The sequence below is a fragment of the Camellia sinensis genome, chromosome 6 (genome assembly GCF_055761805.1).
Source record: "Camellia sinensis isolate YWXY chromosome 6, ASM5576180v1, whole genome shotgun sequence".
Lineage (NCBI taxonomy): Eukaryota > Viridiplantae > Streptophyta > Magnoliopsida > Ericales > Theaceae > Camellia > Camellia sinensis.
The window spans coordinates 9,462,881-9,751,238 of NC_138966.1; positions in this window are offsets into that span (position 1 = coordinate 9,462,881).

Below are 288,358 nucleotides of genomic sequence, written 5' to 3' on the forward strand. Positions count from 1 at the left end.
ATGCACGAGAAATGGTAAGTAAACGCCGTATTTACATATCTGCCACTTTGCAGGAGAATCCGTATCGGTGTTCGAGTGTTGGAACCCTAATGCACGAGAAATGGTAAATAAATGCCGTATTTACATATCTGCCACTGTGGAGGAGAATCCGTATAGGTGTTCGAGTGTTCGAACCCTAATGCGTGAGAAATGGTGAGTAAATGCTGTATTTACATATCTGCGACTGTGCAGGAGAATCCGTCTAGCTATTCGAGTGTTCGAACCCTAATGCGTGAGAAATGGTATGTAAATGCCTTAATTACGTATCTCCCCTATGCAGGAGAATCCGTCTAGGTGTTCGAGTGTTCGATCGCTAATGCACGAGAAATGGTAAGTAAACGCCGTATTTACATATCTGCCACTGTGTAGGAGAATCCGTATAGGTGTTCGAGTGTTCGAACCCTAATGCGTGAGATATGGTAAGTAAACGCCGTATTTACATATCTGCCACTGTGTAGGAAAATCCGTATAGGTGTTCGAGTGTTCGAACCCTAATGCGTGAGAAATGGTAAGTAAACGCTGTATTTACATATCTGCCACTGTGCAGGAGAACCCGTCTAGGTGTTCGAGTGTTCGAACCCTAATGCGTGAGAAATGGTATGTAAACGCCGTATTTACATATCTACCACTGTGCAGGAGAATCCATATAGGTGTTCGAGTGTTCGAACCCTAATGCTCGAGAAATGGCAAGTAAACGCCGTATTTACATATCTGCCCCTTTGCAGGATAATCCGTATAGGTGTTCGAGTGTTCGAATCCGTATAGGGGTTCGAGTGTTGGAACCCTAATGCACGAGAGATGGTAAGCAAATGCCGTATTTACATATCTGCCACTGTGCTGGAGAATCCGCATAGGTGTTCGAGTGTTCGAACCCTAATGCACGAGAAATGGTAAGTAAACGCCGTATTTACATATCTGCCACTGTGCAGGAGAATCCATATAGATGTTCGAGTGTTCGAACCCTAACGCTCGAGAAATGGTAAGTAAACGCCGTATTTACATATCTGCCACTTTGCAGGATAATCCGTATCGGTGTTCGAGTGTTCGAACCCTAATGCGCGAGAAATGGTAAATAAACGCCGTATTTACATATCTGCCACTATGCAGGAGAATCCATATAGGTGTTCGAGTGTTCGAAGCCTAATGCACGAGAAATGGTAAGTAAACGCCGTATTTACATATCTGCCACTTTGCAGGAGAATCCGTATCGGTGTTCGAGTGTTCGAACCCTAATGCACGAGAAATGGTAAATAAACGCCGTATTTAAATATCTGCCACTGTGGAGGAGAATCCGTATAGGTGTTCGAGTGTTCGAACCCTAATGCGTGAGAAATGGTAAGTAAACGCCGTATTTACATATCTGCCACTGTGCAGGAGAATCCGTATAGGTGTTCGAGTGTTCGAACCCTAATGCACGAGAAATGGTAAGTAAACGCCGTTTTTACATATCTGCCACTTTGCAGGAGAATCCGTATCGGTGTTCGAGTGTTGGAACCCTAATGCACGAGAAATGGTAGATAAACGCCGTATTTACATATCTGCCACTGTGGAGGAGAATCCGTATAGGTGTTCGAGTGTTCGAACCCTAATGCGTGAGAAATGGTAAGCAAACGCGGTATCTACATATCTGCCTCTGTGCAGGATAATCCGTATAGGTGTTCGAGTGTTCGAACCCTAATGCGTGAGAAATGGTGAGTAAATGCTGTATTTACATATCTGCGACTGTGCAGGAGAATCCGTCTAGCTATTCGAGTGTTCGAACCCTAATGCGTGAGAAATGGTATGTAAACGCCTTAATTACGTATCTCCCCTGTGCAGGAGAATCCGTCTAGGTGTTCGAGTGTTCGATCGCTAATGCACGAGAAATGGTTAGTAAACGCCGTATTTACATATCTGCCACTGTGTAGGAGAATCCGTATAGGTGTTCGAGTGTTCGAACCCTAATGCGTGAGATATGGTAAGTAAACGCCGTATTTACATATCTGCCACTGTGCAGGAAAATCCGTATAGATGTTCGAGTGTTCGAACCATAATGCGTGAGAAATGGTAAGTAAACGCTGTATTTACATATCTGCCACTGTGCAGGAGAACCCGTCTAGGTGTTCGAGTGTTCGAACCCTAATGCGTGAGAAATGGTATGTAAACGCCGTATTTACATATCTACCACTGTGCAGGAGAATCCATATAAGTGTTCGAGTGTTCGAACCCTAATGCTCGAGAAATGGCAAGTAAACGCCGTATTTACATATCTGCCCCTTTGCAGGATAATCCGTATAGGTGTTCGAGTGTTCGAATCCGTATAGGGGTTCGAGTGTTGGAACCCTAATGCACGAGAGATGGTAAGCAAATGCCGTATTTACATATCTGCCACTGTGCTGGAGAATCCGCATAGGTGTTCGAGTGTTCGAACCCTAATGCACGAGAAATGGTAAGTAAACGCCGTATTTACATATCTACCACTGTGCAGGAGAATCCGTATAGATGTTCGAGTGTTCGAACCCTAATGCTCAAGAAATGGTAAGTAAACGCCGTATTTACATATCTGCCACTTTGCAGGATAATCCGTATAGGTGTTCGAGTGCTCGAACCCTAATGAATGAGAAATGGTAAGTAAATGCCGCATTTACATATCTGCCACTGTGGAGGAGAATCCGTATAGGTGTTCGATTGTTCGAACACTAATGCGTGAGAAATGGTAAGTAAACGCCGTATTTACATATCTGCCACCGTGCAGGAGAATCCGCATAGGTGTTCGAGTGTTTGAATCCGTATAGGTGTTCGAGTGTTGGAACCCTAATGCACGAGAGATGGTAAGTGAATGCCGCATTTACATATCTGCCCCTGTCCAGGAGAATCCGCATAGGTGTTCGAGTGTTCGAACCCTAATGCACGAGAAATGGTAAGTAAACGTCGTATTTACATATCTGCCACTGTGCAAGAGAATCCGTATAGGTGTTCGAGTGTTCGAACCCTAAGGCACGAAAAATGGTAAGTAAACACCGTATTTACATATTTGCCACTTTGCAGGATAATCCGTATCAGTGTTCGAGTGTTCGAACCCTAATGCACGAGAAATGGTAAATAAACGCCGTATTTACATATCTGCCACTGTGGAGGGGAATCCGTATAGGTGTTTGAGTGTTCGAACCCTAATGCGTGAGAAATGGTAAGTAAATGCCGTATTTACATATCTGCCACTGTGCAGGAGAACCCATATAGGTGTTCGAGTGTTCGAACCCTAATGCGTGAGAAATAGTAAGTAAACGCTGTATTTACATATCTGCCACTGTGCAGGAGAATCCGTCTAGCTATTCGAGTGTTCTAACCCTAATGCGTGAAAAATGGTATGTAAACGACGTATTTACATATCTCCCAATGTGCAGGAGAATCCGTCTAGCTATTCGAGTGTTCGAACCCTAACGCACGAGAAATGGTACGTAAACGCCGTATTTACATATCTGCCACTGTGGAGGAGAATCCGTATAGGTGTTCGAGTGTTCGAACCCTAATGCACGAGAAATGGTAAGTAAACGCCGTATTTACATATCTGCCACTTTGCAGGATAATCCGTATAGGTGTTCGAGTGTTCGAACCCTAATGCGTGAGATATGGTAAGTAAACGCCGTATTTACATATCTGCCACTGTGCAGGAGAATCCGTACAGGTGTTCGAGTGTTCGAACCCTAATGCGTGAGAAATGGTAAGTAAACGCTGTATTTACATATCTGCCACTGTGCAGGAGAATCCGTGTATGTGTTCGAGTGTTCGAACCCTAATGCGTGAGAAATTGTATGTAAACGCCGTATTTACATATCTGCCACTGTGCAGGAGAATCCGTATAGGTGTTCGAGTGTTCGAACCCTAATGCTCGAGAAATGGTAAGTAAACGCCGTATTTAAATATCTGCCACTTTGCAGGATAATCCGCATAGGTGTTCGAGTGTTCGAACCCTAATGCACGAGAAATGGTAAGTAAACGCCGTATTTACATATCTGCCACTGTGCAGGAGAATCCGTGTAGGTGTTCTAGTGTTCGAACCCAAATGCGTGAGAAATGGTATGTAAACGCCGTATTTACATATCAGCCACTTTGCAGGAGAATCCGCATAGGTGTTCGAGTGTTCAAACCCTAATGCACGAGAAATAGTAAGTAAACGCCGTATTTACATATCTCCCACTGTGCAGGAGAATCCGTCTAGGTGTTCGAGTGTTTGAACCCTAATGCGTGAGAAATGGTATGTCAACGCCGTATTTACAAATCTGCCACTGTGCAGGAGAATCCGCATAGGTGTTCGAGTGTTGGAACCCTAATACACGAGAAATGGTAAGTAAACACCGTATTTACATATCTGCCACTGTGCAGGAGAATCCGTATGGGTGTTCGAGTGTTCGAACCCTAATGCGCGAGAAATGGTAAGTAAACGCCATATTTACATATCTGCCACTGTGCAGGAGAATCCGTATAGGTGTTCGAGTGTTCGAACCCTAATGCGTGAGATATGGTAAGTAAACGCCGTATTTACATATCTGCCACTGTGTAGGAGAATCCGTATAGGTGTTCGAGTGTTCGAACCCTAATGCGTGAGAAATGGTAAGTAAACGCTGTATTTACATATCTGCCACGGTGCCGGAGAATCCGTCTAGGTGTTCGAGTGTTCGAACCCTAATCCGTGAGAAATGGTATGTAAACGCCGTATTTACATCTCGGCCACTGTGCAGGAGAATCCGTGTAGGTCTTCGAGTGTTCGAACCCTAATGCTCGAGAAATGATAAGTAAACGCCGTATTTACATATCTTCCACTTTGCAGGATAATTCGTATAGGTGTTCGAGTATTCGAACCGTAATGCACGAGAAATGGTAAGTAAATGCCGCATTTACTTATTCGGACACTGGGACACTTATTCGGACCCTCTTGCATGATGATCGATATGTAACTATGGTGTTTACTTGCTATTTCTCATGCATTAGGGTTTAAACACTCGGACACTTATTCGGACCCTCTTGGATGATGGCCGATATGTAATTATGGTGTTTACTTGCCATTTCTCATGCATTAGGGGTTTAAACACTCATAAACTTGTTTGGACCATCGTGCATGATGGCAGATATGTAATTATGGTGTTTACTTGCCATTTCTCGTGCATTACGGTTCGAACACTCGAACACTTATTCGGACCATCTTACGAGACGACAGATATATAATTATGGTGTGTGCTTGTCATTTCTCATGCATTAGGGTTTAGACACTCGGACATTTATTCGGACGCTCTTGCATGATGGCAGATATGTAATTATGGTGTTTACTTGCCATTTCTTGTGCATTTGGGTTCAAACACTGGAACGCTTATTTCGACCCTCATGCATGATGGCAGATATGTAATTATGGTGTTTACTTACCATTTCCCGTGCGTTAGGGTTCGAACACTCGGACACTCATTCAGACCATCTTGCATGATGGCATTTATGCAATTATGGTGTTTACTTGTCATTTCTCATGTAGTAGGGTTTAAACACTCGGACACTTATTCGGACTCTCTTGCATGACGGAAGATATGTAATTATGGTCTTTACATACTGTATCTCATGCGTTAGGTTTCGAAATTAGGACACTTATTCGGACCCTCTTGCATGATTGTAGATATGTAATTACGGGGTTTAGTTACCATTTCTTGTGAATTAGGATTTGAACACTCGGACACTTATTCGGACCCTCTTGCATGATGGCAGATATATAATTATGGTGTTTACCTGCCATTTCTCGTGCATTATGGTTTGAACACAGGGACACTTATTTTGACCCTCTTGCATGATGGTCGATATGTAATTATGGTGTTTACTTGCTATTTCTCATGCATTATGGTTTAAACACTCGGACACTTATTCGGCCCATCGTGCATGATGGCAAATATGTAATTATCATTTCTCGTGCATTACGGTACGAACATTCGAACACTTATTCGGACCATCTTGCGAGATGGTAGATATGTAATTATGGTGTGTGCTTGGCATTTGTTATGTATTCGGGTATAGACACTCGGACACTTATTCGGACCCTCTTGCATGATGGCAGATATGTAATTGTGGTGTTTACATGCCATTTCTCGTGCCTTAGGGTTCGAACACTCGAACATATATTCGGACCCTCTTGCATGATGGCAGGTATGTAATTATAGTGTTTACTTGCCATTTCTCATGCATTATGGTTTAAACACTCGGACACTTATTCGGACCCCCTTGCATGATGGCATATTTGTAATTGTGGTGTTTACTTACCATTTCTCGTGCGTTATGGTTCGAACACACGAACACGTATTCAGACCATTTTGCATGATGTCATACATGTAATTATGGTGTTTACTTGTCATTTCTTATGCATTAGGGTTTAAACACTCGGACACTTGTTCGGACCCTCCTGAATGATGGCAGATATGTAATTATGGTGTTTACATGCCATTTTTTGTGCATTAGGGTTCGAACACTCGGACACTTATTCAGACCCTCTTGCTTGATGGCAGATATGTTATTATGGTGCTTGCTTGCCATTTGTCATGAATCAGGGTTTAAACAATAGGACACATATTCGGACCCTCTTGGATGATGGCAAATTTGTAATTATGGTGTTTGCTTGCCATTTCTCGTGCATTGTGGTTCGAACACTCGAACACGTATTCGGATCATATTACATGATGATAGATATGTAATTAAGCTGTTTACTTGCCATTTCTTATGCGTTACGGTTTAAACACTCGGACACTTGTTCGGACTCTCTTGCGTAATGAAAGATAAGTAATTACGGTGTTTACTTGCCATTTCTCATCCATTAGGGTTTAAACACTCAGACACTTAATCTGAAACTCTTGCACGATGGCAGATTTGTAATTATTGTGTTTACTTGCCATTTGTCCTGCGTTAGGGTTCTAACACTCGGACACTTATTCAGACCATCTTGCATGATGACCGATATGCAAATATGGTGTTTACTTGTCATTTCTCATGCATTGGGGTTTAAACACTAAGACACTTATTCGGACTCTCTTGCATGATGGCAGATATGTAATTATGGTCTTTACCTACTGTATCTCATGCATTAGGGTTCGAAATTCGAACACATGTTCGGACCCTCTTGCATGATGGTAGATATGTAATTATGGTGTTTAGTTGCCATTTCTCGTGAATTAGGATTTGAACACTCGGACACTTATTCGGACCCTGTTGCATGATGGCAGATATGTAATTACGGTGTTTACTTGCCATTTCTCGAGCATTGTGGTTCGAACACAGGGACACTTATTCGGACCCTCTTCCATGATGGTCGATATGCAACTATGGTGTTTACTTGCTATTTCTTATGCATTAGGGTTTAAACACTCGGACACCTATTTGGACCCTCTTGGATGATTGCAGATATGTAATTATGGTGTTTACTTGCCATTTCTCATGCATTAGAGTTTAAACACTCGGACACTTACTCGGACCATCGTGCATGATGGCGGATATGTAATTATGGTGTTCACCTGCCATTTCCCGTGCATTATAGTTCGAACACTCGATCACTTATTCGGACCATCTTACGACATGGCAGATATGTAATTATGGTGTGTGCTTGCCATTTCTCATGCATTAGGGTTTAGACACTCGGACACTTATTCGGACCATCTTGCATGGTGGCAGATATGTAATTATGGTGTTTACTTGTCATTTCTCGTGCATTAGGGTTCGAACACTCGAACATATATTCAGACCCTCTTGCAAGATGGCAGGTATGTAATTATAGTGTTTACTTGCCATTTCTCATGCATTACGGTTTAAACACTCGGACACTTATTCGGACGCTCTTGCATGATGGCAGATTCGTAATTATGGTGTTTACTTGCCATTTCTCGTGCGTTATGGTTCGAACACTCGAACACGTATTCAGACCATTTTGCATGATGTCATACAGGCGTTTACTTGCCATTACTTATGCATTAGGGTTTAAACACTCGAACACTTGTTCGGACCCTCTTAAATGCTGGTAGATATGTAATTATGGTGTTTACTTGCCATTTCTCGTTCATTAAGGTTCGAACGCTCGGACACTTATTCGGACCCTCTTGCATGATGGCAGATATGTTATTATGGTGTTTACTTGCCATTTCTCATGAATTAGGGTTTAAACAATAGACACATATTCGGACCATTTTGCATGGTGGCAGATATGTAATTAAGGTGTTTACATGCCATTTCTTCTGCATTACGGTTTAAACACTCGAACACTTATTCGGACACTCTTGCATGATAGAAGATATGTAATTACGGTGTTTACTTGCCATTTCTCATGCATTAGAGTTTAAACACTCAGACACTTATTCGGAAACTCTTGCATGATGGCAGATATGTAATTATTGTGTTTACTTGCCATTTCTCGTGCGTTGGGGTTCGAACACTCGGACACTTATTCAGACCGTCTTGCATGATGGCAGATATGCAATTATGGTGTTTACTAGTCATTTCTGATGCATTAGGGTTTAAATACTCGGACACTTATTCGGACTTTCTTGCATGATAACAGATATGTAATTATGGTCCTTACCTACTGTATCATATGCATTAGGGTTCGAAATTCGGACACTTATTCGGACCCTCTTGCATGATGGTAGAAATGAAATTATGGTGTTTAGTTGCCATTTCTCGCGCATTAGGATTTGGACACTTGAACACTTATTCGGACCCTCTTGCATGATGGCAGATATGTAATTATGGTGTTTACTTGCCATTTCTCGTGCAATGAGATTCGAACACAAGGACACTTATTCGGACCCTCTTGCATGATGATCGATATGTAACTATGGTGTTTACTTGCTATTTCTCATGCATTAGGGTTTAAACACTCGGACACATATTCAGACCCTCTTGGATGAAGGCCGATATGTAATTATGGTGTTTACTTGCCATTTCTCATGCATTAGGGTTTAAACACTCGGAAACTTGTTTGGACCATCGTGCATGATGGCAGATATGTAATTATGGTGTTTACTTGCCATTTCTCGTGCATTACGGTTCGAACACTCGAACACTTATTCGGACCATCTTACGAGACGACAGATATGTAATTATGGTGTGTGATTGCCATTTCTCATGCATTAGGGTTTAGACACTCGGACACTTATTCGGACGCTCTTGCATGATGGCAGATATGTAATTATGGTGTTTACTTGCCATTTCTTGTGCATTTGGGTTCAAACACTCGAACACTTATTTCAACCATCTTGCATGATGGCTGATATGTAATTACGGTGTTTACTTGTCATTTCTCATGCATTAGGATTTAAACACTCAGACACTTATTCGAACTCTCTTCCATTATGGCAGATATGTAATTATGGTATTTACTTACCATATCTCACGCATTAGGGTTCGAAATTCGAACACTTATTCGGACCCTCTCGCATGATGGTAGATATGTAATTTTGGTGTTTACTTCCCATTTCTCATGCATTAGGGTTTAAACATTCGGACACTTATTCCGACCCTCTTGCATTATGGCAGCTATGTAATTCTGGTGGTTACATGTCATTTGTCGTGCATTAGGGTTCGAACACTCGAACATATATTCGGACCCTCTTGCATGATGGCAAGGATGCAATTATAGTGTTTAATTGTCATTTCTCATGCATTACGGTTTAAGCACTCGGACACTTATCCGGACCCTCTTCCATGATGGCAGATTTGTAATTATGGTGTTTACTTGCTATTTCTTGTGCGTTATGGTTCGAACACTCGAACACGTATTCAGACCATTTTGCATGATGTCATACATGTAATTAAGGAGTTTACTTGCCATTTCTTATGCATTAGGGTTTAAACACTCGGACACTTGTTCGGACCCTCTTGAATGATGGCTGATATGTAATTATGGTGTTTACATGCCATTTCTCGTGCATTAGGGTTCGAACACTCGGACACTTATTCGGACCCTCTTGCATGATGGCAGATATGTTATTATGGTGTTCATTTGCCATTTCTAGCGGATTAGGATTTGAACACTCGGACACTTATTCGGACCCTCCTGCATGATGGCAGATATGTAATAATGGTGTTTACTTGCCGTTTCTCGTGCATTATGGTTCGAACAAAGGGACACATATTCGGACCGTCTTGCATGATGGCCGATATGTAATTATGGTTTTTACTTTCTATTTGTCATGCAGTAGTGTTTATTTGCCATTTCTAGCGGATTAGGATTTGAACACTCGGACACTTATTCGGACCCTCCTGCATGATGGCAGATATGTAATAATGGTGTTTACTTGCCGTTTCTCGTGCATTATGGTTCGAACACAGGGACACATATTCGGACCATCTTGCATGATGGCCGATATGTAATTATGGTGTTTACTTGCTATTTCTCATGCAATTGTGTTTAAACACTTGGACACTTATTCGGACCATCGTGCATGATGGCAGATATGTAATTATGGTGTTTACTTGCCATTTCTCGTGCATTACGGTTCGAACACTTGAACACTTATTCGGACCATCTTGCGAGATGGCAGATATTTAATTATGGTGTGTGCTTGCCATTTCTTATGGATTCGGGTCTAGACACTCGGACAGTTATTTGCACCCTCTTGCGTGATGGCCGATATGTAATTATGGTGTTTACATGCCATTTCTCGTGCATTAGGGTTCAAACAATCGAACATATATTCGGACCCTCTTGCATGATGGCAGGTATGTAATTATGGTCTTTACATACTGTATCTCATGCATTAGGGTTCAAAATTTGGACACTTTTTCGGACCCTCTTGCATGATGGTACATATGTACTTATGGTGTTTAGTTGCCATTTCTCGCGCATTAGGATTTGAACACTCGAACACTTATTCGGACCCTCTTGCATGGTGGCAGATATATAATTATGGTGTTTACATACCATTTCTCGTGCATTATGGTTCGAACACAGGGACACTTATTCGGACCCTCTTGCATGATGGTTGATATGTAATTATGGTGTTTACTTGTTATTTCTCATGCATTAGGGTTTAAACACTCGGGAACTTATTCGGACCATCGTGCATGATGGCAGATATGTAATTATGGTGCTTACTTGCCATTTCTAGTGCATTACCGTTCGAACACTCGAACACTTATTCGGACCATCTTGCGAGATGCCAGATATGTAACTATGGTGTGTGCTTGCCATTTCTTATGCATTCGGGTTTAGATACTCGGAAACTTATTCGAACCCTCTTGCATGATGGCAGATATGTAATTATGGTGCTTACATGCCATTTCTCGTACATTAGGGTTCGAACACTGGAACATATATTCGGATCCTCTTGCATTATGGCCGGTATGTAATTATAGTGTTTACTTGCCATTTCTCATGCATTACGGTTTAAACACTCGGACATTTATTCGGACCCTCTTGCACGATGGCAGACTTGTAATTATGGTGTTTACTTGCCATTTCTCGTGCGTTATGGTTCGAACACTCGAACACGTATTCAAACCATTTTTCATGATGTCATACATCTAATTAAGTTGTTTACTTGCCATTTCTTATGCATTAGGGATTAAACACTCGGACACTTGTTCGGACCCTCTTGAATGATGGCAGATATGTAATTATGGTGTTTACATGCCATTTCTCGTGCATTAGGGTTCGAAAACTCGGACACTTATTCGGACCCTCTTGCATGATGGTAGATATGTTATTATGGTGTTTACTTGCCATTTCCCATGAATTAGGGTTTAAACAATAGGACACATATTCGGACCCTCTTGCATGATGGCAGATTTGTAATTATGGTGTTTGCTTGCCATTTCTCTTGCATTGTGGATCGAACACTCGAACACGTATTCGGACCATTTTTAATGATGGCAGATATGTAATTAAGGTGTTTAGTCGCCATTTCTTATGCGTTAGGGTTAAAACACTCAGACACTTGTCTGGACCGTCTTTCATGATGGCAGATATGTAATTATGGTGTTTACATGCCATTTCTCGTGCATTAGGGTTCGATCGCTCGGACACTTATTCAGACCCTCTTGCATGATGGCAGATATGTAATTACGGTGTTTACTTGCCATTTCTCATCCATTAGCGTTAGGGTTTAAACACTCGGACACTTATTCGGAAACTCTTGCATGATGGCAGATATGTAATTATTGTGTTTACTTGCCATTTCTTATGCGTTACGGTTTAAACACTCGGACACTTGTTCGGACCCTCTTGCATGATAGAAGATATGTAATTACGATGTTTACTTGCCATTTCTCATCCATTAGGGTTTAAACACTCAGACACTTATTCGGAAACTCTTGCACGATGGCAGATTTGTAATTATTGTGTTTACTTGCCATTTCTCTTGCGTTAGGGTTCTAACACTCGGACACTTATTCGGAACATCTTGCATGATGACAGATATCCAAATATGGTGTTTACTTGTCATTTCTCATGCATTAGGGTTTAAACACTCAGACACTTATTCGGACTCTCTTGCATGATGGCAGATATGTAATTATGGTCTTTACCTACTGTATCTCATGCATTAGGGTTCAAAATTCGGACACTTATTCGGACCCTCTTGCATGATGGTAGATATGTAATTATGGTGTTTAGTTGCCATTTCTTGCGAATTAGGATTTGAACACTCGGACACTTATTCGGACCCTCTTGCATGATGACAGATATGTAATTACGGTGATTACTTGCCATTTCTCGAGCATTGTGGTTCGAACACAGGGACACTTATTCGCACCCTCTTGCATGATGGTCGATATGTAACTATGGTGTTTACTTGCTATTTCTTATGCATTCGGGTTTCAACACTCGGTCACCTATTCGGACCCTCTTGGATGATTGCAGATATGTAATTATGGTGTTTACTTGCCATTTCTCATGCATTAGAGCTTAAACACTCGGACACTTACTCGGACCATCATGCATGATGGCGGATATGTAATTATGGTGTTCCCTTGCCATTTCTCGTGCATTACAGTTCGAACACTAGAACACTTATTTAGACCATCTTACGAGATGGCAAATATGTAATTATGGTGTGTGCTTGCCATTTCTCGTGCATTAGGGTTTAGCCACTTGGACACTTATTCGGACCATCTTGCATGATGGCAGATATGTAATTATGGTGTTTACTTGCCATTTCTCGTGCATTAGGGTTCGAACACTCGAACATATATTCAGACTATCTTGCAAGATGGCAGGTATGTAATTATAGTGTTTACTTGCCATTTCTAATGCATTACGGTTTAATCACTTGGACACTTATTCAGAACCTCTTGCATGATGGCGGGTTTGTAATTATGGTGTTTACTGGCCATTTCTCCTACGTTATGGTTCGAACGCTTGAACACGTATTCAGACCATTTTGCATGATGTCATACATGTAATTGAGGTGTTTACTTGCCATTTCTTATGTATTAGGGTTTAAACACTCGGAAACTTGTTCGGACCGTCTTGCATGATGGCTGATATGTAATTATGGTGTTTACATGCCATTTCTCGTGCATCTGGGTTCGAACACTCAGACACTTATTTGGACCCTCTTGCATGATGGCAGATTTGTTATTATGTTGTTCACTTGCCATTTCTCATGAATTAAGGTTTAAACAATCGGACACATATTCGGAACCTCTTGCATAATGGCAGATTTGTAATTATGGTGTTTGCTTGCCATTTCTCTTGCATTGTGGTTCGAACACTCGAACACGTATTCGGACCGTTTTGCATGATGGCAGATATGTAATTAAGGTGTTTATTTTCCATTTCTTATGCGTTAGGGTTTAAACACTCGGGAACTTATTCGGACCCTCTTGCATGATGGCAGATATGTAATTACGGTGTTTACTTGCCATTTCTCATGCATTAGGGTTTAAACACTCGGACACTTATTCGGAAACTCTTGCATGATGGCAGCTATGTAATTGTGGTGTTTACTTTCCATTTCTCGTGCGTTAGGGTTCGAACACTAGGACACTTATTCGGTCCATCTTGCATGATGGCAGATATGCAATTATGGTGTTTACTTGTCATTTCTAATGCATTAGGGTTGAAACACTCGGACACTTATTCGGACCATCGTGCATGATGGCAGATATGTAACTATGGTGTTTACATGCCGTTTCTCGTGCATTACGGTTCGAACACTCGATCACTTATTCGGACCATCTTACGAGATGGCAGATATGTAATTATGGTGTGTGCTTGCCATTTCTCATGCATTAGGGTTTAGACACTCGGACACTTATTCGGACCCTCTTGCATGATGGTAGATATGTAATTATGGTGTTCACATGCCATTTCTTGTGCATTTGGGTTCAAACACTCGAACACTTATTTGGACCATCTTGCATGACGGCAGATATGTAATTACGGTGTTTACTTGTCATTTCTCATGCATTAGGATTTAAACACTCGGACACTTATTCAGACACTCTTCCACGAAGTTAGATATGTAATTATGGTGTTTATTTACCGTATCTCGCGCATTAGGGTTCGAAATTCGTACACTTATTCGGACCCTCTCGCATGATGGCCGATGTGTAATTTTGGTGTTTATTTCCCATTTCTCATGCATTAGTGTTTTAACATTCGGACACTTATTCCGACCCTCTTGCATGATGGCAGCTATGTAATTATGGTGTTTACGTGCCATTTCTTGTGCATTAGGGTTCCACAACTCTAACATATACTCAGACCCTCTTGCATGATGGCAGGTATGTAATTATAGTGTTTACTTGCCATTTCTCATGCATTACGGTTTAAACACTCGGACACTTATTCGGACCCTCTTGCATGAGGGCCGATTTGTAATTATGGTGTTTACTTGCCATTTCTCGTGCATTAGGGTTCGAACACTCGAACATATATTCGGACCCTCTTGCATGAAGGTAGGTGTGTAATTATAGTGTTTACTTGCCATTTCTCATGCATTACGGTTTAAACACTCGGACACTTATTCGGACCCTCTTGCATGATGGCAAATTTGTAATTATGGTGTTTTCTTGCCATTTCTCGTGCGTGATGGTTCGAACACTTGAACACGTATTTGGACCATTTTGCATGATGTCATACATGTAATTAAGGTGTTTACTTGCCATTTCTTATGTATTAGGGTTTAAACACTCGGAAAGTTGTTTGGACCGTCTTGCATGATGGCTGATATGTAATTCTGGTGTTTACATGCCATTTCTCATGCATCAGGGTTCGAACACTCGGACACTTATTTGGACCCTTTTGCATGGTGGCAGATATGTTATTATGTTGTTTACTTGCCATTTCTCATGAATTAGGGTTTAAACAATCGGACACATATTCAGACCCTCTTGTATGATAACAGATTTGTTATTATGGTGTTTGCTTGCCATTTCTCGTGCATTGTGGTTCGAACACTCGAACACGTATTCGGACCGTTTTGCATGATGGCAGAGATGTAATTAAGGTGTTTATTTGCCATTTCTTATGCGTTAAGGTTTAAGCACTCGGGAACTTATTCGGAACCTCTTGCGTGACGGCAGATATGTAATTACGGTGTTTACTTGCCATTTCTCATGCATTAGAGTTTAAACACTCGGACACTTATTCGAAAACTCTTGCATGATGGCAGATATGCAATTATGGTGTTTACTTGCCATTTCTCGTGCGTTAGGGTACGAACAGTAGGACACTTATTCAGATTATTTTCCATGATGGCAGAGATGCAATTATGGTGTTTACTTGCCATTTCTCATGCATTAGGGTTTAAACACTCGGACACTTATTCGGAAACTCTTGCATGATGGCTGATATGTAATTATGGTGTTTACTTGCCATTTCTCGTGCGTTAGGGTTCGAACACTAGGACACTTATTCGGTCTATCTTGCATGATGGCAGATATGCAATTATGGTGTTTACTTGTCATTTCTATTGCATTAGGGTTGAAAAACTCGGACACTTATTCGGACCATCGTGCATGATGGCAGATATGTAACTATGGTGTTTACATGCCGTTTCTCGTGCATTACGGTTCGAACACTCGAACACTTATTCGGACCATCTTACGAGATGGAAGATGTGTAATTATGGTGTGTGCTTGCCATTTCTCATACATTAGGGTTTAGACACTCGGACACTTATTCGGACCCTCTTGCATGATGGCAGATTTCTAATTATGGTGTTTTCTTGCCATTTCTCGTGCGTTATGGTTCGAACACTTGTACACGTATTCAGACCATTTTGCATGATGTCATACATGTAATTAAGGTGTTTACTTGCCATTTCTTATGTATTAGGGTTTAAACACTCGGAAAGTTGTTCGGACCGTCTTTCATGATGGCTGATATGTAATTCTGGTGTTTACATGCCATTTCTCATGCATCAGGGTTCGAACACTCGGACACTTATTCGGACCCTTTTGCATGGTGGCAGACATGTTATTATGTTGTTTATTTGCCATTTCTCATGAATTAGGGTTTAAACAATCGGACACATATTCGGACCCTCTTGTATGATGACAGATTTGTAATTATGGTGTTTGCTTGCCGTTTCTCGTGCATTGTGGTTCGAACACTCGAACACGTATTCAGACCGTTTTGCATGATGGCAGAGATGTAATTAAGGTTTTTATTTGCCATTTCTTATGTGTTGGGGTTTAAACACTCGGGAACTTATTCGGAACCTCTTGCGTGATGGCAGATATGTAATTACGGTGTTTACTTTCCATTTCTCATGCATTAGGGTTTAAACACTCGGACATTTATTCAAAAACTCTTGCATGATGGCAGATATGCAATTATGGTGTTTACTTGCCATTTCTCATGCGTTAGGGTACGAACAGTAGGACACTTATTCAGACTATTTTGCATGATGGCAGTGATGCAATTATGGTGTTTACTTGTCATTTCACATGCATTACGGTTTTAACACTCGTACACTTATTCGGACTCTCTTGCATGATGGCAAATATGTAATTGTGGTCTTTACTTACTGTATCTCATGCATTAGGGTTCGAAATTTGAACACTTATTCGGACCCTCTTGAATGATGGTAGATATGTAATAATGGTGTTTAGTTTCCATTTCTCACGCATTAGGATTTGAACACTCGGACACTTATTCGGACCCTCTTGCATGATGGCAGATATGTAATTATGGTGTTTACTTGCTATTTCTGATGCATTAGGGTTTAAACACTCGGACACTTATTTGGACCATCTCGGATGATGGCAGATATGTAATTATGGTGTTTACTTGCCATTTTTCATGCATTACGACTTAAACACTCAGACACTTATTCGGACCATCGTGCATGATGGCAGATATGTAATTATGGCGTTTACATGCCATTTTTCGTGCATTACGGTTCGAACACTCGAACGCTTATTCGGACCATCTTGCGAGATGGCAAATATCTAATTATGGTGTGTGCTTGCCATTTCTCATGCATTGCGGTTTAGACACTCGGACACTGTAGACGTCCCCGAACGCTCTCGGGAGGAACGAGCTCCCGTTCCGTTCATTTGGGGTCACTACAGCTCAGGACTCTCAAATTGTCACGGTTCTTAGTCTGAACCAAAGAGTCCAAATCTGGCAAATCGTTTTGAGAAAAAAACAGATTTTTGAAAGAAGTGCCAAACATGGACTACTTTGCCAGATACAGAGTCGCCACCTAAATGTTTTTTAATGGGAAATTTAGGAAACCCTGACTCGGTGCCAAAGGCCACGTGTCCATCATCACCAAAGTTGTCTCGGCTCGGGAACTTGGGTACGATTGGGGAAGGTCACTTCGTGAGCACCCCCGCTCGCCCGATCAAAGATTGGCCTCTACTAACCATGATATCTATTTTTGAAAACTTTGTGTGTTCTTATTCTGATTATTAGCCTAGGTTACTATGTGATACACACAGCATATAAGTATAGACTGGGTCGCCCGAATTGGAACAAAACATTTCATGTTTGTTTTTTGAAAGGTGGTTTGCTACTCGCAAGTAGGCTTAAAATGCAGATTTTGCCACCCTCAGGTGGGCTTAGGAAAAGATGGTTTTGCCACTATCTAGTGGGCTTAAAACATACAGTTGATGATTTATTCCAATCCAAGTAACCCAACCTTCACCCACAGGCATTCAGGCAGTTATATCACATAAGCATTTAGCCTCATGGTAAGCATGCTATTCATGGCATTCACTCACACGCATGCAAGGATGCTAAAGCATAAAACTTACCGAGTACTCCAAGCCAAAACAGACATTCATTAGAAATCCATGCATGAATCCTAAGTATACAGAAATGCCTAATGCAACACATGCAAAATGCAACTATAGCAGGCTCGGCTATTCTAAACATGGCATATGAGATGCAACAGCTAACATGTATTCAATTTGGAATTGAAAGTACAATGCAGTTAGTATGATGCGTCGAGCCCGGTGCATGCAATACAAATGAATGAATGCAAACATGCTATCATACTGTATGCTAATTGAAACATGCCCTAATCTAACCATCATAAGCAGGTAAATAAAAGGGAAGAAAGGCGTGGGGTTGGAAGACATACATCACACTCACCCACACTTATTACAACATTGCCCTCGCGCAGAGGGTCCGAATAAATATACAGTCCCGAAGAAAAGAATATTACAGTCCAAATGATACAGTCTAAATAATGTACAAATTCCTAATTAATTAACAAATTAACTAAGAAAATAAATAAAATGGCATGCAAGCCAGGGACTGCCTTGATTCCATTCCGGATGATGAATGATGCATGCCCGGGTTGCCTTTGCGCTGAAATCCATGACAATGCCCCAATTAGCCTCTGTTTTGCAATTATTCTTGAAATGCGCGCCAAGCCTCGGAAGACTGCTGATTCTTGATTTTTGCTGCATCAGAGAGGAGGAAAGGGGCATGGCAATGTATTTCACAAATATATGCATGCCTCGATCCTCGTGCCACCAATCACGCATATCGATGCATGATGGCCGAGGAGTCGAAATGTGCAACTCAATATGGGATGAATGCACGTATAAACACAACAAGACCTAACTCCATCATGGACAATCCGGAGTGTCGGTGACTTGGAATTGAGACACGTTCCGTCACTCGGAGTACGAAACGTACCTCGTTTCCCGTGCCCGGGCTAACTCCTATCCCGAACACGATGCAATATGCATGACATGCATGAAATGCAACTAAGATACAATCCTAACATACACAATGTTATGGAATGGCATACACGATGCACGAGATAATATACAACCGAGCATACACAATGCTATGGATGAAATGGCATACGCAATGCAATAATGGGCTTACACCAACATGAGAGAGCCTCAGCCACACTCACATAGGAGGCCATCAGATGAAAATGAAGCGCCTTGAAATGCGTGCACACGGGCACGCAAACCGAGGCAATGACATATGCAATGCAATATGGCTAAAATGGCATATAGAATGCAACATGAACTTATACTAACATGAGAGAGCCTCGGCCACACTCACATAAGAGGCCGATGGATGAAAATGAAGCGCCTCGAAATGCGTGCACACGGGCACGCAAACTGAGGCAATGACATATGCAATGCAATATGGCTAAAATGGCATATAGAATGCAACATGGACTTATACTAACATGAGAGAGCCTCGGCCACACTCACATAAGAGGCCGATGGATGAAAATGAAGCGCCTCGAAATGCGTGCACACGGGCACGCAAACCGAGGCAATGGCATGGAAAATGATATGCAAACATGCTAATGGAATTTCAGCACTGAAATGTGGGGGAAAACAGCCCCGAAATGAGGCGAAAGTACACCCGATGCACGGAATAGTCCCGAAACATGAATTTTGGCACCCGAAATGGCCTATAGCTATACCAAACATGCACAATATGGACATGCAACGAATAGACAGTAGCAAGGCAGCCCAAAAATAAGCATTTTTCCAGTTCAAAGCATGGACAAACAGCAAACATAAATAGGGCAAAACTAGTATGCAAAAATGGCCCTAAATATGAGGTTATGAAGCAACTCACAGCTGCTGACCCCAAACAGGTTAGGGCCCTTCAACAACATTGAAGAGGGGCCCAAAATAAGCCACTTTACAGAACTGTAAAAACCCCCAAAACAAACATAGATATGGCTAAGCTCTTATGCAAGAAAATGGGCCAAAAGGTGGCCAAAGAGGCAAGTGGTATATGCAAAGCCCAAAATGAAAAATTCCCTTCTACAACATTGAAGAGAGACAAACAATATGCACATTTACAGTTTACGGCAGCCCCAAAATCAGTATACAAACATGCTAGAAATGCAATGCAAAATGAGGCTCAAAAAGTGGCTATAACATGAGGTATACAAAGCATTCACCAAACGAGCAAAGACCCTTAATAAAACATGTTAAGAAGGTCAAAATAATGCCACTTTCAGTTCTGATAATGGTCCAAAAATATAAAAATGATAGGCTAGTGAAGCATGCAAGAATATTGACATACAAGGAGATATTGAAGCAAGTGCAATATGGGGGCCTCAAACAGTGTTGAGCCCTTAAGAAAAAGTGAAAAAGAGCTCAAAAGAAGGCCACTTTCAGTTAGGGCCGGAGCTCAAAAAAGTAACCAAAATGGCTAGAGGAATGGTGCAAAAATGAGCTAGAAAAGAGGGAAAGTGGACTTACCCTTGAAGACCAATGCTTTTGTTGCTTCTTGGACCAACTTTGATGCTCTAAGCTGCTGGAATTCCTCCCCTTGCTGCTGGAATGGAGGGGTGGTGGTAGAGCTTGATGATGATGAAGAAATAGAGCCAAAACTTGAAGGAAATGGAGAGATATGTATCTATATCCTCAAAGCAATTCTTCTAACCCTTTTTCTTGAGTTGGGAGGCCAGCAATATAGGCAAGAGAGGGAGAGAAGGGTCTAGGCAAAAGTGGAGGGAAATGAGGCCTCTTTTCCCTCCAAAAGGGTCCCCCGGATGTAGATATTTTTGGGGGAAACCAAGGCACAGCTGGAATGTACTCAACCTGAAGAAGCAGGCCGGCCTGACCTTTTTGCTGCAGGTGGCCAGCCGGCCACCTCCCCTAGCCGGCCGGCCAAGGGTCAAAAGGGCCAAGTTGTGTTAGTGGCCGGCCACCACATATTGGTGTCCTCCCATGCCTCCTCAACACAACCCTGTGGTTCAAATTTGGAAACTATAAAACAGGAGAGAGAACAAGCCATTTTTAAGAGGGGTTCAAAAGGGTCAAATGGAATTTCTAGCCGGCCATATGATATTAGGATCCTCCCATGTGTGTACAACACAAATATGTGGTTTGGGGTTGAAGAAAGTGGCCCCAAGGTGTTCAACATTGGCTCGGAAGTGAGAAAAACGGGTGCCGGAGGGAGAAAATGGAATATAACTGGTTGCCAAGATAATTGCTGGCCTCCCACCCTCCAGTGACCTTCCTGGTGATAAAACAGAGGTACCTGCCAAAAATGAACGAAAACCGATGCAAAACGAATGCTCGGGGGCCAAAACACGCAATTCGGGGTCCCAAAAATGGGTTGCTAAGCACCAAAAGTGGCGTTCGGCTACGAAGTGGGTTTCTCAGACCCCAGTGTCCCTCAAAAGGGAGAAAATAAGATGTATGCCAAAATTTAGAGCAAACAGAGATGGTCAAGCGGTCCCGAACCGAGGCACACGGCCGACGGTTCCGAAAAACCGAAAACCGGGCTCCGAAATGGGCAAAATGGCCTATGGCCACAAAATGTAGCCCACAACCACTAAGAGATGGTCTACAGGACCTCTCCCTCCCCTCAGGAAAAGAAACAGAGAAAACCGAGTCTGGTTTGCAAACCGAGGCAAGGCACAGAAGAGGGTTCGGAAGTCCGGAGGCGGGGCTCACGGCCGCGACTCTAAAACTTCTGAACGAGCACATTATGCAATATCACCAAGCGCTCAACTGGTGACGTCTGAGTCTTAAGGTCGGTCAAAAATGGGGTGTCTACAGACACGTATTCGGACCCTCTTGCATGATGGCAGATATGTAATTATGGTGTTTACTTGCCATTTCTCGTGCATTTGGGTTCGAACACTCGAACAGTTATTTAGACCATTTTATATGACGGCAGATATGTAATTACGGTGTTTACTTGGCATTTCTCATGCATTAGGATTTAAACACTCGGACACTTTTTCGGACTCTCTTCCATGAAGGCAGATATGTAATTATGGTGTTTACTTACCGTATCTCATGCATTAGGGTTCGAAATTTGAACACTTATTCAGTTCCTCTCGCATGATGGCAGAGATGTAATTTTGGTGTTTACTTCCCATTTCTCATGCATTAGGGTTTAAACATTCTGACACTTATTCCGATCCCCTTGCATGATGGCAGCTACGTAATTATGGTGTTTACATGCCATTTCTCGTGCATTAGGGTTCGAACACTCGAACCTATATTTGGACCCTCTTTGATGATTGCAGGGATGTAATTATTGTGTTGACTTGCCATTTCTTATGCACTGGGGTTTAAACACTCGGACACTTATTCGGACCCTCTTGCATGATGGCAGATATGTAACTATGGTGTTTACTTGGCATTTCTCCTGCATAAGGGTTTAAACACTCGGACACTTATTCTGAAACTCTTGCATGATGGCAGATATGTAATTTTGGTGTTTACTTGCCATTTCTCGTATATTAGGGTTCGAACACTCTGACATTTATTCGGACCATCTTGCATGATGGCAGATTTGTAATTATGATGTTTATTTCCCATTTCTCGTGCAATAGGGTTTGAACACTCGGACACTTATTCGGACCATCTTGTATGATGGCAGATATGCAATTATGTTGTTTACTTGTCATTTCTCATGCATTAGAGTTTAAACACTCGGACACTTATTCAGACTCTCTTGCATGATGGCAGATATGTAATTGTGGTCATTACTTACCGTAACTCATGCATTAGGGTTCAAAATTCGGAGACTTATATCGACCCCCTTGCATGATGGTAGATATGTAATTAAGATGTTTCATTGCCATTTCTCACGCATTAGGATTCGAACACTCGGAGACGAATTTGGACACTCTTGCATGAGGGCAGATATGTAATTATGGTGTTTACTTGGCATTTCTCGTGCATTATGGTTCGAGCACAGGGACACTTATTCAGACCCACTTGAATGATGGCTGATATGCAATTATGGTGTTTATTTTCTATTTCTCATGCATTGGGGTTTAAATACTCGGACACTTATTCGGACCCTCCTGCATGATGGCAGATATGTAATTTTTGTGTTTAGTTGCCATTTCTCATGCATTGGGATTTAAATAATTGGACACTTATTCGGACCGTCTTGCATAATGGCAGATATGTAATTATGGTGTTTACTTGCCATTTCTCGTGCATTAAGGTTTGAATATTCGAACACTTATTCGGACCATCTTGCGTGATGGCAAATATGTAATTGTGGTATGTACTTGCCATTTCTCATGCATTAGGGTTTAGACACTCAGACACTTGTTCGGACCCTCTTGCATGATGGCAGATATGTAATTATGGTGTTTATTTGCCATTTCTCGTGCATTTGGCTTCGAACACTCGAACACTTATTTGGACCATCTTGCATGATGGTAGATATGTAATTACGAAGTTTAGTTGTCATTTCTTAGGCATTTGGATTTAAACACACGGACACTTATTCAGACTCTCTTCCATGATAGTAGAAATGTACTTATGGTGTTTATATACTGTATCTCATGCACTAGGGTTTGAAATTCGGACACTTATTCGGACCCTCTTGCATGATGGCAGATATGTAATTATGGCATTTACTTGCCGTTTCTCGTGCATTGGGGTTCGAACACTCGAACATATATTCGGACCCTCTTGCATGATGGCTGATATGTAATTATGGGGTTTACTTGCCATTTCTCATATATTAGGGTTTAAACACTCAGACACTTATTCGGGCCCTCTTGTATGATGGTAGATTTGTAATTATGGTGTTTACTTGCCATTTCTCGTGCATTATGGTTCGAACACTCGAACACGTATTCGGACCATTTTGCATGATGGCATATTTGTAATTAAGGTGTTTACTTGCCATTTCTTATGCAATTGGGTTTAAACACTCGAACACGTATTCGGATCCTTTGGCATGATGGCAGATATGTTATTATGGTGTTTACTTGCCATTTCTCATGGATTAGGGTTTAAACACTCGGACACTTATTCGGACTCTCTTCCACGAAGGCATATATGTAATTATGGTGTTTACTTACCGTATCTCATGCATTAGGGTTCGAAATTTGAACACTTATTCGGTTCCTCTCGCATGATGGCAGTGATGTAATTTTGGTGTTTACTTCCCATTTCTCATGCATTAGGGCCTAAACATTCGGAAACTTATTCCGACCCCTTGCAAGATGGCCGCTATGTAATTATGGTGTTTACATGCCATTTCTCGTGCATTAAGGTTCGAACGCTCGAACCTATATTTCGACCCTCTTGGATGATGGCAGGGATGTAATTATTGTGTTTACTTGCCATTTCTTATGCATTAGGGTTCAAACACTCGGACACTTATTCGGACCCTCTTGCATGATGGCAGATATGTAACTATGGTGTTTACTTGGCATTTCTCCTGCATTAGGGATTAAACACTCAGACACTTATTCTGAAACTTTTACATGATGGCAGATATGTAATTATGGTGTTTACTTGCCATTTCTGGTGGATTAGGGTTTGAACACTCGGACATTTATTCGGAACGTCTTGCATGATGGCAGATTTGTAATTATGATGTTTATTTCCCATTTCTCGTGCAATAGGGTTCGAACACTCGGACATTTATTCAGACCATCTTGCATGATGGCAGATATGTAATTATTGTCTTTACTTACCGTAACTCATGCATTAGGGTTTGAAATTCAGAGACTTATTTGGACCCTTTTGCATGATGGTAGATATGTAATTAAGGTGTTTACTTGCCATTTCTCGCGTATTAGGATTCGAACACTCGGAGACTAATTCGGACACTCTTGCATGAGGGCAGATATGTAATTATGGTGTTTACTTGCCATTTCTCGTGCATTATGGTTCGAACACAGGGACACTTATTCAGACCCACTTGAATGATGGCCGATATGTAATTATGTTGTTTGTTTTCTATTTGTCATGCATTAGGGTTTAAATACTCGGACACTTATTCAGACCCTCCTTCATGATGGTAGATATGTAATTTTGGTGTTTACTTGCCATTTCTTATCCATTGGAGTTTAAACACTCAGACACTTATTCGCACCGTCTTGCATGATGGCAGATATGTAATTATGGTGTTTACTTTCCATTTCTCGTGCATTAGGGTTTGAACACTCGAACACTTATTCGGACAATCTTGCGTGATGGCAGATATGTAATTATGGTGTGTACTTGCCATTTCTCATGCACTACGGTTTAGACACTCAAGCACTTGTTCGGACCCTCTTGCATGATGGCAGATATATAATTATGGTGTTTATTTGCCATTTCTCGTGCATTTGGCTTCGAACATTCGAACACTTATTTGGACCATCTTGCATGACGGCAGATATGTAATAACGGAGTTTAGTTGTCATTTCTCTGGCATTTGGATTTAAACACTCGGACACTTATTCAGACTCTCTTCCATGGTGCCAGGAATGTACTTATGGTGTTTATTTACGATATCTCATGCATTAGGGTTCGAAATTCGGAGACTTATTCGGACCCTCTTGCATGATGGCAGATATGTAATTATGGTGTTTACTTGCCGTTTCTCGTGCATCAGGGCTCGAACACTCGAACATATATTCGGACCCTCTTGCACGATGGCTGATATGTAATTATGGGGTTTACTTGCCATTTCTCATGAATTAGGGTTTAAACACTCGGACACTTATTCGGACCCGCATGTATGACCGCAGATTTGTAATTATGGTGTTTACTTGCCATTTCTCGTGCATTATGGTTCGAAGACTCGAACACGTATTCGGACCGTTTTGCATGATGGCATATATGTAATTAAGGTGTTTACTTGCTGTTTCTTATGCATTAGGGTTTAAACACTCGAACTCATATTCGGATCCTTTGGCATGATGGTAGATATGTTATTATGGTGTTTACTTTCCATTTCTCATGGATTAAGTTTTTAACACTCGGACACATATTCGGACTCTCTTGCATGATGGCAGATTTGTAATTGTGGTGTTTATTTGCCATTTCTCATGCATTAGGGTTTAGACACGCAGACACTTATTCGGACCCTCTTGCATGATGGCAGATATGTAATTATGATGTTTACTTGCCATTTCTCGTGCATTAGGGTTCGAACACTCGGACACTTATTCGGACCATCTTGCATGATGGCAGATATTCAATTATGGTGTTTACTTGTCATTTCTCATGCATTAGAGTTTAAACACTCGGACACTTATTCGGAAACTCTTGCATGACGGGAGATATGTAATTATGTTGTTTACTTGCCATTTCTCGTGCATTAGGGTTCGAACACTTGGACACTTATTCAAACCATCTTGCATGATGGCAGATATTCAATTGTGGTGTTTACTTGTCATTTCTCATGCATTAGAGTTTAAACACTCGGACACTTATTCACTCTTTTGCATGATGGCAGAAATGTAATTATGGTCTTTACTTACCGTAACTCGTGCATTAGGGTTCGAAATTCGGACACTTATTCGGACCCCCTTGCATGATTGTAGATATGTAATTAAGGTTTTTACTCGCCACTTCTCGCGCATTAGGATTCGAACACTCAGAGACTTATTCGGACCCTCTTGCATGATGGAAGATATGTAATTATGGTATCTACTTGCCATTTCTCGTGCATTTTGGTTCGAACAGAGGGACACTTATTCGGACGCCCTTGCATGATGGCCGATATGTAATTATGTTGTTTACTGGCTGTTTCTCGTGCATTAGGGTTTAAACACTCGGACACTTATTCGGACTGTCTTGCATGATGGCAGATATGTAATTATGGTGTTTACTTGCCATTTCTCATGCATTAGGGTTTAAACACTCGAACACTTATTCGGACCATCTTGCATGATGGCAGATATGTAATTATGGTGTTTACTTGCCATTTCTCGTGCATTAGAGTTCGAACACTGGAAGACATATTCGGACCATCTTGCGTGATGACATACATGGAATTATGGTGTGTACTTGCCATTTCTCAAGCATTACGGTTTAAACACTCGGACACTTATTCGGAAACTTTTGCAAGATGGTAGATAGGTAATTATGGTGTTTACTTGCCATTTCTCGTGCATTGGGGTTCGAACACTCGAATATTTATTCGGTCCCTCTTGCATGATGGCAGATATGTTATTATAATGTTTACTTGCCATTTCTCATGCATTCGGGTTTAAACACTCGGACACTTTTTTGAACCCTGTTGCATGATGGCAGATATATAATTATGGTGCTTACTTGCCATTTCTCGTGCAATCTGGTTCGAACACTCGAACACTTATTCGGACGAATTTGAACGATGGCATATATGTAATTAAGGTGTTTTCTTGCCATTTCTTATGCATTAGGGTTTAAACACTCAGACACTTATTCGGACCATTTTGCATGATGGCAGACATGTTATTATGGTGTTTACTTGCAATTTCTCATGCATTAGGGTTTAAACATTCAGACACTTATTCGGACCCTCTTGCATGAAGGCAGATTTGTAATTATGGTGTTTACTTGCCATTTGTCGTACATTGTGGTTCGAACACTGGAACACGTATTCGGACTATCTTGCATGATGGAAGATATGTAATTAAGGTGTTTACTTGCCATTTCTTATGCATTAGGGTTTAAACACTCGGACACTTATTCGAAAACTCTTGCATGATGGCAGATATATAATTATGGTGTTTACTTGCCACTTCTTGCGCATTAGGGTTGAAACACTTGAACATTTATTCGGACCCTCTTGCATGACGGCAGATATGTAATTATGATGTTTACTTGTCGTTTCATGTGCAATAGGGTTTGAACACTCGGACAATTATTCGGAGCATGTTGCATGATGGAAGATATGCAATTATGCTGTTTACTTGTCATTTCTCATGCATTAGAGTTTAAACACTCAGACACTTATTCAGACTCTCTTGCATGATGGCAGATATGTAATTATGGTCTTTACTTACCGTAACTCATGCATTAGGGTTCGAAATTTGGACACTTATTCGGATCCTCTTGCATGATGGTTGATATGTAATTAAGGTGTTTACTTGCCACTTCTCACGCATTATGGTTCGAACACAAGAACACTTACTCGGACCCACTTGCATGATGGCCGATATGTAATTATGTTCATTTACTTGCGATTTCTCATGCGTTAGGGTTTAAACACTCGGACACTTAGTCGGACCATTTTGCATGATGGCAGATATGTAATTATAGTGTTTACTTGTCATTTCTCATGCATTAGGGTTTGAACACTCGGACACTTATTCGGACCATCTTGCATGATGGCAGATATGAAATCATGGTGTTTACTTGCCATTTGTCGTGTATTAGGGTTCGAACACTCGAACAGTTATTCGGATTATCTTGCGTGATAACATATATGAAACTATGGTATGTACTTGCCATTTCTCATGCATTCGGGTTTAGACACTTGGACACTTATTCAGACCCTCTTGCATGATGGCAGATATGTAATTATGGTGTTTACTTGCCATTTCTCCAGCACTTGGGTTCGAACACTCGAACACATATTTGGACCATCTTGCACGATGGCAGATATGGGATTACGGTGTTTACTTGTCATTTCTCATGCGTTAGGGTTTAAACACTCAGACACTTATTCAGACTCTCTTCCATGATGGAAGATATGTAATTGTGGTATTTATTTATCGTATCTCATGCATTAGATTTCAAAATTCGAACACTTATTCGGACACTCTTGCATGATGGCAGATATGTAATTATGGTGTTTACTTGCCATTTCTCTTGCATTAGGGTTTGAACATTCGAACATATATTCGGACCCACTTGCATGCTGCCAGATATGTAATTATGGTGTTTACTTGCCATTTCACATGTATTCGGGTTTAAACACTCGGACACTTATTCGGACCCTCTTGCATGATGGCAGATTTGTAATTATGGTGTTTACTTGCTATTTCTCGAGCCTTATGCTTCGAAGACTCGAACACGTATTCGGACTATCTTGCATGATGGCCGATATGTAATTAACGTGTTTGCTTGCCTTTTCCTATGCATTAGGGTTTAAACACTCCGACACTTATTCGGACCCTCTCGCATGATGGCAGATGTGTAACTACGGTGTTTACTTGGCATTTCTCCTGCATTAGGGTTTAAACACTCGGACACTTATTCTGAAACAATTGCATGACGGCAGATATGTAATTATGGTGTTTACTTGCCATTTCTCGTGCATTAGGGTTCGAACACTCGAGCATTTATTCGGACCGTCTTGCATGATGGCAAATTTGTAATTATGATGTTTATTTCCCATTTCTCGTGCAATAGGGTTCAAACACTCGGACACTTATTCGGACCATCTTGCATGATGGCAGATATGCAATTATGGTGTTTACTTGTCATTTCTCATGCATTAGAGTTTAAACGCTCGGACACTTATTCAGACTCTCTTGCATGATGACAGATTTGTAATTATGGTCTTTACTTACCGTAACTCATGCATTAGGGTTCGAAATTCGGACACTTATTAGAACCCTCTTGCATGATGGTAGATATGTAATTAAGGTGTTTACTTTCCATTTCTCGTGCATTAGGATTCGAACACTCGGAGACTAATTCGGACCCTCTTGCATGATGGCAGATATGTAATTATGGTGTTTACTTGCCATTTCTCGTGCATTATGGTTCGAACACAGGGACACTTATTCGGACCCACTTGAATGATGGCCGATATGTAATTGTGGTGTTTATTTTCTATTTCTCATGCATTAGGGTTTAAACACTCGGACACTTATTCGGACCCTCCTCCATGATGGCAGATATGTAATTTTGGTGTTTACTTGTCATTTCTTGTGCATTGGGGTTTAAACACTCGGACACTTATTCGGACCGTCCTGCATGATGGCGGATATGTAATTATGGTGTTTACTTGCCATTTCTCGTGCATTAGGGTTCGAACACTCGAACACTTTTTCGGACCATCTTGCGTGATGACATACATGGAATTATGGTGTGCACTTGCCGTTTCTCATGTATTGGGCTTTGAACACTCGGACACTTATTCGAACCGTCTTGCATGATGGCAGATATGTAATTATGGTGTTTACTTGCCATTTCTCGTGCATTAGGGCTCAAACACTCGAACACTTATTCGGACCATCTTTCGTGATGACATACATGGAATTATGGTGTGTGCTTGCCATTTCTCATGCATTAGGGTTTAAACACTTGGACACTTTTCCGGAAACTTTTGCATTATGGTAGATACGTAATTATGGTGTTTACTTGCCATTTGTCGTGCATTGAGGTTCGAACACTCAAACATTTATTCGGACCCTCTTGCATGATGGGAGATATGTAATTATAGTGTTAACTTGCCATTTCTCATGCATTCGATTTTAAACACTCGGACACTTATTCGAACCCTGTTGCATGATGGCAGATATATAATTATGGTGTTTACTGCCATTTCTCGTGCATTCTGGTTCGAACACTCGAACACTTATTCGGATCATTTTGCACGATGGCATATATGTACTGAAGGTGTCTTCTTGCCATTTCTTATGCATAAGGGTTTAAACACTCGGACACTTATTCGAACCGTTTTGTATGATGGCAGATATGTTATTATGGTGTTTACTTGCCATTTCTCATGCATTAGGGTTTAAACATTCGGACACTTATTCGGACCCTCTTGGATGGTGGCAGATTTGTAATTATGGTGCTTACTTGCCATTTCTCGTGCATTATGGTTCGAACACTCGAACATGTATTCGGACCATTTTGCATGATGGCATATATGTAATTAAGGTGTTTACTTGCCATTTCTTATGCATTAGGGTTTAAACACTCGGACACTTATTCGGACCCTTTTGCATGATGGCAGATATGTTATTATGGTGTTTACTTGCCATTTCTCATGGATTAGGGTTTAAACACTCGGACACTTATTCACACTCTCTTGCATGATGGCAGATTTGTAATTATGGTGTTTACTTGCCATTTCTCATGCATTAGGGTTTGGACACGCAGACACTTATTCGGACCCTCTTGCATGATGGCAGATATGTAATTATGGTATTTACTTTCCATTTCCCATGCATTTGGGTTCGAAAACTCGAACACTTATTCGGACCCTCTTGCATGATGGCAGATATGTAATTATGGTGTTTGGTTGCCATTTCTCATGTATTAGGGTTTAAACACTCGGACACTTATTCGAAAACTCTTGCGTGATGGCAGATATGTAATTTTCGTGTTTACTTGCCATTTCTCATGCATTTGGGTTCAAACACTCGAACATTTACTCGAACCCTCTTGCATGATAGCAGATATGTAACTATGATGTTTACTTGCCATTTCTCGTGCATTAGGGTTCAAACACTCGGACACTTATTCGGACCATCTTGCATGATGGAAAATATGCAATTACGGTGTTTACTTGTCATTTCTCGTGCATCAGAGTTTAAACAGTCGGGCACTTGTTCAGACTCTCTTGCATGATGACAGATATGTAATTATGGTCTTTACTTACCGTAACTCATGCATTAGGGTTCAAAATTCGGACACTTATTCGGACTCTATTGCATGATGGTAGATATGTAACTAAGGTGTTTACTTGCCATTTCTCGCGCATTAGGATTCGAATACTCGGAGACTTATTCGAACCCTTTTGCATGATGGCCGATATTTAATTATGGTACTTACTTGCCATTTCTCACGCATTATGGTTCGAACACAGGGACACTTACTCAAACCCCCTTGCTTGATGGCCGATATGTAATTATTGTGTTTACTTGCTATTTCTCATGCATTACGGTTTAAACACTCGGACACTTATTCGGACCCTCCTGCATGATGGTAATTATGGTTTTTACTTGCCATTTCTTGTGCATTAGGGTTCGAACACTCGAACACTTATTCGGACCATTTTGCGTGATGGCTGATATGGAATTATGGTGTGTACTTGCCATTTCTCATGCATTAGGGTTTAGACACTCAGACACTTATTCGGACGCTCTCCCATGATGGCAGATATATAATTATGGTGTTTACTTGCCATTTCTCGTGCATTTGGGTTCGAACACACGAACACTTATCTGGACCATCTTGCATGACGACAGATATGTAATTACGGTGTTTACTTGTCATTTCACATGCGTTAGGGTTTAAACACTCAGACACTTATTCGGCCTCTCTTTCATGATGGCCGATATGTGATTATGGTGTTTACTTTCCGTATCTCATGCATCACGGTTCGAAATTCGAACACTTATTCGGACACTCTTGCATGATGGCAGATATGTAATTATGGTGTTTACAAGCCATTTCTGGTACATTAGGGTTTGAACACTCGAACATATATTCAGACTCTCTTGCATGATGGCAGATATGTAATTATGGTGGTTAATTGCCATTTCTAATGCATTAGAGTTTAAACACTAGGACACTTATTCGGACCCTCTTGCATGATGGCAGATATGTAATTATGGTGTTTACTTGCCATTTCTCGTGCATTATGGTTCGAACACTCGAACACGTATTTGGACCATTTTGCATGATGGCATATATGCAATTAAGGAGTTTATTTTCCATTTCTTATGCATTAGGGTTTAAACACTCGGACACTTATTCGGACCCTCTTGCATGATGGCAGATTTGTAATTATGGTGTTTACTTGTCATTTCTCGGGCATTAGGGTTCGAACACTTGGACACTTATTGGGACCCTCTTGCATGATGCATATATGTCATTATGGTGTTTACTTGCCATTTTTTAGGAATTAGGGTTTAAACAATCGGGCACTTATTCGGACTCTCTTGCGTGATGGCAGATTTCTAATTATGGTGTTTACTTGCCATTTCACGTGCATTATTGTTCGAACACTCGAACACGTATTCGGACCATTTTGCATAATGGCAGATATGTAATTAAGGTGTTTACTTGCCATTTCTTATGCATTAGGGTTTAAACACTAGGACACTTTTTAGGACCTTCCTTCATGATGGCAGATATGTAATTAGGATTTTTACTTGCCATTTCTTATGCATTAGGGTTTAAATATTCGGACACCTATTCGGACCCTCTTGCATGATGTCAGATTTGTAATTACGGTGTTTACTTTCAATTTCTCGTGCATTATGGTTGGAGCACACTAACACGTATTCGGACCCTCTTGCATGATGGCAGGTATGCAATTATGGTGTTTACTTGTCATTTCACCTGCATTAGAGTTTAAGCACTCGGACACTTATTCAGACTCTCCTGCATGATGGCAGATATGTAATTATGGTCTTTACTTACCGTAACTCATGCATTAGGGTTCGAAATTCGGACACTTATTCAGACCCTGTTGCATGATTGTAGATATGTAACTAAGGTCTTTACTTGCAATTTGTCGCGCATTTGGATTCGAACACTCGGAGACTTATTCGGACCCTCTTGCATTATGGCAGATTTGTAATCATGGTGTTTACTTGCCATTTCTCGTGCATTAGGGTTCGAACACTCGAACATTTATTCGGACCGTCTTGCATGATGGAAGATATGTAATTATGATGTTTACTTGCCATTTCTCGTGCATTAGGGTTCGAACACTTGGACACTTATTCGGACCATCTTGCATGGTGGCAAACATTCAATTATGGTGTTTACATGTCATTTCTCATGCATTAGAGTTTAAACACTTGGACAGTTATTCAGACTCTCTTGCATGATGGCAGATATGTTATCACGGTCTTTACTTAACGTAACTCATGTGTTGAGGTTCGACATTCGGACACCTATTCGGAACCCCTGTGCATGATAGTAGATATGTAATTATGGTGTTTACTTGCCATTTTTCGCGCATTAGGATTTGAACACTTGGAGACTTATTCGGACCCTCTTGCATGATGGCAGAAATGTAATTATGGTGTTTACTTGCCATTTCTCGTGCATTATGGTTCGAACACAGGGACACTTATTCGGACCGACTTGCTTGATGGCCGATATTTAATTATGGTGTTTACTTGCTATTTCTCATGCATTAGGATTTAAACACTCGGACATTTATTCAGACCCTCTTGCATGATGGCAGGTATGTAATTATGGGGTTTACATGCCATTTCTCATGCATTAGGCTTTAAACACTCGGACACTTAGTCAGACCATCTTACATGATGGCAGATATGTAATTATTGTGTTTATTTTCCATTTCTCATGCATTAGGGTTCAAACACCCGAACACTTATTCGGACCATCTTGCATGATGGCAGATATGGAATTATGGTGTGTACTTGCCATTTCTCATGCATTGGGGTTTAGACACTCAGACACTGATTCAGGCCCTCTTGCGTGATGGCAGATATGTAATTATGGTGTTTAGTTGCCATTTCTCGTGCATATGGGTTCGAACACTTGAACACTTATTTGGACCATCTTGCATGATAGGAGATATGTAATTACGTTATTTACTTGTCATTTCTAATGCATTATTGTTTAAACACTCTGACACATACTCGGACTCTCTTCCATGATGACAGATATGTAATTATGGTATTTACTTACCGTATCTCACGCATTAGGGTTCGAAATTCGCACACATATTCGGACCCTCTTGCATGATGGCAGATTTGTAATTGTGGTGTTTATTTGCCGCTTCCCGTGCATGAGGGTTCGAACACATGAACATATATTCGGGACCCCTTGCATGATGGCAGATATGTAATTATGGTGTTTACTTGCCATTTCTCATGCATTAGCGTTTAAACACTTGGACACTTATTCGGACCCTCTTGCATGATGGCAGATTTGTAATTATGGTGTTTACTTGCCATTTCTCGTGCATTATGGTTTGAACACTCGAACACGTATTCAGACCATTTTGCGTGATGGCATATATGTAATTAAGGTGTTTACTTGCCATATCTTATGCATTAGGGTTTAAAAAATCGGACATTTTTCGGACCATCTTGCATGATGGCAGATATGTAATTACGACGTTTACTTGCCATGTCTCGTACATTAGGGTTCGAACACTCGGACACTTATTCGGACCCTCATGAATGATGGCATATATGTTATTGTGGTGTTTACTTGCCATTTCTCATGAATTAGGGTTTAAACAGTCGGACATTTATTCAGACCCTCTTGCATTATGGCAAAAATATAATTAAGGTGGTTACTGTGCATTTCTTATGCATTAGGGTTTAAACACTAGGATACTTATTAGGACCTTCCTACATGGTGGCAGATATGTAATTAGGATGTTTACTTACCATTTGTCATGCATTACGGTTTAAACAATCGGACACTTATTCGAACCCTCTTGCATGATGGTATATATGTAATTATGGTGTTTACTTGCCATTTCTCGTGCATTATGGTTCGAGCACTCGAACACGTATTCGGGCCCTCTTGCATGATGACAGATATGTAATTATAGTGTATACTTGCCATTTCTCGTGCATTAGGGTTCGAACAATTGGACACTTATTCGGGCCATCTTGCAAGACGGCTGATATGCAATTATGGTGTTTACTTGTCATTTCTCATGGATTAGAGTTTCAACACTCGGACACTTATTCAGACTCTCTTCCATGATGGCAGATATGTAATTATGGCCTATACTTACCATAACTCATGCATTAGGGTTCGAAATCCGGGCACTTATTCGGACCCTCTTGCATGATGGTAGATATGTAACTAAGGTGTTTACTTGCCATTTCTCGCGCATTAGGATTCGAACACTAGGAGACTTATTCGGACCCTCTTGCATGATGGCAGATACATAATTATGGTGTTTATTTGCCATTTCCCGTGCATTAGGGTTCGAACACAACGACACTTATTCGTACCCTCTTGCATGATGGCCGATATGTAATTATGGTGTTTACTTGCTATTTCTCATGCATTAGGGTTTAAACAATCGAACACTTATTCGGACCCTCAAGCATGATGGCAGATATGTAATAATGGTGTTTACTTGTCATTTCTCATGCATTATGGTTTAAACACTCATACACTTATTCGGATCATCTTGCATGATGGCAGATATGTAATTATGGCGATTACTTGCCATTTCTCGTGCATTAGGGTTCAAACACTCGAACACTTATTCGGACCATCTTGCGTGATGGCAGATATGTAATTATGGTGTGTACTTGCCATTTCACATGCATTAGGGTTCGAACACTCGAACATTTATTCGGACCCTCTTGAATGATGGCAGATATGTAATTGTGGTGTTTACTTGCCATTTCTCATGCAATAGGGTTGAAACACTCGGACACTTATTCGGAGCCTCTTGCTTGATGGCAGATATGTAATTATGGTGTTTACTGGGCATTTCACGTGCATTAGGGTTTGAACACTCAGGCACTTTTTCGGATCATCCTGCATGATGGTAGATATGCAATTATGGTGTTTACTTGTCGTTTCTCATGCATTAGGGATTAAACACTTGGACACATATTCGGACTCTCTTGCATGATGGCAGATATGTAATTATGGCCTTTATTTTCCGTATCTCATGCATTAGGCTCGAAATTAGGACACTTGTTTGGACCCTATTGCAAGATGGTAGATGTGTAATTACGGTGTTTACTTTCCATTTCTCACGCATTAGGATTCGAACACTCGGACACTGATTCAGACCCTTTTACATTATGACAGATATGAAATTATGGTGTTTACTTGCCATTTCTCAGGCATTAGGGTTTAAACACTCGGACATTTATTCAGACCCTCTTGCATGATGGCAGATATATAATTACGATGTTTACTTTCCATTTCTCGTGCATTATGGTTCGAACACTCGAACACTTATTCGGACCATTTTGTATGATGGCAGATATGTAATTAAGGTGTTTTCTTGCCATTTCTTTTGTATTAGGGTTTAAACACTCGGACACTTATCTGGACCCTCTTGCATGATGGCAGATATGTAATTATGGTGTTTACTTGCCATTTCTCATGCAATAGGGTTCGAACACTCGGACACTTATTCAGACCATCTTGCATGATGGCAGATATGCAATTGTGGTGTTTACTTTTCATTTCTCATGCATTATGGTTAAAACAATCGGACACTTATTCTGACTATCGTGTGTGATCGCTGATATGTAATTATAGTCATCACTTACCGTATCTGATGCATGAGGGTTCGAAATTCGAACACTTATTCCACCCTATTGCATGATGGTAGATATGTAATTACGGTGTTTACTTGCAATTTCTCACGCATTTGGAATCGAATACTCGGACACTTATTCAAACCCTCTTGCATGATGGCAGATATGTAATTGTGGTGTTTACTTGCCATTTCTCGTGCATTAGGGTTCGAACAGTGGGACACTTATTCGGACCCTCTTGCATGATGACCGATATAGAATTATGGCATTTACGTGCTATTTCTCATGCATTAGGGTTTAAAAAGTCGGACACTTATTCCGACCCTCTTGCACGATGACAGATATGTAATTATGGTGTTTACTAGCCATTTCTCTTGCATTAGGGTTTAAACACGTGGACACTTATTCGGACCATCTTGGATGATAACAGATAGGTAATTATGGTGTTTACTTGCCATTTCTCGTGCATTAGGTTCGAACACTCGAACACTGATTCGGACCGTCTTCCATGATGCCAAATATGTAATTGTGGTGTTTATTTGTCATTTCTCATGCATTACGGTTTAAACACTCGGACACTTATTCGGACTCTCTTGCATGATCGCAGATATGTAATTATGTTGTTAACTTAACGTATCTCATGCATTAGGGTTCGAAATTCGGACACTTATTTCGACCCTCTTGCATGATGGCAGACATGTAATTTTGGTGTTTACTTCCCATTTCTAATGCATTAGGGTTTAAACACTCGAACACTTATTCGAACCGTCTTGCATGACGGCAGATATGTAATTATGGTTTTCACTTTCCATTTAATCTGCATTATGTTCGAACACTCGGACACTTATTCGGACCCTATTGCATTATGGCTGATATGTAATTATGGAGTTTACTTGCCATTTCTCACGCATTAGGGCTTAAACACTCGGATACTTATTCCGACCCTCTTGCATGATGGCAGATATGTTATTATGGTGTTTACTTGCCATTTCTCGTGCATTAGGGTTCGAACACTCGAACATTTATTCGGACACTTTTGCATGATGGCAGATACGTAATTGTGGTGTTTTCTCGCCATTTCTCATGCATTAGGGTTTAAACACTCAGACACTTATTCAGACCCCCTTGCATGATGCCAGATATGTAATTATGGTGTTTACTTGCCATTTCTCATGCCTTAGGGTTTAAACATTCGGACACTTATTCCGACCCTCTTACGTGATGGCAGATATGTAATTATGGTGTTTACTTGCCATTTCTCACGCTTACGGTTCGAACACTTGGACACTTATTCAGACCCTCTTGCATGATGGCAGATATCCAATTATGTTGTTTACTTTCCATTTATCATGCATTAGGGTTTAAACACTCGGACACTTATTCGGACCCTGTTGCATGATGGAAGATATGTAATTTTGGTGCTTACATGCCATTTCTCATGCATTAGGGTTCGAACACTCGGACACTTATTCGGACAATCATGCATGATGGCAGATATGTAATTATGGTTTTACTTGCATTTCTCATGCATTAGGTTTTAGACACTCAGACAGTTATTCGGACCCTCTTGCATGATGGCAGATATGTAATTATTCTATTTACTTACCATTTCTCATGCATTAGCGTTTAAACACTCGGACACTTATTCTGCCATCTTGCATGATGGCAGACATGTAATTATGGTGTTTGCTTGGCATTTCTCGTGCATCAGGGTTCGAGCACTCGGACACTTATTCGGACCATGTTGCGTGATGATAGATATGCAATTATGGTGTTTACTTGTCATTTCTCGTGCAATACGGTTTAAATACTCGGACACTTATTCAGACTCTCTTCCATGATGGCAGATATGTAATTATGGTTTTTACTTTCTGTATCTCATGCTTTAGGGCTCGAAATTTGGACACTTATTTGGACCCTCTTGCAGGATGGTAGATGTGTAATTATGGTGTTTACTTGCCATTTCTCATGCATTAGGATTAGAACACTCGGACACTTATTCGGACACTCTTACACGATGGCAGATATGTAATTATGGTGTTTACTTGCCATTTCTCGTCCATTTTGGTTCGAACACAGGGACACTTATTCGGACCCACTTGCATGATGGCCGATATGTAATTATCGTGTTTACTAGCCATTGCTCATGCATTAGGTTTGAACACTCGGACATTTACTCGGACCCTCTTGCATGATGGCAGATGTGTAATTATGGTGTTTACTTACCATTTCTCATGCATTGGGGTTTAAACACTCGGACACTTATTCGGACCCTCCTGCATGATGGCAGATTTGTAATTATGGTGTTTACTTGCCATTTCTCGTGCATTAGGGTTCGAACACTTGTACATTTATTCGGACCATCTTGCATGATGGCAGATATGCAATTATGGTGTTTACTTGTCATTTCTCATGTATTTGGGTTTAAACACTCGGACACTTGTTCGGACTCTCTTACTTGATCGCAGATATGTAATTATGGTCTTTACTTTCCGTATCTCATGCATTAGGGCTCGAAATTCGGTCACTTGTGTGGACCCCCTTGCATGATGGTAGATGTGTAATTATGGTGTTTACTTGCCATTCCTCACGCATTAGGATTCAAACACTCGGACACTTATTCGGACCATCATGCATGATGGCGGATATATAATTTTGGTGTTTACTTGCCATTTCTCAAGCATTAAAGTTTAAACACTCGGACACTTATTCGGACCCCCTTGCATGTTGGCAGATATGTAATTATGATGTTTACTTGCCATTTCTCATGCGTTATGGTTCGAACACTCGAACGTTTATTAGGACCCTCATGCTTGATGTCATACATGTAATCAAGGTGTTTACTTGCCATTTCTTATGCATTAGGGTTTAAACACTAGGACACTTGTTCGGACCCTCTTGCATGATGACAGATATGTAATTATGGTGTTTACTTGCCATTTCTCATGCCTTAGGGTTTAAACATTCGGACACTTATTCCGACCCTCTTACGTGATGGCAGATATGTAATTATGGTGTTTACTTTCCATTTCTCACGCTTAGGGTTCGAACACTTGGACACTTATTCAGACCCTCTTGCATGATGGTAGATATCCAATTATGTTGTTTACTTGCCATTTATCATGCATTAGGGTTTAAACACTCGGACACTTATTCGGACCCTGTTGCATGAGGGAAGATATGTAATTTTGGTGCTTACATGCCATTTCTCATGCATTATGGTTCGAACACTCGGACACTTATTCGGACAATCTTGCGTGATGGCAGATATGTAATTATGGTTTTACTTGCATTTCTCATGCATTAGGTTTTATACACTCGGACACTTATTCGGACCCTCTTGCATGATGGCAGATATGTAATTATTCTATTTACTTACCATTTCTCATGCATTAGCGTTTAAACACTCGGACACTTATTCGGACCATCTTGCATGATGGTAGATATGTAATTATGGTGTTTGCTTGCCATTTCTCGTGCATCAGGGTTCGAGCACTCGGACACTTATTCGGACCATGTTGCGTGATGACAGATATGCAATTATGGTGTTTACTTGTCATTTCTCGTGCAATACGGTTTAAATACTCGGACACTTATTCGGACTCTCTTCCATGATGGCAGATATGTAATTATGGTTTTTACTTTCTGTATCTCATGCTTTAGGGCTCGAAATTTGGACACTTATTTGGACCCTCTTGCAGGATGGTAGATGTGTAATTATGGTGTTTACTTGCCATTTCTCATGCATTAGGATTAGAACACTCGGACACTTATTCGGACACTCTTACACGATGGCAGATATGTAATTATGGTGTTTACTTGCCATTTCTCGTCCATTTTGGTTCGAACACAGGGACACTTATTCGGACCCACTTGCATGATGGCCGATATGTAATTATCGTGTTTACTTGCCATTGCTCACGCATTAGGTTCGAACACTCGGACATTTACTCGGACCCTCTTGCATGATGGCAGATATGTAATTATGGTGTTTACTTACCATTTCTCATGCATTGGGTTTTAAACACTCGGACACTTATTCGGACCCTCCTGCATGATGGCAGATATGTAATTATGGTGTTTACTTGCCATTTCTCGTGCATTAGGGTTCGAACACTTGTACATTTATTCGGACCATCTTGCATGATGGCAGATATGCAATTATGGTGTTTACTTGTCATTTCTCATGTATTTGGGTTTAAACACTCGGACACTTGTTCGGACTCTCTTACTTGATTGCAGATATGTAATTATGGTCTTTACTTTCCGTATCTCATGCATTAGGGCTCGAAATTCGGTCACTTGTGTGGACCCCCTTGCATGATGGTAGATGTGTAATTATGGTGTTTACTTGCCATTCCTCACGCATTAGGATTCAAACACTCGGAGACTTATTCGGACCATCATGCATGATGGCGGATATATAATTTTGGTGTTTACTTGCCATTTCTCAAGCATTAAAGTTTAAACACTCGGACACTTATTCGGACCCCCTTGCATGCTGGCAGATATGTAATTATGATGTTTACTTGCCATTTCTCATGCGTTATGGTTCAAACACTCGAACGTTTATTAGGACCCTCATGCTTGATGTCATACATGTAATCAAGGTGTTTACTTGCCATTTCTTATGCATTAGGGTTTAAACACTAGGACACTTGTTCGGACTATCTTGCATGATGACAGATATGTAATTATGGTGTTTACTTGCCATTTCTCATGCCTTAGGGTTTAAACATTCGGACACTTATTCCGACCCTCTTACGTGATGGCAGATATGTAATTATGATGTTTACTTGCCATTTCTCACGCTTCGGGTTCGAACACTTGGACACTTATTCAGACCCTCTTGCATGATGGTAGATATCCAATTTTGTTGTTTACTTGCCATTTATCATGCATTAGGGTTTAAACACTCGGACATTTATTCGGACCCTGTTGCATGACGGAAGATATGTAATTTTGGTGCTTACATGCCATTTCTCATGCATTATGGTTCGAACACTCGGACACTTATTCGGACAATCTTGCGTGATGGCAGATATGTAATTATGGTTTTACTTGCATTTCTCATGCATTAGGTTTTATACACTCGGACACTTATTCGGACCCTCATGCATGATGGCAGATATGTAATTATTCTATTCTATTTTCTTACCATTTCTCATGCATTAGCGTTTAAACACTCGGACACTTATTCGGACCATCTTGCATGATGGTAGATATGTAATTATGGTGTTTGCTTGCCATTTCTCGTGCATCAGGGTTCGAGCACTCGGACACTTATTCGGACCATGTTGCGTGATGACAGATATGCAATTATGGTGTTTACTTGTCATTTCTCGTGCAATACGGTTGAAATACTCGGACACTTATTCGGACTCTCTTCCATGATGGCAGATATGTAATTATGGTTTTTACTTTCTGTATCTCATGCTTTAGGGCTCGAAACTTGGACACTTATTTGGACCCTCTTGCAGGATGGTAGATGTGTAATTATGGTGTTTACTTGCCATTTCTCATGCATTAGGATTAGAACACTCGGACACTTATTCGGACACTCTTACACGATGGCAGATATGTAATTATGGTGTTTACTTGCCATTTCTCGTCCATTTTGGTTCGAACACAGGGACACTTATTCGGACCCACTTGCATGATGGCCGATATGTAATTATCGTGTTTACTTGCCATTGCTCACGCATTAGGTTCGAACACTCGGACATTTACCCGGACCCTCTTGCATGATGGCAGATATGTAATTATGGTGTTTACTTACCATTTCTCATGCATTTGGTTTTAAACACTCGGACACTTATTCGGACCCTCCTGCATGATGGCAGATATGTAATTATGGTGTTTACTTGCCATTTCTCGTGCATTAGGGTTCGAACACTTGTACATTTATTCGGACCATCTTGCATGATGGCAGATATGCAATTATGGTGTTTACTTGTCATTTCTCATGTATTTGGGTTTAAACACTCGGACACCTGTTCGGACTCTCTTACTTGATTGCAGATATGTAGTTATGGCCTTTACTTTCCGTATCTCATGCATTAGGGCTCGAAATTCGGTCACTTGTGTGGACCCCCATGCATGATGGTAGATGTGTAATTATGGTGTTTACTTGCCATTCCTCACGCATTAGGATTCAAACACTCGGACACTTATTCGGACCATCATGCATGATGGCGGATATATAATTTTGGTGTTTACTTGCCATTTCTCAAGCATTAAAGTTTAAACACTCGGACACTTATTCGGACCCCCTTGCATGCTGGCAGACATGTAATTATGATGTTTACTTGCCATTTCTCATGCGTTATGGTTCGAACACTCGAACGTTTATTAGGACCCTCATGCTTGATGTCATACATGTAATCAAGGTGTTTACTTGCCATTTCTTATGCATTAGGGTTTAAACACTAGGACACTTGTTCGGACCATCTTGCATGATGACAGATATGTAATTATGGTGTTTACTTGCCATTTCTCATGCCTTAGGGTTTAAACATTCGGACACCTATTCCGACCCTCTTACGTGATGGCAGATATGTAATTATGGTGTTTACTTGCCATTTCTCACGCTTAGGGTTTGAACACTTGGACACTTATTCAGACCCTCTTGCATGATGGCAAATATCCAATTATGTTGTTTACTTGCCATTTATCATGCATTAGGGTTTAAACACTCGGACACTTATTCGGACCCTGTTGCATGATGGAAGATATGTAATTTTGGTGCTTACATGCCATTTCTCATGCATTATGGTTCGAACACTCGGACACTTATTCGGACAATCTTGCGTGATGGCAGATATGTAATTATGGTTTTACTGGCCATTTCTCATGAATTAGGTTTTAGACACTCGGACACTTATTCGGACCTTCTTGCATGATGGCAGATATGTAATTATGCTATTTACTTGCCATTTCTCATGCATTAGCGTTTAAACACTCGGACACTTATTCGGACCCTCTTGCATGATGGCAGATATGTAATTACGGTGTTTATTTGCCATTTCTCGTGCATCAGGGTTCGAGCACTCGGACACTTATTCAGACCATCTTGCGTGATGACAGATATGCAATTATGGTGTTTACTTGTCATTTCTCGTGCATTACGGTTTAAATACTCGGACACTTATTTGGACTCTCTTCCATGATGGCTGATGTGTAATTATGGCTTTTACTTTCCGTATCTCACGCTTTAGGGCTCGAAATTCGGACACTTATTTGGACACTCTTGCATGATGGTAGATGTGTAATTATATTGTTTACATGCCATTTCTCACGCATTAGGATTCGAACACTCGGACACTTATTCAGACACTCTTACACGATGGCAGATATGTAATTATGGTGTTTACTTGCCATTTCTCATGCATTATGGTTCGAACAGAGGGACACTTATTCAAACCCACTTGCATGATGGCCGATATGTAAATATGGTGTTTACTTGCCATTGCTCATGCATTAGGGTTCGAACAATCGGACATTTACTCGGACCCTTTTGCATGATGGCAGATATGTAATTATGGTGTTTACTTGCCATTTCTCATGCATTGGGTTTTAAACACTCGGACACTTATTCGGATCCTCTTGCATGATGGCAGATATGTAATTATGGTGTTTACTTGCCATTTCTCGTGCATTAGGGTTCGAACACTCGTACATTTATTCGGACCATCTTGCATGATGGCAGATATGCAATTATGGTGTTTACTTGTCATTTCTCATGTATTTGGGTTTAAACACTCGGACACTTGTTCGGACTCTCTTACTTGATTGCAGATATGTAATTATGGTCTTTACTTTCCGTATCTCATGCATTAGGGCTCGAAATTCGTTCACTTATGTGGACCCCCTTGCATGATGGTAGATGTGTAATTTTGGTGTTTACTTGCCATTCCTCGAACAATCGGACATTTACTCGGACCCTTTTGCATGATGGCAGATATGTAATTATGGTGTTTACTTGCCATTTCTCATGCATTGGGTTTTAAACACTCGGACACTTATTCAGACCCTCATGCATGATGGCAGATATATAATTATGGTGTTTACTTGTCATTTCTCAAGCGTTAAAATTTAAACACTCGGACACTTATTCGGACCCCCTTGCATGCTGGCAGATATGTAATTAAGGTGTTTACTTGCCATTTCTTATGCATTACAGTTTAAACACTCAGGCACTTATTCGGACCCGCTTACATGATGGCAAATATGTAATTATGGCGTTTATTTGCCACTTCTCGTGCATTAAGGTTTGAACACTCGGACATTTATTCGGACCATCTTGGATGATGGCAGATATGCAATTATGGTGTTTACTTGTCATTTCTCATGCATTAGGGGTTAACCCTTGGACACTTAATCGGACTCTCTTGCACGATGGCAGATATGTAATTATGGTCTTTAGTTACCGTATCTCATGCATTTGGGTTCGAAATTCAGACACCTGTTCGGACCCTCTTGCATGATGGCAGATATGTAATTATGGTGTTTACTTGCCATTTCTCAAGCATTAGGGTTTAAACACTCGGACACTTATTCGGGCCCTCTCATGATGGACGATATGTGATTACGGTGTTTACTTGCCATTTCTCGTGCATTTTGGTTCGAACACTCGAACACTTATTTCGACCATTTTGTATTATGGCAGATATGTAATTAAGGTGTTTATTTGCCATTTCTTATGCATTACGGTTTGAACACTCGAACACTTATTCGTACCCTCTTGCATGATGGCAGACATGTAATTATGGTGTTTACTTGCCATTTCTCATGCATTAGGGTTCGAACAATCAGACACTTATTCAGACCCTCTTGCATGATGGCAGATATGTAATTATGTTATTTACTTGCCATTTCTCATGCATTTGGGTTTAAACAGTCGGGCACTTATTCGGACCCTCTTGTATGATGACAGATATGTAATTATGGTGTTTACTTGCCATTTCTCGTGCATTAGGATTGGAACACTCAGACAGTTATTCGGACCATCTTGCACGATGACAGATATGCAATTATGGTGCTTACATGTCATTTCTCATGCATTAGGGCTCAAACACTCGGACACTTAATCAGACTTTATTGCATGATGGCAGTTATGTAATTATGGTCTTTATTCACCGTATCTCACGTATTTGGGTTCGAAATTCGGACACATATTCGGACCCTTTTGCATGATGGCAGATATGTAATTATGGTGTTTATTTGCCATTTCTCACACATTAGGATTCGAACACTCAGACCTTATTTCCGACCCTCTTGCATGATGGCAGATATGTAAATATGGTGTTTACTTTCCATTTCTCATTCATTAGGGTTTAAACACTCGGACACTTATTCGGACCCACTTGCATGATGGCAGATATGTAATTATGGCGTTTACTTGCCATTTCTCGTGCATCAGGGTTCGAACACTCGGACACTTATTCAGACCATCTTGCATGATGACAGATATGCAATTACGGTGTTTACTTGTCATTTCTCGTGCATTACAGTTTGAATACTCGGACACTTATTCGAACTCTCTTCCATGATGGCAGATATGTAATTATGGTTTTTACTTTCCGTATCTCATGCTTTAGGGCTCGAAATTCGGACACTTATTTGGACCCTCTTGCATTATGGTAGATGTGTAATTATGGTGTTTACTTGCCATTTCTCACGCATTAGGATTCGAACACTCGGACACTTATTCAGACACTGTTACACGATGGCAGATATGTAATTATGGTGTTTACTTGCCATTTCTCGTGCATCATGGTTCGAACACAGGGACACTTATTCGGACGCACTTGCATGTTGGCCGATATGTAATTATAGGGTTTACTTGCCATTTCTCATGCATTCGGGTTCGAACACTCGGACATTTAATCGAACCCTCTTGCATGATGGCAAATATGTAATTATGGTGTTTATTTGCCATTTATCATGCATTAGGTTTTAAACACTCGGACACTTATTTGGACCCTCTTGCATGATGGCAGATATGTAATTATGGTGTTTATTTGCCATTTCTCGTGCATTAGGGTTTGAACACTCGTACATTTATTCGGACCATCTTGCATGATGACAGATATGCGATTATGGTGTTTACTTGTCATTTCTCTTGTATTTGGATTTAAACACTCGGACACCTGTTCGGACTCTCTTGCTTGATGGCAGATATGTAATTATGGTATTTACTTTCCGTATCTCATGCATTAGGGCTCGAAATTCGGTCACTTATGTGGACCCCCTTGCATGATGGTAGATGTGTAATTATGGTGTTTACTTGCTATTTCTCACGCATTCGGATTAGAACGCTCAAACACTTATTCGGACCCTCTTGCATGATGGCAGATATATAATTATGGTGTTTACTTGCCATTTCTCAAGCATTAAGGTTTAATCACTCGGACACTTATTCAGACCCCTTTGCATGATGGCAGATATGCAATTATGGTGTTTACTTGCCATTTCTCGTGCATTATGGTTCGAACACTCGAACATTTATTAGGACCCTCTTACATGATGTTGTAGACACCCCATTTTTGACCGTCCTCAAGACTTGGACGTCACCGGTGGAACACTCGGTGATCATCCATGTTCGTGTTCGTTTTGAGTTCCCGGAGGCCTTGGTTGCGTGCCTTGCCTCAGGATCTCTCAACTTGTTCGTCTTGTGTTTGGTTTTGCACCAAATACTTGTGCTTTTGCCTTGAAAGGCAGGGAATGACTTGTTGGCCATTCCCACACCCCATCGGCCTATATGGCCGGCCGACACTCTATATGGCCGGCCGGCACTTTATTTGGCCGGTGACCTATTTTGCTAGCAGGTGTGACCCTTCTGCACCCTTCAGACTTGGTGCATGCCAGCTGTGCCAGCTGGAATGCACCAACACTCCTCCCCGTGCATGAAGTGGCTGTTTTGAGCCTTTGCACCCCTTTTCCGTCTAGAAGGTTGAACCCTTTGGCCAAGCTTCTTGAGGAAGCTTGGCCAGCTGTCCTAGCTTCCTCAAGAAGCCTTGACTCCTTTGCCCCCTTTGCCCCTTTCACTTAGCTTCTTTGAGAAGCTTAAACCATTTCCCTTTGCCTATATAAGGACCCCTCTTCTCCCATTGTCAAGGGTTGGTGGTTTTGAAAGAAAAACCAGAGCTTATACATATATATATCTGATATATACACCCTCTCTCTCTATATTTTACTCTCTCTCCTCCCTTGTGTGTGTTTTGTGGCCTAAAAGTGCATTTTTACCTTAGTTTTGCACTAAGACACACACTACCACACCTTGCTTCGAGTTTGAGAGACATTGAGGGTTGATTCTTAAGGTTTTGGACTGATTTTGGTCAGAAAAGAGTGGCTGGACCAACTGTTCTTGAAGTGTTCTTCAAGGGTGAGTTTCTTGCTTTATTTTCCCCAATCTTGCATTGGCTTTTGACCTATCTTTCATATTGATTTGAGATTTGTGTATAACTAAAAAAAGTCTTATATTTTCATTCTTAAGAACTTTCATTAAGGGTGTTTTGGCATTGGGGGTCGAAATCCCCCTCTTAGGTCTCTTTTAGCCCATTTTGGTGTCTTTTTCTTTAAGCCTTATTTGCTTTGTTGTAGTAGCCTTCTCACCACTGAAATCCAGTGGATTTTCAGTGGTGAGGAAGATGGTTTGAAGTCTTGTATAGGGGAGGGACACCCCTCTCCCTTTGTGTCTCATTTGTGCATGTTTTGGGCTCATAAGGGTAGCATATATGCTTGGTTGTTTTTGGCTCCATATCAGATGTTTTTGGTGCTATTTAGGTCACATGTTATCTCTGTTTTTGGTCAGATTGGTGGCCCTTTGCATGCTTAACATACTTGCTTTGTATTCCCTTGTTTGTGCCTAGAAATGCATCATGACTCTTGACTACCATGCTCTCATATTTTGGCTTCACTTTGTGAAGTTCTTGACCATATTTTGTCATGCATGAGGTCTGTTGGCCACTGATTTGGTCTTGTTTAGCATGCTTGATATAGTTGCTTTGCATTTTGGATCATGAGCCTTGAGTGTATGGATCATTAACATGCCTAGCTTGGCCTATTATCATCATTTGGCATTAATTGAAATCATATTCCAGTCCATATAATGTGGTCTTACATTGTCCTTTGTGTCTCTTTCAATGCCTTGAAGTGTTGTGTTTTCATGCCTTGACATGTGCATTGTGTATGCCTATGTGTTTGGGTCATTTTAGGGCTGCCATACCAGCGGGTTTTGGAGCTATTTTGCATGCTAAAATTCTGTTTTTGGGTTGTATAGTTCACGCCATGCTTGTTTGGGTTAGTGGTAGTGGAGTGCCCTGTTGTTATGCCTTAGCCTTGGGCCCCTCTTGACTTGCATGCTTGTAGTGCATTTTGTCCATCACTTGAGACACTTTTGGCCACTGTTTTGGGGGGTGTTTGAGGCCTTCCATTTCAGTCTAAGTCCCTTCTCGGACATGGTTGTATGCGTGACTTGTTGCCTCTAATCGCATCCTTGCATTGTACCATATTAGCATTGCATGATGAATTGCATTGTAGCATTGCATGTTAGGAACATTGCATGCTTGCCATGATATGTTGCATTACATTTGGCATGCTTTGCATTTTAGTGATATGTTGCATTTTCGAGCCATGTTTGCATAACATGCATTACATTGCTTGGTTCGGGGTGTCAAACCAAGTGTGAGGGGGGAGAAGTGTTCATACTACAAGTGATGTAACGCGTCTCAACTCTCGGTCACCGAGGCCCTTGACTTTGGCATGATAGGGTTTTGGTATTCATTTATATGTTGCATGCATTTTCATTGAATTGCAACCTTGGCTCCTTAGGCCATCACGCATCAAAATGCATGATTGATGGCCCGAGGGTCGAGGGTCATGCTCCCTTGAGTCCCTTGCATGATAGGGAGTGTGCCCGCGCATACATTTGCTTGAAATTCTATGCCATACACTGTCTATCCTTGTTGCTGTCAAAAATCAGTTTCTGCAAGGAGTTTTTGCCGACCGGCACTGTAGAGTGTCGACCGGCCATGGATTGATGGCCGATAATATTAAACCCCAGCCGATGGATAAGTCCCATGGCCGGTGGGTATTCCCTTCAGCCGATGGTATCCTACAGGGTTCAGGGAACCTGTCTTAGGATTTTGGCAGTTTTCAGAGAAGCATGGCAGTGTAAACAGAGGCAGCAGTGGTATGGTACGGGCTTTCGGGGCAAGATAAATCCGAGCATGCATCATTCACGCATCCCGAGGCGGGGGCTGCGGCCATCTTCTCTTTGCATTTAATTTGTTAATTAGATTAGAAATTTTGTAATAATTAATTTAGTATTATTTATTCGGACTGTAATATTTATTTGGACCCTCCGAGTGAGGGCAATTGTGTAATAAGTGTGGGTGAGTGTGTGTATGCCTTCCAACCCCACGTCTTTCTTCCCTTTTATTTACCCGCTTATGATGGTAGACTAGGGCATATTAAATTAGCATACCTTATGCTATGCATGCGTGCATTCATACATTTGTCTTCCATGCACCGGGCTCGGCGCATCATTCTAACTGCATTTGTATTCCAATTCCAAATTGAATACGTGTTAGTTGTAGCATTTCACATGTCATTGTAGATTAGCCGAGCCTATCTTAGTTGCATTTTGCATATGTTGCATTAGCCATCTTAACATGAACTAGGATCATGCATATGATTACTAACTAGTTTCTGTTTTGGCTTGGAGTACTCTGTAAGTTCTTTTTCTTTAGCATCCTTGCATGCGTGTGAGTGTTGCCATGATAGCATGATTACCATGAGGCTAGCTGCTTATGTGATATAATTGCTTGAATGCCTGTGGGTGGAGGTTGGATTGTCTGAGTTCGAATAGTTCATTGAAATCCGTGTTTTAGCCTACTTGCGAGTAGCAAATTCCAAAAAATTTCTCAAAACAAACGGATACGCAATGCTTATTTCCAAATTAGGCGATCTAGTTTATACTTTTGTGCTGTGCGCATAACATAGTAATTCTAGGCTAATAATCGGGATAAGAACACATAACGTTTTCAAAAACGGATATCACGGTTAGTAGAGGCCGATCTTTGGATCGGGCGAGAGGGGGTGCTCATAGTTGACCTTCCTCAATCGTACCCTAGCTCCCGAGCCGAGGCAACTTTGGTGATGACGGACATGTGGCCTTTGGCAACGAGTTAGGGTTTCCTAAATTCCCCCATAAAAAATATTTAGGTGGCGACTCTGTATCTGGCAAAGCAGTCCATGTTTGGCACTTCTTTTTTAAAAATCTGTTTTCTCAAAACGATTTGCCGAATTTGGACTCTTTGGTTCAGATTAAGAACCGTGACACAAATCGAGTCCGAACTGTAGCACGAAGGCCCCTCACGCGGGTGCGTCTACAGTTTCTGGCGACTCTGCTGGGGATTTTAGAGAGCTTGACTCGAACTCGTGGTATCCTGTTTTGATTTCATTTATGTGTTTCTTTGCATTGCATGTGCATTGGTGCGCCTAGGACATCGTGTTTGCCATCTGCCATTCCTGAACGGTTTGCCGGAGGCTTGTCTTGTCAAGATATGACCATAAGGCTGACCGGTTATGGGCTCTGACAGTATGGTAACACAAGCCCCGATTTTTACCGGGGCACCCTTTTCGACCATTCGACCTAGTGCATATTCGGATCCATAGTGACCATTCCAAGCTAGGACAGGTCGCTTACCCGATTATAGGTTGTTTGAAACCGCTGCGTGCGTAGTGAAACCCTAGCTCCTGACAAAAATAGGACAAGGAAACCCTACCCCAACATAGGGGTGTTTTGGCTCTCACTTATCTGCTATGTGCTTTAGAATGTATCTCTATAGGAACGTACATATCAGTTTGCAAGTTCGAGTATCAGGCCCGAGGGCACCAGTATCAGTGTTGTTGAGAAATCAGTTATCTGTGGGCATCGAGTTCATTTTTGGGAACGGTGATTTGAGAACAATGATCAATATCGAGGAATAGTGTGTTCGGCTTACCAACTGTGTGTTATAAATACCCAACTGTGCGTTGTGTGTGTCTATTTTACGCCGTTATGCTTTCCGATTGTCTGGTTATTTATTGCTTTATTTATCTTTTTGCTAGATAGTTTAGCACAATTGCTTCCAACCCGGTAAATATTCCCCGAGCACTCTGGACTAGAGGTCGTCGACTCCATCGATCCGAGGATCTGGTACGCGGACAACCAGTGTACCATTCTTTACCCCCGGTTACTAAACGGAGGTCAGTTAGGCCAAGGGCATCAGTTCAGCTGTCAGTTCAGAGGGCCTTATCTACCCCACCAGAGTACAGTAGGGATCAGGGTTATGTTTCACCTACAGAGAGGGAACATATACCGATAATTCAGTCAGAACAGAACAGTATGGCTAGTTTAGAGGAGATGGTGCGCCAACTCCAAGAAAGCATGAAAGTGATGCAGCAGGATGCTGTCCGACAAGCAGAGTTCGCCAAACAGCAGGCCACGGTTATGAATGAACAAGCAGAGTTAATCATGAGGTTACAACAGCAAACCGGAGCATCTGCTTCGCAACAAGTTCCTCCCCTGCCAGGAATTCCCACCCCCGGGGAGACAGCTAATGTTCAGAATGACACGGACATTCCCACGGGACCACCTCCACCCCCGATCCTACCCCAAATCCAACCCCAGTTATCCAAAACACCCACCAATCTACCGGACTCTCCCTTTGAGTTCGAGATAGATCCCACTGCATTGAAGTTGAGCAAGCTCGAAAAGCTGTTCAAAAGATCCCAAGGAGTCAAGACCATCCCTAACATCGAAGATGGGTATACCGACGCAGCTGTGACGCTGCCTGACAGATTCAAAATGCCGCACATTGATCGATTTGATGGGTCTGGGGACCCCATGGTGCACCTGAGATTGTTTTCAGACATCTTAAGGCCAATGGGCCTCAACAGACTTCAGAAGCTGTCTCTGTTCGACCGAACCCTGTCAGGTGTGGCGGCCATTTGGTATGCCAAATTAGAAGATGACGCCAAGAGAAACTGGGACGAAATAGCTGAGGCCTTCATCTTGCAGTACTCATACAATACACAAATCGAGATTACGACCCAGGATCTCGAGACAACGAGGCAAGAACCCAAAGAGAGCTTCTCAGAATTCGTGACCAGATGGCGGGCTAAGGCTTCGATGATGACCTTAAGGCCCAAGGACAAAGATCAGATTCGAATGATTGTGCGCAATCTTCAGCCCAAGTTAATGCAGAAGATGATCGTACTCCCCTTTCTTGCCTTTTCCGATTTACATGAAATGGGGGTACAGATTGAGGATGCACTGAAGCAAGGCTTAATTGATAATGATCGGGAGCAACCCCGCAGAACTTTCAATCATAACAATAATGCAGGCCCGAGTGGCGCTACAACTACCAGGACCTCCGAAGTGAGTATGGTCACCACCAACCCTCCCCCAAGAACTATGGCGGCCACACCATTCTCCGGTGCATCCGGAAGCAACCCACAAATAGCCAAATACCCACCCAAAAACACCAGAACCTTCGCTCCGCTTTATATGCCCCTGTCCAAAGCTTTGGGGGTTTGAATCAGAAAAGGGCATCTGAAGCCCCTAGAGCCGCGGCCCTTACCAGAAAGACTCCCCGCTACCCACAACCCAGCCAAATATTGTGCATTTCACCAACAACACGGTCATGACACCGATCTGTGCTTCCGATTACGTCATGAGATTCAAGATCTCATCGATGACGGGGTGATTTTGCCTCCCGAGAAATCCAACGTTACTACAAACCCTCTCCCCACACATAACCAAGCTCCACCACCCAAAACAGTCAACTTCATCCAAACTGGGGTCGTGCCTTACGATCCTAGCATCTATATCACTCCTTCTCACCTGCCTAAGCCGGAAGTGTTCCTTCCCGATTGCACCGATTTGTGCATGATGGACATCTCCATAACCCAACCTAAGCCAGCGGTGATGACTGTCGAGGACAGGAGAGAGAAGATTACAAAGGAGAAGGGGGTTGTTGAGCCAGAGTCTGCAGAATCTGGGAGTGGTGTTGAGAAAGCTTATAGTCCAGGTGACTACATTTTGTCAATAGGCCAGGATAGGCCAGATATGGAACTACCAACAGAGGGGGAGCTGTGTGTGATCCAAGGGGACGGCCTGGGACAGGGAACGGATGATTTAACGGCTGTGGAAGAGGACCTTGCCAAGCTCCAGTTTTACAGTAACCAAGATCCAGGAGACTCAACCGTCAACTGGTTCGATTTTGAGGAATCAACAGAGGCTACGGGATGGTTGGATGATCAACCAGATGTGGTAGAAGAGTTTCAGCCACAACAAGGCCCAGCAGGGGCAAGAATGTCAGTGACAGCCGGAAGGGTTGAAGAACAGAGTGCATCGCCGGAGATTGCCGGTGTCAAGAATTTCGCTCGGGATTGGAGCATTTCGAGTACGGGGATTATTGAACAGTCAGCTGCATTGACACAGTCGGAACAGGAATGATTCGAAGATTCCGAGAGAATCAGGAAGGCAAAAGCCCATGCGGGGACTGAGACTGCTGTGAGCACAGAAATGGAGAATGCCGCGAGCATAGGGATAAAAGGTACTGCGAGTATGAGAACAGTCATGCCAGAGCCGGACAGGTGCCTGTCGGCTGCAGATGGAATGTGGTGGGAGGATGATGATCTATGTCTTGCCCACACAGATGAAGATTGGGGGAGTAACCAACCAGATGATACCTGGTATATTGGCGAAGTCAATCACATGACTAGGAGTGGACGGTATTTCAAGCCTCCACACCTAGATCAACCAGAGGCGTCTGGAAAAGATAGGGAGACAGAGAAGCAAAAAGAAAAGCAACTCGAGGATGAGGTCGTATTGAGACAATTGAAAAAGATACAAGCAGACATCTCCATCTGGGGGCTGCTTATGGCTTCTCGAGTACATAGACAGGTTGTCCTTTCGGCCATGGACAAGGCCAAACTCTCAATAGAGACTACGCCAGAGCAGTTGGTTGGATTGGTTTTTCTGGGAGGAGCTACCCCGATGCTGACATTTTCTGACAAGGAATTACCACCCGAGGGGGCAAACCATAACAAGCCACTCTACATCTCTGTGGAGTGTAGGAATAAATGGATACTGGTGGTCCTTGTTGACACAGGGTCTGCCATCAACGTCTGTCCGACAAGGACAGCCTATGCGATAGGTTTGAAAATCGCGGACTTTGTGCCAACAGCCCAGGTGATTCGGGCGTATGACAACACAAGCCGGGAAGTAACGGGAACAGTTAAGATTCAAACAAAGGTTGGGCCGGGACAGCATGAGATAGATTTCCATGTCTTGGAGGTTCCTGCAACTTTCAACCTGCTTTTGGGGCAGCCGTGGCTGCATCAGGTAAAGGCAGTCTCCTCCACCCTACATCAAGTGGTGAAATACCCCTATGGGAAGGGAGTAGCCATTGTTTTCGGAAATTCATCGATTCATCCACCGCCGAAGGTATCTACGCCTGTTCTAGAAATTGAGCACGGTATGGAGGATGTGTTCATATCAGGTTTTACCTTGGCTGAGGCTCAGGTTGTACAGAACATCATGGCAGCTAATGAAGGGATATATGTCAGTGCTCAAGCAGTCTATCTCATGAACAAGCTCCAACACATCCCCGGGATGGGATTGGGTAGGAGCGGCCGGAAAGGCGTTGCAGCATTGGCCGAAGTGCCACACAACCCTCATACCTTTGGATTGGGTTATCTACCCACCAAAGAGGACTAGATAAGGAAGGGAAAGGAAATGGCTGGAAGAGCCAGAGCAAAGCAGGCTGGGAAGCCCTTTGAGTTGATGCATAGGCCCATTCAGGGTACCCTAAACGGACGCTTCGTCCGAGAGGGGGAGGATTTTCCGTTTTGCGGCTTCCCAGAGCCGTGGCTGAGCGCGGAAAAGAAACGGGTGCCAGGTTTCGAGATCTTCTTCGACCTGCAAATATCCGGGGATGACGTTGCCGAAGGGCAGACAGACCTATCAGCTGAGGTTGAGCAGTGTAAGGAAGTGGATTCCGAAGGCCCTGAAATTGAAATGGGGGTAGCACTGGCTTGTCTACTTTCAGATCCTCCGAACGTACAGAAGTGCTTGGGGGATAACTTCTCGGTATGCATGATCGGGAACGAAATGGCTACGGGCCTACCATCAACTATTTTGGACGCATCCATCACGTCCTCCCTCGTTTGGCAGTACGAAGAGGGATTTTTATCAAGCAGCACCGGGTCAGGTAGTGAGCCGGAATCTGATTCCACCGAGTCTTGTGAGTCAGAATCAGGTTCCAGCTCGATTGAGTCTGAGTCCGGTATTCCTGGGGGTGATAACCCGGATGCCACAGTCCTGTCTAGGTCGTCATTTTCTTTCTCTTTTGAGTCTGTTGTAACAGAAGAATCGGACGGCTTGAAAGTATTTAATGAGAATGATGTGGATGTGGTTTCTGAGTATTTTTCTGTGCCTTTGATTTATTGCTTAAATCAGGATTTTCAAAATTTTGATGAAAACGACGAGGAAGAAATTCTTCCGGTTTTGCAACGATTAATTGATGAAGAGCAGGAAAGATTTGTTAAACCCTTAATGGATGAAATCACTACTGTGAATGTTGGTACTGAGAAGGACCCGCAGCTGGTCCAGATCGGGTCCACGTTGTCTTCGGAGGAATGCGAGCGCTTAGTTGCTTTATTAAAAGATTTCAAAGACGTTTTCGCGTGGTCCTACGAAGACATGCCTGGAATCGATCCTGAGATTGTACAGCACCATATCCCTCTTGACCCCGAGGCCCGACCGATCAAACAGAAACTCAGGAGGATCCGCCCGGACTGGGTTCCCAAGATTAAGGAAGAGGTCACCAAGCAAATCGATGCAAGCTTCCTGCTGGTATCCGAATACCCGACTTGGTTGGCCAACATTGTTCCGGTACCGAAGAAAGATGGCAGGATCTGAGTATGTGTGGATTTCAGGGATTTGAACAGAGCTAGTCCAAAGGACGACTTCCCCTTGCCGCGTATTGATGAGTTAGTGGATTTCACAGTGGGGCATGCTTTGCTTTCGTTTATGGATGGCTTCTCAGGTTACAATCAGATAGTAATGGCACCCGAAGACCGAGAGAAGACTGCTTTCACCACCCCGTGGGGGACATACTATTACAGAGTGATGCCGTTTGGGTTGAAGAATGCTGGAGCTACATATCAATGGGCTGCGACCACGATATTGCATGACATGATCCACAAAGAGGTGGAGGTGTACGTGGACGATATGATTGTCAAGTCCAAAGAAAGGGAGGGCCACTATACCGCCTTGCAAAAGTTCTTTCAAAGGATTAGAGAATTCCGGTTGCAGCTGAATCCTCAGAAGTGTACGTTCGGTGTTACGGCAGGAAAAATGCTAGGTGTGGACGCGCCTGCGTCGGGCCCTCGCTACAGTTCGGACTCGATTTGTGTCACGGTTCTTAATCTGAAGCAAAGAGTCCAAATCCGGCAAATCGTTTTGAGAAACAGATTTTTGAAAAGAAGTGCCAAACATGGACTGCTTTGCCAGATATAGAGTCGCCACCTAAATATTTTAAAATGGGGGAATTTAGGAAACCCTGACTCAGTGCCAAAGGCCATGTGTCCGTCATCACCAAAGTTGCCTCGGCTCGGGAACTTGGGTACGATCGGGAAAGGTCAGCTATGAGCACCCCCTCTCGTCCGGTCCGAAGACCGGCCTCTACTAACCATGATATCCAGTTTTGCAAACGTTATGTGTTCTTATTCCAGTTATTAGCCTAGAATTACTATATTGTGCGCACAGCACAAAAGTATAGACTAGATTGCCTAATTTGGGAATAAGCATTGCATATCCGTTTGTTTCGGAAAATGTTTTGGAATTTGCTACTCGCAAGTAGGCTAAAACATGGATTTCAATGAGCTATTCCAACTCAGGCAATCCAACCTTCACCCACGGGCAATCAATCAGTAATATCACGTAAGCATCTAGCCACATGGTAAGCATACTGTCATGGTAGCATTCACACGCATGCGATATGCTAAAGCATTAAAATACTTACATAGTACTCCGCGCCAAAACAAAGAACTCGTTAGCAAACATGCATGATCCAAGTCCATGTTAAGTGCCTAATGCGTCGCATACAAAATGCAATTAGAATAGGCTCGGCTAACCTAAACATGGCATGTGAAATGCAATCAATTGATGCACGTATTCAATTTGGAATTGAAGTACAAATGCAGTTAGCATGATGTACCGAGCCTGGTGCATGCAAGATAAATGTATGAATGCACGCATGCATAGCATAAGGTATGCTGATTTAAACATGACCTATTACTAACCATCAAAACAGGTAAGTAAAAGGGAGAAAGAAGTGGGGGTTGGAAGACATGCACACACACTCACCCACACTTATTACAAATTCGCCCTCGCTCGGAGGGACCAAATAAATATTACAGATAATTAACCTACAAGCTAATTAAATATTACAAATTTCCTAATTAGTTAACAAACTAACTAAGCTAGGAAAAACAGTAAACCGCCTCGGGAAGAGAGCTCAATGCAATGCGTGCTCGGGTCTTGCTCAGAAATGCACCGCCATGCATAGGCTGCCTCTGTTTTCCTTGCTATACTCCTCTGGAGACTTCCACAATCTCAGGATTGCTTCCCTGGACATTGGGAGACATCACCGGCTGAGTACGATTGCCACCGGCAGTAGTATGTGGTCACCGGCTATTGGTGAAGCTATCGGCAGAGGGAGGATTACCGGTCGGCACTTAGCACTGCCGGTCGGCAGAGAGCTCCTGCAGGATCTGCAATTGACAGCAACAGAGGGCAAGGCAGAGCATGGCAATACAATTCAAGCAATGTATGCACCAATCATGTCCCTTATCATGTGTGTGAGTCAAAAGGGACATGCTCCTTGGTTCTCGGACCATCAATCGCGCATTTCCATGCGTGATGGCCCAAGGAACCAAGTGTGCACGTTTTGATGTCAAATGCAATGCAAACCAACAAATCAAAGGGACTCGACCTCCATCATGACTTGGTCAGGAAGTAGAGCATGCATGCCAATGCAATGCAATCCTAATCATGTGAGCTAGCATGCAACATGAGCATACAAGCAAGTGACGTACACTAGGTACACAAACTATGCAAACAAGCAAACAAGCATGCAAGGCATGAGATAATGCAACCAACAAGTATGCAAGGCACAATGTGGGTGTTTAAGCATGTAAACAAACATGTGACTTCATTCAATTATGCAAGTTCAATTGTGCAACAACTCACCAACATGCTACAACAAACAAGGAGTACATGCTACAAACAAAGAGATGGACTTAAACATGATTTGGGCAGCTCTAATTAGGCCCAAAACAGTGGCCAAAGTGCTATGAAATGAGGACTAAATGACATGCAAACATGCACGCACACAAGGACCAACACTTAAGCACTAAAGAGCGATTCTCGAGCACACTCAAGAGGGTACAAACATGGACAAATAACATGCATTAAGCTCTGAAAATCATGTGAGAACATGGTGCCAAACCAAGCAAGCAAGATAGGCTAAACATGCGACAAATGGCCCAAGCGTTCAAAGCAAACTAATGAAGTATTGAACTACACTTAGCAAGACCAAACATGGCATGAATTAAATGACTAAAAACAGAATTTTAGCATATTAAAACAAGGCCTAAAGATCGCTTAGATGGCATCCAAATGACCTAAATTCAAAGGTGTGCACAAATGCCAAAACATGGAGCATATAACACAAGCTCATAAGACATCAAAGGGGCATCCAAGGCAAACATACAAGCATGCAAAGGGGACTGAAATGATGTTATAAATGGTGCCAAACCATTAAAACAAAGCAAGTAACTCATGCTACACACTCACACACTTAAGGCCAACAAGCCAAAATGCAAAGGGGGCATATAATACATGGCAAATTCGACCCAAACAACTATGGAAAGACCTCTAGCATGGCAAGATAAGCACAAAAGCTTCACAAGACTAAGCCTAAAACATGCTAAAATAATGGTTTACAACCTAAGGCATGTTAAGGCCTAAACATGGCATTACAAGGTAGGTATGCTAAGTATGCATGGTGTACCAAAACCAATTAAAAAAAGAGGCATATTATGACATAATAAGCACAAGAAATAGCCAAGGCATGGTCAACATGAAGCTTAGCTAGGTGCTCCCTCAAGAGGCCAAAAATGGTCCTTTTCAAGGACAACAAGGAGAGGGGGTGGCCCTCTCCTCCCTAGGACCTCAAGGCACCATCCTCAGCTCTGAAATCCCTCAAGATTTCAGTGGTGAGGAGGCCCAAACACCAAGGTCCCGGAGCTCACTCAAAAGAGCACAAAATGGGGCCTCTCAAGGCCTAAGAGGGGTCAAACACCTCCAAACCACAAAACACTCTTAACAAACTATTTAGAGGGCCCAAAAAAAGAACTTTTTTATGTTATACACTAAGCACGAAAATAGTTCTAAGATAGGCAAAAATACAATGCAAAAATGGGGAATAAAAGGACTAGTTTCTTACCCTTGGAGACTTTCTTCAAAAATGGTGGACCAGCTGGTTCTTCAAGCTCAAAACCACCCAAGAACTTCAAGAACAACCTCTTAGAACCTCAGTAGCCAAGGGAAGGTGTAACACTATGTGTTTGTGTGCAATAGTAAGCTACAAATGCACCTAGACACACATAAAGGTAAAAAGAGGGAGAGAAATAGAGATAGAATGTGTATCAATCCTAACCCTAGAACTCAAAACCCTAATATGGCTGTCTAAAATCTCCAACCCTAAACAAGGGAGAGGAGAGCTCCTCTTATAGAGCTTCTTGTCTTGTAAAGCTTACAAGACAAGCTTCTAAAGAGAGAGATCCCTAGGGGAGCCAAATGCAAGACAGCTGTACTAAAATATCTGCAAAAGCAGATGAACAGTAGTCGGCTGCTCAAAAATGCCATTTTGACAAAATGGACTGCCGACCGGCAACAAATAGTGCTGACCGGCAGTACACATTGCCGACGGCAACAAAACACCAGCCGGTGGCCTCTGGCCATGGCCGGTGATGTGTGGGGATGCCTCACAAGGCATTCCCTGCCCCTTCAAGGCAAAACACAAGTGTTTGGTGCAAAACCAGACACTAAACAGTCGAGTTCGGAGTTCCTGAGGCAAAGCGCGTAGCCGAGACCTCCGGGAACTCCAAGCGAACACAAACATGGATGATCACCGAGTGTTCAAACGGTGATGTCCAAGTCTTGAGGACGGTCAAAAATGGGCTGTCTACAGTTGCCCCTCTTTGACAGAACTCGAAAGTCATAACAATGACGGGAGTGAATGTCAAAGCCCAGAGACGACCCATTTTTGACAAGGCCGAAGACTTAGACAAACATGCAAGATAAACAAGATATGCGCCCGAAGGCAGGGGCAAAATGCAAGACAATGCACAGAGCCGAACATAACTTATGATCATGCAAAGAAAGCTGTAATGAAGCATACATGCGACAATTTTAAGCTAACATACACTGAACTACACTAAAATGCAGAAAGGATGTAAGAGAATTATGTAATTCTCGATACGTCTCACTCGGAGGATACAATACCTGTGCGGTTCGTCTGGTTGCACCAGCTGCAAATGAACCGTACATACAATATCGTGCCTGCAAAGAAAACAACTCAACAGGTACGATGTTATTAGCAATATGCATGACAATGCAAAAATGGATGCAAAATGATATGCAATATATACAAAACAATGTATAAACAAATGCAAATGAAGATGCAATGTAATTGAAACAATGCAAACTATATGCAAAGCACTCGGATCATGATCCAATCAAGAGCGGTTCAAAACCACGCAAATGTCAAATAGATTGATGGAGGTAACAAGTCCTGTCTACCATAGAACGGTCAACTGAACTATGAGTAATGTAGACGGACACAAGAACAAGTATTGGGGGGGGGATTGACACAAGTGGGGAAACGACCCGCTGGGGAAAGGACTACGATCCTAATGCTGGATGCGAAAATTACACTACAATGTAATATAGATATGATGGGGATGGCAATGGATATGGCACGCGGGCCGAACCAAATCTTGCCTGGGCAAGGCATGTATGCATACAAGCCGTGTCTAACATAGAACGGTCCACTGAACTATGCTTTGACATGAAATGTATGGGCACATACCAGACCAAGCTCAATCATGGAAAGGCGCAGGCCATAGGCGGGGGTGATGCAATGAATGCATGCAAACTAAAATGCAATGGATATGGCACGCGGGACAAACCAAATCTTGCCTAGGAAAGGCATGTACGCATACGAGCCATGTCTAACACAGAAAAGGTGCCGCAACCCTCAAACCAACATACCAGCGTGGAATAGGCGCGTACACATGCAGAACTGTGCTTTAACGTGAAAAGTAAGGGCACATACCAGACCAAGCTCAACATGGAAAGGCGCAAGCCATAGACGGAAGGTGATGCAATGAATGCATGCAAATAACAATGCAATATGCACTATGTTCTAATGATGCATGACAATGCAACTATTTACGATGATGCATGACAATGCATGTTTTTTTTTGTTTTTGTTTTTGTTTTTGTTTTTGAGATGCAAATGCATGATGATGCATAATGCATGGAATGCGCGACAACACGCGGCTTAAGATACATGACAATGTAAATGGGCTGTGCACATTAATGCGCCAAAGGTTTTGCACCTTCCAAGGACTTAAGGTCTCCTAGACCGTACAATACCTGTGCAGTTCGTCTGGTTGCACCAGCCTCAAATGAACCGTACATACAATATCGTGCCTGAAAATAAAACAAACTTAACAGGTACAATGCATATTGATGTATTTGAAAATGCGTGACAACGCAAAGCAAGTGGGAAGCGTAACAATGCTGTGAAAGCACAAACATGTAAGTGGAGCATGCGGTCTACGTAGGCACCGAAATTGATCATGAGCATGCGGTCTACGCAAGTAATGACATTGAACGTAAGAATGCGGTCTACGTAAGTAGAACATGCGGTCTACGCAAGTAGTGAAATTGATTACAAATATGCGGTCTAAGCAAGCAAAACATGCGGTCTACGCAAGTGTTGAAGTTGACTACGAACATGCGGTCTACGCAAGCAGAACATACGGTCTACGCAAGTAATGAATTTGAACAAACATGCGGTCTACGCAAGCAAAACATTCGGTCTACGCAGGTAATGAAATTGAACAAACATGTGGTCTGCGCAAGCAAAACATGCGGTCTACGCAAGTAATGAAATTGAACAAACATGCGGTCTACGCAGGTAATGAAATTGAACAAACATGCGGTCTACGCAAGCAAAACATGCGGTCTACGCAGGTAATGAAATTGAACAAACATGCTGTCTACGCAAGCAAAACATGCGGTCTATGCAGGTAATGAATTGAACAATCATGCGGTCTACACAAGCAAAACATGCAGTCTACGCAAGTAATGAAATTGAACAAACATGCGGTCTACGCAAGCAAAACATGCGGTCTACGCAAGTAATGAAATTGAACAAACATGCGGTCTACGCAAGCAAAACATGCGGTTTACGCAGGTAATGAAATTGAACAAACATGCGGTCTACGCAAGCAAAACATGTGGTCTACGCAGGTATGAAATTGATTGAATGCTTGTAAAATGTAATGAGATGCACAAAACCGCGCGATGCGTTTTAGACAACGCGAGCGCATAAGACAGTGCGATTGATATGCGATACGCATGGGGCAACTTTTGAGTTTTGTAAAAGCCAAAAGGATACGAAAAGGATACACCTTGCATGAATTCGAGTGCCTCGCATAGAAGACACGACCCGAGGTCAAAACGGAGACCGGTTGAGCGTCGGAAATGCACTGTTTTGCACTGTTTTGAGTACTAAAGGCCCTGGACCCCACACATAACCCAAACTAGGGTGCATGAGGCTCCAAAATCACTGTAGGAGACCACCGGATGTCCACCGGCCATCAGAATGCATCACCGGCCGTCCACCGGCCATCATACAATTCCATCGGCACAATATTTTGCCTACCGGCAAAGAGTGTGGCCGACCGGCAAAGAATTCCTGTATCGGGGCAGTTCTGTCATTTCGGCACGGGTCTTTTAAAATAGGGTTTCTAACCCTATTTTTTTCACTTTTCTTTAGTCGAAAATTGCCTCTCTCTCTCTCTAGAGTGTTTTCCTCCCTTGATTCTCTCCTTTTCTTGCGTTCTAGCTCTCGTTTCGTTGTTCGATTCGCGATCTCCTTCGCGTTTCGGACATTTTCAACCGAACGAAACTTCGTTTCGGTGTTTCTTTCTTGATTTCTGCCACTCGGGGCTTGTTTCCCTCGAGTTTTTCTCGATACCCGTACCTTTTCCGTATTCCGACTTTTCCGGCCTTTTCCGACCCTCTCAGGGTTGACTTTCTGTTGACTTTTCACCTTCTTGCCCGGTTTTCCGTCTTCCGGCCATTTTCACATCCACTTCGAGATGGCGGACGACCTTCCACAGGGCGGAGCCCCTCCCGAGCTCGAGATGGACCCTGAGGTCGAGCCCTTGCCACTCCGCGTCCGGCCGTTCGATCCGGAGACCTACAGGCCCGCGGTTCACGAGATGCTTCCTGACGGACTACGCCAATTCAGGGGCTTTGATAGGCACGTGCCTCCCGAGCTACTACTGCGTGAGCCTACCTCCCACCTGTCTTTCGGCGCTTCCGAGGTAACTTTCCTTCTCTACTTTACTTTCTGCAACGTAGGATGCAAAACTACCGTAGCTGGTTATGCTCTTTAACTACTTAACTCTGATATACTGTATACTGTAGTTGATCGTAAACATACGTGCAACTGATATCTGTTTGAGACGGACACATGCACACACACTGCACTGACCCCGAATCACCCGAACACACGGCGCACACTGTATTTCACTGCATACACACTGGTACCCGTTTTTGGCTTGAGTCTGAAAACATGCACGCATGCCGTATTCGTCCTGGACCACTCGAATACACTGACGCATCACACGTCGTAGTTCACTGTAAGCACACCGGCACCCGGTATTTGTTCGAATCTGTTAAAACTTGCACGCATGCTGTATACCTATATGCTTCTTAGAACTGCATTTTGAATATTGCCTTGCAATTTTTGTTTTTGATTACAGGGGGATTCCCATACCATCCGCGGGTATGGGAACACCGGCGCTCGGGACTGGTACCTCGAGCTGCCAGATGCGGTTCGTGACATCGTCGACGAGGCCGGCTTTGGCATCTTCTGCAGGGGGCTCTCTCGACTGACTACTTGCAGGCCCTTGCTCGCTGCTCTAGTGGAGAGGTGGTGGGACACCACCAACTCCTTCCACTTCTCCGTCGCAGGGGATATGATGATGACCCCTTACGACTTTTCGATGCTTACTAGCATTGAGGTAGGGGGTGATCTGATCCCCTTCGACACGGATATGGACGAGTGGGACGATGCCCAGCTCTACCTACTCGGCACTCAGCCTCCCCTCGCTCGAGCGGGGTTCGTCAGGTATTCCTGGTTTGAGAGCCACTTTCGGGTCCAGCCGGCCTTGGCAGAGGAGGCGCAGATGTCCCCAGAGGAGGTGGGCCAGTATGCGAGGGGCTTTATCATGTTCCTCTTCGGGACGACTCTTTTCGCCGATCGGGCGAACACCGTGCCCTTATGCCTGTTGAGCGCGCTGGTGGACGTCAGGCAGATCCGCCATTATGACTGGGGTGGCGCTGCTCTGGCCACTTTATACGGTTACATGAGCTCTTCTTCCCGCCTCAGCGGACAGCTTCTCGGTGGCTACTGGCGAGCCTAGGAGGTACGTCCTCTTCCCTTTTTACATTTCTGCTTCCTGCTTTCTGTATTCTGCACACTGCACATATACTGTACACTGCCCCACACTGACTGTACACTGCACACCCGGCACACATATACTCTGCTTTACACTGACTGCATACTGTACACACTGTACACTCTGCACAACACACTGCACAACACACGGTTCTGCTATTTTGCTTTATTCTGTATTCTGCCTTATCTGATAGTCATACTGATATCTGTTCTGCAGTTGTGGGTGTATGCCTACTTTCCTAGGCTTGCCCCAGTACCCGACGAGAAGATCCCACTCGACGTCCCCTTCTCTCATCGCTTCGATATGCGATGCGTGCGGAGACCACGGGAGTCTCTTATTTTCTTCCGCCGATACTTCGACACCATCACCGCCGCGGAGGTATGTCCAACTTTTAGAGTTCATTTTTTGGCTTTGCTTCGCACCGTATGTTTTCAATAACAGATAGATAATAAACTGCATTTCATTTTCAGATCACCTGGCAGCCCTCGGCTCCGTTGTCGGCCGTGGTGAGGGATCACTATGAGGGCTCAGGGGAGACTGCCCGTTGTCGGGTTCTGTTGGAGGGCCCGGTCTGTCGGGTTTGGTACCTGGGCGAGCGCTTCTTGCGTCAGACCCTAGGTTTACCGGAGCAGGTAGTGCCGGGTCCGCCTCCTGGCCACATGAGAGACACAGAGAGGTTCACCACCCGGGAGATGAGGGAGTACACCACCGGCTGGGGTGAGGAGCATCACAGAGGCGAGGGCGACTACGCAAAGTACGTCCGGACCTACATTATGCGACCCTTGAGCGGTGGACGCCGAGCTGAGGGGGAGAGGCCAGCGGCGCCAGTAGCTGGAGCGGGGGCTGGGGCTGGAGCAGGCACATCGATGAGGGCTCGAGGGCATGGCAGGAGCGGAGCTCGGGGGGGACGGGGGACTGGCTGGCCCGCCCTGCCCACTGTACTGTCCTATAGAGGGCAGGATGGGGCGACCTACCAGATCCCCTTTGCTCCTCCCCCGGCTGGTCATGAGTTAGCCGGCATCCCCGACTTGCCTCCGGTATGTATTACTTCATTTTGCATCTTGCATTTGCATTTCATTTCAGTTTATTTGATATTTCGCAGAACACTAATGTATTTTATACTCTTGCAGGCGTCCTCCGAGTACACCCGGCAGTCTGTGGAGTTGAATGCCTCCATGATGGGGATGCTGCAGCGGACCTTTGACCTCCTAGCCCTTTACAGTATTCCGGTATGTTCTTCTGACAATGGCCTCAAACCATTCATACACTGCTTCACGTAATCTGATGCATGGCACAACACCTGGCACACTGATCTCATAGCATCTGATGCACTGCATGCACTGCATTTATACACTATACTCTGCAATGATGAACTACCCACGGCATTCACACACGGTATACTGCATTCTGCACTGATAAACTGCTCACGGCATTCTCACATTATACCCATACACTGCATTCTGTACTGATACACTGCACACGGCATTCTCACACTGTACCCATACACTGCATTCTGCACTGATACACTGCTTACATTATTCTGATGTATTTGCCCTTTGTGATTTCCAGCCTCCCTTCCAGATCCCTCCGGTGGGCGGTGCTCCAGCTGGGCCTTCTATTCCTGCTCGGGGAGGGCGTGGAGACACTGCACGCCCCCGTACCAGGGGAGGGCGTACTCATGTCGGGAGTAGTTCTCGGGCGCCGACCCCTGATGATGATGATGATGATGATGATGATGAGTCCGAGGCAGAGGCAGAGGCCGGGTCATCTGAGGAGGTTGGAGATGACTCAGACTCAGGCTCAGACGGCGATGCTGATGATGCTCCTGGACCTTCGTCCAGGAAGAGGGCGAGGGCAGACCCCCGGGCTCGAGACTACTGAGGATGACCAAGATTGCTGCTTTTCTTCTTCTTTTTTGTACTTTTTCCTTTGTTTTCTCTTTCTTTTTTTTTCTTCGCTGGTAGTTAGATTACCTTGTACTGCCGCAAGCAGATTTTTGTTTTCCTTAAAACTTTGTACTTAAAAAAGATTATGAAATGAAACGAACTTTTTATCTCAAAAAGTGTTACATTTACATATCTCATGTATTGCATCGCATCACATCATGTTACACCTCAATGTAAATGGAATTAATCTGTGGTCTGAATGTTGAACACTTGCATTGTAATAACAAGATAACCAAACCAAGTAACAGCAAAGCAACCCATACAAACCACTGCTTAACCTGAACACACGGTCCACACTCTGCTGAGGATTAATCTGCATACAGCTCATAACCCAACACTTGGTTTATTCTGCACACGACAAACTTTAAACAAAACAACCCAATCTGACAAGACGGCCTTCAAAGGTGAAACCGGCTAGGGTTGAAACATGCTCGGATGCCCCAAATTTTCCCTTCCTTCTTTTGGTTCGCCTAAATGTAGAGAATGGCACAGCACTCTGAGTACAAACGATTAACTTTCGGAGAAGGGGTTTCCTTAACCGGGGTATCGAGCCTACAACTGAACACAGCGGGAAAGACTCAAACAAAAGGGGGTACACGACCTAAACACAATGAGACACGCTCGGAAAAGACCCAAAACAAAAGGTTGGGGTAAACAAAACAAAAGACACGACATACAGACGCGTTAACGACGACGAGGGACCTCAGGTCACGAGGAGCCAGTTTCTCTGGGTATTGTTTCCCACCCTTTTCTCATTTCTGATTCTCACATCACTCTGGCACTCAAGCTCGGTTTTTCTCTCAAAACCCCTTTGACTCGCTTTTTCTCTCAACTTACACCTCTTTGTTCTTTATTCTCTCATTTTTCGTCCCTCCCTAAGGTGATTAATGAATGAATAGGAAGTTGCGGGTTCACGCCCGATGCCATTAGCTCACAGCTATTTCTTCTGGTGGATAGAGTGCCCTCCTGGCAGGTACGTTGACGACTGGGGAAAGACAGAATGCCTGACTCAACTGTGCCCCTAGTTCATCATTTTGACCATTTTTGTTTTGGTTTTCCACTAAAACAGTTTTGATCAAGATGAGAGTCGGCTTAACGTACTTGTTCGATTTTTGATTTGAAAACCATGCAAGTCAGGCTGTAAGCACTGAAAAGTTTCCTTTTTGGGTCCAAGAAAATGGTCCAGTTTTGGAAAATGGAATAGTTTTCGAGAAAATAGTCAACCTCAGTAAAAATTTTCAAAAACTATTTTTGCAAACGGCTGATGCTCAACGAGCATGGAGCTTACTCTTTGAGATGCGCAACCTCGGATCGGAGGCAATGGAAAATTGCCCTTGGCTTGAATGGCGGCTCGCGACGGCTCGTAGCAACGGAAAGTTGCCCCTTGTTTGGATGGTGCCGCAGCAGTCCGCAAACAGTCTTCATTGGTGGTGGTCGAACTCTTGGACACAGAGATGACGAAGACGGTTATAACAGATATATGGACAAAATCACCTTGGAAGGTGTTGGCGACTAGACTTTGGGATGAAGTCGAAACCATTGCATGGACCGAGACGCTATGAAAGCGTTGGGGGTTGGACTTCAAGATGAAGTTGCCTACGTATCCCAAACATGGGAATCAAGCCTTATGTAGTTCTGGTTAAGGTACACTCGGGTATTTTAACCTTCACTTTTCAGGCTCTAACTTTTGCCAAGGTGCCCGATGCGGGTTTTCAACCTTGCGAGCTTCTTTTCATTCATTTTTTTTGTTCATTTCTTTTTCTTTTCTTTTTCGCATTTTTCTTTTCTTTTCTTTTCTTTTCTTTTCTTTTCTTTTTTTGTATTTTTTGCTTTGCTTTTTTTGTATTTTTCTCTTGCTCTAACTTTTGCCTGGGTCGCCCTTCCGGGTTTTAGGCCCAGCGAGCCTCTCAAAGGGTAAAAGTGTAACAAGTCCATGTCAAATGGTTTCTGAAGTTGAAGCCTCTCTGTGTCTAGGAGAACGGCTGTTGCAGTGATTTGTAGGAGAATCCATCATGGCTGCTCCACGAGCTTCTTCTGGTGAGATCTACTCTTTTTTATTCGGCTTTGGTGCCTCTTGCTGGAGGGCTGCTTCAAAACTGGCTACGCGGGCCTCCTCCGACAGTTGACCGTTGAATGTTCCGAATGAATTCGTGGTTCAAAACAAACAGGTCGAATCTTGAGGCTGAGAGCGATCCTAGGCTACACAATCTCAAGAGCGGTTCCACACAGGTCTTCACAGGGCCGTGTAAAACATTTGTTTTTGAAAGTTTTTAAGAAAGCGACGAATTGCTCGCGCCGAAGATAGTGTGGAACCAATCTGGATCAAGCCAGGGTCCTTCCCAGTACTCACGCTGACAAGCATGATTTCAGTCATTAAGGGCTTAGCATGCCTCTCTTTCTCTCAAATTGATCAAATTTTGCAAAACCCGAGGAATTCCTTCCTCTTTGTTTTTATCACCGCAGTGTTCAAAAGGTTTTTGAAAAACTTAGGCTAATGCAATGAGTTCGGCGCGCAGGAGAGTGGGCGAGATGTACTGTCAGTTCATTCAAATCCTCTGGCACAACTAACTCACACTGGAAGCAAGCATGAAAATGAGATAGCCACAGCTGTTTCATTCAGATTTGTTGGTATAACTGGCCCCTCGGCAGAAACAGACTCAAAAACCAAAATAGGTAATTACAAGACAAAACGGTGTTTGAGGCAACAACCCTGGAATCACCTGGTATTCTATACAAAAGGGGACTGACTCGATACAACAAGACAGACCCTTAAGCAAAAAGACTGACTCAAGACCAAGAGACAGACTCAAAACAAAAGACTGACTCGATACCCAAGCCAGAATTTACAAAAACTCGGTTTCACCGATGCTCAAAAATACGTGCCAGACGCCACCTCCAAAATATACCGAATGCCGCCCGCAGGTGGTTCACTTTCTGATTACATACTTGCAGTATCTGTGTCCTCAAAATCCAATAACTGGGTGGTAACGGACTTGGCTGAGGTGGGCGGGAGGATAACCTCGTTGTCAATCAAATCTTGCACCTCATGACGGAGGCGGAAACAATTGTCGGTAGCATGGCCTGTCTGCTGGTGGTACGCGCAGTACTGAGCAGCATCATGCGTAGCAGGAAGATTCTTCGGGAGAGGCCGAGGCTCCAAGGGTTTAAGGTGTCCCCTCTCGGCAAGGATCTGAAGTGCCTTAGACAGAGGCATGTAGAGAGCATGAAAGACCCTGCGCCCTCGAGGCTGGTATTTTGAAGTCTGAGCGTTCTTACTGGATGCACAAGCGAAAGGGTCGGCAGGCACTGCCTTGGCTTTCTGATCTTTCCCGGGTGTAGGGCTGGGAATAGGAGGAACTGTTCTGGCATGACGGGGCCTATCCCAATTTTCTGACTGACTTGAACTGCCCTCAGGTGGAGTGGGGAAAGCATCCTCCACAGTTTTTGTCACAACTACGGATATTTGTTGCTTATTCATCCCCCCGGCTTTCAAAGCCTCGACTGCCCACATCAGTTGTTCAATGGGATCGGCATCTGCCTTCGCTTTGTTCTTATCTCTGGCCTCAGCCTGATCGACGGTTTGGGTTGATGTTGATATGTCATTACCATAGCTGGAGGCCATCTCCAGTTGGCTAAGTTCAATCACAATTCGCCCCAACAATGGGGGCTCCTGGGGTACAAAACTCCGGCATATGGTGCGGCTGGAGGTGAAGCTGACATTCCGTAGGCGAGATCCGCCACAGACCTCTGGAGATCACCTATCATTCCCATTAGTTCACATGTAGTAGGCTCGCGAGCCTGGTATAGCTGGGGGGCCCAGACCGGGTGCGCAACAGGCGACCTAGGTGGATGTGACATATCAATGTTGGTCTCACTTTGCAGAGTGATCCCTTGATCCAATGCAGCTGTCATAACCACGATCTCTTCTGAATTCTACGTCGTCATAAGTCCTGCCTCAGCAAGGGGGAGCACTAGCTATTCTGTACCAGTTGTCCGAACTGAAAGAGACAACAAGCAGCATTTCAGCCCAAATGGATCAAACACGGGTGTAGCGGAACAACTGTACTCTACTGCTGATCACTGTTCCCCAGAATCACTGTTCCCAAAACTGAACCTGATACCCGTAGATAACTGATTCTCTTAAACTGATACTGATGCCCTCAGGTCTAATACCCAATCTTGCAAACTGATATGTCCATTCCTGTAGAGATACACTCTAAAAGCACATAGCAAGTAAAGAGAGCCAAAACACCCCTATGTTGGGGTAGGGTTTCCCTGTCCTATTTTGTCAGGAGCTAGGGTTCCACTATGCACGTAGTAGTTTCAAACAACCTAACATCGGGTAAGCAACCTGTCCTAGCTTGGAATGGTCACTATGGATCCGAATATGCACTAGGTCGAATGGTCGAAAAGGGTGTCCCGGTAAAACCGGGGTTTGTGTTCCCATACTGTCAGAGCCCATAACCGGTCAGCCTTATGGTCATGCCTTGACAAGACAAGCCTCTGGCAAACCGTTCAGGAATGGCAGATGGCAAACACGGTGTCCTAGGCGCACCAATGCACATGCAATGCAAAGAGACACATAAATGAAATCAAAACAGGATATCACGAGTTCGAGTCAAGCTCTCTAAATCCCCAGCAGAGTCGCCAGAAACTGTGGACGCGCCCGCGTGGGGCCCTCGCTACAGTTCGGACTCGATTTGTGTCACGGTTCTTTATCTGAACCAAAGAGTCCAAATCCGGCAAATCGTTTTGAGAAACAGATTTTTGAAAAGAAGTGCCAAACATGGACTGCTTTGCCAGATACAGAGTCGCCACCTAAATATTTTAAAATGGGGGAATTTAGGAAACCCTGACTCGGTGCCAAAGGCCACGTGTCCGTCATCACCAAAGTTGCCTCGGCTAGGGAACTTGGGTACGATCGGGGAAGGTCAGCTATGAGCACCCCCTCTCGCCCGGTCCGAAGACCGGCCTCCACTAACCATGATATCCAGTTTTGAAAACGTTATGTGTTCTTATTCCAGTTATTAGCCTAGAATTACTATGTTGTGCGCACAGCACAAAAGTATAGACTAGATTGCCTAATTTGGGAATAAGCATTGCATATCCGTTTGTTTCGGAAAATGTTTTGGAATTTGCTACTCGCAAGTAGGCTAAAACATGGATTTCAATGAGCTATTCCAACTCAGGCAATCCAACCTTCACCCATGGGCAATCAATCAGTAATATCACGTAAGCATCTAGCCACATGGTAAGCATACTGTCATGGTAGCATTCACACACATGCGATATGCTAAAGCATTAAAATACTTACATAGTACTCCGCGCCAAAACAAAGAACTCGTTAGCAAACATGCATGATCCAAGTCCATGTTAAGTGCCTAATGCGTCGCATACAAAATGCAATTAGAATAGGCTCGGCTAACCTAAACATGGCATGTGAAATGCAATCAATTGATGCACGTATTCAATTTGGAATTGAAGTACAAATGCAGTTAGCATGATGTACCGAGCCCGGTGCATGCAAGACAAATGTATGAATGCACGCATGCATAGCATAAGGTATGCTGATTTAAACATGACCTATTACTAACCATCAAAACAGGTAAGTAAAAGGGAGAAAGAAGTGGGGGTTGGAAGACATGCACACACACTCACCCACACTTATTACAAATTCGCCCTCGCTCGGAGGGACCAAATAAATATTACAGATAATTAACCTACAAGCTAATTAAATATTACAAATTTCCTAATTAGTTAACAAACTAACTAAGCTAGGAAAAACAGTAAACCGCCTCGGGAAGAGAGCTCAATGCAATGCGTGCTCGGGTCTTGCTCGGAAATGCACCGCCATGCATAGGCTGCCTCTGTTTTCCTTGCTATACTCATCTGGAGACTTCCACAATCTCAGGATTGCTTCCCTGGACATTGGGAGACATCACCGGCTGAGTACGATTGCCACCGGCAGTAGTATGTGGTCACCGGCTATTGGTGAAGCTATCGGCAGAGGGAGGATTACCGGTCGGCACTTAGCACTGCCGGTCGGCAGAGAGCTCCTGCAGGATCTGCAATTGATAGCAACAGAGGGCAAGGCAGAGCATGGCAATACAATTCAAGCAATGTATGCACCAATCATGTCCCTTATCATGTGTGTGAGTCAAAGGGACATGCTCCTTGGTTCTCGGACCATCAATCGCGCATTTCCATGCGTGATGGCCCAAGGAACCAAGTGTGCACGTTTTGATGTCAAATGCAATGCAAACCAACAAACCAAAGGGACTCGACCTCCATCATGACTTGGTCAAGAAGTAGAGCATGCATGCCAATGCATTGCAATCCTAATCATGTGAGCTAGCATGCAACATGAGCATACAAGCAAGTGACGTACACTAGGTACACAAACTACGCAAACAAGCAAACAAGCATGCAAGGCATGAGATAATGCAACCAACAAGTATGCAAGGCACAATGTGGGTGTTTAAGCATGTAAACAAACATGTGACTTCATTCAATCATGCAAGTTCAATTATGCAACAACTCACCAACATGCTACAACATACAAGGAGTACATGCAACAAACAAAGAGATGGACTTAAACATGATTTGGGCAGCTCTAATTAGGCCCAAAATAGTGGCCAAAGTGCTATGAAATGAGGACTAAATGACATGCAAACATGCACGAACACAAGGACCAACACTTAAGCACTAAAGAGCGATTCTCGAGCACACTCAAGAGGGTACAAACATGGACAAATAACATGCATTAAGCTCTGAAAATCATGTGAGAACATGATGCCAAACCAAGCAAGCAAGATTGGCTAAACATGCGACAAATGGCCCAAGCGTTCAAAGCAAACTAATGAAGTATTGAACTACACTTAGCAAGACCAAACATGGCATGAATTAAATGACTAAAAACAGAATTTTAGCATATTAAAACAAGGCCTAAAGATCGCTTAGATGGCATCCAAATGACCTAAATTCAAAGGTGTGCACAAATGCCAAAACATGGAGCATATAACACAAGCTCATAAGACATCAAAGGGGCATCCAAGGCAAACATACAAGCATGCAAAGGGGACTGAAATGATGCTATAAATGGTGCCAAACCATTAAAACAAAGCAAGTAACGCATGCTACACACTCACACACTTAAGGCCAACAAGCCAAAATGCAAAGGGGGCATATAATACATGGCAAAGTTGACCCAAACAACTATGGACAGACCTCTAGCATGGCAAGGTAAGCACAAAAGCTTCACAAGACTAAGCCTAAAACATGCTAGAATAATGGCTTACAACCTAAGGCATGTTAAGGCCTAAACATGGCATTACAAGGTAGGTATGCTAAACATGCATGGTTACCAAAACCAATTAAAAACAGAGGCATATTATGACATAATAAGCACAAGAAACAGCCAAGGCATGGTCAACATGAAGCTTAGCTCGGTGCTCCCTCAAGAGGCCAAAAATGGTCCTTTTCAAGGACAACAAGGAGAGGGGGTGGCCCTCTCCTCCCTAGGACCTCAAGGCACCATCCTCACCTCTAAAATCCCTCAAGATTTCAGTGGTGAGGAGGCCCAAACACCAAGGTCCGGGAGCTCACTCAAAATAGCACAAAATGGGGCCTCTCAAGGCCTAAGAGGGGTCAAACACCTCCAAACCACAAAACACTCTAAACAAACTATTTAGAGGGCCCAAAAAAAGAACTTTTTTATGTTATACACTAAGCACGAAAACAGTTCTAGGATAGGCAAAAATACAATGCAAAAATGGGGAATAAAAGGACTAGTTTCTTACCCTTGGAGACTTTCTTCAAAAATGGTGGACCAGCTGGTTCTTCAAGCTCAAAACCACCCAAGAACTTCAAGAACAACCTCTTAGAACCTCAGTAGCCAAGGGAAGGTGTAACACTATGTGTTTGTGTGCAATAGTAAGATACAAATGCACCTAGACACACATAAAGGTAAAAGGAGGGAGAGAAATATAGATAGAATGTGTATCAATCCTAACCCCAGAACTCAAAACCCTAATATGGCTGTCTAAAATCTCCAACCCTAAACAAGGGAGAGGAGAGCTCCTCTTATAGAGCTTCTTGTCTTGTAAAGCTTACAAGACAAGCTTCTAAAGAGAGAGATCCCTCCATACACGTGTATGGAGGGGAACCAAATGCAAGACAGCTGTTCTAAAATATCTGCAAAAGCAGATGAACAGTAGTCGGCTGCTCAAAAATGCCATTTTGACAAAATGGACTGCCGACCGGCAACAAATAGTGCTGACCGGCAGTACACATTGCCGATGGCAACAAAACACCAGCCGGTGGCCTGTGGCCATGGCCGGTGATGTGTGGGGATGCCTCACAAGGCATTCCCTGCCCCTCCAAGGCAAAACACAAGTGTTTGGTGCAAAACCAGACACTAAACAATCGAGTTCGGAGATCCTGAGGCAAAGCGCGTAGCCGAGACCTCCGGGAACTCCAAACGAACACAAACATGGATGATCACCGGGTATTCAAACGGTGATGTCCAAGTCTTGTGGACGGTCAAAAATGGGGTGTCTACACTGGGGTTTCTGATTACACAAAGGGGCATCGAAGCCGACCCTTCCAAAATCAAGGCCATCCTAGAAATGCCACCACGAAGGACTGAAAAGGAGGTGCGAGGCTTTCTGGGTAAAGTGCAATTCATAAGACGGTTTATCGCAAAATTAACCTTGACTTGTGAACCACTTTTTGGTCTCCTGAAGAAAGGAAGGAAATTCCAATGGGACGGCCGATGCCAAGCTGCTTTCGAACAGATCATGGAATACTTACAGAACCCGCCTGTGTTGTCACCACCAGAGTCGGGGAGACCGTTGATATTGTATCTTTCGGTAACCGAGACCACAATAGGCTGCATGCTCGCGCAAGAATCAGAGGACAAAGTGGAGAGAGCCATCTACTATCTTAGCAAGAAGATGCTAGAGTATGAGACTCGCTACACACCATTAGAGAAGGCTTGCTTAGCTTTGGTATGGGCTACTAGGAAGCTGCGGCACTACCTGTTAGCTCACTCCGTAATGTTGGTTTCACGACTCGATCCCATCAAATATCTTTTTGAGAAACCAGCACTTACGGGTAGGCTAGCTCGTTGGCTGCTGTTGCTCTCCGAATTCGATCTGAAATATGTAACACGCAAGTCAGTTAAGGGAAGAGCAGTGGCAGAGTTCTTAGCCGATCATCCAGTCGAAGGAGGTGAAGCAGTTGAGTACTTATTCCCAGATGAAGCCATTTTGCACATCGACGACGAATATTGGACGATGTACTTTGACGGAGCATCAAATCAATACGGGTACGGAATAGGAGTGTTGCTAATAGCACCCGATAATTCCCGTATCCCTCTAGCCTTCAAACTCCGGTTCAAAGTCTCAAACAACGAAGCAGAATATGAGGCATGCATTGCCGGTCTAGAGGCAGCCCTGGAATTAGGGGCAAGACAGTTGGACGTCATCGGTGACTCGAACCTTGTTGTGTCTCAAGCAAAAGGAGACTGGAAAGTCAAAGAAGAAAAGATGATGATGTATCACCAGACCTTGGACTTGTTAATTCCTAGGTTTGAGAAGCTAAACTTTGCTCATCTTCCAAGAGAAAACAACAGGTTCGCAGATTCTTTAGCAACTCTATCTTCCATGATAGACATCCCGTTTGGAGTCTGGATGCGTCCAGTCATCATTGACCATAAATTTGCGCCAGCCTATGAGTCGATTGCTGCTATAGATGAGGTTCAGGACAAAAACCCCTGGTATTACGACATTTGGAACTTCTTGGAGAAGGAAGCATATCCGCCAGGGGCAAATGCCAAGGATAAGAGGGTGATCAGAAGAATGGCCGTTCAGTTCATCATCTGTGGGGGTAAGCTGTATAAGAGAGGTCATCTGGGAATGCACAAGCTGTGTGTCGAAGCCGAAGAATCGAAGCGCCTGATGGAGGCCATCCATGGAGGAGAGTGCGGTGCACACATGAACGGAGTAATGCTAGCACGGAAGATCCTCAGACAGGGTTACTACTGGTCCACCATGTAGGACGATTGTATCAGTTTTGTTCGGTGATGCCACAAATGTCAGATCCATTCAAACCGCATGAACATCCCGCCATCGAAGCTGTACAACATGACTTCACCATGGCCATTTTCAGTTTGGGGAATTGATGTGATCGGGGCTGTCACTCCGAAGGGATCGAATGGACATTAGTTCATCCTGGTCGCGATAGATTATTTCACAAAGTGGGTCGAGGCCCAATCATACGCGGTGTTGAAGGCGTCGCACGTCGCAAAGTTCATCAGAAACAACATCATCTGTCGCTATGGGGTCCCAAACGAGATTATTTCAGATAATGGTTCCCATTTCAAGAAGGAAGTGATTGGCTTGTTGGAAAAATACAACATGGCTTTTCATAATTCATCTACATACCGGCCGCAAACCAACGGAGCGGTCGACGCTGCCAACAAGAATATCAAACACATACTGCAGAAGATGGTGGAAACCTACCGGGACTGGCCAGATAAGCTGCCGTTTGCTCTGTGGGGCTACCGGACCTCAATTAGAACTTCTACCGGAGCGACTCCGTATTCTTTAGTTTATGGGATGGAGGCCGTTCTACCTATCGAGAATGAGGTTCCGTCATTGCGGGTATTGGCTGAGGGCCAAACAGCCAAAGTAGATTGGCAGCAGAGCAGATTTGAGGATCTCATTCTCTTTGATGAGAGAAGACTGAAAGCATTGTATCATGTTCAAGGTTATCAGGGCAGAATTACTCGGGCTTTCAATAAGAAGGTTAAGTCCAGGAATCTGAAGGAAGGAGATTTGGTGCTCAAGGACAACCGAGCTCCCATCCACGACCCTAGGGGCAAGTTCAGACCCAATTGGACCGGTCCCTACATCGTCAAGTCTATCTGGGCAGGTGGAGCTATGGTTCTAATGGATCTAGATGGCCTAGAGTTCTCCTAACCGATCAACATGGACAAGTTGAAGAAATATTACCCCTAAGAGGCTCGCTAGGCCGAAAACCCGAAAGGGAGACCTAGGAAAAAATTAGAGCATGAAAAATTAGAAAATATAAAAACTGAGCTCGCAAGGTTGAAAACCCGCAAAGGGCGGCCTTGGGAAAAGTTAGAGCGCAAAAGGAGAGTGAAAATACCCGAGTGAACCCCAAGCTTGAACTACGTAAGGCTTGATTCCCATCTTTGGGATACGTAGGCAACTTCATCCTGGAGTTCAGCTGTAACCTTCTCCCCGATCAACTCTGTCCTTTTGATCATCTCGGTCATCTTTGTCTATCAGCATTCAAGAACTTTGATTAAGGTCCACAGTACAGTGCTTTGCAGACTAGAGGCAACTTTCCGTTGCTATGCAGTGCTGCGGCACTATTCAGACTAGGGGCAACTTTCCAGTTACAGAGATCCGGGGTTGTACATCTCAGAGATAGATCTCAGGTGTGTCCAGTTCTGATCCATATCGAAAATGATTCTGAAAAGTTTTAATAAAAGTTGACTTTGTTCAAATTAATCTTTTTACAACTAAGACCATTTTTGGACCAAAGTGGAAAATTTTCAGTGCCACAACCTTCGATTTCATTGATTTCAAAACATAGTTCTCCTCCTCTTACATACAATCGAAGTTGCTTTTTATTACATTCATAAAGAAAACTTGAAAGTACTAATAAAGCAATAAATCCGGGGCATAGTCAAGTCAGGTGCTCCTGCGCCCCCTCCCAGAGCCGGTCGAAACCCCTGACGCCAAGATGGGCCCGACCTGTGCCTCCTCATTAAGCCAATCCAAGCACTCATCAGATAAAGTGCAATTGAAAGTGGGAGCGGGGGCCAAGAGTTCTCTCGTCCTCCACGCGGTGGCCTGCCGAGCAAACTGTGCGCCTCGGGCTGGGAATGCAGCAGGATACTCTATCCCCTCTGGCGGGCAGGTCTGATCATGGCCAAATTGGCGTCGAATCCGGAATGGGAAGTAGAATACACAGTGAGTGAGACCAATCAATTGAATCCCAGTCTGCCGGGACATGTTGTAACTCATTGCCGGGAGGCTGAGCCAAGGGCACCGCCAAGCAATGCGGTCTGTGGACAAGCGGCTCATCCAAGCGAACCACCATCCCTCATCAAGGGCATTGACTAGACGGTGCCGGAAGAAGTAGCCATGAGCTGAATATGCTGGGCAAGAGTCCACAACCTGCAGTTTGTCCATCAACCATACCTGGGAAGGGATGAAAAATGAGAGAATAAAGAATAGAGAGATGTACGATGAGAGAAAAGTGAGAATAGGGTTTTTGTGAGAAAAACTGAGCTTGAGGGTCGAGTGATGTGAGCGATACATATGTGAGATTGGGTGGGAAACATTACCTGTAGTAGTAGTGGACTCCCTGCTAATCTGGTCGTCTCACGACGATAAAAGGCATCTAAGCCCATCAACGTCTCAGCCAGAGTCATGGCAATACAGCTCTTGCCCTCCTTCAAGCCTTGGGCAACCTCGGTCAGCCGGACACTAGACCCTCCGGAGCCTGAGACAAATAGAAAATGAGATAGCATGCACAAACACAGGGCGTGTCGCCGAAAGCCTTGCCAATGATGGTTGTTGCGATCACCGGCATCAAAAAACCGATCGATCAAACTCGGAATATCCAGCATCCCGTCACAAATCAGAGACCGAGCGTCACGCATAATGAGTCCACACATTTTCCCTAAGGATTGGGCATGGCCAAAATTAAGTTGGGGCAGGAGCTCCTCGTCATGCTCGGACTCCATTAAGGATCGGAAATCTTCGAAGGTAGGACATATCTCTTGCCCAGCGAAGCTAAAGACATGCGTCACCGGATTCCAAAACCTCGCTGTGGCATGGAGAAACGGAAGGTGCAACGGGGTACGGCCCAGAGGGAATAGTGCATTTATGTTGAAACTCTGGAAATTCAACTTTTCTGAGCCATCCAAGCTAGCAATCCAAGCTATGAGATTTTGAGCAAGAAACTCTTCCATTAGAGCAAATCAGTGTGGAATTGAGAAAAACTACGAAGCTGAGGTCTTTTGTAGGAGATAAGGTTGGGTGGAGGACAGGTGTCAACATTCTGGTGATTCCTTCATTCATGGCCGGCCGACCAAATATTGTGCCGACCGGCCATCACTTTTTGCCGACCGAACAAATTTCTGGCCGATGGCCATTTCTTGTGGCCGATGGCCTCTGCCCCTAGCTAATGGTCTTCCTCCTTGTTCCCTGAGCTGTTTATGCTAGGGATTGGGGAACTCCACCACCTCCAATCCCCCCCGGTGATCAATTCTTGCGGAGTCACATCTGTCTGCTTATTGAGTTATTGTACATTTGCTTATCGAGTTGTATTTCACTCTCTTTAAGTCTTTGATTTGTTTATCGAGTTGTACTCACACTTTATTGGTTATATCATGCCTTTGTTTTGCTTATCGAGTTGTAAGTCGGTTCACTACCTAATTATTACGATGCAAGTACTCAATGTTCAAAACAGGTTCAATTTCGTTCACATTGTGGTGTGATACCTTGCGATGCGATGCATAGAAAATTTACAAATGCAACATCTTTTGAACAAAATGGTCATTTCGTTCCCATCACGTGTTTTGCAAAATATGTAATTTTGAGAAAGAATAAAACCTGCCCGAGGCAGTGCAATGTGCTTAAACTACTAGTAAAAAGGAAAGTCAAGCATAGAATGGCAGGGTAGCAAAGTGTCGGAATTGATACCAGTAAAACTCCCCTTGCGGTCAACGCACCTTCCGCACCTTTGATCGGGTCAACTACATGGTTTGGCACCTTCATCACTCGAGACAATGCGGGAAAGCACACTTTTGAAACGTGAACCTTCGAGTTGACCTCAGGCCACAACTTCTACGAGCGATGCTCGGTACGTACGAAGAACGTCCCTTCCCGTATCCTTTTCATGTCTTGTGGATTCCACAAATCGTTTCAATTATGCTGTGTTACAGTACTTTACATTCCCGCATCGTGAACAACATGTTTTTACTTACATGTGTACATTCAACTCTTCTCATACACACTGCTTGCGTAGACCGCATGTTTGTAATCAATTTCATTACTTGTGTAGACCGCATGTTTTGCTTGCGTAGACCGCATGTTTATAATTAATTACGCTACTTGTGTAGACCGCATGTTTGTAATCAATTTCATTACTTGCGTAGACCGCATGTTTGTAATCAATTTCATTACTTGCGTAGACCGCATGTTTTACTTGCATAGACCGCATGTTTATAATTAATTACGCTACTTGCGTAGACCGCATGTTTGTAATCAATTTCATTACTTGCGTAGACCGCATGTTTTGCTTGCGTAGACTGCATGTTTGTAATCAATTTCATTACTTGCGTAGACCGCATGTTTTGCTTGCGTAGACCGCATGTTTATAATTAATTACGCTACTTGCGTAGACCGCATGTTTGTAATCAATTTCATTACTTGCGTAGACCGCATGTTTTGCTTGCGTAGACCGCATGTTTGTAATTAATTACGCTACTTACGTAGACCGCATGTTTGTAATCAATTTCATTACTTGCGTAGACCGCATGTTTTGCTTGCGTAGACCGCATGTTTGTAATCAATTTCATTACTTGCGTAGACCGCATGTTTTGCTTGCGTAGACCGCATGTTTTGCTTGCGTAGACCGCATGTTTATAATTAATTACGCTACTTGCGTAGACCGCATGTTTTGCTTGCGTAGACCGCATGTTTGTAATCAATTTCATTACTTGCGTAGACCGCATGTTTTGCTTGCGTAGACCGCATGTTTATAATTAATTACGCTACTTGCGTAGACCGCATGTTTGTAATCAATTTCATTACTTGCGTAGACCGCATGTTTTGCTTGCGTAGACCGCATGCTTTACTTACATGTATTCAATTTCAAGTTTCTATACACATTGCTTGTGTAGACCGCATGCTTTACTTACATGTGTTTAAATTTCTTCATACACATTGTGCACGTTGTCACGTGTTCGTTACTTACATGTGTTTGTGCCTTCACGGCATTGTTATGCGTCCCACTCAACTTGCGTTGTCGCGCACTTTCGATTGCATGTTATGCATATTGCTAACAATATCTGTACCCGTTAAGTTTTCTTTCTTTCAGGCACGATATTGTATGTACGGTTCATTTGAGGCTGGTGCAACCAGACGAACCGCGCAGGTATTGTATTCTCCGAGTGAGACGTATCGAGAATTACATAATTCTCTTACATCCTTTATGCATCGTAGTGTAGTTTGGTGTATGCTAGCTTAAAACTGTCGCATGTTATGCTTCGTTACAGTTTTCTTTGCATGATCATAAGTTATGTTCGGCTTTGTGCATTGTCTTCCATTTTGCCCCTGCCTTCGGGCGCATATCTTGTTTGCCTTGCATGTTTGTCTAAGTCTTCGGCCTTGTCAAAAATGGGTCGTCTCTGGGCTTTGACAATCACTCCCGTCATTGTTATGACTTTCGAGTTCTGTCAAAGAGGGGCAACTGTAGACACCCCATTTTTGACCGTCCTCAAGACTTGGACGTCACCGGTGGAACACTCGGTGATCATCCATGTTCGTGTTCGTTTTGAGTTCTCGGAGGCCTTGGTTGCGCACCTTGCCTCAGGATCTCTCAACTTGTTCGTCTTGCGTTTGGTTTTGCACGAAATACTTGTGCTTTTGCCTTGAAAGGCAGGGAATGGCTTGTTGGCCATTCCCACACCCCATCGGCCTTCCCTTTGCATCACCGGCCATTAATTGCTGCCACCGGCCATGGTTTCTTTATACCAATGGCCGGCCGGCACTCTATATGGCTGGCCGGCACTTTATTTGGCCGGTGACCTATTTTGCTGGCCGGTGTGACCCTTTTGCACCCTTCAGACTTGGTGCATGCCAGCTGTGCCAGCTGGAATGCACCAACACTCCTCCCCGTGCATGAAGTGGCTGTTTTGAGCTTTTGCACCCCTTTTCCTTCTAGAAGGTTGAACCCTTGGCCAAGCTTCTTGAGGAAGCTTGGCCAGCTGTCCTAGCTTTCTCAAGAAGCCTTGACTCCTTTGCCCCCTTTGTCCCTTTCACTTAGCTTCTTTGAGAAGCTTAAACCATTTCCCTTTGCCTATATAAGGACCCCTCTTCTCCCATTGTCAAGGGTTGGTGGTTTTGAAAGAAAAACCAGAGCTTATACATATATATATCTGATATATACACCCTCTCTCTCTATATTTTACTCTCTCTCCTCCCTTGTGTGTGTTTTGTGGCCTAAAAGTGCATTTTTACCTTAGTTTTGCACTAAGACACACACTACCACACCTTGCTTCGAGTTTGAGAGACATTGAGGGTTGATTCTTAAGGTTTTGGACTGATTTTGGTCAGAAAAGAGTGGCTGGACCAACTGTTCTTGAACTGTTCTTCAAGGGTGAGTTTCTTGCTTTATTTTCCCCAATCTTGCATTGGCTTTTGACCTATCTTGCATATTGATTTGAGCTTTGTGTATAACTAAAAAAAGTCTTATATTTTCATGCTTAAGAACTTTCATTAAGGGTGTTTTGGCATTGGGGGTCGAAATCCCCCTCTTAGGTCTCTTTGGCCCCTTTTGGTGTCTTTTTCTTTAAGCCTTATTTGCTTTGTTGTATTAGCCTTCTCACCACTGAAATCCAGTGGATTTTTAGTGGTGAAGAAGATGGTTTGAAGTCTTGTATAGGGGAGGGACACCCCTCTCCCTTTGTGTCTCATTTGTGCATGTTTTGGGCTCATAAGGGTAGCATATATGCTTGGTTGTTTTTGGCTCTATATCAGATGTTTTTGGTGCTATTTAGATCACATGTTATCTCTATTTTTGGTCGGATTGGTGGCCCTTTTGCATGCTTAACATACTTGCTTTGTATTCCCTTGTTTGTGCCTAGAAATGCATCATGACTCTTGACTACCATGCTCTCATATTTTGGCTTCACTTTGTGAAGTTCTTGACCATATTTTGTCATGCATAAGGTCTGTTGGCCGCTGATTTGGTCTTGTTTAGCATGCCTGATATAGTTGCTTTGCATTTTGGATCATGAGCCTTGAGTGTATGGATCATTAACATGCCTAGCTTGGCCTATTATCATCATTTGACATTAGTTGAGATCATATTCCAGTCCATATAATGTGGTCTTACATTGTCCTTCGTGTCTCTTTCAATGCCTTGAAGTGTTGTGTTTTCATGCCTTGACATGTGCATTGTGTATGCATATGTGTTTGGGTCATTTTAGGGCTGCCATACCAGCGGGTTTTGGAGCTATTTTGCATGCTAAAATTCTGTTTTTGGGTTGTATAGTTCATGCCATGCTTGTTTGGGTTAGTGGTAGTGGAGTGCCTTGTTGTTATGCCTTAGCCTTGGGCCCCTCTTGACTTGCATGCTTGTAGTGCATTTTATCCATCACTTGAGACACTTTTGGCCACTGTTTTGGGGGGCGTTTGAGGCCTCCCATTTCAGTCTAAGTCCCTTCTCGGACATGGTTGTATGCGTGACTTGTTGCCTCTAATCGCATGCTTGCATTCTACCATATTAGCATTGCATGATGAATTGCATTGTAGCATTGCATGTTAGGAACATTGCATGCTTGCCACGATATGTTGCATTACATTTGGCATGCTTTGCATTTTAGTGATATGTTGCATTTTCGAGCCATGTTTGCATAACATGCATTGCATTGCTTGGTTTGGGGTGTCAAACCAAGTGTGAGGGGGGAGAAGTGTTCATACTACAAGTGATGTAACGCGTCTCAACTCTCGGTCACCGAGGCCCTTGACCTTGGCATGACAGGGTTTTGGTATTCATTTATATGTTGCATGCATTTTCATTGAATTGCAACCTTGGCTCCTTAGGCCATCACGCATCAAAATGCATGATTGATGGCCCGAGGGTCGAGGGTCATGCTCTCTTGTGTCCCTTGCATGATAGGGAGTGTGCCCGCGCATACATTTGCTTGAAATTCCATGTCATACACTGTCTGTCCTTGTTGCTGTCAAAAACCAGTTTCTGCAGGGAGTTTTGTCCGACCGGCACTGTAGAGTGTCGACCGGCCATGGATTGGTGGCCGATAATATGAAACCCCAGCCGATGGATAAGTCCCATGGCCGGTGGGTATTCCGTTCAGCCGATGGTGTCCTACAGGGTTCAGGGAACCTGTCCCAGGATTTTGGCAGTTTTCAGAGAAGCAGGGCAGTGTAAACAGAGGCAGCAGTGGTATGGTACGGGCTTTCGGGGCAAGATAAATCCGAGCATGCATCATTCACGCATCCCGAGGCGGGGGCTGCGGCCATCTTCTCTTTGCATTTAATTTGTTAATTAGATTAGAAATTTTGTAGTAATTAATTTAGTATTATTTATTCAGACTGTAATATTTATTTGGACCCTCCGAGTGAGGGAAATTGTGTAATAAGTGTGGGTGAGTGTGTGTATGCCTTCCAACCCCACGTCTTTCTTCCCTTTTATTTACTCGCTTATGATGGTAGACTAGGGCATCTTTAAATTAGCATACCTTATGCTATGCATGCGTGCATTCATACATTTGTCTTGCATGCACCGGGCTCGGCGCATCATTCTAACTGCATTTGTATTCCAATTCCAAATTGAATACGTGTTAGTTGTAGCATTTCACATGTCATTGTAGATTAGCCGAGCCTATCTTAGTTGCATTTTGCATGTGTCGCATTAGCCATCTTAACACGAACTAGGATCATGCATATGATTACTAACTAGTTTCTGTTTTGGCTTGGAGTACTCTATAAGTTCTTTTGCTTTAGCATCCTTGCATGCGTGTGAGTGTTGCCGTGATAGCATGATTACCATGAGGCTAGCTGCTTATGTGATATAATTGCTTGAATGCCTGTGGGTGAAGGTTGAATTGTCTGAGTTCGAATAGTTCATTGAAATCCGTGTTTTAGCCTACTTGCGAGTAGCAAATTCCATAAAATTTCTCAAAACAAACGGATACGCAATGCTTATTTCCAAATTAGGGGTCTAGTCTATACTTTTGTGTTGTGCGCATAACATAGTAATTCTAGGCTAATAATCAGGATAAGAACACATAACGTTTTCAAAAACGGATATCACGGTTAGTAGAGGCCGATCTTCGGATCGGGCGAGAGGGGGTGCTCATAGCTGACCTTCCCCAATCGTACCCTAGCTCCCGAGCCGAGGCAACTTTGGTGATGACGGACATGTGGCCTTTGGCACCGAGTCAGGGTTTCCTAAATTCCCCCATAAAAAATATTTAGGTGGCGACTCTGTATCTGGCAAAGCAGTCCATGTTTGGCACTTCTTTTCTAAAAATCTGTTTTCTCAACACGACTTGCCAGATTTGGACTCTTTGGTTCAGATTAAGAACCGTGACACAAATCGAGTCTGAACTGTAGCACGAAGGCCCCTCACGCAGGCGCGTCTACAGATGTCAAACAAGTAATCAAGGTGTTTACTTGCCATTTCTTATGCATTAGGCTTTAAACACTAGGACACTTGTTCGGACCTTCTTGCATGATGGCAGATATGTAATTATGGTGTTTACTTGCTATTTCTCATGCATTATGGTTCGAACACTCGAACACTTATTCGAACCATTTTGCATGATGGCAGATATGTAATGAAGGTGTTTACTTGCCATTTCTTATGCATTATGGTTTAAACACTCAGACACTTATTCGGCCCCGTTTACATGGTGGCAGATAGGTAATTATGGTGTTTATTTGCCATTTCTCGTCCATTAGGGTTTGAACACTCGGACACTTATTCGGACCATCTTGCATGATGGCAGATATGCAATTATGGTGTTTACTTGTCATTTCTCATGCATTAGGGTTTAACCTTCAGACACTTAATCGGACTCTCCTGCACGATGGCAGATTTGTAGTTATGGTCATTAGTTACCGTATCTCATGCATTTGTGTTCGAAATTCAGACACATATTCGGACCCTCTTGTATGATGGCAAATATGTAATTTTGGTATTTACTTGCCATTTCTCATGCATTAGGGTTTAAACACTCAGACACTTATTCGGACCCTCTTGCATGATGGCAAATATGTGAGTATGGTGTTTACTTGCCGTTTCTCCTGCATTTTGGTTCGAACACCCGAACACTTATTCCGACCATTTTGTATTATGGCAGATATGTAATTAAGGTGTTTACTTGCCATTTCTTATGCATTATGGTTTAAACACTCGGACACTTATTCAGACCCTCTTGCATCATTGCAGATATGTAATTATGGTGTTTACTTGCCATTTCTCGTGCATTAGGGTTCGAACAATCGGACACTTATTCAGACCCTCTTGCATGGTGGCAAATATGTAATTATGTTGTTTACTTGCCATTTCTCATGCATTTGGGTTTAAACACTCGGGCACTTATACGGACCCTCTTGCATGATGACAGATATGTAATTATGGTGTTTACTTGCCATTTCTCGTGCCTTAGGGTTCGAACACTCAGACAGTTATTCAGACCATCTTGCATGATGGCAGATATGCAATTATGGTGCTTACTTGTCATTTCTCATGCATTAGGGTTCAAACACTCGACACTTAATCGGACTCTCTTGCATGATGGCAGATATATAATTATGGTCTTTATTCACCGTATCTCACGTATTTTGGGTCGAACTTCGGACACTTATTCGGACCCTCTTGCATGATGGCATATATGTAATTATGGTGTTTACTGGGCATTTCTCGTGCATTAGGATTCGAAGACTCAGACACTAATTCTGACCCTCTTGCATGATGGCAGATATGTAAATATGGTGCTTACTTGCCATTTCTCATGCGTTAGGGTTTAAACACTCAGACACTTATTCGGACCCTCTTGCATGATGGCAGATATGTAATTATCGTGTTTACTTGCCATTTCTCATGCATCAGGGCTCGAACACCCGGACACTTATTCGGACCATCTTTCATGATGACAGATATGCAATTATGGTGTTTACTTATCATTTCTCGTGCATTGCGGTTTAAATACTCAGACACTTACTCGAACTCTCTTCCATGATGGCAGATATGAAATTATGGTTTTTACTTTCCGTATCTCATGCTTTAGGGCTCGAAATTTGGACACTTATTTGAACCCTCTTGCATGATGGTAGATGTGAAATTATGGTGTTTACTTGCCATTTCTCACGCATTAGGATTCGAACACTCAGACACTTATTCGGACACTCTTACACGATCGCAGATATGCAATTATGGTGTTTACTTTCCATTTCTCGTGCGTTACGGTTCGATCACAGGGACACTTATTCGGACCCACTTGCATGATGGCCAATATGTAATTATGGTGTTTACTTGCCATTTCTCATGCATTAGGGTTCGAACACTCAGACACCTACTCGGACCCTCTTGCGTGATGGCAGATATGTAATTATGGTGTTTACTTGCCATTTCTCGTGCATTAGGGATCGAACACTCGGACACTTATTCGGACCATCATGCATGATGGCAGATATGCAATTACGGTGTTTACTTGTCGTTTCTCACGTATTAGGGTTTACACACTCGGACACTCGTTCGGACTCTCTTGCTTGATGGCAGATATGTAATTATGGCCTTTACTTTCCGTATCTCATGCATTAGTGCTCGAAATTCGGTCACTTATGTGTACCCCCTTGCATGATGGTAGATGTGTAATTATGGTTTTACTTGCCATTTGTCACGAATTAGGATTTGAACACTTCGACACTTATTCGGACCCTCTTGCATGATGACAGATATATAATTATGGTGTTTACTTGCAATTTCTCAAGCATTAAGGTTTAAACACTCGGACACTTATTCAGACCCTCTGTAGACGCGCCCGCGTGGGGGGCCCTCGCTACAGTTCGGACTCAATTCGTGTCACGGTTCTTAATCTTGAACCAAAGAGTCCAAATCTGGCAAATCATTTTGAGAAACAGATTTTTAGAAAAAGAAGTCCCAAACAGGGACTGCTTCGCCAAATACAGAGTCGCCACCTAAATATTTTTATGGGGGAATTTAGGAAACCCTGACTCGGTGCCGAAGGTCACATGTCCGTCATCACTGGAGTTGTCTCGGCTCGGGAGCTAGGGTACGATTGGGGAAGGTCAGCTATGAGCACCCCCTCTCGCCCGATCCGAAGATCGGCCTCTACTAACAGTGATATCCGTTTTTGAAAACATTATGTGTTCTTAAACCAATTATTAGCCTAGAATTACTATGTTATGCGCACAGCACACAAGTATAGACTAGATCGCCTGATTTGGAAATAAGCATTGCATATCCGTTTGTCTTAAAAAAGTACTTTGGAATTTGCTACTCGCAAGTAGGCTAAAATACGGATTTCAACAAGTTTTTCCAACTCAAACAATCCAACCATCACCCACAGGCATTCGAACAATTTATAACACATAATCATCTAGCCACATGGTAAGCATGCTATCATGTTAACATTCACACGCATGCGAGATGCTAAAGCATAAATACTTACATCGTACTCCGTGCCAAAACAATAAACTAGTTAGCAAACATGCGTGGTCCTAGTTCATGTTAATTCGACTAATGCATCGCATACGAAGTGCAATTAGGATAGGCTCGGCTAATCCTAAAATGGCATGTGAAATGCAATCAATTGATGCACGTATTCAATTTGGAATTGAAGTACAAATGCAGTTAGCATGATGCACCGAGCCCGGTGCATGCGAGACAAATGTATGAATGCACGCATGCATAGCATAAGGTATGCTAAATTAAACATGTCCTATTACTAACCATCAAAGCAGGTAAGTAAAAGGGAAGAAAGAAGTGGGGATTGGAAGACATGCACAGACACGCATCCACACTTATTACAGATTTGCCCTCGCTCGGACGGACCGAATAAATATTACAAATTAACTAACTCGCGAGCTAATTAATTATTACAAATTACCTAATTAGTTAACAAACTAACTAAGCTAGGAAAGACAGTAAACCACCTCGGGAAGAGAGCTCGATGCAATGCATGCTCGGATCTTGCTCGGAAGTGCACCGCCATGCATAGGCTGCCTCTGTTTTGCTTGATGTACTCCTCTGGAGGTTGCCAAAACCTCAGGATTGCTTCTCTGGATACTGGAGAATGCCATCGGCTGGGTAGAATGCTCACCGGCAGTGGCATGTGATCACCGGCCATTGGTGAAGCTATCGGCAGAGGAAGGATTGCCGGTCGGCACTCAGAACTGCCGGTCGGCAGAAAACTCCTGCAGAATCTGCAATTGGCAACAACAGAGGGCAAGGCAGAGCGTGGCAATACAATTCAAGGCATATATGCACCAATCATGTCCCTTATCAAGTTAATGACTCAAAGGGACATGCTCCTTGGTTCTCGGACCATCAATCGCGCATTTCCATGCGTGATGGCCCAAAGGACCAAGTGTGCACATTTTGATGTCAAATGCAATGCAAACCAACAAACCAAAGTCCAATTCCTATCACTAGATCAAGGAGCAAGACATGCATGTTAAATGTAATGCAACCTAGGCATACAAGCTAAGGATGCAACATGGAAGTGCAAGATGCACATGCAAGCATGCAAACAAACATGCAAGGTAAGCATACGAGCAAACAAATAATGGACTTAAACATGATTTGGGAAACTCTAATAAGGCCCAAAACAGTGGCCAAAGTGACCAAAATAAAGGACTAAACACATACACACATGCACGTGTTAAGGGCCAACACTTAGGCACAAAAGAGGGACTCTCAAGCACACTTGAAAGAGGCATAATGTGGACTAATGGCATGCAAGATAAACATTGAAAATTATGTTAAGATGGTGCCAAACCAAGCAAACAAAATAGACTAAGCATGCAATAAATGGCCCAAGTACTTGAAGCAAGTCCAAGGGACTTGAACCATGACTAAGTCAACCAAGCCTCACAAGGCTGAGAGGACTTAAAATAGGTTCAAGACAGACCAACAATAAATAGAGGCATATTATGATATAATAGGCACAAAAAAACAGTCAAGGCATGGTCAACCTGAAGCTTAGCTAGATGCTCCCTCAAGAGGCCAAAAATGGTCCATTTCAAGGACAATAAGGAGAGGGGGTGGCCCTCTCCTTCTTGGGACCTCAAGGCACCATCCTCACCTCTGAAATCCCTCAAGATTTCAGTGGTGAGGAGGCCCAAACATCAAGGTCTCGAAGCTCACTCAAAATAGCACAAAATGGGGCCTTTCAAGGCCTAAGAGGGGTCAAACACCTCCAAACCACAAAACACTCTAAACAAACTATTTAGAGGGCCTAAAAACAGAACTTTTTTATATTATACACCAAGCTCAAAAACAATTTTAAGATAGGTAAAAATACAATGCAAAAATGGGGAATAAAGGGACTAGTTTCTTACCCTTGTTGACTTTCTTCAAAGATGAAGCTCCAACAGCTCCTCCAAGCTTGAAACCACTCAAGAACCTCAAGAACAACCTCTTAGAACCTCAGAAACTAAGGGAAGGTGAAACACTATGTGTTTGTGTGCAATAGTAAGACACAAACACACTTAAACACACACAAGAGGGAGATATAGAGATAGGATATGTATCAATCCTAACCCTAGAACTCAAAACCCTAATATGGCTGCCTAAAATCTCTAAAGTGTCTAACCCTAAGCAAGGGAGAGAAGGGCTCCTCTTATAGAGCTTCTTGTCTTGTAAAGCTTACAAGACAAGCTTCTAAAGAGAGAGATCCCTCCATACACGTGTATGGAGGGGAGCCAAATGCAAGACAGCTGTAATAAAATATCTGCAAAAGCAGATGAACAGTAGTCGGCTGCCCAAAAATGCCATTTTGGCAAGATGAGTGCCGACCGGCAACAAATAGTGCCGACCGGCAATACATATTGCCGACGGCAACAAAATACCAGCCGGTGGCCTCTGGCCATGGCCGGTGATGTGTGGGGATGCCTCACAAGGCATTCCCTGCCCCTCCAAGGCAAAACACAAGTGTTTGGTGTGAAACCAGACACAAAACAGTCGAGTTCGGAGATCCTGAGGCAAGGCGCGTAGCCGAGACCTCCGGGAACTCCAAACGAACACAAACAAGGGTAATCACCAAGTGTTCCAATGGTGACGTCCAAGTCTTGAGGATGGTCAAAAATGGGGTGTCTACAGTTGCCCATCTTTGACAGAACTCGAAAGTCATAAAAATGACGGGAGTGAGTGTCAAAGCCCAGAGACGATCCATTTTTGACAAGGCCGAAGACTTAGACAAAAGCATTCAAGCTACAAATAAAGGCATGGGCCCGAGGGCAGGGGCAAAATGCAAGACAATACACAAAGCCGAGCATAACATATGATCATGCAAGAAACATAGGGACGTATCCCGGTGTTTCGGAAATGTATAAGCATTGGAACGTATTCCAAATGCTCTTAACCAAAGGGGGAGAAACATAGGGACATATCCCGGTGTTTCGAAACGAATGAGAAACATAGGGACGTATCCCGGTGTTTCGGAAAAAGAAGGAGAAATATAGGGACGTATCCCGAAGTGTCAGAAGGAAAGAGAAACATAGGGACAAATCCCAGAGTTTCGGAAAGAAAGAAAAGCATAGGGACGTATCCCGGAGTTTCAAAAAGAGAGAGAAACGTGGGGACGTATCCCGGTGTTTTAGAGTGGTTCAAGCACCGGAACGTATTCCAAATGCTCTTAACCAAAAAAGGAGAAACATAGGGACGTATCCCGAAGTTTCAGAAGAAGAGAGAAAGAAACATAGGGACCTATCCCGGTGTTTCAGAAAAAAGAGAGAAAGAAACATAGGGACGTATCCCGGAGTTTCAGAAGGAGAGAGAAACATAGGGACGTATCCCGGTGTTTCGGAAAAAGAGAAAGAAACATAGGGACGTATCTCGGTGTTTCGAAAAAAGAGAAACATAGGGACGTATCCCGGTGTTTCGAAAAAGAGAAAGAAACATAGGGACGTATCCCGGTGTTTCGAAATGGTGTGAGCATTGGAACATATTCCGAACGCTTTTAATCGAAGAGGGAGAAACAAAGGGACATATCCCAAGGATTAGGGACGTATCCCAAGGATTAGGGACGTATCCCAAAGATTAGGAACGTATCCCAGGGATTAGGGACGTACCCCAGTGTTACGAACAAGGAGGAGAAACATAGGGACGCATCCCGGTGTTTCGACAAAGGAGAAGAAACATAGGGACGTATCCCGGTGTTTCGGAGGGGAGGAGAAACATAGGGACATATCCCGTTGTTTCGGAATGGAAAAAGAAACATAGGGACGTATCCCGTTGTTTCGGAATGGAAAGAGAAACATAGGGACGTATCCCAGTGTTTCGGAGAGAAGGAAGAAACATAGGGACGTATCCCGGTGCTTCGGAAAGGAAGAAGAAACATAGGGACGTATCCCGGTGTTTCAAAAAGAGAGAGAAACGGAAACGTAGGGACGTATCCCGGTGTTTCAGAAAGATATAAGAAACAAAAGGACGTATCCCAGTGTTTCCAAACAAAGGAGCGCGCAAAACAATGCAATACAGGTGCACAAGACAGTGCGATAAAATGCATTTTCCATGCAAGTATGGGGGCATTTTCTATGCAACATTGAAAGCATATTCTATGCAGAAACATAACGATGCGCGGCACGCATGCAACCGAAGTGTATATGAAAGTTCACATTCTATGCAATGGAAGGGCATCAAACACGTACTCTGGTGCCTCCGATTTACCTTTTGGAGGACTTGGCAACACAACTCTGCTCCAAAAAGGGACACCCTGTTTACATTGGCGAGAGATAACATCTACTGCTGCTTTAATTGCCATTCTAACTTGAAGCAGGCTTAAGCTTGGAGTAGAGGCACGCTCATTCTTCGAAGCACTGGCAATGCCTGAAGAGGTACATCCGGAGTACAATCACGGAATTTGCTGAAGGTGAAACACACTCAGATGTTTTGATTTTCCCTCTTTTCTTTTGCTTTGTAGTCTGGAACCTGTATAGCTTCAAATAGGTCCTTGCTTTACTGTTCTTGCATGACCTGGGTTGAACCCTGCGGTTTTAAGAAAGAACAAATTCTTGTTTTGCACAAATGTGGAGAATGGCACAGCACTCCGAGCACAAAACGATTTGATTGAAATTGAGAAATGAGTTCTTGATCGGGTATTGAGCCTAAGACTGAACACAGCACACTACGACTCAACAATGGAAAACAAAAGGTAAACTAACCTAAACACAACGAGACACAGTCGGAACGACTCAAAACAAGATTTGAGACAAACAAAACAAAAGCCACGACGTACAGACGTGTTACAAAGACGAGAGACCTCTCAGTGCACGAGGAGCCAGTTTCTCCGGGTATTATTTCCCACCCTTTCCTCATTTGTGATTCTCACATCACTCGGCCGTCAGGCTCTTTCTTTTTTTCTCAAAACCCTTTTCTCGCTTTTTCTCTCAGCACATGTCTCTCTATTCTTCAATCTCTCATTTTTAATCCCTCTCCTGGGTAGTTGATGAATAAACAGACAGTTGTGGGCTCTTGCCCCTAGCATTCCGCTAGATTCTTCTTCTTGTTCACAACAGTGAGTTTTTCCCACAGAGGGGCTGTGCTACAACTGGGTGTGTAGCAAATCTGCAGCTGACATCGGTTGACGATGCTCTGCTGGGAAGTTTAGACGTGATCAGATCTGTCCAGATGAGGGAGTGGAACATCCTGCCCCACTTCCAGCTCGTGCTTCGCACTTGGCTTGATACCTCGTTGCTTGGAGGATGTGAGAGCTTTTAGCCCTTTGTTATTAACTTTAGTTGTGCCCTCTTCTGGCTGGTAGAGTGCCCTTATTGGCGAGTATGTTGAAAATGGGGGAAAGACAGGAAGCCTGACTCAACTGTGCCCCTAGTTCATCATTTTAACCATTTTTTTGTTTTGGTTTTCTACTAAAACAATTTTGATCAGCATAAGAGTTTGATTAACATGCTTGTTCGACTTTCTGATTTAAAATCATGCAAGTTAGGTTATGAGCACTGAAAATTTTCCCTTTTTTGGGTCCAAGAAATGCTCCAGTTTTTTGCAAAAATGGAATAATTTTCAAGACAATTAGCCAACCTCAGTAAAAATTCTCAAAAATTGTTTTTGCAAACAGCCACTGCTCAACGAGCACAGAACTTACTCTTGAGATGCACAACCTCAGATCCCAAGGAAATTGCCCCTTGTTTGAGGAGAGCTGCATGGCAACGGAAAGTTGCCCCTTGTTTGAATAGCACCGCAGCGCATTGGCAACGGAAAGTTGCCCCTTGTTTGGACAGTACCACAGCGCGTTGTAATCAATCTTCACAGTGAAGGTCACAACCAAACTCTCGGATACAGAGAAGGCAAAGATGATCAAAACCATTACATAGACATAATCAATTTGGAAGTGTTTGTGGCTGGACTTCAGGATGAAGTTGCCTACGTATCCCAAACATGGGAATCAAGCCTTACGTAGTTCCGGTAAGGTACACTCGGGTATTATCCTCTCCTTTTTAGGCTCTAACTTTTGCCAAGGCGCCCGTTGCGGGTTTTCGACCTTGCGAGCTTTGTTCTTCTTTTCTTTTCAATTTTTTTCATTTCTTTTTCTCTTCTTTTTTTTGCATTTTTTTTCTTTCTTTTTATCTTTTCTTTTGCATTTTTTTTTTTTGTATTTTTCTCTTGCTCTGACTTTTGCCTGGGTCGCCCTTCCGGGTTTTTGGCCCAGCGAGCCTCTCAAAGGGTAAAAGTGTAACAAGTCCATGCCAAATGGTTTTAGGGTTTTGAAGCCATCCGTATCCAGGAGAGTGGCTGTTGTATTGATTTACTGAAGGATCCATCTTCGGCTCTTCGAGCATATCTGACATTTTTGCCCCTAGTTTGAGGGGGGGGCTTCTGATCTAGCTTTACAAGCTTCCTTTGATCTGATCTTCTTGATCTGACTTTGGTGCCTCTTGTTCGAGGGCTGCTTCAAAATGGCCACACAGGCCTCACGTTGTGGTTGACCGTTGAACGTTCTGAACTCAGGTTCAAGGTTTGAAAGTGAGGGGTCGAATCTCGAGGCTGAGAGCGATCCTAAGTTGCACAATCTCAAGAGTGATCCCAAACAAGTCTTCGCAGGACCGCGCAAAATATTTTTTGAAATTTTTTAAGAAAGCAAGAAATCGCTCGCGCTGAAGACAGTGTAGGACCAATCTGGATCAAGCCAGGATCCTTCTCAGTACTCATACTAACAAGCAGGATCTCGATCATTAAGGGCTTAGCATGCCTCTCTTTCTCTCAATTGATCAAGTTTTGCAAAACCTAAGGAATTCCTTCCTCTTCGTTTTTATCACAATGTTTCGAAAAAAGTTTTGAAAAACTTAGGTCATTACGATGACTTCAAAGGCACAGAAAAGGCAGGCGAAGAGCACTGTCATTTCATTCAAACTTCTGGCACAACTGGCACACGGCAGAAGCCAAACACAAGAGTGTGAAAATCACTGCTGTTCCATTCGAATCTGTTGGCATAACTGGCTCCAAGGCAGAAACAAACTCAAAAGAAAGCAAAAAGACAAACACAAAACAAGGTAGTGATGTCCGAGGTAACACCCCCGGAATCACCCGACTCCTACACAACAGGACTGACTCGATACAACAAGACAGACCCAACTGACTCAATACAACGAGACAGACTCAACAGGACTGACTCGATATGAAAAGACTGACTCAAAACAAAGAGACTGACTCAAAACAACAGAACTGACTCAATACCCAAGCCAGAACATACAAAACCCAACATTCACAAATGCTCAAAACAGTGTGTGCCATACGCCACATCCGGAGTAAATTGAGCGCCGCCCGCAGGTGGTTCATCCCTCGATCTCATCACATTATCCCCCCACAAGTTCACTGGTCAAGTGTCGATAGACTTTGCAGGACCTGGTGCGGGGATGACCCTGTTGTCAATTAAATTTTGTATCTCGTGACGAAGACGTACGCAACTGTCGGTGTCATGACCGGTTTGTTGATGAAAAGCACAGTACTTAGTCAGGTCATGCTTTGGAGGGAGAGGATCGGGTAGAGGCCGTTGTTCCAACGGTTTCAGATGTCCTTTCCTGAGTAGGACCCCCAGGGCTTTAGACAAAGGCATAAAGAGTGGGGTGAAAACACTCTTGCCTCGGGGTAGATAGTCCGAAGTTCGGGGGTTTGGATTGGATGCACCAACAAAAGGGGTGGTTGTTCTTGGTGTGGTGGTGGCGACCATGCCCGCTTCAGAAGATCTTGCAGCTGCGTCACCGCTGGTGGTCGCATTTGAACTGTGGGTAAACGCCCTCCTGGGCTGCTGCTTCTCCTGATCAATAAGGCCCTGCTTCATAGCATCCTCGATCTGTACCCCCATCTCATGTAGATCCGAAAAGGTAGAGAAGGAGAGCACGATCATTTTCTGCATTAGTTTGGGTTGGAGGTTGCGCACAACCATCCTTATCTGGTCTTTGTCGGAAGGCCTTGTAGCCATCATCGAGGCCTTTGCTCTCCACCTCGCTGCAAACTCTGAAAAACCCTCCTTTGGCTCTTGGCGGGTGACTTCAAGATCACGAGTTGTGACCTCAATCTGTGTGTTGTAGGAGTATTGATCACTGAAGGCCTCAGCCATCTCTTGCCAATTATGTTTCACAGAGTTCTCCAGTTTCGCATACCAGATTGCGGCTATCCCAGACAGGGTCCGGCCAAACAATGATAGCTTCTGTAATCTGGTGAGGCCCAACGGCCTTAGAATGTCTGAAAACAGCCGCAAGTGCACCATGGGATCCCCGGACCCATCGAAACGGCCAATATGTGGCATCTTGAATCTGTCTAGCAACGTCACAGCTGCATCGATATACCCATCCTCGATGTCCAGGACGGATTTCATGCCTTGAGCCTTCTTGAACAACCTTTCAAGCTTGCTCATCTTTAGCGCCGTTGGATCCGTCTCTAACTCAAAAGGGGAGTCCAGTAGGTTGATGGGTGTCTTGGATAGCTGGGGTAAAACCGGGGGCGGAGCTGGCCCGACTGGAATGTCCGTATCATCCTGGACGTGGGTTGCCTCCCCGAGTATGGGAACTCTTGGTGAGGGAGGAGCCTGGTGCGAAGCAGATACTCCAATTTGCTGCTCCAATCTGGCAATTGTCTCTGCCTGTTGGGCTATGACCACAGCCTGTTGCTTGGCGAATTCTGCTTGATGGACAGTGTCTTGCTGCATGGCTTTCATACTATCCTGGAGTTGGCGCACCATCTCTTCCAGACTCGACATACTGTTCTAATCTAACTGAGCAACCGGTATATCTGTGTCGGCAATAGGCTCGAAAATCTCAGCCCGACTGCTCAAAGATCACTGATCTGGTAGCTGTTGTACTGGTGGTCTGTGCCTGACTAGCCTTCTCTGGCCCTGATTACCCTTGAACTGAGTCTATGGCCTGACAAAGTCTATCAGTACAAGTCCAATGAACCTCGGGGGATATTGGAGCCTTCTGAAGCTATGGTTCCAGGACTACCTAGCAAAAGAGAAAACAGGCAGCATCTCAGCCCAATTTCATCAGAACAGGCGTAGGCATAACTGAATAACTATATTCTACTACTGATCACTGTTCCCCAAAACCGCTGCCCCAAATCTGAATCTGATACCCGCAGATATAACTGATTTTCAAAACACTGATGCCCACAGGCCTGATACCCAGACTTGCAAACTGATATATGCATTCCTGTAGAGGCCAACTCCAAAAAGCACATAGCAAGCAAATGAGAGCCAAAACACCCCTATGTTGGGGTAAGGTTTCCCTGTCCTATTTTGTCAGGAGCTAGGGTTTCACTATGCACGCAGCGGTTTCAAACAACCTATAATCGGGTAAGCAACCTGTCCTAGCTTGGAATGGTCACTATGAATTCCGAATATGCACTAGGTCGAATGGTCAAAAGGGTGCCCCGGTAAAAATCGGGGTTTGTGTTCCCATACTGTCAGAGCCCATAACCGGTCAGCCTTATGGTCATGCCTTGACAAGACAAGCCTCCGGCAAACCGTTCAGGAATGGCAGATGGCAAACACGGTGTCCTAGGCGCACCAATGCACATGCAATGCAAAGAAACACATAAGTGAAATCAAAACAAGATATCACGAGTTCGAGTCAAGCTCTCTAAATCCCCAGCGGAGTCGCCAGAAACTGTAGACGCGCCCGTGTGGGGGGCCCTCGCTACAGTTCGGACTCAATTCGTGTCACAGTTCTCAATCTTGAACCAAAGAGTCCAAATCTGGCAAATCGTCTTGAGAAATAGATTTTTAGAAAAATAAGTGCCAAACATGGACTGCTTCGCCAGATACAGAGTCGCCACCTAAATATTTTTATGGGGGAATTTAGGAAACCCTGACTCGGTGCCGAAGGCCACATGTCCGTCATCACTGGAGTTGTCTCGGCTCGGGAGCTAGGGTACGATTGGGGAAGGTCAGCTATGAGCACCCCCTCTCGCCCGATCCGAAGATCGGCCTCCACTAACCGTGATATCCGTTTTTGAAAACATTATGTGTTCTTAAACCAATTATTAGCCTAGAATTACTATGTTATGCGCACAGCACACAAGTATAGACTAGATCACCTGATTTGGAAATACGCATTGCATATCCGTTTGTCTTAAAAAAGTACTTTGGAATTTGCTACTCGCAAGTAGGCTAAAATACGGATTTCAACGAATTTTTCCAACTCAAACAATCCAACCATCACCCACAGGCATTCGAACAATTTATAACACATAATCATCTAGCCACATGGTAAGCATGCTATCATGTTAACATTCACACGCATGCGAGATGCTAAAGCATAAATACTTACATCGTACTCCGTGCCAAAACAATAAACTAGTTAGCAAACATGAGTGGTCCTAGTTCATGTTAATTCGACTAATGCATCGCATACGAAGTGCAATTAGGATAGGCTCGGCTAATCCTAAAATGGCATGTGAAATGCAATCAATTGATGCACGTATTCAATTTGGAATTGAAGTACAAATGCAGTTAGCATGATGTACCGAGCCCGGTGCATGCGAGACAAATGTATGAATGTACGCATGCATAGCATAAGGTATGCTAAATTAAACATGTCCTATTACTAACCATCAAAGCAGGTAAGTAAAAGGGAAGAAAGAAGTGGGGATTGGAAGACATGCACACACACGCATCCACACTTATTACAGATTTGCCCTCGCTCGGAGGGACCGAATAAATATTACAAATTAACTACCTCGCGAGCTAATTAATTATTACAAATTACCTAATTAGTTAACAAACTAACTAAGCTAGGAAAGACAGTAAACCACCTCGGGAAGAGAGCTCGATGCAATGCATGCTCGGATCTTGCTCGGAAGTGCACCGCCATGCATAGGCTGCCTCTGTTTTCCTTGATGTACTCCTCTGGAGGTTGCCAAAACCTCAGGATTGCTTCTCTGGATACTGGAGAATGCCATCGGCTGGGTAGAATGCTCACCGGCAGTGGCATGTGATCACCGGCCATTGGTGAAGCTATCGGCAGAGGAAGGATTGCCGGTCGGCACTTAGAACTGCCGGTCGGCAGAAAGCTCCTGCAGAATCTGCAATTGGCAGCAACAGAGGGCAAGGCAGAGCATGGCAATACAATTCAAGGCATATATGCACCAATCATGTCCCTTATCAAGTTAATGACTCAAAGGGACATGCTCCTTGGTTCTCGGACCATCAATCGCGCATTTCCATGCGTGATGGCCCAAAGGACCAAGTGTGCACATTTTGATGTCAAATGCAATGCAAACCAACAAACCAAAGTCCAATTCCTATCACTAGATCAAGGAGCAAGACATGCATGCTAAATGTAATGCAACCTAGGCATACAAGCTAAGGATGCAACATGGAAGTGCAAGATGCACATGCAAGCATGCAAGCAAACATGCAAGGTAAGCATACGAGCAAACAAATAATGGACTTAAAAATGATTTGGGCAACTCTAATAAGGCCCAAAACAGTGGCCAAAGTGACCAAAATAAATGACTAAACACATACACACATGCACGTGTTAAGGGCCAACACTTAGGCACAAAAGAGGGACTCTCAAGCACACTTGAAAGAGGCATAATGTGGACTAATGGCATTCAAGATAAACATTGAAAATTATGTTAAGATGGTGCCAAACCAAGCAAACAAAATAGACTAAGCATGCAATAAATGGCCCATGTACTTGAAGCAAGTCCAAGGGACTTGAACCATGACTAAGTCAACCAAGCCTCACAAGGCTAAGCGGACTTAAAATAGGTTCAAGACATACCAACAATAAACAGAGGCATATTATGATATAATAGGCACCAAAAAACAACCAAGGCATGGTCAACATGAAGCTTAGCTAGATGCTCCCTCAAGAGGCCAAAAATGGTCCATTTCAAGGACAATAAGGAGAGGGGGTGGCCCTCTCCTTCTTGGGACCTCAAGGAACCATCCTCACCTCTGAAATCCCTCAAGATTTCAGTGGTGAGGAGGCCCAAACATCAAGGTCTCAGAGCTCACTCAAAATAGCACAAAATGGGGCCTTTCAAGGCCTAAGAGGGGTCAAACACCTCCAAACCACAAAACACTCTAAACAAACTATTTATAGGGCCTAAAAACAGAACTTTTTTATATTATACACCAAGCTCAAAAACAATTTTAAGATAGGTAAAAATACAATGCAAAAATGAGGAATAAAGGGACTAGTTTCTTACCCTTGTTGACTTTCTTCAAAGATGAAGCTCCAACAGCTCCTCCAAGCTTGAAACCACTCAAGAACCTCAAGAACAACCTCTTAGAACCTCAGAAACTAAGGGAAGGTGAAACACTATGTGTTTGTGTGCAATAGTAAGACACAAACACACTTAAACACACACAAGAGGGAGATATAGAGATAGGATATGTATCAATCCTAACCCTAGAACTCAAAACCCTAATATGGCTGCCTAAAATCTCTAAAGTGTCTAACCCTAAGCAAGGGAGAGAAGGGCTCCTCTTATAGAGCTTCTTGTCTTGTAAAGCTTACAAGACAAGCTTCTAAAGAGAGAGATCCCTCCATACACGTGTATGGAGGGGAGCCAAATGCAAGACAGCTGTAATAAAATATCTGCAAAAGCAGATGAACAGTAGTCGGCTACCCAAAAATGCCATTTTGGCAAGATGAGTGCCGACCGGCAACAAATAGTGCCGACCGGCAATACATATTGCCGACGGCAACAAAATACCAGCCGGTGGCCTCTGGCCATGGCCGGTGATGTGTGGGGATGCCTCACAAGGCATTCCCTGCCCCTCCAAGGCAAAACACAAGTGTTTGGTGTGAAACTAGACACTAAACAGCCGAGTTCGGAGATCCTGAGGCAAGGCGCGTAGCCGAGACCTCCGGGAACTCCAAACGAACACAAACAAGGGTAATCACCAAGTGTTCCAATGGTGACGTCCAAGTCTTGAGGATGGTCAAAAATGGGGTGTCTACACCCTCTTACATGATGGCAGATATGTAATTATGGTGTTTAGTTGCCATTTCTCATGCATTAGGGTTCGAACACTCGAACGTTTATTAGTACCCTCTTGCATGATGGCAGATATGTAATTATGATGTTTACTTGTCATTTCTCAGGCATTTGGTTTTAAACACCCGGACACTTATTCGGACCCTCTTGCATGATGGCAGATATGTAATTATGGTGTTTACTTGCCATTTCTTATGCATTACGGTTTAAACACTCGGACACTTATTCGGACCTTCTTCCATGATGGCAGATATGTAACTATGGTGTTCACTTGCCATTTCTCGTGCATTAGGGTTCGAACAATCGGACACTTATTCAAACCCTCTCGCATGATGGCAGATATGTAATCATGTTGTTTACTTGTCATTTCTCACGCATTTGGGTTTAAACACTCGGACACTTATTCGGACCCTTTTGCATGATGACAGATATGTAATTATGGTGTTTACTTGTCATTTCTCATGCATTTGGGTTGAAACACTCAGACACTTATTCGGACCCTCTTGCATGATGGCAGATATGTAATTATGGTGTTACTTGCCATTGCTCGTGCATTAGGGTTCGAACACTCGAACGTTTATTAGTACCCTCTTGCATGATGGCAGATATGTAATTATGGTGTTTACTTGTCATTTCTCAGGCATTAGGTTTTAAACACCCGGACACTTATTCGGACCCTCTTGCATGATGGCAGATATGTAATTATGGTGTTTACTTGCCATTTCTCATGCATTAGGGTTCGAACACTCGGACACTTATTGGGACCATATTGCCTGATGACAGATATGCTATTATGGGGTTTACTTGTCATTTCTCGTGCATTACGGTTTAAATACTCGGACACTTATTCGGACTCTCTTCCATGATGGCAAATATGTAATTATGGTTTTTGCTTTCCGAATCTCATGCTTTAGGGCTTGAAATTCGGACACTTATTTGGATCCTCTTGCGTGACGGTAGATGTATAATTATGGCATTTACTTGCCATTTCTCACGCATTAGGATTCGAACACTCGGACACTTATTCGGACACTCTTACACGATGGCAGATATGTAATTATGGTGTTTACTTGCCATTTCTCGTGCCTTATGCTTCGAACACAAGGACACTTGTTCGGACCCACTTGCATGATGGCCGATATGTAATTATGGTGTTTACTTGCCATTTCTCATGCATTAGGGTTCAAACACTCGGACATTTACTCGGACCCTCTTGCACGATGGAAGATATTTAATTATGGTGTTTACTTGCCATTTCTCATGCATTAGGTTTTAAACACTCGGACACTTATTCCGACCATTTTGCATGATGGCAGATTTGTAATTAAGGTGTTTACTTGCCATTTCTTATGCATTACGGTTTAAACACTCGGACACTTATTCGGACCTTCTTGCATGATGGCAGATATGTAACTATGGTGTTCACTTGCCATTTCTCGTGCATTAGGGTTCGAACAATCGGACACTTATTCAAACCCTCCCGCATCATGGCAGATATGTAATCATGTTGTTTACTTGTCATTTCTCACGCATTTGGGTTTAAACACTCGGACACTTATTCGGACCCTTTTGCATGATGACAGATATGTAATTATGGTGTTTACTTGTCATTTCTCACGCATTTGGGTTGAAACACTCAGACACTTATTCGGACCCTCTTGCATGATGGCAGAGATGTAATTATGGTGTTTACTTGCCATTGCTCGTGCATTAGGGTTCGAACACTCGGACAGTTATTCGGACCATCTTGCACGATGACAGATATGCAATTATGGTGCTTACTTGTCATTTCTCATGCATTAGGGTTCAACACTCGGACACTTAATCGGACTCTCTTGCATGGTGGCAGATATGTAATTATGGTCTTTATTCACCGTATCTCACGTATTTGGGTTCGAAATTCGGACACTTATTCGGACCCTCTTGCATGATGGCAGATATGTAATTATGGTGTTTATTCGCCATTTCTCACGCATTAGGATTCGAACAATCAGACCCTAATTCCGACCCTCTTGCATGATGGCAGATATGTAATTATGGTGTTTACCTGGCATTTCTCATGCATTAGGGTTTAAACACTCGGACACTTAGTCGGACCCTCTTGCATGATGGCAGATATGTAATTATGGTGGTTACTTGTCATTTCTTGTGCATTAGGGTTTGAACACTCGGACACTTTTTCGGACCATCTTGCATGATGGCAGATATGCAATTATGGTGTTTACTTGTAATTTCTCAGGCATTAGGGTTTAAACACTCGGACGCTTATTCGAACTCTTGTGCATGATGGCAGATATTTAATTATGGTCTTTACTTTCCGTATCTCACGCATTAGGGCTCGAAATTCAGGCACTTATTTGGACCCCCTTGCATGATGGTAGATGTGTAATTATGGTGTTTCATTGCCACTTCTCACGCATTTGGATTCGAACACTCGGACACTTATTCGGATCCTCTTGCATGATGGTAGATATGTAATTATGGTGTCTACTCGCCATTTCTCGTGCATTATGGTTCGGACACTCGAACAGTTATTCGGACCATTTTGCACGATGGCAGATATGTAATTAAGGTGTTTACTTGTCATTTCTTATGCAATACGGTTTAAACACTCGGACACTTATTCAGACGCTCTTGCATGATGGCAGATTTGTAATTGTGGTGTTTACTTGCTATTTCTCGTGCATTAGGGTTCGAGCAATCGGACACTTGTTCGGACCCTCTTGCATGATGGCAGATATGTACTTATGGTGTTTACCTGCCATTTCTCCCGCATTTGGGTTTAAACACTTGGACACATATTCGGACCCTCTTGCATGATGGCGGGTATGTGATTATAATGTTTGCTTGCCATTTCTCAGGCATTAGGTTTAAACACTCGGACACTTATTCGGACCCTCTTGCATGATGGCAGATATGTAATTGTGGTGTTTACTTGCCATTTCTAGTGCATTATGGTTCGAACACTCGAACACTTATTCCAACCATTTTGCATGGTGGCAGATATGTAGTTAAGGTGTTTACATGCCATTTCTTATGCACTACGATTGAAACACTCGGACACTTATTCGGACCCTCTTGCACGATGGCAGATACGTAATTATGGCGTTTACTTGCCATTTCTCGTGCACTAGGGTTCAAACAATCAGACACTTATTCGGACCCACTTGCATAATGGCAGATATGTAGTTATGGTGTTTACTTGCCATTTGTCATGCATTTGGGTTTAAACACTCGGACACTTATTCGGAACCTCTTGCATGACGGCAGATATGTAATTATGGTGTTTTCTTGTCATTTCACGTGCATTTGGGTTTAAACACTCAGACACTTATTCGGACCCTCTTGCATGATGGCAGATATGTAATTATGGTGTTTACTTTCCACTTCTCGAGCGTTACGGTTTAAACACTCGGACACTTATTCGGACCATCTTGCATGATGACAGATATGCAATTATGGTGTTTACTTGTCATTTCTCATGCATTTGGATTTAACACTCGGACAATTAATCGGGCTCTCTTGCATGATGGCGGATATGTAATTATGTCCTTTACTCACCGTATCTCGTGCATTTGGGTTCGAAATTCAGACACTTATTCGGACCCTCTTCCATGATGGCAGATATGTAATTATGGTGTTTACCTGCCATTTCTCACGGATTAGGATTCGAGCCCTCGGACCCCAATTCTGACCCTCTTGCATGATGGCAAATATGTAATTATGGTGTTTACATGCCATTTCTCATGCATTAGGGTTTAAACACTCAAACATTTATTCGGACCCTCTTGTAGGATGGCAGATATGTAATTATGGTGTGTACTTGCCATTTCTCATGCATTAGGGTTTAGACACTCGGACACTTATTTGGACCATCTTGCATGATGGTAGATATGTAATTATGGTGTGTACTTGCCATTTCTCATGCATTAGGTTTTAAACACTCGAACACTTATTCGAACCATCTCGCGTGATGGCAGATATGTAATTATGGTGTGTATTTGCCATTTCTCATGCATTAGGGTTTAAACACTCAGAAACATTTTCGGACCGTCTTGCATGATGGCAGATATGTAATTATGATGTTTACTTGCCATTTCTCGTGCATTGGGGATCGAGCACTCGGACACTTATTCAGACCATCTTGCATGATGAGAGATATGTAATTATAGTGTTTACTTGTCATTTCTCATGCATTAGTGTTTAAGCACTCGGACACTTATTCGGACTCTCTGGCATGATGGAAGATATGTAGTTATGGTGTTTACTTACCTTATCTCACGCATTAGGATTCGAACACTCGGACACTTATTCGGACCCTCTTGCATGATGGCAAATATGTAATTATGATGTTTACTTGCCATTTCTCGTGCATTATGGTTCGAACACTGGGACACTTATTCGGACCCTCCTGCATGATGGCAGATATGTAATTGTGGTGTTTATTTGCCATTTCTCGTGCATTAGGGTTCGAACACTTGGACACTTATTCAGACCATTTTGCATGATGGCAGATATGTAATTATGCTGTTTACTTGCCATTTATCATCCATTAGGGTTTGAACACATGAACAGTTATTCGGACCATTTTGCATGATGGCAGATATGTAATTATGGTGTTTACTTGCCATTTATCATCCATTAGGGTTTGAACACATGAACACTTATTCGGACCATCTTGAGTGATAACAGATATATAATTATGGTGTGTACTTGGCATTTCTCATGCATTGGGGTTTTGACAGTCAGACACTTATTCAGACCCTCTTGCTAGATGGCAGATATGTAATTATGGTGTTTATTTGGCATTTCTCGTGCATTTGGCTTCAAACACACGGACACTTATTCAGACACACTTGCATTATGGCAGATATGTAATTATGGTGTTTACTTTCTATTTATCCTGCATTAAGGTTCGAACACTCGGACACTTATTCGAACCCTCTTTCATGAGGGCTGATATGTAATTATGGTGTTTACTTGCCATTTCTCATGCATTAGGGTTTAAAAACTCGGACACTTATTCGAACCCTCTTGCATGATGCCAGATATGTAATTATGGTGTTCACTTGTCGTTTCTCGTGCGTTAGGGTTCAAACACTCGAACATTTATTCGGACCCTCTTACATTATGGCAGATATGTAATTATGGTGTTTACTCTCCGTTTCTTATACGTTAGGTTTTAAACACTTGGAAACTTGTTCGGAACCTTTACATGATCGTAGATATGTAATTATGGTGTTTACTTGCCATTTCTCGTGCATTATGGTTCGAACTCTCAAACACTTATTCGGACCATCTTGCATCATGGCAGATATGTAATTAACGAATTTTACTTTCAATTTCTCATGCTTTAGGGTTTGGACACTCGGACACTTATTCGGACCCTCCTGCAAGATGGCAGATATGCAATTATGGTGTTTACTTGCCATTTCTCGTGCATTAGGGTTCGAACACTCGGACACTTATTCAGACCCTCTTGCATAATGGCGGATATATAATTATGGTTTTCACTTTCCATTTCTCATGCATTATGGTTTAAATAGTCGGACACTTATTCGGACCCTCTTGCATGATGGCAGATACGTAATTATGGAGGTTACTTGCCATTTCTCATGCATTAGGGTTTAAACACTCGGTCAATTATTCGGACCCTCTTGCATGGTGGCAGATATGTAGTTGTGGTGTTTACTTGTCATTTCTTGTGCATTAGGGTTCGAACAATCGAACATTTATTCGGACCCTCTTGCATTATTGCAGATATGTAATTATGGTTTTTACTTGCCATTTCTGATGCATTAAGGTTTAAACACTCGGACACTTATTCGGACCTTTTTGCATTCTGGCAGATATGTAATTATGGTGTTTACTTGCCATTTCTCGTGCATTATGGTTCGAACACTCGAACAGTGATTCGGACCATCTTGCATGATGCCAGATATGTAATTATGGTGTTTACATGCCATTTCTCATGCAATAGGATTCGAACACTCGAACCCTTATTCGGACCATCTTGCATGATGGTAGATATGTAGTTATGGTGTTTACTTCCCATTTCTCGTGCATTAGGTTTAAACACTCGGACACTTATTCGGGCCCACTTGCATGATGGCAAATATGTAATTATGGTGTTTACTTTCCATTTCTCGTGCATTATGGTTTAAACACTCGGACACTTATTCGCACCACCTTGCATGATGGCAGATATGTAATTATGGTGTTCACCTGCCATTTCTCTTGTATTATCGTTTAAACAGTCGGATACTTATTCGGACCCTCTTGCGTGATGGAAAATATGTAATTATGGGGTTCACTTGCCATTTCTCATGCATTAGGGATTAAACACTTGGACACTTATTCGGACCCACTTGCATGATGAAAGATATGTAATTATGGTCCTTACTTGCCATTTCTCGTGCATTAGGGTTCTAACACTCCGACACTTATTCGGACCATCTTGCATGATGGCAGATATGCAATTATGGTGTTTACTTGTCATTTCTCATGCATTACGGTTTAAACACTCGGACACTTATTCGGCCTCTCTTGCATGATGGCAGATATGTAATGATCGTGTTTACTTATCGTATCTCATGCATTGGGGTTCGAAATTCGGACGCCTTTTCGGATCCTCTTGCATGATTGTAGATATGTAATTATGGTGTTTCACTTGTCATTTCTCATGCATTAGGATTCCAACACTTGGACACTTATTCGGACCCTCATGCATGATGGCAGATATATAATTATGGTATTCATTTGCCAGTTCACGTGCATTAGGTTTTAACCACTAGGACACTTATTGGAACCCTGTTACGTGATACAGATAGGTAATTATGGTCTTTACTTGCCATTTCTCACGCATTAGGGTTCGAGCACTCGGATAATTATTGAGACGCTCTTGCATGATGGCAGATATGTAATTATGGTGTTTACTTGCTATTTCTCATGCGTTAGGGTTTAAACACCTGGACACTTATTCGGAGCATCTTGCATGATGGCAGATATGTAATTATTGTGTTTACTTGCCATTTCTCGAGCATTAGGGTTCGAATACTCGGACACATATTCGGACCACCTTGCAAGATAGCAGATATGCAATTATGGTGTTTACTTGCCATTTCTCGTGTATTAAGGTTCGAACACTCGGACACTTTTTCGAACCCTCTTGCATGATGGAAGATATGTAATTATGTCGTTTCCTTAACATTCCTTGTGCAATAGGGTTCGAATGCTGGGAAACTTATTCGGACCCTCTTGTATGATGGCAGATATGTAATTACGGGGTTTACCTGTCATTTCTCATGCATTAGGGTTTGAACACTTGGACACTTATTCAGACCCTCTTCCATGATGGCAGATATGTAATTATAGTGTTTACTTGTCATATCTCACGCATTAGGGTTTAAACACTCGGACACTTATTCGGACCCTCTTGCATGATGACAGATATGTAATTATGGTGTTTACTTGCCATTTCTCGTGCATTAGGGTTCGAAAACTTGGACACTTATTCGGACCATCTTGCATGATGGCAGATATGCAATTATGGTGTTTACATGTCATTTCTCATGAATTAGGGTTTAAACACTCGAACATTTATTCGGACTCTCTTGCAATAGGGTTCGAACACTCGGACACTCTTATGATGGCAGATATGTAATTATGGTGTTTACTTACCGTATCTCATGCATTAGGGTTCGAAATTCGGACATTTTTCGGATCTTATTGCATGATGGTAGATATGTAATTATGGTGTTTTACTTGTCATTCCTCACACATTAGGATTCAAGCACTCGGACCCTTATTCGGACCCTTTTGCTTGACGGCAGATGTTTACTTGCCATTTCTCGGGCATTAAGTTTTAAACACTGTGACACTTATTCGGACCCTCTTACGTGATGGTAGATATGTAATTATGGTGTTTATTTGCCATTTCACGTGCCTTAGGGTTTACACACTCGGACACTCATTCGGACCCTCTTGTATGATGGCAGATATGTAATTATGGTATCTACTTGCCATTTCTCAACCATTAGGGTTTAAACACTCGGACACTTATTTGGACCATTTTGCATGATGGTAGATATGTAATTATGGTGTTTACTTGTCATTTCTCGTGCATTAGCGTTCGAACAGTCGGACACTAATTCAGACCCTCTTGCATGATGGCAGATATGTAATTATGGTGTTTAGTTGCCATTTCTCGAGCATTAGGGTTTACACACTCAGACATTCATTCGGACCCTCTTGCATGATGGCAGATATGTAATTATGGTGTTTACATGCCATTTCTCATGCAATAGGATTCGAACACTCGAACCGTTATTCGGACCATCTTGCATGATGGCAGATATGTAATTATGATGTTTACTTCCCATTTCTCGTGCATTAGGGTTGAAACACTTGGACACTTATTTGGACCCACTTGCATGATGGCAAATATGTAATTATGATGTTTACTTTCCATTTCTCGTGCATTATGGTTTAAACACTCGGACACTTATTCGGATCCACTTGCAAGATGGCAGATATGTAATTATGGTGTTTACTTTCCATTTCTCATGCATTACGGTTTGAACCGTCGGACACTTATTCACACCCTCTTGCATGATGGCATATATGTAATTATGTTGTTTGCTTGCCATTTCTCGTGCAGTAGGGTTTAAAGACTCGGACACTTATTCAGACCCTCTTGCACGATGGCAGATATGTAATTATGGTGTTTACTTGCCATTTCCCGTGCATTAGGGTTCGAACACTTGGGCACTTATTCGGACCATCTTGAATGATGGCAGATATGCAATTGTGGTGTTTATTTGTCAATTCTCACGGCTTAGGGTTTAAACACTCGGACACTTATTCGGACCCTTGTGCATGATGGCGGATATGTAATTATGGTGTTTACTTGCCATTTCATTTGCATTGGGGTTCGAACACGTGGACATCTATTCGGACCATCTTGCATGACGGCAGATATGCTGTGGTGTTTACTTGTCATTTCTCATGCGTTAGGGTTTAAACACTCGGACACTTATTCGGACTCTCTTGCATGATGGCAGATATGTAACTATGGTGTTTAATTACCGTATCTCATGCATTAGGGTTCGAAATTCGAACACTTGTTCGGATCCTCTTGCATGATGGTAGATATGTAATTATGGTGTTTTACTTGTCATTTCTCACGCATTAGGATTCGAACACTCGGACACTTATTCGGACCCTTTTGCGTGATGGCAGATATGTAATTATGGTGTTTACTTGCCATTTCTCATCCATTAGCGTTTAAACATTCGGACACTCATTCGGACCCTCTTACGTGATGGCAGATATGTAATTATGGTGTTTACTTGCCATTTCTCACGCATTAGGGTTCGAACACTTGGACACTTATTCAGACCCTCTTGCATGATGGCAGATATCCAATTATGTTGTTTACTTGGCATTTATCATGCATCAGGGTTTAAACACTCGGACACTTATTCGAACCCTCTTGCGTGATAGAAGACATGTAATTTTGGTGTTTACATGCCATTTCTCATGCATTAGGGTTCGAACACTCGGACGCTTATTCGGACAATCTTGCGTGGTGGCAGATATGTAATTATGGTTTACTTGCCTTTCTCATGCATTAGGTATTAGACACTCGGACACTTATTCGGACCCTCTTGCATGATGGCAGATATGTAATTATTCTATTTTCTTGCCATTTCTCACGCATTAGCGTTTAAACACTCGGACACTTATTCGGACCGTCTTGCATGATGGCAGATATGTAATTATTCTATTTACTTGCCATTTCTCATGCATTAGCGTTTAAGCACTCGGACACTTATTCGGACTCTCTTGCATGATGGCAGATATATAACTATGGTGTTTACTTACCGTATCTCATGCATTAGGGTCCAAAATTTGAACACTTTTTCGGATCCTCTTGCATGATGGTAGATATGTAATTATGGTGTTTTACTTGTCATTTCTCACGCATTAGGATTCGAACACTCGGTCACCTATTCGGACCCTTTTGCGTGATGGCTGATATGTAATTATGGTGTTTACTTTCCATTTCTCGTCCATTAGGGTTTAAACATTCCGACACTTATTCGGACCCTCTTACGTGATGGTGGATATGTAATTATGGTGTTTTACTTGCCATTTCTCACGCATTAGGGTTCGAACACTTGGACACTTATTCAGACCCTCTTGCATGATGGCAGATATCCAATTACGGTGTTTACTTGCCATTTATCATGCATTAGGGTTTAAACACTCGGACACTTATTCGGACCCTCTTGCGTGGTAGAAGATATGTAATTTTGGTGTTTACATGCCATTTCTCGTGCATTAGGGTTCGAACACTCGGACAGTTATTCGGACCATCTTACGTGATGGCAGATATGTAACTATGGTTTTACTTGCCATTTCTGATACATTAGGTTTTAGACACTCGGACACCTATTCGGACCCTCTTGCATGATGGCAGATATGTAATTATGATGTTTACTTGCAATTTTTGGTGCATTGGGGTTCGAACACTCAGACACTTATTCGGACCATCTTGCATGACGGCAGATATGCAATTTTTGTGCTTACTTGCCATTTCTCATGCACTTGGGTTTAAACACTCGGACACTTATTCGGACCCTCTTGCATGATGAAAGAGATGTAATTATGGTGTTTACTTGCCATTTCTCGTGCATTAGGGTTCGGACACTCGGACACTTATTCGAACCATCTTGAATGATGGCAGATGTGCAATTATGGTGTTTACCTGTCATTTCTCATGCATTAGGGTTTAAATACTCGGACACTTATTCGAACGCTCTTGCACGATGGCAGATATGTAATTATGGTGTTTACTTGCCACTTCTTTGGCATTAGGGTTCGAACAGTCGGACACCTATTCGGACCATCTTGCGTGATGGCAGATATGCATTGGTGTTTACTTGTCATTTCTCATACATTAGGGTTTAAACTCTCGGACCCTTCTTCGGACTCTCTTGCATGATGGCAGATATGTAACTATGGTGTTTACTTACCGTATCTCATGCATTGGGGTTCGAAATTCGAACACTTTCTCGGATCCTCTTGCATGAAGGTAGATATGTAATTATGGTGTTTTACTTGTAATTTCTAACGCATTCGGATTCGAACAGTCGGACACTTATTCGGACCCTCTTGCATCATGGCAGATATGTAATTATGGTATTTACTTGCCATTTCTCGTGCATTAGGGTTTAAACATTTGGACACTTATTCGGACCCTCTTACGTGATGGCATATATGCAATTATGGTGTTTGGTTTCCATTTCTCACGCATTAGGGTTCAAACACTTGCACAATTATTCAGACCCTCTTGCATGATGGCAGATATCCAATTATGGTGTTCACTTGCCATTTATCATGCATTAGGGTTTAAACACTCGGACACTTATTCGAACCCTCTTGCATGATGGAAGATATGTAATTTTGGTGTTCACATGCCATTTCTCGTGCATTAGGGTTCGAACACTCGGACACTTATTCGGACCCTCTTGTGTGATGGCAGATATGTTATTATGGTTTTACTTGCATTAGGTTTTTGACACTCAGACACTTATTCAAACCCTCTTGCATGATGGCAAATATGTAATTATGATGTTTACTTACAATTTCTCATGCATTAGGGTTCGAACAATCGGAGACTTATTCGGACCATCTTGCATGATGGCAGATATGCAATTTTGGTGTTTACTTGCCACTACTCTTGCATTAGGTTTTAAACACTCAGACACTTATTCGGACCCTCTTGCATGATGGAAGAGATGTAATTATGGTGTTTACTTGCCATTTCTCGTGCATTAGGGTTCGATCACTCGGACACTTATTCGGACCATCTTGAATGATGGCAGATATGCGATTATGGTGTTTACTAGTCATTTCTCATGCATTAGGGTCTAAACACTCGGACACTTATTCGAACCCTCTTGCACGATAGCAGATATGTAATTATGGTGTTTACTTGCCATTTCTTTAGGATTAGGGTTCGAACACTCAGACACCTATTCGGACCATCATTCATGATGGCAGATATACAATGGTTTTTACTTGTCATTTCTTATGCATTAGGGTTTAAACACTCGGACCCTTATTCGGACTCTCTTGCATTATGGCAGATATGTAACTATGGTGTTTACTTACCGTATCTCATGCATTAGGGTTCGACATTCGAACACTTTCTCGGATCCTCTTGCATTATGATAGATATGTAATTATGGTGTTTTACTTGTCATTTGTCACGCGTTAGGATTCGAACCGTCGGACACTTATTCGAACCCTCTTGCGTGATGGCAGATATGTAATTATGGTTGCCATTTCTCGTGCATTAGGGTTTAAACATTTGGACACTTATTCGGACCCTCTTACGCGATGGCAGATATGTAATTATGGTGTTTACTTGCCATTTCTCACGCATTAGGGTTCGAACACTTGGACACTTATTCAATCCTTCTTGCATGATGGCAGCTATCCAAATATGGTGTTTACTTGCCATTTATCATGCATTAGGGTTTAAACACTCGGACACTTATTCGGACCCTCTTACATGATGGAAGATACTTAATTTTGGTGTTTACATGCCATTTCTCGTGCATTAGGGTTCGAGCACTCGGACACTTATTCGGACAATCTTGCGTGATGGCAGATATGTAATTATGGTTTTACTTGCCATTTCTCATGCATTAGGTTTTAGACATTCGGACACTTATTCGGACCCTCTTGAATGATGGCAGATATGTAATTATGATGTTTACTTGCAATTTCTCGTGCATTAGGGTTCGAACACTCGGACACTTATTCGGACCATCTTGCATGATGGCAGATATGCAATTTTGGTATTTACTTGCCATTTCTCATGCATTGGGGTTTAAACAGTCGGACACTTATTCGGACCCTCTTGCATGATGGAAGAGATGTAATTATTGTGTTACTTGCCATTGCTCGTGCATTAGGGTTCGAATACTCGGACACTTATTCGGACCATCTTGAATGGTGGCAGATGTGCAATTATGGTGTTTACCTGTCATTTCTCATGCATTAGGGTTTAAACACTCGGAGACTTATTCGGACCCTCTTACATGATGGCAGATATGTAATTATGGTGTTTACTTGCCATTTCTTTAGCATTAGAGTTCGAACAATTGGACACCTATTCGGACCGTCTTGCATGATGGCTGATATGCAATGGTGTTTACTTGTCATTTCTCATGCATTAGGGTTTAAACACTTGGACGCTTATTCTGACTCTCTTGTATGGTGGTAGATATGTAATTGTGGTGTTTACTTGCCATTTCTCGTTTGTTGGGGCTAAAACATTCGAACACTTATTCGAACCCTCTTACATGATGGCAGATATGTAATTATGGTGTTTACTTGCCATTTCTCACGCATTAGGGTTCGAACACTCGGACACTTATTCAGACCCTCTTGCTTGATGACAGATATCCAATTGTGGTGTTTACTTGCCATTTCTTAGGCTTTAGGGTTTAAACACTTGGACACTTATTCGGACCCTATTGCATGATGGCAGATATGTAATTATGGTGTTTATTTGCCATTTCTCGTGCATTAGGGTTCGAACACTCGGACACTTATTCGGACCATCTTGCGTGATGGCAGATATGTAATTACGGTGTTTACTTGCCATTTTTCATGCGTTAGGTTTTAGACACTCGGACGATTATTCGGACCAACTTGCATGATGGCAGATATCCAATTATGGTGTTTACTTGCCATTTCTTAGGCTTTAGGGTTTAAACACTCGGACACTTATTCGGACCCTCTTGCATGATGGCAGATATGTAATTATGGTGTTTACTTGGCATTTCTTTAGCATTAGAGTTCGAACACTCGGACACCTATTCAGACCGTCTTGCATGATGGCTGATATGCAATGGTGTTTACCTGTCATTTCTCATGCATTAGGGTTTAACCACTTGGACGCTTATTCTGACTCTCTTGTATGGTGGTAGATATGTAATTATGGTGTTTACTTACCATTTCTCGTGTATTGGGGCTAAAACATTCGGACACTTATTCGAACCCTCTTACATGATGGCAGATATATAATTATGGTGTTTACTTGCCATTTCTCACGCATTTGGGTTCGAACACTCGGAGACTTATTCAGACCCTCTTGCATGATGATAGATATCCAATTATGGTGTTTACTTGCCATTTCTCAGGCTTTAGGGTTTAAACACTCGGACACTTATTCGGACCCTATTGCATGTTGGTAGATATGTAATTATGGTGTTTATTTGCCATTTCTTGTGCATTAGGGTTCGAACACTCGGACACTTATTCGGACCATCTTGCGTGATGGCAGATATGTAATTACGGTGTTTACTTGCCATTTTTCATGCATTAGGTTTTAGACACTCGGACAATTATTCGGACCAACTTGCATGATGGCAGATATCCAATTATGGTGTTTACTTGGCATTTCTCAGGCATTAGGGTTTAAACACTCGGACACTTATTCGGATTCTCTTGCATGATGGCAGATATGTAATTATGGTGTTTACTTACCGTAACTCATGCATTAGGGTTCGAAAGTCGGACACTTTTTTCGGATCCTCTTGCATGATGGTAGATATGTAATTACGGTGTTCTACTTGTCATTTCTCACGCATTAGGATTCGAACACTCATAAACTTATTCGGACCCTCTTGCATGATGGCGGATATGTAATTACGGTGTTTACTTGCCATTTCTCGTGCATTAGGGTTCGAACACTCTGACACTTATTCGGACCAACTTGCATGATGGCAGATATGCAATTATGGTATTTACTTGCCATTTCTCATGCATTAGGGTTTAAACACTCGGACACTTATTCGGAACCTCTTGCATGATGGAAGAGATGTTATTATGGTGTTTACTTGCCATTTCTGGTGCATTAGGGTTCGAACAATCGGACACTTATTCGGACGATCTTGCGTGATGGCAGATATGCAATGGTGTTTACTTGGCATTTCTCAGGCATTAGGGTTTAAAAACTTGGACACTTATTCAGACTCTCTTGCATGATAGCATATATGTAATTATGGTGTTTACTTACCGTAACTCATGCGTTAGGGTTCGAAATTTGAACACTTTTTCGGATCCTCTTGCACGATGGTGAATATGTAGTTATGGTGTTCTACTTGTCATTTCTCACGCATTGGGATTCGAACACTCGGACACTTATTCGGACCCACTTACGGGATGGCAGATATGTAATTATGGTGTTTACTTGCCATTTCACAGGCATTAGGGTTCGAACACTCGGACACTTATTCACACCCTCTTGCATGATGGCAGATATCCAATGATGGTGTTTACTTGCCATTTCTCAAGCATTAGGGTTTATTCCCTCGGACACTTATTTGAACCCTCTTGCATGATGGAAGATATGTAATTATGGTGTTTACTTGCCATTTCTCGTGCATTAGGGTTCGAACCCTCGAACACTTATTCGGACAATCATGCGTGATGGCAGATATGTAATTACAGCGTTTACTTGCCATTTCGCATGCATTAGGTTTTAGACACTCGGATAATTATTCGGACCCTCTTGCATGATGGTAGATATGCAACTATGGTGTTTACTTGCTAGTTCTCGTGCATTAGGGGTCGAACACTCAGACACTTATTCGGACCATCTTATATGTGGGCAGATATGCAATTATGGTGTTTACTTGTCATTTCTCATGCGTTAGGGTTTAAACCCTCGGACACTTATTCGGACCCTATTGCATGATGGAACAGATGTAATTATGGCGTTTACTTGCCATTTCTCATGCATTAGGGTTCGAACACTCGGACACTTATTCGCCCGATCTTGAATGATGGCAGATGTGCAATTATGGTGTTTACTTGTCATTTCTCATGGATTAGGGTTTAAACACTCGGACACTTATTCGTACTCTCTTGCATGATGGCAGATATGTAATTATGGTGTTTACTTACCGTATCTCATGCATTACGGTTCGAAATTCAGACTCTTTTTTGGATCTTCTTGCATGATGGTAGAGATGTAATTATGGTGTTTTACATGTCATTTCTCACGCATTAGGATTTGAACACTCGGACACTTATTCGGACCCTCTTGCATGATGGAAGATATGTAATTGTGGTGTTTACTTGCCATTTCACGTGCATTAGGGTTTAAACACTCGGACACTTATTCGGACGATCTTGCGTGATGGCAGATATACAATGGTGTTTACTTGGCATTTCTCAGGCATTAGGGTTTGAACACTTGAACACTTATTCAGACTCTCTTGCATGATGGCAGATATGTAATTATTGTGTTTATTTTCCATTTCTCATGCATTAGGGTTCGAACACCCGAACACTTATTCGGACCATCTTGCGTGATGGCAGATATGGAATTATGGTGTGTACTTGCCATTTCTCATGCATTCGGGTATAGACACTCAGACACTGATTCAGACCCTCTTGCATGATGGCAGATATGTAATTATGGTGTTTACTTGCCATTTCTCGTGCATATGGGTTCGAACACTTGAACACTTATTTGGACCATCTTGCGTGATGGGAGAAATGTAATTACGTTATTTACTTGTCATTGTTCATGCATTATTTGTTTAAACACTCTGACACTTACTCGGACTCTCTTCCACGATGGCAGATATGTAATTATGGTATTTACTTACCGTATCTGATGCCTTAGGGTTCGAAATTCGAACACTTATTCAGACCCTCTTGTATGATGGCAGATTTGTAATTGTGGTGTTTATTTGCCGTTTCCCGTGCATGAGGGTTCGAACACTTGAACATATATTCGGACACCCATGCATGATGGCAGATATGTAATTATGGTGTTTACTTGCCATTTCTCATGCATTAGCGTTTAAACACTCGGACACTTATTCGGACCCTCTTGCATGATGTCAGATTTGTAATTATGGTGTTTACTTGCCATTTCTCGTCCGTTACGGTTCGAACACTCGAACACGTATTCGAACCATTTTGCGTGATGGCATATATGTAATTAAGGTGTTTACTTGCCATATCTTATGCATTAGGGTTTAAAAACTCGAACACTTTTTCGGACCCTCTTGCATGATGGCAGATATGTAATTACGGTGTTTACTTGCCATGTCTCGTACATTTGGGTTCGAACACTCGGACACTTATTCGGACCCTATTCCATGATGGCATATATGTTATTGTGGTGTTTACTTGCCATTTCTCATGAATTGGGGTTTAAACAATCGGACATTTATTCGGACCCTCTTGCATTATGGCAGAAATGTAATTAAGGTGTTTACTTGCCATTTCTTATGCATTAGGGTTTAAACACTAGGATACTTATTAGGACCTTCCTGCATGGTGGCAGATATGTAATTAGAATGTTTACTTACCATTTGTCATGCATTAAGGTTTAAACACTCGGATACTTATTCGGACCCACTTACATGATGGCAGATATGTAATTATGGTGTTTACTTTCTGTTTCTTATGCATTACGGTTTAAACACTCAGACACTTATTCGAACCCTCTTGCATGATGGTATATATGAAATTATGGTGTTTACTTGCCATTTCTCGTGCATTATGGTTCGAACACTCGAACACGTATTCGGGCCCTCTTTCATGATGGCAGATATGTAATTATAGTGTATACATGCCATTTCTCGTGCATTAGGGTTCGAACAATCGGACACTTATTCGGGCCATCTTGCATGACGGCAGATATGCAATTATGGTGTTTACTTGTCATTTCTCATGCATTAGAGTTTAAACACTCGGACACTTATTCAAACTCTCTTCCATGATGGCGAATATGTAATTATGGCCTATACTTACCGTAACTGATGCATTAGGGTTCGAAATCCGGGCACTTATTCGGACCCTCTTGCATGATGGTAGATATGTAGCTAAGGTGTTTACTTGCCATTTCTCACGCATTGGGATTCGAACACTAGGAGACTTATTCGGACCCTCTTGCATGATGGCAGATATGTAATTATGGTGTTTACTTGCCATTTCCCGTGCATTAGGGTTCGAACACAACGACACTTATTGTGACCCTCTTGCATGATGGCCGATATGTAATTATGGTGTTTACTTTCTATTTCTCATGCATTAGGGTTTAAACACTCGAACACTTATTCGGCCCTCCCGTATGATGGCAGATATGTAATTATGGTGTTTACTTGCCATTTCTCATGCATTATGGTTTAAACTCTAGGACACTTATTCGGATCATCTTGCAGGATGGCAGATATGTAATTATGGTGTTTACTTGCCATTTCTCGTGCAATATGGTTCGAACACTCGAACACTTATTCAGACCATCTTGCGTGATGGCAGATATGTAATTATGGTGCGTACTTGCCATTTCTCATGCATTAGGGTTCGAACACTCGAACATTTATTCAAACCCTCTTGAATGATGACAGATATGTAATTGTGGTGTTTACTTGCCATTTCGCATGCAACAGGGTTGAAACACTCGGACACTTATTCGGACCCGCTTGCTTGATGGCAGATATGTAATTATGGTGTTCACTGGGCATTTCTCGTGCATTAGGGTTTGAACACTCGGACACTTTTTCGGACCATCCTGCATGATGGCAGATATGCAATTATGGTGTTCACTTGTCATTTCTCGTGCATTAGGGATTAAACACTCGGACACATATTCGGACTCTCTTGCATGATGGCAGATATGTAATTATGGCGTTTACTTTCCGTATCTCATGCATTAGGCTCGAAATTAGGACACTTATTTGGACCCTATTGCAAAATGGTAGATGTTTAATTATGGTGTTTACTTTCCATTTCTCACGCATTAGGATTCGAACACTCGGACACTTATTCGGGCCCTTTTACTTTATGACATATATGAAATTTTGGTGTTTACTTGCCATTTCTCAAGCATTTGGGTTTAAACACTCGGGCATTTATTCGGACCCTCTTGCATGATGGCAGATATATAATTACGGTGTTTACTTTCCATTTCTCGTGCATTATGGTTCGAACACTCGAACACTTGTTCAGACCATTTTGTATGATGGCAGATATGTAATTAAGGAGTTTTCTTGCCATTTCTTTTGCTTTTGGGTTTAAACACTCGGATACTTATTCGGACCCTCTTGTATGATGGCAGATATGTAATTATGGTGTTTACTTGCCATTTCTCGTGCAATAGGGTTCGAACACACGGACACTTATTCGGACCATCTTGCATGATGGCAAATATGCAATTTTGGTGTTTACTTGTCATTTCTCATGCATTACGGTTAAAACACTCAGACACTTATTTTGACTATCTTGCATGATCGCAGATATGTAATTATAGTCTTAACTTACCGTATCTCATGCATTTGGGTTCGAAATTCGGACACTTATTCAACCCTCTTGCATGATGGTAGATATGTAATTACGGTGTTTACTTGCCATTTCTCACGCATTTGGAATCGAATACTTGGACACTTATTCGGACCCTGTTCCATGATGGCAGATATGTAATTGTGGTGTTTACTTGCCATTTCTCGTGCATTAGGGTTCGAACACTGGGACACTTATTCAGACCCTCTTGTAATTGTGGCATTTACGTGCTATTTCTCATGCATTAGGGTTTAAACAGTCGGACACTTATTCTGACCCTCTTGCATGACGGCAGATATGTAATTATGGTGTTTACTAGCCATTTCTCTTGCATTAGGGTTTAAACACTTGGACTCTTATTCAGACCATCTTGGATGATGACAGATATGTAATTATGGTGTTTACTTGCCATTTCTCGTGCATTTGGTTTGAACACTCGAACACTTATTCGGACCGTCTTCCATGATGCCAGATATGTAATTGTGGTGTTTATTTGTCATTTCTCATGCATTACGGTTTAAACACTCGGACACTTATTCGGACTCTCTTGCATGATGGCAGATATGTAATTATGTTGTTAACTTAACGTATCTCATGCATTGGGGTTTGAAATTCGGACACTTATTTAGACCCTCTTGCATGATGGCAGATATGTAATTTTGGTGTTTACTTCCCATTTCTAATGTATTAGGGTTTAAACACTCGGACACTTATTCGAACCGTCTTGCATGACGGCAGATATGTAATTATGGTTTCTAGTTTCCATTTAATCTCCATTATGTTTCCAACACTCGGACACTTATTCGGACCCTATTGCGTTATGGCAGATATGTAATTATGGAGTTTACTTGACATTTCTCATGCATTAGGGTTTAAACTCTCGGATACTTATTTGGACCCTCTTGCATGATGGCAGATATGTTATTATGGTGTTTACTTGCCATTTCTCGTGCATTAGGGTTCGAACACCCGAACATTTATTCGGACCCTCTTGCATGATGGCAGATATGTAATTGTGGTGTTTTCCCGCCATTTCTCATGCATTAGGGTTTAAACACTCGGACACTTATTTAGACCCCTTTGCATGATGGCAGACATGTAATTATGGTGTTTACTTGCCATTTCTCATGCCTTAGGGTTTAAACATTCGGAAACTTTTTCGGACCCTCTTAGGTGATGGCAGATATGTAATTATGGTGTTTACTTGCCATTTCTCACGCATAGGGTTCGAACACTTGGACACTTATTCAGACCCTCTTGCATGATGGCAGATATCCAATTATGTTGTTTACTTGCCATTTATCATGCATTAGGGTTTAAACCCTCGGACACTTATTCGGACCCTCTTCCATGATGGAAGATATGTAATATTGGTGTTTACATGCCATTTCTCATGCATTAGGGTTCGAACACTCGGACACTTATTCGGACAATCTTGCGTAATGGCAGATATGTAATTATGGCTTTACTTACATTTCTCATGCATTAGGTTTTAGACAGTCGGACACTTATTCGGACCATCTTGCATGATGGCAGATATGTAATTATTCTATTTACTTGTCATTTCTCATGCATTAGCGTTTAAACACTCGGACACTTATTCGGACCCTCTTGTATGATGGCAGATATGTAATTATGGTGTTTACTTGCCATTTCTCGTGCATTAGGTTCGAACACTCGAACACTTATTCGGACCATCTTCCCTGATGCCCGATATGTAATTGTGGTGTTTATTTGTCATTTCTCATGCATTACGGTTTAAACACTCGGACACTTATTCGGACTCTCTTGCATGATGGCAGATATGTAATTATGTTGTTAACATAACGTATCTCTTGCATTGGGGTTTGAAATTCGGACACTTATTTAGACCCTCTTGCATGATGGCAGATATGTAATTTTGGGGTTTACTTCCCATTTCTAATGTATTAGGGTTTAAACACCCGGACACTTATTCGAACCGTCTTGCATGACGGCAGATATGTAATTATGGTTTCTAGTTTCCATTTAATCTGCATTATGTTTCGAACACTCGGACACTTATTCGGACCCTATTGCATTATGGAAGATATGTAATTATGGAGTTTACTTGACATTTCTCATGCATTAGGGTTTAAACACTCGGATACTTATTCGAACCCTCTTGCATGATGACAGATATGTTATTATGGTGTTTACTTGCCATTTCTCGTGCATTAGGGTTCGAACACTCGAACATTTATTCGGACCCTCTTGCATGATGGCAGATATGTAATTGTGGTGTTTTCCCGCCATTTCTCATGCATTAGGGTTTAAACACTCGGACACTTATTCAGACCCCTTTGCATGCTGGCAGATATGTAATTATGGTGTTTACTTGCCATTTCTCATGCCTTAGGGTTTAAACATTCGGACACTTATTTGGACCCTCTTACGTGATGGCAGATATGTAATTATGGTGTTTACTTGCCATTTCTCACGCATAGGGTTCGAACACTTGGACACTTATTCAGACCCTCTTGCATGATGACAGATATCCAATTATGTTGTTTACTTTCCATTTATCATGCATTAGGGTTTAAACCCTCGGACACTTATTCGGACCCTCTTCCATGATGGCAGATATGTAATTATGGTGTTTACTTGCCATTTCTCGTTCATCAGGGTTCGAACACTCGGACACTTATTCGGACCATCTTGCGTAATGACAGATATGCAATTATGGTGTTTACTTGTCATTTCTCGTGCATTACGGTTTAAATACCCGGACACTTATTCGGACCCTCTTCCATGATGGCAGATATGTAATTATGGTTTTTGCTTTCTGTATCTCATGCTTTAGGGCTCGAAATTCGGACACTTATTTGGACCCTCTTGCATGATGGTAGATGTGTAATTATGGTGTTTACTTGCCATTTCTCACGCATTAGGATTCAAACACTCGGACACTTATTCGGACACTCTTACACGGTGGCAGATATGTAATTATGGTGTTTAATTGCCATTTCTCGTGCATTATGGTTCGAACACAGGGACACTTATTCGGACCCACTTGCATGATGGCCGATATGTAATTATGGTGTTTACTTGCCATTGCTCATGCATTAGGTTCGAACACTCGGACATTTACTCGAACCCTCTTGCACGATGGCAGATATGTAATTATGGTGTTTATTTGCCATTTCTCATGCATTGGGTTTTAAACACTCGGACACTTATTCGGACCCTCCTGCATGATGGCGGATATGTAATTATGGTGTTTACTTGCCATTTCTCATGCATTTGGGTTCGAACACTCGTACATTTATTCGGACCGTCTTGCATGATGGCAGATATGCAATTATGGTGTTTACTTATCATTTCTCATGTATTTGGGTTTAAACACTCGGACACTTGTTCGGACTCTTTTACTTGATTGCAGATATGTAATTATGGTCTTTACTTCCCGTATCTCATGCATTAGGGCTCGACATTCGGTCACTTGTGTGGACCCCCTTGCATGATGGTAGATGTGTAATTATGGTGTTTACTTGCCATTCCTCACGCATTAGGATTCGAACACTCGGACACTTATTCGGACCCTCATGCATGATGGCAGATATATAATTGTGGTGTTTACTTGCCATTTCTCAAGCATTAAGGTTTAAACACTCAGACACTTATTCGGACCCCTTGCATGCTGGCAGATATGTAATTATGGTGTTTACTTACCATTTCTCATGCATTATGGTTCGAACACTCGAACGTTTATTAGGACCCTCTTGCCTGATGTCATACATGTAATCAAGGTGTTTACTTGCCATTTCTTATGCATTAGGGTTTAAACACTAGGACACTTGTTCGGACCTTCCTGCATGATGACAGATATGTAATTATGGTGTTTACTTGCCATTTCTCATGCCTTAGGGTTTAAACATTCGGACACTTGTTCTGACCCTCTTACGTGATGACAGATATGTAATTATGGTGTTTACTTTCCATTTCTCACACATTAGGGTTCGAACACTTGGACACTTATTCAGACCCTCTTGCATGATGGCAGATATCCAGTTATGGTTTTTATTTGCCATTTATCTTGCATTAGGGTTTAAACACTCGGACATTGATTCGGACCCTCTTGCATGATTGATGATATGTAATTTTGGTGTTTACAGGCCATTTCTCATGCATTAGGGTTTGGACACTCGGACACTTATTCGGACAATCTTGCGTGATGGCAGATATGCAATTATGGTTTTACTTGCCATTTCTCATGCATTACGGTTTAAACACTCGGACACTTATTCTGACCCTCTTGCATGATGGCAGATATGTAATTATGCTATTTACTTGCCATTTCTCATGCATTAGCGTTTTAACACTCAGACACTTATTCGGACCCTCTTGCATGATGGCAGATATGTAATTATGGTGTTTACTTGCCATTTGTCGTGCATCAGGGTTCGAACACTCGAACACTTATTCGGACCATCTTGCGTGATGACAGATATGCAATTATGGTGTTTACTTGTCATTTCTCGTCACATCAAGAAAAAACACTTTCCGTGACCAACATTTTGGTCGCAAAAAGTACCATATTTGGTCGCTAAAACCTTTTCGCGACCAAAATATGTTGGTCGTGAGTTGGTCGCTAAAGCCTCGTCACAGATAGTTTTCTGCGACCAAAAAAGCCGTTGGTCGCTAAAAGTGACCATTCGCGACGAACTTTTTTGGTTGCGGAAAGTCCAATTCGTATTAGCCAAAAGTAAACTTTTAGCGACCAAAGATATGTTGGTCGCCAAAAGTCAGCGCCTTGACCCAAAAAAAATAATTCTTTTGTGCTCCCTGGGACTTGAACTCCTGACAAAGGAGTCACCATGCTCCCAATCCACTCTGCCACTCTGCCAATAACATACTTCTTGTTCATATTTGGAAAAAAAATATATAACCCATAAAAATTGGGTTATATATTATTTTATAAAACTTTTAATGCCTAAATAGAAAAATAGCATGTAATTACTGTAGTATCATTTTTTTAAAAATTTATCCCGCCATAACTTTCCGCGACCAACTTTTTTTTTTGGTCGCCAAAGGGTAATCTTCCACGACAAAAAAAGCCTATGGTCGCCAATAGTAGACTTTTGGCGACCAACTTTTTTTTTTGGTCACCAAAAGGTGATCTTCTGCGACTAAAAAAGCCTTTCGTCGCTAATAGCATACTTTCCGCGACCAACTTTTTTTTTTGGTCGCCAAAGAGTAATCTTCCGCGACCAGAAAAGCCTTTGGTCGCCAATAGTATACTTTCCGCGACCAACTTTTTTTTTTGGTCGCCAAAGGGTATACTTTCCGTGACCAACTTTTTTTTTTCCGCGACCAAAAAAGCCTTTGGTCGCCAATAGTATACTTTCCGCGACCAACTTTTTTTTTTGGTCGCCAAAAGGTGATTTTTTGGGACCAAAAAATTGTGGTCGCCAAAAGTTAAATTTTAGTCGCAGAAAGTGGACTATTTGCGACCAAAAAAAATAGGTGGTCGCCAAAAGTGTTTTTTCTTGTAGTGCGTGTATTACGGTGTAAATACTCAGACACTTATTCGGACTCTCTTCCATGATGGCAGATGTGTAATTATGGTTTTTACTTTCTGTATCTCATGCTTTAGGGCTCGAAATTCAGACACTTATTTGGACCCTCTTGCACGATGGTAGATGTGTAATTATGGTGTTTACATGCCATTTCTCACGTATTAGGATTCGAACACTCGAACACTTATTCGGACACTCTTACACGATGGCATATATGTAATTATAGTGTTTACTTGCCATTTCTCGTGCATTATGGTTCGAACACAGGGACACTTATTCGGACCCACTTGCATGATGGCCGATATGTAATTATGGTGTTTACTTTCCATTGCTCATGCTTTAGGGTTCGAACACTCGGACATTTACTCGGACCCTCTCGCATGATGGCAGATGTGTAATTATGGTGTTTACTTGTCATTTCTCATGCATTGGGTTTTAAACACTCGGACACTTATTCGGACCATCTTGCATGATGGCAGATATGTAATTATGGTGTTTACTTGCCATTTCCTGTGCATTAGGGTTCGAACACTCGTACATTTATTCCGACCATCTTGCATGATGGCAGATATGCAATTATGGTGTTTACTTGTCATTTCTCATGTACTTGGGTTTGAACACTCGGTCACTTGTTCGGACACTCTTTCTTGATTGCAGATATGTAATTATGGTCTTTACTTTCTGTATCTCAAGCATTAGGGCTCGAAATACGGTCACTTATGTGGAACCCCTTGGATGATGGCAGAAGTGTAATTATGGTGTTTACTTGCCACTACTCACGCATCAGGATTCAAACACTCAGACACTTATTCGAACCCCTCATGCATGATGGCAGATATATAATTATGGTGTTTACTTGCCATTTCTCAAGCATTAAGGTTTAAACACTCGGACACTTATTCGGACCCCTTTGCATGCTAGTAGATATGTAATTATGGTGTTTACTTGCCATTTCTCATGCATTATGGTTCGAACACTCGAACGTTTATTACGACCCTCTTGCTTGATGTCATACATGTAATCAAGGTGTTTACTTGCTATTTCTTATGCATTAGGGTTTAAACACTAGGACACTGGTTCGGACCTTCTTGCATGATGACAGATATATAATTATGGTGTTTACTTGCCATTTCTTGTGCATTATGGTTCGAACACTCGAACACTTATTCAGACCCTCTTGCATGATGGCAGATATGTAATTATGCTATTTACTTGCCATTTCTCATGCATTAGGGTTTAAACACTCGGACACTTATTCGAGCCCTCTTGCATGATGGCATATATGTAATTATGGTGTTACTTGCCATTTCTCGTGCATCAGGGTTCGAACACTCGGACACTTATTAGGACCATCTTGTGTGATGACAGATATGCAATTATGGTGTTTACTTGTCATTTCTCATGCATTACGGTTTAAATACTCGGACACTTATTCGGACTCTCTTCGATGATGGCAGATATGTAATTATGCTATTTACTTGCCATTTCTCATGCATTCGGGTTTAAACACTCGGACACTTGTTCGGGCCCTCTTGCATGATGGCAGATATGTAATTATGGTATTTACGTGCCATTTCTCGTGCATCAGCATTCGAACACTCGGACACTTAATAGGACCATCTTGCGTGATGACAGATATGCAATTATGGTGTTTACTTGTCATTTCTCGTGCATTACGGTTTAAATACTCGGACACTTATTCGGACTCTCTTCCATGATGGCAGATATGTAATTATGGGTTTTACTTTCCGTATCTCATGCTGTAGGGCTCGAAATTCGGACACTTATTTGGACCATCTTGCATGATGGTAGATGTGTAATTATAGTGTTTACATGCCATTTCTCACGCATTAGGATTCGAACACTCGGACACTTATTCGGACACTCTTACACGATGGCGGATATGTAATTATGGTGTTTAATTGCCATTTCTCGTGCATTATGGTTCGAACCGAGGGACACTTATTCAAACCCACTTGCATGATGGCCGATATGTAATTATGGTGTTTACTTGCCATTGCTCATGTATTAGGGTTCGAACAATCGGACATTTACTCGGACCCTCTTGCATGATGGCAGATATGTAATTATGGTGTTTACTTGCCATTTCTCATGCATTGGGTTTTAAACACTCGGACACTTATTCGGACCCTCTTGCATGATGGCAGATATGTAATTATGGTGTTTACTTGCCATTTCTCATGCGTAAGGGTTCGAACACTCGTACATTTATTCGGACCATCTTGCATGATGGTAGATATGCAATTATGGTGTTTAATTGTCATTTCTCATGTATTTGGGTTTAAACACTCGGACACTTGTTCGGACTCTCTTACTTGATTGCAGATATGTCATTATGGTCTTTACTTTCCGTATCTCATGCATTAGGGCTCGAAATTCGGTCACTTATCTGGACCCCCTTGCATGATGGTAGATGTGTAATTGTGGTGTTTACTTGCCATTCCTCACGCATTAGGATTCGAACATTCGGACACTTATTCGGACCCTCATGCATGATGGCAGATACATAATTATGGTGTTTACTTGTCATTTCTCAAGCATTAAGGTTTAAACACTCGGACACTTATTCGGACCCCCTTGCATGCTGGCAGAAATGTAATTATGGTGTTTACTTTCCATTTCTCAGCATTATGGTTCCAACACTCGAACGTTTATTAGGACCCTCTTGCTTGATGTCATACATGTAATCAAGGTGTTTACTTGCCATTTCTTATGCATTAGGGTTTAAACACTAGGACACTTGTTCGGACCTTCTTGCATGATGACAGATATGTAATTACGGTGTTTACTTGCTATTTCTCATGCATTATGGTTCGAACACTCGAACACTTATTCATACCATTTTGCATGATGGCAGATATGTAATTCAGGTGTTTGCTTGCCATTTCTTATGCATTACAGTTTAAACACTCAGACACTTATTCGGACCCGCTTGCATGATGGCAAATATGTAATTATGGTGTTTATTTTCCACTTCTCGTGCATTAGGGTTTGAACACTCGGACACTTATTCGGACCATCTTGCATGATGGCAGATATGCAATTATGGTGTTTACTTGTCATTTCTCATGCATTAGGGTTTAACCCTTGGACACTTAATCGGACTCGTTTGCACGATGGCAGATATGTACTTATGGTCTTTAGTTACTGTATCTCATGCATTTGGGTTCGAAATTCGGACACTTATTCGGACCCTCTTGCATGATGACAGATATGCAATTATGGCGTTTACTTGACATTTCTCAGGCATTAGGGTTTAACCACTCAGACACTTATTCGGACCCTCTTGCATGACGGCAGATATGTGATTTCGGTGTTTACTTGCCACTTCTCGTGCATTTTGGTTTGAACACTCGAACACTTATTCCGACCATTTTGTATTATGGCAGATATGTAATTAAGGTGTTTGTTTGCCATTTCTTATGCATTACGGTTTAAACACTCGGACAATTATTCGGACCCTCTTCCATGATGGCAGACATGTAATTATGGTGTTTACTTGCCATTTCTCGTGCATTAGGGTTCGAACAATCGGACACTTATTCAGACCCTCTTGCATGATAGCAGATATGTAATTACGTTGTTTACTTGCCATTTCTCATGAATTTGGGTTTAAACACTAGGGCACTTATTCGGACCCTCTTGCAAGATGGCAGATATGTAATTATGGTGTTTACTTGCCATTTCTCGTGCATTAGGATTGGAACACTCAGACAGTTATTCGGACCATCTTGCATGATGGTAGATATGCAATTATGGTGCTTACATGTCATTTCTCAAGCATTAGGGCTCAAACACTCGGACACTTAATCGGACTCTCTTGCATGATGGCAGATATGTAATTATGGTCTCTATTCACCGTATCTCACGCATTTGGGTTCGAAATTCGGACACATATTTGGACCCTCTTGCATGATAGCAGATATGTAATTATGGTGTTTATTTGCTATTTCTCACGCATTAGGATTCGAACACTCAGACCCCAATTCCGACCCTCTTGCATGATGGCAGATATGCAAATATGGTGTTTACTAGCCATTTCTCATTCATTAGGGTTTAAACACTCGGACACTTATTCGGACCCACTTGCATGATGGCAGATATGTAGTTATGGTGTTTACTTGCCATTTCTCGTGCATCAGGGTTCAAACACTCGGACACTTATTCAGACCATCTTGCTTGATGACAGATATGCAATTATGATGTTTACTTGTCATTTCTCGTGCATTACGGTTTAAATACTCGGACACTTATTCGAACTCTCTTCCATGATGACAGATATGTAATTACGGTTTTTACTTTCCGTATCTCATGCTTTAGGGCTCGAAATTCGGACACTTATTTGGACCCTCTTGCATTATGGTAGATGTGTAATTATGGTGTTTACTTGCCATTTCTCACGCGTTAGGATTCGAACACACGGACACTTTTTCGGACACTGTTACACGATGACAGATATGTAATTATGGTGTTTACTTGCCATTTCTCATGCATCGTGCTTCGAACACAGGGACACTTATTCGGACGCACTTGCATGATGGCCGATATGTAATTATAAGGTTTACTTGCCATTTCTCATACATTAGGGTTCGAACACTCGGTCATTTAATCAGACCCTCTTGCATGATGGCAAATATGTAATTATGGTGTTTGCTTGCCATTTATCATGCATTAGGTTTTAAACACTCGGACACTTATTCGGACCCTCTTGCATGATGGCAAATATGTAATTTTGGTGTTTATTTGCCATTTCTCGTGCATTAGTGTTCGAACACTCGTACATTTATTCGGACCATCTTGCATGATGGCAAATATGCGATTATGGTGTTTACTTGTCGTTTCTCATGTATTTGGGTTTAAACACTCGGACACCAGTTCGGACTCTCTTGGTTGATGCCAGATATGTAATTATGTAATTAGTGTTCGAGTGTTCGAACACTCGAACGTTTATTAGGACCCTCTTGCATGATGTCAAACAAGTAATCAAGGTGTTTACTTGCCATTTCTTATGCATTAGGGTTTAAACACTAGGACACTTGTTCGGACCCTCTTGCATGTTGGCAGATATGTAATTATGGTGTTTACTTGCTATTTCTCGTGCATTATGGTTCGAACACTCGAACACTTATTCGAACCATTTTGCATGATGGCAAATATGTAATTAAGGCACTTGCCATTTCTTATGCATTACGATTTAAGCACTCAGACACTTATTCGGCCCCGTTTGCATGGTGGCAGATATGTAATTATGGTGTTTATTCGCCGTTTCTCGTGCAATAGGTTTGAACACTCGGACACTTCTTCGGACCATCTTGTATGATGGCAGATATGCAATTATGGTGTTTACTTCTCATTTCTCATGCATTAGGGTCTAACCCTCAGACACTTAATCGGACTCTCTTGCACGATGGCAGATATGTAATTATGGTCATTAGTTACCGTATCTCATGCATTTGTGTTCGAAACTCAGACACATATTCGGACCCTCTTGCATGATAACAGATATGTAATTATGGTGTTTACTTGCCATTTCTCAGGCATTAGGGTTTAAACACTCGGACACTTATTCGGACCCTCTTGCATGATGGCAGATATGTGAGTATGCTGTTTACTTACCATTTCTCGTGCATTTTGGTTCAAACACTCGAACACTTATTCCGACCATTTTGTATTATGGCAGATATGTAATTATGGTGTTTACTTGCCATTTCTTATGCATTACGGTTTAAACACTCAGCCACTTATTTGGACCCTCTTGCATCATGGCAGATATGTAATTATGGTGTTCACTTGCCATTTCACGTGCATTAGGGTTCGAACAATCGGACACTTTTTCAGACCCTCTTGCATGGTGGCAAATATGTAATTATGTTGCTTGCTTGCCATTTCTCATGCATTTGGGTTTAAACAATCGGGCACTTATTCGGACCCTCTTGCATGATGGCAGATATGTAATTATGGTGTTTACTTGCCATTTCTCGTGCATTAGGGTTCGAACACTCGGACAGTTATTTGGACCATCTTGCATGATGGCGGATATGTAATTATGGTGCTTACTTGTCATTTCTCATGCATTAGGGTTCTAACACTCGGACACTTAATCGGACTCTCTTGCATGATGGAAGATATGTAAATATTGTCTTTATTCACCATATCTCACGTATTTGGGTTCGAAATTCAAACACTTATTCGGACCCTCTTGCATGATGGCATATATGTAATTATGGTTTTTACAGGGCATTTCTCGTGCATTAGGATTCGAACACTCAAACCCTAATTCTGACCCTCTTGCATGATGGCAGATATGTAAATATGGTGTTTACTTGCCATTTCTCATGCATTAGGGTTTAAACACTCGGACATTTATTCGGACCCTCATGCATGATGGCAGATTTGTAATTATGGTGTTTACATGCCATTTCTCATGCATCAGGGCTCGAACACTCAAACAGTTATTCGGACCATCTTGCTTGATGGCAGATATGCAATTATGGTGTTTACTTATCATTTCTTGTGCATTGCGGTTCAAATACTCAGACACTTACTCGAACTCTCTTCCATGATGGCAGATATGAAATTATGGTTTTTACTTTCTGTATCTCATGCGTTAGGGCTCGAAATTCGGACACTTATTTGAACCCTCTTGCATGATGGTAGATGTGTAATTATGGTGTTTACTTGCCATTTCTAACGCATTAGGATTCGAACACTCAGACACTTATTCGGACACTCTTACACGATCTCAGATATGCAATTATGGTGTTTACTTGCTATTTCTCGTGCGTTACGGTTCGATCACAGGGACACTTATTCGGTCCCACTTGCATGATGGCTAATATGCAATTATGGTGTTTAGTTGCCATTTCTCATGCATTGGGGTTCGAACACCCAGACACTTACTCGGACACTCTTGCCCGATGGCAGATATGTAATTATGGTGTTTACTTGCCATTTCTCGTGCATTAGGGATCGAACACTCGGACACTTATACGGATCATCTTGCATGATGGTAGATATGCAATTATTGTGTTTACTTGTCATTTCTCATGTATTAGGGTTTAAACACTCGGACACTCGTTCGGACTCTCTTGCTTGATGGCAGATATGTAATTATGGCCTTTACTTTCCGTATCTCTTGCATTAGTGCTCGAAATTCGGTCACTTATGTGGACCCCCTTGCATGATGGTAGATGTGTAATTATGGTGTTTACTTGCCATTTCTCACGCATTAGGATTTGAAAACTTGGACACTTATTCAGATCCTCTTGCATGATGGCAGATATATAATTATGGTGTTTACTTGCCATTTCTCAAGCATTAAGGTTTAAACACTCGGACACTTATTCAGACCCTCTTACATGATGGCAGATATGTAATTATGGTGTTTACTTGCCATTTCTTGTGGATTAGGGTTCGAACACTCGAACGTTTATTAGGACCCTCTTGCATGATGGCAGATATGTACTTATGGTGTTTACTTGCCATTTCTCAGGCATTAGGTTTTACACACTCGGACACTTATTCGGACCCTCTTGCATGATGGCAGATGTGTAATTATGGTGTTTACTTGTCATTTCTCATCCATCAGGGTTCAAACACTCGCACACTTATTAGGACCATCTTGCCTGATGACAGATATGCAATTATGCAGTTTACTTGTCATTTCTCGTGCATTACGGTTTAAATACTCGGACACTTATTCGGACTCACTTCAATGATGGCAGATATGTAATTATGGTTTTTACTTTCCGAATCTCATGCTTTAGGGCTTGAAATTCGAACAGTTATTTGGACACTCTTGCATGATGGTAGATGTGTAATTATGGTGTTTACTTGCCATTTCTCACGCATTAGGATTTAAACACTCGGACACTTATTCAGACACTCTTACACGATGGCAGATATGTAATTATGGTGTTTACTTGCCATTTCTCATGCCTTATGGTTCGAACACAAGGACACTTATTGGGACCCACTTGCACGATGGCCGATATGTAATTACGGTGTTTGCATGCCATTTCTCATGCATTAGGGTTCGAACACTCAGACATTTACACGGACCCCCTTGCATGATCGCAGATATGTAATTATGGTGTTTACTTGCCATTTCTCATGCATTTGGGTCGAAACACTCAGACACTTATTCGGACCCTCTTGCATGATGGCAGATATGTAATTATGGTGTTTACTTGCCATTGCTCGTGCATTAGGGTTGGAACACTCGGACAGTTATTCGGACCATCTTGCACGATGTCAGATAGGAAATGATGGTGTTTACTTGTCATTTCTCATGCATTAGGGTTCAACACTCGGACACTTAATCGGACTCTCTTGCACGATGGCAGATATGTAATTATGGTCTTTATTCACCGTATCTTACGTATTTGGGTTCGAAATTCGGACACTTATTCGGACCCTCTTCCATGATGGCAGATATCTAATTATGGTGTTTATTTTCCACTTCTCACGCATTAGGATTCGAACACTCAAACCCTAATTCCGACCCTCTTGCATGATGGCAGATATGTAATTATCGTGTTTACTTGGCATTTCTCATGCATTAGGGTTTAAACACTTGGACACTTCGTCGGACCCTCTTGCATGATGGCAGAAATGTCATTACGGTGTTTACTTGTCATTTCTTGTGGATTAGGGTTCGAACACTCGGACACTTATTCGGACCATCTTGCATGATGGCTGATATGCAATTATGGTGTTTACTTGTCATTTCACATGCATTAGGGTTTAAACACTCGGACGCTTATTTGAACTCTCGTGGATGATGGCAGATATTTAATTATCGTCTTTACTTTCTGCATCTCATGCATTAGGGCTAGAAATTCACACACTTGTTTGGACCCCCTTGCATGATGGTAGATGTGTAATTATGGTGTTTAATTGCCGCTGCTCACGCATTTGGATTCGAACACTCGGACACTTATTCCGATCCTCTTACATGATGGCAGATATATAATTATGGTGTTTACTCGCCATTTCTCGTGCATTATTGTTCGAACACTCGAACACTTATTCGGACCATTTTGCATGATGGCAGACATGTAATTAAGGTGTTTATTTGTCATTTCTTATGCATTACGGTTTAAACACTCGGACACTTATTCGGACGCTCTTGCATGATGGAAGATATGTAATTGTGGTGTTTACTTGCCATTTCTTGCGCATTAGGGTTCGAGCAATCGGACACTTATTCGGACCCTCTTGCATGATGGCAGATATGTACTTATGGTGTTTACCTACCATTTCTCTCGCATTTGGGTTTAAACACTTGGACACATATTCGGACCCTCTTGCATGATGGCAGGTATGTAATTATGGTGTTTACTTGCCATTTCTCAGGCATTAGGTTTAAAAACTCGGACACTTATTTGGACCCTCTTGCATGATGGCAGATATGTAACTGTCGTGTTTACTTGCCATTTCTAGTGCATTATGGTTCGAACACTCAAACACTTATTCCAACCATTTTGCAATTAAGGTGTTTACTTGCCATTTCTTATGCATTACGATTTAAACACTCGGACACTTATTCGGACCCTCTTGCATGATGGCAGATACATAATTATGGCGTTTACTTGCCATTTCTCGTGCACTAGGGTTCAAACAATCGGACACTTATTCAGACCCTCTTGCATAATGGCAGATATGTAGTTATGGTGTTTACTTGCCATTTGTCATGCATTTGGGTTTAAACACTCGGACACTTATTCGGAACCTCTTGCATGATGGCAAATATGTAGTGGTGGTGTTTACTTGTCATTTCACATGCATTTGGGTTTAAACACTCGGACACTTATTTGGACCCTCTTGCAGGATGGCAGATATGTAATTATGGTGTTTACTTCCCATTCCTCATGCATCAGGGTTTAAACACTTCGACACTTATTCGGACCCTCTTGCATGATGACAGATATGTAATTATGGTGTTTACTTGTCATTTCTCATACATTAGGGTTTAACCCTCAAACACTTAATCGGACTCTCTTGCACGATGGCAGATATGTAATTATGGTCATTAGTTACCGTATCTCATGCATTTGTGTTCGAAATTCAGACACATATTCGGACCCTCTTGCATGGTGGCAGATACGTAATTATGGCGTTTACTTGCCATTTCTCAGGCATTAGGGTTTAAAGACTCAGACACTTATTCGGACCCTCTTGCGTGATGGCAAATATGTGAGTATGGTGTTTACTTGTCATTTGTCGTGCATTTTGGCTCGAACACTCGAACACTTATTCCGTCCATTTTGTATTATGGCAGATATGTAATTAAGGTATTTACTTGCCATTTCTTACGCATTACGGTTTAAACACTCAGACAATTATTCAGACCCTCTTGCATCATGGCAGATATGTAATTATGGTGTTTACTTGCCATTTCTCGTGCATTAGGGTTCGAAAAATCGGACACTTATTCGGACCCTCTTGCATGGTGGCAAATATGTAATTATGTTGTTTACTTGCCATTTCTCATGCATTTGGGTTTAAACACTCGTGCACTTATTCGGATCCTCTTGCATGATGGCAGATATGTAATTATGGTGTTTAGTTGCCATTTCTCATGCATTAGGGTTCGAACACTCGGACAGTTATTCGGACCATCTTGTATGATGGCAGATATGCAATTATGGTACTTACTTGTCATTTCTCATGCATTAGGGTTCAAACACTCGGATACTTCATCGGACTCTCTTACATGATGGCAGATATGTAATTATGGTCTTTATTCACCGTATCTCACGTAATTGGGTTCGAAATTCGGACACTTATTCGGACCCTCTTGCATGATGGCATATATGTAATTATAGTTTTTACTGCGCATTTCTCGTGCATTAGGATTCGAACACTCAGACCCTAATTCTGACCCTCTTGCATGATGGCAGATATGTAAATATGGTGTTTACTTGCCATTTCTCATGCATGATGGTTTAAACACTCGGACACTTATTCGGACCCTCTTGCATGATGCCAGATATGTAATTATGATGTTTACTTGCCATTTCTCATGCATCAGGGCTCGAACACTCAGACACTTATTCGGACCATCTTGCATGATGACAGATATACAATTATGGTGTTTACTTATCGTTTCTCATGCATTGCGGTTTAAATACTCAGACACTTACTCGAACTCTTTTCCATGATGGCAGATATGAAATTATGGTTTTTACTTTCCGTATCTCATGCTTTAGGGCTCGAAATGACACTTATTTAAACCCTCTTGCATGATGGTAGATGTGTAATTATGGTGTTTACTTGCCATTTCTCACGCATTAGGATTCGAACACTTAGACACTTATTCGGACGCTCTTACACGATCGCAGATATGCAATTATGGTGTTTACTTGCCATTCCTCGTGCGTTACGGTTCGATCACAGGGACACTTATTCGGACCCACTTTCATGATGGCTAATATGTAATTATGGTGTTTAGTTGCCATTTCTCATGCATTCTGGTTCGAACACTCAAACACTTACTCGGACACTCTTGCACGATGGCAGATATGTAATTATGGTGTTTACTTGCCATTTCTCGTGCATTAGGGATCGAACACTCGGACACTTATTCGGATCATCTTGCATGATGGTAGATATGCAATTATGGTGTTTATTTTTCATTTCTCATGTATTAGGGTTTAACCACTCGGACACTCGTTCAGACTCTCTTGCTTGATGGCAGATATATAATTATGGCCTTTACTTTCCATATCTCATGCATTAGTGCCCGAAATTCGGTCACTTATGTGGACCCCCTTGCATGATGGTAGATGTGTAATTATGGTGTTTACTTTCCATTTCTCACGCTTTAGGATTTGATCACTTGGACACTTATTCGGATCCTCTTGCATGATGGCAGATATACAATTATGGTGTTTACTTGCCATTTCCCAAGCATTAAGGTTTAAACACTCGGACACTTATTTAGACCCTCTTACATGATGGTAGATATGTAATTATGGTGTTTACTTGCCATTTCTCGTGCATTAGGGTTCGAACACTCGAGCGTTTATTAGGACCCTCTTGCATGATGGCAGATATGTAATTATGGTGTTTACTTGCCATTCCTCAGGCAAAAGGGCTTTAAACACTTGGACACTTATTCGAACCCTCTTGCATGATGGCAGATATGTAATTATGGTGTTTACTTGTCATTTCTCGTGCATCAGGGTTCGAATACTCAGACACTTATTAGGACCATCTTGCCTGATGACAGATATGCAATTATGGTGTTTACTTGTCGTTTCTCGTGCATTACGGTTTAAATACTCGGACACTTATTCGGACTCTCTTCCATGACGGCAGATATGTAATTATGGTCTTCGCTTTCCGAATCTCATGCTTTAGGGCATGAAATTCGAACACTTACTTGGACCCTCTTGCATGATGGTAGATGTGTAATTATGGTGTTTCCTTGCCATTTCTCACGCATTAGGATTCGAACACTCGGACACTTATTCGGACACTCTTACACGATGGCAGATATGTAATTATGGTGTTTACTTGCCATTTCTCGTGCCTTATGGTTCGAACACAAGGACACTTATTCGGACCCACTTGCATGATGGCAGATATGTAATTATGGTGTTTACTGGCCGTTTCTCGTGCATTAGGGTTCGAACACTCGGACATTTAGTCGGACCCTCTTGCATGATGGTAGATATGTAATTATGGTGTTCACTTGCCATTTCTCATTCATTAGGTTTTAAACACGCGGACACTTATTTCGACCATTTCGCATGATGGCAGATATGTAATTAAGGTGTTTACTTGCCATTTCTTATGCATTACGGTTTAAACACTCGGACACTTATTCGGACCCTCGTGCATGATGGTAGATATGTAACTACGGTGTTTACTTGCCATTTCTCGTGCATTAGGGTTCGAACAATCGGACACTTATTCTGACCCTTTTGCATGATGGCAGATAGGTAATCATGTTGTTTACTTGCCATTTCTCACGCAATTGGGTTTAAACACTCGGGCGCTTATTCGGACCCTTTTGCATGAAGACAGATATGTAATTATGGTGTTTACTTGCCATTTCTCATGCATTTGGGTTGAAACACTCAGACATTTATTCGGACCCTTCTGCATGATGGCAGATATGTAATTATGGTGTTTACTTGCCATTTCTCTTGCATTAGGGTTCGAACACTCGGACAGTTATTCGGACCATCTTGCACGATGACAGATATGCAATTATGGTGCTTACTTGTCATTTCTCATGCATTAGGGTTCAACACTCGGACACTTAATCGGACTCACTTGCATGATGGCAGATATGTAATTATGGTCTTTATTCACCGTATCTTACGTATTTGGGTTCGAAATTCGGACACTTATTCGGACCCTCTTCCATGATGGCAGATATGTAATTATGCTGTTTATTTGCCATTTCTCACGCATTAGGATTCGAACACTCAGACTCTAATTCCGACCCTCTTCCATGATGGCAGATATGTAATTATCGTGTTTACTTGGCATTTCTCATGCATTAGGGTTTAAACACTCGGACACTTCGTCGGACCCTCTTGGATGATTGCAGATATGTAATTATGGTGTTTACTTGTCATTTCTTGTGGATTAGGGTTCGAACACTCGGACACTTATTCGGACCATCTTGCATGATGGCAGATATGCAATTATGGAGTTTACTTGTCATTTCTCATGCATTAGGCTTTAAACACTCGGACGCTTATTTGAACTCTCGTGCATGATGGCAGATATTTAATAATGGTCTTTACTTTCCGTATCTCATGCATTAGGGCTCGAAATTCACACACTTATTTGGACCCCCTTGCATGATGGTAGATGTGTAATTATGGTGTTTAATTGCCGCTTCTCACACATTTGGATTCGAACACTCGGACACTTATTCCGATCCTCTTGCATGATGGCAGATATGTACTTATGGTGTTTACTCGCCAATTCTCGTGCATTATTGTTCGAACACTCGAACACTTATTCAGACCATTTTGCATGATGGCAGATATGTAATTAAGGTGTTTACTTGTCATTTCTTATGCATTACGGTTTAAACACTAGGACACTTATTCGGACGCTCTTGCATGATGGCAGATATGTAATTGTGGTGTTTACTTGCCATTTCTCGTGCATTAGGGTTCGAGCAATCGGACACTTATTCAGACCCTCTTGCATGATGGCAGATATGTACTTACGATGTTTACCTGCCATTTCTCCCGCATTTGGGTTTAAACACTTGGACACATATTCGGACCCTCTTGCATGATGGCAGGTATGTAATTATGGTGTTTACTTGCCATTTCTCAGGCATTAGGTTTAAACACCCGGACACTTATTTGGACCCTCTTGCATGATGGCAGATATGTAATTGTCGTGTTTACTTGCCATTTCTAGTGCATTATGGTTCGAACACTCGAACACTTATTCCAACCATTTTGCATGATGGCAGATATGCAATTAAGGTGTTTACTTGCCATTTCTTATGGATTACGATTTAAACACTCGGACACCGATTCGGACCCTCTTGCATGATGGCAGATACGTAATTATGGCATTTACTTGCCATTTCTCGTGCACTAGGGTTCGAACAATCGGACACTTATTCAAACCCTCTTGCATAATGGCAGATATGTAGTTATGGTGTTTACTTGCCATTTGTCATGCATTTGGGTTTAAACACTCGGACACTTATTCGGAACCTCTTGCATGATGGCAGATATGTAACTGTGGTGTTTACTTGTCATTTCACATGCATTTGGGTTTAAACACACGGACACTTATTTGGACCCTCTTGCAGGATGGCAGATATGTAATTATGGTGTTTACTTCCCATTCCTCATGCATTAGGGTATAAACACTTGGACACTTATTTGGACCCTCTTGCATGAAGACAGATATGCAATTATGGTGTTTACTTGTCATTTCTCATACATTAGGGTTTAACCCACAGACACTTAATCGGACTCTCTTGCACGATGGCAGATATGTAATTATGGTCATTAGTTACCATATCTCATGCATTTGTGTTCAAAATTCAGACACATATTCGGACCCTCTTGCATGATGGCAGATATGTAATTATGGCGTTTACTTGCCATTTCTCAGGCATTAGGGTTTAAACACTCGGACACTTATTCGGACCCTCTTGCGTGATGGCAGATATGTGAGTATGGTGTTTACTTGCCATTTCTCGTGCATTTTGGTTCGAACACTCGAACACTTATTCCGACCATTTTGTATTATGGAAGATATGTAATTAAGGTGTTTACTTGCCATTTCTTATGCATTACGGTTTAAACACTCGGACAATTATTCAGACCCTCTTGCATCATGCAGATATGTAATTATGGTGTTTACTTGCCATTTCTCGTGCATTTGGGTTCGAACAATCGGACACTTATTCAGACCGTCTTGCATGGTGGCAAATATGTAATTATGTTGTTTACTTGCCATTTCTCATGCATTTGGGTTTAAACACTCGGGCACTTATTCGGACCCTCTTGCATGATGGCAGATATGTAATTATGGTGTTTAGTTGCCATTTCTCGTGCATTACGGTTCGAACACTCGGACAGTTATTCGGACCATCTTGTATGATGGCAGATATGTAATTATGGTGCTTACTTGTCATTTCTCATGCATTAGGGTTCAAACACTCGGATACTTCATCGGACTCTCTTGCATGATGGCAGATATGTAATTATGGTCTTTATTCACCGTATCTCACGTAATTGGGTTCGAAATTCGGACACTTATTCGGACCCTCTTGCATGATGGCATATATGTAATTATAGTTTTTACTGGGTATTTCTCGTGCATTAGGATTCGAACACTCAGACCCTAATTCTGACCCTCTTGCATGATGGCAGGTATGTAAATATGGTGTTTACTTGCCATTTCTCATGCATTATGGTTTAAACACTTGGACACTTCTTCAGACCCTTTTGGATGATGGCAGATATGTAATTATGGTGTTTACTTGCCAATTCTCATGCATCAGGGCTCGAACACTCGGACACTTATTCGGACCATCTTGCATGGTGACAGATATGCAATTATGTTGTTTACTTATCATTTCTCGTGCATTGCGGTTTAAATACTCAGACACTTACTCGAACTCTCTTCCATGATGGCAGATATGAAATTATGGTTTTTACTTTCCGTATCTCATGCTTTAGGGCTCGAAATGACACTTATTTTAACCCTCTTGCATGATGGTAGATGTGTAATTATGGTGTTTACTTGCCATTTCTCACGCATTAGGATTCGAACACTTAGACACATATTCGGACACTCTTACACGATCGCAGATATGCAATTATGGTGTTTACTCGCCATTTCTCGTGCGTTACGGTTCGATCACAGGGACACTTATTCGGACCCACTTGCATGATGGCTAATATGTAATTATGGTGTTTAGTTGCCATTTCTCATGCATTGGGGTTCGAACACTCAGACACTTACTCGGACACTCTTGCACGATGGCAGATATGTAATTATGGTGTTTACTTGCCATTTCTCGTGCATTAGGGATCGAACACTCGGACACTTATGCGGACCTTCTTGCATGATGGCAGATATGCAATTATGGTGTTTACTTGTCATTTCTCACGTATTAGGGTTTAACCACTCGGACACTCGTTCGGACTCTCTTGCTTGATGGCAGATATGTAATTATGGCCTTTACTTTCCGTATCTCATGCATTAGTGCTCGAAATTCGGCCACTTATGTGGACCCCCTTGCATGATGCTAGATGTGTAATTATGGTGTTTACTTGCCATTTTTCACGCATTAGGATTTGAACACTTGGACACTTATTCGGATCCTCTTGCATGATGACAGATATATAATTATGGTGTTTACTTGCCATTTCTCAAGCATTAAGGTTTAAACACTCGGACACTTATTTAAACCCTCTTACATGATGGTAGATATGTAATTATGGTGTTTACTTTCCATTTCTCGTGCATTAGGGTTCGAACACTCGAGCGTTTATTAGGACCCTCTTGCATGATGGCAGATATATAATTATGGTGTTTACTTGCCATTTCTCAGGCATTAGGCTTTAAACACTTGGACACTTATTCGGACCCTCTTGCATGATGGCAGATATGTAATTATGGTGTTTACTTGTCATTTCTCGTGCATCAGGGTTCGAATACTCAGACACTTATTAGGACCATCTTGCCTGATGACAGATATGCAATTATGGTGTTTACTTGTCGTTTCTCGTGCATTACAGTTTAAATACTCGGATACTTATTCGGACCCTCTTCCATGACGGCAGATATGTAATTATGGTCTTTGGTTTCCGAATCTCATGCTTTAGTGCTTGAAATTCGGACACTTCCTTGGACCCTCTTGCATGATGTTAGATGTGTAATTATGGTGTTTACTTGCCATTTCTCACCCATTAGGATTCGAACACTCGGACACTTATTCGGACACTCTTACACGATGGCAGATATGTAATTATGGTGTTTACTTGCCATTTCTCGTGCCTTAATGGTTCGAACACATGGACAGTTATTCGGACCCACTTGCATGATGGCCGATTTGTAATTATGGTGTTTACTTGCCATTTCTCATGCATTAGGGTTCGAACACTCGGACATTTAGTCGGACCCTCTTGCATGATGGCAGATATGTAATTATGGTGTTCACTTGCCATTTCTCATTCATTAGGGTTTAAACACTCGGACACTTATTCCGACCATTTCGCATGATGGCAGATATGTAATTAAGGTGTTTACTAGCCATTTCTTATGCATTACGGTTTAAACACTCGGACACTTATTCGGACCCTCTTGCATGATGGTAGATATGTAACTATGGTGTTTACTTGCCATTTCTAGTGCATTAGAGTTCGAACAATCGGACACTTATTCAGACCCTCTTGCATGATGGCAGATACGTAATCATGTTGTTTACTTGCCATTTCTCACGCAATTGGGTTTAAACACTCGGGCGCTTATTTGGACCCTTTTGCATGAAGACAGATATGTAATTATGGTGTTTACTTGCCATTTCTCATGCATTTGGGTTGAAACACTCAGACATTTATTCGGACCCTTCTGCATGATGGCAGATATGTAATTATGGTGTTTACTCGCCATTTCTCGTGCATTAGGGTTCGAACACTCGGACAGTTATTCGGACCATCTTGCACGATGACAGATATGCAATTATGGTGCTTACTTGTCATTTCTCATGCATTAGGGTTCAACACTCAAACACCTAATTGGATTCTCTTGCATGATGGCAGATATGTAATTATGGTCTTTATTCACCGTATCTTACGTATTTGGGTTAGAAATTCGGACACTTATTCGGACCCTCTTCCATGATGGCAGATATGTAATTATGGTGTTTATTTGCCATTTCTCACGCATTAGGATTCAAATACTCAAACCCTAATTCCGACCCTCTTGCATGATGGCAGATATGTAATTATGGTGTTTACTTGTCATTTCTTGTGGATTAGGGTTCGAACACTCGGACACTTATTCGGACCATCTTGCACGATGGCAGATATGCAATTATGGTGTTTACTTGTCATTTCTCATGCATTAGGGTTTAAACACTCGGACGCTTATTCGAACTCTCGTGCATGATGGCAGATATTTAATTATGGTCTTTACTTTCCGTATCTCATGCATTAGGGCTCAAAATTCACACACTTATTTGGACCCCCTTGCATGATGGTAAATGTGTAATTATGGTGTTTAATTGCCGCTTCTCACGCATTTGGATTCGAACACTCAGACACTTATTCCGATCCTCTTGCATGATGGCAGATATGTAATTATGGTGTTTACTCGCCATTTCTCGTGCATTATTGTTCGAACACTCGAACACTTATTCGGACCATTTTGCATGATGGCAGATATGTAATTAAGGTGTTTACTTGTCATTTCTTATGCATTACGGTTTAAACACTCAGACACTTATTCAGACGCTCTTGCATGATGGCAGATATGTAATTGTGATGTTTACTTGCCATTTCTCGTGCATTAGGGTTCGAGCAATCGGACACTTATTCGGACCCTCTTGCATGACGGCAGATATGTACTTATGGTATTTACCTGCCATTTCTCCCGCATTTGGGTTTAAACACTTGGACACATATTCGGACCCTCTTGCATGAGTTGAGGTATGTAATTATGGTGTTTACTTGCCATTTCTCAGGCATTAGGTTTAAACACTCGGACACTTATTCGGACCCTCTTGCATGATGGCAGATATGTAATTGTGGTGTTTACTTGCCATTTCTAGTGCATTATGGTTCGAACACTCGAACACTTATTCCAACCATTTTGCATGATGGCAGATATGCAATTAAGGTGTTTACTTTCCATTTCTTATGCATTACAATTTAAACACTCGGAAACTTATTCGGACCCCCTTGCATAATGGCAGATACGTAATTATTGCGTTTACTTGCCATTTCTCGTGCACTGGGGTTCGGATAATTGGACACTTATTCGGACCCTCTTGCACAATGGCAGATATGTAGTTATGGTGTTTACTTGCCATTTGTCATGCATTTGGCTTTAAACACTCGGACACTTATTAGGAACCTCTTGCATGATGGCAGATCTGTAATTATGGTGTTTACTTGTCATTTCACATGCATTTGGGTTTAAACACTCGGACACTTATTCGGACCCTCTTGAAGGATGGCGGATATGTAATTATGGTGTTTACTTTCCATTTCTCATGCATTAGGGTTTAAACACTCGGACACTTATTCGGACCCTCTTGCATGATAACAGATATGTAATTATGGTGTTTACTGGTGGTTTCTCGTGCATTATGGTTCGAACACTCGAACACTTATTCGGACCCTCTTGCATGATGGCAGATATGAAATTATGGTGTTTACTTGCCATTTCTCGTGCATTAGGGTTCGAACACTCAAACATTTATTCGAACCCTCTTGCATGTTGGCAGATATATAATTACGGTGTTTACTTCCCATTTCCCATGCATTCGGGTTTTAAGACTCGGACACTTATTCGGACCCTCATGCATGATGAGAGATATGTAATTATGCTGTTTACTTGCCGTTTCTCGTGCATTATGGTTTGAACACTCGAACACTTGTTCGGACCATCTTGCGTGATGGCAGATATGTAATTATGGTGTGCACTTGCCATTTCTTGTGCGTTAGGGTTTAGGCACTCGGACACTTATTTGGACCCTCTTGCATGATGGCAGATATGTAACTATGGTGTGTACTTGCCATTTCTCATGCATTAGGTTTTAAACACTCGAACACTTATTTGAACCATCTCGCGTGATGGCAGATATGTAATTATGGTGTGTACTTTCCATTTCTCATGCATTAGGGTTTAAACACTCGGACACTTATTCGGACCCTCTTGCATGATGGCAAATATGTAATTGTGGTGTTTACTTGCCATTTCTCGTGCATTGGGGATCGAGCTCTCGGACACTTATTCACACCATCTTGCGTGATGGGAGATATGTAATTATAGTGTTTACTTGCCATTTCTCATGCATTAGTGTTTAAGCACTCGGACACTTATTCAGACTCTCTTGCATGATGGCAGATATGTAGTTATGGTGTTTACTTACCTTATCTCACGCATTAGGATTCGAACACTCGGACACTTATTCGGACCCTCTTGCATGATGGCAAATATGTAATTATGATGTTTACCCGCCATTTCTCGTGCATTAGGGTTCGAACACTGGGTCACTTATTCGGACCCTCTTGTTTGATGGCCGATATGTAATTATGGTGTTTACTTGATATTTCTCATCCATTAGGGTTTAAACACTCGGACACTTATTCGGACCCTCTTGCATGATAGCAGATATGTAATTGTGGTGTTTATTTTCCATTTCTCGTGCATTACGGTTCGAACACTCGGACACTTATTCGGACCATTTTGCATGATGGCAGATATGTAATTGTGGTGTTTACTTGCCATTTCTCATCCATTAGGGTTTGAACACATGAACACTTATTCAGACCATCTTGAGTGATAGCAGACATATAATTATGGTGTGTACTTGGCATTTCTGATGCATTGGGGTTTTGACTGTTAGACACTTATTCAGACCCTCTTGCTAGATGGCAGATATGTAAATTTGGTGTTTATTTGGCATTTCTCGGGCATTTGGCTTCGAACACTCGAACACTTATTCGGACCATCTTGCATGATGGCAGATATGTAATTATTGTGTTTGCTTCCCATTTCTCATGCATTAGGGTTTAAACACTCGGACACTTATTCGGACCCACTTGCATGATGGCAGATATGTAATTATGGTGTTTACTTTCCATTTATCCTACATTAACGTTCGAACACTCGAACACTTATTGGAACCCTCTTTCATGATGGCTGATATGTAATCATGGTGTTTACTTGCCATTTCTCATGCATTAGGTTTTAAACACTCGGACACTTATTCGAACCCTCTTGCATGACGCCAGATATGTAATTATGGTGTTCACTTGTCGTTTCTCGTACATTAGGGTTCAAACACTCGAACATTTATTCGGACCCTCTTACATTATGGCAGATATATAATTGTGGTGTTTACTTTTCGTTTCTTATGCGTTAGGTTTTAAACACTCGGACATTTATTCGGAACCTTTACATGATCGCCCATATGTAATTATGGTGTTTACTTGCCATTTCTCGTGCATTATGGTTCGAACTCTCGAACACTTATTCGGACCATCTTGCATCATGGCACATATGTAATTAACGAATTTTACTTTTAATTTCTCATGCTTTAGGGTTTGAACACTCAGACACTTATTCGGACCCTCATGCATGATGGTAGATATACAATTATGGTGTTTACTTGCCATTTCTCGTGCATTAGGGTTCGAACACTCGGATACTTATTCGGACCCTCTTCCATAATGGCGGATATATAATTATGGTTTTCACTTTCCATTTCTCATGCATTATGGTTTAAACAGTCGGACACTTATTCGGAGCCTCTTGCATGATGGCAGATATGTAATTATGGAGGTTACTTGCCATTTCTCATGCATTGGGGTTTAAACACTCGGTCTTTTATTCGGACCCTCTTGCATGGTGGCAGATATGTAGTTGTGGTGTTTACCTGTCATTTCTTGTGCATTAGGGTTCGAACACTCGAACATTTATTCAGACCCTCTTTCATTATTGCAGATATGTAATTATGGTTTTTACTTGCCATTTCTGATACATTAAGGTTTAAACACTCGGACACTTATTTGGACCTTTTTGCATGCTGGAAGATATGTAATTATGGTGTTTACTTGCCATTTCTCGTGCATTATGGTTCCAACACTCGAACAGTTATTCGGACCATCTTGCATGATGGCAGATATGTAATTATGGTGTTTACATGCCATTTCTCATGCAATAGGATTCGAACACTCGAACCCTTATTCGAACCATCTTGCATGATGGCAGATATGTGATTATGGTGTTTACTTCCCATTTCTCGTGCAGTAGGGTTTAAATACTCGGACACTTATTCGGACCCACTTGCATGATGGCAAATATGTAATTAGGGTGTTTACTTTCCATTTCTCGTGCATTATGGTTTAAACACTCGGACAATTATTCAAATCCACTTGCAAGATGGCAGATATGTAATTATGGTGTTTACTTTCCGTTTCTCATGCATTACGGTTTGAACCCTCGGACATTTATTCGGACCCTCTTGCATGATGGCATATATGTAATTATGGTGTTTACTTGCCATTTCTCATGCAGCAGGGTTTAGAGACTCGGACGCTTATTCAGACCCTCTTGCACGATGGCAGATATGTAATTATGGTGTTTACTTGCCATTTCTCGTGCATTAGGGTTAGAACACTTTGACACTTATTCGGACCATCTTGAATGATGGCAGATATGCAATTGTGGTGTTTATTTGTAATTTCTCATGCCTTAAGGTTTAAACACTCGGACACTTATTCGGACCCTCTTGCATGATGACAGATATGTAATTATGGTTTTCACTTGCCATTACTCATGCATTAACGTTCGAACACTCGGACACATATTCGCACCACCTTGCATGATGGCAGATATGTAATTATGTTGTTCACTTGCCATTTATCGTTTAAACAGTCGGACACTTATTCGGACCCTCTTGTATGATGGCAAATATGTAATTATGGGGTTCACTTGCCATTTCTCATGCATTAGGGTTTAAACACTCGGACACTTATTCGGACCCTCTTGCATGATGAAAGATATGTAATTATGGTCCTTGCCATTTCTCGTGCATTGGGGTTCGAACACTCCGACACTTATTCGGACCATCTTGCATGATGGCAGATATGCAATTATGGTGTTTACTTGTCATTTCTCATGCATTAGGGTTTAAGGACTCGAACACTTATTCGACCTCTCTTGCATGATGGCAGATATTTAATTATCGTGTTTACTTACCGTATCTCATGCATTGGGGTTCGAAATTCGGACGCCTTTTCAGATCCTCTTGCATGATGGTAGATATGTAATTATGGTGTTTCACTTCTCATTTATCATGCATTAGGATTCCAACACTCGGACACTTATTCGGGCCCTTATGCATGATGGCAGATATATAATTATGGTATTCATTGGCCAGTTCACGTGCATTAGGTTTTAAGCACCAGGACACTTATTCGAACCCTATTACGTGATACCAGATATGTAATTATGGTGTTTACTTGCCATTTCTCATGCATTAGGGCTCGAGCACTCGGACAATTATTGAGACGCTCTTGCATGATGGCAGATATGTAATTATGGTGTTTACTTGATATTTCTCATGCATTTGGGTTTAAACACTTGGACACTTATTTAGAGCATCTTGCATGATGGCAGATATGTAATTAAGGTCTTTACTTGCCATTTCTCAAGCATTAGGGTTCAAACACTCGGACACTTATTCGGACCACCTTGCAAGATGGCAGATATGCAATTATGGTGTTTACTTGCCATTTCTCGTGTATTAAGGTTCGAACACTCAGAACCTTTTTCGGACCCTCTTACATGATGGAAGATATGTAATTATGTTGTTTCTTTAACATTCCTTGTGTAATACGGTTCGAACACTGGGAAACTGATTCGGACCCTCTTGCATGATGGCAAATATGTAATTATGGTGTTTACTTGCCATTTCTCATGCATTAGGGTTTAAACACTAGGACACTTATTCAGACCCTCTTGCATGATGGCAGATATGTAATTATAGTGTTTACTAGCCATATCTCACGCATTAGGGTTTAAACACTCGGACACTTATTCGGACCCTCATGTACGATGACAGATATGTAATTATGGTGTTTACTTGCCATTTCTCGTGCATTAGGGTTCGAAAACTTGGACCCTTATTCGGACCATCTTGCATGATGGCAGATATGCAATTATGGTGTTTACATGTCATTCCTCATGAATTAGGGTTTAAACACTCGGACATTTATTCGGACTCTCCTGCAATAGGGTTCGAACACTCGGACACTCTTATGATGGTAGATATGTAATTATGGTGCTTACTTACCGCATCTCATGCATTAGGGTTCGGAATTCGGAAATTTTTCGAATCCTATTGCATGATGGTGGATATGTAATTATGGGGTTTTACTTGTCATTCCTCACACATTAGGATTCGAACACTCGGACCATTATTCGGACCCTTTTGCATGACGGCAGATGTTTACTTTCCATTTCTCGTGAATTAGGGTTTAAACACTGTGACACTTATTCGGACCCTCTTACGTGATGGCAGATATGTAATTATGGTGTTTATCTGCCATATCTCGTGCCTTAGGGTTTACACACTCGGACACTCATTCGGACCCTCTTACATGATGGCAGATATGTAATTATGGTGTCTACTTGCCATTTCTCATGCATTAGGGTTGAAACACTCGGACACTTATTCGGACCATTTTGCACGATGGCAGATATGTAATTATGGTGTTTACTTGTCATTTCTCATGCATTAGTTTTCGAACAGTTGGACACTTATTCGGACCCTCTTGCACGATGGCAGACATGTAATTATGGTGTTTACTTGCCATTTCTCGAGCATTAGGGTTTACACACTCGGACACTCATTCGGACCCTCTTGCATGATGACAGATATGTAATTATGGTGTTTACTTGCCATTTCTCGTGCATTAGGGTTCGAAAACTTGGACACTTATCCGAACCATCTTGCATGATGGCAGATATGCAATTATGGTGTTTACATGTCATTCCTCACGAATTAGGGTTTAAACACTCGGACATTTATTCGAACTCTCTTGCAATAGGGTTCGAACACTCGGACACTCTTATGATGGCAGATATGTAATTATGGTGTTTACTTACCGCATCTCCTGCATTAGGGTTCGGAATTCAGACATTTTTCGGATCCTATTGCATGATGGTAGATATGTAATTATGGGGTATTACTTGTCATTCCTCACACATTAGGATTTGAACACTCGGACCATTATTCAGACCCTTTTGTATGACGGCAGATGTTTACTTGCCATTTCTCGTGCATTAGGGTTTAAACACTGTGACACTTATTCGGACCCTCTTACGTGATGGCAGATATGTAATTATGGTGTTTATCTGCCATTTCTCGTGCCTTAGGGTTTACACACTCGGACACTCATTCGGACCTTCTTGCATGATGGCAGATATGTAATTATGGTGTCTACTTGCCATTTCTCATGCATTAGTGTTTAAACACTCGGACACTTATTCGGACCATTTTGCATGATGGTAGATATGTAATTATGGTGTTTACTTGTCATTTCTCGTGCATTAGTGTTCGAACAGTCCGACACTTATTCGGACCCTCTTGCATGATGGCAGATATGTAATTATGGTGTTTACTTGCCATTTCTCGAGCATTAGGGTTTACACACTCGGACACTCATTCGGACCCTCTTGCATGATGGCAGATATGCAATTATGGTGTTTATATCCCATTTGTCATGCAATAGGATTCGAACACTCGAACCCTTATTCAGACCATCTTGCATGATGGCAGATATGTAATTATGATGTTTACTTCCCATTTCTCGTGCAGTAGGGTTTAAACACTCGGACACTTATTCGGACCCACTTGCATGATGGCAAATATGTAATTATGGTGTTTACTTTCCATTTCTCGTGCATTATGGTTTAAACACTCGGACACTTATTCGGATCCACTTGCAAGATGGCAGATATGTAATTATGGTGTTTTCTTTCCATTTCTCTTGCATTACGGTTTGAACTGTCGGACACTTATTCGCACCCTCTTGGATGGTGGCATATATGTAATTATGGTTTTTACTTGCCATTTCTCATGCAGTAGGGTTTGAAGACTCGGACACTTATTCGGACCCTCTTGCACGATGGCAGATATGTAATTATGTTGTTTACTTTCCATTTCTCGTGCATTAGGGTTCGAACACTTGAGCACTTATTCGGACTATCTTGACTGATGGCAGATATGCAATTATGGTGTTTATTTGTCAATTCTCATGCCTTAGGGTTTAAACACTCGGACACTTATTCGGACCCTCGTGCATGATGGCGGATATGTAATTATGGTGTTTACTTGCCATTTCTTTTGCATTAGGGTTCGAACACGCAGACACCTACTCGGACCATCTTGCATGATGGCAGATATGCTATGGTGTTTACTTGTCATTTCTCATTCATTAGTGTTTAAACACTCGGACACTTATTCGGACTCTCTTGCATGATGGCAAATATGTAACTATGGTGTTTACTTACAGTATCTCATGCATTAGGGTTCGAAATTCGAACACTTTTTCGGATCCTCTTGCATAATGGTAGATATGTAAATATGGTGTTTCACTTATCATTTCTCACGCATTAGGATTCGAACACTTGGACACTTATTCAGACCCTTTTGCGTGATGGCAGATATGTAATTACGGTGTTTACTTGCCATTTCTCGTCCATTAGGGTTTAAACATTCGGACACTCATTCGGACCCTCTTACGTGATGACGGATATGTAATTATGGTGTTTACTTGCCATTTTTCACGCATTACGGTTCGAACACTTGGACACTTATTCCAACCCTCTTGAATGATGGCAGATATCCAATTACGGTGTTGACTTGCCATTTATCATGCATTAGGGTTTAAACGCTCGGACACTTATTCGGACCCTCTTGTGTGATGGAAGATATGTAATTTTGGTGTTTACCTGCCATTTCCCGTGCGTTAGGGTTCGAACACTCGGTCACTTATTCGGACCATCTTGTGTGATGGCAGATATGTAATTATGGTTTTACTGGCCATTTCTCATGCTTTAGGTTTTAGACACTCGGACACCTATTCGGACGCTCTAGCATGATGGGAGATTTGTAATTATGATGTTTACTTGCAATTTCTCGTGCATTGGGGTTCGAACACTCGGACAATTATTCGGACCATCTTGCATGATGGCAGATATGCAATTTTGGTGCTTACTTGCCATTTCCCATGCACTTGGGTTTAAACACTAAGACACTTATTCAGACCCTCTTGCATGATGAAAGAGATGTAATTATGGTGTTTACTTTCCATTTCTCGTGCATTAGGGTTCGGACACTCGGAGACTTATTCGGACCATCTTGAATGACGGCAGATGTGCAATTATGTTGTTTACCAGTCATTTCTCATGCATTAGGGTTTAAACACTCGGACACTTCTTTCGACCCTCTTGCACGATGGCAGATATGTGATATTCGTGTTTACTTGCCATTTCTTTAGCATTAGGGTTCGAACACTCGGACACCTATTCGGACCATCTTGCATGATGGCAGATATGCAATGGTGTTTACTTGTCATTTCTCATGCTTTAGCGTTCAAACTCTCGGACCCTTATTCGGACTCTCTTGCATGATGGCAGATATGTAACTATGGTGTTTACTTACCGTATCTCATGCATTAGGGTTCGAAATTCGTACACTTTCTCGGATCCTCATGCATGATGGTAGATATGTAATTATGGTGTTTTACTTGTCATTTCTCACGCATTAGGATTCGAACAGTCGGACACTTATTCGTACCCTCTTGCATGATGGCAGATATGTAATTATGGTATTTACTTGCCATTTCTCGTGCATTAGGGTTTAAACATTTGGACACTTATTCGGACCCTCTTACGTGATGGCAGATATGCAATTACGGTGTTTGGTTGCCATTTCTCACGCATTACGGTTCGAACACTTGGACAATTATTCAGACCCTCTTGCATGATGGCAGATATCCAATTATTGTGTTCACTTGCCATTTATCATGCATTAGGGTTTAAACTCTCAGACACTTATTCGGACCCTCTTACGTGACGGAAGATATGTAATTTGGGTGTTTACATGCCATTTCTCGTGCATTAGGGTTCGAACACTCGGACACTTATTCGGACCCTCTTGTGTGATGGCAGATATGTTATTATGGTTTTACTTGCCATTTCTCATGCATTAGGTTTTCGACACTCAGACACTTATTCGAACACTCGGACACCTATTCGGACCATCATTCATTATGGCAGATATGCAATGGTGTTTACTTGTCATTTCTCATGCATTAGGGTTTAAACACTCGGACCCTTATTTGGACTCTCTTGCATTATGGCAGATATGTAACTATGGTGTTTACTTACCGTATCACATGCATTAGGGTTCGAAATTAGAACACTTTCTCGGATGCTCTTGCACGATGGTAGATATATAATTATGGTGTTTTACTTGTCATTTCTTACGCGTTAGGATTCGAAGAGTCGGACACTTATTCGTACCCTCTTGCATGACGGCAGATATGTAATTATGGTGTTTACTTGCCATTTCTCGTGCATTAGGGTTTAAACATTTGGACACTTATTCGGACCCTCTTACGTGATGGCAGATATGTAATTATGGTGTTTACTTGCCATTTCTCACGCATTATGGTTCGAACACTTGGACACTTATTCCAACTCTCTTGCATGATGGCAGATATCCAATTATGGTGTTTACTTGCCATTTATCATGCATTAGGGTTTAAACACTCAGACACTTATTCAGACCCTCTTGCGTGATGGAAGATATGTAATTCTGGTGTTTACTTGCCATTTCTCGTGCGTTAGGGTTCGAACACTCGGTCACTTATTCGGACCATCTTGCGTAATGGCAAATATGTAATTATGGTTTTACTTGCCATTTCTCATGCATTAGGTTTTAGACACTCGGACACCTATTCGAACGCTCTAGCATGATGGGAGATATGTAAGTATGATGTTTACTTGCAATTTCTCGTGCATTGGGGTTCGAACACTCGGACACTTATTCGGACCATCTTGCATGATGACAGATATGCAATTTTGGTGCTTACTTGCCATTTCCCATGCACTTGGGTTTAAACACTCAGACACATATTCGAACCCTCTTGCATGATGAAAGAAATGTAATTATGGTGTTTACTTGCCATTTCTCGTGCATTAGGGTTTGGACACTCGGACACTTATTCGGACCATCTTGAATGATGGCAGATGTGCAATTATGTTGTTTACCTGTCATTTCTCATGCATTAGGGTTTAAACACTCGGACACTTATTCGGACCCTCTTGCACGATGGTAGATATGTAATTATGGTGTTTACTTGCCATTTCTTTAGCATTAGGGTTCAAACACTCGGACACCTATCCGGACCATCTTGCATGATGGCATATATGCAATGGTGTTTGCTTGTCATTTCTCATGCATTGGGGTTTAAACTCTCGGACCCTTATTCGAACTCTCTTGCATGATGGCAGATATGTAACTATGGTGTTTACTTACCGTATCTCATGCACTAGGGTTCGAAATTCGTACACTTTCTCGGATCCTCATGCATGATGGTAGATATGTAATTACGGTGTTTTACTTGTCATTTCTCACGCATTAGGATTCGAACAGTCGGACACTTATTCGGACCCTCTTCCATGATGGCAGATATGTAATTATGGTATTTACTTTCCATTTCTCGTGCATTAGGGTTTAAACATTCAGACACTTATTCGGACCCTCTTACGTGATGGCAGATATGCAATTATGGTATTTGGTTGCAATTTCTCACGCATTAGGGTTCGAACACTTGGACAATTATTCAGACCCTCTTGCATGATGGCAGATATCCAATTATCGTGTTCACTTGCCATTTATCATGCATTAGGGTTTAAACACTCAGACACTTATTCGGACCCTCTTGCGTGATGGAAGATATGTAATTTGGGTGTTTACATGCCATTTCTCGTGCATTAGGGTTCGAACACTCGGACACTTATTCGGACCCTCTTGCGTGATGGCAGATATGTTATTATGGTTTTACTTGCCATTTCTCATGCATTAGGTTTTCGACACTCAGACACTTATTCGAACCCTCTTGCATGATGGCAAATATGTAATTATGATGTTTACTTACAATTTCTCATGCATTTGGGTTCGAGCAATCGGACACTTATTCGGACCATCTTGCATGATGGCAGTTATGCAATTTCGGTGTTTACTTGCCACTTCTCATGCATTAGGGTTTAAACACTCGGACACTTATTCGGACCCTCTTGCATGATTGAAGAGATGTAATTATGGTGTTTACTTGCCATTTCTCGTGCATTAGGGTTCGAACACTCGGACACTTATTCGGACCATCTTGAATGATGGCTGATATGCGATTATGGTGTTTACTAGTCATTTCTCATGCATTAGGGTCTAAACACTCGGACACTTATTCGGGCCCTCTTGCATGATGGAAGAGACGTAATTATGGTGTTTACTTGCCATTTCTCGTGCATTAGGGTTCGAACATTCGGACACATATTCAAACCATCTTGAATGATGACAAATATGCGATTATGGTGTTTACTAGTCATTCCTAATGCATTATGGTCTAAACACTCGAACACTTATTCGGACCCTCTTGCATGATGGCAGATATGTAATTATGGTGTTTACTTGCCATTTCCTTAAGGTTAGGGTTCGAACACTCGGACACCTATTCGGACCATCATTCATGATGGCAGATATGCAATGGTGTTTACTTGTCATTTCTCATGCATTAGGGTTTAAACACTCGGACCCTTATTCGAACTCTCTTGCATTATGGCAGATATGTAACTATGGTGTTTACTTACCGTATCTCATGCATTAGGGTTCGAAATTCGAACACTTTCTCGGAACCTCTTGCACGATGGTAGATATGTAATTATGGTGTTTTACTTGTCATTTTTCACGCGTTAGGATTCGAACAGTCGGACACTTATTCGGACCCTCTTGCATGACGACAAATATGTAATTATGGTGTTTAGTTGCCATTTCTCGTGCATTAGGGTTTAAACATTTGGACACTTATTCGGACCCTCTTACGTGATGGCAGATATGTAATTATGGTGTTTACTTGCCATTTCTCACGCATTAGGGTTCGAACACTTGGACACTTATTCAAACCCTCTTGCATGATGGCAGATATCCAATTATGGTGTTTACTTGTCATTTATCATGCATTAGGTTTAAACACTCGGACACTTATTCGGGCCCTCTTGCGTGATGGAAGATATGTAATTTTGGTGTTTACTTGCCATTTCTCGTGCGTTGGGGTTCGAACACTCGGACACTTATTCGGACCGTCTTGCGTGATGACAGATATGTAAATATGGTTTTACTTGCCATTTCTCATGCATTAGGTTTTAGACACTCGGACACCTATTCGGACGCTCTAGCATGATGGGAGTTATGTAATTATGATGTTTACTTGCAATTTCTCGTGCATTGGGGTTCGAACACTCGAACACTTATTAGGACCATCTTGCATGATGGCAGATATGCAATTTTGGTGCTTACTTGCCATTTCCCATGCACTTGGGTTTAAACACTCAGAGACTTATTCGGACCCTCTTGCATGATGAAAGAGATGTAATTATGGTGTTTACTTGCCATTTCTCGTGCATTAGGGTTCGGACACTCGGACACTTATTCGGACCGTCTTGAATGATGGCAGATGTGCAATTATGTTGTTTACCTGTCATTTCTCATGCATTAGGGTTTAAACACTCGGACACTTATTCGGACCCTCTTGCCCGATGGCAGATATGTAATTATGGTGTTTACTTGCCATTTCTTTATCATTAGGGTTCGAACACTCGGACACCTATTCGGACCATCTTGCATGATGACCGATATGCAATGGTGTTTACTTGTCATTTCTCATGCATTAGGGTTTAAACTCTCGAACCCTTATTCGGACTCTCTTGCATGATGGCAAACATGTAACTATGGTGTTTACTTACCGTATCTCATGAATTAGGGTTCGAAATTCGGACAAATTTTTGGATCCTCTTGCATGATCGTAGATGTGTAATTATGGTGTTTTTCTTCTGATTTCTCACACATTAGGATTCGAACACTCGGACACTTATTCGGACTCCCTTGCGTGATGGCAGATATGTAATTATGGAGTTTACTTGCCATTTCTCGTGCATTAGGGTTTAAACTTTCGGACACTTATTCGGACCCTCTTACGTGATGGCAGATATTTAATTATGGTATTTACTTGCCATTTCTCACGAATTACGGTTCGAACACTCAAACATTTATTTAGACCCTCTTGCATGATGGCAGATATCCAATTATGGTGTTTACTTGCCATTTGTCATGCATTAGGGTTTAAACACTCGGACACTTGTTCGGACCTTCTTGCATGATAGAAGATATGTAATTTTTGTGTTACATGCCATTTGTCGTGCAATAGGGTTCGAACACTTGGACACCTATTCCGACCATCTTGCGTGATGGCAGATATGTAACAACGGTTTTACTTGCCATTTCCCATGCATTAGGTCTTAGACACTCGGACCCTTATTCGGACCCTCTTGAATGATGGCAGATATGTAATTATGATGTTTACTTGGCATTTCTCGTGCATTAAGGTTCGAACACTGAGACACTTATTCGGACCATCTTGCATGATGGTAGATATACAATTATGGTGTTTACTTGCCATTTCTCATGCATTAGGGTTTAAACACTCGGTCACTTATTCGGACTCTCTTGCATGGTGGAAGAGATGTAATTATGGGGTTACTTGCCATTTCTCGTGCACTAGGGTTCGACACTCGGACACTTATTCGGACCATCTTGAATGATGGCAGATGTGAAATTGTGGTGTTTATTTGTAATTTCTCATGCCTTAGGGTTTAAACACTCGGACAGTTATTCGGACCCTCTTGCATGATGACAGATATGTAATTATGGTGTTTACTTGCCATTTCTTTAGCACTAGAGTTCGAACACTCGGACACCTATTCGGACCGTCTTGCATGATGGCTGATATGCAATGGTGTTTACTTGTCATTTCTCATGCATTAGGGTTGAAACACTTGGATGCTTATTCTGACTCTCTTGTATGGTGTTAGATATGTAATTATGGTGTTTACTTGCCGTTTCTCGTGTATTGGGGCAAAAACATTCGGACACTTATTCGGACCCTCTTACATGATGGCAGATATGTAATTGTGGTGTTTACTTGCCATTTCTCACGCATTATGGTTCGAACACTCGGACACTTATTCAGACCCTCTTGCATGATGACAGATATCCAATTATGGTGTTTACTTTCCATTTCTCAGGCTTTAGGGTTTAAACACTCGGACACTTATTCAGACCCTATTGCATAATGGCAGATATGTAATTATGGTGTTTATTTGCCATTTCTCGTGCATTAGGGTTCGAACACTCGGACACTTATTCGGACCATCTTGCGTGATGGCAGATATGTAATTACGGTGTTTACTTGCCATTTTTCATGCATTAGGTTTTAGACACTCGGACAATTATTTGGACCAACTTGCATGATGGCAGATATCCAATTATGGTGTTTACTTGGCATTTCTCAGGCATTAGGGTTTAAACACTCGGACACTTATTCGGATTCTCTTGCATGATGGCAGATATGCAATTATGGTGTTTACTTACCGTAACTCATGCATTAGGGTTCGAAATTCGGACACTTTTTCGGATCCTCTTGCATGATGGTAGATATGTAATTACGGTGTTCTACTTGTCATTTCTCACGCATTAGGATTCGAACACTCAGACACTTATTCGGACCCTCTTGCATGATGGTGGATATGTAATTTTGGTGTTTACTTGCCATTTCTCGTGCATTAGGGTTCGAACACTCGGACACTTATTCGGACCAACTTGCATGATGGCAGATATGCAATTATGGTGTTTACTTGCCATTTCTGGGGCATTAGGGTTCGAACACTCGAACACTTTTTCGGATGATCTTGCGTGATGGCAGATATGCAATGGTGTTTACTTGGCATTTCTTAGGCATTAGGGTTTAAAGACTTGGACACTTATTCGAACTCTCTTGCATTATAGCATATATGTAATTATGGTGTTTACTTACCGTAACTCATGCGTTAGGGTTCGAAATTCGAACACTTTTTCGGATCCTCTTGCATGATGGTAACTATGTAGTTAGGGTGTTCGACTTGTCCTTTCTCACGCATTAGGATTCGAACACTCGGACACTTATTCGGACCGTCTTACGTGATGACAGATATGTAATTATGGTGTTTACTTGCCATTTCACACGCATTAGGGTTCGAACATTCGGACACTTATTCGCACCCTCTTGCATGATAGCAGATATCCAATGATGGTGTTTACTTGCCATTTCTCAAGCATTAGGGTTTAAGCACTCGGACACTTATTCGAACCCTCTTGGATGATGGAAGATATGTAATTATGGAGTTTACTTGCCATTTCTCGTGCATTAGGGTTCGAACCCTTGGACACTTATTTGGACAATCATGCGTGATGGCAGATATGTAATCACAGTGTTTACTCGGCATTTCGCATGCATTAGGTTTTAGACACTCAGACAATTATTCGGACCCTCTTGCATGATGCCAGATATGCAACTATGGTCTTTACTTGCTATTTCTCGTGCATTAGGGGTCGAACACTCGGACACTTATTCGGACCATCTTGTACGAGGGCAGATATGCAATTATGGTGTTTACTTGTCATTTCTCATGCATTAGGGTTTAAACACTCGGACACTTATTCGGACCCTATTGCATGATGGAACAGCTGTAATTATGGTGTTTACTTGCCATTTCTCATGCATTAGGGTTCGAACACTCAGACACTTATTCGCCCGATCTTGAATGATGGCAGATGCGCAATTATGGTGTTTACTCTTCATTTCTGATGCATTAGGGTTTAAACACGCGGACACTTATTCGTATTCTCTTGCATGATGGCAGATATGTAATTATGGTGTTTACTTACCGTTTCTCATGCATTACGGTTCGAAATTCAGACTCATTTTTGGATCCTATTACATGATGGTAGATATGTAATTATGGTGTTTTACATGTCATTTCTCACGCATTAGGATTCAAACACTCGGACACTTATTCGGACCCTCTTGCATGATGGAAGATATGTAATTGTGGTGTTTGCTTGCCATTTCTCGTGCATTAGGGTTTAAACACTCGGACACTTATTCGGACGATCTTGCGTGATGGCAGAGATACAATGATGTTTACTTGGCATTTCTCAGGCATTAGGGTTTAAACACTCGAACACTTATTCGGACTCTCTTGCATGATGGCAGATATGTAATTATGGTTTTACTTACCGTAACTCATGCATTAGAGTTCAAAATTCGAACACTTTTTCGGATCCTCTTGCATGATGGTAGATATGTAATTTTGGTGTTCTACTTGTCATTTCTCATGCATTAGGATTCGAACACTCAGACACTTATTCGGATCCTCTTGCATTATGGCGGATATGTAATTACGGTGTTTACTGGCCATTTCTCGTGCATTAGGGTTCGAACACTTGGACACTTATTCGGACCAACTTGTATGATGGCAGATATGCAATTATGGTGTTTACTTGCCATTTCTCATGCATTAGGGTTTAAACACTCGGACACTTATTCGGAACCTCTTACATGATGGAAGAGATGTAATTTTGGTGTTTACTTGCCATTTCTGGTGCATTAGGGTTCGAACACTCGGACACTTATTCGGACGATATTGCGTGATGGCACATATGCAATGGTGTTTACATGGCATTTCTCAGGCATTAGGGTTTAAACACTCGGACCCTAATTCGGACAATCTTGCATGATGGCATATATGTAATTATGGTGTTTACTTACCGTAACTCATGCATTAGGGTTCGAAATTCGGACACTTTTTCGGATCCTCTTGCGTGAAGGCAGATACGTAATTATGGTGTTCTACTTGTCATTTCTCACGCATTAGGATTCGAACACTCGGACACTTATTCGGACCCTCTTACGTGATGGCAGATATGTAATTATGGCGTTTACTTGCCATTTCTCATGCATTAGGGTTTAAACACTCGGACACTTATTCGAACCCTCTTGCATGATGAAAGATATGTAATTATGGTGTTTACTTGCCATTTCTCATGCATTAGGGTTCGAACCCTCGGACACTTATTCGGACAATCATGCGTGACGGCAGATATGTAATTACGGTGTTTACTTGCCATTTCGCATGCATTAGGTTTTAGACACTCGGACAATTATTCGGACCCTCTTGCATGATGGCAGATATTCAACTATGGTGTTTACTTGCTATTTCTCGTGCATTAGGGGTCGAACACTCGGAGACTTATTCGGACCATCTTGCATGGTGGCAGATATGCAATTATGGTGTTTACTTGTCATTTCTCTTGCATTAGGGTTTAAACACTCGGTCACTTATTCGGAGCCTCTTGCATAATAGAAAAGATGTCATTATGGTGTTCACTTGCCATTTCTTGTGCATTAGGATTCTGTAACAAGTCCGCAGGGGACCTCGCTACAGTTCGGACTCAATTTGTAGTCACGGTTCTAAATCTGAACCAAAGAGTCCAAATCCGGCAAATCGTTTTGAGAAAATAGATTTTTGAAAGAAATGCCAAACATGGACTGCTTTGCCAGATACAGAGTCGCCACCTAAATATTTTATTTTGGGAAATTTAGGAAACCCTGACTCGTTGCCTAAGGCCACGTGTCCGTCATCACCAAAGTTGCCTCGGCTCGGGAACTTGGGTACGATTGGGGAAGGTCACTTTGTGAGCACCCCCGCTCGCCGGATCAAAGATCGGCCTTTACTAACCATGGTATCTATTTTTGAAAACATTGTATGTCCTTATTCCGGTTATTAGCCTAGGTTACTATGTGATGTACACAGCATATAAATATAGACTGGGTCGCCCGAATTGGAAAAAAAATATTTCATGCTTGTTCATTTGAAAGATGGTTCGCTACTCGACAGTAGGCTTAAAACATTTGATGATTTATTCCAATTTAAGTAACCCAACCTTCACCCACAGGCATTCAGGCAGTTATATCACATAAGCATATAGCCTCATGGTAAGCATGCTATTCATGGCATTCACTCACACGCATGCAAGGATGCTAAAGCATAAAACTTACCGAGTACTCCAAGCCAAAACAAAAACTGTATTAGAAATCATGCATGATCCTAAGTATACAGAAATGACTAATGCAACACATGCAAAAATGCAACTATAGCAGGCTCGGCTATTCTAAACATGGCATATGGAATGCTACAACTGACATGTATTCAACTTGGAACTGAAAATACAATGCAGTTAGTATGATGCGCCGAGCCCGGTGCATGCAAAACAGATGAATGATGCAAACATGTTGTCATACTGTATGCTAATTTAAATATGCCCTAATCCAACCATCATAAGCGGATAAATAAAAGGGAGAAAGACGTGGGGTTGGAAGAAATACATCACACTCACGCACACTTATTACAGTTATGCCCTCGCGCAGAGGGTCTGAATAAATATACAGTCCCGAATAAAAGAATATTACAATCCAAATAATACAGTCCGAATAATGTACAAATTCCTAATTAATTAACAAATTAACTAAGAAAATAAATAAAACTGGCATGCAAGCCAGGGACTGCCTCGCTTCTGACGGATGATGCATGTCCGGTTTGTCTCGCGCGGAAATCCACCGGGATGCCCCAATTAGCCTCTGTTTAGTAGTTAATCTTGGAAAGCGTGCCGAGCTCCGAAAAGTTGTTGATTCTTCATTTTGCTGCAACAGAGAGCAGGAAAGGGGCATAGAATTGTATTTTCACAGATATATGCATGCCTCGATCCTCGTGCCACCAATCACGCATACCGAGGCATGATGGCCGAGGAGTCGAAATGCACAATTCAATATAGGATGAATGCACATGAAAACACAATAAAACCTAACTCCATCATGGATAATCCGGAGTGTCGGCGACTAGGGAATTGAGACGCGTTCCGTCACTCGGAGTACGAAACGCACCTCGTTTCCCGTGCCTGGGCTAACTCCTATCCCGGACACGATGCAATATGCATGATATGCATGAATGCAACTAAGATACAGCCTAGTATGCACAATGCCATGAAAATGAGATGCCTCGAAATGCGCGCACACGGGCACGCAAACTGAGAAAATGATATACGCAATGCGATATGGAAATGTGATATAGAATGCAACATGGACTTATACTAACATGAGAGAGCCTCAGCCACACTCACATAAGAGGCCGATAGATGAAAATGAGGTGCCTCGAAATGCGTGCACACGGGCACGCAAACCGAGGCAATGGCATACGCAATGCAATAGCATGGAGATGGCATATAAAATGCAATATGGACTTATACTAACATGAGAGAGCCTCAGCCACACTCACATAAGAGGCCGATGAATGAAAATGAAGTGCCTCGAAATGCGTGCACACGGGCACGCAAACCGAGACAATGGCATACGCAATGCAATATGGCTAAAATGGCATATAAACATGAAACATGGAATTTAGGCACTGAAATATGGGGGAAAACAGCCCCGAAATGAAGCGAAAACGCACCCGATGCATGGAATCTCTCCCGAAATGCAAAATTAGGCACATAGAATGAACTACAGCTATACAAAGCATGCATAATATGGACATGGAATGAAAAGACAGAAGCAAGGCAGCCCAAAAATAAGCATTTTTTCAGTACAAATCATGGCCAAACAGCAAGCAAAGATAGGGCAACAATGGCATGCAAAAATGGCCCTAAACATGAGATTATGAAGCAACTCACAACTGCTAACTCCAAATGGGTTAGGACCCTTCAACAACATTGAAGAGGGACCAAAAATAAGCACTTTCACAGAACTGTAAAAACCTCAAAAACAAACATAGATAAGGCTAAGTTCTTATGCAAGAAAAAGGGCCAAAAGGTGGCCAAAGAGGCAAGTGGTATATGCAAAGCCCAAACTGAAAAATTCCCTTCTAAAACATTGAAGAGGGACCAAAAATAAGCATATTTACAGAACTGTAAAAACCCCAAAACAGTATACAAACATGCTAGAAATGTAATGCGAAATGAGGCTCAAAAGAGGCTATAACATGAGGTATGCAAAGCATTCACCAAACGGCCAAAGACCCTCAATGAAACATGAATAATGGGCCAAAATAAGACTATTTTCAGAACTGTAAAAAGGCCAAAAACAAAAGCATGATTGGCTACCAAAACATGCAAGAATGGGGACCAAAAGAGAGATATAACATGAAGTGGCATATGGAGGTCCCAAACCATGAAAGTCCCTAAATGAAACATGAAGAATGGACCAAAATGAGACTATTTTAAGTGCTGTAAAATGGCCAAAAACCAAAGCACAATAGGCTGCCAAAGCATGCAAAAATGGGACCAAGAAGGGAGTATAAAGGCAAGTATAGCATGGAGGTCCCAAACAGTGTTGAGCCCTTCTTAAATGTTTAAGAGGGGCTCAAAATAATCCTACTTATAGTTTACATCATGCTCCAAAACAGATTACACACTAGCTAAAAATATCATGCAAGAAAACGGTATTTAAGAAGGGTATTGAAGCAAGTGCTATATGGGGGGCTCAAAGAGGGTTGAGCCCTTAATAAAAAGTGAAAATGAGCTCAAAAGAAGGCCACTTTCAGTTATGGCCGGAGCTCAAAGCAAAAAGCATATATGGTTAAGAAAAGTTGCAAAAATAAGCCCAAAAAGGGTGAAATAGCAACTCACCCTTGTAGACCAATCTTTGGTTGCTTCTTGGACCAAGTTGCAACACCTTTAGCCTTTGAGAAGCCCTCCTTGTTGCTGGAAATGGAGTGGTGGTGGTGGTGCTTGGTGGTAATGAAGGAACGAAGTGTAGAACTTGGATGTTTTAGGGTAGAAATGAGAGAAGGAGAGGGGAAGCAATGCAAGACTTGGAAGCAATTTTTTCTAACCCCAAAGACAAGTGCTGGCCCTTGGTTATAAGGACCAAAAGAGAGGGGCAAAAGGTGGGGGAAAAGGAGGCAAGCTTTCCCCCACAAAATATCCCCCGGATATAGATATTTTCTGGGGGATAAAGCTATACAGCTGTAAAGTGAACAGTGTGAGGATCACGGCCGGCCAAGTATTTTTGTTGCAGGTGGCCGGCCGGCCATGTCCCCTAGCCGGCCGGCTAGGGGTCAAAAGGGTCAAGTTGGTTTAGTGGCCAGCCAACACATGATGGTGTCCTCCCATGTGTGTACAACACAACCCTGTGGTTAAAAGTGCAAGAAAGTGGCTCAAGGGTGTTCAACATTAGCTCGGAAAGAGGGGTTCAAAAGGGTCAAGCAACATTAGTGGCCGGCCACTAACTTTTAGGGTCCTCCCATGTGTGTACAACACAAATATGTGGTTCAAATTTCAAGAAAAATGGGCCAGGTTGTTCAACATTGGCTCGGAAGGAGGGGTTCAAAAGGGTCAAGAAACATTAGTGGCCGACCACCAACTTTTAGGGTCCTCCCATGTGTGTACAACACAAATATGCGGTTCAAATTTCAAGAAAAATGGGCCAGGTTGTTCAACATTAGCCCGGAAGTGAGGAAAAACGGGTGTCGGAGGGCGAAAATGGAATATAACTGGTTGCTAAGATAATTGCTGGCCTCCCACCCTCCAGTGACCTTCCCGGTGATGAAACAGAGGTACCTGCCAAAAATGAATGAAAACCGATGCCAAACGAATGCTCGGGGGCCAAAACACGCCGTTCGGGGTCCTGAAAATGGGCTGTCGAGCACCGGAAGTGGCGTTCAGCCACGAAGTGGGTTTCTCGGACCTCAGTGTCCCTCAAAAGGGAGAAAATAAGATGTATGCCAAAATTTAGAGCAAACGGAGATGGTTAGGCGGTCCCGAACCGAGGCACACGGCCAACGGCCCCGAAAAACCGAAAACCGGGCTCCGTAATGGGCAAAATGGCCTACGGCCACCAAATGTAGCCCACGGCCACTGAGAGATGGTCTACGGGACCTCTCCCTCCCCTCAGGAAAAGAAACAGAGAAAACCGAGTCTGGTTCGCAAACCGAGGCAAGGCACAGAAGAGTGTTCGGAAGTCCGGAGGTAGGGCTCACGGCCGCGACTCTGAAGCTTCTGAACGAGCGCATTATGCAACATCACCAAGCGCTCAATCGATGACGTCTGAGTCTTAAGGTCGGTCAAAAATGGGGTGTCTACAGTTGCCCCTCTTTGACAGAACTCAGAAGTCAATAGTGACGGGAGTGAATGTCAAAGCCCAGAGACGACCCATTTTTGACAAGGCCGAAGACTTAGACAAACGTACAAGATAAACAGAGATGTGCCCGCAGGCATGCCCGCAGGCGAGGGGGCAAAATGCAAAGCGATATGCACAGAGCCGGAGGTAACTCAATGATCATGCAAATGCAGCAAGCTGTAATGAAGCAAGTATTCGCAAATAGATGCAACAGTTTTAAGCAAGAATGCAAAGCAACAACCACATTTCATGCAGTTAAGAATGCGGAGAATTGTTGAATTCTCGTCGCGTCTCATACGGAGAAGATACGATACCTGCGCGATTCGTCTGGTTGCACCAGCCTCAAATGAACCGTACATACAATATCGTGCCTGCAAAAGAGAGAAATTCAACAAGCACAATATGCTAGAAACATATATTCAATGTGATTCTGAAAGTTCGACACACGCAGTGTCGGCAAGTGAATGCATCGCGATGCGAGAATGGAACGTGCGTGACAACGCACGCTCAAGCACATAGGTGTGGCAATATCAAGAAATGTGCATAATAACGCAAGTATGCTCATGAGAATGCAAGTTATGTGCATGATAGTGCAAAACGAGCATAAATCATGGTGCCCGTTTGTTACGAAATGACGAGCAAGGAAACGCGTGTTTCGGCGAAGGCGACTTTGATGACGGCCTTCGATTCAATTTCCTGGAAAGACTACAACATATTCAAAAGGATACATCTTGATTTTGATGAATAATAATGAGACACATGTCAGAACTTGAAACTGAAGTTCCGACGGAGCAATTTCGCGACCGGAAGTGTACTTTTCTTGAACTTTTTCAGGTCCCGGGAACTCCAATCTTCCTCAAAATTTGCAGGGAGCTAGGTGAGCCTGTGGGGGACATGGCCGGCTAGTTTTATGGAGGGTGGGAGGTGGCCGGCTGTTTTTACAAAAAGAGAATGGCTGGCCGGCCGGTTTTGCAAAAAGGAAATGGCGGCCGGCTAGAAAAGGTGGCCGGCCAGCCATTTGCCCAAATCCGAGGGCATTTTGGTCCTTTCACCTCCTTTCTTTATGCTCCTTCATCCCAAGACTTTGAGCCTATATAATGCAGCCGAGATCTCCTCCTCTCTTGCCTCCTACACCACTTTCTTCTCCAGATCTGAGTTCCATACGCGTTTTCCAACGCCCCACGCAAGTTGTTTTCGCAAAAAATATTCAGTTTCAAGCACTTTGTACTGATTAGATTTTGGTTTCGGAGCTTCTTTTCTCATTTTCGCCACTTGAGGTAAGTTTGTCTCAATATTTGGAAGATTTTCTCGGGAGTTGACTTTTGTTGACTTTTTCATTTCCCGAGAGTTGACTTTTGTTGACTTTTTCCAATTTTGGCTCATTTTCGCTCATTTTTGCTCCTTTTGCAGACTTTTTGAAAATGGCAGGTAATTCTCCCCATGGTGGAGGTTTTCCGGGTGCCGGGTACGATTTTGATCCCATGACTTTGCCCCCGAGGGTCCGACCTTTTATTCCCGGGAGGTACGCTCCGCCATCACATGTCCTTCCTCGTGCTGTTTTCCGTCATTTCACTGACTTTGATGAGCGAGCACCTGGGGATCTACTTCTCCGAGAGCCAGAGCATCACCTCTCCCATGAGGCCCGAGAGGTATTTACTTTATTTTCTGTATTTTTCGTACATTTCTTGTTTCTGCCATGCTTGAACACACAGTTTAGCTTATGACATAGTACTTTGCTTGCATCCCGAATATATAGCTTAAGCACTTGAATTTCTGAACACTCGGCTCATTAATTGATTGCGAACGCACGGCACACATTAGTTAAGAAGTGAACACACGGCTCGAATACTGATTTATCAAACACACAGCCCGAATTTGAAGGCGAGCACACAGCACACACTGATTTAGAGTAGAACATACAGCCCAAACTCTGATTTTCTGAACACGCAGCCCAGATTGATAGTGAACACGCAGCCCACACTGATTGAAAGTTGAACACGCAGCCCAAACTTTAATTTCCTGAACACGCAGCCCAGATTGATAGTGAACACGCAGCCCACACTGATTGAGAGTTGAACACGCAGCCCAAACTTTAATTTCCTGAACACGCAGCCCAGATTGATAGTGAACACGCAGCCCACACTGATTGAGAGTTGAACACGCAGCCCAAACTTTAATTTCCTGAACACACAGCCCAGATTGATAGTGAACACGCAGCCCACACTGATTGAGAGTTGAACACACAGCCCAAACTTTAATTTCCTGAACACGCAGCCCAGATTGATAGTGAACACGCAGCCCAAACTTTAATTTCCTGAACACGCAGCCCAGATTGATAGTGAACACGCAGCCCACACTGATTGAGAGTTGAACACGCAGCCCAAACTTTAATTTCCTGAACACGCAGCCCAGATTGATAGTGAACACGCAGCCCAGATTGATAGTGAACACGCAGCCCACACTGATTGAGAGTTGAACACGCAGCCCAAACTTTAATTTCCTGAACACGCAGCCCACATTGATTTGCACACAGTTTATTCATTTCATTAGCACACAGCTCATTCATTTCGTACTGACACATGTATTCATTCTGAATGCAGGTTGGTTCTCGCAGTGTACGGGGGTATGGCTCCACCGCCGCGCGAGATTGGTACGTTGAGCTCCCGGAGGCTGTCCGGGATTTAGTTGATCTGGCCGGGTTCGGGGCCTTCTGCGTGGGATTATCGCGTTGCACGGCCAGGAGGACACTGATGGCCGCCCTGGTTGAGAGATGGTGGGACACCACCAACTCTTTCCATTTCTCTGCCACCGGGGACATGACTATGACCCCACTAGATTTTGCTGTGTTGACCGGCTTGGACATAGGAGGTTGGTCCATCCCTTATGATGAGGATATGGGCGAGTGGGAGGCCGCTTGGATTCATCTGCTGGGGGCTCGCCCGCCTGTCGACAGAGCCTCTGGGAGAGTTCGATACACTTGGTTCTCTTCCCATTTCCGGCGGGCGGAGATGGAGCCCGAGACTCCGGAGGAGACATCACAGTATGCCCGCGGCTTTTTGATGTTCCACTTTGGGACCACCTTGTTCGCCGACAGCGGGAACACCGTTGGGCTTTATCTGTTGAGTGCCTTGGTTGACCTATCATAGGTCAGTCGATACGACTGGGGTGGCGCTGGCCTGGCTACCCTTTACTACTATATGAGCGCCACTTCCCGCGGGCGGGGAGACTTACTTGGCGGTTACTGGAGTGCCTGGGAGGTACTTTTCTGTCCCCTTGATTTACATTTCTGCTCTTCATTACTTGTACATTGCACACACAGCGTACTTTACAGTCTGTATTTTGCCCTCAGCACTTTGTACTTACATTCTGCACTGCTTTTCTCAGTTATGGGTTTACGTACACTTCCCAGCATTAGCCCCAAAGTTGGAGGTGGCAGGCCCCCCATGACCCCATATTCATTGGTGTTCGAGGGCCCGTATCGGCCGAGACCCCGAGAGACTCTCATTTATCTGCGACAGTATTTTGACACTGTGCGCCCATCGGAGGTACTTCAGAACCCTCAGTTCTTCCCATTTTTATCTCTGATTTGCCCTGCATGTTCCTGATTTCTGATTGGTTTATTCACTTGTTATCCGCAGATTACATGGCAGCCCTGGGCACCCTTGGGCGATGGTCTCCGATTTCAGTATCCCGGAGGATCAGGCATCTCCCAGTACAGGTTCCTGCTCGAAGGACCTGTTGGTAGAGCGTGGTTTCTGGGGGAGCGCTTTCTGCGTCAGGTATGGGGGTATACTTCTCAGGACCCTCCCGCAGCACCCCCAGTCAGTATGCGGATTGCTGATAGGCTCTCTTACCAGGAGGTAGTCGGCGCTATGCTGGGTAGTGATGCTTTGCTGCACCTTGAGGAGGGGGACTACGCCACTTACCGTCATGCATATTTGATGCCTCCACTGACGGGGGTTCGCACTCCGATGACGAGGCCTGCTAGTACGTCATCTTCGAGCCAGGCCCGGGCTCGGGCTGCAGACGCCCCTTCTACTAGTAGGGCTGCTACATCGAGAGGTGAGGGTAGATCGGCTCCTCCGATTCCTCCGACTTATCCTCATCCTGGATGGCCGGACATGCCGACTGAGCTGATGGGATGGCATTTTGGGACTCCTTACCCGATTCCGCTAGAGCCTCCACTTCCTGACCATAGATATGTCAGGGATCCTGATTCACCACCGGTATGATTTATAGCTTTGATTTATCAGTCGGGTACTTGGACATTCATTCCTTTACTGATAGTTTTGCATTTGTATCTGCAGCCTCCGGTTGAGTATGTGGACGAGATGCTCGGGGTGATGGTCGTACTTGAGGGCATGGTTCTTCGGAGAGAGACACACCTATCTGTTATGGGCGTGCAGGTACCGTTCATCTTTCTTGTATTTATCACATTTCTGATGACACACTGGTTTTGAACATTCTTCTGCATTGTAGAGCACATCCGATACACACCCCACTCACATATTGTACTAGTATCTGATTTTCATATTTGAACTGATGTATTGAACTTTTCATTTTCAGATGCCTCCTGTATATGCTCCGCCGTGGGCCGGGCCACCTGGGCCTTCTTGGGGAGCTGGGCCATCTGGGCCTTTTTACGGAGCTGGGCCATCTGGGCCTTCTCAGGGAGCGTGGCCATCCAGGCCTTTCCGAGGAGCTAGGCCATCCCGGCCTTTCCGAGGAGCACGAGGAGGGTCCTCCGGCAGGCGCAGGGCACATGTTTTAGAGGCGGAGCCCGAGGAGGAGGAGGAGGAGGTTACCGACCGCCAGTCAGAGACATCTGCTGAGGAGGGGGGCACCGGTCTTGGTTCGGGGAACAGAGGCGAGGCTGAGGGGGATCCTGAGGATGACAGCTCCGACCCGGATGATGATGATGGTGCAGAGGTTGTCCCGCAGAAGAGGATGAGGAGTGCCTCTCATTCCCGCTCCCGAGGGCATTGACGCTGCTGTTTCCTGCTTTATTTTTCTTTTTGCTAGTAGTTTGTAGCACTTTCCACATTGTTAGGTAGTTTTATTTTTTGTAAAACTTGTACCTTTGTTTGTTGTAAAACATGATGGAATGAAACAGCTTTTGAAAAGGTGTTTGTTCTTTAAACTTTTAGCATCGTATCGCATCATTTTATTTTGCACAAAAATGAAATTGAATGGGAATGTGCATTGTGTAATCACCAAGTCAGGTAGTGAACCGACGCCACAAACTAAGCAACTCAACTTACTAAGATATAACAGAACCCCAGCAAGTTTACAACTCGATAATCAAAATACAATAATGCTGACAACGCAAATAAACAAAACTTAAACAAAGATTGCTTAAACAGAGAGCAATGACTCGAAAACACGAAACACGTCCGCTCGACAAACAACTCGATAAGCAAAATGATAACTCGATAATCAAAACAACAACTCGATAAACAAAACTCAATAACACAAAGTGTACTTCGGACGATCTGGGCACCGGAATGCATCCGAAACAGAGGGAAATGAAGGCCTTTGACTCTCCCGTTGCATGGAAATGCTTGAAACTTTCCCTCGAAGGGTAAAACAGGGCCAAGGAGATACACTGGAGCACTGCCGGCCACCTTTGGGAGCCGGCCGGCCAATTTTATGGAGAGGGGGAGCCGGCCGGCCAGTTTTGAAAAAGAGAATGGCCGGCCAGCTAGAAAAAGTGGCCGGCCGGCCACTTACCCCTGCAGCCACCCAAATTTTGACACGTGTCCTCCTGAATAGTGTTTTTTCCTCTATAAAAGCCTCAACTTCGGGAACATTCATTTCATCACTACTTTGCACATGAAATGGAGGCGTTTCTTACAGAAAATCTCACATCTTGGATCTCTTCTCTAGATTGCTCGGAAAAGCTGAACTTCCGGGGTTTTGGTTTGAATGCACTATTCACACTGAGCCGTGCTCCTCTACATCTCCCTTTTCTCCATGCCGCGGTAAGGTTCTGGAACCCAGTGACGCACGTTTTTAGCTTCGGCGGCCAAGAGGTATGTCCCACTTTCGAAGATTTTCAGGTTTTGATGGAGTCTGAATGCTCTGAAGTGATCTTGCCCCAGCTCCGTTTTGGCCATGCCCAGGCTTTAGGGCGGATGTGTGGGCTCACGGCGCATGATGCTCGATCTCTGATCTGCAGTGGGGAACTGGATATTCTCGGCTTGATCCATCGTTTTTCCGACGCCGGCGACCGTAGCAACCATTATTGGCAAGGTTTCCGGCAACACGCCCTCTGCTTGTGTTTGTTGTCTCACTTTCTGCTTTCCTCGGGCTTCGGCAGAGCTAGCATCCGTCTGATTGAAGTTGCCCAAGGCTTGAGAGAAGGAAAGAGCTGTATCGCCATGACCTTGGCTGAGTCGCTGATGGGCTTAGATTCTGTCTATCGCCGGGAGACGACTAGATTTGCTGGGAGTTCACTACTACTGCAGGTAATGCTTCCCACCCAACCTTACATATATATTTACTCACATCACTCGGCCCTCAGGCTCGGTTTTTCTCACAAAACCCTTGTCTTACTTTTCTCTCATCGTTCATCTCTCTGTTCTTTGTTCTCTCATTTTCCATCCCTCCCCCAGGTATGGTTAATGGACAAGTTGCAGGTTGTGGACTCTTGCCTGGCCTATTCAGCTCGAGGCTACTTCTTTCGGCAGCGCCTAGTCAATGCTCTTGACGAAAGGTGGTGGTTTGATTGGATGTGCAATTTGTCCGCAGACCGTATTGCTTGGCATTGTCCTTGGCTCAACCTCCCGGCAATGAGCTATAGTATTTCTCGGCTGATTGGGATCCAATTGATTGGTCTAACCCACTGCGTATTCTATTTTCCGTTCCGGTTCCTGCGTTAGTTCGATCATGATCAGACCTGCCCACCGGAGGGGATTGAGTACCCAGCTGCTTTCCCGGTCCGAGGTGCACAGCTTGCCCGGTATGCCACAGCATGGAGGACTAGAGAGCTCCTGGCTCCTGCTCCCACTTTCAGTTGTACTTTGTCTGACGAGTGCTTGGATTGGCTCAACGAAGAAGCACAGGTTGGGCCTAGCCTGGCATCAGATGCTTCGACCAGCTTTGGGAGGGGGCGCGGAGATACTTGACTCGACTATGCCTTAAATTTATTACTTTATCAGTACTTTCAAGTTTTCTTTATGAATGTAACAGAAAAGCAACCTCAATTGTATGCAAGAGCAGGAGAACTCTATTTTGAAATCAATGAAATTGAAAGTTGTGGTACTGAAAATTTTTCGCTTTTGGTCCAAAAATGGTCTTAGTCGTAAAACGATTACTTTGAACAAAGTCAACTTTTATTAAAACTTTTCAAAACTATTTTCGATGTTGGTTAGAACTGGACACGCCTAAGATCTGTCACTGAGATGCACAACCCCGGATCTCTGCAACTGGAAAGTTGCCCCTAGTCTGAAGAACAATGCGGCACTGCATGGCAACGGAAAGTTGCCCCTAGTCTGAGTAACTTTGCACCGTCGCGGCAACGGAAAGTTGCCCCTAGTCTGAAGAGCACTGTACCGGAGATCGCGATAAATGCTGATGGATAAAGATGACTGAGATGATCAAAATGGACAAAGTTGATCGGGGAAAAGTTTATGGCTGGACTTCAAGGTGAAGTTGCCTACGTATCCCAAAGATGGGAATCAAGCCTTACGTAGTTCAGGCTAAGGTTCACTCGAGTATTTTCACTCTCCTTTTGCGCTCTAATTTTTGCCAAGGCCGCCCTTTGCGGGTTTTCAACCTTGCGAGCTCAGTTTTTATATTTCTAATTTTTTTGTGCTCTAACTTTTGCCTAGGTCGCCCTTTCGGGTTTTCGGCCTAGCGAGCCTCTCAAGGATAATATTTCTTCAACTTGTCCACATTGATCGGTTGTGAGAACTCCAAGCCATCTAGATCCATCAGAACCACAGCTCCACCTGACCAGATAGCTTTGATGATGTAAGGACCAGTCCAATTGGGTTTGAACTTGCCCCTTGGGTCGTGGATGGGAGCTCGGTTTTCTTTGAGCACTAAATCTCCTTCTTTCAAATTCCTGGACTTAACCTTCTTGTTGAAAGCCCGGGCAATTCTGCGTTGATAGCCTTGAATGTGGTACAGTGCTTTCAGTCTTCTTTCATCAAAGAGCATGAGTTCCTCAAACCTGTTCTGCTGCCAATCTGCTTCGGCTATTTGGCACTCAGCCAATACTCATAACGACGGAACCTCAATCTCGATGGGTAGAACAGCCACCATTCCATAGACCAATGAATACGGAGTTGCTCCAGTAGAAGTCCTGATTGAAGTCCTGTAGCCCCACAGAGCAAATGGCAGCTTGTCTGGCCAATCCCGATAGGTTCCCACCATCTTCTGCAGTATATGTTTGATATTCTTGTTGGCGGCCTCGACCGCTCCGTTGGTTTGCGGCCGGTATGTAGATGACTTATGGAAAGCCACGTTGTATTTTTCCAACAAGTCTATCACTTCCTTCTTGAAGTGGGAACCATTATCTAAAATTATCTCGTTTGGCACCCCGTAGCGACAGATGATGTTGTTCTTGATGAACTTTGCGACGTGCGACGCCTTCAACACCGCGTATGATTAGGCCTCGACCCACTTTGTGAAATAATCTATCGCTACCAGGATAAACTCATGCCCGTTTGACCCCTTCGGGGTAACAGCTCTGATCACATCAATTCCCCAAACTGAAAAAGGCCATGGCGAAGTCATGTTGTACAGCTTTGACGGCGGGATGTTCATGCGGTTTGCATGAATTTGACACTTGTGGCATCGCCGAACAAAACTAATACAATCCTCCTCCATGGTTGACCAGTAGTAGCCCTGTCTGAGGATCTTTCTAGCCAGCATTACCCCATTCATGTGTGCACCGCACTCCCCCCCATGGATGGCCTCCATCAGGCGCTTTGACTCTTCAGCTTCTACACAGAGCTTATGCATTCCCAGATGACCCATTTTGTACAGCTTACCCCCGCAGATGATAAACTGAGCAGCCATTCTTCTGATGGCCCTCTTATCCTTGGCATTTGCCCCTAGTGCATACGTCTCCTTTTCCAAGAAGTTCCAGATGTCGTAATACCAGGGGTTGTCGTCTTGAGCCTCATCTATGGCGAAATCGACTCGTATGCTGGCGCAAACTTCTGATCAATAATGACTGGACGCATCCGGACTCCGGACGGGATGTCTATCATGGAAGATAGAGTTGCCAGTGAATCTGCAAACCTGTTGTTTTCTCTTACAAGGTGGGTGAAATTTAGCTTCTCAAACCGAGGAATTAACAAATCCAAGGTTTGGTGGTAAATTATCATCTTTTCCTCCTTGACTTTCCAGTCTCCTTTTGCTTGAGACACAACAAGGTTTGAGTCCCCAATGACGTCCAACCGTCTTGCCCCTAGTTCTAGGGCTGCTTCCAGGCCAGCAATACATGCCTCATACTCTGCTTCATTATTCGAGACTTTGAACCGGAGCTTGAATGCTAAAGGGATACGGGAATCGTCGGGCGCTATCAGTAACACCCCTATCCTATACCCATACTGGTTTGACGCTCCGTCAAAGTACATCGTCCAAGTTTCATCTTCAACGTGCAGAATGGCTTCATCTGGGAATAGGTACTCAACCGCTTCATCTCCCTCAACCGGGTGGTCGGCAAGGAACTCCACTACCGCTCTTCCTTTTACTGACTTGCGCGTTACATACTTCAAATCAAATTCGGAGAGCAACAGCAGCCAATGAGCTAGCCTACCCGTAAGTGCTGGTTTCTCGAAAAGATATTTGATGGGATCCAATCGTGAAACCAACATTACAGAGTGAGCTAACAGGTAGTGCCGCAGCTTCCTGGTAGCCCATACCAAGGCCAAGCAAGCCTTCTCCAGCGGTGTATAGCGGGTCTCGTAATCCAGCATCTTTTTGCTCAGATAGTATATGGCCCTTTCCACTTTGTCTTCCGACTCCTGCGCGAGCATGCAGCCCATGGTAGTCTCAGTTACCGAGAGGTACAATATCAACGGCCTCCCCGGCTCTGGTGGTGACAACACGGGCGGGTTCTGTAGATACTCTTTGATCTGTTCAAAAGTTGCTTGACATCGGCCGTCCCATTGGAATTTCTTTCCTTTCTTTAGGAGACCAAAAAGTGGTTCACAAGTCAAGGTTAATTTAGAGATAAACCGTCTTATGAATTGCACTTTACCTAGAAAGCCTCGCACCTCCTTTTCAGTCCTTGGTGGTGGCATTTCTAAGATGGCCTTGATTTTGGAAGGGTCGACCTCGATGCCCCTTTGCGTAATCAGAAACCCTAGCATCTTCCCTGCTGTAACACCAAACGTGCACTTCTGGGGATTCAACCGCAGCCGAAACTCTCTGATCCTTTGAAAGAATTTTTGTAAGGCGGTGTAGTGGCCTTCTCTCTCTTTGGACTTGACAATCATGTCGTCCACATACACCTCGACCTCTTTATGGATCATATCATGCAATATTGTAGTTGCTGCCCGTTGATAAGTAGCTCCAGCATTTTTCAACCCGAATGGCATCACTCTATAACAATATGTACCCCACGGGGTAGTGAATGCAGTCTTCTCCCGGTCTTCGGGGGCCATTACTATCTGATTATAGCCTGAGAAACCATCCATAAATGAAAGCAAGGCGTGTCCTGCCGTGAAATCTACCAATTCATCAATGTGCGGCAAGGGAAAGTCATCCTTCGGACTGGCCCTGTTCAAATCTCTGAAATCTACACAGACCCGAATTCTGCCATCCTTCTTTGGCACCGGAACAATGTTGGCCAACCAAGTTGGGTATTCGGATACTAGCAGGAAACCTGCGTCAATTTGCTTGGTGACCTCTTCCTTGATCTTGAGGGCCCAGTCCGGGCGGATCCTTCTGAGTTTTTGTTTGACATGTCGGGCCTCGGGGTCAAGAGGGATCCGGTGCTGTACAATCTCAGGATCGATTCCAGGCATGTCTTCGTAGGACCACGCGAAAACATCTTTGAAATCTTTTAATAAAGCGACTAAGCGCTCGCGTTCCTCAGAAGACAACGTGGAGCCGATCTGGACCAGCCGCGGGTCCTTCTCAGTACCAACATTCACAGTAGTGATTTCATCCATTAAGGGTTTAACAAATCTTTCCTACTCTTGATCAATTAATCGTTGCAAAACTGGAGGAATTTCTTCCTCGTCGTTTTTATCAAAATTTTGAAAATCCTGATTTAAGCAATAAATCAAAGGCACAGAAAAATACTCAGAAACCACATCCACGTCGTTCTCATTAAATACTTCCAAGCCATCAGATTCCTCTGTTACAACAGACTCAAAAGAAAATGAAAATGACGACCTAGACAGGACTGTGGCATCCGGGTTATCACCCCCAGGAATACCGGACTCAGACTCAGTCGAGCTGGAATCTGATTCCGACGCACAAGATTCGGTAGAATCAGATTCCGGCTCACTACCTGACCCGGTGCTGCTAGATAAAAAGCCTTCTTCATATTGCCAGATGAGAGAAGGTGCGATAGATGCATCCAAGATCAGCGCTGGAAAGCCCGCAGCTATTTCATCTCCAACCATAGAAACCGAAGAGTTATCCCCCAAGCACTCTTGGTCGATCGGAGGATCTGAAAGTAGACATGCCAGTGCTACCCCCATTTCATTTTCAGCGTCCTCAGACTGTACTTTCTTACTCTGCTCAACCTCAGTTGGTGGGTCTGTCTGCGCTTCGGCAACGTCATCCCCAGGTAATTGTATGTCAAAGAAGATTTCAAAACCAGGCACGCGCTTCCTCTCCGCGTTCAGCCATGGCTCTGGGAAGCCGCAGAATGGAAAATCTTCCCCCTCCCGGACGAAGCGTCCGTTTAGGGTACCCCAGATGGGCCTATGCATTAACTCAAATAGCTTCCCAGCCTTCTTTGCCCTGGCTCTTCCGGCCATTTCTTTTCCTTTCCTCACCCAGTCCTCTTTTGTGGGCAGATAACCCAGTCCAAAGGTGTGAGGGTTGTGTGGCACTTCGGCCAACGCTGAGACGCCCTTCCGGCCGCTTCTCCCTAATCCCATCCCGGGGGTATGTTTTAGCTTGTTCATGAGGTAGATAGATTGAGCACTGACGTACATACCTTCATTCACAGCCATGACATTCTGTACCACTTGAGCCTCGGCCAAAGTGAACCCCGATAAAAACACATCCACCGTGCCGTGCTCGATCTCCAAGACAGGTGTGGACACTTCCGGCGGCGGATGGATTGATGAATTCCCAAAAACAATTGCTACCCCCTTCCCGTGAGGGTATTTCAGCATCTGATGTAGAGTGGAAGAGACTGCTTTGACCTGGTGCAACCACGGTCGCCCCAAAAGTAGGTTAAAGGTTGCGGGAACGTCCAAGATATGAAATTCAATGTTGTGTTGTCCTGGACCAACCTTGGTTTGAACTTTAACAGTCCCCATCACTTCTCTGCTGGTATTGTCGTATGCTCTGATTACTTGAGTGGTCGGGACGAAGTCCGCGGGCTTCAACCCGATTGCATATGCCGTTCTGGTCGGGCAGACATTAATCGCAGACCCGGTATCAACAAGTACCACCGGTATCCACTTATCTCTACATTCCACAGAAATATAGAGAGGCTTGTTATGATTTGTGCCCTCAGGCGGTAGTTCCTTGTCCGAAAAGGTTAATGCCGGGGAACTTCCTCCCGGAAAAACCAGCCCAACCAGCTGTTCAGGCGTGGTATCTATGGAGAGTTTGGACTTGTCCATAGCAGACAGGACAGCTTCTCTATGTACCCGCGATGCCATTAGTCGTCCCCAGATGGAGATGTCTGCTTGTATCTTCTTTAACTGTTTCAGCACAACTTCCTCCTCAATCTGCTTCTCCTTCTGCTTCTCTGCTTCTCTATCCTTCTCGGATGCCTCAGGTTGGTCTAGGTGTGGGGGTTTAAAGTACCGCCCACTTCTCGTCATATGGTCAACCTCATCGAGGTACCAAGTGTCATCCGGTTGGCCACTTCCCCTGTCTTCGTCTGTGTGGGCAAGACATAAGTCGTCGTCTTCCCACCACATTCCGCTGGCAGCCAACAGACACCTGTCTGGCTCCGGCTCAGTTGCACTCGCAGTACTCTCCGTCCACATGCTCGCAGCATTCTCTATCTTCGTGCACACGGCACTCTCAATCCCCTCAGGGCCCTTAGCTTTCCTAACTCTCTCGGTAGCCTCAAACTTTTCTCGTTCCAACTGCATCAATACAGCTGGTTGTTCAACAATTCCCGTATCCATAATGCCCAAGTCTCGAGCGGAATTCTTAGCACCGGCGCTCTCCGGCGATGTAACCTGACTTCCAGGCATTCCGGCCACAGATAATACTCTTGCCCCTGCCGGGCCCTGTTCTGGTTGGGATTCCCCCACTACATCTGGTTGATCATCGAGCCACCCAGTGGCCTCTGCCGATTCCTCATAGTCGAACCAGTTGATTTCCGTATCCCCTGGTTCCTGGTCATCGAAAAATTGCAGGTTGGCAAAGTCCTCCTCTATAGCTGTCAGATCATCTGCCCCTTGCCTAAATCCATCTCCCTGGATTACACACAGCTCTCCCGTCTCTGGCAATTCTATACCCAGCCCAATCTGGCTTGTTGATAAGATGTACTCGCTCAGATCATAGCCTCCCCCAGTAAAACTCTGTTCAGCCCCAGATTCAACAATCTCATTCTCTCCCGAAATCTGCCCTGCCCCATCTTCGACAGTCACCACCATCGGCTCTGGTTGGGTTTTGGAGATGTCCACCATGCACAAGAAGTCAGTGCAATCGGGGAGGAACACCTCCGGCTTGGGTAGGTGGGATGGGGTGATATAGATACTGGGATCGTAAGATGCGACCCCAGTTTGGATAAAATTGATTCTGTTGGGAGGGGGAGCTTGGTTATGTGGTGGGAGAGGGTTGGTTGTGACATTGGGTTTATCGGGAGGCGTGATCACCTACTTGTCAATAAGATCCTGGATCTCATGACGCAATCTGAAACAACGGTCGGTGTCGTGACCGTGTTGTTGGTGATACGCGCAGTACTTTGCTGGGTCATGAGAGGGAGGGAGTGGATTCGGTAGTGGCTTCGGCTCCAGGGGTTTCAAATGCTTTTTCCTGATCAATACCCCTAGAGCTTTGGACAGGGGCATGTATAATGGGGTGAAGGTTCTTTGGCCTCGAGGTTGGAATCTGGTGGTTTGTGTGTTGCTTCCGGACGCGCCGGAGAAGGGTGTGGCAGCCATGGGCCTTGGAGGGGGAGGGGGAGTGGTAGTGACCATACTGACTTCCGAGGCTCTTGTATTTGCAGCGCCACTCGGGCCCGCATTGTTGTTACGGTTGAAAGTCCTCCTCGGTTGCTCCCTATCGTGGTCAAACAGACCTTGTTTCATTACATCTTCGATCTGCACCCCCATCTCATGTAAATCTGCGAAAGTAGGAAAGGGGACTACAATCATTCTCTGCATCAACTTTGGGTGGAGATTGCGCACAATCATCCGGATTTGATCTTTGTCAGTGGGCCTTAAAGTCATCATTGACGCCTTTGCCCTCCATCGGATTACAAAGTCCGAGAAAGTTTCCTTGGGCTCTTGCCTTGTCGTTTCGAGATCACAGGTTGTGATCTCGATCTGAGTGTTGTACGAATATTGCGCGACAAAGGCCTCAGTCATTTCATCCCAATTCTTTTTCACTTCATCTTGTAACTTTGCGTACCAGTGGGCGGCCACACCCGACAGGGTTCGGCCGAATAGTGAAAGCTTCTGTGGTCGTGTTAGGCCCATTGGCCGCAAGATGTCTGCGAACAGTCGGAGATGGACCATGGGGTCGCTGGACCCGTCAAAGCGGTCGATTTGTGGCATTTTGAACCTATCGGGGAGTGTCACGGCCTCCTCGGTATATCCGTCTTCGATATCCGGCATAGCCTTGAACCCTTGGGATTTCTTGAAGAGCTTCTCAAGTTTGCTCAATTTCAGAGCTGTATGATCAACCTCGAACTCGAAGGGAGAGTCCAGGTGATTGGGTGCATGGACCTTGGACAGTTGTGGTGGAAGCGGGGGTGGAGCTAGCCCCGTTGGAAGATTCGTGTCCTCTTGTAAATTTTGGGGATTTGGCACGGCGTTCTGGGTGTTTGGCGGAGCGTTCTGAACAGTAGGTGTTTGCTCAGGTAATGGAGCCCCTGCCGGCGGAGGGACTTGTTGTGAAGCAGATGCCGCATTCTGCTGTTGCAGTCTGGTAATCAGTTCGGCCTGCTGGGCCATGATTGTGGCCTGCTGTTTGGAGAACTCCGTTTGACGGGTGGCATCATCATGCATCTGTCTCATGCTCTCCTGCATCTGGCGCATTAGGGCCTCTATCCCTGATGTATTTTGCTGATCCATCTGTCTAACTGGTATGTCTGTTTCTATAGCAGTAATTGAGACCTCAGTCCTACAGTCCTCTGATGAAGTAACCCACTGCTCTGACAACCTCTGTTCTGACACACTACGTTTTTTCGGCTTTCTTCTGGTAACGGGGGGTAGAGAATGGAACACTGGCTGTCCGTCGATTAGATCCTCAGATCGATGGAGTCGACGACCTCGTATCCAAAGTGCTTGGGGAATGCCTGCTGGGTTGGAAGCAATTGTGCTAGAACTGACCTAGCAAAAGATAAATAAAGCGAAAAGGAAATAAATAAACAGATAAACGGACAGCATAACAGCTTAAAATAAATGCATGACACACATCCTGGCATAACAATACACATTTGATAAGCCGAATACACACTGTCCTCAAACACTGGTTATTATCCCTGAATTACTGTCCCCAAATCTGAATCTGATATCCGCAGATAACTGATTCTCAAATGCTGACTGATGCCCGCAGGCCTGATACCCACAATACTGAACTGATGCCCGCAGGCCTGATACCCAAACTCATACACTGATATATGCATTCCTGTAGAGACGCACTCTAAAGCACATAACAGATAAGTGAGAGCCAAAACACCCCTATGTTGGGGTAGGGTTTCCCTGTCCTATTTTGTCAAGAGCTAGGGTTTCACTATGCACACAGCGGTTTCAAACAACTTATAAACGGGTAAGCAACCTGTCCTAGTTTGGAATGGTCACTATGGATCCGAATATGCACTAGGTCGAATGGTCAAAGAGGGTGCCCCGGTAAAACCGGGGTTTGTGTTCCCATACTGGCAGAGCCCACAACCGGTCAGCCTTATGGTCATGCCTTGACAAGACAAGCCTCCGGCAAACCGTTCAGGAATAGCAGATGGCAAACACGGTGTCCTAGGCGCACCAATGCAAATGCAATGCAAAGAATCACACAAGTGTAGTAAAAAACAGATATCATGAGTTCGAGTCAAGTTCTCTAAATCCCCAGCAGAGTCGCCAGAAACTGTAACAAGTCCGCAGGGGACCTCGCTACAGTTCGGACTCAATTTGTAGTCACGGTTCTAAATCTGAACCAAAGAGTCCAAATCCGGCAAATCGTTTTGAGAAAACAGATTTTTGAAAGAAATGCCAAACATGGACTGCTTTGCCAGATACAGAGTCGCCACCTAAATATTTTATTTTGGGAAATTTAGGAAACCCTGACTCGTTGCCTAAGGCCACGTGTCCGTCATCACCAAAGTTACCTCAGCTCGGGAACTTGGGTACGATTGGGGAAGGTCACTTTGTGAGCACCCCCGCTCGCCGGATCAAAGATCGACCTTTACTAACCATGGTATCTATTTTTGAAAACATTGTATGTCCTTATTCCGGTTATTAGCCTAGGTTACTATGTGATGTACACAGCATATAAATATAGACTGGGTCGCCCGAATTGGAAAAAAAACATTTCATGCTTGTTCATTTGAAAGATGGTTCGTTACTCGAAAGTAGGCTTAAAACATTTGATGATTTATTCCAATTTAAGTAACCCAACCTTCACCCACAGGCATTCAGGCAGTTATATCACATAAGCATATAGCCTCATGGTAAGCATGCTATTCATGGCATTCACTCACACGCATGCAAGGATGCTAAAGCATAAAACTTACCGAGTACTCCAAGCCAAAACAAAAACTGTATTAGAAATCATGCATGATCCTAAGTATACAGAAATGCCTAATGCAACACATGCAAAAATGCAACTATAGCAGGCTCGGCTATTCTAAACATGGCATATGGAATGCTACAACTGACATGTATTCAACTTGGAACTGAAAATACAATGCAGTTAGTATGATGCGCCGAGCCCGGTGCATGCAAAACAGATGAATGATGCAAACATGCTGTCATACTGTATGCTAATTTAAATATGCCCTAATCTAACCATCATAAGCGGATAAATAAAAGGGAGAAAGACGTGGGGTTGGAAGAAATACATCACACTCACGCACACTTATTACACTTATGCCCTCGCGCAGAGGGTCCGAATAAATATACAGTCCCGAATAAAAGAATATTACAATCCAAATAATACAGTCCGAATAATGTACAAATTCCTAATTAATTAACAAATTAACTAAGAAAATAAATAAAACTGGCATGCAAGCCAGGGACTGCCTCGCTTCTGACGGATGATGCATGTCCGGGTTGTCTCGCGCGGAAATCCACCGGGATGCCCCAATTAGCCTCTGTTTAGTAGTTAATCTTGGAAAGCGTGCCGAGCTCCGAAAAGTTGTTGATTCTTCATTTTGCTGCAACAGAGAGCAGGAAAGGGGCATAGCAATGTATTTTCACAGATATATGCATGCCTCGATCCTCGTGCCACCAATCACGCATACCGAGGCATGATGGCCGAGGAGTCGAAATGCACAATTCAATATAGGATGAATGCACATGAAAACACAATAAAACCTAACTCCATCATGGATAATCCGGAGTGTCGGCGACTGGGGAATTGAGACGCGTTCCGTCACTCGGAGTACGAAACGCACCTCGTTTCCCGTGCCTGGGCTAACTCCTATCCCGGACACGATGCAATATGCATGATATGCATGAATGCAACTAAGATACAGCCTAGTATGCACAATGCCATGAAAATGAGATGCCTCGAAATGCGCGCACACGGGCACGCAAACCGAGAAAATGATATACGCAATGCGATATGGAAATGTGATATAGAATGCAACATGGACTTATACTAACATGAGAGAGCCTCAGCCACACTCACATAAGAGGCCGATAGATGAAAATGAGGTGCCTCGAAATGCGTGCACACGGGCACGCAAACCGAGGCAATGGCATACGCAATGCAATAGCATGGAGATGGCATATAAAATGCAATATGGACTTATACTAACATGAGAGAGCCTCAGCCACACTCACATAAGAGGCCGATGAATGAAAATGAAGTGCCTCGAAATGCGTGCACACGGGCACGCAAACCGAGGCAATGGCATACGCAATGCAATATGGCTAAAATGGCATATAAACATGCAACATGGAATTTAGGCACTGAAATATGGGGGAAAACAGCCCCAAAATGAAGCGAAAACGCACCCGATGCATGGAATCTCTCCCGAAATGCAAAATTAGGCACATAGAATGAACTACAGCTATACAAAGCATGCATAATATGGACATGGAATGAAAAGACAGAAGCAAGGCAGCCCAAAAATAAGCATTTTTTCAGTACAAATCATGGCCAAACAGCAAGCAAAGATAGGGCAACAATGGCATGCAAAAATGGCCCTAAACATGAGATTATGAAGCAACTCACAATTGCTAACTCCAAATGGGTTAGGACCCTTCAACAACATTGAAGAGGGACCAAAAATAAGCACTTTCACAGAACTGTAAAAACCTCAAAAACAAACATAGATAAGGCTAAGTTCTTATGCAAGAAAAAGGGCCAAAAGGTGGCCAAAGAGGCAAGTGGTATATGAAAAGCCCAAACTGAAAAATTCCCTTCTAAAACATTGAAGAGGGACCAAAAATAAGCATATTTACAGAACTGTAAAAACCCCAAAACAGTATACAAACATGCTAGAAATGTAATGCGAAATGAGGCTCAAAAGAGGCTATAACATGAGGTATGCAAAGCATTCATCAAACGGCCAAAGACCCTCAATGAAACATGAAGAATGGGCCAAAATAAGACTATTTTCAGAACTGTAAAAAGGCGAAAAACAAAAGCATGATAGGCTACCAAAACATGCAAGAATGGGGACCAAAAGAGAGATATAACATGAAGTGGCATATGGAGGTCCCAAACCATGAAAGGCCCTAAATGAAACATGAATAATAGACCAAAATGAGACTATTTTCAGTGCTGTAAAATGGCCAAAAACCAAAGCACAATAGGCTGCCAAAGCATGCAAAAATGGGACCAAGAAGGGAGTATAAAGGCAAGTATAGCATGGAGGTCCCAAACAGTGTTGAGCCCTTCTTCAATGTTGAAGAGGGGTTCAAAATAAGCCTACTTAGAGTTTACATCATGCTCCAAAACAGATTACACACGAGCTAAAAATATCATGCAAGAAAACGGTATTTAAGAAGGGTATTGAAGCAAGTGCAATATGGGGGGCTCAAACAGGGTTGAGCCCTTAAGAAAAAGTGAAAATAAACTCAAAATAAGGCCACTTTCAGTTATGGCCGGAGCTCAAAGCAAAAAGCATATATGGTTAAGAAAAGTTGCAAAAATAAGCCCAAAAAGGGTGAAATAGCAACTCACCCTTGTAGACCAATCTTTGGTTGCTTCTTGGACCAATTTGCAACACCTTTAGCCTTTGAGAAGCCCTCCTTGTTGCTGGAAATGGAGTGGTGGTGGTGGTGCTTGGTGGTAATGAAGGAATGAAGTGTAGAACTTGGATGTTTTAGGGTAGAAATGAGAGAAGGAGAGGGGAAGCAATGCAAGACTTGGAAGCAATTTTTTCTAACCCCAAAGACAAGTGCTGGCCCTTGGTTATAAGGACCAAAAGAGAGGGGCAAAAGGTGGGGGAAAAGGAGGCAAGCTTTCCACCACAAAATATCCCCCGGATATAGATATTTTCTGGGGGATAAAGCTATACAGCTGTAAAGTGAACAGTGTGAGAATCATGGCCGGCCAAGTATTTTTGTTGCAGGTGGCCGGCCGGCCATGTCCTCTAGCCGGCCGGCTAGGGGTCAAAAGGGTCAAGTTGGTTTAGTGGCCGGCCACCACATGATGGTGTCCTTCCATGTGTGTACAACACAACCCTGCGGTTAAAAGTCCAAGAAAGTGGCTCAAGGGTGTTCAACATTAGCTCGGAAAGAGGGGTTCAAAAGGGTCAAGCAACATTAGTGGCCGGCCACTAACTTTTAGGGTCCTCCCATGTGTGTACAACACAAATATGTGGTTCAAATTTCAAGAAAAATGGGCCAGGTTGTTCAACATTGGCTCGGAAGGAGGGGTTCAAAAGGGTCAAGAAACATTAGTGGCCGACCACCAACTTTTAGGGTCCTCCCATGTGTGTACAACACAAATATGTGGTTCAAATTTCAAGAAAAATGGGCCAGGTTGTTCAACATTAGCCCGGAAGTGAGGAAAAACGGGTGTCGGAGGGCGAAAATGGAATATAACTGGTTGCTAAGATAATTGCTGGCCTCCCACCCTCCAGTGACCTTCCCGGTGATGAAACAGAGGTACCTGCCAAAAATGAACGAAAACCGATGCCAAACGAATGCTCGGGGGCCAAAGCTCGTAGTTCGGGGTCCCGAAAATGGGCTGCCGAGCACCGGAAGTGGCGTTCGGCCACGAAGTGGGTTCTTCGGACCTTAGTGTCCCTCAAAAGGGAGAAAATAAGATGTATGCCAAAATTTAGAGCAAACGGAGATGGTTAGGCGGTCCCGAACCGAGGCACACGGCCAACGGCCCCGAAAAACCGGAAACCGGGCTCCGTAATGGGCAAAATAGCCTACGGCCACCAAATTTAGCCCACGGCCACTGAGAGATGGTCTATGGGACCTCTCCCTCTCCTCAGGAAAAGAAACAGAGAAAACTGAGTCTGGTTCGCAAACCGAGGCAAGGTACAGAAGAGGGTTCGGAAGTCCGGAGGCAGGGCTCACGGCCGCGACTCTGAAGCTTCTGAACGAGTGCATTATGCAACATCACCAAGCGCTCAATCGATGACGTCTGAGTCTTAAGGTCGGTCAAAAATGGGGTGTCTACAGGTTCGAACACTCGGACACTTATTCGGACGATCTTGAATGATGGCAGATGTGCAATTATGGTGTTTACTTGTCATTTCTCACGCATTACGGTTTAAACACTCGGACACTTAGTCGTACTCTCTTGGATGATGGTAGATATGTAATTATGGTGTTTACTTACCGTATCTCATGCATTACGGTTCGAAATTCGGACACTTTTTGGATCCTCTTGCATGATGGTAGATATGTAATTACGGTGTTTTACTTGTCATTGCTCACGCATTAGGATTCGAACACTCGGACACTTATTCGGACCCTCTTGCATGATGGAAGATATGTAATTATGGTGTTTACTTGCCATTTCTCGTACATTAGGGTTTGAACACTCGAACACTTATTCGGACCCTCTTACGTGATGACAGATATGTAATTATGGTGTTTACTTGCCATTTATCACGCATTAGGATTCGAACACTAAGACACTTATTCGGAACCTCTTGCATGATGGCAGATATCCAATTATGGTGTTTATTTGCCATTTCTCGTGCATTAGGGTTCGAGCACTCGGACACTTATTCTGACCCTCTTACATGATGGCAGATATGTAATTATGGTGTTCACTTTTCATTTTTCATGCATTATGGTTTAAACAGTCGAACACTTATTCGGACCCTCTTACATGATGGCAAATATGTAATTATGGAGTTTATTTGCCATTTCTTATGCATTTGGGTTTAAACACTCGGACACTTATTCGGACCCTCTTGCATTATGGTAGATATGTAATTATGGTGTTTACTTGCCATTTCTGATGCATTAAGGTTTAAACACTTGGACATTTATTCGGACCTTTTTGCATGATATTAGATACGTAATTAAGGTGTTTACTTCCCATTTCTCGTGCATTGTGGTTCGAACACTTGAATACTTATTCTGACCATCTTGCATGATGGCAGATATGTAATTAAGTGTTTCCTTTCCATTTCTCATGCTATAGGGTTTAAACACTCGGATACTTATTCGGACCCTCTTGCATGATGGAAGATATTTAATTGTGGTGTTTATTTGCCATTTCTCGTGCATTAGTGTTCGAACACTCAGCCACTTATTCGCACCACCTTCATGATGGCAGATATGTAATTATGGTGTTCACTTGCCATTTCTCATGCATTACGGTTTAAACAGTCGGACACTTATTCAGACCCTCTTGCATGATGGCAAATATGTAATTATGGGGTTTACTGGCCATTTCTCATGCATTAGGGTTTAAACTCTCGGACACTTATTCGGACCCTCTTGCATGATGAAAGATATGTAATTATGGTGTTTACTTACCGCATCTCATGCATTAGGGTTCGAAATTCGGACACTTTTTCGGATCCTCTTGCATGATGGTAGATATGTAATTATGGTGTTTTACTTGTCATTTCTCATGCATTAGGATTCGATCACTCGGGCATTTATTCGGACCTCCTGGCATGATGACAGATATATAATTATGGTATTTATCTGCCATTTCACGTGCATTAGGTTTTAAACACCGGCACACTTATTCGAACCGTCTTACGTGATAGCAGATATGTAATTATGGTCTTTACTTGCCATTTCTCATGCATTAGGGTTTCAACACTTGGACACTTATTCGGACCCTCTTGCATCATGACAGATATGTAATTATGGCGTTTACTTGCCATTTCTCGTGCATTAGGGTTCGACCCCTCGAACACTTATTCGAACCATCTTGCATGATCGCAGATATATAATTATGGTGTTTATTTGCCATTTCTCATGCATTAGGGTTTGAACACTCGAACACTTTTTCGGACCCTCTTGCATGATGGAAGATATGTAATCATGTTGTTTATTTGCCATTTCTTGTGCATTAGGGTTCGAACACTGGGACACTTATTCGGACCCTTTTGCATGATGGCAGAAATGTAATTATGGAGTTTACTTGCCATTTCTCGTGCACTAGGGTTTAAACACTCGGACACATATTCGGACCCTCTTGCATGATGGCAGATATGTAATTATGGTGTTTACTTGCCATTTCTCACGCAGTAGGGTTTAAACACTCGAACACTTATTCGGACCCTCCTCTGTGATGGCAGATATGCAATTATGGTGTTTACATGCCATTTCTCATGAATTAGGATTTAAACACTCGGACATATATTCGGACTCTCTTTTATTGGGGTTCAAACACTCGGACACTCTCATGATGGCAGATATGTAATTATGGTGTTTACTTATCGTATCTCATGCATTTGGGTTTTCGAACACTTTTTCGGATCCTATTGCATGATCGTAGATATGTAATTATGGTGTTTTACTTGTCATTCCTCACACATTAGGATTTGAACACTCGGACCCTTATTCGGACCGTGTTGCATGACGGCTGATGTTTACTTGCCATTTCTCGTGCATTAGGGTTCAAACACTGGGACACTTATTAGGACCCTCTTACGTGATGGCAGATATGTAATTATGGTGTTTATTTGCCATTTCTCGTGCATTACGGTTTACACACTCGGACACTCATTCGGACCTTTTTGCATGATGGCCGATATGTAATTATGGTGCCTACCTGCCATTTCTCATGCATTAGGGTTTAAACACTCGGATACTTATTTGGACCATCTTGCTTGATGGCAGATATGTAATTATGGGGTTTACTTGTCATTTCTCGTGCATTAGGGTTCGAACACTCGGGTACTTTTTCGAACCCTCTTGCGTGATGGTAGATATGTAATTATGGTGTTTACTTGCCATTTCTCATGCAATAGGATTCGAACACTCGAACCCTTATTCGGACCATCTTGCATGATGGCAAATATGTAATTATGGTGTTTACTTCCCATTTCTCGTGCATTAGGTTTAAACACTCGGACACTTATTCGGGCCCCACTTGCATGATGTCAGATATATAATTACGGTGTTTACTTTCCATTTCTCGTGCATTAAGGTTTAAACACTCGGATACTTATTCGGACCCACTTACATGATGGCAAATATGTAATTATGGTGTTTACTTTCTGTTTCTCATGCATTATGGTTGAAACACGCGGACACTTATTCGAACCCTCTTGCATGATGGTATGTATGTAATTATGGTGTTGTAGACGTCCCCGAACGCCCCGGGAGGGTGAGTTCCGTTCTGTTCATTTGGGGTTACTACAGTTCGGACTCTCGAATTGTCACGGTTCTTAATCTTGAACCAAAGAGTCCAAATCCGGCAAATCGTTTTGAGAAACAGATTTTTGAGAGGAAGTGCCAAACATGGACTGCTTTGCCAGTTACAGAGTCGCCACCTAAATATTTTAAAATGGGAAATTTTGGAAACCCTGACTCGGTGTCGAAGGCCACATGTCCGTCATCACCGGAGTTGTCTCAGCTCGGGAGCTAGGGTACGATTGGGGAAGGTCAGCTATGAGCACCCCCTCTCGCCCGATCCGAAGATCGGCCTCTACTAACCGTGATATCCGTTTTTGAAAACATTATATGTTCTTAATCCATTTATTAGTCTAGAATTACTATGTTATGCGCACAGCAAACAAGTATAGACTAGATTGCCTAATTTGGAAATAAGCATTGCATATCCGTTTATCTTGGAAAAAAATATTTTGGAATTTGCTACTCGCAAGTAGGCTAAAACACGGATTTCAACGAGTGTTTCCAACGCAGACAATCCAACCTTCACCCACAGGCATCCAAACAGTTTATCACATAAGCATCTAGCCACATGGTAAATATGCTGTCATGATAGCATTCACACTTATGCGAAGTGCTAAAGCAGGAAAATACTTACATAGTACTCCGTGCCAAAATAATAAACTTGTTAGCAAACATGCATGATCCAAGTCTATGTTAAGTGCCTAATGCATCGCATACAAAATGTTACTAGAATAGGCTCGGCTAATCTAAACATGGCATGTGAAATGCAATCAATTGATGCACGTATTCAATTTGGAATTGAAGTACAAATGCAGTTAGCATGATGTACCGAGCCCGGCGCATGCAAGACGAATGTATGGATGCACGCATGCATAGCATAAGGTATGCTAATTTAAACATGACCTATTACTAACCATCAAAGCAGGTAAGTAAAAGGGAAGAAGGAAGTGGGGATTGGAAGACATACACACCACTCACACACACTTATTACAGATTCGCCCTCGCTCGAAGGGACCGAAAGAATAATACAAATCGAATAATAAATTAACTATCCTAGCTAATTAATTATTACAAATTGCCTAATCAGTTAACAAACTGATTTAAACTAGGAAAAGCAGTAAACTGCCTCGGGAGGAGAGCCAGATACAGCGCATGCTCCGGTCCTGCTCGGAAGTACACGGCCATGCATAGTCTGCCTCTGTTTTCCCTGCTCTGCCTCTCTGAAGACTGCGAAAGTCTCAAGGATGCTTCTCTGGATACTGGGAATCACCACCGGCTGAGTAGAATTACCACCGGTAGTGAATTGTGGTCACCGGCACAAAATGAATCCATCGGCTGGTGATTTACTGCCGGTCGGCAATGTACAATGCCGGTCGGCAAAGAATGCCTGCAAAACCTGCAACTCACAGCAGCAGAGGACAGAACTTGCATGGCAATACAATTCAAGCAATGTATGCACCGATCATGTCCCCTATCATGTTTGTGACTCAAAAGGGCATGTGTCTCGATTCTCAGACCACCAATCACGCATTTCCATGCATGATGGCCCAAAGAATCAAGTGTACAACTTTCATGTCAAATGAAATGCAAACCAAACAAGCGAACCAAGGCCTAATTCCTATCACCAAGTCAAGGAATAAGGCATGCATGCAAGATGCAATGCAACCTAGGCATGCAAGCTAAGGATGCAACATGGCATGGCAAGACACTTATGCAAGCATACAAGCAAACATGAGGCAATGCAAATTGATGAAAAGGTGGACTTATACATGATTTAGGCAACTCTAAATAGGCCTAAAACAGTGGCCAAAGTGACCAAAATAGAGGACTAAATACACATACACGGATGCACATGTTAAAGGGCGAACACTTAGGCACCAATGGGGCAACTCTCAAACACATTTGAAAGAGGGAAAATGTGGACTAATGGCATGCAAGGTAAGCATTGAAAATCATGTTAAGATGGTGTCAAACCAAGCAACAAGATAGGCTAAACATTAGCATGCGAATGGCCCAAGTACTTGAAGCAAGTCAAAGGGGCTTGAACCATGACCAAGTCAACCAAGCCTCACAAGGCTAAGAGGACTTAAAATAGATTCAAGGCAGACCTAGACCATGCCAAGGGGACTCTTAGATGGCATCTAAGTGGCTCAAATTCAAAGGCATATACAATGGCCAAAACATGGAGCATATAACACAAGCTCATAAAGCATCAAAGAGACATCCAAGGCAAGCATATAGGCATGCAAAGGGGACTGAAATGACATGGTGGATAGTTCCAAACCACTAAATCAATGCAAGAATGTCATGCTACACATTCGCACACTTAAGGCCAACAGGCCAGAATGCAAAGGGGCTATACTAAGCATGCCAAATCCGACCTAAACCACCTAGGAAAGACCTTAAACATGGCAAAATATGCACAAAAGCTTCACAAGACTAAGCCTAAAACATGCTAGAGCAAAGGCTAACAACCTAAGGCATATTAAGGCAATAATAAGGCATTACACGGTAGATATGCTAAGCATGCATGGTATACCAAAACCAACACACAACAAGGTTATATCATGGCATAATAAGCATGGAAAATAGCCAAGACATGATCAATACACACTTTAACATGATGCTCCCTCAAGAGGCCAAAAAGGGTCCCTTTCAAGGACAACAAGGAGAGGGGGTGGCCCTCCCCTTTTGGAGACTTCAAGGCACCATCTCCACCACTGAAATCCCTCAAGATTTCAGTGGTGAAGAGGCCCAAACACCAAAGTCTCGAAACTTGCACAAAATAACACAAAAAGGAGCCTTACAAGGCTTAGGAGGGGGCAAACAAACCCAAACCACAAAACACTCTTAATAAACAATCAAGAGGGCTAAAAAACAGAACTTTTTTGTGTTATACACCAAGCACAAAAATAGCTCTAAGATCGGTAGAAAAGCAATGCAAAAAAGGGGAATATAAAGGCAAGTTTCTTACCCTTGAAGATCCCTTCAACAATGGTGCTCCAACAGCCCTCTTTGGCTTGAATCCGGCTCCAAAACACTAAAACCAGCCTCTTAGAACCTCAGTAGCGAAAGGAAGGTGAAGCACTAGGTGTTTGTGTGCAATAGTATGGACTAAAACACCTAGAACACACACAAGAGGGAGATATAGAGATAGAATGTGTATGGATTCTAACCCTAGAACTCAAACCCTAAAAATGGCTGTTTAAACTCTCCAAAGTGTCTAACCTCTAAGGCCAAGAGAGAAGACCCTCTCTTATAGAGTTTCTTGTCCTGTAAAGCTTACAAGACAAGCTTCTAAAGAGGGAGATCCCTCCATATACGTGTATGGAGGGGAGCCAAATTCAAGACAGCTGTGATAAAATATCTGCAAAAGCAGATGCACAGTAGTCGGCCGGCCAAAGATGCCATTTTGGCAAAAAAGAGTGCCGACCGGCAACAAAAGGTGCCGACCGGCAAAATAGATTGCCGATGGAAACAAAAACCAGCCGGTGGCCTCTGGCCATGGCCGGTGGTGTGTGGGGATGCCTCACAAGGCATTCCCTGCCCCTCCAAGGCAAAACACAAGTGTTTGGTGCAAAACCAGACACTAAACAGTCGAGTTCAGAGATCCTGAGGCAAGGCGCGCGAGCCGAGACCTCCGGGAACTCCAAACGAACACAAACATGGATGATCACCGAGTGTTCAAACGGTGACGTCCAAGTCTTGAGGACGGTCAAAAATGGGGTGTCTACAGGTGTTTACTTGTCATTTCTCATGCATTAAGGTTTGAACACTCGGACACTTATTCAAACCCTCTTGCATGATGACAGATATGTAATTATGGCGTTTACTTGCCATTTCTCGTGCATTAGGGTTCGAACACTCGGACACTTATTCGGACCATGTTGAATGATAACAAATATGCAATTATGGTGTTTACTTGTTGTTTCTCGTGCATTAGGGTTAAAACACTCGGACACATATTCAGACCCTTTTACATGATGACGGATATGTAATTATGGCGTTTACTTACCATTTCTTAGGCATTAGGGTTCGAACACTCGGACACCTATTCGGACCATCTTGCATGATGGCAGATACGCAATGGGGTTTACTTGTCATTTCTGAAGTATTAGGGTTTAAACACTCGGTCACTTATTCAGACTCTCTTGCTTGATGGCAGATATGTAATTATGGTGTTTACTTACCGTATCTCATGCATTAGGGTTCGAAATTCGGATACATTTTCGGATCCTCTTGCATGATTGTAGATATGTAAATATGGTGTTTTACTTGTCATTTCTCATGCATTAGGATTTGAACACCCGGACACTTATTCGGACCCTCTTGCATGATGGCAGATATGAAATTATGGTGTTTACTTGCCATTTCTCGAGCATTGGGATTTACACACTCGGACACTCATTCGGACCCTGTTGCATGATGGCAGACATGTAGTTATGGTGTTTACATGCCATTTTTCATGCAATAGGATTCAAACACTCGAACCCTTATTCGGGCCATCTTGCATGATGGCAGATATGTAAATATGGTGTTTACTTCCCATTTCTCGTGCATTGGGGTTTAAACACTCGGACACTTATTCGGGCCCCACTTGCATGATGTCAGATATATAATTATGGTGTTTACTTTCCATTTCTCGTGCATTAAAGTTTAAACACTCGGATACTTATTGGGACCCACTTACATGATGGCAGATATGTAATTATGGTGTTTACTTTTCGTTTCTCATGCATTACGGTTTAAACACTCAGACACTTATTTTAACCCTCTTGTATGATGGTATATATGTAATTATGGTGTTTACTTGCCATTTCTCATGCATTAGGGTTTGAACACTCGGACACTTATTCGGACCCTCTTGCATGATGACGGATATGTAATTATGGCGTTTACTTGCCATTTCTCATGCATTATGGTTCGAACACTCGAACACTTATTCGGACCATCTTGCATGATGGCAGATATGTAATTATGGTGTTTACTTGCTATTTCTCATGTATTAGGGTTCGAACACTCGGACACTTTTTCGGACCCTCTTGCATGATGGAAGATATGTAATTATGTTGTTTATTTGCGATTTCTTATGCATTAGGGTTCGAACGCTGGGACACTTATTCGGACCCTCTTGCATGATGGCAGAAATGTAATTATGGTGTTTACTTGCCATTTCTCGTGCATTAGGGTTTAAACACTCGGACACACATTCGAACCCTCTTGCATGATGGCAGATATGTAATTATGGTGTTTACTTGCCATTTCTCACGCATTAGGGTCTAAACACTCGAACACTTATTCGGACACTCTTGCATGATGGCAGATATGCAATTATGGTGTTTACATGTCATTTCTCATAAATTAGGATTTAAACACTCGGACATATATTCGGACTCTCTTGCATTAGGGTTCGAACACTCAGACACTCTCATGATGGCAGATATGTAATTATGGTGTTTACTTACCATATCTCATGCATTAGGCTTCGAAATTCGGACACTTTTACGGATCCTATTGCATGATGGTAGATATGTAATTATGGTGTTTTACTTGTCATTCCTCACACATTAGGATTTGATCACTAGGACCCTTATTCGGACCCTTTTGCATGACGACTGATGTTTACTTGCCATTTCTCGTGCATTAGGGTTCAAACACTGGGACACTTATTCGGACCCTCTTACGTGATGGCAGATATGTAATTATGGTATTTTGTTGCCATTTCTCGTGCATTACGGTTTACACACTCGGACACTCATTCGGACCTTCTTGCATGATGGCAGATATGTAATTATGGTGTCTACTTGCCATTTCTCATGCATTACGGTTTAAACACTCGGACACTCATTCGGACCTTCTTGCATGATGGTAGATATGTAATTATGGTGTCTACTTGCCATTTCTCATGCATTAGGGTTTAAGCACTCGGACACTTATTCGGGCCCCACTTGCATGATGTCAGATATATAATTACGGTGTTTACTTTCCATTTCTCGTGCATTAAGGTTTAAACACTCGGATACTTATTCGGAGCCACTTACATGATGGCAGATATGTAATTATGGTGTTTAGTTTCCGTTTCTCATGCATTACGGTTTAAACACTCGGACACTTATTCGAACCCTCTTGCATGATGGAATATATGTAATTATGGTGTTTACTTGCCATTTCTCATGCATTAGGGTTTGAACACTCGGACACTTATTCGGAATCTCTTGCATGATGGCTGATATGTAATTATGGTGTTTACTTGCCATTTCTCGAGCATTAGGGTTTACACACTTGGACACTCATTCGGACCCTCTTGCATGATGGCAGATATGTAATTATGATGTTTACATGCCATTTCTCATGCAATAGGATTCGAACACTCGAACCCTTATTCGGACCATCTTGCAAGATGGCAGAGAAGTGATTATGGTGTTTACTTCCCATTTCCCATGCATTAGGGTTTAAACACTCCGACACTTATTCGGACCCACTTGCATGACGACAGATATGTAATTACGGGGTTTACTTTCCATTTCTCATGCATTACGGTTTAAACACTTGGACACTTATTCAAACCCTCTTGCATGATGGTATATACGTAATAATGGTGTTAACTTGCTATTTCTCATGCATTAGGGTTTATCCCCTCGGACACTTATTCGGACCCTCTTGCATGATGACAGATATGTAATTATGGCGTTTACTTGCCATTTTTCGTGCATTAGGGTTCGAACACCCGGACACTTATTCGGACCATGTTGAATGATGGCAGATATGCAATTATGGTGTTTACTTGTCATTTCTCGTGCATTAGGGTTTAAACACTTGGACATTTATTCAGACTCTCTTGCATGATGGCAGCTATGTAATTATGGTGTTTACTTACCGTGTCTCATGCATTAGGGTCCGAAATTCGGACACTTTTTTGGATCATCTTGCATGATGGTAGATATGTAATTATGGTGTTTTACTTGTCGTTTCTCACGCATTATGATTCGAACAATCGGACACTTATTCGGACCCTTTCGCATGATGGCAGATATGTAATTATGGTGTTACTTGCCATTTCTCGTGCATTTGGGTTTAAACACTCGGACACTTATTCGGACCCTCTTACGTGACGGCAGATATGTAATTATGGTGTTTACTCGCCATTTCTCATGCATTAGGGTTTAAACACTCGGACACTTATTCAGACCCTCTTGCAAGATGACAGATATGTAATTATGGCGTTTACTTGCCATTTATCGTGCATTAGGTTCGAACACTTGGACACATATTCAGATCATCTTGCATGATGGCAGATATGTAATTATGGTGTTAAATGTTATTTCTCATGAATTAGGATTTAAACACTCGGACATTTATTCGGACTCTTTTGCATAATGGCAGATATGTAATTGTGGTGTTTACTTACCGTATCTCATGCATTAGGATTCGAAATTCGGACACTTTTTCGGATCCTCCTACATGTTGGCAGATATGTAATTATGGTGTTTAGCTGCTATTTCCCGTGCATTAGGGTTCGAACACTCGGACGCTTATTCAGACCCTATTGCATGGTGGCAGATATATAATTATGGTGTTTACTTGTCATTTCTCGAGCATTAGGGTTTATACACTCGGACACTCTTTCGGACCCTCCTGCATGATGTCAGATATGTAATTATGGCGTTTTACTTGTCATTTCTCACGCATTAGGATTCGAAGACTCGGACACTTATTTGGACCCTCTTGCATGATGGAAGATATATAATTATGTTGTTTACTTGCCATTTCTCATGCATTAGGGTTCGAACGCTGGGACACTTATTTGAACCCTCTTGCATGATGGTTGATACGTAATTATGGTGTTCACTTGCCATTTCTCGTGCATTAGGGTTTAAACACTCGGACACTTATTCGGACCCTCTTGTGTGGTGGCAGATTTGTAATTATGGTGTTTACTTGCCATTTCTCATGCATTAGGGTTCAAAAACTTGGACCCTTATTCGGACCCTCATACATGATGACAGATATGCAATTATGGTGTTTACATGTCATTTCTCATGAATTTGGTTTTAAACACTCGGACACTTATTCGGATCCACTTGTATGTTGGCAGGTATGTAATTATGGTGTTTACTTTCCGTTTCGCGTGCATTACGGTTTAAACACTTGAACACTTATTCGGACCCACTTGCGTGATGGTAGATATGAAATTATGGTGTTTACTTTCCATTTCTCATGCATTACGGTTTAAACACTCGAGCACTTATTCGAACCCTCTTGCATGATGCATAATATAGTGTTTACTTGTCGTTTCTCATGCATTAGGGTTTAAACACTCGGACACTTATTCGGTCCCTCTGGCATGATGACAGATATGTAATTATGGTGTTACTTGGCATTTCTTGTGCATTTGGATTCGAACACTCGAACAGTTATTCGGACCATCTTGCATGATGGCAGATATGCAATTATGGTGTTTACTTGTCATTTCTCATGCATTAGGGTTTAAACACTAGGACACTTATTCGAACCCTCTTGCATGGTGGCAGCAATGTAATTATGGTGTTTATTTGTCATTTCTCGTGCATTAGGGTTCGAACACTCGGACACATATTTGGACCACCTTGAATGATGGCTGATATGCAATTGTGGTGTTTACTTGTGATTTGTCATGCATTAGGGTTAAAACAGTCGAACACTTATTCGGACAGTCTTGCATGATGGCACATATGTAATTATGGCATTTATTTGCCATTTCTTGTGCATTAGGATTAGAACACTCGGACACCTTTTCGTACCATCTTGCATGATGGCAGATATGCAATGGTGTTTACTTGTCATTTCTCATGCATTAGGGTTTAAACACTCGGACACTTATTCGGTCTCTCTTGCATGATGGCAGATATGTAATTATGGTGTTTACTTACCGTATCTCATGCATTAGGGTTCGAAATTCGGACACTTTTTCGGATCCTCTTGCGTGATGGTAGATATGTAATTACATTGTTTGCTTGCCATTCTCGTGCATTATGGTTCGAACGCTAGGACACATATTCGGACCATCTTGCATGATGGTAGATATGCAATTATGGTGTTTACTTGCCATTTCCCCAGCATTACAGTTTAAACATTCGGACACTTGTTCGGACCCCCTTGCATGATGAAAGAAATGTAATTATGGTGTTTGCTTTCCATTTCTTGTGCATTAGGGTTTAAACACTCGGACCCTTATTCGGACCCTCTTGCATGATGGTAGAAATGTAATTATGGTGTTTACTTGCCATTTCTCATGCATTACGGTTTAAACACTCGGACACATATTCAGACCCTCTTGCATGATGATAGATATGTAATTATGGTGTTTATTTGCCATTTCTCATGCATTAGGGTTCGAACACTTGGACACTTATTCGGACCATCTTTCATGATGGCAGATATGCAATTATGGTGTTTACATGTCATTTCTCATGAATTAGGGTTTAAACACTCGGAAATTTATTCAGACTCTTTTGCATGATGGCAGATATGTAATTGTGGTGTTTACTTACCGTATCTCATGCATTAGGGTACGAAATTCGGACACTTTTTCGGATCCTCTTGCATTATGGTAGATTTGTAATTATGGTGTTTTACTTGTCATTTCTCACGCATTAAGATTCGAACACTCGGACACTTATTCGGACCCTTTTTTCATGATGATAGATATTTAATTATGGTGTATACTTGCTGTTTCTTGTGCATTAGTGTTTAAACACTGGGACAGTTCTTCGGACCCTCTTACGTGATGGCAGATATGGAATTACGGTGTTTATTCGCCATTTCTCGTGCATTAGGGTTTACACACTCGGACACTCATTCGGACCCTCTTGCATGATGACAGATATGTCATTATGGTGTCTACTTGCCATTTCTCATGCATTGGGGTTTAAACACTCGGACCCTCATTCGAACCGTCTTGCATGATGGCAGATATGTAATTATGGTGCTTACTTGCCATTTCTCGTGCATTAGGGTTTAAACACTCGGACACTTATTCGGACCCTCTTACATGACGGTAGATATGTAATTATGCTTTTTACTTGCCATTTCTCACGCATTAGGGTTCGAACACTCGGAAACTTATTCGGACCATCTTGCTTGATGACAGATACGTAATTACGGTGTTTACTTGCCATTTCTCATGCATTAGGTTTTGAGATACTCAGACACTTATTCGGACCCTCTTGAATGATGATAGATATATAATTGTGGTGTTTACTTGCCATTTCTCGTGCATTAGGGTTTAAACACTCGGACACTTATTCGGACACTCTTACATGATGGCAGATATGTAATTATAGTGTTTACTTGCCATTTCTCACGCATTAGGGTTCGAACACTCGGACACTTATTCAGACCCTCTTGCATGATGGCAGATATCCAATTATGGTGTTTACTTGCCATTTCCCATGCATTAGGGTTTATACACACGGACACTTATTCGAACCCTCTTGCAAGATGGAAGATATGTAATTATGGTGTTTACATGCCATTTCTCGTGAATTAGGGTTCGAACACTCGGACACTTATTCGGACCATCTTGCGAAATAGCAAATATGTAATTACAGTGTTCACTTGCCATTTCCCATGCATTAGGTTTTAGACACTCGGACACTTATTCGGACCCTCTTGCAATATGCCAGATATGTAATTATGGTGTTTACTTGCCATTTCTCGTGCATTCGTGTTCGAACACTCGGACACATATTCGGCCCATCTTGCATGATGGCAGATATGCAATTATGGTGTTTACTTGCCATTTCTCAGGCATTAGGGTTTAAACATTCGGACACTTGTTCGGACCCTCTTGCATGATGGAAGAGATGTAATTATGGTGTTTACTTGCCATTTCTCGTGCATTAGGGTTCGAACACTCGGACACTTATTCGGACCATCTTGCGTGATGGCAAATATACAATGGTGTTTACTTGTCATTTCTCATGCATTAGGGTTTAAACAGTCGGACACTTATTCGGACTCCCTTCCATGATGGCAGATATGAAATTATGGTGTTTACTTACCGTATCTCATGCATTAGGGTTCGAAACTCGAACACTTTTTCGGATCCTCTTGCATGATGGCAGATATGTAATTATGGTGTTTTACTTGTAATTTCTCACGCATTGGCGTTCGAACAGTCGAACACTGATTCAGACCATCTTGCGTGATGGAAGACATGTAATTATGGTGTTTACTTGCCATTTCTCATGCATTAGTGTTTAAACACTCGGACACTTATTCAGACGCTCTTACGTGATGACAGATATGTAATTATGGTGTTTACGTGCCATTTCTCGCGCATTACGGTTCGAACACTCGGACACGTATTCAGACCCTCTTGTATGATGGCAGATATCCAATTATGGTGTTTACTTGCCATTTCTCATGCATTAGAGTTTAAACACTCGGACACTTATTCGGACCCTCTCGTAGGATGGAAGATATTTAATTACGGTTTTTACTTGCCATTTCTCGTGCATTAGGGTTTGAACACCCGGACACTTATTCGGACCATCTTGCGTGATGGCGGCTATGTAATTTTGGTGTTTACTTGGCATTTCTTATGCATTAGGTTTTAGACACTCGGGCACTTATTCGGACCCTCTTGCATGATGGCAGATATGTAATTATGGTGTTTACTTGCTATTTCTCGTGGATTAGGGTTCGAACACTCGGACACTTATTTGGACCACCTTGCAAGATGGCAGATATGCAATTATGGTGTTTACTTTCCATTTCTCACGCATTAGGGTTCAAATACTTGGACACTTATTCAGACCCTCTTGCATGATGGAAGAGATGTAATTAGAATGTTTACTTTCCATTTCTCGGGCATTAGGGTTCGAACACTCGGACACTTATTTGAACCATCTTGCGTGATGGCAGATATGTAATGACGGTGTTTACTTGCCATTTCTCTTGCATTAGGTTTTAGACACTCGAACACTTATTCGGACCCTCTCGCATGATGGCAGATATGTAATTATGGTGGTTACTTGCCATTTCTCGTGCATTAGGGTTCGAACATTCGGACACGTATTCGGACCATCTTGCGTGATGGAAGATACGCAATGGTGTTTACTTGTCATTTCTCATGCATTATGGTTTAAACACTCGGACACTTATTCGGACTCTCTTCCATGATGGCAGATATGTAATTATGGTGTTTACTTACCGTATCTCATGCATTAGGGTTTGAAATTCGAACAGTTTTTGGGATCCTCTTGCATGTTGGTAGATATATGTAATTATGGTGTTTTACTTACAATTTCTCCTGCGTTAGTGTTTAAACACTCGGACACTTATTCGGACGCTCTTACGTGATGGCAGATATGTAATTATGGTGTTTACATGCCATTTCTCGTGCATTAGTGTTTAAAAACTTGGACACTTATTCAGACCCTCTTACCTAATGACAGATATGTAATTATGGTCTTTATGTGCCATTTCTCGCGCATTACTGTTCGAACACTCGGACATGTATTCAGACCCTCTTGCAAGATGGCAGATATCCAATTATGGTGTTTACATGCCATTTCTCATGCATTAGGGTTTAAACACTCAGACACTTATTCGGATCCTCCTGAAGGATGTAAGATATGTATTTTTGGTGTTTACTTGCCATTTCTCGTGCATTAGGGTTCGAACACTCGGGCACTTTTTTGGACCGTCTTGCGTGATGGCAGATATGTAATTACGGTGTTTATTTGCCATTACTCATGCAATAGGTTTTAGACACTAGGGCACTTATTCGGACCCTCTTGCATGATGGCAGATACGTAATTATGGTGTTTACTTGCCATTTCTCGGGCATTAGGGTTCGAACACTCGGACACTTATTCGGACCATCTTGCATGATGGCAGAAATGCGATTATGGTGTTTATTCGTCATTTCTCATGCATTTGGGTTTAAACACTCAGAAACTTATTCGGAACCTCCTGCACGATGGAAGAGATGTAATTATGGTGTTTACATGCCATTTCTCGTGCATTAGGGTTCAATCACTTGGACACTTATTCGGACCATCTTGCGTGATGGCAGATATGTAATTACGGTGTTTACTAGCCATTTCTTTTGCATTATGTTTTAGACACTCGGGCACTTATTCAAACCCTCTTGCATGATGGCACATATGTAATTATGGTGTTTACTTGCCATTTCTCGTGCATTAGGGTTCGAACACTCGGACACATATTTGGACCATCTTGCATGATGGCAGATATGCAATTATAGTGTTTACTTGCCATTTCTCAAGCATTAGGGTTTAAACACTCGAACACTTGTTCGGACCCTCTTGCATGGTGGAAGAATTGGAATTATGCTGTTTACTTGCCATTTCTCGTGCATTAGGGTTTGAACACTCGGACACTTATTCGGACCATCTTACGTGATGGCAATATGCAATGGTGTTTACTTGTCATTTCTCATGCAATGAGGTTTAAACACTCGGACACTTATTCAGACTCTCTTCCGTGATGGCAGATATATAATTATGGTGTTTACTTACCGTATCTCATGCATTAGGGTTCGAAATTCAGACACTTTTTCGGATCCTCTTGCATGATGATAGATATGTAATTATGGTGTTTTACTTGCCATATCTCGTGCGTTAGTGTTTAAACACTCGGACACTTATTCGGACCTTCTTACGTGATGACAGATATGTAATTATGGTGTTTACATGCCATTTATCGCGCATTACGGTTCGAACACTCGGTCACGTATTCAGACCCTCTTATATGATGACAGATATCCAATTATGGTGTTTACTTGCCATTTCTCATGCATTTGGGTTTAAACACTCAGACACTTATTCGGACCCTCCTGAAGGAAGTAAGATATGTATTTATGGTGTTTACTTTCCATTTCTCGTGCATTAGGGTTCGAACACTCGGGCACTTTTTTGGACCGTCTTGCGTGATGGCAGATCTGTAATTATGGTGTTTTCTTGCTATTTCTCCTGCATTAGGTTTTAGACACTCGGGCACTTATTCGGACCCTCTTGCTTGATGGCAAATAGGTAATTATGGTGCTTACTTGCCATTTCTCGTGCATTTGGGTTCAAACACTCGGACACTTATTTGGACGATCTTGCATGATGGCAGATACGCAATTATTGTGTTTACTTGCCATTTCTCATGCATTGGGGTTTAAACACTCGGACACTTATTCGGACCCTCTTGCATGATGACAGATATGTAATTACGGTGTTACTTGCCATTTCTCGTGCATTATGGTTCGAACACTCAGACAGTTATTCGGACGAACTTGCATGATGGCAGATATGCAATTATGGTGTTCACTTGTTATTTCTCATGCATTAGGGTTTAAACACTCGGACACTTATTCGGACCCTCTTGTGTGGTGGCAGATATGTAATTATGGTGTTTACTTGCCATTTCTCGTGTATTAGGGTTCGAACACTCGGACACATATTTGGACCATCTTGCATGGTGGCAGATATGCAATTATAGTGTTTATTTGCCATTTCTCAAGCATTAGGGTTTAAACACTCTAACATTTGTTCGGACCCTCTTGCGTGGGGGAAGAATTGGAATTATGCTGTTTACTTGCCATTTCTCGTGCATTAGGGTTTGAACACTCGGACACTTATTCGGACCATCTTGCGTGATGGCAGATATGCAATGGTGTTTACTTGTCATTTCTCATGCATTGGGGTTTAAACACTCGGACACTTATCCAGACTCTCTTCCGTGATGGCAGATATATAATTATGGTGTTTACTTACCGTATCTCATGCATTAGGGCTCGAAATTCGGACACTTTTTCGGATCCTCTTGCATGATGGTAGATATGTAATTATGGTGTTTTGCTTGCCATTTCTCGTGCGTTAGTGTTTAAACACTCGGACACTTATTCGGACCTTCTTACGTGATGACAGATATGTAATTATGGTGTTTACATGCCATTTATCGCGCATTACGGTTCGAACACTCGGTCACGTATTCAGACCCTCTTATATGATGGCAGATATCCAATTATGGTGTTTACTTGCCATTTCTCATGCATTTGGGTTTAAACACTCAGACACTTATTCGGACCCTCCTGAAGGATGGAAGATATGTAATTATGGTGTTTACTTGCCATTTCTCGTGCAATAGGGTTCGAACACTCGGGCACTTTTTTGGACCGTCTTGCGTGATGGCAGATATGTAATTATGGTGTTTTCTTGCTATTTCTCCTGCATTAGGTTTTAGACACTCGGACCCTTATTCGGACCCTCTTCCTTGATGGCAGATTGGTAATTATGGTGCTTACTTGCCATTTCTCGTGCATTAGGGTTCGAACACTCGGACACTTATTCGGACCATCTTGCATGATGGCAGATACGCAATTATTGTGTTTACCTGCCATTTCTCATGCATTGGGGTTTAAACACTCGGACACTTATTCGGACCCTCTTGCATGATGACAGATATGTAATTATGGTGTTACTTGCCATTTCTCGTGCATTATGGTTCGAACACTCAGACAGTGATTCGGACCAACTTGCATGATGGCAGATATGCAATTATGGTGTTCACTTGTTATTTCTCATGCATTAGGGTTTAAACACTCGGACACTTATTCGGACCCTCTTGTGTGGTGGCAGATATGTAATTATGGTGTTTACTTGCCATTTATCTTGCATTTGGGTTCGAACACTCGGACACTTATTTGGACCAACTTGAATGATTGCAGGTATGCAATTATGGTGTTTACTTGTCATTTCTCATGCATTAGGGTTAAAACACTCGAACACTTATTCAGACCCTCTTCCATGATGGCAGATATGTAATTATGGCGTTTCCTTGCCATTTCTTGTGCATTAGGGTTCGAACATTCGGACACCTATTCGGACAATCTTGCATGATGGCAGATATGCAATGGTGTTTACTTGTCATTTCTCAGGCATTAGGGTTTAAACACTCGGACACTTGTTCGGACTCTCTCGCATGATGGCAGATATGTAATTATGGGGTTTACTTACCGTATCTCATCCATTAGGGTTCGAAATTCAGACACTTTTTTGGATCCTCTTGCATGATGGTAGATATGTAATTATGGCGTTTTACTTGTCATTTCTCACGCATTAGGATTCGAAGACTCGGACAGTTATTCGGACCCTCTTGCATGATGGAAGATATATAATTATGTTGTTTACTTGCCATTTCTCGTGCATTAGGGTTTGAACGCTGGGACACTTATTCGGACCCTCTTGCATGATGGCAGATATGTAATTATGGTGTTTACTTGCCATTTCTCGTGCATTAGGGTTTAAACACTCGGACACTTATTCGAACCCTCTTGCATGATTGCAGATATGTAATTATGGTGTTTACTCGCCATTTCTCACGCATTAGGGTTTAAACACTCGGACACTTATTTGGACCCTCTTACATGATGACAGATATGTAATTATGGTGTTTACTTTCCATTTCTCGTGCATTAGGGTTCGAAAACTTGGACCCTTATTCGGACCATCTTGCATGATGGCAGATATGCAATTATGGTGTTTACATGTCATTTCTCATGAATTTGGTTTTAAACACTCGGACACTTATTCGGATCCACTTGCATGTTGGCAGGTATGTAATTATGGTGTTTACTTTCCATTTTGCGTGCATTATGGTTTAAACACTTGGACACTTATTCGGACCCACTTGCATGATGGCAGATATGTAATTATGGTGTTTACTTTCCATTTCTCATGCATTACGGTTTAAACACTCGGGCACTTATTCGAACCCTCTTGCATGATGCATATTATAGTGTTTACTTGTAGTTTCTCATGCATTCGGATTTAAACACTCGGACACTTAGTCGGTCCCTCTTGCATGATGACAGATATGTAATTATGGTGTTACTTGGCATTTCTTGTGCATTTCGATTCGAACACTCGAACAGTTATTCGGACCATCTTGTATGATGGCAGATATGCAATTATGGTGTTTACTTGTCATTTCTCATGCATTAGGGTTTAAACACTAGGACACTTATTCGAACCCTCTTGCATGGTGGCAGCAATGTAATTATGATGTTTATTTGTCATTTCTCGTGCATTAGGGTTCGAACACTCGGACACAGATTTGGACCACCTTGAATGATGGCTGATATGCAATTGCGGTGTTTACTTGTGATTTGTCATGCATTAGGGTTAAAACACTCGAACACTTATTCGGACAGTCTTGCATGATGGCATATATGTAATTATGGCGTTTATTTACCATTTCTTGTGGAATAGGATTAGAACACTCGGACACCTTTTCGGACCATCTTGCATGATGGCAGATATGCAATGGTGTTTACTTGTCATTTCTCATGCATTAGGGTTTAAACACTCGGACACTTATTCGGTCTCTCTTGCATGATGGCAGATATGTAATTATGGTGTTTACTTACCGTATCTCTTGCATTAGGGTTCGAAATTCGGACACTTTTTCGGATCCTCTTGCATGATGGTAGATATGTAATTACATTGTTTGCTTGCCATTCTCGTGCATTAGGGTTCGAACGCTAGGACACATATTCGGAGCATCTTGGATGATGGTAGATATGCAATTATGGTGTTTATTTGCCATTTCCCAAGCATTACAGTTTAAACATTCGGACACTTGTTTGGACCCCCTTGCATGATGGAAGAAATGTAATTATGGTGTTTGCTTTCCATTTCTTGTGCATTAGGGTTTAAACACTCGGACCCTTATTCGGACCCTCTTGCACGATGACAGATATGTAATTATGGCGTTTACTTGCCATTTCTCATGCATTACGGTTTAAACACTCGGACACTTATTCGGACCCTCTTGCATGATGATAGATATGTAATTATGGTGTTTATTTTCCATTTCTCATGCATTAGGGTTCGAACACTTGGACACTTATTCGGACCACCTTGTATGATGGCAGATATGGAATTATGGTGTTTACATGTCATTTCTCATGAATTAGGGTTTTAACACTCGGAAATTTATTCGGACTCTTTTGCATGATGGCAGATATGTAATTGTGGTGTTTACTTACCGTATCTCATGCATTAGGGTACGAAATTCAGACACTTTTTCGGATCCTCTTTCATGATGGTAGATTTGTAATTATGGTGTTTTACTTGTCATTTCTCACGCATTAAGATTCGAACACTCGGACACTTATTCGGACCCTTTTTTCATGATGGTAGATATGTAATTATGGTGTTTACTTGCCATTTCTTGTGCATTAGTGTTTAAACACTGGGACACTTATTCGGACCCTCTTACGTGATGGCGGATATGTAATTATGGTGTTTATTTGCCATTTCTTGTGCATTAGGGTTTACACACTCGGACACTCATTCGGACCCTCTTGCATGATGGCCGACATGTAATTATGGTGTCTACTTGCCATTTCTCATGCATTGCGGTTTAAACACTTAGACCCTCATTCGGACCGTCTTGGATGATGGCAGATATGTAATTATGGTGGTTACTTGCCATTTCTCGTGCATTAGGGTTTAAACATTCGGACACTTATTCGGACCCTCTTACGTGATGGCAGATATGTAATTATGCTGTTTACTTGCCATTTCTCACGCATTAGGGTTCGAACACTCGAACACTTATTCAGACCCTCTTGAGTCATGGAAGATGTGTAATTATGGTGTTTACTTGCCATTTCTCATGAATTAGGGTTCGAACACTCGGAAACTTATTCGAACCATCTTGCTTGATGACAGATACATAATTACGGTGTTTACTTGATGTAGACGCGCCCGCGTGAGGCCCTCGTGCTATAGTTCGGACTCGATTAGTGTGACGGTTCTTAATCTGAACCAAAGAGTCCAAATCCGGCAAATCGTTTTGAGAAACAGATTTTTGAAAAGAAGTGCCAAGCATGGACTGCTTTGCCAGATACAGAGTCGCCACCTAAATATTTTATTTTGGGAGAATTTAGGAAACCCTGACTCGGTGCCAAAGGCCACGTGTCTGTCATCACCAAAGTTGCCTCGGCTCGGGAACTTGGGTACGATTGGGGAAGGTTAGCTATGAGCACCCCCTCTCGCCCGATCCGAAGATCGGCCTCTACTAACCATGATATCCGTTTTTGAAAACGTTATGTGTTGTTATCCCGATTATTAGCCTAGAATTACTATGTTATGCGTACAGCACAAAAGTATAGACTAGATCACCTAATTCGGAAATAAGCATTGCATATCCGTTTGTTTTTTTAAAAAAAAATGTTTTGGAATTTGCTACTCGCAAGTAGGCTAAAACACGGATTTCAATGAGCTATTCCAGCTCAGACAATCCAACCTTCACCCACAGGCATTCAAGCAGTTATATCACATAAGCAGCTAGCCTCATGGTAATCATGCTATCATGGCAACACTCACACGCATGCAAGGATGCTAAAGCATAAATGCTTACATCGTACTCCGTGCCAAAACAAAGAACTCGTTAGCAATCAATGCATGATCCAAGTCCATGTTTAAATGTCTAATGCAACGCATACGGAATGTCACTAGAGTAGGCTCGGCTATTCTATGAATGACATGTGAAAATGCACAAGTAGCATGTATTCAAATTAGATTTGAAATACTAATGCAGTTAGCATGATGCGCCGAGCCCGGTGCATGTAATACTGATGAATGATGCACGCATGCATAGCATAAGGTATGCTAAATTAGGCATGTCCTATTACTAACCATCAAAGCAGGTAAGTAAAAGGGAGAAAGAAGTGGGGGTTGGAAGACATGCACACACTCAACCACACTTATTACAAATTCGCCCTCGCTCGGAGGGACCAAAAGAATAATACAATTTGAATAATGAATTAACTATCCTAGCTAATTAATTATTACAGACCAACTAAATTACTTAAACAAATTAATTAACTTAAGAAAGCAAGAAAAAAGGCCTCAGGAAGAGGGCTCAATGCACGCGTGCTCGGGTCTTGCTCAGAAGTCCACTGCCATGCGCAAGCTGCCTCTGTTTTCCCTGCTCTGCTTCTCTGAAGACTGCCAAAGTCTCAGAATTGCTTCCCTGGACATTGAGAGACACCACTGGCTGAGGAGAATGTCCACTGGCAGTGAGATGTGATCATCGGCTGTTGATGAAGCTCTCGGCCACGTATGGATTGCCGATCAGCACTATGTGCAGTCGATCGGCAAAAAGTTCCTGCAGAATCTGTTTGACAGCAGCAGAGGACAGAGCTTTGCATGGCAATGCAATTCAAGCAATGTATGCACCAACCATATCCCCTATCCTGTTTATGATTCAAAGGGACATGGTCCTTAGTTCTCGGACCATCAATCGCGCATTTCAATGCGTGATGGCCCAAGAGACCAAGTTATGCATGTTGATTTCAAATGCAATGCAAACCAACAAACAAAGGCCCAACTCCCATCACTAAATCAAGGAACAAGGCATGCATGCTAGATGGAGTGCAACCTAGGCATGTGAACTAGCATGCAACATGGGAATGCAATGCATTTATGCAAGAATGCAAGAAAATATGCAAGGCAAGCATGCAAACAAGCAAATGATGGACTTAAGCATGGTTTAGGCAGCCCTCACTAGGCCTAAAACAGTGGCCAAGGTGCTCAAAAAAGAAGGACTAATAGGAACACAAACATGCATGCAAATGATCTCCAACACTTCAAGCATTAAAGAGCAATTCTCAAGCACACTCAAGAGGATGCAAACATGGACATATAGCATGCAAATTAAGCCTTGAAAATTATGCAAGAACATGGTGCCAAACCAACCCAAACAATGCAATCAAGGTACGCAAGCAAAGTCCAAGATTCAAAGGAAGCTAAAGGGGTATTGAACCACACTTAACAAGACCAAACATGGCATGAATCCAATGACCCAAAACAGAGTTTTAGCACCTAAAACAAAGCCCAAAAGATTGCTTAGATGGCATCTAAATGACTTGAATACAAAAGCATGCACAATGACCAAAACATGGAGCATGCAACACAAGCCTTTGACACATCAAAGGGGCCTTGAAATGCAAGCATACAAGCATACTAAGTGGACTGAAATGACATGGAAGATGGTCCCAACCCACTAAATCAAAGCAAGTAATGCATTCTATACACTCACACCCTTAAGGCCAACAAGCCAAAATGCAAAGGGGCTATACAATGCATGCCAAAGTCGACCCAAACAACTAAGAACAGACCTTAATCATGGCAAAATAAACATGAAAGCTTCACAAAGCTAGGCCTAAAGCATGCTAGAACAATGGTTTACAACCTAAGGCATGTTAAGGCAACAAAATGGCATTACAAGGCATGTATGCTAAGCAAGCATGGTGTACCAAAACCAACTAAAAATAGAGGCATATTATGACATAATAAGCACAAAAATCAGCTAAGGCATGGTCAACATGAACCTAAGCTAGGTGCTCCCTCAAGAGGCAAAAATGGTCCTTTTAAAGGACAACAAGGAGAGGGGGTGGCCCTCTCCTTCTTGGGACCTCAAGGCACCATCCTTACCTCTGAAATCCCTCAAGATTTCAGTGGTGAGGAGGCCCAAACACCAAGGTCTCGGAGCTCACCCAAAATGGCACAAAATGGAGCCTTAAAAGGCTTAAGAGGGGTCAAACAACCCCAAAGCTTAAAACACTGTTAACAAACTATTTAGAGGCCTTAAAAATAGAACTTTTTTATGTTATACACAAAGCTAAAATACAGATGCAAGAAAGGTAAAAGTAGTGTGCAAAAATGGGGGATAAAAGGGAAAAGTGATTACCCTTGTAGACCTTCTTCAACAATGGAGCTCCAGCAGCTTCTTGAGGTTGAAATCAGCTCCAAGAACTCCAAGAACACTCTTTTGGCCCTCAATAACCAAGAAAAGGTGTAATGGTGGGTGTTTGTGTGCAAAAGTAGGACCAAACACACACTAAACTAACAAGAGAGGGAAATATAGAGATGGAATAGATACAAATTCCTAACCCTAATATCAAAGCTCTCTAAAAATGTTGTCTAACCCTAAATCCAAGAGAGGAGACTCTCTCTTATAGAGCTCTCTCTTGTAAAGCTTGTCAAATAAGCTTGTCAAGAGAGAGATCCCTCCATACACGTGTATGGAGGGGAGAAAAGGTGGGTGCCAGCTATCACAGCTGGCACAAAATATCTACCAAAAGTAGATGAACAGTGATCGGCCATTCAAAATTGCCATTTTGGCAAAATAAATGGCCGACCGGCAACAAGGAGTGCCGACCGGCAATATACATTGCCGATGGCATAAAATCACTGGCCGGTGGCCTCAAGCCATGGCCGGTGATGTGTGGGGATGCCTCACAAGGCATTCCCTGCCCCTCCAAAGCAAAACACAAGTGTTTGGTGCAAAACCAGACACAACACGGTCGAGTCGAGAGATCCTGAGGCAAGGTGCGCAACCGAGACCTCCGGGAACTCAAGACGAACACAAACAAGGGTAATCACCAAGTGTTCCAATGGTGACGTCCAAGTCTTGAGGATGGTCAAAAATGGGGTGTCTACAGTTGCCCCTCTTTGACAGACCTCGAAAGTCATAACAATGACGGGAGTGAATGTCAAAGCCCAGAGACGACCCATTTTTGACAAGGCCGAAGACTTAGACAAACATGCAAGACAAACAAGGTATGCGCCCGAAGGCAGGGGCAAAATGCAAGACAATGCACAAAGCCGAACATAACTTATGATCATGCAAAGAAAGCTGCAATGAAGCATACATGCGACAGTTTTAAGCTAGCATACACCAATGCAACTACATTACAAATGCAGAAAGGATGTAAGAGAATTATGCAATTCCTGATACGTCTCACTCGGAGGATACAATACCTGTGCGGTTCGTCTGGTTGCACTAGCCTCAAATGAACCGTACATACAATATCGTGCCTGAAAAGAAAGCAAACTTAACAGGTACAATATCGTTAGCAACATGCATGAGAATGCAAAAATGAATGCAAAATGATATGCAATATATACAAAACAATGTATAAACAATGCAAAAGAAAATGCAATGTAATTAAAACAATGCAAACTACATGCAAAGCAATTGAATCATGATCCAATCATGAGCGGTTCGAAACCACACCTATGTCAAATAGATTGATGGAGGTAACAAGTCCGTCTACCATTGAACGATCAACTGAACTATGAGTAATGTAGACGGACGTAAGAACAAGTATTGGGGGGGATGACATAAGTGGGGAAACGACCCGCTGGGGAAAGGACTACGATCCTAATGCTGGATGCAAAAATTACATTACAATGTAATAAATAATGAAAATGCTACGCAAATGGCAATGGATATGGCACGCAGGCCAAACCAAATCTTGCCTAGGCAAAGCATGTACGCATACAAGCCACGTCTAACATAGAACGGTCCACTGAACTATGCTTCGACACGAGAAGTATGGGCACATACCGGACCAAGCTCAACATGGAAAGGCGCAAGCCATAAATGGAAGGTGATGTAATGAATGCATGCAAATTACAATGCAATGTGCACTGGGATGGAAAAGATACGATGGATATGGCCTAGGGGCCAAACCAAATCTTGCCTAGGAAAGGCATGTACACATACAAGCCGTGTCTAACATAGAACAGTCTACTGAACTATGTTTCGACGTGAAAAGTATGGGCACATACCAGACCAAGCTCAACATGGAAAAGCGCAAGACATAGGCGGAAGTGATGCAGTGAATGCATGCAAGCTACAATGCAATGTGCACTATATTACAATGATGCATGACAATGCAACTATTTACGATGGTGCATGACAATGCAACTATTTACGATGATGCATGACAATGCAACTATTTACGATGGTGCATGACAATGCAACTATTTACGATGATGCATGACAATGCAATTGTATTTTTGTTTTTGTTTTTGAGATGCAAATGCATGATGATGCATGATTTCGAAGTGCGCGACAATGCGCGGCTTTTAAGATGCACGTGAACTTGAATATGCGACGACGCGAGTCGCTTGAAATACAAATATAATACAACTTATCAAAAGTCGTTCGGGCACGACAAACACCGAAGGACTTGCACCTTCAGAGGATTTAGGGTCTCCTAGACCGTGTATATTGCATAACAATGCAAGTGAACTTGAAATGCGCAACAACGTGCGTGTAGACGTCCCCGAACGCCCCGGGAGGGTTAGCTCCCGTTCTGTTCATTTGGGGTCACTACAGCTCGGACTCTCAGATGTCACGGTTCTCAATCTGAACCAAAGAGTCCAAATCCGGCAATTTGTTTTGAGAAATTGATTTTTTGAAAAAGTGCCAAACATGGACTGCTTTGCCAGATACAGAGTCGCCACCTAAATATTTTATTTTGGGAAATTTAGGAAACCCTGACTCGGTGCCAAAAGGCCGCGTGTCCGTCATCACCAAAGTTGCCTCGGCTCGGGAACTTGGGTACGATTGGGGAAGGTCACTTCGTGAGCACCCCCGCTCGCCCGGTCATAGACCGGCCTCTACTAACCATGATATCAATTTTTGAAAACATTGTGAATTCTTATTCCGGTTTATTAGCCTAGGTTACTATATGATGCGCACAGCATACAAGTATAGATCGGGTCGCCTGAATTGGAATGAAAACATTTCATGTTTGTTTTTGAAAGAGGGTTTGCTACCCGCAGGTAGGCTTTAAAACATTTGATGATTTATTCCAATTTAAGTAACCCAACCTTCACCCACAGGCATTCAGGCAATTATATCAGATAAGCACATAGCCTCATGGTAAGCATGCTATCATGGCATTCACTCACACGCATGCAAGGATGCTAAACCATAAAAACTCACCGAGTACTCCAAGCCAAAATAGACACTTGTTAGAAATCATGCATGAATCCTAAGTATACAGAAATGCCTAATGCAACACATGCAAAATGCAATTATAGCAGGCTCGGCTATTCTAAGATGGCATATGAGATGCTACAACTATCATGTATTCAACTTGGGATTGAAATACAAATGCAGTTAGTATGGTGCGCCGAGCCCGGTGCATGCAATACAGATGAATGAATGCAAACATGCTGTCATACTGTATGCTAATTTAAACATGCCCTAATCTAACCATCAAAAGCGGATAAATAAAAGGGAGAAAGACGTGGGGTTGGAAGACATACATCACACTCACCCACACTTATTACAGTTGTGGCCCTCGCTGGGAGGGTCCGAATAAATATACAGTCCAAATATTACAGTCCCGAATATTACAGAATCCTAATTAATTAATGAATTAACTAAGAAAATAAAACTGGCGTGCAAGCCAGGGGCTGCCTTGCTTCTGATGGATGATGCATGTCCGGATTGTCTTGCGCGGAAATCCACCGGAATGCCCCAATTAGCCTCTGTTTACACCTGTTCTTGAAATGCGTGCCAAGCCCTGAAAAATTGCTGATTCTTCGTTTTGCTACAACAGAGAGCAGGAAAGGGGCATAGCAATGTATTTGCACAGATATATGCATGTCTCGATCCTCGTGCCACCAATCACGCATACCGAGGCATGATGGCCGAGGAGTCGAAATGCACAACTCAATATAGGATGAATGCACATGAAACTACAGCTAAAACCTAACTCCATCATGGATAATCCGGAGTGTCGGTGACTGGGGAATTGAGACACATTCCGTCACTCGGAGTACGAAATGTACCTCGTTTCCCGTGCCCGGGCTAATTCCTATCCTGGACACGATGCAATATGCATGATATGCATGAAATGCAACTAAGATACAATCCTAACATACACAATGCTATGGAATGACATGCCTTGAAATGCGTGCACACGGGCACGCGAACCGAGAAAATGACAGAATGCAATCTAAGATACAACCTAGTATGCACTATGCTATGAAAATGAGATGCCTCGAAATGCGTGCACACAGGCACGCAAACTGAGGAAATGAAATACGCAATGTAAATGACTAAAATGGCATGGAAAAGGGAACGTGGACTTACACTAACATGAGAGAGCCTCAGCCACACTCACATAAGAAGCCGGTTGATGAAAATGAAGTGCCTCGAAATGTGTGCACACGGGCACGCAAACTGAGGCAATGGCAGAATGTGATGTAAATGACATGGAAATATGATATGGGCTTATACCAACATGAGTGAGCCTCGGCCACACTCACATAGGATGCTGACGGATAAAAATGAAGTGCCTCGAAATGCGTGCACACGGGCACGCAAATCGAGGCGATGATGGAATGCGATGTAATGACATGGAAACATGATATGGGCTTATACCAACATGAGTGAGCCTCAGCCACACTCACATAGGATGCCGGTCGGATAAAAATGAAGTGCCTCGAAATGCGTGCACACGGGCACGCAAACCGAGGCGATGGCAAATGCAATGCAATGACATGAAAACATGATATGGGCTTATACCAACATGAGTGAGCCTCAGCCACACTCACATAGGATGCCGGCGGATAAAAATGAAGTGCCTCGAAATGCGTGCACACGGGCACGCAAACCGAGGCGATGACAAAATGCGATGAAATGACATGAAAACATGATGCAATCATTCTAATGGAATTTCAGCACTAAAATATGGGGGAAAACAGTCCCGAAATGAGGCGAAATAACACCGAATGCATGGAATTGTCCCGAAATGCGAATTTAGGCACCCGAAATGGCCTATAGCTATGCTAAACATGCACAATATGGACATGCAATGCAAAGACAGAAGCTAGACAGTCCCAAAATTAGCACTTTCACAGTTATAAACATGGCCAAACAGCAAGCATAGATATGGCAAAAATAGCATGCAAGAATAGGGGCCAAGATAGGGGTAATGAAGCAAGTGATATAAAAAAAACTCAAACTGAAAAATTTCCTTCTACAACATTGAAGAGGGACCAAAAATATGAATATTTGCAGAACTGTAAAATGGCCAAAACAGTATACAAACATGGTAGAAATGTGATGCAAAATAAGGCTCAAAAGTGGCTATAACATGAGGTATGCAAAATAATCACCAAACAGCCAAAGACCCTTGATAAAATATGTATAATGGGCCAAAATAAGAACTTTTTTAGAACTGTAAAATGGCCAAAAACAAAAGCATGGTAGACTAACTAAACATGCAAGAATGGGGAATAAAAGAGAGATATAACATGAAGTGGCATATGGAGGTCCCAAACCATGAAATGACCTAAATGAAAAATGAAGAATGGACCAAAATAAGGACTTTTTCAGAACTGTAAAATGGCCAAAAACATAAGCATGGTAGGCTGCCATTGCATGCAAGAATGGGGAATAAAAGAGGAGTATAAAGGTAGGTATAACATGGAAGTCCCAAATGGTGTTGAGCCCTTCTTCAATGTTGAAGAGGGGCTCAAAATAAGCCTATTCACAGATTATAACATGCTCGAAAACAGATTACTCATGGGCCAAAAATAGCATGTAAAATTATGGCATACAAGAGGATCAATGAAGCAAGTGTATCATGGAGGGCTCAAACAGGGTTAAGCCCTTAATGAAAAGTGAAGATGAGCTCAAAAGAGGCCCATTTTCAGTTAGGGCCGGAGCTTGAAACAAAAAGCATAGAAGACTTACAAATAGATCAAGAAAAAGGGTCAAAAGGGTAAAAGTGTTACTCACCCTTGAAGACTAAGGCTTTTGTTGCTTCTTGGACCAATTTGCAGCTTCTTTGGCCTTTGAGAAACCTTCCTTGTTGCTGGAAATGAGGTGGTGGTGGTAGAGCTTGGTGGTGTAGAAGGAATGGTGCTTAAGGACTTAGGGTTTTTCAAAGAATTGAAAAGGATGAAGATGGAGTTGTGTATGGAGGCTTGAAGGAGAATTTTTCTAACCCCAAAATACTACAAGGCTTGCTTGCTATATAGGCCAACAAGGGGGTGTAAAGGTGGGGGAAAAGGAGAGCAAAATTCCCCCACAAAATATCCCCCGGATAAATATCTTTTCTGGGGGATATTGCCCCACAGCTGTAAAGTGCACAGTGCAAGGAACACGGCCGGCCTATTACTTTTGCTCCAGGTGGCCGGCCGGCCACACCCCCTAGCCGGCCGGCTAGAGGTCAAAAGGTTCAATCATATTTTCTGGCCGGCCACCAATTGGTGGGGTACTCCTATGTGTGTACAACACAACCATGTGGTTAAAAGTCCAAGAAAGTGGGTCCAAGGGGTTCAACATTAGCTCGGAAAGAGGGGTTCAAAAGGGTCAAGTTGAATTAATGGCCGGCCATGAAATTTTAGGGTCCTCTCATGTGTGTACATCACAAATATGTGGTTAAAAGTTCGAGAAAAAGGGTCCAAGGGGTTCAACATTAGCCCGGAAGGAGGGGGTCAAAAGGGTCAAGTTGAATTAATGGCCGGCCATGAACTTTTAGGGTCCTCTCATGTGTGTACATCACAAATATGTGGTTCAAAGTTTGAGAAAAAGGGTCCAAGGGGTTCAACATTAGCCCGGAAGTGCGAAAAACGGGCGTCGGAGGGCGTCGGAGGATGTATAACTGGTTGCTGCAACAATTGCTGGCCTCCCACCCTTCAGTGTCCTTCCTAGTGATAAAACAGAGGTACCTGCCAAAAATGAACGAAAGCCGTTGCAAAACGAATGCTCGGGGACCAAAACGCGCAGTTCGGGGTCCCGAAAATGGGCTGTTAAGCACCGAAAGTGGCATTCGGCCACAAAGTGGGTTTCTCAGACCCCAGTGTCCCTCAAAAGGGAGAAAATAAGGAGTATGCCAAAAATCAGAGCAAACGGAGATGGTTAAGCGGTCCCGAACCGAGGCACACGGCCTACGGTCCCGAAAACCGGGAACCGGACTCCGAAATGGGCAAAATGGCCTATGACCACAAAATGTAGCCTACGGACATTGAGAGATGGTCTACGGGACCTCTCTCTTCTCTCAGGAAAAGAAACAGAGAAAACCGAGTCTGGTTCGCAAACCGAGACAAGGCACAGAAGAGGGTTCGGAAGTCCGGAGGCAGGGCTCACGGCCGCAACTCTGAAACTTCTGAACAAGCACATTATGCAACATCACCAAGCGCTCAATCGGTGACGTCTGAGTCTTAAGGTCGGTCAAAAATGGGGTGTCTACAGTGCGTCTTAAGATATGCATGATAATGCAAACTAACTGGGCACATCAATGCGCCAAAGGTCTTGCACCTTCCAAGGATTTAAGGTCTCCTAGACCGTCGAAATTCTCGATATGTCTCACTCAGAGTATACCATACCTGTCCGGTTCGTCTGGTTGCACCAGCCTCAAATGAACCGTACATACAATATCGTGCCTAAAAAGAAAGCAAACTTAACAGGTACAATATCGTTAGCAACATGCATATTAATGTACTTAGAAATGCGTGACAACGCAAAGCAAGCGGGAAGCATAACAATGCTGTGAAGGCACAGATATGTAAGTGGAGCACGCGGTCTACGCAGGCAACGAAATTGATCATAAGCATGCGGTCTACGCAAGCAATGAAGTTGGTTACAAACATGCGGTCTACGCAAGTAAAACATGCGGTCTACGTAGGTAATGAATTTGAACATAAGAATGCGGTCCACGCAAGCAGAACATGCGGTCTACGCAAGCAAAACATGCGATCTACGCAAGTAAAACATGCGGTCTACGCAAGTAATGAAATTGATTACAAGCATGCGGTTTACGCAAGCAAAATATGCGGTCTACGCAAGCAAAACATGCGGTCTACGCAAGTAATGGAATTGATTACAAACATGCGGTCTACGCAAGTAACATAATTAATTATAAACGTGCGGTCTACGCAAGCAAAACATGCGGTCTACACGAGCAAAACATGCGGTCTACGCAAGTAATGAAATTGATTACAAACATGCGGTCTACGCAAGCAAAACATGCGGTCTACGCAAGTAATGGAATTGATTACAATCATGCGGTCTACGCAAGCAAAACATGCGGCCTACGCAAGTAATGAAATTGATTACAATCATGCGGTCTACGCAAGCAAAATATACGGTCTACGCAAGTAATAGAATTGATTAGAATCATGCGGTCTGCGCAAGCAAAACATGCAGTCTACGCAAGTAATGAAATTGATTACAATCATGCGGTCTACGCAAGCAAAACATGCGGTCTACGCAAGTAATGGAATTGATTACAATCATGCGGTCTACGCAAGTAATGAATTTGAACGTAAGAATGCGGTCTACGCAAGTAACATAATTAATTATAAACATGCAGTCTACGCAAGCAAAACATGCGGTCTACGCAAGTAATGAAATTGAACATAAGAATGCGGTCTACGCAAGCAGAACATAATTAATTATAAACATGTGGTCTACGCAAGCAAAACATGCGGTCTACGCAAGATAGCATGATTGAATGCATGCAAAATGCAATGAGATGCGCAAAACCGCGCGATGCGTTGGACAACGCGAGTGCACAAGACAGTGCGATGGAATGCATGCAAAATGCAATGATGATGCGCAAAATAGCGCGATGCGTTAGACAACGCGAGTGCACAAGACAGTGCAATTGATTTGAAATGCACAAGGGGCAACTTTTGAGTTTTGTAAAAGCCAAAAGGATACAGAAAGGATGCACCTTGCACGAATTCGAGTGCCACGCACAGAAGACACGATCCGGGGTCAAAACGGAGGCCGGTTGAGCGTCGGAGATGCACATTTCTTGCACTATTTTGAGCACAAAAGGCCCTGGACCCCACACATAACTCAAACAAGGGTGTAGGAGGCTCCAAAACCACTGTAGGAGACCAGCGGATGTCCACCGGCCATCAGAATGCATCACCGGCCATCCATCGGCCATCATACAATTTCCATCAGCAAACTATTTTGCCGACCGGCAAAGAGTGTGGCCGACCGGCAAAAAGTCCCTGTATCGGGGCAGTTCAGTCATTTCGCTACGGGTCTTTTATAATAGGGCTTCTAGCCCTATTTTCTTCACTTCCCCTTGCTCGAAATCTCCTCCTCTCTCTCTCTCTAAGATATTTTCCGAGCCTTATTTCCTCGTTTTCCTTGGTTTTTGGCTCTGTTTCGTCGTTCGATTCGCATTCACCCTTGCGTTTCGAACGTTTTGAACCGATTGAAATTTCATTTCGGTGTTGTTTTTTTGATTTCCGCCACTCGGGGCTTGTTTCCCTCGAGTTTTTCTCGATATCTGTGCCTTTTTCACACTTCGGCTTTTCTGGCCTTTTCCGGCCCCCTCGGGGTTGACTTTTTTGTTGACTCTTCACATTCTCGCCCGGTTTTTCGTCTTCCGGCCATTTTCACATTCTCTTCGAGATGGCGGACGATCTTCCACAGGGCGGGACCCCTCCAGAGCTCGAGATGGATCCCGAGGCCGACCCCTTGCCACTTCACATCCGGCCGTTCGATCCGGAGACCTACAGGCCTGCAGTTCATGTGATGCTCCCCGATGGACTACGCCAGTTCCGGAGCTTCGAGAGAAGCATGGCACCCGAGCTTCTCCTGCATGAGCCTACTTCCCATCTGTCCTTCGGCGCTTTCGAGGTAACATTCTTTTTTCTGTTTTATTATTTTTCGCAATATAGACCATAACTGCCATTAGTTGATCCTGTTCTCTAACTGCTTAGCCCGGATGCACCGATACACTGCATACTGTAGTTGACTGCAAACAAACTTACAACCGATATCTGTTTGAAACTTACACGTGTACACACACTGCACTGACCCTGAATTACCCAAACACACGGCGCACACTGTATTTTACTGCATACATATTGGTAACCGGTATCTGCTTGAGTTTGAAAACATGCACACATGCTGTATTTGCCCTGAACCACTCAAACACGCTGACACATCACACGTTGTAGTTCACTGTAAGTACACCGACACCCGATGCCTGTTCGAATTTGAAAACATGCGCACATGTTGTATACCTGTATGCTTCTTAAAACTGCGTTTTGAATATTGCCTCGCAATTGTTGTTTTTGATTACAGGGGGATTCCCATACCATCCGCGGGTATGGGAACGTCGTTGCTCGGGACTGGTATATAGAGCTGCCAGACGCGGTTCGTCATATCGTCGACGAGGCCGATTTCGGCATCTTCTGCAGGGGCCTCTCCCGGCTTACGACCTGCAGGCCCTTGCTTGCCGCTTTAGTGGAGAGGTGGTGGGATACCACCAACTCCTTCCACTTCTCCGTTGCGGGGGACATGACGATGACCCCTTATGATTTCTCGATGCTCACTGGCATCGGGGTAGGGGGTGACCCGATCCCCTTCGACACTGATATGGATGAGTGGGACGCCGCCCAGCTATACCTGCTCGGCACTCAGCCTCCCCTCGCTCGAGCAGGGTTTGTCAAGTACTCTTGGTTCGAGAGCCATTTCCGGATTCAGCCGGCCTTGGTGGAGGAGGCGCAGATGACCCCAGAGGAGGTGGATTGGTATGCGCGGGGCTTCATCATGTTTCTGCTCGGGATGACCCTTTTCGCCGACCAGGCGAACACCGTGCCTCTATGCCTATTGAGCGCACTGGTGGATGTCAGGCGGATCCGCCGTTACGACTGGGGTGGCGCAGGCTTGGCCACATTGTATGGTTACATGAGCTCTTCTTCCCGCCTCAGCGGACAGCTTCTTGGCGGCTACTGGCGACCTTGGGAGGTACATCTTCTTCCCCTTTTACATTTCTGTTTCACGTTTTCTATATTCTGTACAATGCACACACCACGGTCTGCCTCTCACTGTATATTGCACTCACGGCACACATATATTCTGCTTTTTACTGACTGCACACTGCACACACTGTATACTCTGTACAATACACTGCACAACACACGGCTCTGCCATTTCTGCTTTATTCTGTATTTTGCCTAATCTAATAGTCATACTTATATCTGTTCTGCAGTTGTGGGTGTATGCCTACTTTCCCAGGCTTGCCCCAGTACCTGATGTGGAGACCCCACTTGGCGTCCCCTTTTCTCATCGCTTTGATGTGCGATGCGTACGGAGGCCACGGGAGTCTTTTATTTTCTTCCGCCGCTACTTCGACACCATCACCGCCGTAGAGGTATGTTCAACTTTAGAATTTTCTTAGGCTTCGCTTAGCACTGTATGTTTGATAACAGATAGATAACAAACTGCATATTTACCCGCAGATCACCTGGCAGCCCTGGGCTCCGTTGCCGGCCGTGGTGAGGGATCACTATGAGGGAGCAGGGGAGACTGCCCGTTGTCGGATTCTTTTGGAGGGCCCGGTCTGTCGGGCTTGGTACCTGGGTGAGCGTTTCTTGCGCCAGACCCTGGGTTTACCGGAGCAGATAGTTTCAGGTCTACCCCCAACACATATGAGGGATACTGAGAGGTTCACTGCCCAGGAGATGGCCGATTGCACGATCGGCTGGGACACGGGGGACTTCAGGGGCGAGGGCGACTTCAGAGAGTACATCCAGACCTACATTATGCGGCCTCTGAGCGGTAGCCGTCGAGTTGAGGGAGGGAGGCCAGCGGCGCCGGCAGCTGGAGCGGGAGCGGGGGCTGGAGCAGGAGCGTCGAGGAGAGCTCGAGTCCGCGGCAGGGGTGGCGTTTAGAGAGGGCGGGGGACCAGCTGGCCTGCTCTGCCCACTTTACCGACATACAGAGGGCAGGACGGGGCGACCTACCAGATCCCCTTTGCTCCTCCCCCGGCTGATCATGAGTTAGCCGGTATCCCCGACTTGCCTCCGGTATGTATTACTTCATTTTGCATCTTGCATTGGCATTTCATTTCAGTTTATTTGATATTCCGCGGAATACTGATATATCTTATACTCTTGCAGGCGTCCTCCGAGTACACCCGGCAGTCCGTGCAGTTGAATGCCTCTATGATGGGGATGCTACAGCGGACGTTCGACCTCCTGGCCCTCTATTGTATTCCGGTATGTCCTTCTGACGACGGTCTCAAACCATTCATAAGCTGATTCACGTAATCTGATGCACGACACTACACCTAACACACTGATCTCACAGCATCTGATACACTGCATACACTACATTTATACACTACATTCTGCACTCGATAAATTGCTCACAGCGTTCATACACTGTACTCATACACCGCATTCTGCATTGATAAACTGCTCACAGCATTCACACACTGTACACTGCATTCTGCACTGATACATTGCTCACAGTATTCTGATGTATTTGCCTTTTGTGCTTTTCAGCCTCCCTTCTAGGTTCCTCCGGTGGGTGGTGCTCCGGCTGGGCCCTCTATTCCTGCTCGAGGAGGGCGTGGAGACACTATACGTCCCCGTACCAGGGCGGGGCGTGTTCATGTCGGGAGTAGCTCTCGGGCGCCGACCCCTGATGATGACGATGATGACGATGATGAGTCCGAGGCAGAGGCAGGGGCCGGGTCATCTGAGGAGGCTGGAGACGACTCAGACTCAGGCTCAGATGGTGACGCTGATGACGATGCCCCTGGACCTTCGTCCAGGAAGAGGGCGAGGACAGATCCCCGGGCCCGAGACTACTGATGACGATCCAGATTGCTGCTTTTCTTCTTTTTTGTACTCTTTTTTTTTTTCTTTTTCTTCCTTCTCTTTGCTGGTAGTTAGATTACCTTGTACTGCCACAGGCAGATTTTTGGTTTCAAAGCTATGTACTTGAAAAAGATAATGAAAAGAACAAACTTTTTGCTTAAAAAGTGTTACATTTACATATCTCATGTATTGCATCGCATCACATCATGTTACACCTCAATGTGAATGGAATTGACCTGTTGTCTGAAAAATCGAGCACTTGTATTGTAATGATCAGATAACCAAATGGCCTCATAGCAAAACAGCCCAGGCAACACACTGCTCAAACTGAACGCACAGCCCATACTCTGTTGGGGATTAGTCTGCATACAGCCCCTAACACCACACTCGGTTCATTCTGCACACAGCAAATCCTGAACAAACGGCCCAATTTGACAAGACGGAACACAAAGATGAACCCAGTTGAAGTGGAAGCACACTCAGATGCCCCAAAAATTTTTCTTCTTCTTTTGCTTCGCACAGATGTAGAGAATGGCACAGCACTCTGAGCATAAACGATTTTCGAAATAAAAAAGGATTTTCAACCGGGGTATCGAGCCTACAACTGAACACAGCGGGAAGGACTCAAACAAAAGGGTACACGACCTAAACACAACGAGACACGCTCGGAAAAGACCCAAAACAAAAGTTGAGGTGAACAAAACGAAAGACACGACACGCGGACATGTTTAGCGAAAGACTTCAAATCTCGAGGAGCCAGTTCCTCCGGGTATATTTCCCACCCTTTCTAATTTGTGATTCTCACATCACTCGGCCCTCAGGCTCGGTTTTTTCCTCTCAAAACCCTTTTTCTTACTTTTCTCTCAACTTACACCTCTCTATTCTTTATTCTCTCATTTTTCGTCCCTTCCCAAGGTGATTGATGAATGAATAGGAAGTCGCGGGTTCATGCCCAATGCCATTAGCTCACAGCTATTTCTTCTGGTGGGTAGAGTGCCCTCCTGGCAAGTATGTTGACGACGGGGGAAAGACAGAACGCCTGACTCAACTGTGCCCCTAGTTCATCATTTTGACCATTTTTTGTTTCGATTTTCTACTAAAACAGTTTTGATCAAGATGAGAGTCGGATTAACGTACTTGTTCAATTTTTGATTTGAAAATCACGCAAGTCAGGCTGTAAGCACTGAAAATTTTCCTTTTTTGGGTCCAAGAAAATGGTCCAGTTTTTGGAAAATGGAATAGTTTTCGAGAAAATAGTCAACCTCAGTAAAAAAATTTCAAAAACTATTTTACAAATAGTCAATGCTCAACGAGCATGGAACTTACTCTTTGAGATGCGCAACCTCGGATCGGAGGCAATGGAAAATTGCCCCTGGCTTGAAAGGGGTGGATGGCAACGAAAAGTTGCCCCTGGTTTGAATGGCGACTCGCGACGACTCGTGGCAACGGATAGTTGCCCCTTGTTTGGATGATGCCGCAGCAGCCCGCAAACAGTCTTCATTGGTGGTGGTCGAACTCTTGGACACGGAGATGACGAAGGCGGTCATAATCAATATATGGACACAGTCACTTTGGAAGTGTTGGCGACTGGACTTTGGGATGAAATTGAAACCATTGTATGGACTGAGATGCTATGAAAGCGTTGGGGGCTGGACTTCAAAATGAAGTTGCCTACGTATCCCAAACATGGGAATCAAGCCTTATGTAGTTCCGGTTAAGGTACACTCGGGTATTTTAACCTTCACTTTTCAGGCTCTAACTTTTGCCAAGGTGCCCGATGCGGGTTTTTGACCTTGCGTGCTTCTTTTCATTTTCTTTTTTTTTAATTGATTTTTTTTTTATTTTCTTTTGCATTTTTTTCTTTGCTTTTTTTTGTATTTTTCTCTTGCTCTAACTTTTGCCTGGGTCGCCCTTCTGGGTTTTCGGCCCAGCGAGCCTCTCAAAAGGGTAAAAGTGTAACAAGTCCATGCCAAATGGTTTTTGAAGTTGAAGCCTTTCTGTATCTAGGAGAACGGCTGTTGCAATGATTTGCAGAAGAATCCATCATGGCTGCTCCACGAGCTTCTTCTGGTGAGATCTAATCTTTTTTATTCGACTTTGGTGCCTCTTGTTTGAGGGCTGCTTCAAGACTGGCCACACGGGCCTCCTCTGACATTTGACCGTTGAATGTTCCGAATGAGTTCGAGATTTGAAAACGAACGGGTTGAGTCTTGAGGCTGAGAGCGATCCTAGGCTGTACAATCTCAAGAGCGATTCCACACAGGTCTTCACAGGGCCGCGCAAAACATTTGTTTTTGAAAGTTTTTAAGAAAGCGACAAATTGCTCGCGCCGAAGATAGTGTGGAACCAATCTGGATCAAGCCAGGGTCCTTCCCAGTACTCACGCTGACAAGCATGATCTCATTCATTAAGGGCTTAGCATGCCTCTCTTTCTCTCAATTGATCAAATTTTTACAAAACCGGAGGAATTCCTTCCTCTTCGTTTTTATCACAATGTTCCAAAAAACGTTTTGAAGAACTTAGGTCAATGCAATAATTCTCAAGGCACAGAAGAGCAGGTAGAATGCAGGGTCGTTCCATTCAAAACCTCTGGCACAACTAGCCCAAAACAAACAATAAGCACGGAAACATGATAGCCGCAGCTGTTTCATTCAGGTTTCTCGGATGTAGCTGGCTCCACAGCAGAGACAGACTCAAAAAGAAAGCAAAAAGGTTAAATGCAAAAACGGTGTTCGAGGCAACAACCCCGGAATCACTCGACATCCTATACAATGGGACTGACTCGGTACCACAAGGCAGACCCAAAAACAAAAAGACTGACTCAAAGCAAAGAGGCAGACTCAAAAACAAAACAGAGAATCGACTCAAAACCCAAGCCAGAAGCTACAAAACTGCCCTTACAAATGCTCAAAAAGTGCGTGCCAGACGCCACATCTGAAATACACCGAGCGCCGCCCACAGGTGGTCCAACCCCTGATCACATACTCGCAGTATCCTCAAAGTCCAACAGCTCGGTGGTAACAAACTTCGCTGAGGTAGGTGGAAGAATGACCTCATTATCGATCAGATCCTGCACTTCATGGCGAAGGCGGAAACAGTTATCGGTAGCGTGACCGGTCTGTTAGTGGTACGCGCAGTACAAAGCAGCATCATGTGTGAGAGGGAGATTCTTCGGGAGAGGCTGAGGTTCAAGGGGTTTGAGGTGCCCCCTTTTGGCAAGAATCTGAAGTGCCTTAGATAGAGGCATGTAGAGAGCATGAAAGATCCTGCGCCCTTGGGGCAGGTACTTTGAAGTCTGAGTATTCTTACTAGACGCACTAGCAAAAGGGTCGGCAGGCACTGCCTTGGTTTTCTGATCTTTCCCAGGTGCAGGGTTGGGAATAGGAGGAACTGTTCCGGCATGACGGGGCCTATCCCGATTTTCTGACTGACTTGAACTACCCTCAGGTGGAGTGGGGAAAGCAGCCTCCACAGTTTTTGCCACAACTGCGGATATCTGTTGCTTGTTCATCCCCCCGGCTTTCAAAGCCTCGACTGCCCGCAGCAGTTGTTCAATGCGATCGGTATCTGCCTTCATTTTGTTCTTGCCTCCGGCCTCAGCCTGATCGGGGGTTTGGGTTACTACATCAGAACGAAGCCCGGTTGTTGCTGACACGTCGTTGCTGTAGCTGGAGGCAACCTCTGGTTGGCTGAGCTCTATCACAATCCGCCCCAGTAGCGGGGGCTCCTGTGGTATGAAATTCCCGGCATACGGTGCCGCTGGTGGTGAAGCCGACATTCCATAGGCCAGATCAGCCACGGATCTCTAGAGGTCACCAATCATTCCTATTAATTCAAATGTGGTGGGCTCACGAGCCTGATACAACTGGGGGGTCCAGACTGGGTGCGCGACAGGCGACCTAGGCGGATGCGATACATCAACATTAGTTTCATCCCGCAAGGTGATCCCTTGATCTAGCGTAGCTGTCATAACCACAATCTCTTCTGAATTCTGCGTCATCATAAGTCCTGTCTCAGCAAGGGGGAACACTAGCTATTCTGTATCAATTCTCTGGACACTCTGAACTGAAAGGAAAAACAAACAGCATTTCAGCCCAAACAGATCAAACACGAGTGTAGCCGAACAACTGCACTCTTCTACTGATCACTGTTCTCCAGAATCACTGTTCCCAAAATACTGAATCGAATACCCATAGATATAACTGATTCTCATAACACTGGTTCTGGTGCCCTCGGGCCTAATACTCAATCTTGCGAACTGATATGTGCGTTCCTGCAGAGATACACTCTAAAGCACATAGCAGATAAGTGAGAGTCAAAACACCCCTATGTTGGGGTAGGGTTTCCCTGTCCTATTTTGTCAGGAGCTAGGGTTTCACTATGCACGCAGCGGTTTCAAACAACCTATAATCGGGTAAGCAACTTGTCCTAGCTTGGAATGGTCACTATGGGTTCCGAATATGCACTAGGTCGAATGGTCAAAAAGGGTGCCCTGGTAAAACTGGGGTTTGTGTTCCCATACTGTCAGAGCCCACAACCGGTCAGCCTTATGGCATGTTTTGGCAAAGTCAAGCCTCGGGCAAACCGTTCAGGAATGGCAGATGGCAAACACGGTGTCCTAGGCGCACCAATGCACATGCAATGCAAAGAGACACATAAATGAAATCAAAACAGGCTATCATGAGTTCGAGTCAAGCTCTCTAAATGTCCCCAGCAGAGTCGCCAGAAACTGTAGACGCGCCCGTGTGAGGCCCTCGTGCTACAGTTCGAACTCGATTAGTGTCACGGTTCTTAATCTGAACCAAAGAGTCCAAATCCGGCAAATCGTTTTGAGAAACAGATTTTTGAAAAGAAGTGCCAAACATGGACTGCTTTGCTAGATACAGAGTCGCCACCTAAATATTTTTTTAAGTGGAAATTTAGGAAACCCTGACTCGGTGCCAAAGGCCACGTGTCCGTCATCACCAAAGTTGCCTCGGCTCGGGAGCTAGGGTACGATTGGGGAAGGTCAGCTATGAGCACCCCCTCTCGCCCGATCCGAAGATCGGCCTCTACTAACCATGATATCCGCTTTTGAAAACGTTATGTGTTCTTATCGAGATTATTAGCCTAGAATTACTATGTTATGCGCACAGCACAAAAGTATAGACTAGATTGCCTAATTTGGGAATAAGCATTGCATATCCGTTTGTTTTGGAAAAATGTTTTGGAATTTGCTACTCGCAAGTAGGCTAAAACACGGATTTCAATGAGCTATTCCAACTCAGACAATCCAACCTTCACCCACAGGCATTCAAGCAGTTATATCACATAAGCAGCTAGCCTCATGGTAATCATTCTATCATGGCAACACTCGCACGCATGAAAGGATGCTAAAGCATAAATACTTACATCATACTCCGTACCAAAACAAAGAACTCGTTAGCAATCAATGCATGATCCAAGTCCATGTTTAAATGTCTAATGCAACGCATACGGAATGTCACTAGAGTAGGCTCGGCTATTCTATGAATGACATATGAAAATGCACAAGTAGCATGTATTCAAGTTAGATTTGAAATACTAATCCAGTTAGCATGATGCGCCGAGCCCGGTGCATGCAATACTGATGAATGATGCACGCATGCATAGCATAAGGTATGCTAAATTAGGCATGTCCTATTACTAACCATCAAAGCAGGTAAGTAAAAGGGAGAAAGAAGTGGGGGTTGGAAGACATGCACACAGTCACCCACACTTATTACAAATTCACCCTCGCTCGGAGGGACCAAAAGAATAATACAATTTGAATAATGAATTAACTATCTTAGCTAATTAATTATTACAAACCAACTAAATTAATTAAACAAATTAATTAACTTAAGAAAGCAAGAAAAAGGGCCTCGGGAAGAGGGCTCAATGCACGCGTGCTCGGGTCTTGCTCGGAAGTCCACTGCCATGCGCAAGCTGCCTCTGTTTTCCCTGCTCTGCTTCTCTGAAGACTGCCAAAGTCTCAGAATTGCTTCCCTGGACATTGGGAGACACCACCGGCTGAGGAGAATGTCCACCGGCAGTGAGATGTGATTATCGGCTGTTGATGAAGCTATCGGCCACGTATGGATTGCCGGTCGGCACTATGTGCAGTCGATCGGCAAAAAGTTCCTGCAGAATCTGTTTGACAGCAGCAGAGGACAGAGCTTTGCATGGCAATGCAATTCAAGCAATGTATGCACCAACCATATCCCCTATCCTGTTTATGATTCAAAGGGACATGGTCCTTGGTTCTCGGACCATCAATCGCGCATTTCAATGCGTGATGGCCCAAGAGACCAAGTTATGCATGTTGATTTCAAATGCAATGCAAACCAACAAGCAAAGGCGCAACTCCCATCACTAAATCAAGGAACAAGGCATGCATGCTAGATGGAGTGCAACCTAGGCATGTGAACTAGCATGCAACATGGGAATGCAATGCATTTATGCAAGTATGCAAGCAAATATGCAAGGCAAGCATGCAAACAAGCAAAGGATGGACTTAAGCATGGTTTAGGCAGCCCTCACTAGGCCTAAAACAGTGGCCAAGGTGCTCAAAAAAGAAGGACTAATAGGCACACAAACATGCATGCAAATGATCTCCAACACTTCAAGCATTAAAGAGCAATTCTCAAGCACACTCAAGAGGATGCAAACATGGACATATAGCATGCAAATTAAGCCTTGAAAATCATGCAAGAACATGGTGCCAAACCAACCCAAACAATGCAATCAAGGTATGCAAGCAAAGTCCAAGATTCAAAGGAAGCTAAAGGGGTATTGAACCACACTTAACAAGACCAAACATGGCATGAATCCAATGACCCAAAACAGAGTTTTAGCACCTAAAACAAAGCCCAAAAGATTGCTTAGATGGCATCTAAATGACTTGAATTCAAAAGCATGCACAATGACCAAAACATGGAGCATTCAACACAAGCCTTTGACACATCAAAGGGGCCATGAAATGCAAGCTTACAAGCATACTAAGTGGACTGAAATGACAAGGAAGATGGTCTCAACCCACTAAATCAAAACAAGTAATGCATTCTATACACTCACACCCTTAAGGCCAACAAGCCAAAATGCAAAGGGGCTATACAATGCATGCCAAAGTCGACTGAAACAACTAAGGACAGACCTTAATCATGGCAAAATAAACATGAAAGCTTCACAAATCTAGGCCTAAAGCATGCTAGAACAATGGTTTACAACCTAAGGCATGTTAAGGCAACAAAATGGCATTACAAGGCATGTATGCTAAGCAAGCATGGTGTACCAAAACCAACTAAAAACAGAGGCATATTATGACGTAATAAGCACAAAAATCAGCTAAGGCATGGTCAACATGAACCTAAGCTAGGTGCTCCCTCGAGAGGCAAAAATGGTCCTTTTCAAGGACAACAAGGAGAGGGGGTGGCCCTCTCCTTCTTGGGACCTCAAGGCACCATCCTCACCTCTGAAATCCCTCAAGATTTCAGTGGTGAGGAGGCCCAAACACCAAGGTCTCGGAGCTCACCCAAAATGGCACAAAATGGAGCCTTACAAGGCTTAACAGGGGTCAAACAACCACAAAGTTTAAAACACTCTTAACAAACTATTTAGAGGCCTTAAAAACAGAACTTTTTTATGTTATACACAAAGCTCAAATACAGATGCAAGATAGGTAAAAGTAGTGTGCAAAAATGGGGGATAAAAGGGAAAAGTGATTACCCTTGTAGACCTTCTTCAACAATGGAGCTCCAGCAGCTTCTTGAGGTTGAAATCAGCTCCAAGAACTCCAAGAACACTCTTTTGGCCCTCAATAACCAAGAAAAGGTGTAATGGTGGGTGTTTGTTGCAAAAGTAGGACCAAACACACACTAAACTAACAAGAGAGGGAAATATAGAGATGGAATAGATACAAATTCCTAACCCTAATATCAAAGCTCTCTAAAAATGTTGTCTAACCCTAAATCCAAGAGAGGAGACTCTCTCTTATAGAGCTCTCTCTTATAAAGCTTGTCAAATAAGCTTGTCAAGAGAGAGATCCCACCATACACGTGTATGGAGGGGAGAAAAGGTGGGTGCCAGCTATCACAGCTGGCACAAAATATCTACCAAAAGTAGATGAACAGTGATCGGCCATTCAAAATTGCCATTTTGGCAAAATAAATGGCCGACCGGCAACAAGGAGTGCCGACCGGCAATATACATTGCCGATGGCATAAAATCACTGGCCGGTGGCCTCAAGCCATGGCCGGTGATGTGTGGGGATGCCTCACAAGGCATTCCCTGCCCCTCCAAGGCAAAACACAAGTGTTTGGTGCAAAACCAGACACAACACGGTCGAGTCGAGAGATCCTGAGGCAAGGTGCGCAACCGAGACCTCCGGGAACTCAAGACGAACACAAACAAGGGTAATCACCAAGTGTTCCAATGGTGACGTCCAAGTCTTGAGGACGGTCAAAAATGGGGTGTCTACAGTTGCCCCTCTTTGACAGAACTCGAAAGTCATAACAATGACGGGAGTGAATGTCAAAGCCCAGAGACGACCCATTTTTGACAAGGCCGAAGACTTAGACAAACATGCAAGACAAAAAAGGTATGCGCCCGAAGGCAGGGGCAAAATGCAAGACAATGCACAAAGCCGAACATAACTTATGATCATGCAAAGAAAGCTGCAATGAAGCACACATGCGACAGTTTTAAGCTAGCATACACCAATGCAACTACATTACAAATGCAGAAAGGATGTAAGAGAATTATGCAATTCTCGATACGTCTCACTCGGAGGATACAATACCTGTGCGGTTCGTCTGGTTGCACTAGCCTCAAATGAACCGTACATACAATATCGTGCCTAAAAAGAAAGCAAACTTAACCGGTACAATATCGTTAGCAACATGCATGACAATGCAAAAATGAATGCAAAATGATATGCAATATATACAAAACAATGTATAAACACACAGACACTTATTCGGACCCTCTGGCAAGATGGAAGATATGTGATTATGGTGTTTACTTGCCATTTCTCGTGAATTAGGGTTCGAACACTCGGACACTTATTCAGGCCGTCTTGCGTAATGGCAGATATGTAATTACAGTGTTCACTTGCCATTTCCCATGCATTAGGTTTTAGACACTCGGACACTTATTCGGACCCTCTTGCATGATGCCAGATATGTAATTATGGTGTTTACTTGCCATTTCTCGTGCATTAGGGTTCGAACACTCAGACACATATTCAGACCATCTTGCATGGTGGCAGATATGCAATTATGGTGTTTACGTGCCATTTCTCAAGCATTAGGGTTTAAACATTCGAACACTTGTTCGGACCCTCCTGCATGATGGAAGAGATGTAATTATGGTGTTTATTTGCCATTTCTCGTGCATTAGGGTTCGAACACTCGGACACTTATTCGGACCGTCTTGCGTGATGGCAAATATGCAATGGTGTTTACTTGTCATTTCTCATGCATTAGGATTTAAACAGTCGGACACTTATTCGGACTCCCTTCCATGATGGCAGATATGAAATTATGGTGTTTACTTACCGTATCTCATGCATTAGGGTTCGAAATTCGAACACTTTTTTGGATCCTCTTGCATGATGGCAGATATGTAATTATGGTGTTTTACTTGTAATTTCTCACGCATTGGGATTCGAACAGTCGAACACTTATTTGGACCATCTTGCGTGATGGCAGATATGTAATTATGGTGTTTACTTGCCATTTCTCGTGCATTAGTGTTTAAACACTCGGACACTTATTCAGACCCTCTTACGTGATGACAGATATGTAATTATGGTGTTTACTTGCCATTTCTCGCGCATTACGGTTCAAACACTCGGACAAGTATTCAGACCCTATTGTATGATGGCAGATATCCAATTATGGTGTTTACTTGCCATTTGTCATGCATTAGGGTTTAAACACCCGGACACTTAGTCGGACCCTCTTGCAGGATGGAAGATATTTAATTATGGTGTTTACTTGCCATTTCTCGTGCATTTGGGCTCGAACACCCGGACACTTATTCAGACCATCTTGCGTGATGGCAGATATGTAATTTCGGTGTTTACTTGCCATTTTCTCATGCATTAGGTTTTAGACACTCGGGCACTTATTCGGACCGTCTTGCATGATGGCAGCTATGTAATTATGGTGTTTACTTGCTGTTTCTCATGCATTAGGGTTCGAACACTCGGACACTTATTCGGACCACCTTGCATGATGGCAGATATGCAATTATGGTGCTTACTTTCCATTTCTCACGCATTAGGATTCAAATACTCGGACACTTATTCAGACCCTCTTGCATGATGGAAGAGATGTAATTATGGTGTTTACTTGCCATTTCTCATGCAATAGGGTTCGAACACTCGGACACTTATTTGAACCATCTTGCGTGATGGCAGATATGTAATGACGGTGTTTACTTGCCATTTCTCTTTGTAGACGCGCCCGTGGGCCTCACTACAGTTCGGACTCGATTTGTGTCACGGTTCTTAATCTGAACCAAAGAGTTCAAATCCGGCAAATCGTTTTGAGAAACAGATTTTTGAAAAGAAGTGCCAAGCATGGACTGCTTTTCCAGATACAGAGTCGCCACCTAAATATTTTATTTTGGGGGAATTTAGGAAACCCTGACTCGGTGCCAAAGGCCATGTGTCTGTCATCACCAAAGTTGCCTCGGCTCGGGAACTTGGGTACGATTGGGGAAGGTTAGCTATGAGCACCCCCTCTCGCCCGATCCGAAGATCGGCCTCTACTAACCATGATATCCGTTTTTGAAAATGTTATGTGTTCTTATCTCGATTATTAGCCTAGAATTACTATGTTATGCGTACAGCACAAAAGTATAGACTAGCTCGCCTAATTTGGAAATAAGCATTGCATATCCGTTTGTTTTTTTAAAAAAAAATATTTTGGAATTTGCTACTCGCAAGTAGGCTAAAACACGGATTTCAATGAGCTATTCCAGCTCAGACAATCCAACCTTCACCCACAGGCATTCAAGCAGTTATATCACATAAGCAGCTAGCCTCATGGTAATCATGCTATCATGGCAACACTCACACGCATGCAAGGATGCTAAACCATAAATACTTACATCGTACTCCGTGCCAAAACAAAGAACTCGTTAGCAATCAATGCATGATCCAAGTCCATGTTTAAATGTCTAATGCAACGCATACGGAATGTCACTAGAGTAGGCTCGGCTATTCTATGAATGACATGTGAAAATGCACAAGTAGCATGTATTCAAGTTAGATTTGAAATACTAATCCAGTTAGCATGATGCGCCGAGCCCGGTGCATGCAATACTGATGAATGATGCACGCATGCATAGCATAAGGTATGCTAAATTAGACATGTCCTATTACTAACCATCAAAGCAGGTAAGTAAAAGGGAGAGAGAAGTGGGGGTTGGAAGACATGCATGCACTCACCCACACTTATTACAAATTCCCCCTCGCTCGGAGGGACCAAAAGAATAATACAATTCGAATAATGAATTAAACCTAGCTAATTAATTATTAAAGACCAACTAAATTAATTAAACAAATTAATTAACTTAAGAAAGCAAGAAAAAGGGCCTCGGGAAGAGGGCTCAATGCACGCGTGCTCGGGTCTTGCTCGGAAGTCCACTGCCATGCGCAAGCTGCCTCTGTTTTCCCTGCTCTGCCCCTCTGAAAATTTCCAAAGTCTCAGAATTGCTTCCCTGGACATTGGGAGACACCACCGGCTGAGGAGAATGGCCACCGGCAGTAATATGTGACCATCGGCTGTTGATGAAGCTATCGACCACGGATGGATTGCCGGTCGGCACTATGTGCAGTCGATCGGCAAAAAGTTCCTGCAGAATCTGTTTGACAGCAGCAGAGGACAGAGCTTTGCATGGCAATGCAATTCAAGCAATGTATGCACCAACCATATCCCTTATCATGTTTATGACTCAAAGGGACATGGTCCTTGGTTCTCGGACCATCAATCGCGCATTTCAATGCGTGATGACCCAAGAGACCAAGTTCTGCATGTTGATTTCAAATGTAATGCAATGCACATAGTCAAACCAAGGGGCTTCTACCTCTATCATGACTCACTTCAAGAGGTGAGGCAATGCATGCACAATGCAATGCAACCTAGGCATGCGAGCTAAGGATGCAACATGGCAATGCAATGCATTTATGCAAGTATGCAAGGCAAGCATGCAAACAAGCAAATGATGGACTTAAGCATGGTTTAGGCAGCCCTCATTAGGCCTAAAATAGTGGCCAAGGTGCTCAAAAATGAAAGACTAATAGGTACACAAACATGCATGCAAATGATCTCCAACACTTCAAGCATTAAAGAGCAATTCTCAAGCACACTCAAGAGGATGCAAACATGGACATATAGCGTGCAAATTAAGCCTTGAAAATCATGCAAGAACATGGTGCCAAACCAACCCAAACAATGCAATCAAGGTATGCAAGCAAAGTCCAAGATTCAAAGGAAGCTAAAGGGGTATTGAACCACACTTAACAAGACCAAACATGGCATGAATCCAATGACCCAAAACAGAGTTTTAGTGCCTAAAACAAAGCCCAAAAGATTACTTAGATGGCATCTAAATGACTTGAATTCAAAAGCATGCACAATGACCAAAACATGGAGCATGCAACACAAGCCTTTGACACATCAAAGGGGCCATGAAATGCAAGCATACAAGCATACTAAGTGGACTGAAATGACATGGAAAATGGTCCCAACCCACTAAATCAAAGCAAGTAATGCATTCTATACACTCACACCCTTAAGGTCAACAAGCCAAAATGCAAAGGGGCTATACAATGCATGCCAAAGTCGACCCAAACAACTAAGGACAGACCTTAATCATGGCAAAATAAACATGAAAGCTTCACAAAGCCAAGCCTAAAACATGCTAGAACAATGGTTTACAACCGAAGGCATGTTAAGGCAACAAAATGGCATTACAAGGCATGTATGCTAAGAAAGCATGGTGTACCAAAACCAACTTAAAACAATGCTATTTCATGGCAAAATAAGTATAAATAACAGCTAAGGCATGGTCAACAAGAGCCTAAGCTAGGTGCTCCCTCAAGAGGCAAAAATTGTCCTTTTCAAGGACAACAAGGAGAGGGGGTTGCCCTCTCCTTCTTGGAACCTCAAGGCACCATCCTCACCTCTGAAATCCCTCAAGATTTCAGTGGTGAGGAGGCCCAAACACCAAGGTCTCGGAGCTCACCCAAAATGGCACAAAATGGAGCCTTACAAGGCTTAAGAGGGGTCAAACAACCCCAAAGCTTGAAGCAACCTTCAGCAACTATTTAGAGGGCCTAAAAACAGAACTTTTTTATGTTATACACAAAGTTCAAAAACAGTTTCAAGATAGGCTAAAAAGCTATGCAAGAATGGGGTAAAAAGGGGCAAAAGTCTTACCCTTGTAGACCCTTTTCACAAATGGTGGACCAGCTGTCTCCTTAGGTCCAAACCAGCTTCAAAACTCTGAAAACAATCCCCTAGAACCTCAATAGCCAAGGGAAGGTGTAATAGTAGGTGTTTGTGTACAAAACTAAGGCTTAAACACACACAATACAAGAGAATGAGAGATATAGATATAGGATAGATACAAAACCCTAAACCTAGAACCAGAGCTTCTCTAACAATTTTTTCTAACCCTAATGCCAAGAGAGGAGCCCTCTTCTTATAGGCAACTCCCTCTTGTAAGGCTTCCAAAACAAGCCATCCAAGAGGAAAATCCCTCCATACACGTGTATGGAGGGGAACAGAATGGGTGCCAGCTATCACAGCTGGCACAAAATATCTACTAAAAGTATATGAACAGTGATCGGCCATTCAAAATTGCCATTTTGGCAAAATAAATGGCCGACCAGCAACAAATAGTGCCGACCGGCAATATACATTGCCGATGGCATAAAATCACTGGCCGGTGGCCTCAAGCCATGGCCGGTGATGTGTGGGGATGCCTCACAAAGCATTCCCTGCCCCTCCAAGGCAAAACACAAGTGTTTGGTGCAAAACCAGACACAACACGGTCGAGTCGAGAGATCCTGAGGCAAGGTGCGCAACCGAGACCTCCGGGAACTCAAGACGAACACAAACAAGGGTAATCACCAAGTGTTCCAATGGTGACGTCCAAGTCTTGAGGACGGTCAAAAATGGGGTGTCTACACTCTTGCATTAGGTTTTAGAGACTCGAACACTTATTCGGACCCTCTCGCATGATGGCATATACGTAATTATGGTGGTTACTTGCCATTTCTCGTGCATTAGGGTTCGAACACTCGGACACATATTCGGACCATCTTGCATGATTACAGATATGCAGTCATGGTGTTTACTTGCCATTTCTCAAGCATTAGGGTTTAAACATTCGGACAATTGTTCGGACCCTCTTGCATGATGGAAGAGACGTAATTATTGTGTTTACTTTCCATTTCTCGTGCATTAGGGTTCGAACATTCGGACACATATTCGGACCATCTTGCGTGATGGAAGATACGCAATGGTGTTTACTTGCCATTTCTCATGCATTATGGTTTAAACACTCGGACACTTATTCAGACTCTCTTCCATGATGGAAGATATGTAATTATGGTGTTTACTTACCGTATCTCATGCATTAGGGTTCGAAATTCGCACAGCACAAAAGTATAGACTAGATTGCCTAATTTGGAAATAAGCATTGCATATTCGTTTGTCTTCAAAAACACTTTGGAATTTGCTACTCGCAAATAGGCTAAAATACGGATTTCAATGAGTTTTTCCAACTCAGACAATCCAACCTTCACCCACAGGCATTCAAACAGTTATATCACATAAGCAGCTAGCCTCATGGTAATCATGCTGTCATGATAGCATTCACACGCATTCGATATGCTAAAGCATGAAAATACTTACATCGTACTCTGTGCCAAAACAATAAACTAGTTAGCCAACATGCATGGTCCTAGTTCATGTCAACTTGACTAATGCAACACATACTGGATGCAATTGGAGTAGGCTCGGCTAACCTAAACATGGCATGTGAAATGCAATCAATTGATGCACGTTTTCAATTTGGAATTGAAGTACAAATGCAGTTAGCATGACGTACCGAGCCCGGTGCATGCAAGACAAATGTATGGATGCACGCATGCATAGCATAAGGTATGCTAATTTAAACATGCCCTAATCTACCTTCATAAGTAGGTAAATAAAAGGGAAGAAAGAAGTGGTGATTGGAAGACATGCACACACACGCACCCACACTTATTACAGATTCGCCCTTGCCCGGAGGGACCAAATAAATATTACAGATAATTAACCTACAAGCTAATTAAATATTACAGGCCATCTAATTAGCTAAGCAAATTAACTAATCTAGGGAAAACAGATTAACCGCATCGGGAAGAGAGCCCAATGCAATGCATGCTCGGTCCTGCTCGGAAGTACACTGCCATGCGCAAGCTGCCTCTGTTTTCCCTGCTATACTCCTCTGAAGACTGCCAAAGTCTCAGGATGTGCTTACTGGATGTTGAGGAGTGCCACCGGCTGGAAGGAATCATCACCGGCTGTGATTTGGTGTCCATCGGCACACAATGAATCCATCGGCCACCGATTTATTGCCGGTCGGCACTCTATGTAGTCGATCGGCAAGAAGTTCCTGCAGAACCTGTTTGACAGCAGCAGAGGACAGAACTTTGCATAGCAAGGCAATTCAAGCCATATATGCACCAATCATGTCCCTTATCATGTAAGTAAGTCAAAGGGACATGCTCCTTGGTTCTTAGACCATCAATCGCGCATTTCCATACGTGCTGGCCCAAGGGACCAAGTGTGCACATTTTGATGTCAAATGCAATGCAATGCAAACCAACAAACCAAAGCCCAATTCCTATCACTAGATCAAGGAACAAGACATGCATGCTAGATGCAATGCAACCTAGGCATGCAAGCTAAGGATGCAACATGGGAATGCAAGATGTACATGCAAGCATGCAAACAAACATGTAAGGTAAGCATGCAAGTAAGCAAATGATGGACTTAAGCATGATTTAGGCAGCTCTAATTAGGCCCAAAACAGTGGCCATAAGTGCTATGAAATGAGGACTAAACACACATACACACATGCACATGTTAAAGGGCTAACACTCAAGCACAAAAGGGAAATTCTCAAGCACGCTTGAAAGAGGCATAACATGGACTAATGGCATGCAAGGTAAGCATTGAAAATCATGTTACAAAAGGTGCTAAGCCAATTAAACAAGATAAACAAGGCATGCAAACAAAGCCAAAAACCCAAGACAAGCCTAGAGGCTTAAAACAAGACTAAGTCAACCAAGCCTCACAAGGCTAAGAGGACTTAAAATAGGTCTAATGCGAATCTAAACAACACCCAAGGGACACCTAGATGGCATCTAAGTGGCTCAAATTCAAAAGTATGCACAATGACCAAAACATGGAGCATGCAAGACAAGCTTTCAAAGCTTCAAAGAGGCATCCAAGGCAAGCATACAAGCATGTTAAAGGGACTGAAATAACATGGCAAATGGTCCCAACCCACTAAGTTAAGGCAAGGATGCATGCTATACATTCACACACTTAAGGCCAACAAACCAAAAATGCAAAGGGGCTATACTAAGCATGCCAAAGTCGACCCAAACAACTAAGGACAGACCTCAAACATAGCAAAATAAGCACAGAATCTTCACAAAGCCAAGCCTAAAACATGCTAGAACAATGGTTTACAACCTAAGGCATGTTAAGGCAACAAAGTGGCATTACAAGGCATGTATGCTAAGCAAGCACGGTGTACCAAAACCAACTAAAAACAGAGGCATATTATGACATAATAAGCACAAAAATCAGCTAAGGCATGGTCAACAAGAGCCTAAGCTAGATGCTCCCTCAAGAGGCAAAAATGGTCCTTTTCAAGGACAACAAGGAGAGGGGGTGGCCCTCTCCTTCTTGGGACCTCAAGGTGCCATCCTCACCTCTAAAATACCTCAAGATTTCAGTGATGACGAGGCCCAAACACCAAGGTCTCTTAGCTCACTCAAAATGGCACAAAATGGAGCCTTACAAGGCTTAAGAGGGTTCAAACAACCTCAAATCACAAAACACTCTAAACAAACTATTTAGAGGGCCTAAAAACAGAACTTTTTTATGTTATATACTACACACAAAAACAATTTCAAGGTAGGCAAAAATACAATGGAAAAATGGGGAATAAAGGGACAAACTTCTTACCCTTGAAGACCTTCTTCACAAATGGTGGACCAGCTGCTTCCTTGAGCTTAAACCAGCCCCAAAACTCCAAGAACAGACCTCTGGTCCTTCAGAACGAAGAAAAGGTGTAACACTATGTGTTTGTGTGCAATAGTGAGCCCTAAACACACACTAAACACAAGAGGAAGAGAGATATAGAGCTAGGATATAGACACACCCTAACCCTAGAACTCAAACCCTAAAATGGCTGTCTAAAATGTCTAACCCCTTTCAACAAGAGAGAAGACCTCTCTTTATAGAGCTTTTTGTCTTGTAAAGCTTACAAGACAAGCTTCTAAAGAGAGAGATCCCTCCATACACGTGTATGGAGGGGAGCCAAATGCATGACAGCTGTGTCAAAATATCTTCAAAAGCAGATGCACAGCAGTCGGCCGGCCAAAGATGCAATTGACCAAAAAAAGGTAGCCGACCGGCCATCCATAGTGCCAGCCGGCCAAATATTTGGCCGGTGGCCACAAAACACAACCGATGGCCTCAAGCCACGGCCGGTGATGGGTGGGGTTGGTCTACAAGCCCTACCCTGCCTCTCAAAGGCAAAACACAAGTGTTTGGTGTCAAACCAAGCACAAAACAGTCGAGTCGAGAGGTCCTGCGACGAGGCGCGCTGCCAAGGCTTCCGGGAACTCAAGACGAACACAAACAAGGGTAATCACCAAGTGTTCCAATGGTGACGTCCAAGTCTTGAGGACGGTCAAAAATGGGGTGTCTACAGTTGCCCCTCTTTGACAGAACTCGAAAGTCATAACAATGACGGGAGTGAATGTCAAAGCCCCGAGACGACCCATTTTTGACAAGGCCGAAGACTCAGACAAACATGCAAGACAAACAAGATATGCGCCCAAAGGCAGGGGCAAAATGCAAGACAATGCACAAAGCCGGACATAACTTATGATCATGCGAAGAAAGCTATAATGAAGCATACATGCGACAATTTTAAGCTAGCAAACACCAAACTACACTACAATGCAGAAAGGATGTAAGAGAATTATGCAATTCTCGATACGTCTCACTCGGAGGATACAATACTTGTGTGGTTCGTCTGGTTGCACCAGCCTCAAATGAACCGTACATACAATATCCTGCCTGTAAAGAAAACAACTCAACAGGTACGATGTTATTAGCAACATGCATGACAATGCAAAAATGGATGCAAAATGATATGCAATATGTACAAAACAATGTATAAACAATGCACATGAAGATGCAATGTAATTGAAACAATGCAAACTATATGCAAAGCAATTGAATCATGATCCAATCATGAGCGGTTCGAAACCACACCTATGTCAAATAGATTGATGGAGGTAACAAGTCTGTCTACCATAGAACGGTCAACTGAACTATGAGCAATGTAGACGGACACAAGAACAAGTGTTGGGGGGGATGACATAAGTGGGGAAACGACCCGCTGGGGAAAGGACTACGATCCTACTGCTGGATGCAAAAATTACACTACAATGTAATATATAATGAAAATGCTACGGAAATGGCAATGGATATGGCACGCAGGCCAAACCAAATCTTGCCTAGGCAAAGCATGTACGCATACAAGCCACGTCTAACATAGAACGGTCCACTGAACTATGCTTCGACACGAGAAGTATGGGCACATACCGGACCAAGCTCAACATGGAAAGGCACAAGCCGTAAATGGAAGGTGATGCAATGAATGCATGCAAATTACAATGCAATATCTACTATATTCTAATGATGCATGACAATGCAACTATTTACGATGGTGCATGACAATGCAACTACTTGCGATGGTGCATGACAATGCAATTATATATTATTGTGCACGACAATGCAATTATATATTTTTTGTTTTGTTTTTGTTTTTGAGATGCAAATGCATGATGATGCATGATTTTGAAGTGCGCGACAACGCGCGGCTTTTGAGATGCACGTGAACTTGAATATGCGCAACAACGTGCGGCTTAAGATATGCATGACAATGCAAGCGAACTGTGCACATTAATGCACCAAAGGTCTTGCACCTTCCAAGGATTTAAGGTCTCCTAGACCGTATATATCGCACAAGAAATGCATAATAATGCAAGTGAACTTGAAATGCGCAACAACGTGCGGCTTAAAATACATGTATAATGCAACTTATCAAAAGTCGTTCGGGCACGACAAACACCGAAGGACTTGCACCTTCAGAGGATTTAGGGTCTCCTAGACCGTGGAAATTTTCGGTATGGCTCACTCGGAGTATATCATACCTGTCTGGTTCGTCTAGTTGCACCAGCCTTAAATGAACCGTACATACAATATCGTGCCTGCAAAGAAAACAAACTTAACAGGTACAATGTGATTAACAATATGCATATTAATGTATTTGAAAACACGTGACAACGCAAAGCAAGTGGGAAGCATAACAATGCTGTGAAGGCACAGTCATGTAAGTAGAGCATGTGGTCTACGCAGGCAACGAAACTGATCATAAGCATGCGGTCTACGTAAGCAATGAAATTGGACATAAGCATGCGGTCTACGCAAGCAGAACATGCGGTCTACGCAAGTAATGAAACTCATTATAAACATGCGGTCTACGCAAGGAAAACATGCGGTCTACGCAAGGAAAGCATTACGGTCTACGCAAGCAAAACATGTGGTCTATGCAAGTAATGACATTGATTACAAACATGCTGTCTATGCAAATAGTGTAATTAATTATAAACATGCGGTCTACACAAGCAAAACATGCAGTCTACGCAAGTAATGAATTTGAACAAACATGCGGTCTACGCAAGCAAAACATGCGGTCTACGCGAGTAATGAATTTGAACAAACATGCGGTCTACGCAAGCAAAACATGCGGTCTACGCGAGTAATGAATTTGGACAAACATGCGGTCTACGCAAGCAAAACATGCGGTCTACGCAAGTAATGAATTTGAACAAACATGCGGTCTACGCAAGTAATGAATTTGGACAAACATGCGGTCTACGCAAGTAATGAATTTGGACAAACATGCGGTCTACGCAAGCAAAACATGCGGTCTACGCAAGCAAAACATGCGGTCTACGCAAGTAATGGATTTGAACAAACATGCGGTCTACGCAAGTAAAACATGCGGTCTACGCAAGCAAAACATGCGGTCTACGCAAGTTATGAAATTGATTGAATGCATGCAAAATGCAATGAGATGCGCAAAACCGCACGAAGCGTTTAGACAACGAGAGTGCACAAGGCAGTGCGATTGATTTGAAATGCACAAGACAGTGCAATTGACATGTGATGCACATGGGGCAACTTTTGAGTTTTGTAAAAGCCAAAAGGATACGAAAATGATACACCTTGCATGAATTCGAGTGCCACGCACAGAAGACACGATCCGAGGTTAAAACGGAGGCCGGTTGAGCGTCGGAAATGCACTGTTTTGCACTGATAAGCTGCTCACGGCATTCACACACTGTACGCATACACTGCTTTCTGCACGGATAGGCTGCTCACGGCATTCACACACTGTACTCATACACTACATTCTGCACTGATACACTGCTCACAGTATTCTGATGTATTTGCCTTTTGTGCTTTTCAGCCTCCCTTCCAGATTTCTCCGGTGGGTGGCGCTCCGACTGGGCCCTCTATTCCGGCTCGAGGAGGGCGTGGAGACGCTGTACGTCCCCATACCAGGGCGGGGCGTGTTCATGTCAGGAGTAGCTCTCGGGCCTCGACCCCTGATGATGACGATGATGACGATGATGAGTCCCAGGCAGAGGCAGGGGCCGGGTCATCTGAGGAGGCTGGAGACGACTCAGACTCAGGCTCAGATGGCGACGCTGATGATGATGCCCCTGGACCTTCGTCCAGGAAGAGGGCGAGGACAGATCCCCGGGCCCGAGACTACTGATGACGATCCAGATTGCTGCTTTTCTTCTTTTTTGTACTTTCTTTTTTTTGTTCTCTTTGCTGGTAGTTAGATTACCCTGTACTGCCGCAGGCAGATTTTTGTTTTCGAAGCTATGTACTTGAAAAAGATAATGAAATGAACAAACTTTTTGTTTAAAGAGTGTTACATTTACATATCTCATGTATTGCATCGCATCACATCATGTTACACCTCAATGTGAATGGAATTGACCTGTTGTCTGAAAATCGAGCACTTGTACTGTAATGATCCGATAACCAAACGGCCTCATAGCAAAACAGCCCAGGCAACACACTGCTCAAACTGAACGCACAGCCCATACTCTGTTGGGGATTAGTCTGCATACAACCCCTAACACCACACTCGGTTCATTCTGCACACAGCAAATCCTGAACAAACGGCCCAATTTGACAAGACGGAACACAAAGATGGACCCAGTTGAAGTTGAAGCACGCTCAGATGACCCAAAATTTTTTCTTCTTCTTTTGCTTCGCACAGATGTAGAGAATGGCACAGCACTCTGAGCATAAACGATTTTCGAAATAAAAAAGGATTTTCAACCGGGGTATCGAGCCTACAACTGAACACAGCGGGAAGGACTCAATCAAAAGGGTACACAACCTAAACACAACGAGACACGCTCGGAAAAGACCCAAAACAAAAGTTGAGGTGAACAAAACGAAAGACACGACACGCGGACATGTTTAACGAAAGACCTCAAATCTCGAGGAGCCAATTCCTCCGGGTATATTTCCCACCCTTTCTGATTTGTGATTCTCACATCACTCAGCCCTCAGGCTCGGTTTTTTTTCTCTCAAAACCCTTTGGCTCGCTTTTTCTCTCAACTTACACCTCTCTATTCTTTATTCTCTCATTTTTTATCCCTTCCCGGGGTGATTGATGAATGAATAGGAAGTTGCGGGTTCATGCCCAATGCCGTTAGCTCACAGCTATTTCTTCTGGTGGGTAGAGTGCCCCTCTGGCAAGTATGTTGACGACGGGGGAAAGACAGAATGCCTGACTCGACTGTGCCCCTAGTTCATCATTTTGACCATTTTTGTTTTGGTTTTCCACTAAAACAGTTTTGATCAAGATGAGAGTCGGATTAACGTACTTGTTCGATTTTTGATTTGAAAACCATGCAAGTCACACTATAAGCACTGAAAATTTTCCTTTTTGGGTCCAAGAAAATGATCCAGTTTTGGAAAATGAAATAAATTTCGAGAAAATAGTCAACCTCAGTAAAAATTCTCAAAAACTATATTGCAAACAGTCAATGCTCACCGAGCATGGAACTTACTCTTTGAGATGCAAAACCTCGGATCGGAGGCAATGGAAAATTGCCCCTGGCTTGAAGGACGCTGCATGGCAACGGAAAGTTGCCCCTGGTTTGAACGGTGACTCACGGCAACGGAAAGTTGCCCCTTGTTTGGATGATGCCGCATCATATTGTAAACAGTCCTTACCGGTGATGATCATGACCGAACTTTCTCGGATACAGAGAAGACGAAGATAGTCAAAACCAATATATGGACACAGTCACTTTGAAAGTGTTGGCGACTGGACTTTGGGATGAAATCGAAACCATTGTATGGACCGAGACGCTATAAAAGCGTTGGGGGCTGGACTTCAGGATGAAGTTGCCTACGTATCCCAAACATGGGAATCAAGCCTTACGTAGTTCCGGTTAAGGTACACTCGGGTATTTTAACCTTCACTTTTCAGGCTCTAACTTTTGCCAAGGTGTCCGATGCGTTTCGACCTTGCGAGCTTCTTTTCATTTTCTTTTTTTTTCTTTCTTTTTTGTATCTTTTCATTCTTTTTTTTTCTTCTGCATTTTTTGCTTCTTTTGTATTTTTCTCTTGCTCTAACTTTTGCCTGGGTTGCCCTTCCGGGTTTTCGGCCTAGCGAGCCTCTCAAAGGGTAAAAGTGTAACAAGTCCATGCCAAATGGTTTTTGAAGTTGAAGCCTCTCTGCATCTAGGAGAATGGTTGTTGCAATGATTTGTAGGAGAATCCATCATGGCTGCACCACGAGCTTCTTCTGGTGAGATCTAATCTTTTTTATTCGACTTTGGTGCCTCTTGTTCGAGGACTGCTTCAAAACTGGCCACACGGGCCTCCTCTGATAGTTGACCGTTGAATGTTCCAAATGAGTTTGAGGTTCAACACAAACAGGTCGAATCTTGAGGCTGAGAACGATCCTAGGCTGCACAATCTCAAGAGCGGTTCCATACAGGTATCCACAGGGCCGTGCAAAACATTCGTTTTTGAAAGTTTTTAAGAAAGCGACAAATCGCTCGCGCCGAAGATAGTGTGGAACCAATCTAGATCAAGCCAGGGTCCTTCCCAGTACTCACGCTGACAAGCATGATCTCATTCATTAAGGGCTTAGCGCCTCTCTTTCTCTCAATTGATAAAATTTTTGCAAAACTAGAGGAATTCCTTCCTCTTCGTTTTTATCACAATGTTTCGAAAAAACGTTTTGAAGAACTTAGGTCAATGCAATAATTCTTAAGGCACAGAAGAGCAGGTAGGATGCAGGGTCGTTCCATTCAAAACCTCTGGCACAACTAGCCCAAAACAAACAATAAGCACGGAAACATGATAGCCGCAGCTGTTTCATTCAGGTTTCTCGGATGTAGCTGGCTCCACAGCAGAGACAGACTCAAAAAGAAAGCGAAAGGGTAAATACAAAAACGGTGTTCGAGGCAACAACCCCGGAATCACTCGACATCCTATACAACGGGACTGACTCGGTACCACAAGACAGACCCAAAAACAAAAAGACTGACTCAAAACAAAGAGGCAGACTCAAAAACAAAACAAAGAACTGACTCAAAACCCAAGCCAGAAGCTACAAAACTGCCCTTACAAATGCTCAAAAAGTGCGTGCCAGACGCCATATCTGAAATACACAGAGCGCCGCCCGCAGGTGGTCCATCCCCTGATCACATACTCGCAGCATCCTCAAAGTCCAACAACTCGGTGGTAACAGACTTCACCGAGGTAGGTGGAAGAATGGCCTCATTATCGATCAGATCCTGCACTTCATGGCGAAGGCGGAAACAGTTGTCGGTGGCGTGACCGGTCTGCTGGTGGTACGCGCAGTACAAAGCAGCATCATGTGTGAGAGGGAGATTCTTCAGGAGAGGCCGAGGTTCAAGGGGTTTGAGGTGCCCCCTTTCGGCAAGAATCTGAAGTGCCTTAGACAGAGGCATATAGAGAGCATGAAAGATCCTGCGCCCTCGGGGCAGGTACTTTGAAGTCTGAGTATTCTTACTAGACGCACTAGCAAAAGGGTCGGCATGCACTGCCTTGGTTTTCTGATCTTTCCCAGGTGCAGGGTTGGGAATAGGAGGAACTGTTCTGGCATGACGGGGCCTATCCCGATTTTCGGACTGACTTGAACTACCCTCAGGTGGGGTGGGGGAAAGCATCCTCCACAGTTTTTGCCACAACTGCGGATATCTGTTGCTTGTTCATCCCCCCGACTTTCAAAGCCTCGACTGCCCGCAGCAGTTGCTCAATGAGATTAGCGTCTGCCTTCATTTTGTTCTTGCCTCTGGCCTCAGCCTGGTCAAGGGTTTGGGTTGCTACTTCAGAGCGAAACCCGGTCGTTGCTGACACGTCGTGGCCGTAGCTGGAAGCCACCTCTGGCTGGCTGAGCTCTATCACAATTCACCCCAGTAGCGGGGGCTCCTGTGGTACGAAATTCCCGGCATACGGTGCCGCTGGCGGCGAAGCCGTCATTCCATAGGCCAGATTGGCCACGGATCTCTGGAGGTCACCAATCATTCCCATCAGCTCGAATGTAGTGGGTTCGGGAGCTTGATACAATTGGGGAGTCCAGATCGGGTGCGCGACAGGCGACCTGGACGGATGCGATACATCAACATTGGTTTCATCCTGTAGGGTGATCCCTTGATCCAGCGTAGCTGTCATAACCACAATCTCTTCTGAATTCGGCGTCATCATAAGTCCTGCCTCAGCAAGGGGGAACACTAGCTATTCTGTATCAATTCTCTGGACACTCTGAACTAGCCGAACAACTGCCCTCTACTACTGATCATTGTTCCCCAGAATCACTGTCCCCAAAACTAAACTTGATACCCGCAGATAACTGATTCTCATAAACTGACACTGATGCCCTCAGGTCTGATACTCAACCTTGCAAACTGGTATGTACGTTCCTGTAGAGATACACTCTAAAGCACATAGCAAATAAGTGAGAGCCAAAACACCCCTATGTTGGGGTAGGGTTTCCCTGTCCTATTTTGTCAGGAGCTAGGGTTTCACTACGCACGCAGCGGTTTCAAACAACCTATAATCGGGTAAGCAACCTGTCCTAACTTGGAATGGTCACTATGGATCCGAATATGCACTAGGTCGAATGGTCGAAAAAGGGTGCCCCGGTAAAAATCGGGGTTTGTGTTCCCATACTGTCAGAGCCCACAACCGGTCAGCCTTATGGTCATGTCTTGACAAGACAAGCCTCCAGCAAACCGTTCAGGAATGGCAGATGGCAAACACGGTGTCCTAGGCGCACCAATGCACATGCAATGCAAAGAGACACAGAAATGAAATCAAAATAGGATATCACGAGTTCGAGTCAAGCTCTCTAAAATCCCCAGCAGAGTCGCTAGAAACTGTAGACGCGCCCGCGTGGGACTCTCACTACAGTTCGGACTCGATTTTGTTTGCGGTTCTAAATCTGAACCAAAGAGTCCAAATCCGGCAAATCGTTTTGAGAAACAGATTTTTGAAAAGAAGTGCCAAACATGGACTGCTTTGCTAGATACAGAGTCGCCACCTAAATATTTTATTTTGGGGGAATTTAGGAAACCCTGACTCAGTGCCAAAGGCCACGCGTCCGTCATCACCAAAGTTGCCTCGGCTCGGGACTTGGGTACGATTGGGGAAGGTCAGCTATGAGCACCCCCTCTCGCCCGATCCGAAGATCGGCCTCTACTAACCGTGATATCCGTTTTTGAAAACGTTATGTATTCTTATCCCGATTATTAGTTTAGAATTACTATGTTATGCGCACAGCACAAAAGTATTGCATATACGTTTGTCTTGAAAAACACTTTGGAATTTGCTACTCGCAAGTAGGCTAAAATACGGATTTCAACGAGTTTTTCCAACTCAGACAATCCAACCTTCACCCACAGGCATTCAAACAGTTATATCACATAAGCAGCTAGCCTCATGGTAATCATGCTATCATGATAGTGTAACAAGCCCGCGGGGGGATCTCGCTACAGCTCGGACTCGACTTTTGTTGTCACGGTTCTAAATCTGAACCAAAGAGTCCAAATCCGGCAAATCGTTTTAGGAAAACTGATTTTTGAAAGAAGTGCCAAACATGGACTGCTTTGCCAGATACAGAGTCGCCACCTAAATATTTTATTTTGGGAAATTTAGGAAACCCTGACTCGGTGCCAAAAGGCCACGTGTCCGTCATCACCAAAGTTGCCTCGGCTCGGGAACTTGGGTACGATTGGGGAAGGTCACTTCGTGAGCACCCCCGCTCGCCCGGTCATAGACCGGCCTCTACTAACCATGATATCAATTTTTGAAAACATTGTGAGTTCTTATTCCGGTTATTAGCCTAGGTTACTATGTGATGCTCACAGCATATAAGTATAGACCGGGTCGTCCGAATTGGAACAAAACATTTCATGTTTGCTTTTTGAAAATGGTTTGCTACCCGTAGGTAGGCTTGAAACATTTTGATGATTCATTCCAATTCACATAACCCAACCTTCACCCACAGGCATTCAGGCAGATATATCAGATAAGCACGTAGCCTCATGGTAAGTATGCTATTCATGGCAACACTCACACGCATGCAAGGATGCTAAAGCATAAAACTTACCGGGTACTCCAAGCCAAAATAGAAACTATATTAGAAATCATGCATGATCCTAAGTGTACAGAAATGCCTAATGCAACACATGCAAAATGCAACTATAGTAGGCTCGGCTATTCTAAGATGGCATATGAAATGCTACAACTAACATGTATTCAATTTGGTATTGAAAGTACGATGCAGTTAGTATGATGCGCCGAGCCCGGTGCATGCAAAACAGATGAATGATGCAAACATGCTGTCATACTGTATGCTAATTTAAATATACCCTAATCTAACCATCATAAGCGGATAAATAAAAGGGAGAAAGACGTGGGGTTGGAAGACATACAACACACTCACGCACACTTATTACAGTTATGCCCTCACTCGGAGGGTCCAAATAAATAATACAGTCCGAATATTACAGTCCCGAATAAAAGAATATTACAGAATTCTAACTAATGAATTAACTAGAAAGCAAATAAACTGGCGTGCAAGCCAGGGACTGCCTTGCTTCTGATGGATGATGCATATCCGGATTGTCTTGCGCGGAAATCCACCGGAATGCCCCAATTAGCCTCTGTTTACACCTATCCTTGAAATGCGCGCCAAGTCCCGAAAAGTTGTTGATTCCTGATTTTGCTGCAACAGAGAGCAGGAAAGGGGCATAGCAATGTATTTGCACAGATATATGCATGTCTCGATCCTCGTGCCACCAATCGCACAAACCGAGGCATGATGGCCGAGGAATCGAAATGCACAACTCAATATAGGATGAATGCACATGAAACTACAGCTAAAACCTAACTCCATCATGGATAATCCGAAGTGTCGGTGACTGGGGAATTGAGACACACTCCGTCACTCGGAGTACGAAATGTACCTCGTTTCCCGTGTCCGGGCTAACCCCTATTCCGGACACGATGCAATACGCATGATATGCATGAAATGTAACTAAGATGCGATCCTAACATACACAATGCTAAAAATGAGATGCCTCGAAATGCGTGCACACGGGTACGCAAACCGAGGCAATGATAGATACAATGAAAATGAGATGCCTCGAAGTACGTGCACACGGGTACGCAAACCGAGGCAATGATAAATGCAATGAAAATGAGATACCTCGAAATGCGTGCACGCGGGCACGCAAACCGAGGCGATGACAGAACGATGGAAATGAGATGCCTCGAAGTACGTGCACACGGGTACGCAAACCGAGGCAATGATAAATGCAATGAAAATGAGATACCTCGAAATGCGTGCACGCGGGCACGCAAACCGAGGCGATGACAGAACGATGGAAATGAGATGCCTCGAAGTACGTGCACACGGGCACGCAAACCGAGGCAATGATAAATGCAATGAAAATGAGATGCCTCGAAATGCGTGCACGCGGGCACGCAAACCGAGGCGATGACAGAACGATGGAAATGAGATGCCTCGAAGTACGTGCACACGGGCACGCAAACCGAGGCAATGACAGAATGATGAAAATGAGATGCCTCGAAGTACGTGCACACGGGCACGCAAACCGAGGCAATGATAAATGCAATGAAAATGAGATGCCTCGAAATGCGTGCACGCGGGCACACAAACCGAGGCGATGACAGAATGATGAAAATGAGATGCCTCGAAGTACGTGCACACGGGCACGCAAACCGAGGCAATGATAAATGCAATGAAAATGAGATGCCTCGAAATGCGTGCACGCGGGCACGCAAACCGAGGCGATGACAGAATGATGAAAATGAGATGCCTCGAAGTACGTGCACACGGGCACGCAAACCGAGGCAATGATAAAATGACATGGAAATGACAAATGGGCTTACACCAACACGAGTGAGCCTCAGCCACACTCACATCGGATGCCGATGGCAGAAAATGAAGTGCCTCGAAATGCGTGCACACGGGCACGCAAACCGAGGCAATGCATACGCAATGCAAATGACATGGAAAATGACAAATGGGCTTATACCAACACAAGTGAGCCTCAGCCACACTCACATCGGATGCCGATGGCAGAAAATGAAGTGCCTCGAAATGCGTGCACACGGGCACGCAAACCGAGGCAATGCATACGCAATGCAAATGACATGGAAAATGACAAATGGGCTTATACCAACACAAGTGAGCCTCAGCCACACTCACATCGGATGCCGATGGCAGAAAATGAAGTGCCTCGAAATGCGTGCACACGGGCACGCAAACCGAGGCAATGCATACGCAATGCAAATGACATGGAAAATGACAAAAATGATATGCAAGCACACTAACCGAATTTCAGCAACAAAATGTGGGGAAAAACAGTCCCGAAATGTAGCGAAATGATACCGAATGCACGAAATTGTCCCGAAATGCAACATTAAGCACCCGAAATGGCCTATAGCCATGCCAAACATGCACAATATGGACATGCAATGCAAAGACAGAAGCTAGACAGTCCCAAAAGACGCACTTTCACAGTTATAAACATGGCCAAACAGCAAGCGTAGATAAGGGAAACATAGCATGCAAGAATAGGGGCCAAAAGAGAGGTAATGAAACAAGTGGTATAAGCAAAACTCAAACTGAAAAATTTCCTTCTATAACATTGAAGATGAACCAAAAATATGAATATTTACAGTGTATGGCAGACCTCAAATCAGTATACAATCATGCTAAAAATGTGATGCAAAACAAGGCTCAAAAGGTGCTATAACATGAAGTATATAAAATAATCACCAAACAGAAAAAAAGTGTGAATGAAACATGAAGTATAGGCCAAAATAAAGCCACTTTCAGTTCGGACCAAGGTCCAAAAACAGAAGCAAAGAGGGCTATCAATTTATACAAAAAATGGGGCCAAATAAGAGATTGAACTACAAGTGCCACATGGAAACACCAAACAATGTTGAGCCCTTCTCCAATGTTGAAGAGGGGCTCAAAATAAGCCTTATATCAATTTACAACATGCTCGAAAATAAATTTCTCATAGGTCAAAAAAAGCATACAAAATCATGACATACAACATGGTCAATGAAGCAAGTATATTATGGAGGGCTCAAACAAGGTTGAGCCCTTAATGAGAAGTGAAGATGAGCTCAAAATATGGCCCTTTTCAGTTAGGACCGAAGCTTGAAACCAAAAAGAAATGAGGCTTAGAAATAGATCAAAGGAAAGGGTCAAAAGGATCAAAGTGTAACTTACCCTTGAAGATCTAGACTTTGGTTGCTTCTTGGATGGATTTGCTGCTCCTTTGGCCTTCAAGAACCCTTCCTAGCTGCTGGAAATGAGATAGTGGTGGTAGAGCTTGGTGGTATAGAAGGAATGGAGGTTAATGGACTTAGGGTTTTTGAAGAATTGAAGAAGATGAAGATGGAGTTGGCTATGGAGCTTTTAAGATCAAATTTTCTAACCCTCAAGAAGAAGGCCCTCAGCTGGTTATAAGGTCAAGAAAGGGGGTGTAAAAGGGGGGTGCAAAGGAGAGCAAAACTCTCTCCCAAAATATCCCCCGGATACAGAAAATATCTGGGGGATATTGCCTCACAGCTGGAAGGGGCACAGTGAGGAGAGCACGGCCGGCCGCTCACTTTTGCTGAAGGTGGCCGGCCGGCCACACCCCCTAGCCGGCCGGCTAGGGGTCAAAAGGGTCAACCATCTTTTCTGGCCGGCCAGGTATTGGGGAGGTAGGCCTTTGTGTGTACAACACAACCATGTAATTGAAATTCCAAGAAAGTGGGCCCAAGGGGTTCAACAGTGGCTCGGAAAGAGGGGTTCAAAAGGGTCAAGTGACCTTAATGGCCGGCCATGAACTTTTAGTGGCCTCTCAGGTGTGTACATCACAGATATGTGGTTCAAAGTTCGAGAAAAAGGGTCCAAGGGGTTCAACATTAGCCCGGAAGAAAGGGGTCAAAAGGGTCAGGTGACCTTAATGGCCGGCCATGAACTTTTAGGGGCCTCTCAGATGTGTAGATCACAGATATGTGATCGAAAGTTGGCAACGCTAGCTCTAAGGTATTCAACATTAGCCCGGAAGTGCGAAAAACGGGCGCCGGGAGGCTCGGGAGGAGAGATAACTGGCTGCTGCAACAATTGCTGGCCTCCCACCCTTCAGTGACCTTCCCTGTGATAAAACAGAGGTACCTGCCAAAAATGAGCGAAAACCGTTGCAAAATGAATGTTCCGGAGCCAAAACACGCAGTTCGGGGTCCCGGAAATGGGCTGTTAAGCACCGAAAATTGTATTTGACCTCGAAGTGGGTTTCTCAGCCCCCAGTGTCCCTCAAAATGGATGAAATAGGATGTATGCCAAAAAAATCAGAGCAATAGGAGATGGTTAAGCGGTCCCGAACCGAGGCACACGGCCTGACGGCTCCGAAAACCGGGAACCGGACTCCGAAATGGGCAAAATGGCCTACGGCCACCAAATGTAGCCTACGGACATTGAGAGATGGTCTACGGGACCTCTCCCTCCCCTCAGGAAAAGAAACGGAGAAAACCGAGTCTGGTTCGCAAACCGAGACAAGGCGCAGAAAAGGGTTTGGAAGTCCGGAGGCAGGGCTCACAGCCGCGACTCTGAAACTTCTGAACAAGCACATTATGCAACATCACCAAGCGCTTAATCGGTGACGTCTGAGTCTTAAGGTCGGTCAAAAATGGGGTGTCTACAGTTGCCCCTCTTTGACAGAACTCGGAAGTCACAAGTGACGGGAGTGAATGTCAAAGCCTAGAGACGACCCATTTTTGACAAGGCCGAAGACTCAGACAAACATACAAGATAGAAAAAGATGTGCCCGCAGGCATGCCCGCAGGCAGGGGGGGCAAAATGCAAATGACATGCAAGAAGTCGAAGATAGCCCAATGATCGTGCAAATGCAGCTAGCTGTAATGAGGCAAGTATTCGCAAATAGATGCAACAATTTTAAGCAAGAATGCAAAGCAAAAACTACATTTCATGCAGTTAAGAATGCGGAGGATTATTCAATCCCCGCCACGTCTCACACGGAGAAGATACGATACCTGCGCGATTCGTCTGGTCGCACCAACCTCAATTGAACCGTACATACAATATCGTGCCTGCAAGAGAGAGAAATTGCAACAAGCATAATATGCTAACAACATATATTCAATGTGATTCCGAAAGTTTGACACACGCAGTGCTGGTGAGTGGATGCATCGTAATGCAAGAATGAGATATGTGTGACGACGCATGCTCAAACACAGAGATACACAAATATCAAGAAATGTACATGACAATGTGAGTATGCCCATGAGAGTGCAAGACGTGTGCATGAAAGTACAAAACGAGCATGAATCGGAGTGTCATTCGTCGTGAAACAACGAGTATGGAAATGCGTGTTTCGGCGAAGGTAACTCGATCACGACCTCTGATCTGCTTCTTTGAAAGGTTACAGCTCATTCAAAAAGGATACACTTTGATTTCGATGAATGATGATGAGACACATGTCAGCACTCGAAACCGAAGTCCCGACGGAGCAATTTCGCGACCGGAAGTGTACTTTTCTTGAACTTTTTCAGGTCCCGGGAACTCCGATCTTCCTCAAAATTTGCAGAGAGCTAGGTGAGCATGTGGGGAGCATGGCCGGCCGTTTATCTTCCCAAGGGGGGGTGTCCAACCGTTTTCCAAAAAAGCTAATGGCTGGCCGGCCATTTCTGCAAAAAGCAGATGGCTGGCCAGCTATTTTTAGAGGCCGGCCGGCCGTGCCCTTTTCCCAGGGGCATTTTCGTCTTTTTGCCTCCTTTTTGCATGCGTTTCATCCAAGGCTTGAAGCCTATAAATGGCAGCCGAACCCCATTTCATTCCTTGCCTCTTTCAACACTTTTCTCTCCAGTTTTGAGTTTTACGCGCGTTTTCCAACACCTCGCGCAAATTGTTTTCGTAAAAACACTTAGTTTTAAACACTTTGGAGCGACTAAATTCCGGTTTTGAAGCTTCTTTTTGCATTTCCACCACTTGAGGTAAGTTCATCTTAATATTTAGAATATTTTCTCGGGAGTTGACTTTTGTTGACTTTTTATTTCCCGAGAGTTGACTTTTGTTGACTTTTTCCAATTTTTGCGCATTTTGTTCATTTTTGCTCCCCTTTTGCAGATTCTTGAAAATGGCGGGTATTTCTTCTCACGGTGGGGGTTTCCCAGGTGCCGGAGATGACTTCGATCCCATGACTCTACCTCCGAGGACCCGACCTTTTATTCCCGGGAGGTATCGTCCACCAGTACACGTTCTTCCACGTGCCGTTTTCCGTCATTTTACCAGTTTTGACGAGAGAGCACCCGCGGATCTGCTTCTCAGAGAGCCGGAGCAGCATCTCTCTCACGAGGCCCGAGAGGTATTTACCTTATCTTCTGTATTTCACATTTCGCACCTTTGCCATGCTTGAATATGTAGTTTAGCTTATGACATAGTACTTTGCTTACATTTTGAACATGTAGTTTCAACACTTGAATTTCTGAACACTCGGCTCATTAATTAATTGCGAACACACAGCCCACATTAAAACACATGGCTCAAACACTGATTTGTCGAACACTCAGCCCGAATTCGAAAGTGAACACACAGCCCACACTTTAAATGGAAGTTGAACACGCAGCCCGAACTTCATATTTTTCTGAACACACAGCTCAGATAGATAGTGAACACGCACCCCTCAAATTAACTGAAAGTTGAACACGCAGCCCAAAATTCAAATTCTCTGAACACGCAGCCCAGGTAGATAGTGATTTGCATGCAGCCCACAAATTAACTGAAAGTTGAACACGCAGCCCAAAATTCAAAATTCTCTGAACACGCAGCCCAGGTAGATAGTGAACACGCAGCCCACAAATTAACTGAAAGTTGAACACGCAGCCCAAAATTCAAATTCTCTGAACACGCAGCCCGGGTAGATAGTGAACACGCAGCCCACAAATTAACTGAAAGTTGAACACGCAGCCCAAAATTCAAATTCTCTGAACACGCAGCCCAGGTAGATAGTGAACACGCAGCCCACAACTTAACTGAAAGTTGAACACGCAGCCCAAAATTCAAAATTCTCTGAACACGCAGCCCAGGTAGATAGTGAACACGCAGCCCACAAATTAACTGAAAGTTGAACACGCAGCCCAAAATTCAAAATTCTCTGAACACGCAGCCCAGGTAGATAGTGAACACGCAGCCCACAAATTAACTGAAAGTTGAACACGCAGCCCAAAATTCAAATTCTCTGAACTCGCAGCCCAGGTAGATAGTGAACACGCAGCCCACAAATTAACTGAAAGTTGAACACGCAGCCCAAAATTCAAATTCTCTGAACACGCAGCCCAGGCAGATAGTGAACACGCAGCCCACAAATTAACTGAAAGTTGAACACGCAGCCCAAAATTCAAATTTCTCTGAACACGCAGCCCAGGTAGATAGTGAACACGCAGCCCACAAATTAACTGAAAGTTGAACACGCAGCCCAAAATTCAAATTCTCTGAACTCGCAGCCCAGGTAGATAGTGAACACGCAGCCCACAAATTAACTGAAAGTTGAACACGCAGCCCAAAATTCAAATTCTCTGAACACGCAGCCCAGGTAGATAGTGAACACGCAGCCCACAAATTAACTGAAAGTTGAACACGCAGCCCAAAATTCAAAATTCTCTGAACACGCAGCCCAGGTAGATAGTGAACACGCAGCCCACAAATTAACTGAAAGTTGAACACGCAGCCCAAAATTCAAATTCTCTGAACTCGCAGCCCAGGTAGATAGTGAACACGCAGCCCACAAATTAACTGAAAGTTGAACACGCAGCCCAAAATTCAAATTCTCTGAACTCGCAGCCCAGGTAGATAGTGAACACGCAGCCCACAACTTAACTGAAAGTTGAACACGCAGCCCAAAATTCAAAATTCTCTGAACACGCAGCCCAGGTAGATAGTGAACACGCAGCCCACAAATTAACTGAAAGTTGAACACGCAGCCCAAAATTCAAAATTCTCTGAACACGCAGCCCAGGTAGATAGTGAACACGCAGCCCACAAATTAACTGAAAGTTGAACACGCAGCCCAAAATTCAAATTCTCTGAACACGCAGCCCAGGTAGATAGTGAACACGCAGCCCACAAATTAACTGAAAGTTGAACACGCAGCCCAAAATTCAAAATTCTCTGAACACGCAGCCCAGGTAGATAGTGAACACGCAGCCCACAAATTAACTGAAAGTTGAACACGCAGCCCAAAATTCAAATTCTCTGAACTCGCAGCCCAGGTAGATAGTGAACACGCAGCCCACAAATTAACTGAAAGTTGAACACGCAGCCCAAAATTCAAAATTCTCTGAACACGCAGCCCAGGTAGATAGTGATTTGCATGTAGCTTATTTTACTTCATCGGCACACAGCCCATTTCACCTTATTGGCACACAGCCCATTTCATTATCATTGGTATACAGCCCATTTATTTCATTATTGACACATATATTCATTCTGAATGCAGGGTGGTTCCCGCAGCGTGCGAGGATATGGTTCCACCATGGCGCGGGATTGGTATGCTGAGCTCCCGGAGGGCGTCAGGGATTTGGTAGACTTGGCAGGGTTTGGGCCCTTCTGCGCCGGGTTGTCACGCTGTCCTGCCAGGAGGACCTTGATGGCAGCTCTGGTAGAGAGATGGTGGGACACCACCAATTCCTTTCATTTCTCTGCCACCGGGGACATGACCATGACCCCTTTTGACTTTGCTGTATTAACCGGCCTTGATGTTGGAGGTTGGGCCATCCCCTATGACGAGGATATGGGCGAGTGGGAGGCCGCCTGGATGTACTTGTTGGGGGCTCGCCCACCTGTTGATAGGGTTTCAGGGAGAGTCAGGTATACTTGGTTCTCCTCCCATTTCCGGCGGGCGGAGATGGTGCCCGAGACCCCTGAGGAGACAGAGCAGTATGCTCGTGGCTTCCTGATGTTCCTCTTCGGGACTACTCTGTTTACCGACAGAGGGAACACCATTGGGTTATACCTGTTGAGCGCTCTGGTTGACCTATCACAGGTCAGTAGATATGATTGGGGTGGCGCTGGCCTGGCTACCCTCTACTTTTACATGAGCGCGACCTCCCGCGGGCGGGGCGATTTGCTTGGCGGCTACTGGAGAGCTTGGGAGGTACTTTCTGTCCCCTCGATTTAAATTTCTGCTCTTCATTACTTGTACATTGCACACACAGCGTACTTTTACAGTCTGCATTTTGCTCTCAGCATTTCGTATTTACATTCTGCACTGCTTTTCTCAGCTATGGGCTTATGTATATTTCCCATCGTTAGCCCCAGTGCTGGAGGTGGTGGGGATTCCCGTGACCCCATATTCATTGATTTTTGAGGGCCCGCACCGGGCGAGGCCTCGAGAGACCCTGGTTCGCCTGCGACAGTACTTCGACACTGTGCGACACTCAGAGGTATTTCAGAACTTTCAGTTCTTTTCATTTTCATCTTTGATTTGCTCTGTATATTCTCGTTTTCTGATTGGTTTATACATTTATCATCCGCAGATTACTTGGCAGCCTTGGGCACCTCTGGGTGATGATCTCCTACTTCAGTATACCGGAGCATCAGGCATCTCCCGGTATAGGGTCCTGCTCGAAGGGCCAGTTGGCAGAGTCTGGTTCCTGGGGGAGCGCTTTCTGTGCCAGGTACGGGGGTATCTTTCCCAGGATGTTCCCGCAGTACCTCCGGCTAGTATGCGGACCGCTGACAGGCTCTCTTACTCAGAGGTAGTCGGCGCCATGCTAGGCAGCGATGCTTTGTTATATGTTGCGGAGGGGGACTACGCCACCTATCGTCACATATATTTGATGCCTCCATTGACAGAGGCTCGTATTCCGATGATGAGACCTGCCGGTATGTCATCCTCGGATCAGGCTCAGGCTCGGGCTACAGACATCCCTTCTTCTAGCAGGGCTGGCGCATCTAGAGGTGGGAGTAGACCGTTTCCTCCGAACCCGTCGATTCATCCTCATCTGGGATGGCCAGATATGCCTACTGAGTTGATGGCGTGGCAGTATGGGACTAGCTCTCCGATTCCAGTTCCACTAGAGCCTCGGATGCCCAGTGATCGATATGCCATTGATCCGGACTCACCGCCGGTATGCTCCACTTTCGTCATTCATCATTTCAGATGTTTAAATACTCATTTGTTCACTGATGATTATGAACTCATTTTTGCAGCCATCGCGAGGGTACATGGAGGAGATGGTTGAGCTGGTGGCCACACTCGAGGGCATGGTCCTACGCAGGGAGGCACAGTTGTCTGTTGCGGGCATTCAGGTACCCTTCAGTTTTTCCTGGCATTTATCATACTTCTGATGACATGCTGATTTCTACTGCATTGATAGACTACTTGTGTAGAGCACATCTGACACACACCTCACTTGTACACTGTATTTACACGCACCCACTTCATGTAGCTTTTGCTCGTATCTGTATCCGATGTACATATTTGGACTGATGTATTTGAATTGAACTCTTTGCTTTCAGATGCCTTCATGGTCCGGTCAGCCACAGACTAGGCCACCTGGGCCTCATTGGGGAGCTGGGCCATCTGGGCCTTATCAGGGAGCTGGGTCGTCTCGGCCTTCCCGAGGAGCCGGGCCATCTAGGCCATTTCGAGGAGCTCGAGGGGGGCCTGTCCGCAGACGCAGGGCTCATGTTGTGGAGGTGGAGTCTGATGAGGAGGAGGAGGAGGAGGCTACCGACCGTCAGTTCGAGACATCTGTCGAGGAGGGAGGCTCCGGTTTTGGCTCGGGGAACAGAGGCGAGGCTGAGGAGGATCCTGAGGACGACAGCTCCGACTCTGACGATGGTGTGGAGGTTGTCCCGCAAAAGAGGACTAGGCGTGCTTCTCGTTCCCGCTCCCGAGGATTTTGATGCTGCTATTTCCATGCTTTATTTTTCTTTTTACTAGTAGTTTGTAGCACTTTGCACATTGTTAGGCGGTTTTATTTTTGTAAAACTTGTACCTTTATTTGTTGTAATGCATGATGAAATGAAATAGCTTTTGGAAAGGTGTTTGTACTTTTAGCATCGTATCGCATCAATTTGTTTTGCACAAGAAATGAATTTGAATGGTAATGCGCATTGTAATCACCAAATCAGGTAGTGAACCGACGCAACAAACTAAACAACCCAACTTACTAAGATATAACAGAATCTTTAGCAAGTTTACAACTCGATAAGCAAAAAGCAACAATGCAAACAAACAAGACTTTAACAAAATTTGCTTAAACAGAGAGCAAGGACTCAAAACACAAAACACGTCCGCTCGACAAACAACTCGATAAACAAAGTACAACAACTCGATAAGCAAAAAGCTCAAAAACAAAAGGTGTACTTCTGACGATCTGGGCATCGGAACGCGTCTGAAATGAAGGCCTTCGGCTCTCTTGTTGTATGGTAATGCTTGGAGTTCTCCTTCGAAGAGCAAGACAAGGCCGAGGGGACACACTGCAACATTGCCAGTCATCCATGGGAGCTGGCCGGCCAGAGATATGCCACGGCATGGAGGACTAGAGAGTTTCTGGCCCCTGTTTCAATCTTCAGTTGCACTTTGTTAGATGAATATGTGGATTGGCTCAAAAAAGGAGGTACAAGTTGGGCCCAGCTTGGCATCAGATATCCCGTCCAACTCTGGAGTGGGACACAGAGATACTTGATTCAACTATGCCCCAAATTTATTGCTTATTAGTATTTTCAAGTTTTCTTTATGATTGTACTAAAAAGCAACCTCGATTGTAATGCAAGAGCAGGAGAACTCTATTTTGAAATCAATGAAATTGAAAGTTATGGTACTGAAAATTTTCCACTTTTGGTCCAAAAATGGTCTAAGTCATAAAAAGATTGATTTGAACAAAGTCAACTTTTATTAAAACTTTTCAAAACTATTTTCGATGTGGATCAGAACTGGACATGCCGAAAATCTGTCACTGAGATACACAACCCCAGATCCTTGCAACTGGAAAGTTGCCCCTAGTCTGAAGAACAATGCGGCACTCCAAAGCAACGGAAAGTTGCCCCTTGTCTGAGTAACTCTGCACCGTCGCGGCAACGGAAAGTTGCCCCTAGTTTGAACAGCACTGTACCGGAGATCACGGTAAACGCTGATAGATAAAGATGACTGAGATGATCGAATTGGACAAAGTTGATCGGGGAAAAGTTTATGGCTGAACTTCGATGTGAAGTTGCCTACGTATCCCAAAGATGGGAATCAAGCCTTACGTAGTTCAGGCTAAGGTTCGCTCGAGTATTTTCACTCTCCTTTTGCGCTCTAACTTTTGCCAAGGCCGCCCTTTGCGGGTTTTCAACCTTGCGAGCTCAGTTTTTATATTTTCTAAATTTTTTTTGTGCTCTGAATTTTGCCTAGGTCGCCCTTTGCGGGTTTTCGGCCTAGCGAGCCTCTCAAGGATAGTATTTCTTCAACTTGTCCATATTGATCGGTTGTGAGAACTCCAAGCCATCTAGATCCATCAGAACCACAGCCCCACCTGACCAGATAGCTTTGATGATATAAGGACCAGTCCAATTGGGTTTGAACTTGCCCCTTGGGTCGTGGATGGGAGCTCGGTTGTCTTTGAGTACCAAATCTCCCTCTTTCAGATTCCTGGACTTAACCTTCTTGTTGAAAGCCCGGGCAATTCTGCGTTGATAACCTTGGATGTGGTACAGCGCTTTCAGTCTTCTTTCATCAAAGAGCATGAGTTCTTCGAATCTGCTTTGCTGCCAATCTGCTTCGGCTATTTGGCATTCAGCCAATACTCGTAATGATGGGACCTCAATCTCAATGGGTAGAACAGCCTCCATTCCATAGACCAATGAATATGGAGTTGCTCCAGTAGAAGTTCTGATTGAAGTCCTGTAGCCCCACAGAGCAAATGGCAGCTTGTCTGGCCAATCTCGATAGGTTTCCACCATCTTCTGTAGTATATGCTTGATATTCTTGTTGGCGGCCTCAACCGCTCCGTTGGTCTGCGGCCTGTATGTAGAGGACTTATGGAAAGCCACATTGTATTTCTCCAACAAGTCTATCACTTCTTTCTTGAAGTGGGAACCATTGTCTGAAATTATTTCGTTTGGCACCCCGTAGCGACAGATGATGTTGTTCCTGATGAACTTTGCGACATGCGACGCCTTCAACACTGCGTATGATTGGGCCTCGACCCACTTTGTAAAATAATCTATCGCTACCAGGATAAACTCATGCCCGTTTGACCCCTTCGGGGTAACAGCTCCGATCACATCAATTCCCCAGACTGAAAAAGGCCACGGCGAAGTCATGTTGTATAGTTTTGACGGTGGGATGTTCATGCGATTTGCATGAATTTGACATTTGTGGCATCGCCGAACAAAACCAATGCAATCCTCCTCCATGGTTGACCAGTAGTAGCCCTGTCTGAGGATCTTTCTGGCCAGCATTACTCCATTCATGTGTGCACCGCACTCCCCCCCATGGATGGCTTCCATCAGGCGTTTTGACTCTTCAGCTTCTACGCAGAGCTTATGCATTCCCAGATGACCCCTTTTGTACAGCTTTCCCCCGCAGATAACGAACTGAGCAGCCATTCTTCTGACAGCCCTCTTATCCTTGGCATTTGCCCCTAGTGGATATATCTCCTTTTCCAAGAAGTTCCAGATGTCGTAGTACCAGGGGTTGCCGTCTTGAACCTCATCTATGGCGGAAATCGACTCGTACGCTGGCGCAAACTTCTGATCAATAATGACTGGACGCATCCGGACTCCGGACGGGATGTCTATCATAGAAGATAGAGTTGCTAATGAATCTGCAAACCTGTTGTTCTCTCTTACGAGGTGGGTGAAATTTAGCTTCTCAAACCGAGGAATTAACAAATCCAAGGTTTGGTGGTAGGTTATCATCCTTTCCTCTTTGACCTTCCAATCTCCTTTTGCTTGAGACACAACGAGGTTCGAGTCCCCAATGACGTCCACTCGTCTCGCCCCTAGTTCTAGGGCTGCTTCTAGGCCAGCAATACATGCCTCATACTCTGCTTCATTGTTGGAAACTTTGAACCGGAGCTTGAATGCTAAAGGAATACGGGAATCATCAGGCGCTATCAGCAACACCCCTATCCCATACCCATACTGGTTTGACGCTCTGTCAAAGTACATTGTCCAAGTTTCATCTTCGACGTGCAGAATGGCTTCATCTGGGAATAGATACTCAACCGCTTCATCCCCCTCAACCGGGTGGTCGGCAAGGAACTCCGCTACCGCTCTGCCTTTTACTGACTTGCGCGTCACATACTTCAAATCAAATTCGGAGAGCAACAGCAGCCAACGAGCTAGCCTACCTGTAAGTGCTGGTTTCTCGAAAAGATATTTGATGGGATCCAAACGCGAAACCAACATTACAGAGTGGGCTAACAGGTAGTGCCGCAGCTTCCTGGTTGCCCATACCAAGGCCAAACAAGCCTTCTCTAGCGGTGTATAGCGGGTCTCGTAATCCAACATCTTTTTGCTCAGATAGTAGATGGCTCTTTCTACTTTGTCTTCTGATTCCTGCGCAAGCATGCAACCCATGGTGGTCTCAGTTACTGAAAGGTATAGTATCAACGGTCTCCCCGGCTCTGGCGGTGACAACACGGGTGGGTTCTGTAGGTACTCTTTGATCTGCTCAAAAGCTGCTTGACATCGGCCGTCCCATTGGAATTTCTTTCCTTTCTTCAGGAGACCAAAAAGTGGTTCACAAGTCAAGGTTAGTTTAGAAATAAACCGCCTTATGAATTGCACTTTACCTAGAAAGCCTCGCACCTCCTTTTCAGTCCTTGGTGGTGGCATTTCTAAGATGGCCTTGATTTTGGAAGGGTCGACCTCGATGCCCCTTTGTGTGATCAGAAACCCTAACATCTTCCCTGCTGTAACACCAAACGTGCATTTCTGGGGGTTCAGTCGCAGCCGAAACTCTTTGATCCTTTGAAAGAATTTTTGTAAGGCGGTGTAGTGGCCCTCTCTATCTTTGGACTTGACGATCATGTCGTCCACGTACACTTCGACCTCCTTATGGATCATATCATGTAATATTGTAGTTGCTGCCCGTTGATACGTAGCTCCAGCATTTTTCAAACCGAATGGCATCACTCGATAACAATATGTCCCCCACGGGGTAGTGAACGCAGTCTTCTCTCGGTCTTCGGGTGCCATTACTATCTGATTGTAGCCTGAGAAACCATCCATAAACGAAAGCAAGGCGTGTCCTGCCGTGAAATCCACCAATTCATCGATGTGCGGCAAGGGGAAGTCGTCCTTCGGACTGGCCTTGTTCAAATCCCTGAAGTCTACACAGACCCGAATTCTGCCGTCCTTCTTTGGCACCGGGACTATGTTGGCCAACCAAGTTGGATATTCAGACACCAACAGGAACCCTGCGTCAATTTGTTTGGTGACCTCTTCCTTAATCTTGAGGGCCCAGTCCGGGCGAATCCTTCTGAGTTTCTGTTTGACAGGGCGGGCCTCTGGATCAAGAGGGATCCGGTGCTGTACAATCTCAGGATCGATTCCAGGCATGTCTTCATAGGACCACGCGAAAACATCTTTGAAATCCTTTAATAAAGCGACTAAGCGCTCGCGCTCCTCTGAAGACAACGTGGACCCGATCTGGACCAGCCGCGGGTCCTTCTCAGTACCAATATTCACAGAAGTGATTTCATCGATTAAAGGTTTAACAAATCTTTCCTGCTCTTGATCAATTAATCGTTGCAAAACTGGAGGAATTTCTTCCTCACTATTTTCATCAAAATTTTGAAAATCCTGATTTAAGCAATAAATCAAAGGCACAGAAAAATACTCGGAAACCACATCCACATCATTCTCATTAAATACTTCCAAGCCGTCAGATTCCTCTGTTACAACAGACTCAAAAGAAAATGAAAAAGACGACTTAGACAGGACTGTGGTATCCGGGTTATCACCCCCAGGAATACCGGACTCAGACTCAGTCGAGCTGGAATCTGATTCCGACGCAGAAGATTCGGTAGAATCAGATTCCGGCTCACTACCTGACCCGGAACTGCTAGATAAAAAGCCTTCTTCATACTGCCAGATGAGAGAAGGTGCGATAGATGCATCCAAGATCGGCGCCGGAAAGCCCGCGGCTATTTTATCTCCAATCACAGAAACCGAAGAGTTATCCCCCAAGCACTCTTGGCTGATCGGAGGATCTGATAGTAGACTCGCCAGTGCTACCCCCATTTCCAGCTCTGTACTCTCGGGATCCACTGCTTTACATTGCTCAACCCCGGTTGGTGGGTCTGTCTGCGCCTCGGCAACGTCATCCCCAGATAATTGTATGTCGAAGAAGATTTCAAAACCAGGCACGCGCTTCCCCTTTGCGTTTAGCCATGGCTCCGGGAAGCCGCAGAATGGAAAATCTTCCCCCTCCCGGACGAAACGTCCGTTCAGGGTACCCCAGATGGGCCTGTGCATTAAATCAAATGGCTTCCCGGCCTTCTTTGCTCTGGCCCTTCCGGCCATTTCTTTCCCTTTCCTCACCCAATCTTCCTTGGTGGGCAGATAACCCAGTCCAAAGGCGTGGGGGTTGTGTGGCACTTCGGCCAACACTGAGACGCCCTTCCGGCCGCTTCTCCCTAATCCCATCCCAGGGGTATGTTTTAGCTTGTTCATGAGGTATATGGATTGTGCACTAACATACATGCCCTCATTCGCAGCCATGACATTCTGCACTACTTGAGCTTCGGCCAAAGTGAACCCCGACAAAAACACATCCTCCGTGCCGTGTTCGATCTCCAAGACGGGTGTAGACACCTCTGGCGGGGGATGGATCGATGAATTTCCAAAAACGATTGCTACCCCTTTCCCGTGAGGGTATTTCAGCATTTGATGAAGGGTGGAAGAGACTGCTTTGACCTGGTGCAACCACGGTCGCCCCAAAAGTAAGTTAAAGGTTGCGGGAACGTCCAAAATATGAAATTCGATACTGTGTTGTCCTGGACCAACCTTAGTTTGAATTTTAACAGTCCCCATCACCTCTCTGCTGGTATTGTCATATGCCCTGATCACTTGGGTGGTTGGGACGAAATCTACAGGCTTCAACCCGATTGCATATGCCGTTCTGGTCGGGCAGACGTTAATCGCAGACCCGGTATCAACAAGTACCACCGGTATCCACTTATCTCTACATTCCACAGAGATGTAGAGAGGCTTATTATGATTTGCGCCCTCAGGCGGTAGCTCCTTGTCTGAAAAAGTTAATGCCGGGGAACCTCCTCCCGGAAAAACCAGCCCAACCAGCTGTTCAGGCGTGGTGTCTATAGAAAGTTTCGACTTGTCCATGGCAGATAGGACAGCTTCCCTGTGCACTCGTGATGCCATTAGCAGTCCCCAGATGGAGATGTCTGCTTGTATTTTCTTTAATTGTTTCAACACAGCCTCGTCTTCAATCTGCTTCTCCTTCTGTCTCTCTACTTCTCTGTCTTTCCCGGATGCTTCGGGTTGGTCTAAGTGTGGGGGCTTGAAGTACCGCCCACTTCTTGTCATGTGGTCCACTTCATCAAGATACCAAGTATCATCTGGTTGGCCATTTCCCCAGTCTTCATCGGTGTGGGCAAGACACAAATCGTCATCTTCCCACCACATTCCGCTGGCAGCCAACAGACATCTGTCCGGCTCCAGTCTACTCGCACTTTCAGTGCTCTCTGTCCAAATGCTCGCAGCATTGTCTGTCTTTGTGCACACAGCACTTCCGGTCCCCTCAGGGCCCTTCGCCTTTCTGGCTCTCTCAGCTTCCTCAAACTTTGCTTGTTCCAACTGCGTCAATACAGTTGTTTGTTCAACAGTTCCCACATCCGTAATGCCCATGTCCTGAGCGGAATTCTTAACACCGGCGCTCTCCGGCGGTACAACTTGATTTTCGGCCGTTCCGGTCACAAGTGATGTTTCTGCCCCCGCCGGGCTCTGTTCTGGTTGGGCTTCCCCCACTGCATCCGGTTGATCTTCAAGCCATCCAGTGGCCTCCTCTGATCCCTCATAATCATTCCAGTTAATGGACGCGTCCTCCAACTCCTGATCATCGCGAAATTGCAAGTTAGCAAAGTCCTCTTCTATGGTTGTCGGCTCATCTGCCCATAGCCTAGATCCATCCTCTTGGATCATGCACAATTCTCCTGTCTCGGGAAATTCTACAATTAGCCCACTTCGGCTCGTTGATAGGATGTGCCTGCTCGGATCATAAGCTCTCTCAGCGAAACTCTGCCCAGTCCCAGATTCAACAGACTCGGTCTCTCCCAAAATCTGCCCTGCCCTGCCTTCGACGGTCACCACCATCGGTTCTGGTTGGGTTTTGGAGGTGTCCACCATGCACAAGAAGTCAGTGCAATCGGGGAGGAGCACCTCTGGCTTGGGTAGGTGGGTGGGAGTAATGTAGATGCTAGGATCGTAAGATGCGACCCCAGTCTGGATAAAGTTAATTCTTTTGGGAGGAGGAGCTTGGTTATGTGATGGGAGAGGGTTGGTCGTAACATTGGGTTGGTCGGGAGGTGCGATCACCTGTTTGTCAATAAGATCTTGGATCTCATGACGCAGTCTGTAACAACGGTCGGTGTCATGACCGTGTTGTTGGTGGTATGCACAGTATTTTGACGAGTCATATGAGGGGGGGAGTGGATTTGGTAACGGCTTTGGTTCCAGGGGTTTCAGATGATTCTTTCTGATCAGTATTCCTAGAACTTTGGTCAGAGGCATATATAGTGGAGTAAAGGTTCTTTGGCCTCGGGGTTGGAATCGGCTGTTTTGTGAGTTGCTTCCGGACGCGCCGGAGAATGGTGTGGCAGTCGTGGGTCTTGGAGGGGGAGGGGGAGTGGTGGTGACCATACCAACTTCCGAGGCTCTCGTATTTGCAGCGCCGCTCGGGCCTGCGTTGTTGTTGCGATTGAAGGTCCTCCTCGGTTGTTCTCTGTCCTGGTCAAGCAGTCCTTGCCTCATAGCATCTTCTATTTGCACCCCCATATCATGTAAATCTGCGAAAGTAGGGAAGGGGACCACAATCATTCTTTGCATTAACTTGGGGTGGAGATTGCGCACAATCATCCGAATTTGATCCCTGTCAGTGGGCCTTAAGGTCATCGTCGACGCTTTTGCCCTCCATCGGATCACAAAGTCCGAGAAAGATTCCTTGGGCTCTTGCCTCGTTGTTTCAAGATCACGGGTTGTGATCTCGATCTGTGTGTTGTATGAATATTGTGTGACAAAGGCCTCAGCCATCTCGTCCCAATTCTTTTTCACCTCATCCGATAATCTTGCGTACCAATGGGAGGCCACACCTGACAGGGTTCGGCCGAATAGTGAGAGCTTTTGTTGTCGTGTTAGGCCCATTGGCCGCAAGACATCCGCAAACAGTCGGATATGGACCATGGGGTCACCAGTCCCGTCAAAACGGTCTATTTGTGGCATTTTGAACCTATCGGGGAGTGTCACGGCCTCCTCGGTATATCCATCTCCGATATCCGGCATAGCCTTAGCCCCTTGGGATTTCTTAAAGAGTTTCTCCAATTTGCTCAATTTCAGAGCCGTAGGATCAACCTCGTCCTCGGATGGAGAGTCCGGGTGATTGGATGTATGAGCCTTGGACAGTTGTGGTGGAATTGGGGGCGGGACAGGCCCCGTTGGAAGACTTGTGTCCTCTTGCAAAATTTGGACAGCCGGTACAGTATTCGGGGTGTTGGGAGGGACGTCTTGAATAACAGGAGCCTTCTCGGGTAATGGGGCCCTTGCCGGGGGAGGGACTTGTTGCGAAGCAGATGCCTCATTCTGCTGTTGCAGTCTGGTAATCAGCTCAGCCTGATGGGTCATAATTTCAGACTGTTGCTTAGCGAGTTCATCCCGGCGAACGGCATCTTGCTGCATGGCCTGCATAGTTTCTTGCATTTGGCGCATCATCTCCTCAATTCCTGTTGGTGCCGTCATACTGTCTTGATTTGTCTGAACTACTGACAGATTTGTCTCAAGGGGGATCTCAGTCCAACTGTCCACTGGTGGGGGATACCACTGTTCTGGTGCTCTCAATTCAGATGTACTGCGCTTCCTTTGTTTCCTTCTTGTAACAGGGGGTAAAGAATGGAACACTGGCTGTCCGTCGATTAGATCCTCAGATCGGTGGAGTCGACGACCTCGCGTCCAAGGTGCTTGGGGAATGCCTGTTGGGTCGGAAGCAATCGTGCTAAAACTGACCTAGCAAAAGATAAATAAAGCGAAAAGGAAATAAATAAACAGATAAATGGACAGCGCAACAGCTTAAAATAAAATGCATGACACGCAGTCGGGCACACAGTCAAAAAGCTGAACAACATACTGTCCTCAAACACTGGTTATTATCCCTGTATCACTGTCCCCTAACACTGAATCTGATACCCGCAGATACCTGATTCTCAAATACTGGCTGATGCTCGCAGGTCTGATACCCACAATGCTGAACTGATGCCCGCAGGCTCGGTACTCAAACTTGTATACTGATCTGATGCCCGCAGGCCTGATACTGACAATACTGAATTGATGCCCGCAGGCCTGTTGCCCAAACCCATATGCTGATACATGCATTCCCTGTAGAGACGCACTCCTAAGCACATAACAGATAAGTGAGAGCCAAAACACCCCTATGTTTGGGGTAGGGTTTCCCTGTCCTATTTTGTCAGGAGCTAGGGTTTCACTATGTACGCAGCGGTTTCAAACAACCTATAAACGGGTAAGCAACCTGTCCTAATTTAGAATGGTCACTATGGATCCGAATATGCACTAGGTCGAATGGTCAAAGAGGGTGCCCCGGTAAAACCGGGGTTTGTGTTCCCATACTGGCAGAGCCCACAACCGGTCAGCCTTATGGTCATGCCTTGACAAGACAAGCCTCCGGCAAACCGTTCAGGAATAGCAGATGGCAAACACGGTGTCCTAGGCGCACCAATGCAAATGCAATGCAAAGAATCACACAAGTGTAGTCAAAAACAGATATCATGAGTTCGAGTCAAGTTCTCTAAATCCCCAGCAGAGTCGCCAGAAACTGTAACAAGCCCGCGGGGGGATCTCGCTACAGCTCGGACTCGACTTTTGTTGTCACGGTTCTAAATCTGAACCAAAGAGTCCAAATCCGGCAAATCGTTTTAGGAAAACTGATTTTTGAAAGAAGTGCCAAACATGGACTGCTTTGCCAGATACAGAGTCGCCACCTAAATATTTTATTTTGGGAAATTTAGGAAACCCTGACTCGGTGCCAAAAGGCCACGTGTCCGTCATCACCAAAGTTGCCTCGGCTCGGGAACTTGGGTACGATTGGGGAAGGTCACTTCGTGAGCACCCCCGCTCGCCCGGTCATAGACCGGCCTCTACTAACCATGATATCAATTTTTGAAAACATTGTGAGTTCTTATTCCGGTTATTAGCCTAGGTTACTATGTGATGCTCACAGCATATAAGTATAGACCGGGTCGTCCGAATTGGAACAAAACATTTCATGTTTGCTTTTTGAAAATGGTTTGCTACCCGTAGGTAGGCTTGAAACATTTTGATGATTCATTCCAATTCACATAACCCAACCTTCACCCACAGGCATTCAGGCAGATATATCAGATAAGCACGTAGCCTCATGGTAAGTATGCTATTCATGGCAACACTCACACGCATGCAAGGATGCTAAAGCATAAAACTTACCGGGTACTCCAAGCCAAAATAGAAACTATATTAGAAATCATGCATGATCCTAAGTGTACAGAAATGCCTAATGCAACACATGCAAAATGCAACTATAGTAGGCTCGGCTATTCTAAGATGGCATATGAAATGCTACAACTAACATGTATTCAATTTGGTATTGAAAGTACGATGCAGTTAGTATGATGCGCCGAGCCCGGTGCATGCAAAACAGATGAATGATGCAAACATGCTGTCATACTGTATGCTAATTTAAATATACCCTAATCTAACCATCATAAGCGGATAAATAAAAGGGAGAAAGACGTGGGGTTGGAAGACATACAACACACTCACGCACACTTATTACAGTTATGCCCTCACTCGGAGGGTCCAAATAAATAATACAGTCCGAATATTACAGTCCCGAATAAAAGAATATTACAGAATTCTAACTAATGAATTAACTAGAAAGCAAATAAACTGGCGTGCAAGCCAGGGACTGCCTTGCTTCTGATGGATGATGCATATCCGGATTGTCTTGCGCGGAAATCCACCGGAATGCCCCAATTAGCCTCTGTTTACACCTATCCTTGAAATGCGCGCCAAGTCCCGAAAAGTTGTTGATTCCTGATTTTGCTGCAACAGAGAGCAGGAAAGGGGCATAGCAATGTATTTGCACAGATATATGCATGTCTCGATCCTCGTGCCACCAATCGCACAAACCGAGGCATGATGGCCGAGGAATCGAAATGCACAACTCAATATAGGATGAATGCACATGAAACTACAGCTAAAACCTAACTCCATCATGGATAATCCGAAGTGTCGGTGACTGGGGAATTGAGACACACTCCGTCACTCGGAGTACGAAATGTACCTCGTTTCCCGTGTCCGGGCTAACCCCTATTCCGGACACGATGCAATACGCATGATATGCATGAAATGTAACTAAGATGCGATCCTAACATACACAATGCTAAAAATGAGATGCCTCGAAATGCGTGCACACGGGTACGCAAACCGAGGCAATGATAGATACAATGAAAATGAGATGCCTCGAAGTACGTGCACACGGGTACGCAAACCGAGGCAATGATAAATGCAATGAAAATGAGATACCTCGAAATGCGTGCACGCGGGCACGCAAACCGAGGCGATGACAGAACGATGGAAATGAGATGCCTCGAAGTACGTGCACACGGGTACGCAAACCGAGGCAATGATAAATGCAATGAAAATGAGATACCTCGAAATGCGTGCACGCGGGCACGCAAACCGAGGCGATGACAGAACGATGGAAATGAGATGCCTCGAAGTACGTGCACACGGGCACGCAAACCGAGGCAATGATAAATGCAATGAAAATGAGATGCCTCGAAATGCGTGCACGCGGGCACGCAAACCGAGGCGATGACAGAACGATGGAAATGAGATGCCTCGAAGTACGTGCACACGGGCACGCAAACCGAGGCAATGACAGAATGATGAAAATGAGATGCCTCGAAGTACGTGCACACGGGCACGCAAACCGAGGCAATGATAAATGCAATGAAAATGAGATGCCTCGAAATGCGTGCACGCGGGCACACAAACCGAGGCGATGACAGAATGATGAAAATGAGATGCCTCGAAGTACGTGCACACGGGCACGCAAACCGAGGCAATGATAAATGCAATGAAAATGAGATGCCTCGAAATGCGTGCACGCGGGCACGCAAACCGAGGCGATGACAGAAAGATGAAAATGAGATGCCTCGAAGTACGTGCACACGGGCACGCAAACCGAGGCAATGATAAAATGACATGGAAATGACAAATGGGCTTACACCAACACGAGTGAGCCTCAGCCACACTCACATCGGATGCCGATGGCAGAAAATGAAGTGCCTCGAAATGCGTGCACACGGGCACGCAAACCGAGGCAATGCATACGCAATGCAAATGACATGGAAAATGACAAATGGGCTTATACCAACACAAGTGAGCCTCAGCCACACTCACATCGGATGCCGATGGCAGAAAATGAAGTGCCTCGAAATGCGTGCACACGGGCACGCAAACCGAGGCAATGCATACGCAATGCAAATGACATGGAAAATGACAAATGGGCTTATACCAACACAAGTGAGCCTCAGCCACACTCACATCGGATGCCGATGGCAGAAAATGAAGTGCCTCGAAATGCGTGCACACGGGCACGCAAACCGAGGCAATGCATACGCAATGCAAATGACATGGAAAATGACAAAAATGATATGCAAGCACACTAACCGAATTTCAGCAACAAAATGTGGGGAAAAACAGTCCCGAAATGTAGCGAAATGATACCGAATGCACGAAATTGTCCCGAAATGCAACATTAAGCACCCGAAATGGCCTATAGCCATGCCAAACATGCACAATATGGACATGCAATGCAAAGACAGAAGCTAGACAGTCCCAAAAGACGCACTTTCACAGTTATAAACATGGCCAAACAGCAAGCGTAGATAAGGGAAACATAGCATGCAAGAATAGGGGCCAAAAGAGAGGTAATGAAACAAGTGGTATAAGCAAAACTCAAACTGAAAAATTTCCTTCTATAACATTGAAGATGAACCAAAAATATGAATATTTACATTGTATGGCAGACCTCAAATCAGTATACAATCATGCTAAAAATGTGATGCAAAACAAGGCTCAAAAGGTGCTATAACATGAAGTATATAAAATAATCACCAAACAGAAAAAAAGTGTGAATGAAACATGAAGTATAGGCCAAAATAAAGCCACTTTCAGTTCGGACCAAGGTCCAAAAACAGAAGCAAAGAGGGCTATCAATTTATACAAAAAATGGGGCCAAATAAGAGATTGAACTACAAGTGCCACATGGAAACACCAAACAATGTTGAGCCCTTCTCCAATGTTGAAGAGGGGCTCAAAATAAGCCTTATATCAATTTACAACATGCTCGAAAATAAATTTCTCATAGGTCAAAAAAAGCATACAAAATCATGACATACAACATGGTCAATGAAGCAAGTATATTATGGAGGGCTCAAACAAGGTTGAGCCCTTAATGAGAAGTGAAGATGAGCTCAAAATATGGCCCTTTTCAGTTAGGACCGAAGCTTGAAACCAAAAAGAAATGAGGCTTAGAAATAGATCAAAGGAAAGGGTCAAAAGGATCAAAGTGTAACTTACCCTTGAAGATCTAGACTTTGGTTGCTTCTTGGATGGATTTGCTGCTCCTTTGGCCTTCAAGAACCCTTCCTAGCTGCTGGAAATGAGATAGTGGTGGTAGAGCTTGGTGGTATAGAAGGAATGGAGGTTAATGGACTTAGGGTTTTTGAAGAATTGAAGAAGATGAAGATGGAGTTGGCTATGGAGCTTTTAAGATCAAATTTTCTAACCCTCAAGAAGAAGGCCCTCAGCTGGTTATAAGGTCAAGAAAGGGGGTGTAAAAGGGGGGTGCAAAGGAGAGCAAAACTCTCTCCCAAAATATCCCCCGGATACAGAAAATATCTGGGGGATATTGCCTCACAGCTGGAAGGGGCACAGTGAGGAGAGCACGGCCGGCCGCTCACTTTTGCTGAAGGTGGCCGGCCGGCCACACCCCCTAGCCGGCCGGCTAGGGGTCAAAAGGGTCAACCATCTTTTCTGGCCGGCCAGGTATTGGGGAGGTAGGCCTTTGTGTGTACAACACAACCATGTAATTGAAATTCCAAGAAAGTGGGCCCAAGGGGTTCAACAGTGGCTCGGAAAGAGGGGTTCAAAAGGGTCAAGTGACCTTAATGGCCGGCCATGAACTTTTAGTGGCCTCTCAGGTGTGTACATCACAGATATGTGGTTCAAAGTTCGAGAAAAAGGGTCCAAGGGGTTCAACATTAGCCCGGAAGAAAGGGGTCAAAAGGGTCAGGTGACCTTAATGGCCGGCCATGAACTTTTAGGGGCCTCTCAGATGTGTAGATCACAGATATGTGATCGAAAGTTGGCAACGCTAGCTCTAAGGTATTCAACATTAGCCCGGAAGTGCGAAAAACGGGCGCCGGGAGGCTCGGGAGGAGAGATAACTGGCTGCTGCAACAATTGCTGGCCTCCCACCCTTCAGTGACCTTCCCTGTGATAAAACAGAGGTACCTGCCAAAAATGAGCGAAAACCGTTGCAAAATGAATGTTCCGGAGCCAAAACACGCAGTTCGGGGTCCCGGAAATGGGCTGTTAAGCACCGAAAATTGTATTTGACCTCGAAGTGGGTTTCTCAGCCCCCAGTGTCCCTCAAAATGGATGAAATAGGATGTATGCCAAAAAAATCAGAGCAATAGGAGATGGTTAAGCGGTCCCGAACCGAGGCACACGGCCTGACGGCTCCGAAAACCGGGAACCGGACTCCGAAATGGGCAAAATGGCCTACGGCCACCAAATGTAGCCTACGGACATTGAGAGATGGTCTACGGGACCTCTCCCTCCCCTCAGGAAAAGAAACGGAGAAAACCGAGTCTGGTTCGCAAACCGAGACAAGGCGCAGAAAAGGGTTTGGAAGTCCGGAGGCAGGGCTCACAGCCGCGACTCTGAAACTTCTGAACAAGCACATTATGCAACATCACCAAGCGCTTAATCGGTGACGTCTGAGTCTTAAGGTCGGTCAAAAATGGGGTGTCTACAGATAGCATTCACACGCATGCGATATGCTAAAGCATGAAAATACTTACATCGTACTCCGTGCCAAAACAATAAACTAGTTAGCCAACATGCATGGTCCTAGTTCATGTCAAATTGACTAATGCAACACATACAGAATGCAATTAGAGTAGGCTCGGCTAACCTAAACATGGCATGTGAAATGCAATCAATTGATGCACGTATTCAATTTGGAATTGAAGTACAAATGCAATTAGCATGATGTACCGAGCCCGGTGCATGCAAGACAAATGTATGGATGCACGCATGCATAGCATAAGGTATGCTAATTTAAACATGCCCTAATCTACCTTCATAAGAAGGTAAATAAAAGGGAAGAAAGAAGTGGGGATTGGAAGACATGCACACACACGCACCCACACTTATTACAGATTCGCCCTCGCTCGGAGGGACCAAATAAATATTACAGATAATTAACCTACAAGCTAATTAAATATTACAGGCCATCTAATTAGCTAAGCAAATTAACTAATCTAGGGAAAATAGATAAACCGCCTCGGGAAGAGAGCCCAATGCAATGCATGCTCGGTCCTGCTCGGAAGTACACTGCCATGCGCAAGCTACCTCTATTTTCCCTTCTATACTCCTCTGAAGACTGCCAAAGTCTCAGGATGTGCTTACTGGATGTTGAGGAGTGCCACCGATTGGAAGGAATCATCACCGGCTGTGATTTGGTGTCCATCGGCACACAATGAATCCATCGGCCACCGATTTATTGCCAGTCGGCACTCTATGCAGTCGATCGGCAAGAAGTTCCTGCAGAACCTGTTTGACAGCAGCAGAGGACAGAACTTTGCATAGCAATTCAATTCAAGCCATATATGCACCAATCATGTCCCTTATCATGTGAGTGAGTCAAAGGGACATGCTCCTTGGTTCTCAGACCATCAATTGCGCATTTCCATGCGTGATGGCCCAAGGGACCAAGTGTGCACATTTTGATGTCAAATGTAATGCAATGCAAACCAACAAACCAAAGCCCAATTCCTATCACTAGATGAAGGAACAAGACATGCATGCTAGATGCAATGCAACCTAGGCATGCAAGCTAAGGATGCAACATGGGAATGCAAGATGTACATGCAAGCATGCAAACAAACATGCAAGGTAAGCATGCAAGCAAGCAAAGGATGGACTTAAGCATGATTTAGGCAGCTCTAATTAGGCCCAAAACAGTGGCCATAAGTGCTATGAAATGAGGACTAAACACACATACACACATGCACATGTTAAAGGGCTAACACTCAAGCACAAACGGGAAACTCTCAAGCACGCTTGAAAGAGGCATAACATGGACTAATGGCATGCAAGGTAAGCATTGAAAATCATGTTACAAAAGGTGCTAAGCCAATTAAACAAGATAAACAAGGCATGCAAACAAAGCCAAAAACCCAAGACAAGCCTAGAGGCTTAAACCAAGACTAAGTCAACCAAGCCTCACAAGGCTAAGAGGACTTAAAATAGGTCTAATGCGAACCTAAACAACACCCAAGGGACACCTAGATGGCATCTAAGTGGCTCAAATTCAAAAGTATGCACAATGACAAAAACATGGAGCATGCAAGACAAGCTTTCAAAGCTTCAAAGAGGCTTCCAAGGCAAGCATACAAGCATGTTAAAGGGACTGAAATAACATGGCAAATGGTCCCAACCCACTAAGTTAAGGCAAGGATGCATGCTATACATTCACACACTTAAGGCCAACAAACCAAAAATGCAAAGGGGCTATACTAAGCATGCCAAAGTCGACCCAAACAACTAAGGACAGACCTCAAACATAGCAAAATAAGCACAAAATCTTCACAAAGCCAAGCCTAAAACATGCTAGAACAATGGTTTACAACCTAAGGCATGTTAAGGCAACAAAGTGGCATTACAAGGCATGTATGCTAAGCAAGCTGTAGACACCCCATTTTTGACCGTCCTCAAGACTTGGACGTCACCGTTTGAACACTCGGTGATTATCCATGTTTGTGTTTGTTTGGAGTTCCCGGAGGTCTCGGCTCGCGCGCCTTGCCTCAGGATCCCTGAACTCGACCGTTTAGTGTCCGGTTTTGCACCGAACAGTTGTGTTTTGCCTTGGAAGGGCAGGGTAGGGCTTGTAGACCATCCCCACCCACCACCGGCATTGGCTAGAGGCCACCGGCTGGGTTTTGCTGCCGCCGGCAATATAGTTTGCCGGCCGGCACTCTTTGTTGCCGGTCAGCACTATTTGTTGCCGACCGACACTCTTTTTGGCCAAGATGGCATTTTTGGCCGGCCGATTGCTATTCATCTGCTTTTGCAGATATTTTAGGACAGCTGTCTTACTTTTGCTCCCCTCCATACACCTCCCTCTTGTAAAGCTTGTCTTGTAAGCTTTACAAGACAATATAGAGAGGAGCTCTCTCTAAGGCAAGAGAGAAAAGGTTAGAGAGTGAGATATTTTGAGAGCAAGAACAGCCATTGTTGAGCTCTTGTTCTAGGGTTTGGGTGAGATACATTTTCTATCTCTCTTTCCCTCTCATTTGTTCACTAGGTGCTTTGTGTCTTACTATTGCACACAAACACCTAGTGTTTCACCTTCCTTTGGCTCTTGAGGTTCTAAAGGACTGGTTTTGAAATTTTGGTGTTGGATTCAAGCTCAAGGAGGCCATTGGAGCACCATTTGTGAAGGGGTCTTCAAGGGTGAGATTCTAGTCCTTTTTTTTCCCATTTTTGCTTTGATTTTATACCTATCTTAGAGCTGTTTTTGTGATTATTGTATAACATAAAAAAGTTCTATTTTTAGACCCTCTTTATTGTTAATTAAGAGTGTTTTGTTGTTTGAGGGTTGTTGACCACCCTTAGACCTTGAAAGGCCTCATTTTGAGCCATTTTGTGCTAGCTCCGGGATTTTGGTGTTGAGGTCTCTTCACCACTGAAATCTTGAGGGATTTCAGTGGTGAAGATGATGCTTTGAAGTCCCAAGAAGGAGAGGGCCACCCCCTCTCCTTGTTGTCCTTGAAAAGGGCATGTTTTTGGCCTCTTAAGGAAGCCTATGCTTGAGTGTGTGTTGAGCATGTTTGGGCTGTTTTTCATGCTTATATATCCATAATATAACATGATTTTAAGTTGGTTTTGGTACTCCATGCATGCTTAGCATAGTTGCCATGTAATGCCTTATTTATGCCTTAACATGTCTTAGGTTGTTAGCCTTTGTTGGAGCATGTTTTTGGCTTAGTCTTGTGAAGATTATGTGCTTATCTTGACATGTTTTAGCTCTGTCCATAGTCGTTTGGGTTGATCTTTGCATGTTTGACATAGCACCTTTGTATTTGGGCTTGTTGGCCTTGAGTATGTGCATGTGTAGCATGATATCTTTGCGTTGTTTTGGTGATTTGGGGTCACTTTATATGTTATTTCAGTCCCATTTCCATGCTTGCTTGATTGCCTTGCATGCATCTTTAATGCCTCATAAGCATGTGTTGCATGCCCCATGTTTTGGCTATTGTGTATGCCTTTGTATTTGAGCCACTTAGATGCCATCTAAGGAGTCCTTTGGCCTTGTTTTAACATGCTAAAAATCTGTTTTTAGTTGTTTAATGCATGCCATGTTTGGTCTTGCTAAGTGTAGTTCAATCCCCCATTGGCTTGCTTTGAACACTTGGACTATTTGTTGCATGTTTTGGCTTGATTTTGTTGCTTGGTTTGGCACCATCCTAACATGATTTCAATACTTATGTTGCATGCTAATTAGTCCATGATTCCTCCTTTCAAGTGTGCTTGAATGTTGTTTGTTTTGTGCTTAAGTGTTGGCCTTAACATGTGTATGTGTTTAGCCTCTACTTTTGGACACTTTGGCCACTGTTTTAGGCCTTGTTTAGAGTTGCCTAATTCATGTTTAAGTCCATCTTTGCATCTATTTGCATTGCCATATGTATGCTTGCATGATTGCATAAGTCCATTGCCATGCCATGTTGCATCCTTAGCTTGTATGCCTAGGTTGCATTACATCTTGCATGCATTCCTTGTCCCTTGACTTGGGTGATAGGGATTGGGAGTTTGGTTTGATTGGTTTGCATACATTTGAAATCAAAGTTGCATACTTGGTTCTTTGGGCCATCATGCATGGAAATGCGTGATTGGTGGTCCGAGAACCGAGGCACATGTCCCTTTGAGTCGCAAACATGATAAGGGACATGATTATTGCATACATGCCTTGAATTGTGCTTCCATGCTTTGCCTCGCCCTCTGTTGCTGTCAGTTGCAAGTTCTACAGGAACACTCTGCCGACCGGCAGTGTAAGGTGCCGACCGGCAACAATTTCGTTGCCGACAGCTTCAATTTTGTGCCGATGGCCATACCACACTGCCGGTGGAAATTTCATTCAGCCGGTGGTGACCCCCTCTGTCCAAGGGAGCATCCTTGAGGTTTCGACAACCTCCAGAGGAGTGAAGGAAAGAAAACAGAGGCAGCTTACGCATGGCGGCGCGTTTCCCGAGGCGTTTACTGCTTTTCTTAGTCTATTTTAATTTGTTAATTAAATTAGGCAATTTGTAATATTAATTAGCTTGCGTAGTTAATTAATTTGTAATATTTATTTGGTCCCTCCGAGTGAGGGCAAATCTGTAATAAGCGTGTGTGGGTGTGTGCATGTCTTCCAACCCCCACTTCTTTCTTCCCTTTTATTTACCTGCTTACGATGGTAGATTAGGGCACGTTTAATTTAGCATACCTTATGCTATGCACGTGTGCATTCATGCATTTGTATTACATGCATTAGGCTCGGTACATCATGCTAACTGCATATGTATTTCAAATTCCAAACTGAATATGTGATAATTGTGCATTTTCACATGACATGTCTAGGTTAGCCGAGCCTATCTTAGCGACATTTTGTATGCGATGCATTAGGCACTTAACATGGACTTGGATCATGCATGTTTGCTAACAAGTTCTTTATTTTGGCATGGAGTACTATGTAAGTATTTTAATGCTTTAGCACGTCACATGTGTGTGAATGCTACCATGACAGTATGTTTACCATGTGGCTAGATGCTTATGTGTTAAACTGTTTGAATGCCTGTGGGTGGAGGTCGGATTGTTTGAGTTGGAAAAACTCGTTGAAATCCGCATTTTAGCCTACTTGTGAGTAGCAAATTCCAAAACATTTTCAAATCGAACGGATATGCAATGTTTATTTCCAAGTTAGGCAATCTAGTCTATACTTGTTTGCTGTAGGCATAACATAGTAATTCTAGGCTAATAAATGGTATAAGAACACATAACGTTTTCAAAATCGGATATCACGGTTAGTAGAGGCCGGTCTTCGGACCGGGCGAAAGGGGGTGCTCATAGCTGACCTTCCCCGGTCGTACCTAAGCTCCCGAGCCGAGACAACTCCGGTGATGACGGACATGTGGCCTTCGGCACCGAGTCAGGGTTTCCTAAATTTCCCCATTCAAAAATATTTAGGTGGCGACTCTGTATCTGGCAAAGCAGTCCATGTTTGGCACTACTTTTCAAAACAAATCTGTTTTCTCAAACGCTTTGCCAGATTTGGACTCTTTGGTTCAGATTTAGAACCGTGACAATTAGTCGAGTCCGAACTGTAGTAACCCCAAATGAACAGAACGGGACTCATCCTCCCGGGGCGTTCGGGGGACGTCTACAGTTTCTGGCGACTCTGCTGGGGATTTTAGAGAGCTTGACTCGAACTCATGATATCCTATTTTGATTTCATTTATGTGTCTCTTTGCATTGCATGTGCATTGGTGCGCCTAGGAACACAGTGTTTGCCATCTACCATTCCTGAACGGTTTGCCGGAGGCTTGTCTTGTCAAGGCATGTCCATAAGGCTGACCGGCTATGGGCTCTGACAGCATGGGAACACAAACCCCGGTTTTACCGGGGCACCCTTTCGACCATTCAACCTAGTGCATATTCGGATCCATAGTGGCCATTCCAAGTTAGGACAGGTTGCTTACCCGATGTTAGGTTGTTTGAGAACCGCTGTGTGTGTAGTGAAACCCTAGTTCCTGACAAAATAGGACAGGGAAACCCTACCCCAACATAGGGGTGTTTTGGCTCTCACTTACTTGCTATG